This window comes from Mytilus edulis, chromosome 6, assembly GCF_963676685.1.
Source record: "Mytilus edulis chromosome 6, xbMytEdul2.2, whole genome shotgun sequence".
In the NCBI taxonomy this organism is placed as follows: Eukaryota; Metazoa; Mollusca; class Bivalvia; order Mytilida; family Mytilidae; genus Mytilus; species Mytilus edulis.
This window is the reverse complement of record NC_092349.1, coordinates 7,609,033-7,843,501: the sequence shown is the minus strand read 5'-3', so window position 1 is coordinate 7,843,501 and position 234,469 is coordinate 7,609,033. Positions and strand designations below refer to the sequence as shown.

At 33.5% G+C, this 234,469-nt stretch overlaps 3 protein-coding genes and 2 long non-coding RNA genes across 6 annotated transcripts; 3 read left to right on the top strand and 2 right to left on the bottom strand.

Annotated features, from left to right (window-relative positions):
* Positions 1-1,988: 1,988 nt before the first annotated feature.
* On the top strand, positions 1,989-18,332 carry LOC139527040 (uncharacterized). Its single transcript, XM_071322291.1, has 11 exons — positions 1,989-2,019; positions 4,685-4,780; positions 6,108-6,206; positions 8,815-9,014; positions 10,156-10,504; positions 11,134-11,319; positions 12,290-12,567; positions 14,224-14,464; positions 15,276-15,561; positions 16,533-16,588; positions 17,890-18,332. Exons 1-11 carry the CDS (start codon positions 2,017-2,019, stop codon positions 17,896-17,898), a joined length of 1,803 nt encoding a protein of 600 aa, XP_071178392.1. The 5' UTR covers positions 1,989-2,016; the 3' UTR covers positions 17,899-18,332.
* A 5,692-nt stretch (positions 18,333-24,024) lies between these two features.
* Positions 24,025-36,616, top strand: LOC139527050 (2'-5'-oligoadenylate synthase 1-like). Its single transcript, XM_071322305.1, has 6 exons — positions 24,025-24,098; positions 25,761-25,934; positions 26,499-26,763; positions 27,804-27,982; positions 29,675-29,862; positions 35,999-36,616. The coding sequence occupies exons 2-6, from the start codon at positions 25,767-25,769 to the stop codon at positions 36,570-36,572; spliced, it is 1,374 nt and encodes a 457-aa protein (XP_071178406.1). The 5' UTR covers positions 24,025-24,098; positions 25,761-25,766; the 3' UTR covers positions 36,573-36,616.
* Positions 36,617-40,142: 3,526 nt separating this feature from the next.
* On the bottom strand, positions 40,143-115,870 carry LOC139529040 (uncharacterized). The gene is made up of 9 exons (XM_071325275.1): positions 115,816-115,870; positions 90,354-90,746; positions 74,682-75,053; positions 50,571-50,846; positions 49,792-49,842; positions 45,778-45,862; positions 43,885-44,049; positions 41,370-41,530; positions 40,143-40,271 (listed from the first exon to the last, which is right to left on the bottom strand). Exons 1-8 carry the CDS (start codon positions 115,868-115,870, stop codon positions 41,383-41,385), a joined length of 1,545 nt encoding a protein of 514 aa, XP_071181376.1. The 3' UTR covers positions 40,143-40,271; positions 41,370-41,382.
* A 54,828-nt stretch (positions 115,871-170,698) lies between these two features.
* LOC139527038 (uncharacterized) lies at positions 170,699-178,083 on the bottom strand. 2 transcript variants are annotated; one of them, XR_011665245.1, is made up of 4 exons: positions 177,912-178,083; positions 173,083-173,217; positions 171,695-171,765; positions 170,699-170,839 (listed from the first exon to the last, which is right to left on the bottom strand). It is a non-coding gene; the product is annotated as an uncharacterized lncRNA (long non-coding RNA). The 2 variants fall into 2 exon arrangements; XR_011665246.1 differs by having other exon boundaries at positions 171,699-171,765.
* A 136-nt stretch (positions 178,084-178,219) lies between these two features.
* On the top strand, positions 178,220-181,911 carry LOC139527039 (uncharacterized). Its single transcript, XR_011665247.1, has 3 exons — positions 178,220-178,370; positions 180,223-180,353; positions 181,540-181,911. It is a non-coding gene; the product is annotated as an uncharacterized lncRNA (long non-coding RNA).
* Positions 181,912-234,469: the final 52,558 nt, after the last annotated feature.

Genomic DNA, 234,469 nt, shown 5'->3' with positions numbered 1-234,469 from the left:
CAAAACCACTTCGAACGCATGAAATATATAAATTATTATTTTTTTTTAACTTCGAATACACCCTTTATCTCTTGTGTGTTGTGTTGTTTGCCATTATAGCCTAGTCAAAATAACAACATTGTTGATAAATCAATCTAATTGTTTGTAAAAGAAGAAAACATAGATACTGGAGGGTAACGGTCCTCTCAAGAAAAATGCTATATACATAAAGTATGTATAAGAAATTTCAGATACAAATAACATGTTGAAGAAAGAGGCAAAAATTCATAACAAAACGATAGGTCAAGTGTAGACACATGCTAAATCTATTTGTTCTGCATTGGTCTTCATTTTGCTTTATTTAAACAGTTAAAAGTTTTTCGTTGATAGACAACATTTTACTTGAAACGTTTTAGGTATAAGGTATATATGTCATATGTGACATGTGTTAAATCTTGTGGTTGGTATAACAAAATTAAATCAATAATCCGTTTTGGAAAAAAATATATCAACTTTAATAGTAGATGTTTTCAACTTTTTGTAAGTATACATTTCAATTATAGTGAAAATGAATTTACAATTATATTGCTAAGCTTAAAAAGATATACCTTCAGAAAATAGGAATGTTATTGCTATATATTCAACATTTTTGTATTGTATTAACTTTAATAATACATAATAAGTTGTAAATTTGTAATATAAATATTATTGAAATCGTTTATCAGTTATGGTATCACATTCTAAGACACATCTTAACATACAAAATTTATTTATTAGTATGGAATAAAAGTATATCATTAGGATATCGTTTTTGTTTAGAAAAATGTGCTATTCAATTATACAATGCATTTGCAAGTCGGAAATAGATATAGGAAGATGTGGTATGAGTGCCAATGAGACAACTCTCCATCCAAATAACAATTTATAAAAGTAAATAAGTGTGATTTAGTATTTTTATGAATGTTTGTTCTTTTAATGAATACACAAACCATCACGACATTATTGCAATGCTAAGTTGTCAGATGATATTAATAAGATAAAGATACATATGAAAAGTCATTTGAAAAATAAGGTCGCATTATCAATTTTTTTTGCAAACAAAAAAGTTATACAACGTGTTAAACAAACGCATAACGATTGATTATATGTTAACACTGTTTTTTTACAACTATCTAAAGATACGGTAAATCCCCCCTCCAAAAAAAAAACCTATCTAAATTAAGCATCAGTCAGTAAACAAAAGCATAGCAAGGTCAAATCAGCAACTATGGAAAACCAACTATTAGGACAATAAGCACTAAACAGACTTAGACATAAATTTAGCAACACCACAACAACACATAACCGGACTGAACTCAATTACTCTGACTAAGCTACCGGTTTCTGTTCATCATACATGTCGAGTATCTTGTGAACAAAGGGTATTATATGGTCTGCTTCAAACATGGCTCATTCATGTTATTGAAGACAATTTCCTGTCAATGAACTGTCTTTACATGTTAGTTTTCCATCCTATAACTAGACAAAATGTGAAGGTTTGAAACACTATGTAAGAATTTGTCAGGTGATGCAATTAACCTTAGAATAAGATACTAGTATACCAAATAAATCAATCAATCTCAACTCCAAAGTTTAACGAACTTCCCTATTAAAACCATGGCTGTACAAAGGTGTTTTTATGTGTCGTATGCAAATCCTATATTGTGCTTTAGATGTTCAGGAATAAATGTACTTCTGTATCGACATGTTAATCTGTTTTTTCTTGTCAACTGCATTTTGTTGGCGTTCCTAAAATATTCACAGATAATAAAACATGAAGTTATTATAAATTAAGTCATTATCAAAACATATGGTTCTAAACATCGCATCAGTTAAGCGATATAAACTGCCAAAACAAACACTAATGACATGATGCTACATAAAACTTGTAAACTATAAAACACTAGTCCATTGATTTGTGTGAATTTTCAGTAAATTTAAATAATTACGAAATTTGTTTTGTAGATTTTGCAGTGTAAAGAAACAGCCCAATTGAATATGGTAAGATATTATGTGGTTTTCACTTTTCACGACAGAAGCATCATGATAAAGTTATGCGTTAGTATATATACGAAGGTAGAAAATCGAAACCAACTTTCTTAAGTAAGGCAAAAAAAAAAAAAACACATCATGATCAAAAGAATAAACATGGACTGACAAATTACAGACAATAAAAATATCGCACAAAAATTTAAAGAACTTTGTTTTATAAAGGATAATAAAATTATACATACAGCTTTTGAAAAAAAAATAATACTTTTTTTTTAAAAATTATTAAGAAACTAAGGTTTCAACCCCTTCAAGCAAGATTGGCCTTAGATGAATTTGGCTATTTCTACGTTCCTCTTTTGTCATATACCTGTAGCTCTATAACTGTTTCGGTTGTTGTACATCTCGGCTTCCAAATATTTGAATTCTAGCTTTCCTGATAACGATACACATGACATAGATAAAGTGTAGTGTTAATTTTTTTATTAGATATATATATATATATATATATATATAAGTACGTCTGAGTCAGTGACAACTCTACAACAGATGTATCCATCGGATCGCCATCAATGATGGTGATACATGGCTGTGTACATAATGTATATACAATTCGTCTAAACATCAACCCAACAATGTTAGATCTGTAAATTTGCTCTCGCAAATTCTTGGTTCTTCCCTCGCCGGGATTCGAACCCATGTGACTGTGATATCGTGACACCAAATCGCCTGCACTGCAGCCGTCCCGCTAGACCACACGACCACCTGGGCTCTCAAAAAAAAGAGCTTTCGGTGGGCATGTGTTACCTTTCCACGTCAGTTTTAATCTAGCGGCGTACTACAGTACATGATATATAAGGCATGAAGATGTGATTGTTACAGATCAGCTAAATTATCTATAGTAAAGGATCCTACAAATTAATGTAATATACAGTCACAGAAAATAATTATATTCATAAGTACATCTGAGTCAGTGACAACTCTACAACAGATGTATCCATCGGATCGCAACTATGTACACAGCCATGTATCACCATCATTGATGGCGATCCGATGGATACATCTGTTGTAGAGTTGTCACTGACTCATATATCATGTACTGTAGTACGCCGCTAGATTAAAACTGACGTGGAAAGGTAACACATGCCCACCGAAAGCTCTTTTTTTGAGAGCCCAGGTGGTCGTGTGGTCTAGCGGGACGGCTGCAGTGCAGGCGATTTGGTGTCACGATATCACAGTAGCATGGGTTCGAATCCCGGCGAGGGAAGAACCAAAAATTTGCGAAAGCAAATTTACAGATCTAACATTGTTGGGTTGATGTTTAGACGAATTGTATATATATATATATATATATATATATGAAGATGTGGTATGCTTGCCAATGAGACAACTCTTTTCAAGGGACCAAACTGACACAGCTATAGGTCACCTTACTGTCTTCAACAACAAGCAAAGTCCATACCACATAGACAGCTATAAATAACTTCGAAATCATAAATGTAAAACAACTCAAAAGACTAAAAATAACGGTCTAATAAATGAAAACAAATAAAAATGAACGAATAAAAGAATATGTAAAACAGCAACAGACGTCAAACTCTGAATTACAGGCTCCCGACTTCATAAAGGCACATTCATACAGACTGTGGAGAGTTTATCCATGTTAGTGGGATTCCAATCCTCCCACTAACCTGGGAAAGCAGTACTAGTGTTGCAGTACAACATGAGAACGAACAATAAAAAAACAGTTGAAAAAAAAACTAAACTCATCAGATGGATACAAATAGAAATAAAATTGAGAATGAAAAATACATCTAAATAAAACAAAAAGTGGACATGACTTGGTACTTGTACATCCCAACAACAAAAACACACTAAGTACAGATCTGAGAGTACTCGAAGTTACTGACAACTAGCTAAAAGTCATTACACCTAACATACAAAATCATGCATCTAGGACTAAATCATCATTCAGTTCACATATGTTTCTTTTTAATACATTTGAATGTGCCATTTCTTAGTGAATGTTAATGATAATCACAATTGTATGCTTGAATTTTCTATTTCGAAAAGTAGTCTACTATCACGTAGCTCTATTCTTTTACATATCATACGATTGATAAATCAAAGTGTTCAACAATTATCATTGTCATGACCAATTATATAAAATTTTTTCATTTTGCCTATTTACCATTTGTAAAAAATGTAATTCCAGAAATAGAACTAATGTACAATAATACCTTAAAAAGTTGAAAAGACACCCCGTTTTCAATTTCCCCAAACTACATCACACAGGGATCCTCGAAATTGAATTTCAATGAATCATTCTCCAATATTTATCTTTTTCCTATTTGTAATCCTTATATTTAGAATATATCTTATATTACTAATGGTGCTCAGAACTATCAATACTATTTACTCTTTAGTCATTCTTAAATAATTATTATCATTATTTAATACCAAACTATTTGTTTCCATTGTTTTAACATAGCACATATGCCATTGAAATCAATATATATAATCAAAGGAAATTGGGATTAAATTGATGTAATGTTATCCTGGTATCTATGATGAGTTTATATACATCATTGTTACAGTATGTCTCATATATATATTCAAGGACCATGTTATTATAACTTGTGATATATGCTTTAACATGTCTTTCCTTTTCTTAAAGAATCTGTACAGTGCTGCATCTAAAGGTTTAGTTAAGGACATTATTGAAATATGTCAAACTTCCAACGGAAAGAAAGATCTGAACCAAGAGGATAAGGTAATGAAAGTAAACAAAACAGATACAAAAATTGTAAAAAATCGAAAAAATTAATTACAATGGACTGAAATCATAAGTTTCATCAGTTGCAAGAGTGTAATCAAAGTATGGCTCAAGAAAGAAGGTTTTTAGTGATTTCAGGGTTCATGCATGTAACATTTGCAAGAAAATTGGTACCGTTAATTTTATTACTACCACTGGGTCGATGCCTCTGCTGATGGACTATTAGTCCCCGAGGGTATCACCAGCCCAGTAGCCAGTACTTCGGTACTGGCATGAAAATACGGATGTTTTGTTGTTATTAATATTTGCTGTTACAAAATATTAGAAATTATTATAAATTAAGGAATGTATCTCCCTCATGCAAAGCTCTGATTTCTTTCACGGATTTGGCTATACTTGTTGGACCTTTTGTATTATAGCTCTTCATCTTTTATATAAGCTTTGGATTTTAAATATTTTGGCCACGAGCATCAATGAAGAGACATGTATTGTCGAAATGCGCATCTGGTTCAAGACACTTGGTACCGTTAATTTTATTAAAAGGAAGTAACACGTCAATATGTATTGACATTAGCACAGATGTGGTAACAGTGGGGTTGGTATTAATTTGGAATGAAACATCCACTAGTTGCAGTGATCGCAAAATAATCAATATACCAGACTGATCATTTCCGATCGTTTTACTCTGTCAACACAAAACTAATCAAATTAGTTTATACGAATGTTTAATATATTAGAGACGGTTTTGAAATATATCGGTCAACATGACAGTGTTCATGTATTAAACAGAAAATGTATGACAACACTACGTGACAGAAACACAACACAAAAACACTCATCACAGAAAAACGAACAAACATATAATGTAATAGTCGACACAACATGCAAACCGACGAACATCAACAAACATGTTCCATGCTCGACAAACAGCACAGGATATCACAAACATTGACGCAATTTTGTTCAGAATATGCAATCTTGAACTTCATTCAGTTATTTTCACAAATACCAGTTCAAATAATTATCATGACAATAACGGTATTGAAAGACTATTTTATAATTATTTGGACTACAGACGATAAAACATAACACATTATGAGATCGAAGAGATTAACTAATTGCACACATATTATTTGGTAGCTAGACAGGAAACAAAGTATAAGAAGGGCACTATTTGAATCAACATTGCGAAACGTCTTTGGTCAGATCAGTGATTATTGTTCAAGCGTAATAAAAATATGACAGATGTTTTTTTGTTTTGGATAAACGGCTTATCAACAAATTATCTTGATATGGTAGTTTATTAATTTCTATCAAATTTTAGGAGAATGAAACACCGCTTTGGAAAGCTATCAGAGCCAATTCGATGGAAGCAGTTGTGGCGCTTGTTGCGTTTGGCGCAAAAATCAATATTCATAATAAGGTGAGTGTACATAGGCTCGTTGGAAAATTATATTGTTAGCCTACATATAATTTAGGCGTGATTTAATCGTGTTAGGAAGCTCGTGTCTGCATGTGCGACTCTCATTAGTTGGTCCTTATTTAGAAGAAATAGACGTGGCAGAACTCATCTTTGATAATTCTGAATCTTTAATGACATGACAACTGTTTCTTAACTATATACCGTCTTAATAAGTCTGTTTAAAGGGTTTGTTAGCTTTTGAGGTGTCCTTAGCGTAGTCACATCACACCTGTTCCTTGTTTATATCTGATGAAATACTAAATCTTTTGAATTTTTATTAAGAAAATTGACAAAAACAGTAAAAGAGTAGAAAAATCTAATTAATTTTGCAGTTTCATATCTTCTGTTTACACATTTTGAATATTCATAACAAGAGTTGACTGTTTATAAGGAAATGTGAGGATATGATTGAAGCTTTATATTTTCTGCTAGATAACATTTATGTACGTTTCGGCGATTAAGTGTATCGTCAGGTAGTAGGCATTCCTATGGGCACTACCTGTGCCCCTTTAATAGCAGATATATTCCTATATTGCTATGAATCTCAGTTTATGACCAAACTCAGTAAAGACCCATCATTGTTATATTTGGTTGATACATTCAACAATACCTACCGTTATCTGGATGATATGTTTTCGTTAATTAATCCAGAATTCTCTAAATATACTTCCGAAATTTACCCAAAAGAACTTACTCTAACTAAATCTAACATAAACAGCAGCAGTTGCCTTTTTCTATATTTAGACATTTCATTTTCTAAAGGGAAACTACATACTAAAATTTACGACAAAAGAGACGATTTTTCATTTCCTATTGTTATTTCCTTTTTAGACGGCGATGTGCCTTTGGCTCCATCATACGGTGTTTATATATCCCAACTCGTTCGGTATGCCCGTGTGTGTTCGGATGTCATATATTTTAACAAACGGAATCAATGAATCACTGGGAAATTATTGTGTCAGGGATTTCGATACCATAAATTACTTAAAACTTAGATACAAAGATTTGATTAGTAAATTTGGCTGTACCTGTAGAAAGCTTATTAAAAATGGTATTTTACATCCTAAATTTTACGATAATATTGTACTTGAAGCGCGGAAATCACTATGTGATCCGTGTAAACTCATCGAACCTTTAAACAAACTTATAAGTAAGGGTTATCGTACCAATATTGTAATAAGTTCTCGGAATATAGTTTACATTGGCACTAATATCGATTTTTCATAAGCAAATTAAAACATAACTTAATTGTATTTTCTTTTGAGGCGTGATGTATAGAGACACACACACGTTAATTTTTATCTCGAAAGAAGTCGCTCCTCACTATCCTACTACCTGTCGATACATTTATTTTTGGCACAAGTCATGTCTTCTCTGACTGTTCATGACGTTAAAATACTAAATCCATGGGATGTGTTTTAGTTGATCTTAGTCTCTGATGCATGATGTTTTATTATTAAATGTTTTGGCTTCTAACTAGCTGTCAGTAACTGCAAGTACTCTCATATCGTACTTTCTTGTTAATTTGACCTGTTGATACTATTTGTAATGCTTTTTTGTTATTTTATATTAATATGGATCTTGTCTATATACCAGCTTTGATTATTTGGAATTTCTACTAATTTTCACTTCTTCGAACTATGAACATCAAGATTATTCTCCTTAAATCTGTACAGGAAAGTTTTTTCTAGCTCTAATTGTACAGTTTTATTGTTGATATTCACCTTATATGTATCTAGTGTTATCTTGTCATGGCTTTGTTTGGACTTGTTTGTTTGTTTTTTGGCCCTGAATGTTTGACCCTAATATTTTATTAACTATGTATTTGCATTCAGGTTTCGCAGATCAAATTTATTCGTTCATAGTGTGTTAATTTACGTTTTTTGATTGAGTTAAGCCTTCCAATTGATATTTTATCGTGTATTTTTCTATGTTGTGATGTTATTCTATTGTTTCAGAAAAAGGGAGAAGGTTTGGTACCATTAAAACGTTTAATCCCCCTGCTAATGTTTGCACATGGCCTAAGTCAGGAATCTGATGTACAGTAGTTGTCGTTTGTTTATGTAATTTGTACGGTACTTGTCTATCCCTAATTCATGTATTTGGTTTTCATGTTATATTTGTTATTCTCGTGGTGTTTTGTCTGATGCTTGGTCCGTTTCTGTGTGTGTTACGTTTCGATGTTATGTCGTTGTTCTCCTCTTATATTTAATGCGTTTCCCTCGGTTTTAGTTTGTTACCCCGATTTTGTTTTTTGTCCCTGGATTTATGAGTTTTGAACAGCGGTATACTACTGTTGCCTTTATTTATACGTGTTTCTCGTTTCTCGTTTTTTTATATAGATTAGACCGTTGGTTTTCCCGTTTGAATGGTTTTACAATGGTAATTTTGGGGCCCTTTATAGCTTGATGTTCGGTGTGAGCCAAGGCTCCGTGTTGAAGGCCGTACATTGACCCATAATGGTTTACTTTTTAAAATTGTTATTTGGATGGAGAGTTGTCTCATTGGCACTAATACCACATCTTCCTATATCTATATATTGAAATAAATGTATAAATCTTCTTTTAAGGTACGTAAGACGCCAATTCATTTGGCACTGGAAAATAAGAACATTGAAATGTTTAAATTCTTGTTCTGCTTTGGAGGATATCAAATTCAATTTGATATGATTGATGAATGGGAATGCAGAGACCGCTTTACCGAAGAGGATGTGATAATTATTAAAACATTTGCTGAATATTGTTGTCAACAACAAAAATTCACTAACGGGTAAATATGATTTTGCATAAATATCTTTATATGTATATGTTGTGTACAAGATGTAAGTTTGTACAAATTATAATAACAGGGTTCATGTACAAGTTATAAGTTTTTTGACACATACTTGTTTGCACCTAGTGATCTTTTAAAATGTATTGGTTTAATATCTTTAATTCGAATGTATATACTTTAACCTAATATTTAGTGCTATTCTCTTTGTTCTCACACTGGAAATGAAGACACCTGTATGGTTTAAGTTCTAATTTTTATTTGTTACCTTATACTAAAATCCTATCCTTAAAAGTTTTTAGTAATCTTCTACTGTTTTTTCTATCAATGTTCAGTATTTTATCATGTAGTCAAGGAAATATGTTCGAAATATGCAAAACAAAAGTCTGTGTACTTGCATTATCCTTTTGTGTTAAGTGGTTCATAAAATGCTGATTACTTGTACAAATAATCTGTACAAATTTAAAAAAATTTTCGCCGCCTTTTTTTCGCAAGAAAAACAACGTTGGTGTAGTAAAGTACTTGTCAATATAATTCATGTATATATATCATATTCGATAACAAGTAGCCTTATTCTAATATGACGTTCTTCAAGCGATCATAAAGAATTGCTGTCGTTGTCTAATTAGAATTCATGTGAGCTCGATTTTAGATGGATTTTTGCTTTCAATCATGGTAAAATATTAAGCATAAAAGGCCAACCCGTGGTAAAATCACAACATAAATAAAAGCCAACATGAATATTTGTTAATTATATGTGACAAAACACACTGCAATGTTGATATATAATCTATATAATACTTCTGAGAAGTATATGACGCGAATATATATCAGAAGATTATAAACAAAACAATATCATGGCGACAAAACATATTATATTATATGATAATGTTTTTTTTAGATGAATACCGTTTGTCGCATTAATAATCGCATTAACACAGGCTGTGTCACCTTTATTGTAAATTGTTTAGATTTTTTAATATCTCGTTTGACATGCCTTGGTCCTGATGCATTCCTAATGGTTTTTGAGTGGTCTTGACTATATGTTACATTCTGAAGTTACCTTTCAAATATAGTTTATTCAATCGTTAGTAACATTTTCAAGATTGACTTGTTGTACCTTCTCCTTATCATCTTTCAGGTTTCGCAAATCTGGTGTTTTATATAGGATACCTGGAGATACGTATACAGAGAATGAAATAGCGGAAATAGAGTTAGACCAAACCAACACTGACACCCATGTTTTTGTGACTTGTTTAACAGATACCCCAGATAAATTATACTTTCATGGTCGTTTGCGTGAAAATCAACAACCATTTAGCGACATATATGAATTCCGTGCGTACACTACCAAAAATGCGTCTTGCTGTATTAAATTGAAGATAACTGACGCCCCTTCATCAAATGAAGAATTGTCGTTGATTTGTTTCGAGGGAAACTGTTATCAAAATGATGGTGCACCCGTCTTTAGTGGAACGGATCAAGATAAGGTATGAATTAATTTACGAAAGTTGATGATAAAACAAGTATTGATGAATATTGAAAGTCACAAGTTTTTATCGAATTTGACAGTTTGAAATTTACAAAATGTTCAAACAATTTAAATGACTGAAGAAAAAAATCATAACTTATATATATAGCTAGGTTTGTCCCCTGAAATGGAAATATAACATCATGATGCCAATATTTGGGGGATTTTATTGCTCATATTATGTTTATTGTTACTAAAAATAATAAATGCTAATCATCATCAAGAATAAGTGATTATTCAACATCTTAAAGTAGATCGAATGTTTCCGTCATGATTTAAAGAAAGTTTGAAGAAATCTAGGAACCAAACTAGAAATTATACCACGGTTGTTAGTTGAGACATTTAAGGTTAATTTTCAAATTGTCGGTCATTCTTTGGTTGACTTTAGAATGAACGTTTTGGTCGTCCTTCGACTTCAATGATAGTCTTTGTAAAGCTGCAGAAGTCCTTCTTAAAAAGGCAAACATTACTGAGATTACTTTTAACCATGAAAAAGATAGCGTGATTGCCAAACGAATGGCATGTGGTGAATATATAATATAATACAATCTATTTAAAATTACAATGCTAATGAAAACGTTTTTTTAGGTTACAGAATATAAAGTTCGTCTTGATTTAAAAAATGGAGAACGCGTAAAGTTTGCAGTTGTCAAATCTGCAGTAACCGAAATATTTACAGTAACGGAAAAACAGAAAAGTTTAACTTTAAATGTCATTCCTGAAGCCAAAATAGATATGCCTCCAGATACGGTGTCAGCCCAAGTTGCAGTGAGCGTAAGTCTGGATTCTAGTGTTTCATAATAATATTAGTATTTTTGTGTTGTTCTTGAAAAAGTATTTTTATCTTATTCGACACGAGTGATATAAACCAGATTTTTGTCTCCATTTTAACAGAAAGGGCTGAAAAGGCATTGATTTTCATATCACGATTTAAAAGCAACATAACTTGATATAGAATTTATGAACATTCAACTCATTTCATAGATGATATCGGATATGTTCCTTTATGTCATAACTACAATCATGTTCCTTTTTCACGAATGTGACCTTCCAAATAAGACTATTGAAGGGGTTTGTAATAACATGAACAACCCGATGGGTGTCACATGTGAAGCAGCATCTGCTTACCCTTCTGGAGCACCTGAAATCAGCCTCAGCTATTGGTGGGGTTGGTGTTGCTTAGTCTTTATTTTTTATGTTAAATCTTGTGTACTATCTTATGTGATTTTCTTTTTGAGCCATGACGTTGTCACCTTATTCTCTATTTATGAGTTTGAATGTCACTCTGGTATCTATCGCCCCTTTAATGAATTTTAAATCTAAATTGACGTTACTTGACGTGCAATTATTGAAATCAGTTTGTTTAAGTTAAATCTATTATTTATCAAAGTAATTCTTTCCTCTGTGAAACTTTCCGCTATTATAGATTTCAAAAGATATACATTTTACTGGTGAACAATTCTGAAATGTTTTCACCTGCTACGATGAAAAACAAAACGGTCAGCAATTGTAAAATGCAAGCATACTCGTCGAAATATTGAAAAGATTTGTTTATGTATCATGATGAATTTGTGTCGATTCTTGTTTTGTACTGGCTTGTGTTTTATTTAAAAAAAAATTAAGGGAAAATTTCAAACAGATTAAAATTGACTTTCAGTCATTTAAATTCCACGTAATAAAATGCTTAAACGGTCACATTCAAATACCTCAATTGTTCAATTTTATGCCATTGTATTATCAACAGGCAACCAAAATAGAGGAGTGCAATATGGAGGATCAAAAAATTGTTTGTTCAGATGTTCTGCATATTGAGATTCGTGGGAAAAAAACAAAAAAGGATGGCATTATACATTTACCTCTGCATAACAATCTTCCAACTGACTCACAGGTTGATCAATTTAGCATTCTTGTGTCCAATGTACTGAAGCCGGATAAAGTGTCGGACTGGCAAATCTGCGAAAGTGGTATTTTAACATTTTCTAACGGAAAATTACAGTTCCACCGTACGTTTGACTTTCAATGGTAATAGATAATTGATTTTAAGTATGCATAATGTTTTTTGTTAGTTCACATAGCACTCGAGTAAGTTTGGTATATAAGGTACTTAAATCAACTTAGGATAGTTTTCTATTAGTTCTTATATTAATAATAGATACAAAAGATAATTGTTTTGTTATTTGACATGTCACTTTATCTTGTTGTCCATTAATATTATTGATTCTTCAGATCTTTTGTACAGACCATTCAATTTCAAGGTTATCCATGTTATTTGGAACGCAAAAAAATGTAGTTCTCAGTCATTACGCAATATGATATCTTTTCTATTATTTAAATACATACCAATGCGTGTTTGTGTATAAAAATACATTGACATACTTTGTTTTGCATTCTAATATGACGTGCTTCTTTCGCTTGTAAACAACACCGTGATAAAATTCTCGATATATCTATACTTAGCGCAGACTCCAAGATGTACACAAATAGCTGTTTAAATATGCCTCCCACGTAAATCCACATGTATCGTAACCTATGTATATACGGTTGCGGATTTCGCTGTGTTAACAATTACAATTGAATAAAACCCTACAGAACATTTATTCTGATTCTGATGCATAACAAAAAGAATTTACACATTAGAGAACGGAAAAATGGACAAAAACAAAACAAATTAAAATTCCGCGAATTTCCAGTAATGATTTTTGCGCATTAACGTCATTTCAAAACATGACGTCATACGAATGAAAACGTCAAAGCTGAAGGTTTTTCTATTGCGTTTGCCTTCTAAACTCGGATACAATTGCATTAAAATAAAGTATTGAGGTAGGTGTTGCTTGTTTTCTGTTCTATTGCAATATTCGCATATTTACTGATTTCAGCAAGTCAACATGGCGGCTCCTTGGTTACAACATGTCAACAGTGAATTTGACGGTAGCTTACGATAAAAAATGCAAATCTAAAATTGCAAATGTTGGGTTTACTGAGAAGTAAAAAAAGTAATCACATTTTTTTCTAGCGGTTAGTTAAGAAATCATTCATGCAGGTTTGCCATTGGTTGCCTTCGGCTGTTGTTTGCTCTATGGTCGGGTGGTTGTCGCTTTGACATATTCACCATTTCCTTTCTCAATTTTATTATTAGATTTGTTTTTTTACATTTATCGAACAGTGGGTAAAATAGGACAGCCACACACATGGTAAACCCATCATCCCTTCAGTTTTTTAATGATCGTATTTGTCCTATTAGAATAGAAATAATTCATGGAAGCCATAGATCAAATCTATGGCTTCCATGAATTATTTCTTAATTCACGCTTTTTTTGTAGTTTACACAATACCATTTTAACTTTCTTTTGAAAAGTATTAAATGTAAAAAAATATAAAAACTGCTAGACCAACTCAAATCAGTGTTCTCTATTCGCCGTTTCAGAATCAAATGCTTACTGTGTAATATTTTCAAAAGTGTAAACCACAAACGTCGTGATTGGTTAAGAACGTCCCAATAAATGAAAACAATGACGTGAATTTACCCGTAGGTCTTCAGATTCTAAAACAGCCAATAGTAGATTCAAATCTTCGAAAGAAGTATATGATCACCGATTCTGTCTTATTCCCTTATGTTATATATTGATTTTTACGATTGTTTATTTACTAAAAAGCTAATTTACTAATAATGCATTTTAGTTGTGTAGCAGTTTTAAAGCAGTGCATTGAAACAGCAAAACGCCAAGTAATATGTGCATTAACAGGCGAGAATGACGTTACAATATTTGCGATGCTTAGACAACAAGAGAATGAGTACTCCCTCATTGTAGAATTCTCTCTCTTAAAATCTTTTGAAGAAAAAAAGAGGCGATGGGAAAACAAGGGATACCAGTTGGAATCATTCAAACGAAAATCAGTCCAAAAGAACAAGCCGTACTTGGTAAAGTATAATTTGATAATTGTTATTTTTCTTCAAACTTTTATATTGGGCTTCGGTGGCTGAGTGATTTAAGAAGTGGAACTACTGTATCACAATCATGACAACACCGAGTCTGAAAGTTGACATCCTGCACGTGGCAGGTGCACTCGATTCCAATCTTAAGTTATTTGGATTGTCAAGGTCGTTTATTATATTCGGGCACTCCGGTTTCATCCACCAAAATTAACCCCAAAGGTTAATAGAAATATAATTGGACTGAACCAATGATCAATTATAAAAGTTTAATAATATAATTACATATAACAAAATACAAATGGAACCCTTCTATTTCGATAACATAGACTTACTGTTTCTTGATATGGTAAATAGGGCGTTTGAGTTATAAAAAATGTTATTCACTGAGGGGAACTGCAAAAAAAAATGAAGTTATTTTCTTTTTTTCAAAAATCAATTTAAAAACATTACCAAATGAAAGGACAGTAACTTTCTTATTCCATATGTTTTAAATACAATGTAACAATATATTTTTATTTAAAAAGACAATCATTTACCATAACCAATTGTACTAAAACATTTTATTATAGCGTTACAAGTGAAAACACGTGACGTTCTTTACGGTGCATTTACTTTTTTTCAGATATTATGAGTATGCTGTTCATTCGAAACCCGAATCATATAAAAAAAACTTACTTACATGTTAGTAATGATAATATGGGATTACATATATTTTTGTCCTTGAAAGTATAGTGACTTCGATCTGATTGCGTCACCAATCAATCATATACATGTAGTTCTTTTATTATCTCTATAGATATCTTTTTCTGGAGAAATTGAAGTACGTGGTTGGAAGGAAGATGAATCAATTATCACATATCTCCCAAAGAAGGAAAATCAACTGTTTCAGGAATATCATTTAATGAGTAGTACTGTCAGTGGCAAGGTGGTTAAACCGGCCGGTCAAGCATATATCGGTAGGCCCGTGTTTCCGTCAACATCTGAAACAATGTTTGACAAATTCATAGCTAAATTTAAAAATGATGTTGCACCAAAGAACTTTGAAGATATTGCATATCTTCCAATCGGCGAACAAGAAGACGGTAAGACAATAATATGTTCCACAATACAAACAGACAAAATCTTTAAGAAAACTTTCCATTTCTATAATTACAGAAAACAATGATGTTCAGAGTCTAATTTATTCTATATTTACCAAGAATGTTTTCCATCGTGTTGCTTTGATCAAACTTTAAAAGATGTATGCAATTAATGCGAGTAGTTATTCAGCTTTATCAAAACAATTTTAGAATCCTAGACTTAAAGCTTGCGTCTTCTTTACATGTTTATACAATAAAATTGGATATTTGTAATATTTGAAAGAAAGTTTGTAAGACAATTACATTACACGATAAATATTGCAGTTCAGGAATCAGTATAATTACAAATAAATTTCAATGTTGAATATTTTTATTAATGGGCCAACCGAGAACCACCTGTGCGTGCGGGATGTTCTCGCTGCATTGAATACCCTTTGGTGGCATTCGGCTGTTATCTGCTCTTTGGTCGGCATGTTGTCTCTTTGACATATTTTCCATTTCCATTCTCAATTTTATCAATAAATTAGTATTGGAAAGAAAAATAACACGGATAATAATTCATTATCGTTAGAAACAGCTTACTTAAATTCTACAAAAAACGCTAATGTATCCATTTTTAAACTTAAATGTGTTCAGTAATATTCTTTGCAGCATCCCAATGGAGGTACTTAATTAATTTTGTTTTATAAACAGCCAGACCATGATCGTATTTTACAGAAAAGTAAATTTACCGAAAAAACGCTTATATCAGAAGAGATTTGATAGGTAGTACTAATAAATGTCAATGTACTGTGCATTATATGTCTTATATGTTATCTTTACCTCTTTCAGAACTTTGGGTACTCATTGCTCTTCAACTTCGTACTTTATTTTGCTTTTTTAACTTTTATTTTTATTTGAACGACGAAATGCCCATCTGGATTTTACAATTTCGATTCCTCAAATAAATAAGAATATCACATTTTCTTTTGTAGTCACAGATGTATTCAATGAAAAGGTAGAAGGAGGTTGTGCTCCTGCACAAACAAAGGTAGGAACTATGTTTCCTATTTCCCCATTTGTCTATATTGATATGGATAATATGTTTGCTATTGTGATTATAACATCAATCGAATACTTGTAGTGAATCAAAACAATTAACCCGAGGGCTCTCGACTGCTTTAAGGTCTTTAAAACTGAAAGTAAAAAGAGCAGTAAAGATGATATGGACACAGTCCATGCATTTTAATCAGATTGGTATTCATTATAACTTAGTATGTAACCATTCATATTCAATGAAAAGTAAAAAAAATTAAAAGAACTAATATGTCTAAAAACAAAACGGAATTTTTATAGTATTCACAACAGAAGATGATATCTATATCAAAAGACCACTTCACATTGGTTTTCATGTGATGTGTATTTTTTTTCACGTCTAACTTTTTTGAATTATGAGAATTGTACAGCTTTACTCAACTTATGAAACAGTTCCATATTCGATTTCAGTCTAATAATATAAGGTGTTTACCAAGCGTTAACATTTTAAACGCACATTATTTTGTACGTTAAGCATTCAAAACTGAAAAAACCATGCCATGGAATATTGAAAAGGAGTTAGAAGATAACAAAAGAAATTTAAAAACGTCTGTCATAAACCACATTGATATAACCAACAAACGACAAATAGTCAAATATCTGTCCTCAAATATTTCATGTAGCTTCCGTCTTGTTGCGTAAGACGATAAAGGGTCGTTCTGTGTTAAAAAAAAAAGAAAAATAGAGAAAATAAAGATACTCTTGTGACTCATATTTTTCACGTCGTTGTACTATTCCCTGATGGGTCTACTGAATTAGTCAACAGTGTGGCTCACAGATGATCAACTGAGTAAGAAGACATATCAAGGTTACAAATAGAAAATGATGGAATTTCAAAAGTGACGACAACAGGTAGGCAGCATCCGCGCTGCGAATACACGATCAATCAAAATGATAAAATCAGGAGTGTGGCGCATTCATAGAACGTTCGTATAATTTCACAAGAAAATCATAGTTCAATGTTCTCAGAAGCAGCAATCCTCTATCAAAATAACCATGATTGCTCTGGAATATCTTGGGGACATCGTTTTTACGTATATAGTGATTCATTGTGCAGAACTGTTTATTATGCTCTTCACTGTAATCTTGTAAGCATAACTTTCGACAAATCAGTATGTGAATGCATCCTGAAGCCAGAGACCTAGTTGTCTTTACCTGAAAATGTGCTTTTTAGTAAACATAAATATAAAACATTAATGAAGAAGAGTAAATGATAGTCGAATATGCTTTTTACACTCATTATTTCATTGTTTTTAGGTTAACTAAGACGAAGCACCAAGTGAACTTTTTATGTTGCAATACCTCTAGGATGAAACTACTTATAAAATATAGTCTAGTAGATACATTAGTCATTTAGTTGAATCATTACATTAAATAACATTTAACATTTAAGTAATCTGCATTACATTATTTTTTTCATATTAATAACATTTAAACAATTTTTAAGACACTACACAGTGGGAAAATTAATGATTAGAATTAGAATATAATTTACTCTTTTGTGTTGCAAGTAAAACAAAAGTCGACAGTTTGTTTATATAGAAATGTTGATGAAAAACAACTTGTTTTGAGCCACAAATATATATTTTGTTGTAATTTTATGTAAAAAAATGTATACTATCAATAACATACGTTTGCATCCAATTGGTTCATCATTATCTAGTACTGAGACAGTTTGAAATGTGTTAAACTGGTACATGTAACTTGAAAACGGAAATCATTGTTGTATGTAAATAAAACATATGAACTAATTATATACCTTTGTGTAATCTTATTATTTATACAAAATGGGAATGAGATGCCATATGATTGCAAAAAGTAAAATCACAAAAATACTGATTTCCGAGAAAAATTCAAAACTGAAAGTCCCAAATCAAATGGCAAAATCAATGATAAAACACATCAAACGAGTGGACAACAACTGTCATATTCCTGACTTGGTACAGACATTTTCAAATGTAGAAAATGGTGGATTGAACCTGGTTTTATAGCACTAAACCTCTCACTTGTATGACAGTCGCATCAATTTCCATTAGATTGATAATGATGCGTGAAAAAATGTTACAAATAGAGGAACAAAAACAACACGGACCCTACCAAAAACTAGTGGTGATTTCAGGTGCTTTGAAAGGGGAATAAGATCCTGCTCAACATGTAGCAACCGTCGTGTTGCTCATGTTGTAACAAAGCCGGTAAATAGTCTAATTCGGTAGATAATATTCGTGAAAAGGGAAGAGGACTGTTTTCAACCGACCCTCATAGTCAATTTCTAGATATAAGTCCTAGTCAGATGGCAAAATCAAAAACTCAAACACATCAAACAAATGGATAACAGCAGTCATATTCTTGACTTGGTACAGGCAATTTCTAATGTAGAAAATGATGGACTGAACCTGGTTTCATAGCGCTAAACCTGTCACTTGTATGACAGTCGCATCAAATTCTGTTATATTTGCAATGATGCGTGAACAAAACAGACATAATAGGTAAAATAGTCAAAATATGGTTACAGCAGTCATCACTGTGTTAAAACCTCAAAACAAACACACATTTGCAAAACAGCACCTATCAAATTAAAAAACACATTCATTGCTTCGCGTGTTTAACGGCAGAAAATGTAAACGTCACGTCACGGAAGAAATTTTGTCGTTCAATGTATATTAAAAAGTCAAATTTCACATGGGGAATGGTGGTATACATGGTTAAAAACTTAAAAGTTATGTTAGAATTAATTTCAAAAACAGACCGAGATTTAAAATTATGCAGAAGTTCTTTAGAATTTTAAGAATCCACATATGGTTAATACATTTACGCAAGTAAAATAATTGTGTCGTTTGTCGTTTAAAGTATTTTCACATTTATAATAGAACAATAACATAATGACGGACATTTTGAAGAACAGAGTCACATTATAAGAATGAAAGAAACACACAAAGTCGCATATACAAAACACACCAGCAGAAATGAAAGATAATACAAACATATTGACGGGATGTATAAGTACCGAGCCTCGTCAAATGGATATCACATAAAACAGACCAAACAGTAAAAGTAATATTAATAATTGAACAAAGACAAATAAAAGAACAATATAACACGTTGTTAAGAAGATAAACAACGTCAGTAAGCAGAATTTATACATCAAGACCATAATGTTTTATTTGTGAAGTTTATACGAAATATTTATCAATAAGGTCTTGGTACCTTCCGATGAACTTTTTTTTAGAAAAATGACGACACGTTCTTTGACATACCCCTGGTTCATTAACTTTCTGCTCAGACACTGGTGACGCTTTTCAAAGTCTGAGTAGGAGCTGCAAGCTCTTGAATATCGAATAAGTTGGAAAATGTATATCCCATATGCAGGTGAAGTTGGTATATTGCTACAAAGGTGGGGGGAATTTATAATTTCGAATTTAAAATCGTCTCGTTTGTCATAGGTTCTGGTACTGAGATGACTGTGTATGTCAAATTCGAGATATAAGTCTAAAAAAGAGGCGGAGGAAGCCGCGTCTGTTGTTCCTTTAATTTCTAGTTCTGGGGGATGTATTAATAGAATCCAATCAGAAAAGTAAGGATTGTCAATGGAAAGAACATCATCAATATATCTAAAAGTGAAATTAAATAATCTGGCTTAATTGATCTTCTTGTTTTTGACAAGTGTCTGAAGGAGCTCCATTCATATGAAATTAAGAAGAGGTCGACAAGAAGAGGCACACAGTTCGTTCCCATAGGAATGCCGACAATTTGTTGAAAAAGTCTACCTCCAAATTCAACAAATATGTTGTCGATAAGAAACTCCAAAATACTGATCACTTGTTCCTCTGTATAGTATGTTTTTCCTTTTTGTTCACTATTAACAAAATATGCCTTTTGATATCCCAATGTAATAAATTTATAGCATATGCTACCATTCTTATGTTGAAAGGCATTGTGGATTACTTCTTACAGGCGATTTTTCAATTTCACATGGGGAATGGTGGTATACAGGGTTGAAAAATCTAAGGTTTTGATAGAAATAAATTCATAAAAAAAAATATCTAGAAGTTCTTTAGAATTTTGAAGAATCCACATATGGTTAATACCACTACGCGAGTAAACAGGTTCACGGTATTTCCGAAGGCCCTCTTTCGCTGCGGACATAATTTTAGTCAATCTAATGGACAATACTTTAGTGGAACATGCAGATGAGCCGGCAATGTACCGTTGTTTGTACGGAATTTTGTGAAGCTTAAGTATCCAATACACACAAAGTAAGTCCTCAGATTTGTTGTTCAATGTAATGTTCATAGAAGCCATGAAGGACTTATGATTTGCCAAAATCTCATTCTTGTCAAATGATATGTCTTTGTTTGTGGAAATACCAGAGTGCTCATTTATTCCTAATTCTTTTACAAGACATTCGTAGTAATACGATTTACATACAAAGACAATATTATTTGAAGCTTTGTCCGCAGGGACAGCAAAATACTTATCATGAAGAGATGATAGACAGTTCGCGGCCTCTTTGTCTCTGAAAACGGACTTTGGTCGATCATTCACACAGTTTTCATCTATGAATGCGACGTTTTATCAGAGACCTGATAGTTTTGACCAATTCTGACAAAGTGTCCAGTTCAACTTCTTCTCGTTTAGCCCATGCGTAGTCCTCAATGGAATTCATAATCATTTTGAAGTTATGGTTCCAATTGGTGTGTTGGGGTTCTCTAAACTTAGGACCATGAGAAATCACCGAAAAATTAAATTATGTTTTGATCCCCAGTTATAACAAGGCCAGAGATGCTGTAATTATAAGGCAAGTGGGAACAGTCACATGTCAGAGGTTTTTTTATGTATTGTTCTAAGTCAAGGTTCTGGAATGCTTGTTTATATATAGTTAAATACTTTGGGTGCAATGGTTTTGTTGTTACTGTAGGATACAATAGGAACAGACTGATTTTGAAAAAAAGACGACTTCACCAAGAACTCTTAATACAATTGAGAATGGACATGGGGAATCAAAGCAAAGAACGCTGATGGGAATATTAAATTGCTACTTTGTAGCAATAGTGTTATTATCTATTAGAAATATCAAGCAACAATATTAATTTCTGAAACACACATGAAAATTGCCTTATTTTGTTATTGAGTCAAATGTATTACACTTATATTATAAAGAAATGGTTTCTCTTGAACTGAATTTTAATGTGCGTATTGTTATTGTTTTACTTTTCTACATTGGCTAGAGGTATAAGGGGAGGGTTGAGATCTCATAAACATGTTTAACCCCGCCGCAATTTTGCGCCTGTCCCAAGTCAGGAGCCTCTGGCCTTTGTTAGTCTTGTATGATTTTAAATTTTAGTTTCTTGTGTATAATTCGGAGTTTAGTATGACGTCCATTATCACTGTACTATTATGCATATTTTAGGGGCCAGCTGAAGGACACCTACGGGTGCGGGAATTCTCGCTACATTGAAGACCCATTGGTTGCCTTCGGCTGTTGTTTGCTCTATGGTCGGGTGGTTGTCGCTTTGACATATTCACCATTTCCTTTCTCAATTTTATCGATATTCAGCAGCTATATCTAGATTGTCACACAAATGAAAAAAAAATAGAATAACAAAAATATCGAATTCTGTCGATGTACTACACGTATGTTATAAAGAAATGGTATTGATATTCAGCATCTATCTAGATTGTCACAAAAAAAAAAAAAAAAAAAAAGTAGAATAACAACAATACCGAACTCTGACAAAAAATCTAAACTGAAAGCTTCTTAGCAAATAGCAAAATAAAAAGCTCAAACCATCAAACGAATAGTTAAAAACTGTCATATTCCTGACTTGGTATTGGCATTTAGTTATGTAGTAAAGGGTGGATGAAACCTGGTTATATAGCTACTGAACCTCTCAATTGTATGACAGTCGCATACAATTGCCTTATATAGCTATGTGTTCATTATACTGCTAGACTATGATCCCAGTTACGGCAACCAGTCCGGTACCCACGAATGTAGTTCTTTAAAAAATATATATGTTTTATTTAAAATGATTTAGTGTTATTATAACACAATAATGTAGATTTATTTGAAAGGGTAGGCTTTCTAATGTGAATGTCTGTAACAATTTTGATTGATTTAAATGTAATCTGACGTCAGTACATAGAGTAAATTGCCTTAATTCCAGCCTGTATTCTTCTCCGGAAGTAGACATACTGACCCTGTTGTCAATCAAAACAAAATTTTGCAACGGAATGCCAGTCATGAGGCATTGCGATTGTACTTGGAAACTTCAAAACAAATTCCCAACGTGAACCAGAAGTCCCAAGGTAGCTATCAAAATTATGAATTGAATAACAACCCATTTATTTACTATCATTTTCAATGCGTTTCAATGGGGGCAAATAATTGGTTCCCCGTTCCAATTTATGTGTGTACTACGGGATACATACATGACATAACAGTTGAATCTAAAAACCTGATAACGTTAACCTTTTTAGAACAAAATTTGTTATTCTAAATTAGCTATCAGACATTTATCTTTTTACAAGATTATCCAGTTATATAACGAATTGACTAAATTGCCGCCTCTGGAGGTCGTTCTAAAGAATAAATATGCCACATTTAGCCAATATCAAGAATATAGATTTGTCAAATTTTGGAAAAAATCTACCCTACACAACATGTGTAACAAAGTACTGATAAAAAAATAGTTTGTACCTATAGTGGTTTTAAGGGAGCTACCATTTGATTTTTAGGGGGGGGGGGGGGGGGGGGCTAGGATGAAATTTGAAAAAAATAGGCAGGACAGGAGTTTTGAGTAAAAAAAAAAGGCAGGATGACAATTTGTGTAAAAAAAGTCAGGATAAACCAGTAAAAAAAAAGGCAGGACCGAATAGAGTAAAAAATAAAAAGGCAGGACAGAGATTACAACTAAACAAAAAAGCAGGACAAAATTTTTCATCCTAGCCCCCCCCATAAAAATCAAATATTAGCTCCCTAAGTAAGATAACTTTGTAAGTTTTATATTTATATAATGAATAGCGTTATTGAGCTGAACGTCTTGAATAGAGTTACTTTATCACATGTTAACAATATGCAATTTGGCAATTTAATTACAATGCAGTCGGTATTTCTTTAAAGTCAGCTTTTTTTTACTATTTGAACTTGTTATTTGATATCTATGATTTAAAGGTGAATTATGTTTATATAAATATTTTGTTGCTTAAAGACACACAAAAGGGCATTCTTATCTTAACATGTATTTGCGAAAAACATTACAATGAAAATGCTTATATAGAAATGTGGCATTTGCTTTGGAATTTAAAACTTAACCCTTTTTCATCAATATAAATATAATTTTTTAAATCGTTATGACAAATGATGCATGACATAGTACGAAAATCGATATGTGTATATTTATTAGTTAGTATAATGTTTGGTGTGTATAACAAGACCGAGGGATTTTTAATAACATCGATATATTTTTGTAAGTTGATCATGTTGATTTAAAATTGTACTAACATTAGCATTTAACAAATATATTTTGGTATGCTATTTCAAATCAAAATGATATATGACTTTAAAAGTTTTGTTCTGGTTTAAAAATATGAGATATAAAGGTTTAATTTGATGTAAATTATTTTATGATTGTGACTATTACACACTTATCGTCAATCAAAATAAACGTTCATAGTGTACACATCGATCAACAATAAAAATCCATTCCATTCACAGTATTTAAAAGGTAAATAAAGCGTTATTCCCCTCGGTGTTTTGAAACTGTATTTTTAGCTAATTTTGTTATGATACGGGGCGAGGATAGTCTCAAATTGCTTTAGCAAAATGGACTAACAATTTGATTTTACAAATTTAAGTGTATTGTATTCAAATAACTAAAATAAACATATTTGTCCATAATGGTACGATGAAAACTCGTTGTTGTTGTTGCACTTCAAGTTCATGTTAGTCCTTTATTTTCCTTCAATAATTGATTTGTTTCCTTCAGTTCAAGTTTGTTATCCATATTTGGTTTCTCTCAATCGACTTATGACTTTTGAACACCAGTATACTACTGGTGCCTTTGTTTATTTACCGCGTATCATATGAATACTTATATTATGCAACCGCCTGTAGTTTGAAACGTGTCCAGTATGTTGGGCATGTGTACTTAGTTTTACGTTAATATGATTGAATGAAGTTCCAATAATGGCAACAGTAGTATACCGCTGTTCAAAAGTCATAACTCGATTGTCAGAAAACAAATCTGGGTTACAAACTAAAACAGAGGGAAACACATCAACTATAAGGGGGAAACAACGGAACAAACAAAAATTACTGAACTTGTAGGAAAAGTTAAAAAGGAAAGTCCCTAATCAAATGGCAATATCAAAAGCTCAGAATTACAATTATCATGACAATGACGGTATTGAATGGATATTTCATAATTGTCTGTACCACAAACGATTAGACATAACACATTATTCAACTGAAACCACAACAGAAAAATAAAAAGCAAATACACGAATTTTGAATGTAAAAACATACCGAGACACGTCGTATAGGAAGCTACAAACAACTATGATGTAGATGGAATGTTTGGATGGAAATTATGGACATATAATTTAATTAACAGACACATTGACTGCAAATAATGTCTTTTCCGTCGTTTACGTTGGCCGTGTTTTATCATATTCGTATGTACATGTAGTCATCTGGTAAACAAATATTCTATCACAGACATCTTACAGTATAGACATTTTTAAGGAAATTGCCTTACTCTGAAATTGAAGCAGAATAGTTGAAAAAAATCATATACAATTGTAGCATTGTTCTTTGTATTCTTTAAATTGTGATTTGTCTCCACATGTCGTGTGCATTTGTTCGACTTATGAATTTTCCATTGTGCTTCTTTGTGGTTCTTTTCCCTTATTGACACAATATGACTATAAATGAATTAAACAAACAAAATTCTGAGGCGATCATGTTAAAACTTCACCTTAATTCATCTTTTGATGGATGAATAGCTATACATGTATCAACTAAATTACTTAATATCTATAACATATAAACGAATACGTTTTCTCTTTTTGTATACCATGCGATTCGGATCATGCATGTTAAGTATTGCTGTATTTCTTTCATACTGTAGGTAGATATGAATGTTCCGTTCCAAGGGATGTACCAAGGTGAAACCTTAGAATGTTTCATAGACCGTCATGTTCGACCAAATAATGAGTTTCTACAAAGATGTAGCCACATTATAGATAGAGTTGTTAGAACTATACACCGACATTCTAAGTATAGTGTAAGTCAGGTTATCAAGGTAATGTAACATTCATACTCCGTTTGGACAAAGTTAAGATTATATTTGTAAGGGGGTATGCAGGGGTCAAATTTAAGCTTGTTTGTGTACTGGCAAGCCGGACCAGTGGACTGAAAATCTACTGGTCTGACTCCAAATATACTGGTCCTGCAAAAATGACATTCATTTGACAAACACTAATGTATAAAATGGTAGATGTTAACTTTTATTTTCATGCTTTCTTTTACATATGTGAGACAAGATAAGGAGAGATTATTGATCCTGTTTTTGATAAAGGCTTTGATAATCTCAATGTTTTTCTTGTTTAAAATCAGAATCAAGGGCAGAAAAAATATCAACATTGTCTTCCGCAATCCTCAAGACAACGACCATAGATAGGGTACCAGTGTATTCATGACACAGCCATTACTATATATCTGCTCCTAAGTTTTATATAAAAGGGTGTTAAAAATCAACTGTCACTGATAACTGTGTTTCATTTTATCTTTGCATTACAAATATTCTAGAATGACCAATTTTCTAAACATATATCTGATCAAAATTATGATAAAGGTTCTATTCCAGGGAGGATCGCTTGGGAAAGGAACTGGAGTTAAAGGACATTCGGATGTAGATCTTCTTGTTGTTTTGAATGATTTTAAAACTGTTGACGAATTAGCTAGTCAGATGGATAATATATTAAATGACTTCTCTGATTACCTGAGAGCATGTGATGGTATAAGAATTGAAGGAAGGACTCCATATACACTCCAGTTCCAAATGATGTGTGACAGTGGCAACGATTGGCATGATGTAGACTTATTGCCGATAATCGATGTATGGAGCACATGTATGTTTTGTTTATATAATCTGCCCTTGTATTTTCACAACTGTGCATTTTGATTGCTCTATGTCCTACACTTAATTTTTGGTTTGATTGTTTTGAATTATTTAAAAACATGTTTAACTTGGCATGCATAAATCCTCCCCGGTACGAAACAAAATTAAGTCACAACTCAGATCATACGACTAACGTGTAAAATGTGAGACTTCAAAACAGTACATAAAAGAGATAAGACACTGGAATGTCTTATCTGTCAATTTAATTGTTATGATGACAGTAAAACATATAGTGTGGTAATTTCAGTCGTTTCAATGTTAGGTGCATCTCTATGTTTATTTGAATCCGAAAGGGTAACATTAACGAGCATAACGTGGCAATTAATATATATAAACACCATACGATCAAGCAGACAAAAAATACTGCTAAAAAGGAACTTGAAACCATGTCATTAAATATAGTTTGAAGTCGTCAATCTATGTCAATATTGAGGAAAAGCTCAAAATATTTTAAAGACCTTTTAGTTTCGGTAGTATCCGTCAGTTCACTGGAAAATCAGTTGCATACGACACACATACAAGTTACTTATTCCCAAAACAACAGCTATTACCATAATGCATCATGTACGGTGCTAACCCAAGATGATTGTATTACTGAACTTATGGAAACGTCATTGTTATAACATGTAAGGTCCAGTTGGCTGAGTTGTCTAGCGCGATTGACAACTGATTTTTTGGTGTTTTTTTTTTTTACAGTTTTTCTTAATTTTCCAGATAAACCACTGTCGCAGATAAGGTTGAGAGATGGGAGTCAAGAAACCGGTCTTAACCTGCAAACATCAGTATGAAACAGCCTATGTCAGAAGGCTGTTTTAAATTTGGATTGTTGTCGTTTGTTGTTATATTTCTTATTTTTGTTTTGTTCTCCAATAGGTCGTTAGTTTTTGTTTGAAATATTCAAATCACCAGCACGTCGTTTGTTTCTGGCTAACCGTTATAAAAAAAATCGTCTTATAATAAGTGATTCATTGATAAAATTGTATCTTTTAGGGTTGTTCGGTCTTGCTGGAGGTCCGACAAAGGCATATAAAGAAATGGTCAAGAAACCGCATCTACGAAAATATTATGCAAAATGTTTGTGTAAACTTCAGATTGAATTTGTGAAAAGTAGACCATGTCGAGTTAAAGATTTAATTCGACTTATAAAATATTGGAATAAAACGGAAGGGGTATGTATAGTTAAAAATCCTTGAAAACAGCTACGATACGGTTTACAGAGTTTCCGTATCAGCATACACCAGACGATACTAATGTTTTTTCTGTGACAACATTGGTAAAATTTGCTAAATAATTGACCCGTATTTGTTTAAATCTATAGTGCTTTATAAACCTGTTGTGTTATAAAAACATTTAGAATAAAGCGTGCACATAAACTACAATGTTCACAGTGTGAGTTTAAAACGTTAACGTAATTCTTTTATTTAGGGGATCACATGTTTACAATTATTCTCTATTATCAGTCAATTTAGGTAATCAAGTAAATTAACAGGTTAAACATATCACTCAGAATCACTTGAGAACAAAATGTATGAAATGGGGTGTATCTTGTGTTAGATCCTTTATGTTGAATACACTCGACAAACATTTAATTTAGCATGAATTTCTATATAAATTTTTTTTATAAACTTAAAAACCACAACACATCAATGCAAACAGTAATTTAGAATAATTATGGATGATGTTGGGAAGTACACCAGAGCAAAGGCAAACACGATTGAAGGTTGAATTTGAAATTTTGTCATCATGATCAAAAGCAATTAGTCTCTAAAAACAACGCCAAATCCACTAGTTAATATAAAATATAAATGTTCGACCTGAGTTCGTATTCAGAGACATATAAGATGTGAAGTGTGTATGTTCTTTTTCTTGATCAATATATTGTTGATCATGAGAACTAAGATTTAGCACATTTTTTGTGTCTGCACATTCTATGACCTCGAGTGTCCTATTCAATTGTTAATCTCTGGCAATCCCACATTCAAAACGTAAATATTGATAAAGATCAGTTCTTAGCAAATCACAAGTATTTCATGATCTTATTGAATGGAACAACTCGCAGGATTTACCTTTTTATATAGGCTACCATAAACTTTCCAATACTTTGAACAATCAACGGTACCTTGAAACAACGTGACACTTTTTGCCTGCGTAGTTTCATTAACGATAATTGGATTCTCTACAGGTCTAAAACACTTCTTGAAAATGATCAATTTCGGTCATTTTTCGAAATAGATTTGATCAAAACTTAACATTTGTCAATCCTTTTATCCAAAAAAAAGGATACAATACGTTAACACGTATTGTTTTGGGAAATAATTTTGAATATTGTTTTATATTCAACTGATCTGAAGTATATAGAATAAACTTTAATAAGATTTGTTGAACTTATGAGATTTGTATTTATTTCTGTGTTATTTGTCACATGCCCTTTTTGACACTTGGTTATGTAGTGCTCAGTCAAAATTAGGAACGGAATGTTAATACTGTAGAATTACATTCAGTAAGTCTTTTTTTCTAAGCACTTTTAGTTCGGTTTAAAATCAGTTACCGATTTACACATTGACACACTGACGCTTCATTAAATTTAGTCGTCATCCTAAATAACACACCCATATACAACAATAAGTACACAACATTTTTATTATTTTTACAATTGATTTTTTTTAAAAGCAGTATTCTTTTCGTATGCTTTTACTGTTTCTTTTTTTTATATAGGAAATTGTTCTATTACATTTTATTAGAAATACCGATCTTTGCTATAAGAAGACATCACAAAATAGTAATTGACGTATTTGTAATTAGAGTTTAATATCAATAAAAATAAACGAAACCTTATAAAACTGATGTTCATTTTTTTTTAGATAGGAATGTCATCATATTGTTTAGAATTGATTGTCATGTGTGTTTGGCAACGAAATGATTTTTGTCAGAACTTCACAATGAGAACAATGTTGATGGAGGTTGTCAATCAGCTAATCGATATTAATAACATTGCTGTATGTTGGGATCAGAACTATACTGCCCATAAATACACACACAACTTAAATAAGTGAGTAGATATCCACAAGTTATTGTATATTTAAGGTAAAAGAAACGAGAAATGCTTAACCTATATTTTTTTCACGAGTTTATATTTCACCATACATGTTGCTTTGCATATTTTGACCAAACTGAAACAAATTTGGCAGTTAAATGCGAATTCGTATTTCACTATTTCCTTTCATTAATGATTGAACAAAAAAATTATATTTTTTGTTTTCTTTATCTCGTAGCTAGTTCCCCTTTAAACAACAACCAAGCAATTAATCTGGTTCAATGTAATATAAGACTTTATGAATTGGTCGTTCAACTGCTTGTAAATGGGATAGAGCTTAATTGAAATCATACCTTCAGCGTACTTATTAACGAAAAGAAATTTTAAACAGTCATGACTTTTTTACACAATACAATTTAGATTTACGTATTTTTGTGAGGGCAACGACATTCCTGATGACATATATAACATTAGTGTACACTTGTAATATGTTTAAAACGAGAGGGAGTAGATACAAGTGGAACATGGTGCTTTTATATCACAGCTAGTTCACTATTTAGCTACGACCGTCTCCTTTGTGACGTTTTTGGATTTCAATGAACGTAATCTATGTGTTACTTGTAAATCATTTAATCCGGGATTTCATTTGGCAAAATTTTTAGGAATTTTGGTCCTTTTAAAATGCTCTTCAACTTCGTACTTTATTTGGCCTTTCGAACTTTTTTCGATTCAAGCGTCACTGATGAGTCTTTTGTAGAAACGCGCATCTGGCGTATATACAAAATTTAGTCCATGTTATCTATGAATAGTTTATTTCATTACCAAGAATTACTTTTAAAAATACGTTTACTAAATTCTTCAATATATATAGAGAGAGATGTGGTACGGAAGTTTGGCTGTACCTGCAGAAAAATATTTTTAACAAGATAGAACATCCCTTTTTACGGAATTATAATTTGTAATTTGCTATAAAATCAAACTATATAACATTTTAATAAACATATGCACATTCATGGCTGTAAAAGTTGTTGATACATGTATCTTGCAATTGACATTGCAGAAGGTCATTTTTTCTGTAACTGTTCATGACGTCTTTATACTGAAACTATTTTATGCTGGCTGTAAATTGATAACTAAGTATTAGATACATGTTTTTTTTTCATCAGTTTTTGTACGCCCGTCTTAGACGAGACGTATTATGGTATACGATTGTCCGTCCGTCTGTCTGTCCGTCTATCTGTCCGTCCGTCCGTCTGTCTGTCTGTCCGTCCGTGCGTCCGTCCGTCCGTCCGTCCGTCCGTCCGTCCGTCCGTCCGTCCGTCCGTCCGTCCGTCCGTCCGTCCGTCTGTCTGTCTGTCTGTCTGTCTGTCTGTCTGTCCGTCTGTCCGTCCGTCGACCACACTTCGGACAATTACTTAAAAACGCTTCCACTAACTTTAACGAAACTTTGTTGCATTGTTTATATCTATGGACGTAAGCTCCCTTTCGATTTTTATAAATTTAAGATTGTTCGTTTCCAGGTTATGAAGTTTTACCCTTAGAATAAGGGGGATTTTCAAGTTTTCATGCTATAACTCAAAAATAAAGGTAACAGTAGTAAACCGATGTTCAAAACTCATAAATCAGTAGAAAAAAACAAATCCGGGTCACAAACCATAACCGAGGGAAACGCGGTAAATATAAGAGGAGAATGACGACACAACATTAAAATGTAACACACACAGAAACGCTCCCACCAACTTTTATGAAACTCTGTTTCATTGTTTATATCTATTGACGTAAGCTCCCTTTCCATCTTTATAAATTTCAGATTTTTCGTTTCCATGTTGTGAATTGTTATGCTTAATTATAAAAAAGGGAAGATTTTCTAGTTTTCAAACAATAACTCATAAACGCTTTTACAAAGTTTTATGAAACTTTGGTGAATATTTATATTTCTTGACTTAAGTTACCTTTTAAAAATTAAAAGAAAATTAACCACTTTAGGTCACCCTATGGCCTTCAAAATGATCAAAGTCCATACCGCACAGTCAACTATAAAAGACCCTGAAATTACAAAATGTAAAACAATTCAAATGAGAAAACTAACAGCCTAATTAATGTACCAAAAAAAATATCATTTAAAGCACGAAGACAAGCTTAACGGGCAGCAGGTGTATGATGCGCTTAAAGCACATCTCTTTATTATTGATTTTTGAACTAGCTGTCAGTGACTGTAAGTTCTCTTCGATCTGTACTTGGTGTTGTTGTTGCGATGTATAAGTCCCCTTCCACGTCCAGTCACTGTTTTTGGAAGCTGTATTTCTGCGAAGCACTTTCAATCTGTGTTTTATAGTTTGTTGTTATGCTGAACTGTTACACCACTATCCCACGGTTGGCGTGCCTTCACACTATTTCGTTCAACCCCTCCACAGTCTGGATGTGCCATCCTAATTCAAAAGCCTGCAATTCAGTGGTTGTAGTTTGTTACTGCATATCATATTTGTTTTTTGTGAATTATTTTCAATATATACCAAACCCTCCGTTGTCTCGTTTGAATTGTTTTACATATATATACATTTATAGTTTCGGGGCCTTTTATTTCTGACTATGCTGTTTGGCTTTTATCATGTTTATTCAAGTTATACAGTGACTTATCGTTGTTGACGTTTTATTTTCATGATAACGCCATGGCAAAACAGAAAAGGATCAAAAGACAAACAATATTAAAGAAAACACAAATTAGAAAGACTCTGTTAATATAAAGTGTGAATCCAGTTTGTTCATTTTCAGTGTGTATATATGTCTATTGTAGAATAAAGGATGACGGGAAAAACTACGTTTGTTTACTTTTTGAAAGTACGAAATAATTGATTAAAATGTATGGTTTAACAAAATTTAATAAGAATATAACTTTCAAATGTATAATCACAAGATTAAATTCCAATAAAGTGTAATCAAAGCTGCTGAATCCATAATATTTTCGACTGGATAATATTCATTTTAACTATAGATGTGATGAATAATCACTGTAAGTGCAATCATTTCTGATATGTAATTCTTTAAAGTACGATAAATTTTCATTATTGTTTTATATGATAAGTCGACATGCAACAACTGAAAATAATCTTCAAAGATAACTTTAATACAGATGATATTCACAATGCAAGCTGGTCGTAGATTCTCACTTGCATACACGGGTCTTGCCAAGTTCATGAAGTTACGGTTGATTTCTACATTGTGTATTGTTCATCGATATTTTGTGTGTACATTGTTTTGGTTTTTTTTGTCATAGTTTGCACCGTTCGTAAGAAATACATCGAGAACAAAGTTAACGATTTAGAAGATTTTCAAACATATCTTATGGTGACTCGATCGTTGATCGAACCTTTTTCTGTATAAGATGTATAAAAATGGTATTACAAAAATTAATTATCCATCCATCCAGGCATCAAATGTAGAGCAATTGTTTGTGCAAGACGAAAACGTCACGACTCAATCAATCGTGAAATGATGGTCGTTTTGTGACTGCTCTTAGATTTTTTAAGATGCATCCAATAGAGCTATTTTCACAATGCTTGTAGTTAAATGGTTTGGTTGGCTTGTTTGCTTTTTAGTATAAATGTGTGCTCAATCTTAATTACAATGCCTAAGCAAACATAAATATAAACAAAACAATCAAGCCATAAGTATGTGATGTATATTTAGACTGAAATCGAAAGCTGCTTTTCTGGTAGCAACCATTTGATTTTCGAGGGGGGAAGGGGACTATTGATATATGGATATTAAAAAAAAAATCTGGTAAATGTGGAATAAATTATTTTCCCTCTCAAAAAGTAATAATCCCTAATTGATTTACTTAGTGCTAATAACTTCCTTTTACTTGAAATGGCACATTAGTTAAAGGGGCACTAGCTGTCAAATTCATGGTCACCGATTTGACTCAAATTCTCATATTTGATTTATAACAATGTAAAACATTTATCAAAACTACCAAAAGTCTGAAATAAACAGGATACAGAGCATGGCGTAGATAATATGTAGGTTCGTTTCGTGTGTATGTTAGTTCAGACGCCATCTAATTAACCATTGATTTGACCTCAGATTACCATATAAGCGATGTAAACATAAATAACGATAAGAATAGATTAAATCAATACGTGCAATTAGATTTTATAGGTCTGTTTGATTTTATCTTATAGATTAAAAATTTATGTGTCTCATTGTTTTTAACCGTATAAGAATAATTTCATATAGATCGAATCAGTAATCAAATGATTTACCGTAGTTTCACTTTCATTGTTGACATTCTTTTTCTTTAAACAACATGTACACGTATAATGCATGCGTTGTCAATCTCTTGCTAGGGGTTAAATTGAAGTTCACATGAATACGGATTTAATGAGGTCGACTAATTCACTTGCAAGTGAAACAGTAATTATCAATGTTTCATCGCTTAATTTGACAAAATTAAACCATTTTGGCTGCTAAAAGCGAATTATTATTTCATTATTTCACTTTCATTATTGATTGAACAAAAAAAAATCTTGCTTAAGATTTTTTATATATCTCGTAGCTAGTGCCCCTTTAATATAACAATAGATTTTATTTGGAAAAAGAACTATATTAATATTTTATTGACGAAAATATGTATAAGTCTAATTTTCAAAATTTTCTTGGGGGGTGGGGGTGGGGGCCTGCACCCTAACCCTCCCAGCAGGCTCGGATCACTACGTGAAAAAAAAATATTTGTTTATAAAAAAGTACAAGTTTCTTGGCCTTAAAAAAATAAGTTTCTTTGGCTCAATGTAAAACAAAAGTTTGTCTCCAAAAAAAATCCAAAGCAACACGCCCCCCCCCCCCCCCCCCCCCGAATTTCAATTGGTTGCTGCATTGGCTGTCAAAGATATATGTATACAATGATGACGTATCGACGGCAAAGGATATATTTAATCCTACATATAGATCTGGGTCTGAATAAATTATCAGAGAAAATAGAATTGACAATTAGCAATAAATGTCATTTTTAAGGAATTTATTGACATATACGTGTACTCAGACTTTTGCTCACAAATTATGCATATATAATCAATCCTTCTGACTTCATAGAATATGTTAGAGAGTCGGCTAAATTACGACTTTATATGATGAAAATTACTCAAAATCTTTCTGTGAAAATGCATTGCATATACAACAGTAATTAATCGCTCTACAGTGAAAATGAAAGTCTGGTATCATTATTCAACAGTAAACATGAATTGCATTACAAAGACAACATAGTGGAATTTGATTTAATACCAACAAGCTGAACAACAAAACCTGTTTTAGGTTATACTACATTATTAATCATGTTAAAAGGTACATTTTTCTACTAATGAAACTTGACTGCTACTTTTAAAATTCTTGCATGCTCTGTTCGTGAACTATGCTTAATATTTACCTATCTGTTTATCAATGTTACACCTGGATTGCTGTAGGCGCAATTAAAACCAGTCCACATCAAATGCATTTATCATGAATTTATAACCTGTTTTAGTATATACTACATTATTAATCATGTTAAAACGTACATGTTTCTACAAATGAAACTTGACTCAACTTTTAAAACTCTTGCACGCTCTGTTCGTGAACTATGCTTAATATTTACCTATCTGTGTATCAATGTTACACATGGATTGCTGTAGTCGCGATTAAAACCCGTCCACATCAAATGCATTTATTATGAAATTATAAAAACCGTATATATTGTATATAATTTCTTATTATATTTAAAAATCTGAATTTGTCGTCTGTTTATTTATCATTCTACATAAGAAATGCATCACGAATACAGTGAAAATGGCATTTCAGGCTTCGCACATTACATACACAGAAGACTGGGCAATACTCTTATGCTTCTAAGAAAATGCACTGTAATTAGGTTCATAAGAATATAAAGAGTTTTTGTTATTCGTGTATGATATTTTAACACTACGATTTTAGTGCGCTGCTTGAATACAAAGTAGCAAAAGATCTCATACAAAGATGAGTAGCAAAACAAAACATGTTCCTTTTAAAACGAGTATTTTCAATGTAAAAGATAAATGTAAATTGAATTAAATCTTCATTCCTTTACCACATGTATAAAATACTGCATCTGTTCATTGATAAAACTTCAAAATATATTTTACAGAAAGCCACCATATATCTTAGATCCAGCAAATCCCTTTCATGATCTTGTACCAGGAACACAATTTGACTGGATGCATTTTCACAACAACTTCAGTCATATACAAGAGCATGCCAGGACTCTCAAAATGTTGTTAAGCGGCGTTCCAGAAACGTGGGACTGGTATAGAAAATGGTTTGTTGTGATTTGTTGTTGTGTTTTCCTGTGTTTGTTGGTCATAAGATTCAGGCGAATATTCAATTTCGTCTTTATTTCGATAGGGAAGAGCTATTTAGAAATAATGAAGTCCTTGGTTGACTTTATCATTTCTGCGACTGAAACACAAGTCACTCATTCTATAAGTTCAAAGAAGGTTGATGTTGAAGAACTTGTCCCATTGGAGGATCAGCCAAAAGATTCAAGATATAAATTAAAGCTTGGCATTGCTGCATTAATTGGGATGTGCTTTTTTGAATTGGCCTACAACACATACACAGTCACAACAAATGCAATGAAGCTAGGGAGATTATGTAGTGTTTTAGGACGAAGATATGTGATAAGAAGAATAAAACATATATTTCTACCTTTTAGAAAATGAATGTTTCAAACAACAGTTGTGTATGAAATAAATTGTTATCAAGATTCAGATCTAAAACTTGTGATATGTTTTTTGTTGAATATTGTATATGGTAGCTTACAAATATGATATTATATGTCGTCTTTGTGTGCATTTTAAAAAGTATGTATCGTTGATCCAGGAACCCCTTCTACGATATTCACCAAGAAACGAAGTTTGACTGGATACATTTTCATGACTTCAAACCTATATAAGCACATGCTAAGGATCTCAAAATCATGTTAGACATCTTAATAAAGTCGTTATCTCCCTGCATATATAGCAGTTCAAAATAGTTTAATTTAAGACACACCATATAAGTTATAGTTTAAGATATCAAATTACAAGTTCTTTGTGATATGTGTTCAAATAGTCTAATACTAAATCATAATCTTATACATCAAACTTATATATTTAAGGGTAGAAATACGAAGCTACATTGTTTATCCTGTGTGTTAAAACGCACATATACGTAGATTAACTATCTTGAAAAGTTTGTTGACTTAAAGAGATACTATTTAATGAGCATGTACATATGCCTTTCTTATCATAAAAGAAAAAAATGTTGCTTTGTCGAAAAAAGCCTATACAGTTCAAGTAAATCTCTATTATATAGAAACTTTAAATTACAACTTTAACCACCTTACAACTTCATCAGCTTCCTTTTAAGACATTTAAAACGCACCAGGTTTTCGAAATTCATAGTTTGTGCTTGTTATATTGATTTTCTCTTTTGAACTGATTGATGATGGAAGTGTTTAACAACTGTAACTGGCTTAACAACCACCGGACGGTCGGGTGAACTGATTGATGATGATGGAAGTGTTTAACGACTGTGGCTGGCTTAACAGCCACCGGACGGTCGGGTGAACTGATTAACGAGATTTTAACATCTTTTTACAATAGAAAATGTCGAAATTGAGAAGGCGATCAAAATTATACGACTATTCTGTTATCTTAAGATAACAATACTGCGAACACAGAAAACAAGAATGCCCTTATCACACAAGGAAGAGAAACGATTAACATTGAAGTTATAATCATGGTTGAGTCCATATAATATCGCCATATGAAGAAAAAAATGTGAAATCCTACGACTTCAAATTATGGAGTTCAAAAATGGAGTTGATAACTGGTTTTATGATATTTTTACCATTTCATTACATTACCTTCATACAAAAGTTTCGAATGAAATTATCTATTTAAACTCAGTATGTGTCTCTTATAAGATAAGGAGATGTGGTATGATTGCTAATGGGCAAATATCCATCAAAGGTCACACAAATAAAGTTGATGTCACCTTTTAAAAGCAACCAATACTGTATGGTCGGGTGTTAATGAATATGAAACATTTAAAAAGAGAAAATCTATGAGTCTCATTTGTTGCTACCTTTTTTAAATTTAGAAAAGATAACTGTAGAAAATAAATCAAATCTGCATCTGTGGATCATCTAGTTTTGCTGGTCATATCCTGCTTACATAAAACAAATATAATTTTAAAAAGTTTAATATTTAAAAGAAGAGTCATAAGCAATCGAATCAAAATCGAGTATAAATTATCCACTTGGTTTGACTTCATTTTAGATACAGTACCCAATCAATTTAAACAGTCAAATCATCTAAACCAAAAAAGTGTCATCAAAATTACAAACATCAAAAGCTTCGAAATTTATTAGGTTAATGCATAATGAACACAAAGCATGGTATTGCACATATAAAATATGAACACATTCAATTTAGTGAATTACAAGGGGAAAATGTAAAAGCAAACATAAACAAAAAATCACGATAGATTCTGTTATACCATACTCAACCTAATCCATAGTTAAGATGTAACAATTATGTTACAAATCATCCATACATGTATTAAGAAAATCTATTTTCAGTTTTATAGTGTACAATTAATACATTCTTGTTAAAATGCAAATAGGAGAGCTTCATAAATACAAACATATTATCCAATATTTCTATGTCCTTATCACACATGTCACACAAGGAAGAGAAACGATTAACATTGAAGTTATAATCATGGTTGATAACCAAAAAAAAACAACGTTTTTTTCTGACGTAACCTTTAAGAAGCATCTACACTTTTAGGATTTATTACAGATTTCCCGATTTGCTACGAAAATGCAATGTTGGCACGTATCTTAACCGTCTGTTTGAATTGAGAGGTTTATTTGAATGGATAAGAAAAATGCAAAATTTGTCAAAAATAGAAATGACATGTAAAGGATTACCTTACTTTTATAGAGGAATAACCAATTCTAGAAATCTGTGTAGTAAACGGTAAAAAATATGCTTCAATTACGTCAATGATGTCCAAGCGGTCTTTACATTGATGAAAAAATATCGTTTCTTATAGATTTTATTTTCAATTTGTGTGTCTTTTGTTGGTTTCCCCCTGTACATATTAAAGTAAATGGCATTTGTTCAGATAATCTAACCAGTAACAATGTTATTTCTTTTTTGAATAGAATCACAAACTCCATTCTTTTTTCAAAAAGTATTATAAAAATATTAAAGAAAATAAAGGTACCCTTAAATCAAGTCCCTGAAAATAATTTGTTTGAGAATAATAAATAGATGAACTCTTTCCAAGTCAAATGTATATTGATGCAGCTATAAATGGAATTGTCAAAACCACAATTTTTGAAGCCTTCAGAATAATAGGTAAGACACTGCATGACCGAAAGATTCGAAAATACAATGTAACAGTATTTTCAATCCGATTTATTGCTATCTTCCCGCTTTACATCAGGTTGTTTTATTATCTATCTCTTACTATTTAGACGAGGCTATGAACTGCAAAAGTTAATTGTAGCGGTACTTCCACTATACATGTTGTTATCGAGTGTGATGACAGTTTTACAAATAAATGATGTGCATTTAAATACAAAAATTAATTGAAAATGATTGATTTTATCACCAAGGAAGCTCAAGGGTACATGGACAGAAATTTAAGCAAAAATCTAAATATGTTTTTTTTTATTACAAATTTTATTTATTACACTTGTTGTTGTAACTGTATGATATGGTACAAAAATCAACCAAAAGAATCGATTCGTTTTGACCCCTGATGACTTTTTAAAATTTTTGTATAATTGAAAAAGCTCCAAATTATCTCCCTTTGGTGCAAAAATGCCATTTTTGGCATCAGAATTGAAATATATTTTCTTATTTGCTAATTTTGTGTTTATTAAGAGAATTTTACTTAAAAATTATAATATAATCCAAACGTACCCGTTTCAGTGAGTCATTTTTCGTACATGGAACACAAGAATAATATGTATCAATGGTAATTGAAACCTTTGGATATGTAAAGGTGATTTGACAGTTTATAAGCTCTAGAATATAAACATCGAAAATGTAACCTAGAGGACAGCAAATTGATTCAAAGTCTTAATACATGTAGTTTTTTTTCTTCTATTAGTAACATGGAAGCAGGTGTTTATGTAAAACACTATGAGACCTCTCACACATGAACCGTACATAATATATTGTGTCTTGTATTGTTAATAACATTATGTGATAATACACAGATAAAATATAAGCTTGATTTAGTAACATTGTATGATGATTGCTGTATTAAATCTTCCAACCCGAACTTAAAAGCAGATATCAGTGACAGGTCCAGTTGTTAGCATTTACAGTTGAATGAGGCTCACAAAGTTCTGGGAGCTGTTCAAAGTAGTATAAATGAATGTTTATCAGTGAATAGTTATAATAACAAGTACATGTATGTTCTGGTTTATCATGCTTATGCACAAAAATATAAGCTGAATTATAAATAATATTTCTACAAAAAAAATACTGGGGTACATTATCACGAATCTGTTATATTAATTTAGTTTTTTTTTTTAAATCGAAACATAGAATTGAAACAAACTAAATTATCAAGTTACTTCATGTTTTAGTTTAGATAATTAATAAATGAAAATTATGATAAAAAAAAATACATTCTTTGCTAAATTGAAAGTGAGACAAAAGATTTCAAATCGATGTCCATAGATAGATAACAGTGAATGGGATACTTGTTTCCCACACGTAATGTGTATGTGTGTACTGTTGTAAGAATTTTCTTTTTCAATTGCATTGTCCTGTATTTTCGACATTAATTTGAACATCCTTCTCGTCAGGTATATTCACAATTGTGATTTATTGTTGATTTGCAACATTTTAGTCTTATACATTATGTTTCATTTGTATTTCAGATAACAAATGAATCTGTTGGTTTTTTTCTCCAAAGATATTTTTATTATCATTTCTTTTTATGGAAGTCTAATAGATTTTCTACGCATATAATCGATATTATGCATTTCACTTATGCCAAGCACGAAGATTTGTGTTCGAATTGTTTCTATTAAAAATAAAAAATAAATAGTATTCTTATCTGCTTTGTTTCATACAGCCGGTGGTCTCGTGACGTATCGATACGCTATTTAAGCATGTTTTAATTTGAAATTTGAAGTGAATAACTCAATTAATGATTTTCACTGGAAAGGTTTAAGAGACAATTCCAAGTTCTGTGCTAGATTTACACGGTGAATTTTTAAAAGTAAAACATTAAACGACAGCGAAAATAGATGTTTGATCAAACTATTACAGAATGATGTGGCAATACTTTGTAATAATAGTTTTAAAAAAACTACGAAATACTGTTTTTCCAAAAAGGAATAATAGGAGCTCAGAATATGACGAGGTGCGTTTTAATAGACTCGCTGTGTATTTTTTTAAATTTCGCCCATTTTGTTAGTGTTTTGAATTAGATATACATACTTCAGCTAGGTCTTTATATTTCTTTCACGTCTTTGAACGAGGTAAATCCTGGACCCGTTTTTCCGGTAATAGTTCCTGCTTGTAGTGCATCACTTGGAACAGCATATTCATTTATTTGATAAGATGTAGTTGCATTCCAAGTTTTACCAGGATCTTCCTGCCTTCAAAATTGAAATGTTCGTAGTGATATAATATTGAGAATGGAAATGGGGAATGTGTCAAAGAGACAACACTCCGACCATAGAGCAGACAACATACATGTACATGTATAATCGTGAACATGTTCCGATTTTGTACAAGTTATGACATGTACAGAAATATTGTACATGTTTCAACTTTTAAATATTTCAAACTATAAAAAAAATGATACTAAACCATCCATAATTAGATATTCTAAAAATAATTTTCGATGTCTTCCCAACACTCAATATTGAGATTTCATCATTTTTAACATTCAACGCGTATGTTTTTTTAATCTCTCGCAACACCAATTAGTTGACGAAAGTGTTTAAGGACTTCCTAAAAATCAAAACTTCTTCAATTTAACAAACACTTTTTTTCAGTTAGCAAACTTAAAAAATAGTATGTTGCCTATCTAATTAATCCATCTTCTTGACAAAAGAAAGTCATTTATTTTTCAAACCAAAATCATATGCATTTCATTCTCCATTATAATATATTTTTTATTATTCCAAGCACTTGAACGAGGTAAGGTATAGGAATATATGTCAGATATTCCGGTTCCCTTGATTTTTCCTACGATGCATGGTAAACTTTTTTGGCCCATGGTCTTTTATATAAAATTTTAATAGCTCAGAAAAGGACATTTACCAAAATTTAAGCAATTTCTAGATTTCTATTGTTTCGATTTGTGATGCAAATTGTAAGAAAGTTCGAGTCAGTCTTAACCCGCCACCTTTTCAAAATTAAAAATTGAACATTATGAAAAGGAGCTCTTTAGACGCTCAAAACTTTGAACTTGTTTAGTTCCCTAACAAATGGTCTTCCGTTTTTTTTATATGTAATAGTATTAAATCATAAAATATAGATATTTTAAAATTTCACCTTTAAGTACATTCTTATGATATTGCAACATAACCTACATGCTTATTTGTTAATATATGTTGCTGATAAATGAACTCAACATAGATGAGTCATTGAAAAAATGTCAAAAACTAATATGTGGTCCGATTCTGATGAAATTAAGAAATAATTCATGGGGGATGGAATATATCGTGATTTTACCACGGGTTGGCCCTTTATGACAAATATTTTACCCTGAGCGATAGCGAGAGGTAAAATATCGGCATAAAGGGACAACCCGTGGTAAAATCACGATATATTCAAGCCCCAATGAATTATTTCGATTCTAATAGGACAAATACGGCTATTGTTTTGGATCGAAGCGCTCTAGGTGGAGGCAAATATTTGCCGTTCCAATAAATAAACGCACTATTAAATTGGCGTCAAAGAACGGAGCAAACATAATTAGTCACATGCCTAAAACTTTTACAATTACGAATTTATATAGTTTTGGGTGAATTTATATTATAATTTACTTATAATGTCTTATATGTTTAAAACAAAATCGGCTTATACCACATTTTGCATCGTTTGTTTACGTTTCCTTGTTGTGGTGATTTTTGTTTTGGCAAGCGTGTATTTTCCCGAAAAATGCTCATATTCGTTCGCCATCGTTCTATGACGTTGGGTATCTCATTCATAAAAAAGCATATGACGTGGGAGTTCGATTGGAACAGCCTGACAATATATTCATATTTTACCACGGGTGTGTACTCAAAGCGTTTGAAGGACGTCATGTTAGAATGTGAAATGCTCAACCTACAACATGTAGAAATGTGTACAATTTTTACAGATATTATGATATAATTCTATTACATACTATCACTGAAATACAAATATTGAAATTGTGTGTATTTGTTTACTTCAAGCAATATGATATTTTTTTGTGTGGAGAAACATCGTATTTGTCTTCAATCAGTAATTCCTTTAAAAATATAAATCATGAGTAATTCCTTATTTTTATATTTTTTCACAAGAAACTGGAATCAATTTTGTATTTGCCCATTGAATATCAACAAGGAATACCTTCATTAAACATTTTATTAAAAATATTTTTTTTTATTTGAGATAATAGGGTAATTATGAAAACGTGAAACACTTATGAGTTAAGACTGTGATATTAATATGAAGATGTATACGCTAAACTTTCGGCGCTACCAATATGTAACTACAGAAAATGGTAAAATATTTATAAAATGTAATAAGAAAATTTACACATGATCCTTTGCAATACAGTTATAATTTTCAAATGACAAAAATGATAAAAAAAAACATATGAAATACATATATATTGAAACTACAGAAAAACTAAACTCTCAATATTATAATTGATAGAAAATTACTGAATACACTGATCTCCTACGTAAGTATCCAATTTCGTTGAAATAGCCTTCAAATTGCTACAAGATGTTTACTTTATATCACAACATACTTGTTTCTGCTTGTATCTTTGTTCCTATCCATACCATTTAAAACCAACATACTATCTCCTGTTTCTCCCGAAGTAGTGTTGTTTTTGCGGACGACGGTTGCATATTCGGTGCTCATAGTGATACCGACACTCTTTGTTTTTTGGCTGCAGCGTGATTTATTTTTTCTAAATATTAGGAAAAAAACACAATGATTATGTTGACAACGTCGTTTTGAGAGCGACATTCAACTTTTTTGAAGTTTAAAGCATATGATAAGAAATGTAATTCGTTGACACAAAGTCAATTTGTATAGACATGTATGCAAATAATTCGCCTTCATGCTCTACCTTTTGTAATGTAATGCTTACAATTCATATGTCTAATATGACAATACAAAATTTAACAATTAAACAATATAATTTTTCAATACTTATAAAACATCAATCATACAGAACATTTCAACTGCAGAGGAGAAAATCCTAATCAAATATTTTAAATATAATATATAATATAGTGTACCGTAATGAATGGGCCTTTGCAATTCCCTAACATGCAGACCTTACGGACCAAGTGTTAATTGTATTTTTGATAAATTTTTTAATTGATCCTTAGATATATTTCAACCATAACACATGCATTTTAAAACAATGTTTTATTGATTTGCGATATCAATACCAGTGCATCATTTTTTGAAATAGTATATTTTCGTTTGGAAATGAAACAAGAGATAGGCGAAACATTCCAGATGCACTTTATTTAAACTCATAAAAATCTCAAGGACATGGCTAGAAAAAAGACAAAAAAAGACAAACAACTACACACAAAACACAAGATAGGAAATTTTAGACTGATCGACACAAACCCCACCAAACAAAATGGGTTTAATCTCAGGTGCTCCGTAAGAGCAGACTCAGGTCAAGTTTTGAAAATGTCGTGTTGCCGATGTAAAAACAATCCCGGTGATGAGTAGGATTTCGGAAGGTTACATTTGGGGAAAGGGGTTGGGAATGTATTTACAACTCGAGGAATATAGCCGCTATCAGTCTTGAAACGAACATGGCATAACGTTCATCCAACTCGAGATTGCGTCCGTAAAACTTACGAAGGGAAGATTTTAATTTCCCAACTTATAACTTTTGATGTAAAATCTTTCTTTTGAGCCTCTATCCCTATTTAGGAATTTATGTTAGGAAATGCACGCCCTGGTAGATTGTATCAATAAAGATGTAGAATTTTTTTTTTTTTTTTTTATTATTATGGAGATCCCATTTTCCCTTTTTTTCACTGCTCAATTACACTGAAATGAACAATCTGTATGCAACTTTAAGTCGAACGTTTGAAACGATATGTGTATTGATTTCTTTGTGACATCACAAATAATATTTCGATATGAATTGATACGATGCATGTACTGCAATTAAACATACTAACAATTTTAATGTTATGTGGCTACAGTAATTTCTAATCTTTAGACTTAATTTAAAACCATCTTATGAAATTGTATCTAGATAACATTATCCACAAAGAAAGAAGATGTGTTAGTATTGCTAATAAAACAATTCTCCACCAGAGCCCATATGGTATGAAACAATTTATATTCTCAAATAGTTCATACGGTTTGCTCTTTCCGGTCGACTTCGATCGCGATAATATGATGGCCAACAGTGTCAAATCAAAATATGTTTTCAGTCTGATTCTTATAAGAACTATAATAAATAACCATTTTTGTATGTAATCAATATGTATTTTATAAAGGTATGTTTTGATCGATTGGAACTCACTTTCGTTCTTTTTAATAGCTACAAACACTATAAAACAAAAAAACACAGTTAGCAAGATATTCGCTTATATAGATAAGGGAGCAAGGAAAAGCTGTTTGAAATCAATTTTTAACATCCGAAATATTTACTTACTTCTTTTTTTGACAAATGCAAAACACTATAACAGCACAAAAGACAATAAAACCAACCACACCACATATAAAAGGAATTGTGTGTTCTACAAATAAACATGAACAAAGAGAGTATTTTAGAATACGCAATTTGGCAACCATATGGTATCTACATTCACGATTTTTGAAAATGTTATACATTGCGTAGTATTTGTATATATGTTTGGCGTTTATTAACATTTAAACGTGCAAAATTTTCCGAATCCTTAGGCTAATATTTTCAAAAGCATAAACATGTTTCTCGTGTCCCACTATCTCTTACACTGCGATATGCAAAGAAAAACTTTGGTGGGATTAGTTGGCGACTCAAAAATATGTACCTCAATAACTTCAAAATAAAACCGTGGACATATCATGTATTTCGGATGCTTCACCATAGATGACACAGGTCTGTTTTTTTCTATTACATGGTTGCTTTCCGGTGAATGATTTCCCCATTTTTATATTGCATGCATTGCAGATGAAATTATCCGACCGTGAGTTACACATGTTGTTAAACCACAGAAGATAACCTGAAGGTTTGCAGGTGTTTTAATACCATCGCCAAGAATTGGTTCAGCAACATTTAGGGCACTGTAGAATTTGTTTTTAACTTTGACTTGGTCCATATATTTGGTTAATACGTAAAAGATTTTCGTTGATGACTTAATAAACCACAAATGCATTTTGAAATTTGATTTTAAAATTATCATTAAAATAACCCTAGCAAAACAACATTTATTATGGGGCACTGCTTATGATATTGTAAGCTCTAAATAGGACCTAAAAAGTTCAAACAAATATGGAAACACACCATATATATATACAACTCGTCTAAACATCAACCCAACAATGTTAGATCTGTAAATTTGCTTTTGCAAATTTTTGGTTCTTCCCTCGCCGGGATTCGAACCCATGCTACTGTGATATCGTGACACCAAATCGCCTGCACTGCAGCCGTCCCGCTAGACAACACGACCACCTGGGCTTTCAAATAAAGAGCTTTCGCTGGCCGTGTGTTACCTTTCCACGTCAGTTTTAATCTAGCGGCGTACTGCAGTACATGATATATAAGGCATGAAGATGTTATTGTTACAGATCAGCTAAATTATCTATAGTAAAGGATCCTACAAATGAATGTAAGATACAGTCACAGAAAATAATTATATTTATAAGTACGTCTATGGTGTGTTTATATATATATATACGTATGTGTAATACGAAAACAAAATAAGAGAATAAGAATTGTATTAGTTTAAAATCCAAACAATATGATTGTTACTAAATGAACAAAACAACAACAACAAAACCTCAAACAAACAAACAGACAGACATATAAATGACAAAACGACATAAAACAATACAAACATGTAGTATTGAAAAATAAATTGTACGTGAAATATGTAGACACTCGTGTACGTACTAGTTGTAATAGTGAGCATGTGTGAGAAAAACTAAAATTGTAGTGAGGCCTCTTAAAAGATAAAAACAAAATATAAGAGTGTAATTATGTAAAGAAATTAAATATTCATGAACCTTTTTCTGAGTTGGGAAGAACTAACACACTAAGATTAGGACAGTTGTTTAGTGAAGAACTATTTTATGTATAACACAAACAAGTCCGCATGATATAGAGCCACTTATTCAGAGCCGGCCAGGAAGAACATACAAGAAAGAAGTACATATTTTAAACAAAGGCAACAGTAGTATACAGCTGTTAAACAACATCGTTCCTGTGCAAAGCTGTATCTTTGTCAATGGGTGAAATATGTGGCAAATTTTTGTATCAAATGAATGCTTGGGGACTTGGGATCAATGTACATTGTAGATCCCTTGTTTAAAGTTTCTTTTGAAAAATAAAGAGGAATATAAAATTGAATTAGGAGGGCACATTTGCCCTGTTGGTCAGATCAGATGTACCGGTTTTTGTATTATCACCAGTACGCTCTAATATACAATTAAAGGTATGTTGATTTTTCATTAAAAGTAAGTAGTTAAGTCTGCCAATTGATATTTTATCGTATGTTTTTCTTTGTTGTGATGTTATGCTATTGTTTCAGAAAAAGGGAGAAGGTTTGGATCCATTAAAACGTTTAATCCCGCTGCAAATGTTTGCACCTGTCCTAAGTCAGGAATCTGATGTACAGTAGTTGTCGTTTGTTTATGTAATATATACGTGTTTCTCGTTTCTCGTTTTGTTTATATAGATTAGACCGTTGGTTTTCCCGTTTGAATGGTTTTACACTAGTAATTTTGGGGCCCTTTATAGCTTGTTGTTCGGTGTGAGCTAAGGCTCCGTGTTGAAGGCCGTACTTTAACCTATAATGGTTTACTTTTTAAATTGTTATTTATATGGAGAGTTGTCTCATTGGCACTCACACCACATCTTCCTATATCTATATAAGGTAAAGTAATGACATGAAATGACTGCCACTTTGTTTAAACTTAAAACAAAGTAGCAATTAGTGCTTGAAATGGTAGAATTTAACAAAACAAAGCGGGCCATAAATTAGTGGTTTGAATCCATTAAAACGTTTGATCCCTCTGCTAATGTTTGCACCTGTCCTAAGTCAGGAATCAGATGTACAGTAGTTGTCGTTTGTCTATGTAATTTATACGTGTTTCTCGTTTCTCGTTTTTAAATTTTATATAGATTAGACCGTTGGTTTTCCCGTTTGAATAGTTTAACACTAGTAATTTAGGGGCCCTTTATAGCTTGTTGTTCGGTGTGAGCCAAGGCTCCGTGTTGAAGGCTGTACATTGACCTATAATGGTTAACTCTTTTGTTAAATTGTTTTTTGGATGGAGAGTTGTCTCATTGGCACACACACCACATCTTCCTATATCTATTTCATATCGTATGCGAAGAACTTTTGAAATAGTAAAATTTAGTCATATGTAAAACTGTTGACTTAGACAAGATCTCGTATTCTCAACTTTTAATATCTTTTGGATATTGGATAAACTATTAAAGAAAAAAAATGATATAAATTATAAATCTTAATGAAAAACAAAAATGTAATATCCGCGATCAAAGTAAAAAACTATCACCTTATGCAGGTGTACAATTGTAAGATATTATAGGTTGCACTTTGTAAATACAGCTGTTTCTCAAACAACGCCTCTTTTGAGGAGATATATAATATCTCTCTGTTTCATCTCATAGAGACATAACTTGGGAACGTTACCAGTAAATACACATATGCATATTGTTTATATTAAAATCTTTGGAAATTGGTCAATGTAGTGATAGTTAGGAAATTTAGTGTTAGTTTAAAATCTTAGAATTACATGCATATAAACGTTGAAAATATGCCGCACAGCTCTTTCTTGTGACCTTTGAAAAAATTTGTAGTGCATATGACTTTTCCATTCTAAAATATGATTTTTCCATTCTAGAATATGATTTTTCCATTCTAGAATATAATTTTTCCATTCTAGAATATGATTTTTCCATTCTAGAATTATCATATGATTTTTTTTTTATACTTCATAGTAAAAGTGGTACAGTTTTAGTCGTAAAAGGAGTTTCTATTGGAAATTACATTAACAATATTTACAGAAATGCAACATATAGCATTGAGAACAAATATAACACAAACGAAATCAATGAGACAACTGCGATCAAAATTTAAGACACAAGATAAAACATCACAAGATAAAACAAGATCACACCATGTCAGCAAGCAACAGTCGACTTTCAAAACATTGTACGATCGGAACCTGCTCCATGGTCGGGTTGTTGTCTCTTTGACACATTCCCCATTTCCTTTCTCAATTTTAACATACACTATAGAATTGTGCGTATTTATCAAATTTACGTGAAAAACTTTAACTTCTGTAAAGTTGAGAATATTGTATACTAATATGTTGAAACTTCTGTTTGTATAATATTTTATGCATAAAGTATGTTTGGTATCTATGATGAGTTTATTTACTTGTTATTATGGTCATGTGCAAATTTAAAGAGATTCATTATAGAGAACAACAGCATTACCTTCAACAAACTTCCACCAACCAGATTCTTGTGATGATTGCAAATCGTCTACTGTAAACATGGGAAATGTGTAAAAGATTTATCATATAAATGTATCAATGCGTCATAAAATCATCATGTCAAATATTTTTTTCTGCAAAAAGTAGTAAAGGATCATGTGAAGCCGAAACATTATTATCCTAATACGATAAAAAGACGAGCATTAATGCAGTGTTCACCTTTTTGCCACTCACAAATTTCACGCGTTCTGGCGTCTCATATATCTCATAAAGCTTGATATTGTTAATACTTCAGAAACAAGTGTCTTGTCCTCATATCTAAATCAATTTATATACAATTTTAGTATGACATTGTCAATTTTCCATTCTTTTGCTTTCGTTCACTGGATATATCACTGTATTGGTTCACGATGCATAATAGAATTGTTAGAATCAAAACAGGTAACTCCGACCTTATCGAAGATTCTAGCCTTATTCGTTTGAATTTTGTTGATTGGGTTTATTTGAATAATGTTCATATATTTTACACTGAAGGGATAAGATATTCGAATATCAATCTGTTATCTACATAGTTCAACAGATCCGTTCAGCAAAGTATAGAAGTTTGATTTAATAAATAATTGTATTGACACACAATATTGAAAATACAGTAACACAGAAAAGAATGATTGTAATGCGTCATTTAAAACAACTTAGCTATAGCAATACAAACACTATAGTCCAATTCACGTGATGTACCATAATGGCCCTAGAGCACACACACTATCATATTAAACTCACCTATATGAATTTCCACTGATTTTGCCTTTCTGAAATTTATGTTATCTATACTGTTGTAAACTTCACATATGTACACTCCACTTCTGTTTCTGATGACATTTGTAATAACATAGACACTTTTATTTGAAAGTAAGCTGTCATTTTGCCCCTTTTTGAACCATGTGTATGTTGGTTGAGGATTTCCAGTTCCTCTGCAATTAAGGGTTATGTTGTTTGTCTTTTGATCATACTGCTTTTTGTTTGGATGCTTGGTGATGTCAACTTGGTTAACTTGAACTGCAATTGTGGTAACAAATACGGATAGTAAAAAATGGCCTTCTTCTTTTATGTGTATTGAGCGTTTTGTATAAGAACTTTTTCTTCCAAAACGGTACAAAAATCAATAAAAGAACCCTCCTTATTCGAATGAATCAACATTAGTCAAAGGACCACTTGGGCAAAAATGCCACAAATGTGTCAGGTATGTACATAAAACGCATGTGTCACAGGCGTGTTACATGCGTAATACACATGTTTTTTTGCCACGCAAGGGAATCATGCGTGATACATATGCGTTCACATGCGTAACACACGCATGTGAATCACATGTGTCAGAAATACACCTGTGTCACGCATGTGTTGGATAACGCATGTGACACATGTGATATTTGCATGTGTAACACATGTATAGTAAAATGCATGTGTAACACATGTGTAAATTACACAGGTAATTTTTGTTGACATGAAATTAAATTTTTCACATGATTTTTACATTTAATTATTCACGTGAAATTCACAAGAAAAAAATTCAATTAATAATTAAAAAATAAAAATTGTTTATTAACATCTTATATCTTGCAAGACATGTATTCCATTGAAAATCTTAATTTACTTATACTTTAAAAACAATCTATATTCAGTGAAATTCATGTGAATAGTTCACATTAAATTCACATCAACATTTCACGATAACAAAGTTCATGTGAAAAAGTTATATTTAATTTTATCTGAATTAAAAATTGGAATTCATTAGAGAAATTTAGCATTCTTGAATTTAATTTTTGTAACATACATGTATGAAATACAAATTCACCTGAATTTTACTTATTCCAATATCTATTTCATTTTTTTTTTAATAATTTAATCATTACATCTGTTCACCTTTTTCTGAAGATTCTCCATAAAAAGGGCACATATATTAATCATCAAATGATTAATACTTATCTTTTTATTTGGCATAAATTATCTCCCTTGATAGTGGATTAGATACAACTACAAACAGTTTTAAGTTTATTTCTTGTAGAGTCATAGGGTGGAATTTGTGGATGTACACTTTAATAATCTCTCGAAAAAATGTGTTTAATCCTTATAATTCTTAAACCAAATATGAGAATACTATAACACATATATGTTATAGCAGACTAGTCTCAGACCAAACAGGTGCTTCATACAGTAAGTTATGGCACTTAACTATAGATTTGCATATTTTATTTAGGATTTTCTTATTTGTAACCCTTGTGTTATAAAAATGACTGAATGTATATATACATAAACATAATTTGTACATGTGAGGCTAAATTAAAAATTACCTGGTTTGATTGTTAAACATTGCCAATACATGATTGTTAATCATTCTGACTATCTGTTCAAGTACAAAACTATGCTAACAAGAACATTTACATGAGCATATATAAAGTATTTGAAAAAGTTTCAGAGTATTTGAGGTCTGAGGTAATCTATCCTTTTCAATGCGGCTCATACGGTTTAGGGGACAGAAACACTAATATCGTGTTTGAATCATGACAAACACTAGTCACTTAGTCTAAATACTTCGTCCCGTAGGCTTATACAATCAGGAACGGATCCAGCCATTTTAAAAAGGAGGGGGTCCCAATCTAGGGGTTCCAACTATATGTTCCCATTCAAATGCATTGATCGTACGAAAACAAAAAGGGGGTTCCAATCCCCGGAACCCTCCTCCTGGATCCGCCACTGACAATGTATAGAATAATATACCATATAACTTTATCATACATTTCTTCATCTTTGGTTTTGGATAATAACCTGCCTCTATTTAGTTTTAACTTGTGTTTCAAGCAAGCATTTGATGGTGGGTTTACTGTTATAAACTTACCACCGTCACGTTTAACCAGCTTTTCAGTGTCCTACAGGTGTTGTCAAAAGTTACACATGCTTGTGTTCTTTCAAAGTTATAACATGTGGAATATAAAATGTCCCCCATTTCTCTATTCTGTTTATAACTTAAGGGGACCGTAAATATAAATGTTGCCGTATTTCATTTTTAGGGTACCAAAGAACTGAGTGGTTTAAGAATAGATCAACCACGGATTTGTATATTGGATCAACAGTGATAACTTTTTTGAGCTGTGATTCATTAACAGTCTTGTTATGAAATTTTGGACAGATTTCTCCGGCCTGCAGGTGAAATAAACTTTTTAATGACAAGATAAAAACAAAATTACAGTACATATTCTTTAGCTGTGGGTTTGTTGTTAACCGTGAAATCGAAACAGGATACCAATTAAAGTAGTAGTTTATAACCATACATCTAATACATTGAGGAAAGTCAAAAGAACGAAAGATAAAAACGGCAGTAACCGTTTGACTTTACCATTACATAAAAACTAAAAATGTGTCAGTGATCATGACGAATCCAGAAATTTGCATAACGAGCCCACTGACTGCTAAAGAGGGGGGGCCTCTCTTGTTATGCTTCAGTGATACCCTAAATAATCAATCAAATTTTGCCCACGAAAAGGGGAGGGACAGAGTGCTCTAAATCCATCTAAAAAAACCTCCAAAACCACAGGCACTCGTCTCAGAATTTGTTTTCCCTATAAACCTTTAGAAAGTGTATAGGAATTTTGTTTTGAGACGAGTGCCTGTGTCCAAAATACATGAGTGAATTCAGGTACTGTAAATGATAAACAGTTAGGAACATGTGCTTAACATGTGGCAACCTATAATGGTTTAGAATATTTCACGGAAAATTTGGTAAGTAAAACTTTGATTTGATAGGTCATATTGACAAACATGTGACGATAAGAACTGGTGAGCTTTTCGTTGAATATAATGAGAAGATAAGTGTTAAAAATGTTTGCATAGTTCATGAGTTGAAAATTATAAAACAAAATATATTGTTTAACCTTGGACAAAAATGCATTCTCTGATTTAGAGTAATTAATAAATTATCGTCAGTTGTCAATTTTCCAAACTTCACCGCCATGCCCCCCTCAGCACAGTTATTTGATTATGAATGGAACAAAATGTGAATGAGTTATAAATAATAGAAAATGATTGAATATTCTTTATTTATATTAGTTTATCCTTATTCTCAATTCTTCCAGAGACATATATATGCTCTGAGAATAATAATATTATTTGTATTGTTAAGGATCAAGAAAGTAAAATACAATAGAAGTATGAACACATAGTCAAGACCAAGAAGAATATTTATATATATCAAAATAGAATGTGCACTATATTAGCATTTACTTAAACATGCTCACATACTGTGAATTTGTGTGATTGATGCTCAATTTACCTTCATTTCATTTTAGAAAAGTTAATATGAAATCTCGATTTACGTTACCTTCACATGAATAATTCGACATGAATTTCATGTATAGGCTTTTTTGAGGTGAATCTCGCATGAAATTTACCTGAACAAAATTTGCCTGTTTATATGGAAAACCCATGTATAACACATTTAATTCACATTAGAACTAAGATACATGTCAATAATCATCATTATTATCATGGTAATTGGACAAATAGAAGGACATTTTGAAAAATATTTAATACAGGCACCCTGCCTTTTACATGCAGTAATCACGCATGTATCACATGTGTATTTCCTTGCGCATGTCATTCGCATGTGAAACACATGATCACATGTGTGTATCATGTGTATCACATGAAAAGTATTGTCAAAAACATGCGTGGGAAGCTATTAAGAGCGTATATAAAGAGAAAAAAAAAACTCTTTCTACATATGTAACATATGCACACATGACGCAGATTCAAAGGAAGCCAGTGTAATGTGTAGTTCCTGTTTGAAGTGGTAATATTTATCTTGTTCTAGACTAAAACAACTTCCAAAGGTAAAGAACTGGTTTGTAACAATTGCAAATGTTTAATCATGTGTCCATTTGAAATTCATAGCAAATACTTTTAATATTGTCTGTCATGTCTGTTTTATGATGTAGTTTTGCATAACACTATTTTTATCACATGGCAGGATATTTAAACCATAGATATTACCAGGAACATACATATTAACCGTTACTGTTCCCAGATTTTACACAAATTTGAAAATCAACTTCTTTATATATATTCAATAAAATATATATTTAATAATGTATAATTGACGCCTGACAAGCAAAAACGACCATATGGCAAAATTTTTAAGAATTATCAGATTTTTCATTAATTAAACAGAAAATACTACATGTAATGCCAACTCAATGTAAAAAATTTGAAAACGATCGGTGAAAAACTAGTTGAGAAATTTCAATTTTGGTTACACATGAAAATGTGTTCTAACGTAAAACTCAACATAACGTTGGAATCATACACTTTGACGTCGATTTAAGTTTGCTGCAATTTACTAGTTTACACTTCTCCTGGTGCTTTACAAAATGGAGCCTGATATTCCTTTCTAGCGCCGAATTTTCAAAAATAGATGATCCTACCTAACATGTGCAAGTCCGGCTGCAGGAATAACTACAGGACGAGCCAACAGATCAAACTATTATAGAGGAAGATAAAGAGTGTCTATTTCTTTTTAAACTTGTACATTTTTTTAGCATAATTAATTTCTGATGTATCATGAGGAACGATGAAATAATGGTACTTTCTGATACCATAGAATAGGTTTTAAAAAACCATAAAATTAGTTTCTAATCTCTCCATTGCTAAGTAGTTTCATCGTTCTCTTGCTTACAATGTTAAACGACTTATCTTATCAATGATGATGAGTGTCGATGACAAAATCTACAAAACGTTTAGGATTACCAAAGAACTAGGCTTATTTTTCTAATACCGTCCAGTTAGAAAAGCAAGATAGTCAGTCATAATTATATCGATTTTTTCTCCTACAATAATATAACAATAAATAATTTTATTTGTTGGATTTCAAACATAAGTATTTCTTTTTATTTTGATATCGATTTCATTTATTTTTCAGTTTTATCTTAAATATAATTTTAAAAAAGCACTGAAGTGTAAACTCTTGATTCTTCAAGGGCACCATATGTTTTTCATGGGGTTCGTGTTGCTCAATTTTCAAATTTCTATGTTATGTTTGTTTTACTTGTTTGTTTTTAAGACATGGTCATCTGTGTTTTTCTGTTTATGCTTTATGATTTCACGCGTGGTGTCTGTTTGTATTCATATGATACTAAGGATCAACTAAGTCTTGACTAATTTTTACTCAGGTTTTGATTGAATCAATTAATTTTGCCAGTTAAACAGTTTGGCCATTCAAAATCAAATTCACTATAAAATTCGAGATGAAATATAGATTAAAGGAGGTCAGTGTTTTGAAAATTTTATCTAACGGAGTGGAATATATTTTGTCAATAGGGCGTTTAATACTGGTATTAATTTACGTCCGATTCCATTCAGTGTGAATGCAAAGGTGATATTTTTGGTTAGCTTGCTTGCTAGCTGAACCCCGAAGTCATTATTAGGTCATGTAAACTACCCGCCTTTAAAAGTAGACTCATCCGACAGATAACGAATCTATTTGTCTGTAAGACTAGGCTTCTTCGAAAGGAGGGTAGTATACCTTAGCTAACCAAAGGTATTACATTTGCCTACACACTGGAATCGGCTGTAATTATTTTAATTGTTTCATATTTTTCTTATCGGGTCTTTTATAGCTGACGATACGGTATGTTTGGTCTCATTGTTGAAGGCCTATACATGCTTTACGTCATTGACTTCATTTCAACTTTAGTGAATGTTATCTCACTAGCAATCATCTTCTTATTTTCAAATTGGTAAGAATTTATTATTAAAAGCCACCAATTAACAGAAATAAAAGTGAAAATAGCGTACCAAGATTATTATCACTATGCATTCAGTATCGTTCAGACCATAACACTCAATAGTATGAACAAAATAGAAATGATTGCGTTTGGACTTTTTGTATAAATATTTTTATCATTTCCGGTTTACTTCCATACATACACAAAGAACTTTAACCTTTCTATCCGATAGATAATACTATTGTGAAATTGATCGGTATGATGCTGCAAACTGATAATTTTGATCAAATTCAAGTGTAAAGCGAACATTTAAAAAAAAATCTAAATTGATTATAATATCTTTTTTATTCGGGCGATTTTGACATTCATTTATTGTAAAGCTCTCCTCCTCTCCTGGCAGCTTCAATATGTGGTATGTAAATTTTGTTTTATATTTTAAATACTCGACACAAAATCAGAAAGGCCACAAGAAAGACACATGCTACAGAGTACTAGACAAAAATGTCAAACAAATGGCTAGAGCAGACAACAAGCTTACATGGAAGACCTTGTTTAACAAGCAGAAAAGGCAGCCGAAGAGGGTGAACAGGAAATAATTCACAAGATAATAAGAAAAATCTGTGTTAAATTTCGAAGCAATAATGATGTCCATAAAGGAAGGCTATTGACAAAAGAAGAGAGGGAAAAAGCCAGATAGGCAGAACACTTTAAAGAAGTACAGACCAGCTCCAGATAAAAAAGCAATTACAATTGAGGCACTTCAAGATTTAGAAAAAAAATTAATTTTGGATGTAACGCGTCTTCTGATTGGCTGACGCTATTTTATAAATAACGTGGTCATTTTTATTGAATTTTGGATCCCCAATGCTCTACAACTTTGCACATGTTAGGTTTTAGAAATATTTTGATATGAGCGTCACTGATGAGTCTTATGTAGACGAAACGCGCGTCTGGCGTACTAAATTATAATTCTGGTACTTTTGATAACTATTCTTCATAGACAGAAAAAATATTACAGTCATTCCTTAAATAAATATCAACTAACCAAACAGACAGAAAATAATAACAGCAATAAAATCGTTGGAAAATAGAAAATCACCAGGGCAGACCAATCTAAATACAGAACTATTCAAAGTCGACCAAGAACTTGCATCTGGAATTATTCAAACACTATTTTCATCAATATGGAAAGGAACAAAAATACTTAACGATTGGACCAAAGGCGTAATAATAAAGTTAGCCGAGAAGGGAAATCTAAATGATTGTAACAACTTGCGAGGTATAATCCTCTTGTCAATTCCAAGTAAAATCATGACAAAAAATATTATTCAAAGAATAATGTATGCAGTTGATAAACAGCGAAGAAAGGAGCAAGCAAGATTCTGTAAAAGTAGAAGTTGTATCGATCAAATCTTTGTTTTACGTAACATCATTGAACAATGTACATAATGGCAAAGGCAGCTCAACTTTGTGGATTTTCAGAGGGCTTTTGGCAGTATCAACAGAAAGACATTGTGGCGAATATTCAGATCATATGGAATTCCAAAAGAAATAATTGAGCTTATCAAATGTGTCTACAACAATTTCAGTTGCAGTGTAGGGCAAAGCAATATCTGGTTTGAGGTGTAAACAGGAGTTAGACAAAGATGTCTGCTCTGCTTTCCAATGTCGTCATTGCCTGGGTAATGAGAAAAACAACAGAAGATGCTCCAAGATGAATAAGATGGAACATTACATCAACATTACCAGATATTGATTTTGCTGATGATCTAGCTCTTTTATCACATACCCACTGTTACGAATTAACGGCATTACAGAGACACTTAATTGTTGTTAACAAAACGTATTTGTTGTGATAGTGACTTTGTCTACATGTCCGTAATGTCGCAAAACAGTGTTGACGTTGTTTCCGGAATTTTTGACGTTGTGTGATAGTGACATGAGAGAGAGAGATGTGTTGCCGAATGAACAAGATGGCTGAATGTTTGTACTGTCAGAGTGTAAGGGTGCAATCATCAGTTTTTTCTATGACGTCATATTTTGAGGGACCATTCATAAGTGACCCTTAGTGGTGGACTGATTAATAAAGATACTTGCATAAAACTAGATATCACTGGATTCAGAATGGTCTCTTGTTAATAATGAAATAAAAATAATGTGTACTTTTAATATATGAACAAAATCCATCCAAAGAACATGGAGAAAAAAGGCCTAATTTGAACATAAAAAACCTGAAACCAGGCCATGTGCACACCCATGAAGACATGATCCATGCATATTTTACATAATCAAAACTGTATGAAATTTATAGGTTTTTACCTGGTATTTCAAAATAATCTTGTTTCAGGGTACGGTCGCCTTGCTCCGAAAAGAGCTACAGTGGCTACAAATAAGTTTTCAATTTTCACTGCCAGAAAAACAGGATGTTTACAGTGATGTCTCCCCTCAAAACATGTATTTTAACATAATTTTTAAAATTATTTCAATCATTCAACCTGTTTTAACTGAATGCTAATTAACTAATTTTTACAATCAAATACAAAAAACATGATACTTTTTCACAAATTAAGTACGTAAACAGGGATTTCCCTCCATGATTATTTTTAGTCGGGAAATAACCCCTAGTTTTTTTTATACGTAGCTGTTTATAGCACCCTATGCTGTGTCTTTTGTATTTGAAACGTCTGTATAATATATGTAGTTTGAATAAATCGTGGCTGTTATTTTCTACAAAGATGGTGTTAACTTATAAATTATTGACGCTCGGAATTCTACGTTTACAACATTGTGGGCAGCGAACAGAAACGGATCTACGCAAACATGAAATAAAAATAATGGGTACTTTAATGATTTATATTTTAATACAAACGGAATGTTTTTAAATAGGGGAGGACATATGAAATTAAACAACGAAGGTACCGTGAACAAATTTATTTTGACATATTGATCGTGACCAAATGTATACAGTACAACAGAAGAACGATACGGCATTGGAATACCCAAATAAGATTCATCTTTTTAAAACTGATATTGGAATTGTAACGGATTCGACCATATAATTTACAGAGAAGTATTTAATCGGAAAACGTGGAAGGAAAATAATTAAGCATTTTTGTCGATGTAAGCATCAAGGATAAAATGATAATCTAAGGTTCAAATTGGAAAGAAATCAACATTGTCACGTTTTATGTTTTTGCCTATAACTTATATTTTTCAGCATTTTATCTTGATATACATAATAACCATGAGCTGGTGTGACTTACCAGAGTTTGACGGTACTGACCTTTTTAAAGGTTTCTGGATGACATTTTCTATTTTAGGTGAGAGCTTTAATTGGTCACCCAGTGATATGGCTTTTTATTTGGTTACTTCATGGAGTGGTAAAGCTATAGAATATATTTCGTATTTACCACGCAGATATCTTTATAATGTATCTGTTTTGTATTCTGCATTGAAACGTCGATTTGGTGATATTGAGGCTGATCAGATTTGTAGAATGAAATTTAGAAATATTAATATGTTTGAAAGTTAAAGCGCCCACGTGTACGTATGTAGAATTGAGATAAATGATCGGAAATCGTTCCCTGGTGTGAACGAAGATTTATTAGTAATACTGATTACTGAGTATGCTATATACGGTTACCCTGATGGTGACATTGGATGGAGAGTTCTGACTAAAGAACTGTCAACAGTAAGTGAACTTATCAGAGAAATATTGTGACAGGAACATTGCAGACAGTTATCAAAGGTACCAGGATTATAATTTTGTACACTAGACGAGCGTTTCTTCTACATAAGACTCACCAGTGACGTGCATATCAAAATATTGATAAAACCAAAACAAGTACGAAGTTGAAGAGCATAGAGGATCCAAAATTCCAAAAAGTTGTGCCAAATAAGGCTGAGGTAATCTATTCCTGGGTAAAAAAATCCTTAGTTTTTCGAAAAAAATAAAGTTTTGTAAACAGGAAATTTATAAAAATTACCACATATTAATTGATATTCATGTCAACACAGAAGTGCTGACTACTGGGCTGGTGATACCTTCGGGGACGAAACGTCCACCAGCAGTGGCATCGACCCAGTGGTGTTAATAGTTATCAAAAGGTAGCAGGATTATAATTTAGTAAGCCAGACGCTCGTTCATCTACATAAGACTCATTAGTGACGCTCATATCAAAATATTTATGAAGCCAAAAGGTAATTCCTGGGATAAGAAAATCCTTAGTTTTTCGAAAAAAATAAAGTTTTGTAAACAGGAAATTTATACAAATGACCACATAATTAATATTCATGTCAACACCGAAGTGATGACTACTGGTAATGTCAACACCGAAGTGCTGACTACTGGGCAATCTTTAAAGTTCGTAGAAAAATCGTGTTGCACTGCCGACAGTGACATCGAGGAAAAATTTGAAAGAGGCACTAAGCGTGATATGAATTTCACAGGGTATGATATTCGGATGATGAACGTTTCCACAAATATTGACTTTGATATGAAAAATGACATCATAGATTATTCAGGTCTCAGACAGGGTCTATACTGTGACATTCCCGGCTGAGAGTTTATATGCCCTGAGCCGAGGCGAAGGGGATATAAGCACTAAGCCGGGAATTTCACAGTATAAACCCTGTCTGAGACCTGAATAACACATATAATACAAATTACCCCTCACTTAATGTTATTTTCCAGTGCAGGTATTTGTTATACATTTACAATGCAGCATGTATATTCATTACATGTTTATTGTCTTTTTAATATTTTGAGTAATTCATTTAAATGCACCTTGTTTATCTTGACAATTTTATTTTCGTTAAAAGATAGTTTCAATAAAGTGTTAAGATATCATATTTTGTGTTTGTATATGTGTGTGGCTTTGTTTTTTTACAACGCATATATTAGAAAACCCAACATGATATGTTCGGCATACGTGAAGGATTTTCTAATTTGCTGTGAACATAATTTTATTGTGTATGTTATGATTTATTAATACACTTTTAACATTAAATTTAAGTATTAAAAGTGTAAATTGCGTGATTTTGTATTAAAAATGTATTATTGACTGAAGCACTTCATTATTTTCCCTCTGTGAGCCTCTGACGTTCTTTAGTGTTCCAAATAGCTTTTGACTACGTCACATATAGGCGAGTGACATTAACCATAAATTTATATTTTTAATGCACCCACCTAACACACGGCTAAATTATATATCATTTGAAAGCTACACATCTATACTATCTGTGTTGCCCGGTCGTAAAAAAATCGTATGGTGCAATTTCCGTCAAATCAAGATCAAAGTTCAAGGACGAACACGTGTATATTTTCTAAGATTTTAACTTGATCGCATAATATGACGTTTATATACTAAATTCACATATGCAAACTTTTTCAACTTTTAGCAGAGAGATTAACAGTCTTTAATCAAATGCATTTTTAAATATTCAAAGCATGTTTTTGAAAGACAGCACATGTTTCCTGAAATTGTAGTAAAAGTTAACAAAATGTGTGAAACCCAATTTTTTTCTTTCTGATGCAACTACTTATCACTCAAAACTAAGTAATACTCTGTAATAAGTATCAAAGAAGTTGTTGACATCATAAATTTCCTAAAATTATGCTTACTTCTAACCAAACACCCAAAATACCGCCAGCTGCAAAAAACAGCTTTTAAGCATTTCTTCCTATTTAAACCTTGTATGTGGTCAATATAAGATTTAATAACATATTTTTAAGAATCTGAAAAATTTAAAGTAAAACAATATGTGCGCGAGTTATACTATTGCTTGAAATAAAGGGGGAGAAACCAAGATAGTGCAATTTTACATTGTAACTACCAGACTGAAATACACATCTTTCGACTTTTCAAAATGTGTGATTCGTAGCTTCATTATAAAAATTGATTTAGCGAAAAGAACTTTTATTTATTTATTGAAAATTTAGACAAAAAATAAATAAAAAATAAATTGAAAAAAATTGAAATTTCAAAGAATTAAAAAAAACAGTGAAAACATAATAAAACTTGACTTCTTGATTGCTTATTGCGTTGTTCATTGTTTAAATACATAAATTAATCAAATAAGAATAAAAATCAATTAATACGCAACGATTCTAGCTACAACTAGACTTCCTGAACAGCTTGAATGACTAGTTCATTTTTCATACGAGGATGACTTCATGCAAGAGCTTTTGATGATGACTGTAAATATCAGACTCGGATTTCTCTTGAACTGAATTTTAATGTGCGTATTGTTATGCGTTTACTTTACTACATTGGTTAGAGGTATAGGGGGAGGGTTGAGATCTCACAAACATGTTTAACCCCGCCGCATTTTTGCGCCTGTCCCAAGTCAGGAACCTCTGGCCTTTGTTAGTCTTGTATTATTTTAATTTTAGTTTCTTGTGTACAATTCGGAAATTAGTATGGCGTTCATTATCACTGGACTAGTATATATTTGTTTAGGGGCCAGCCGAAGGACGCCTCCGGGTGCGGGAATTTCTCGCTATATTGAAGACCTGTTGGTGACCCTCTGCTGTTGTTTTTTATTTGGTCGGGTTGTTGTCTCTTTGACACATTCCCCATTTCCATTCTCAATTTTACCATTATCTTAAAATTAACTTTCCACTATATAGATGATATCACCTCACTGAATAGTACCAAATTTGTGACTATGTTGGAAACGTATTTTCGATTGAAATATTGAATATAAAAGCCTCAACAGATATAGTTTACTCTATCACGTATCTTGACATCGATGATGAGGTTTGGTTGAGAACAAGTTTTACGACAAAAGACATGAGCATAAATCAACCAATAAAAACTCCTTACTACCCAATTATAAACTTTGAATTTCTATGTAGCAACAGTATAGCAACTCCTGCATATCTATACTACTAAAGAAGGAGACCGATGTCATTGAGCCTAAACTTCTCTATAACAATAACAAGTCGAAAATATTTATGCTATGACGTATAAATGTACGTACTGCCCTACTCTACATTTGAACACTTGCCCAATTGTAACGCGATTCGTTGGATGTTCTTGTGGAGTATATATCTTCAAGTTGATACAATATTCCAGAGGTTGCATTTACTTTCACGATTGTCACTGCTCACAATGAAAATATTAAATGAAGGCGACTATAGTCAACTGCTTTTAAATAGTCATCAATCGATTTACAAATCCAGGTCACAAACCAAAGCCGAGGAAAAGCATCAACTATAAGAGGAACACAACGGAATAACAGAAACACTGAACTGCTACAAAAAAAACCGCCAACATACGAAGAAACAGATTATTCGATACCAACTGCCATATGCCTGACTTGGTACAGGACATATGAAGAAATATGGTGGTTTGAGTTCAAATGCAAAGTTGAAATCATCCCTTTGAAACTTTTACTGATATGGTTATATTTAAAAATAAACGGTTTACAAAATTTTTAATTTTTTGAAATACTAAGCCGGGCTTTTCTACCACAGGCATAGATTACCTTAGCTTTATTTGGCAAAACTTTTACGAATTTTGGTCCTCAATACTCTTTAACGTTGTACTTTACTTGGCCTTTTAAGCTTTTGTGGATTCGAGCGTCACTGATGCGTCTGTTGAAGACGAAACGCGCGTCTGGCGTATATACAAAATTTAGTCCTGGTATCGATGATGAGTTTATTTACAACCATGCACTGGGTCGATGCCACTGCTGGTGGAGATTTATTTCCCCGATGGTATCAAAAGCCCAGTAGTCAGCACGTTTTTTGCTGACATGAATTATCATTGATGTGGTTATATTTATATATAAAAATTAACTGTTTAAAATTTTTAAAATTTTTTGAAATACTAAGGCTTTTCTATCTCTGGAATATATGACCTTAGCTGTATTTTGCAAAATTTGTAGGAATTTTGGTCCTCCATGCTCTTTAACTTCGTACTTTATTTTGCCTTTTTAACTTGTTTGGATTCCAGCATCACTGATGAGTCACTTGTAGACGAAACGCGCGTCTGGCGTATAAACAAAATTAAGTCCTGGTATCTATGATGAGTTTATTTTATGGACGTCACTACGAGTTGGTTGACAATTATGAAATATCTGTTTCGCCAGATGACGACTGATAAGTTCCAATCGACGTAACCAAAATACTGTCATCTCTGCCTTGAATTTCACCTACCGGATAAGGATTGGCACCGAGGTAGGAATTATATGAGCCACAATACGGGTGCCGCATGCGGAACATGATCTGCTTACCTTTTGGGAGCCCCTGAGTTCACCCCAAATATTTTAAGGGGGTTTGTGCTACTCAATCTATAGTTTTTTATGTTGTGTTTTGTATACTGTTGCCTGTCTTGTTCGTTTTCAATTATCAGTTTGATGTCACTTTGATATATTTCGTCACTCTTCAGGTAGTGAAAGATTTAAAAATTGTAGATCATTGTAGTTAAATGTATCATGATAACGATTTGGTTCTATAAATATATATATCACCGTGAGCAAATTAAGTTATTTTTGCGGATATTTGTCTTATTGCGTTAATCTTCTTCACTTTACTTTGAGGCGATTGTTTTGCCGATTTTCATTACTGCAAGTTAATGTCTTTAAAGTAAAATAATACCAAAGGGACAATCAACATCTCAAACCATGAATCAAATAAAGTTAATTAAAACCATGAACAAAATAAAATTAGAGTCCAAGAGACAAACAACAGTCCACAAAACACAGCACTGCATGAAAACGATCAATGCCTAAAACAGCGAATGATCTTATAAGGTCAGGAAGGGTATTCAACATTTTCCTTTTTTTTTTATTTCTAGTGTTTTACATACACAATGACCTGCAATTGTATTTATAAGCTTATGTTGAAAATACTCAAAGCATCTTTTTCAAATAATTAAAGAGATTAAACTTCTGAACACATTTAATATGTCTAACACGATTTTAAACTAAATAAGAAGCAGCTGCATTATTTTTAGTTCGTTTATATCCCATTTTAGACAACCAAGTGTTTCTAAACAAGGTTATTTATTTCAATAATGCCTACGATTTAGTCGCAAAATCATGTTTGCATTAAAACATGATTACAAAAAGTAAATAAGTTTGACTTCGTAAGAAAACATATGTTTCCCTTAATTAGCTCGTATATTCTTTTCGAACTTTAAATACCCCTCCTTTTATTATTGAAAATCATTCTGCTCCCTGATATTGACAATAAGCGATGTGTTATCTTAACATAGAATAGCGAAATGGTCGCTATTTTCAGATTGCAGATTTTAGGGCAACTGCAATCTGTTCTATGAACAATAATTAATAGTTGCATCTTAAAATTACAAAACAAATATTCCTTGATCTAAAACATTACACGTTTATCTATTTTTTAGCATACAAATATAAATCCCCCAAGATATGTTTTGCTCTAGGAGCAATTCTTCATTTTTTTAAGATTTCTGATGAAATTCAATTTTCGGGAAATATTGTGCATGTAACCTCTTATTTTTTGTTAGATTTGGAAATAATCTGTCATGTTATATAAAGTTCATATGATCTTTTGAAAAAGTTTATGTTACAAGAATTAGAAAATGGTCTTGATTTTACAGAAAATGCACCATACAATTTTTTTACGACCGGGCAAAGCAGAAAGTACAGATCATTAGCTTTCGAATGATATATAATACAGCCGTGTGTTAGATGGGTGCGTTAAAGTCGTTAACTAAGCGTTTTTTTTTTTAAATAAGTCACTCGCCTAATAGGAACCGGTGTTACGATGACGTTTTTGAAGTTCCACTTTGAGATAAAAACGTCGTATATACCTTGGCAGTTTCCTGAATATATACATCTCTGTGTTGTTATCCAATCACAAAACCTCGACATATTTGTAATTCGTAATATAAGTTTATACACTAGAAACCGGAAATTTGAAGGAGACAAATATACTGTTGTGAAATCAAATGTACGTAATAATTTCATTTATCCGAGTGAACGATCAGTGTATTGCATCGCTGAGTCATATCAATTGAAATATGAAGAACTTTGTGATATCATTGAGCAACTGAAGTTGAAATTGGGAAAGTTGTGTACGAAGAGATAGCTATCTTGAACTTCCGTGCATTGAAAAGCAGACCTTGGTTAATGGTATTACCAAAGGTGTTAGCGTTAGAAAGGTGGAATTGAAATGTCAGGAATTTCATGACATTGTTAAAGCAACTCAAGTAGAAGTTGAACAGATTTCGGAGCTAGAGACAATTATCTTGGAACGTCCGAACGTTGAACAGCAGACAGTAATCACCGGTGTGGTAGAGGCAGTTAACTTTCGAAAATGGTCACCCCTTGAGCAAAGTGAAGTTCTGTTTGATACGTCTAACAGTATTGAGGCGATCAATAGCGACGAACCTAGAGTTTCGTCATATCCTAGACTACGACACCAGCATATGTAAAAAAAGGATTTCACATATAAAGACCGTGTATGTGGAAATGCCAAGTTCACACTATTCAGAGATAGTATTGTCTGTGAAACAGTTATAAATGTGATGTATGCTCCTGCGGATCGTCAATGTAACCTCAGATGAACTGGAAAACAAGAAAACGCAATTTGTCTTGATCAACTTGTATTTCGAAGACTAAATATTCTTGAAAAGAGGGATTAGTGTTGTGATTGTGACTTTGTCTACATGTCCGTTATGTCACAAAACACTGTTGACGTTGTTTCCCAGATTTTTGATGTTATGTGAGTGTGACGTGCGAGAGAGAGATGTGTTGCCGGATGAACAAGATAGCTGAATGCTTGTACTGTCGGAGTGTATGCTGTGTCTTTTGTATTTTATGTAACGTCTGTATAATACATGTAGTGTGAATAAATCGTGACAGTTATTTCTTACAAAGATGGTGTTAACTTATAATTTTGAACGCTCGGAATTCTACGTTAAAAACAGTATTGTAACGTCAGTTGTTTATTACGTCTATGTGTGCATAACGTCCTCAGTCAGAATAGTAAACAGTTGAAATCTATACACGTCTTTAATCATCTTACACCACAAGCGATGCACTAACCAATAATCCCAAACATTGGTGCCGTGAACTATAGAGAAGTGGAGAGCAATTCGTGGTGGACACAGAAGCGCCGTCACACGACTAAGCAAAAAAAAAATATAAAAAAAATCAAGAACTATCGGCAGCCACAGAAACACTCGTGAAGAAGAGGAGCTTAGTCGAAAACTTGGATACACAGATTTTAAATAGAACAGAAGTCTGAGACATGGAATCGGAATCTTTTGACATTTAAATTTGGAAGTGTCTATTCATAAATTCAAGAACGTAACATCAAACTCAGGAGCTAGCGTTCTTCAACCTACGGCAATGAGTGATTAACTAGCAATATTAATCACAATACAAATCAGACATAGGATGCTATTAAAAGCACTTTTGTAAATCACGGAGCAAACGCTACTCATATCCCTTCTCAAAATTTCTATCACAGACTTGTCTTCATTTTCGGGAGTTATTTTATATTGGCAGAGATTTTGGGATTCGTTTTAATCAACCGTGCACTTCAACCGTGCTGTTACAAACATACATAGGATGCTATTAAAAGCACTTTTGTAAATCACGGAGCAAACGCTACTCATATCCCTTCTCAAAATTTCTATCACAGACTTGCCTTCATTTTCGGGAGTTATTTTATATTGGCAGAGATTTTGAGATTCGTTTTAATCAACCGTGCACTTCAACCTTGCTCTTACAAACATACAAAAGCTCAGCTATTTAAATAAAACTCCCAATACAAAGCGGCACAGTGTATCACAGGGTTAGCCCTCACCAATGCAAACTTTGACCAGGCAATCAATTTACTAAAAGAGCGTTACGGTCAGCAACAGAAAAATTATCAACGCACATATGCAAAATCTTCTTGATTTACCAAGTCTGTCATTTGCCCTCATTATCATTAAGTCATTTTATGACAGATAAGAGGCCAGCATTAGGGGACTTGAACCTCAAGGTCAGACGCAAGACACATATGGGACCTTTCTTGTACCCATAATTTTCGGGAAACTCTCCGCAGAAATGAGGTAAAGGTTAACACGGGAACATGGAAAAAATAGCTGGAATATAACATCACTGCGTGAAGCTTTACCAAAGGAGATTTATATACAAGAAGCAGGAAATTTCAGAATGTCCGACACTTTGACACATACCGCATAATTCCATATCGGAGTAATCCAAAGTTACAGCACAAGCATACAACAATACAGAGAAAATAAGAATAATAAAGATAAGGTAGAATTATGTGTAACTGCCAAGAACCACATTATGCATCAGAGTGCACAAAAGTAGCTACGAATGAAAAGCATTATGCGTTTATCAAACAGAAAAAAATGTTTTAACTGCTTTGGAAGTCACAAAATGTCAGAGTGAACGTCTAAATATACATGTCGCATGTGTCGTAAATGCTACAGAAATCATCACAGTAGTTTATGTTATTACAAACAACACACAGAGAACCAAACAACAAGAAAAACCCAGTGCAGTCGTAGATACTATGAATGATGAAGTAGAAACACACACAGCTACAGTTTACATCTCGTATGATAATTTGTAAAACAGATAACCGATGTACTCTTAAAAACAGGTGTAGCACAAGTTTCAGTAAATACTAGTTCTATTTCACTAAATATGCTATTAGATGAAGGGTTACAGAAGTCGTTTATCACCGAGGATCTAGCACGGAATTTATATCTAAAACCTTGTGGATTGGGTACACTCAGTTTTGCTGTTGTTCATTTAGAGACTATACATGGAGGTAAATTATCACTGGAAGTACTCATAGTACCAACAATCGCCGCACCTATCAAATCGTACCCATGACGAAGCGTTAGAGTTGTCATATCTTCAAACTGCAGTTACGTCAAAACTGGGATATTTATTGTCTGAATCAATGCCAACGATAAAAGACTCAACAGTACCAGCTGTTACATTGAATGTATTGGTAAATTACAAGAAGGAAGAGGCAGATATGGAGCTAATTTGGAGATTGACTGTCCCTTTGTTATCTTTCGTCCCTCTTTTGGAAATTGAAATCTACAAGTGTAACGCAAGATGAATCTAAAAAAATGAACAAACACTACGACGAGACATACGAGTCAACTATATCACATCGCGACAATCACTATATAACAACATTACCATGTAAAGAGAATTTGCAAAAGCTACCGAGAAACTATAACGTAACCAAGAACAGAACATCGAGCATTATCAATAGACTGAACAGGGAACCAGAAATACTGAAATTATACAATTTGACGTTCATGGAAAAAACGGATGTACAAATCGTCCGATTGATCAAATATACTAAGGTATAAAGACATCATTCGTAAATATAGCTCAACATGCAGACTTCTAATACTTTCAGGTATTTCACATCCAATTTGTTATGGAAATATTCTTTATAAAGCACAAAGGTGTCAGTATTCACCTCAGAAACTTACAAAACCTTTGAATAGACTTATTAAGAAAGGATATAATTACGATACTGTTGTCAAGTCATTAAAGATTGCATATTTTGGCGTTAATATTGAGTCACTGATAAGGTCTTTGCATCGGAACTAAACACATTTATTCTAAAAACAGTTATTGGCATGACACGGGTTATGTTCTTCTCATATATGTTATGATGGTATGATACTAAACCCCTAACGGGAAGGATTGTGCCTGATGTTCATATGATGAAATCATAATCTTTCAGTCAGTTTAATTGAAGTCTGGAGCTGGCATGTCAGTTAACTGCTAGTAGTCTGTTGTTATTTATGTATTATTGTCATTTTGTTTATTTTCTTTGGTTACATCTTCTGACATCAGACTCGGACTTCTCTTGAACTGAATTTTAATGTGCGTATTGTTATGCGTTTACTTTTCTACATTGGTTAGAGGTATAGGGGGAGGGTTGAGATCTCACAAACATGTTTAACCCCGCCGCATTTTTGCGCCTGTCCCAAGTCAGGAGCCTCTGGCCTTTGTTAGTCTTGTATTATTTTAATTTTAATTTCTTGTGTACAATTTGGAAATTAGTATGGCGTTCATTATCACTGGACTAGTATATATTTGTTTAGGGGCCACCTGAGGGACGCCTCCGGGTGCGGGAATTTCTCGCTAAATTGAAGACCTGTTGGTGACCCTCTGCTGTTGTTTTTTATTTGGTCGGGTTGTTGTCTCTTTGACACATTCCCCATTTCCATTCTCAGTTTTAAGATATTTCATCATTGACTTAAAGTTTCCTTGAAGATATGACAACATTAACGCTTCATAATGGTTACGATTTGATAGGTGCGGCGATTGTTGGTACTATGAATAATTCCATTGAGAATTTACCTCCATGTCTGCTCTATGGTCGGGTTGTTGTCGCTTTGACACGTTCCCCAGTTCCTTTCTCAATTTTATCATTGGCTTGATGTTTCTAATGAACATTTCCATATCGTAAATGCTACCAAATTTCCTCTATCTCATGTTTGTGATTTACATAGATACTGTTCAGTAAATTTGAGTTGTATATATATATATATATATAATGTCTAAAAATAGCAACAATCAACATTCAATCTAATTAAGCGTGGATCAGTTTGTGAAAATAAACTGATACAGTTACTGAATTAAAATTATATAAATGTCTAAGAATATAACTAAAACACACTAATTGATACATTAAAAAGTTCTATTAGATGTTAAATAGAAATACGCAATATTTCGCTAAACAAATTCGCTTCATCAGGCGTGTGCATCTCTCAAGGTGAAATCGGATGCATGACAGAAAAATATTTTTGTAGCTTAATCTATACAAGATTTGAGGGATGGGTGTAACATATTAATTCGGTCATAAAATATGTTTGTAGCTACAACAAATGGCCATCCAACCGAAAAAATATCTGAATTCGTGGATTACCATCTCAGACCACATGTTAGAACAATGCCATCTTACATTCAAGATACTACAGATTATTTGAAGAAAATGTATTCATTAAACCCCTTACCAAACAACACAATTTTGGTATCGATGGATGTGTCTTCTTTGTACACAAATATTCCCAAAAATGAAGGAATAGTCGCTTGTGAACAGGTATGGAACAATCGTAAGGATAAACATCCCCCAACAGACTGTCTGGTTCAGTTGCTGAGACTAGTGCTTGAAAACAACAATTTTGTATTCAACGACCAGCACTACTTGCAGGTTGACGGTACCAGTATGGGAACCAAAATGGCACCTTTTTTTGCCAACATTTTCATGGGGAGTCTCGAAGAACGCATCCTTTCGAATGTACCATACAAACCCTTGTCTTGGCTCCGTTATATTGATGACATCGACATCAAATGGAACGAAACTGCAGAACGCCTGCAAGAATTTCTCGATTTCTGTAACAACTTTCATCAATCGATCAAGTTCACATCTGAAGTTTCAAATGAGAAAATTGCGTTTCTCGACACCACCATAACTTTATAAAACGGAGTCATGACAACAGACCTTCACACCAAAAAAACTGATAAACACCAATTTATCTCTCCGAAGAGTTGTCACCCGAAACACTGCTCCCGGAGCATTCCGTACAGCCAAGCCATCAGGTTAAAACGGATTTGTTCATCGGAATCAAAGTTAAACCATCGTTTAGGGCAACTCAGACAGCAACTCAAATCAAGAGGTTATAAGAACAAAAGTATTTCAGAAGCTTTCGGAAAAGCAAACGAAAAAGAACGAACAAACCTACTTGAATACAAAGAAAAGACGGCCCAGACAAATAAAATCCCGTTTGTTATTAGCTTTCATCCTCATCTGACAAATATTTCATCAATTGTCCACAAACACTGGCGTCTTATTGAAAATGATCCTTCCTTAAGCGAGATTTTTCCATCACCTCCCGTTATGTCTTACCGCAGACCAAAAAACCTCAAAGATATTCTAGTATCATCCAAAGTATCTAAACGGGAGATATTAACAATTGGAGGTTATAAACAATGCGGAAGGGGCAATTGTAAGTGCTGCAAAGTCGCCAATATAGAAACCCAGTTCATCAGCACAGTCACAAAGAAAAATTACAACATATTTATAACATCAAATTGCAAAACGCAAAATTGCATTTATGTTCTAACGTGTGGAACTTGCAAATTACAATATGTTGGTGAAACAGAAACCCCATTTAACATCCGACTAAATAACCATCGGTCATTTTATACAAAAGAAAGGAACTGCCCAATTACAAGACACCTTTTAAGAGCAGGACATGATTTTGAAAACATCACATTTCAAATCATTGAGAAAAATCAAAATTGGGATACACAAGGAAGACAAAAAAGAGAGAGATTTTGGATGCACCAGTTACGAACTCTTGAACCTGATGGACTCAATGAGAGAGACGAAAAAAGATTTCAAAGCAAATCAAAACCATAGTTATCTTGAAATCATACAAATTAATTTATAAAAATTCATACAATTAATCGAACATCTATAAATGTGTTAAACTTTTATTCCAACTTCATGTAGTTGTAGCTACAAACATATTTTATGACCGAATTAATATGTTACACCCATCCCTCAAATCTTGTATAGATTAAGCTACAAAAATATTTTTCTGTCATGCATCCGATTTCACCTTGAGAGATGCACACGCCTGATGAAGCTAATTTGTTTAGCGGAATATTGCGTATTTCTATTTAACATCTAATAGAACTTTTTAATGTATCAATTAGTGTGTTTTAGTTATATTCTTAGACATTTATATATATATATATATACAACTCGTCTAAACATCAACCCAACAATGTTAGATCTGTAAATTTGCTTTCGCAAATATTTGGTTCTTCCCTCGCCGGGATTCGAACCCATGCTACTGTGATAAAGTGACACCAAATCGCCTGCACTGCAGCCGTCCCGCTAGACCACACGACCACCTGGGCTCTCAAAAAAAGTCATTTTCTGTGACTATATATATATATATATATATATATATATATTTGAACTTTAAAGTGATTCTTATTCATGGTGAATGTTTGATATTTTTTTTCCTTTTCACTACCCTGTGGCCGAAGTGTTACAAATTAACCACAATACAGAGACACTTACTTGTTGTTAATGTAACGTATTGTAACGTCACATGTTCATTACGTCTTTGTATGCATAACGTCTTCAGTCAGAATAGTAAATAGTTGAAATCTATACACGTCTTTAATCATTTTACACAACAAGCGAAGTACTAACCACTTATCCGAAACACCCACCACCAATTTACAAAAGAAGACAAACCGCCTCAATACTTTTGCTAGTCAAGTTCGACTTAAAATCAGCCAAACAAAAAACCGAATTCAAGACCCTTAACATTAATAACCCAACTCATATCCTGATAGATAGAATATATATCCCCATCACAGAAAAATTTACATACATAGGAAGTACAATAAGATGGAGGTGCAGGAAATGAAAGCATAAACCAATTGAACAAAGCTAGGAATATATTCAGATCACTCAACAATGTATGGAAATCATCACAGTTCAGTAAGAAAACCAAGCTAAAACTGTACCAGAGTTGTGTACAATCTACTCTGTTATACGGATCAGAATGTTGGAGGAGGACAGAAGTCGATCTAAAAAAAACTGTCAGTTTTCCATACCAAAAGCTAAAGAAGAATCCTGCGCATTATTTGGCCAAACAAAATATCTAATGAAGATCTTCTAAGACAGTGTAATCAAGATAGCATGGGTACAATATCAATGAGAAGGCGTTGGACATGGATTGGGCATATGATTAGAAGAGATAGAAATTCCGTCACTAGAACAGCACAATGGACTCAGGAAGGAAGGAGTAAAAGAGGAAGACAAACAAAACACATGGAGACGTACTGTAGAAGGAGAACTGAAGACCATGAATAAAATATTGGGATCAGTAGAAAAGATGGCCAAACACAGACAGAATTGAAGAATCTTTGTTGCTGCCCTACATGCTTATGGCATTCCGGGCAGTAAGTAAGTAAGTGAGTAAGTAATGCTTAAATTTAAAGGGTTCTGACATTTTCGTAACGATACTTTTTGTATCTTGGATCATAACATCTACAAGTGAATCAGTAGGCACACAACTTCCGTCACAAGCCATTGAATACTTACAGTGTATATTAAGTGGTTCCGTTTCTACATACATCCCTGCAACATCTTTCTGAGATTTTTCAAAACAGCAGTATTTTGCATGAAAATGGTCTGGGGTTAAATGTACTGTCAGGTTGCTTGTGCCTCTAAAGGTACAGTTTTCGGGCATCTCTTCTTTTTCAGTAGTAGCATTGGAATACACAATAAGTTGTTCATGTTGTGGAGAATACATCTGCCACATAAACTTACCAGGAGGATTTCCAATGTTACCTGTACAAGTAAACGTCACTGTGTCCCCTTCGCGTAGGAAAGTTGAGGAAGTGATTTCCTGTTTCTTCGATTGTGCTGACCAAACGATGACACTTGATATATTGTCTGGCTTTGAAGAGGAGACTGAAATAGAAAAGTTCATTACTGATTGCAAAAACATTGTTTCTGAAAAAAAATCTTTAAAGAAAGGCTCCATTAAAACCTCGACCGGAAATAGACTAACAAAAACACTCGAAAAGTAGATCGCAGATTCGACAGATATTCACCAAAAGACATGTGTTTCAATCAATTTTTCAAATGCTTATAAGACGATTATGCGAAATAACATTTAAATTTTGTCTACAAAAATGAATTTTGTCTACCAAAATGAATTGTGTCTACCAAAATGAATTGTGTCTACCAAAATGAATTTTGTCTACCAAAATGAATTTTGTCTACCAAAATGAATTTTGTCTACAAAAATGAATTTTGTAATGGGAGCTCTTATAAAACATGTCTGTATCACATAGTTTTGGAAGACAAACATGATTTTGTTATGACAGAATTGAATTTTGTGTACACAAAATTGTTTTGATTACAAAAAGTTCAAGTCCCATTCGGCGCCCCGTAAATATCCTCACTGGTTTGAATACAGATGAAAATTGATCATTCAGAATGTTTGCCTTTTTTCACTTTCTGAGTGAGTGAGTCCATCTGTATCTTTAAGAGGTGAAACTCCGAAGGATGGTATGGTAAGTAAGTTGGATTTTATAAAATCCCTATTTCGGTTACAGGGCTGTCCAGGTATAATTTTTTCTTGAAGTCTGCATTTAATTTCCTAGCCATTTCAACTTGTTCCTTAGCATCCGCCTTTTTCCAAATAAATATTTTTCTCTTTATATGATTGTTGATTTTAGCTGTTATGTCAGTGTCGATGTATACGATGTCATGGTCACCAATGCCGAATCGAAATGATACGGTTAGCAAAACATCAATATACAAATTGACAATTTACCAATAAAGAATTTTGAAATCAAACGGATATATGTTCACTGGTGTTAAACTGATAGTCGTAACTGGAATTACGACGATCCCAATATGGTGACGGCAGAAATTGGTAAAATCTGTTCAGTATTTTTCACGAAGGAACCTCAAAGGAAGTCAAGGTAGTATAAAACCACCCTAAACATCACCTGCCACGTATACAAAAGGTGTCTTGTTATGTCTATGATTTCTCTTTTTTTTTACTTTAAATTTAAATCGAAGGACATGAAATCATGACGATATCTATGACGATAAGCATCTATCGTCACACAATATAGATTTTTATGTGAACAGCACACCAAAATCATGTTAAACTTTTTTCTCCGGATTTTCAATTAAGAAAAACGTTTTCGTCTAAACTTTCAGATTGCTTATTGCATTGCTAAAATATTTTGTAAAACCTTGTAACTTATACATTTGTAGGGTTTCATGTAAAAGTAAACAATTATAATTTATCATATCTATACTTTAAAGTCAGTGTGTGATAACGCAAATGATATATCAAACGAATAATATCATAAACAAGATTTCCTCTGCATACTAATTTCAATGATAAACAAACACCTCAACATGCTATAAAACATTTACAAATGTATCAAGAAGCCAATCCACTATCCAAAAAAAATATCCAAGAAAGACAGATAATACAATAATCCAACGCAAGCATGTAAAAACGAGCATACAAATATTGATCGACACGAACAGCTTTGGCAATCTGGGTAACACTCAGTTGTTTTGAGTGAAATTATTGTATTAGATCGAAAAGACAAAATAAATCAAAAGATCAATCAACTTATGAAGTCTTCTTCTTTACATAAAAAATTAAACAAATACAATTATACAGAGCATAAAAAGTTCGAGCGTCACTGATGAGTCTTTTGTAGACGAAACGCGCGTCTGGCGTAAACACAAAATATTTAATCCTGGTATCTTTGATGGGTTTATATGTTCCATATGACTCAGCAGTTCGTGGTCCACTAGTGGCAAATAAAGGCAACAGTAATATACCGCTGTTCAAAACTCATAAATCCATGGACAAAAAACAAAATCGGGATAACAAACTAAAACCGAGGGAAACGCATTAAATATAAGAGGAGAACAAAGACATAACACTAAAATGTAACACACATAGACAAAATCCCACGAGAATAATATATATAACATCAAAACCAAATACATGAGTTTGGGATAGACAAGTACCATGACACGTCTTATCGCAATGTGAATTTACACTCAAAAATAAGAGAAAACAAAACCGTGATTCAAGTCATTTGGATATTCAATGATGAATGATATGCAGTGATTTAGCTTTATATGTTAGTTGGTATATGTCTCTAGTTTATATCATCCATGCATCCAACTTTAAATAGCGAATTACAACGATATTGTTAAATACTATGTAATACCTTCCATTATACTAGTATTTAGCACTTGACAGTGAGGGTCATTTGAGAAGTAATTATCAGACACAAGAAAGATTTCAAGCTTTCTACTGTAAACTTTTCATTTGTATGTCACGTCATTCCATCGGCAACTGTATATATACTTTACATATCTGAGAGGAAACGATATTTCAAAACTTGCATATGCCATCAAACTTTTCTGTAATAGAGGAATCAAATCACGTAAATTCAAAGTTCTCTTGTCCAATGATTTATGGACACTGTTATGATTTTGTTGTTTAAGTGCCAGTCTTTGTAAGAATCAGGCAATTTAGGAAAAAATCAAAACATGATCAGAAAAAACCCAACGATCTAATCATACTATTTAATACTAACCATCATCCTGAGTTAAAAATAATTGGTCTTTGGTTTGTGTGTGTCTGGTAATATCAAATAACTTGGTTAGAAAATTGGTTAGAATGATAGCAAATTACAGAATTATCTCCCTTTATTCGTTAATTTCTAGTGCATTTCAACCAAATTGTATCTTCTATTACCAGAACAGAAAACGAAAATGAATGTTATTTTTGTGCATAACTACATTTTATGAACTGAAATCAATGTCAAATTGGGTGGGTTTTTTTGGTCATGTTTTCACCACTGACTGATTTTTAGGCAGACTGGCACTTTAAAATTTGAAATAACTACGTTACAGGTCATGCAGTTGGCTTTAATTGTCGGAGCAACAAACCCGTCATCTTCACTTCGATGGTATATGAATCTTCTTTTTATCCTGATTTAAAGAAAATGCAGAATGCTTATTGACGTGTTGTAGTGTCTGAATCCGTATCTTTAACAACAGAAGCAATATGAAACAGAGGGTATCGTGCAACTAAGTTAATCAAGAGATAAAACATATTTTGAATCAATTAAGATAAATTTTTTTTGTAAAAAAAACCACACATACGAGAACGCTGTAGTGATGAATGCTAATTATTAGACATATTCACCATAAGCTGATACCGAAACCGAAAACAAAACTAAAACAAAAAATAGTAGTGAGGTAAATGGTAAATGTTTATAATGTTTAGTTTTCGCAACCCTTCAACTCCATTATATTGTTGGAAATTTGAATACACTTTAAAGGAGTAATACTTCAATTGCACAATTTACATGCATCTATAAAAAAAAAGCAAAGTAAAAAATTAATGCAGTATTGAATATACTAATGCAAGGCATATACAATTAAGATGTGGATACGTGTAAATTTGTTTATGATGTACATTCATCATGAATCAAGTTTCGTTGAAGAGAAAGAACTGTACTTTGTTCTACAATATGTGCAATATCGTTCCAGCTATAAACAATAAGAGAACCTTCAATTGACAAATGAACCAAAACAAATCCTTATATAGACAAACATTTTTATTTCAATACAATTGTGTGACTACTGTTAAATTGAAGCAGAAAAAGAGCTTTTGTGCTTTCGGCAAAATTACATTCAACAGTTTGTTAAACTTTTATATTCTTTTGTTTTCTATTTCCATTTCCTTTTTTTTCAAGCAGCACGTTTGGTCGTCTCTCTTGGGGTGCTTGGTTTTGGCCTTTAGCTGAAGAACGGGAATAAATGAAGCGTGATTGGCAGAAGCAGCTAGTTGTATCTAATAATTCTTTACATTTTTGTTACATAGATCCTCATAGTAATGCAGTATATTTGATAATAGATATAGGAAGATGTGGTATGAGTGCCAATGAGACAACTCTCCATCCAAATAACAATATATAAAAGTAAACCATTATAGGTCAATGTACGGCCTTCAACACGAGGCCGTGGCTCACACTGAACAACAAGCTATAAAGGGCCCAAAAACTACTTGTGTACAACCTTTTAAACGAGAACACCAACGGTATAATCTTTATAAAACGAGAAACGAGAAACACGTATAAATTACATAAACAAACGACAAATACTGTTCAACAGATAAGTTTATATATTTCAGCAAAAAGTTAACATACTAGTAGAAAGGTAACGTAAAGAAAACTAAGGCTAATATAGAATTGCATTCTTTTCGTCTTGAAGTTTCTTACTATTTATGTAGTAAATACTGAGTAATTCGGTTTTTGGACTTTATATACTATTTAACGCTCCCTTTTCCTTTCATCGAGATTTTACCCACCAAACTTGTTCGACAACTTTTTTGAACTGTTTGGTATATATCTCTTGTCATATTAGTCTTTGTTGTTTCTTTATATAGAATGAGAAATAATTTATGTTCGGACAAGCAAAGCGATGTAGAATATAAGGTTGTGTTATTACGGGCGCCCTTAAGGTCAGTTATGGTAATATATTACGCAAAAACCAACGATTTACTATATATTTACACTTTTTTTAGGGTAACATTTGTACTGTTATATATTTTGATACATGTAAGTTTCCCAAGTATGAAAAACTTGAAAGCCATCTCCAACAATTGTCGAAAATAAAAGCAGCAGTAGATTACTGATTGATATTTACAGCAAATGCGTCTAAAAGAAAGCAAAACAAAAACATACATGTTTACAGGATTCCAGTTATGTTTTGTTTACTAATGTGGAGTTTCGTTCAAGAACGAAACGAAACGAAACGAAAAGTTAACTTTAAGAGTAAAAAAATGTTCTTCTAATATAGCTGTTCGATCTAATTTTGGAAGATACCATGTTTATTGTTTAATAAAAAGACAAACTCTTCTTTTTCTTGATAGACTTGTAAGGGAAGAGACTAGCCCCCTTCTAAACGAAACACTAAAAAATATGCATAATTCAGATATTTATTCTTGGAACTCTTATTAAAATCATGTCAGAAGTCAAATGGATTTAGAAATTGTTTACCAGAATAAAAATAAAAATAATAAGCTAATATACAAACAAAATTTAGAAAACTCATATCAAAATTGATATAATGATAAAATATTTACATGGGCATAAAGTGCTGTCAATAAAGTATATTTCTTGTAGTTTCAGTTTGGTGGGCGTGTGTTAGACGCAACCAACTTCTCTGGATTTGTAGTCTCCTGTTATTAATCTCACAGGTTGTCGAAAATGTAAAACATTTTTTTTATCTTCATTATTCAGGAGCTAAATGAGTAAAGATTGTTCATCCATTTGCTTCTTGTATTAAAAAATTATAAGATAATAACATTTTATTCTGAAAATTTTCAAATTGGGATTATAATATTAAGTAGTAATAGGTGTCAACCCATTTTTCCCATTAAGCATTTAGTCCAAAATTTGCGTCCCAGAACAATATAAGTATAAATATTCCAGCTCCGTCTTATATTTCATGTATTTAGTCTTATTTTGACCAGGTCAAATATTAAGTAGAAATATCCTGCCAGCTGACAATAACATATTTACGAAATCGATAAGGAAGCCCATCCCAGCGACAAATCTATTTATACCTTAATACAGGATGAGACACACCCCATCCCAGATTTGGTGACTAGTACAGTAAACAAACATGTTTATTCGAGGTCACCTCTATAAAAAACCGAGTCCCTAGTATACATGCCATATAAAACAAACAATGTATTTATCTATTCGTTTTCTTGTATATGTATGGCTGTACATACCGGTAATTGATTTACATTACATATAGCGTATGGAGGTGATATTCACAGGAGGCTTATACACCGAAGAAGAAACCAGGCGCCATCTGCCGTGATAATGATCGTTAGCATAAAACAACGTGGGTATTTCACACAACGACATGTCGTGATAATGATCGTTAGCATAAAACAACGATGGTATTTCACACCACATCGACATTTCACTTCTTCTTCTTCTTCTTCTTCTTCTTCTTCTTCTTCTTCTTCTTCTTCTTCTTCTTCTTCTTCTTCTTCTTCTTCTTCTTCTTCTTCTTCTTCCAATACAGTGCAGTCCTCTAATTGAGTATTATCGCATGATTGCCTATGCTTGGTGTGACAACAAAGGTGCAAGAAAATATTTGCAGGTGCAAGTTAAAAACAGTTTGATGGTGTGATTAAGCGATACAGCAGCTCGGTAGCCCCTGCTTGAAAGCATGTAGTGACGTACTGTCCACCAAATGTTGTCGAACGCTGTTCCATATCCGTATGCTGTCTGGAAAGAAGAAATGCCTGTATATTGAAGTTTTGGCATACGGTACGAAAAATCGTGTTGTGTGTCCTCTAGCTACGGATGTTGTATTGTGTAGCTCTAGCGGTGTTATTGCTACGATTCCATATTCTATTCTAGATCTGCACATCATTACTGCTTTGCAGTTGATCCTCCTCTCGGCTAGTGTTTGCCGCTGTAGAGTTTTTAACATAGACGTTTCACTGCTGGTTTGTTGATACTAGTAGTTGTTCAATTCAAACCGGGCTGATCTTCTTTGCACACTTTCTAGTTTATGTATGTTAAGGTTAGTGAACGGGTCCCAGACCGAGCACGCATACTCAAGCAATGGTCTTACTAGCGTTGTGTAGCATACAGCTTTTGTTTGTTGGGGACAGTGCTGAAGATTTCTTTGAATGAAGGCTCTGATTGACTTAGCCTTTTTAGCTATGCTCTCTATGTATGTGTTCCAATTTATAGTTTTGTGGATTGTTACGCCTAGATATTTTGCTGAGTCAACTAGTTTAAAATTATGCCCATGCATTTTGTAGCTTGTGAGATGTGGTTTGCGCTTGTTGGTTAAGCGTAGCAGTTGGCATTTGCTTGGACGGAATTCCATTTGCCAATATAATTCCCATCTGAGCAAATATCTTCTTGTAGTAGCTGTGAGTCTGCATCATTTTGGATCCGTCGGTACAGCACGCAGCCATGTTTAAATAAACGAACTGTTTATGGCTGTACGTAGTCTGGTAGGTCGTTGATGAACAGAAGGAACATCAGTGGTCCAAGTACGCTCCCCTGTGGTATTCTGATTGGACCGGTGCAGTTTGAGATGTTTCACCGTCCACAACGACTCCCTGATTTCTTGAGCTTAGGATATCCCTGATCCATAGGAGCGCTGGCCCGCTGATACCATGGTACTCTGCTTTGTACAATGGTCTCTCATGAGGGATTTTATCGAATGCCTTTGAAAAATCAAGCAAGATAGGGTCAATTTATTAACCGAGATCTATGTTTTTAGCCGGGTCGAGTATTGTAAGGATAAGTTGTGACGCGCAGGAACGGTTCTTACTAAATCCATGTTGAGCGTCTTTTAGGATGACGTGGGTATCAAGATGTTTTGCAATACTACTGCAAAGTATGTACTCTAGGATCTTGCATGTGACAACAGTCAATGAAACTGGACGGTAGTTACTGGCACGTGATTTATCTCCTTTCTTGAAAATTGGAACAACAAAGGTTTCTTTTCATTCTGGTGGTATGGTGCCTTGGTTGATTGATGCTTAAAAGACAGTGGTAAATGTTGCTGCTAGGTAAGGTGAAAGCTCTTTGAGGAGTTTTGTCGGGATATCATCTGGACCAGCTGCTTTGAGGATTGTTCAAGTTGCTTCACAATTTTTGTACACCATCTTCAGTTATATGTATTTTGTTCATTGTTGGATGTGGCCGATTGGGCCTCTTGTCGTTTTGTACTCGAAATTCAATTTTGTACGGACACAAGTCAGTTTTGTTCAACAAAAATGAGTTCAGTTTAACAAAATTTGTAGCATACTTCAAATTTAAATTCTGTCATACAAAATTATCTTTCAGTGGACAAAAGTTACTTTTGTCATGGCAAAATTCATTTTTGTAACACAGACTTTACTTTTGTTACCTAGTTTGAAAATTGGGCGACAAAAGTCAATTTTGTATGCAAATTAGTTTAGTTTGGATTCTGTGAAATAATTTGCATACAAAACTGAGATTTTGTCACACAATTCAATTTTGTGTTTATTTTTGTGTAGACAAAATTGACTTTTGTTAAACAGAAGTGAAAATTTAACACAAAAGTCAATTTTGTGCTACAACAGTCAATTTAGTGCCATAAAAGTCATTTTGTGTTACAAAAGTCATTTTGTGTTACAAAAGTCATTTTGTGTTACAAAAGTCATTTTGTGTTACAAAAGTCATTTTGTGTTACAAAAGTCATTTTGTGTTACAAAAGTAAATTTTGTGTCACAAAAGTCAATTTTGTCTACACAAAAATAAACACAAAATTGAATTTTGTAATGACATATTCAATTATGTAGACAAAATTCATTTTTGTCATGACAAAATTCATTTTTGTCATGACAAAATTCAATTTTGTGTTTATTTTTGTGTAGACAAAATTGACTTTTGTGACACAAAATTGACTTCTGTCACAAAGGTTAATTTTGTGTTAAATTTTCACTTCTGTCTAACAAAACTCAATTTTGTCTACACAAAAAATAATTTTAATTACAAAATCACAGGATGCTAATTTAATCAACATGTTAATTGCGTACAAATTTAATTCTGTCTCACAAAATTGACTTTTGTGTTTTAATTTCCATATCAGTAAAGAAAAGTCAATTTTGTATGCAAATAAGTTTATATGTGCATACCTAATGAATTTTGTCTACAAAAATGAATTTTGTCTACAAAAATGAATTTTGTCATTACAAAATTGAAGTTCTCATAAAACATGTCTGTATCACATAGTTTTGGAAGACAAACATGGTTTTGTTATGACAGAATTGAATTTTGTGTACACAGAATTGTTTTGATTACAAAAAGTTCAAATCCCATTCGGCGCCCCGTAAATATCCTCACTGGTTTGAATACAGATGAAAATTGATCATTCAGAATGTTTGCCTTTTTTTCACTTTCTGAGTAAGTGAGTCCATCTGTATCTTTAAGAGGTGAAACTCCGAAGGATGGTATGGTAAGTAAGTTGGATTTTATAAAATCCCTATTTCGGTTACAGGGCTGTCCAGGTTCAATTTCTTCTTGAAGTCTGCATTTAATTTCCTAGCCATTTCAACTTGTTCCTTAGCATCCGCCTATTTCCAAATAAATATCTTTCTCTTTATATGATTGTTAATTTTAGCTGTTATGTCAGTGTCGATGTATACGATGTCATGGTCTCCAACGCTGAATCGAAATGTTACGGTTAACAAAACATCAATATACAAATTGACAATTTACCAATAAAGAATTTTGAAATCAAACAGATACATGTTCACTGGTGTTAAACTGTTAGTCGTAACAGGAATTACGACGATCCCAATATGGCGACGGCAGAAATTGGTAAAATCTGTTCAGTATTTTTTCTCAAATATAGCCTGTTCTTGTGAAGAGATACTCAGCTCCAATGTTTTTCTATTCCATTAACATTATATTTGAATCGTAACTGTGCACAGCGCTTACAAAATGGCAGTCGCAACATTCGGGATATTAATTGTAATTTAAAAAAAGCATAATAGTAATTCCGGTTGTAAAAAAGAAAAGATAATCGTAACTGGATATTTTTTTATTGATATTTACACTAAAACCGGCTATCTGATATCATAAGATAACAATATAGTGATGAATTAATCACGAAAAAAATTCAAACGTCCTATTACATTTTCTTTTTGAACATATATGAACAATAGTTCTAATGTTAACAGCTACATAGTAGTGTTACATAAAATTAAAAAACGGGGGACAAGCTTCAGAAAATTTGGAAATGGGGAAACAAGAACTATACTAAATTACAGAAATCTCCAGCATCTAGAAATGTCCAAAAATATGGGAATGAGAGAAGATGCAACTCTAAAGAAAGTTACAAGATATGGCAGAAATTGTCGGGAGAAACGCCTGTGTCAGATTATATTAGATTAGTGATTAAATATAAAAAAAGGAGATATTTTATGATTGCCAATGAGACATCTCTCTTAAAGAGATTAACTGACACAGAAATTAACAACTATAGGCCACCGTACGGCCTTCAACAATGAGAAAACCCATTACCGCATAGTCATCTATAAAAGGCTAGAAATGACACATGTAAACCAATTTCAAGACTTTTGAAATTGATTTTTTTTTATTTCGCGCAGAATTTTAGTATACACGTTCAGTTAATAGTAACAAATGAGTTACCAACCCCCATTTTCCTTTTTCAAAGTTTCTGGACCCATCCTTGAATAGAAACAAAAAGGAACTCAAAATTGGATGCGGAATTATAATAAATGAGGCTTGTACGGGACCAGAGGGAGGAGTTGGGGTCACTTCTGGCGTGCTGCTGGAATATATATATAAAAAAAACCATCACCTTTCATATATTGTCGAAATCAAAAATAATCAGATCCATGTTTTGACTTATATATTTATATAGGAAGTAAATAACAGCCAATTCCGTGGTATAGGGTATATTGGGATAAGGGAGGTTTATTTGTCCTTATTTTTGATTATGTTGATTGGGTATATTCGATTTTTTAGGCAAAACATATGGCATATTAAATTGTGGTATACGGGACTTTCATTAGGAGTAATGAATTCAAAGGATTACAATTTTCGGCAATATATTTTTTAAACAGCACGCCAGAAGTGACCCCAACCCCTCCCTCTTGCATTGCCTTATACAATCCTCATTTATTATAAGTTGGAAACCAGTTTTGAGTCCCCTTTTGTTTCTATTCAAGGATGGGTCCAGAAACTTTGAAAAAGGGAAATTTGGGAGTGTTACTTTTAAATAAACGTGCATACTAAATTGGTTTACATGTGTCATTTCTGGCCTTTTATAGATGACTATGCGCTATTGGCTTTTAACATTGTTGAAGGCCGTACGGTGGCCTATAGTTGTTAATTTCTGTGTCACTTAGTCTATTCAAGAGAGATGTCTCATTGGCAATCATACAACATCTTTTTTTTATATTTAATCATTAATCTATATAATCTGACACGCCCGTTTGTCCCGACATTTACTGCCATATCTCGTTATTATATATAACTTCCTTTTGAGTTGCCTCTTCTCTCATTCCCGTATTTTTGGACATTCCTAGTGGCTGGAGATTTCTGTATTTTAATATAGTTCTTGTTTCCCCATTTCCAAATTTGCTGAACCTTGTCCCCCACTTTTCTAATTTGATGATACACTACTATGTAGCTGTTTACATAAGAACTTTTAATCATATATGCACAAAAATGTAATAAGACGTTGGAATTTTTTTTGTAATTATATCATCACTTTATTGTCATCATATGATATCAGATAGCCGGTTTTATTGTAAATATCAATCAAACAATATCCAGTTACGATTATCTTTTCCTTTTCTACAACCGGAATTACGACTATCATCCCGAAATTTCTAAGCGCTTAGACAATTATTGTGCACCGTTGCGATTGAAATATAATGGTAATGGAATAGAAACACCTTAGAGCTGAGTAACTCTTGACAACAACAGGCTATATTTGAGAAGAATCACTGAACAGATTTTACCTATTTCTGCCGTCGCCATATTTGGATCGTCGTAATTCCAGTTACGATTATCAGTTTAACACTAGTGAGAATGTTATAAAATAAAAATAAAAATAAACAATAAATATAAATCAATTGCTTTAAAAAAGCAATTGTAGGTGGTCTTTCCCCCTTTAGAATTAATTGAATTGGGGGGGGGGGGTGTTTGTTTGTTTGTTTGTTTGATTGTTTGCTTGTTTGTTTGTTTCTGTATGGGGTCTATATTATTGTTACCGGAGAAGTTTCAAGTTTAGTTTGGAAAGTTTTTATTTTATTTTAGGTACAGCGCGCGCCAGATTGAGGAGACACCACGTGACGCGGCTTTATATTAAGAAAAACTTAGTCTTTTTATTTCTTTTTAGGTGGGGACATTAAACAGACAACATCTATAGAGATGGAATGTACACAATGTTATTTCTTTTGTCATTGTAGGAAATTGACATTTTGATCACAGTTCCCGTCAGTGCATGTTTTGGATTTAATTGATCCGGTGTAACTTTAAAACACATTTATTGATTATTTTCTGATATTGTACATTTTTCAGCACCTGTTTGTAACACAGATTAGTATTTCAATCTCGGAGCGGACATTTTATTGTAGGTTTTTACTGAGATTTACGGACCTTGCAAGCGATTTTTACGGCATTGCCATTTCTTTTCTCTAGGATAAGCTTTGAGAGATATCTGCACCAAGTTTTTTTATAAACTTTAAGTACATGTATGCCCTGCTGACTGCAAATTTTGAGGTCGATTGTACTTGTAGTTTCAGAGTACATGTGGATTTTTTTTCAGAAGTGACGCAATAACAATATTAAATTTCAATTTTTCATGAAACATGATTGATTGATCATGATCATGATTGATTGATTACTTGATTGATTGATTAGTTGGTTGGTTGGTTAAACACGTTGGATAGGGTCAATTGAAACAGCGAAAAAGAAACAAAGAAGATCTTGGACCGTATATTAAACACATGATTGATTGATTGATTGATTGATTGATCGATTGATTGATTGATCGATTGATTGATTGATTGATTGGTTGGTTGATTGATTGATTGATTGATTGATTAATTGATTGATTAGTTGGTTGGTTGGTTGGTTGATTAAACACGTTGGATAGGGTCAGTTGAAACAGCGAAAAAGAAACAAAGAAGATCTTGGACCGTATATTAAACACATGAGACGGATACATGATTGATTGATCATGATCATGATTGATTGATTGATTGATTGATTGATTGATCAGTTGGTTGGTTGGTTGGTTGGTTGGTTGGTTGGTTAAAGACGTTGGATAGGGTCAGTTGAAACAGCGAAAAAGAAACAAAGAAGATCTTGGACCGTATATTAAACACATGAGACGGATACATGATTGATTGATCATGATCATGATTGATTGATCATGATTGATTGATTAGTTGGTTGGTTGGTTAAACACGTTGGATAGGGTCAGATCTTGAACCCTATGATAAACACATGAGACGGAAACATGATTGATTGATTGAGCATGATCAATATTGGTTGATTGATCATGATCATGATTGATTGATTGATTTATTGATTGATTGATTGGTTGGTTGGTTGGTTGGTTGGTTGGTTGGTTGGCAGGCAAACACACATAAAACTCTTCAAGTAGTGCCCCAAATCACATATGTACATGACCTTGACCTTTGACCTTGTGACCTTTGTCAAGGTCATTGCTTCACAATATCATCGCAAAAGACCCTATGGGTATAGGTCATTTTGTTTAAGAGTTTTGTCTAATAATGGCTTTATATAAACCATCAATGGGGATTATGTCCCTTACACAATGGTAAAACCAATATAGTCATAATGTAACAAAGTTGCCCCTTGAAGTCCTTAACATTTTTCACTGCTTAAATTTTCTGTATCTATAACCATTCAAGAATTATAGGGAAATCAAAGACATATGAAAATCTAAAATATGACCTTGACCTTTGACCTTGACCTAATTTTCTAAGTTAGGAATCAGGGGACTCAAATAAAAACATTCCAGGGTTAGACGGTTAACTGTTTATGAGTTAAAAAAACATACCGACAAATTTATTCCGTAAAGATAGATAACTCATATAAAATTTCATCGAATCGCTTCGATTCAAATTAGCCAAAATTTTTTGAGGATGTAACGAACAATTTGTAAAAAGAATTTTGTCGATATCTTTTTTTGTTACGAAGGAGATGCACACACATGATAAACAGTGAATAGGGAGATAACTCTTACAAAGAAAATGGTTCGTCTTAGCAGGGTGAAATTTAAAAGCGTAAAAACTGTACGATACTATACAAAAAAAAATCTAAGCGACATAATGCGAAACAAAAATTTCGAAATTTGGCGGAAGAAAAAAATAATAATAATAATTAAAAACCAATTGTTCAGAGAACAATTGAAGGTCTTTCCACCAAAACAATGTATTTTAATATGAAAGGTGTAAAAATAGGTTTAAAATGTCATTTCAATCGTCAAATGACAGCTTATTGTACGCTGATTCCAAAAATATATGGTTTCTAAACAATATTTTTTTAGATAAGGGAGATAATTTTTTACTTCCGGTTTGAAAAACTCTATTTCCGATAATATTTGACTATTTACTTGACACTGATTCCAAAAATATCTTGTTTTTTATACTTTTATGTAATAAAGTACAATAAATAGCTACTTCCGGTTTACACAAGGTCACTTCCGGTTGTTTTTCTAAGTTTAAATGGTTTGATACCGTTTGTCAAAAAGTCTCATGACTTTATTATGTATACAGATGGGGTAAAAGCAAAGGTCAAAATATAGAACGTCAAATTAAGCTATGACCTTGAGATCAATTTCAAGGTCATAAACCAAGGACCTCAAATCAAAAGACCATAGGTCTTAATTATATTTAGTTAATGAGTTATATCACCAAACGCGTATTTTTTAATACAAGAGGGGAGAAAACTCCCTTTCACATTCAACGTACGCTTGCAATCAAAATTTTCATCTTACGAAATGTCGCAACTAACAATTTAGTAAAAATAATTTGTTGATATCTTATACAGTCTTTGGATATAAGTGAAAATAAGCAAAATTCAAATATTAAAATATGACCTCGACCTTTGACCTTGACCTTATTTTCATTTTTTGGGACCAAGGACCTCAAATCAAAAGATCCTAGGTCTCTATCTCATATGGAGCGGTCATATCGCTTCGGTCAAAATAGGACAAATCATGCGAAGGATATAACGAGCAATTTTGTAAAATAAATTTGTCATAATCTTTTACGGTTGCGAAGGAGATGCGCTAACAAGGAAAACAGTGTTTGGGGAGATAACTCCTACAAAGAAAAGTATTTGTTTACGCAGGGTAAATTTCAAAAGCGCATAAACTGTTCGATATCATATACAAAATATCTAAGCGACATATTGCGAAACAAATGTTTATCGCAAGAACAAAATTAGGCGGAAGAAAAAAAAAAATAATCAGAAGAAAAACAATAGGTCTTTCCACAGAAAAGTGGAAAGACCTAATAATAATATTCCAAATCAATGTTTACAAGCACTAATATGATGCATGATTGAAAAGATAATAAGAAATCAATGCATCATTGTAGTATGTTAAAGCGTAAAACAATATAATTACCTTTTACTGATATACTGGTCGGATCGGAGCTAACTGTCTTTGAAAGACTTAATTCGTTTATATAGGTTAAAGCACAAATGTAGTCCTTTTCATCTTCGCATTTCAGGTTATCGAATTTTATCGTTGCATGAGTAGACATATGCGTTATATTTGTTAATGTCACTCTTTCTAGCAGATACTTTGCAGATGGATGTACAGCTGCTTCTTTTCCAGGTGGAAATACTACAATAGGTTCATCAAGAGGAAATATTCCTTGTTTATTCCTGGATACTATTGCTATATTTACAAAGTTTTGGTTGACATATTCAGTAAAGGAGCACGTTAAATACGTATCATTTTTGCCAGCAAGTCCAGTAATGTTTTGATTGATAGAAATGATCACAGCAATTGTATCTGTAAGAAAGATTAATGAATGTAAATCTGTTATATTCTAATGTTTCTTTTTATCCTCTCAGGATATGCTTCGGCCTTATATAAGGTATCTGTCTTTTTTTCTAGAAATATTTGACTAACTAGAATACTATCGTTGAATAAGACATTATTTAAATTTGAAAATAAAATTGTGTTTCTTTTTTTGTCATTAAGATAATTCCTTTTCCATTAAATATTTATTTCATCGATAATATTTTTTCTATCAGTTACCAGTATTATAACGTTGATAAAAGAACGGGAAAAGTAAAGTGTAACTACAGTTGAGAAGTGTTTTAATTCATAATTATGTAACCCGACTACAAAAGATACGGGATCAAACATCCGAGACTTCAAAAGTCGACAAGTATTTCAATGTCAGTCTATAAATTTGGATTTTAACCGGGTTCTTGAGGTAGCTAACAATTAAGACTATCTTTATTCATGTACAGAACACCCGAATTGCGTATGCTGAATTTAGCCTTTATACTTGATTTTGAACCATTCAAATTGAGAAGGGAGGAGAAAGATACAAAGGGATGGTAAAGCTGATGAGTCGAAAACAAACTGACAATGCAATGGCAAGAAATTAAAAATTTAAAACAAAACAATAGTACACAAAAGACAACATAAAAAACTTAAAACTGAGCAACACAAAGCATTATAAAAAATCTTAGGTGCTCCGGAAATGGTAAGCAGGTCCTGCTCCACTTGTGACATCCGTCGTGTTTCTAGTTTAGTTATAAACCCGGTGATAAGTGTAATTCGATAGGTCACATTCGAAGAAAAAATGACGCAGTATGGTTATGACAATTAGAAAATATCCGTCGTTATCTGAAAAACAGATTTTGCATAGCTGTCAAACAGCAATCGAACATTTTTGAAGGGATGATTTCAACTTAAATGCCGACCGGCATGAAGAGGATAGGTGAGGTTGGGTGAGGTGATTTCAACTACGCAAGCTGGAACTCTTCAATAACTTCCCTGTAATCAGCAAACCTCTATAACGGGAATCAATATAAAAATTCTAAGCTCTGGAAAATCATAAGAACTAGAAATAGATACTTCAAATACAGGTGCTCCTGAAATGTTGTTACATAAAAAATGAAAAGTTCACATTCGAGAGGCTGAAATCATTTCTGTTGTCGTAAAAAAAAATGATCATAACCGATTTCCAATTTTAAGACATAAGTCTAGATTAAATTGAGAATTAATTAACAAAGATATGGTTGAAAATATGTAAATGGCAGACACCTTATGCTAATATAATGAATATAAATAGCAAGAGTTGTGGACACAATGCATTGTTTGACACAGTAATATGCGATGTAAGCTTATGTACCACTTAAACATATGTAAATTTCTGAAAGAAAAATAAATAGTTGATCGGAGTGACTAAGCCAAAACAATTTTGACTTGAATTGACAAACCTACTTTATTGTTTATCTGGTCGTAGAAAAGGAATCTTGTTAAATAAAAAAATTAAATGAAAAAAGGTTATTGGTTGCGTTTTTCACAAGTCTAGTGTTCATTTTTTTTAACTTGAAAATAACATCAGCACAAAATGCCCATTTCAAAGGAAACTAATAGCAATAATACAAACATACAAGACGTGTAATTCCAACAACCGATATTCAATTCATATTATACTATATTGCATGTAATTTTTTATGATATCTCTTTTTTCACCCTCTTGACAACCAGAGTCTCTGATCGCTGGTGTAGCAATATGAGAGTTCTTCTAAAACTGCGCTTGTAGCATTTAACGTAGAATGGGCTGTAAAACAAGTTTTCACATGGAGGAATTCTCATAAGATTATCATCCTTTGTGGTGAAAAATTTAACTCTAAACCTTTTTTTAAATCATCGTTAGATTCCTCAAATCATACAATGATGCAACAAATGCATATCTTATTAACAGATCTCCAGTTGAAAAGATTATAGGAATAGTTTAAAATTGTTTTATGCATCACTCTACAAAACCTTAAACACGGACTTAATTCTTCCGTCTTTTAAATTTGATACGGATCACGTTTGGAATCACACCTTCTCAGTACTTGCAATTTTTAAAATAAATAGTGAACATAGAGCACTAACACACAATATCAGATAGTTATTGTAAAATAATACGACCTTAGGTTCTGTCGAGAACATTTTATCGTCTGCATACAACGAATGTAACAGTATTCGAGTGTCTGCTTCCTCCTGTGTGCTGTATAAATCGACAACTTTGGGCACACTTTCACATTAAATGTGATTTACCACTTCGTGGTTATAAAAACACTCGCGAGAAACAACACTGCGTCTCCCACTATGTAGACTACTCAAAATATCACCCGCAATGCTCACTAAGTAGTCTGATCACTGATTGTTTATTTTCTGTATTACACAAAAAAATATAATAAATATGGAATTGCTCTTTATTCGATAACTTGATAAACTCTTTTAGCTCTAAATGACAAAGTGCGACGGATTCGTTCCAGAGTTTTCATTGAATTCTTGATATCGCAGCGATCACAAAACCACCAATCACCCTTCAAGGATTGAAATAAACAGGTGAATAGAATTTTGAGGTAGCTTTGTACAAGAACATCAAAATGTGCTACATGTTTTTGGCATCCATACTCTTTATAATTCCCATACCATCGCGTATCAGAACTGTGTGTGATTTGTGAAAACTTGGAAGATTGCAAAAAGGGCAGACTTTCCTCTTCAAGGAGGTGAATTATATCAGTTTTGCAACACTTCTGCATGCTACCATCATCATGGAAGAGATCTAAGGGAATGTGTGTAAATAGAATATGCAAAGGATATGGCAAAATCCTGTCTACAGTCATATCATCTCGAATATTCGCAAGGGATAAAAATAAAAGCACAATGAAATATCATTTCTGGGTTTATATGTGCCTTAACAACGTCATCTGATTTACACCAAAATTTGAGGTCTTTCGAAGGTCATGAGATATCACCTCACAGTAGGACTGTAGAAGACACGGGTAAACCCTATCCGCTCCAATTTGAAATACTAGTAGTAAGTAAAAAGGAAACACAATAGAATAACAATTTAACGCAAAATTAATAAATCAACATTTTTGTTAAATGTTCCGTAAATTTCTGATTTTAAACAAATCAATACAACAGTAACTAAATTGCAAAACTACAGTTTGAAACAATACTACGATACACTTTTGAAGGTGGTACGGTAGTATTTAAATTCCGGATATAGATTGCTATTTTGTGTATCCTACTTAAATCAATATATCTAAACGGTGTGACTGGACAAAAATACTGTACCTACTGAACATACTTTCCCAAAACTGCGGGATGAATCAGGTGTAGAATTATGAAGGGAGCAAAATAAGTTAAACGGTCATGATGCATATAGTTATCAAAGGTACCAGGATTATAATTTAGTACGCCAGACGCGCGTTTCGTCTACACAAGACTCGTCAGTGATGTTCATATCAAAATATATATGAAGCCAAACAAGTACAAAGTTGAAGAGCATTGAGGATCCAAAAATCCAAAAAGTTGTGCCAAATACGGCTAAGGTAATCTGCCTGGGATAAGAAAATCCTTAGTTTTTCGAAAAATTCCAAGTTTTGTACACAGGAAATTCATACAAATGACCACATTATTGATATGCATGTCAACACCGAAGTGTTGACTACTGGGCTGGTGATACCCTCGGGGACGAAACGTCCACCAGCAGTGGCATCGACCCAGTGGTGTAAATAGTTATCAAAGGTACCAGGATTATAACTTAGTACGCCAGACGCGCGTTTCGTCGACATAAGACTCATCAGTGACGCTCATATCAAAATATTTATGAAGCTAAACAAATACAAAGTTGAAGAGCATTGAGGATCCAAAATTTCAAAAAGTTCTACTTATAAGATTCATTTCTGAATAATTATAATATAATGGAAGTACTTCAATTAACTGTGTATGTTAAATTATGAACAGTGTTAGCTATATAGAAGGTGGTGAAAATTCTAAAATGACTATCATTATCCATAAAGCGCGAATTGTCGATAGAAGTAATAAGGTCTTTCTACTTTTCTGTGCTGGGGGGGGGGGGGGGGGGTCGTAGGTTAAGGTGAACCAAAAATTCAAATGTTTAACAAATTATAAAGTTTAGATATAATTTGGCAAACCACGAAATCAAATATCACGAAAATCCAACTAGTACTAGATCCAGGAAAATTGGTACCTTCGAAAATAATTGAATCCACAGTAAGTAATTCGAAGAAAAATGTTCAACTTCTTTCAAAACAATGTTTTTCAACCGTTGTATTTTAATGCCGTATTGTAGTATTTCATTTGTTTATACAAACTACTGAAGGACAATGTCGACACAAACCTGAAATTTGACAACGAAGATATTTGACAATATATTGAAGGGAAAACATATATAAAGTATGAATTCGATTACCATAAAACGTGTGCCTTATAAACGTTTTCAATGTGCATCAGTTAAAAACAAAGTTTGGACAACTGAATGGGAATACATATTGAAATGATAAAGATATAGGAAAACTAAACAAAACCGAAACAACATCACGTGTTCCTTTATTTATTGTAATCAGTTTATGTGGTTGAATGTTTTAATATTTTTACGGAGACATGTAATCGATCTATGTCCTTCTTTCATTCTTATCGTTGTAATAGTAAACATGCGGAAAATAAAACCTTGATAAATTTTAAAAGATTAAGGAAATAACTAAAACAGTAATAAATTGATAAGATGTTTCCTGTCTTTTGTTTAAAATGATTAAAATAACTCTATTTCATATCAAGTTTGAAATCGTTTATTGCTTGCTGAATAAAATAAAAATTGTTCAATGTAATACGAATTTGAACCATTTAAAAACACATTCTGTAGTATTTTGAATTGAATATGTCCGAAAAGGGTGATTTTTCGTTATAAATATTGAAATGACTTCCATTTTGTTTTACCCTTGCTTTAGAACGTACCTTTTTATGCGTTTTATACATTCATTTACGGATAAAACCCGCGGATGAAGATGCACTCGGATAGACCGTTTGATTTTGCATACTGTGAAAATGTATATATTGAATGCATTTATGTATTTTACGTAGGTTTGTTACCTTACGTAGACAAGTATTTGTTTATGTACACGTATAGTTTATGTTGATAAGTTGTATATGTTATAAGGCATATATATATAGTTTGCATATTTGTACAAATCTGACTGTCTTTCTATTTTCGTACCTATGTTGAGATCTCAAATGGTTTTTTTTTCATAAAATTATGTATATTTTACAATAGAATCCAAATCATTTGTGTATATTGATATTCCGGTATTTCCTGCAAATCGCTTTCTCTTCTAAACAGAGTAAATGAGGACGTATCCCCTGTTGACTCATGTTTCCTGTTGAGGAAAACAAATATGGCATATAATACGCTGACAGGGAACATTTTTTAAGTTTATTACATGGAATTTTACATATCGGCCATTAAATCGGCTAGAAACTCCCATATCGGATCGAGGGCTTAGCTCAAGGACCTGATATGGGTCGAGGTATGATACTAGGGCTGATATGGAAAACCAACGTAATGGTCTATCACAATCTTTTATAGCTAATGAAGAAGATTAAAAAATGTTTGTTTCGGGGTCTTTTTCTTGGTTATTTTTTTGCAATTTTGCAATTTTGCATTTTTATAACGATTCGATATTTTTCTCAAAATTTCCCGTAAACACATCTGGTCTTTTCCGACAACAAAGAAGGATGTATTGTTTCTAGCTGATTTAAGACGTAATTTCAATAACAAAATTATCATATTTCTTTCAACTCGGCGCTGTTCAAACATTTTTTTAAACTTCAGAGTTTCTTTTACCCAAGGGAGATTCAAATATTGAACCAGACATATGCAAACCAGGAGAGGTCCAATATGGATTTAGCATGCGTGAACCAAAATTGCTGTTCCATTACTATTGCATTGGAGGCATTAGAATCCCATATTAGCCCCGGTTATTTGCCCAAGGTAGTAATGATACTTTGGCACATCAACGTGTACATGTAATACATCTCCAAAACTCGTTTAACCAGTGCGGATCCTGAATAAAATACATTTGTCAAAGTAAATATCGAAATATTCATAAGGACTGTGGTTAAACATTCACATGTTTGAACTTTAGGTAGACAAATATAAAAAATACCATAACATACAAGGTGTATCAGTAAACGTTGCTAAATTTGTTGATCACGTCTTTCCTACAATTGTACTTTAAGTTTTTATGAATGTAAGGGATGCCCTAAAATGAACGTTTATAGAAAACAACCACATGACCCCTTTTCGAAGCATTTATATACACGACGGCAACGACTAACGGATTAAGATCGTCTACGGCCATGATGTTGCAAAATACTAAAAGCATTAAGGAACATAATAAAAGACCGAGACAAAAGTACCACAGACATATCTACCAGTGTGTTTAACAACAAAACAAAACAGAAACTGTACATACATGGTACATGTTGTAATTAACATAGAAACCAGTCGGGAGTTATTTTTGTCCGAAAAGTTTTTACCTTAGTTTTAAAACAACTGAGTAATTTAAAAAAAACGTTATCCCACCAAACTTAAAATAAATAAATCATGTCGTTCCTCAACGTCGATTTTTTACACATTGTCGTTTTCTTTCACATTCTGAAAAAAAAGAAACTATCTTCGATGTGAACTTTCACGTTCATCTTACGATTTACTGTAATGTAATACTTGTTTATTTACAATAATAACTGACAACAAAAATGTGAAAAAAAAACTTACCATAAGGTTGTAACATACAAATAGATAATACAATGTGTACTATTACAAACATCATGAAAAGGTGATATTGAAAAGAAGGAAGTCTAAAAATGTAGGTTTTTTTTTCAATTTGAGTCATTATATAAAACACGTATGACTCGAGTATTTCGATTGGACAAACTGTATGTGAAAAAGGCTCATCAAATGAATAAAATTAATGCTACAAAAATAATATAAAGAAATGAAAATTGGCATATTTTAGTTATAACACTCATAAGATATTGTGATCTGGAAAGTTGTGGTGTTTATATATCTCAACTTGTACGATTCGCTCATATATATAACAACGTATTTGATTTTAGCGAGAGAAATTTATGTATTACAGAAACATTATTACACCAGGGTTTAAGATATCACGAACTAGTCAAAACATTTACGAAATTTTCTCATTGGTACAAAGACATCATTCGTAAGTATAACTCATCATGCAGACATCTTATACGTTCAGGTTATTTCACATCAAATCTTTTATGGTAATATTCTTTACAAAGCACAAAAATGTCAGTACTCACCTCAAAAGCTAACAAAAGCTTTAAACAGACTTATTAAGAAGGGTTATAGTTACGATAATGTTGTCAGGTCATTAAAGATTGTATAGTTTGGCTTTAATATTGATTCACTTATAGGGTCTTTGCATCTGAATCAAACACATTTTTTCTAAAACCAGTTGTTGGCATGATACGGCTTATGTTCTCATATATGTTATGATGATATTTATAGTATAACTAATCGCCGTATTTGAATATCAAAAATAAGACAACGCGTGACCGAACGACGCATGGATTAAACGAGTGCGCAGCACGAGTTTAATCCATAGCGGCGTTCGGTCACAAGTTGTCTTATTTTTGATATTCAAATACGGTGATTAGTTATTCTTTTTATTACATTGGCAAAATTTGGCTTTTTTTATAAAATTAATGTAGAAAATGTAAGGAACTATATCTTTTTCCTACGCATTGACAATTTGTTTTGATCCGACGTTATCGACGTCTTGACAACGCCTATTGTTGTATGACGTCAGAGAGTGAAATAACCACGTTTATTTCACATGTGAAATTATCGGTTTTTATCTAACTGGGAAATCAATGTAATTCATTGCAACCAATGTAATAAAATACTAAACCCCTTACGGGAGATATGTGTTTGATATTCATATGATGAAGACATTATCTTTCAATCAGTTTAATTGAGGTCTGGAGCTGGCATGTCAATAACTGCTAGTACTCTTTTGATATTTATGTATTATTGTCATTTTGTTCAATTTGTTTTTGTTACCTATTCTGACATCGGACTCGGACTTTTCTTCAACTGAGTTTTACTGTGTGTACTGATGCGTTTGTTTTTTCTACATTGGCTAGAGGTATAGGGGAGGGTTGAGATATCAAAAAACATGTTTAACCCGCTGCATTTTTGAGCCTCTGGCCTTTGTTTGTCTGGTATGATTTTTAATCTTAGTTTCTTGTTGATAATTTGGAAATTAGTATGACGTCCATTATCACTGAACTAGTATACATATTTGTTTAGGGGCCAGCTGAAGAACGCCTCCGGGTGCGGGAGTTCCTGCTGCATTTAATACCTATTGGTGAACTTCGGCTGCTGTCTGCTCTGGTCGGGTTGTTGTCGCTTTGACATATTCCCCCAATTTCCATTCTCAATTTTATTTGCTATATTTTAAACTGCAATTCTCTCTTTGAGAGCATTAATTAATATGAGTTATTGCAATATTCATTATTGATACCATCTGGGAAAAAGTAGTATTTACAAAAAATGTACTTTACCCAATATAGTTTTTTTGTGGGTCTTATGTTTAACTGATATGTTGCATATTTAATTCTTTCTCAGCAACAAAGGTCTTAGTGTCTTCACCTTGTAGAATTTTGGGGGCTTCAGCGACTGATATGTATAATTCCTTGCTCTTTTTGAGAGCTTTTTTTTTTTCATCTTTCAGAATAATCTTTGGAGTTTGTCTGATGAGGGCCTTGGCAGTTTACACACATTGAAGTATTACACTGGCCTTCATGTCTTAAGCTACACTTTACACTTCTTAATCCCTTTTACAATGTGTGGCAACATGGCCAAATTGTTGGCAATTATAGCATTGGAGTGGCTTGGGTACATAAAGTTTAGCTCTGTACTTTAGAAACCCAATGCATACAGATGTTGGCATGCTAAAGAACAAATTTATAGTTATAGATGGGGCTCATTTGGCTCGTTGTTTTTCATAATATATAAGCCTTGTGGCTTTTGTGACCCCATATTCATTTAATGCATATTTAATGTCTTCCTCAAAATATTCCTGAGGTACAATAGATATGCATCCTTGTGAGCTCAGAAGACTTTGTGGCTTAGAGCACTTGACTTGCCATAAACCTAGCTGAGTCGCTTTCATCAGCTGTTTTAGTTGCATACGATCCATACAGTGTACAATAATTATATATAATGTTACCAGATCTTATTGGTCTAATATTTTTAACAATTCCATACTCCTTTGAATTTCTTTTTTGAATTTTGATGGAATTTTCTTCTGATAGCCGAATACCTCTAGCACTGATGATGATATGCTGGTTATCGGGGACAGAGAGTCGAGGGGCATTGTGAAGTCAGTCAACAAACTTAAATAAGATCATATTAAGGTGTTATAATGTGAAAAAAATACTTTTTCAAATGTACAATTAGAAAATACACAATTGATAGTGAGGATTCGATCACTCTATCTTAGTGTTGGTGGGACGCCATAAAAGAGATTGTAGCGAATTACTGCGGTGAAAAGAAATCTATTCAATCAAGATATCAAGTTTTTAAGACAATGTGTACAAAAATTTATAAAAGACGGCAAGTATTTTTTTTTTTATTTAGTATACCAAGCTTTCCGATTTGTATAAAGTAGCTTTCGAAGTCATATGATGCTCCTTTTAATTCTAACTATAAAAAATGTCCATTAAGATAAGACAGGTAAATAGATACTTATAATTTTACAATTTTGATTTCTGATAACAATATGCCAAAAATATACCATTATAGGTCAAAAATATTTTTTGAGTATTATTTCAATTATTTCCGTATACGACACACCTGCACTAAAGAACTTTAATGTTTTGCTAGTGATATCGTCTGGTAAGATAACACTTAGAGGGTAAATTCGTTCGTGAGATAAATGAGGTTAATATAGCTGAAGTTATGGTTATTACTTTAAATTACAATAAAGAATGCGTGTATATTAATTTATACGTGTTTCTTGTTTTTCTTTTTTTATACAGATTAGACCGTTTGTTTTCCAGTTTGAATGGTTTTACACTAGTAATTGTGGGGACCACTATAATATAAATAGCTTGTTGTTCGGTGTGAGCCAAGGCTCCGTGTTGAAGGCCGTACATTGACCTATAATGGTTTACTTTTTTTTTAATTGTTATTTGGATGGAGAGTTGTCTCATTGGCACTCACACCACATCTTCCTATATCTATGCGTATGTGTATGTGAATAAATTAATTAATGTATACTTTTAAAATAATGAAGGAAAATGGTTTAGCAGTAAAATAAAAGCGCTCGACAGTTGATTTTTTATAAGAATTTTTATGATCATTTCTTTGTGCACTATTAAATTTTGTTTAAAAGAAATGACATCAATGTACTTAAATTTAATTTTCAAGTCATGCAAGTGACAGGTTTTTCTAGCCTTAAAACCACGTTAAATTCACAATTTTTTACATACAGAAATGTCTGTACTAAGTTAAACATATACGAGTTGTTTTCCATTCGTTTGATGTGTTTGAGCATTCGTTTTCAATTAAGTAATGAAGTAGCCCCCCCCCCCCCCCTCCCCACGTCCGGCTTATTAAAGTCTGATTTTAACTGTTAGTCTAAATGTGTAATTTTTTTAACTTTCACTTGATGTTCAGAGGGTGGTTTGAGATCGCAAGAAACATACTTAACCAGCCACAATTCTTTGTGTCTGTCCCCAGTCAGGAAACTAGCCTTTGACATGTGTTATTATTTTTTTTAAATTTTGATCTTGACTGTCTCAGAATTAGTTTTCGTTTTGCTATAACTGCATGAGTATAAATTTTAGGCACCAGCTTTACTTTTTTTAAGATCCATGGGTGGCCTTTGTCTTTTTATTTTCTATTCCTGGTCGGGTTGTCACAGTTATCTCTTTAACATATTATCTATGTCCATTCTTTTTTAAAATTCAGTTTTAATCAGAACTTAAAAAAAAAAGAATTTAACAAAGTGACAAATGTGTGGATATGCTTCACATGGCATGATATTTTCCTATTGTGCTTAAGTCAGTCAATAAACTCAGATGAGGTGTCTTACTCTATTTGGCCTTTTTAACTTTTTTGGATTCGAGCATCACTGATTAGTCTTTTGTAGACGAAACGTGCGTCTGGCGTATATACTAAATTTAGTCCTGGTATCTATGATGAGTTTGTTTATGATGTTACGAATAGACTTTTTTTTCAAATGTAGAAATAGAAGATACAGATACTACTTCCTCTGTAAACTTTTCTGAAGCTTTTCTTAAATACACAATTGATAGTGAGGATAGTGAGGATTCGATTAACATATCTTGCTTTTGGTGTGATGCCATAGAAGAGATTGTCGAGAATTGCTGCGGTGAAAAGAAATCTAATGAATCAAGATTTCAAGTGTTAAAACTTTCAAGACAAGGTATACGAAAATGTATACAAGACGGCAAGTAGTTTATGAATGTACAATTACGGTATCGGGTCCGTTCGATTTGAAAACATGTTCGCCCTGGAGCTTTTATGCTGATGTTTATATTTTTACTTTCGTTAAAAAAAAACGATTTTAAATTTAAAAACAAATTGAAAAAATAAATTAATTCTAAAACAAATAAATGCGCAAAAAACTAGTACAAATGTACTGCTGTTTTGTACATTAAGAGATGTTTTTATATGTTTTTATGGTAAGAAACGAATAATTTATTTTATATCAACAAATATGTTTCCCTTTGAACTTTATTTGAGTAATTTCCTTCATGAATACTTCCTCAATCACGATACTACTAATATAAGAATTTATAAAAGGATGTCATACAATATTTGTTTATAAAAGGGAAGACCTAGGTTTATCTTTATTGTTTATAGCGTGCAGTAGTTTGAAAATAATGTTTACCTTTTGGGTCAGTAAGCTCATATTATATTTATTTGTAAATTCTGAAACTGTATAAGCATTCCTAAGTCAGGAATCTGATGTACAGTAGTTGTCGTTTGTTTATGTAATATATACGTGTTTCTCGTTTCTCGTTTTGTTTATATAGATTAGACCGTTGGTTTTCCCGTTTGAATGGTTTTATACTAGTAATTTTGGGGCCCTTTATAGCTTGTTGTTCGGTGTGAGCCAAGGCTCCGTGTTGAAGGCCGTACTTTAACCTATAATGGTTTACTTTTTAAAATTGTTATTTGGATGGAGAGTTGTCTCATTGGCACTCACACCACATCTGCCTTTATCTATACACGATAGATGTATGATCGAATTGACTTCAAATATCGGAACAGACATATAAATATATTTATCAAAGACGCCAACAACAAACTTTGTACAAACTTATCGTACAGTACAGTGAGAAAAAAATCATTACATTTGAACTTTTTCAAATAAGTTACAAACCAAGTAGAATATAAATACAAGGGTATGAAAATTAAAACAGCACTATAGATTCTTATTCGCACTGCATGAAATGATGCGTTTACAAAATTTAAAATAATTGTAAATTTCAGGTGTAAAATTTACAAAACATTTATTAAAAGATTAAACTACAAATTTAGAGAAATTTAGAAAATCAGCTAAATTTCTGATTTAATCTTAATTACATTTAATTTATAGGATTTTATTTTTCTAATTTACGCCAATATATATTTGATTTGAATATCTTTTTTTTCACTAAATTTATATGTTTTTATTTTTCTTATTTATGTAAATTTATTTTTCCAATTAAATTTTTAATTTACACCCATTTAAAAACCGATTAAATAACAGGAATTTTTTGGTTTACATACACTCAAATAAAAGCTGAAGATTACATCTTTTTATAATCTAGAATTAGATTTAAATTTTCTTATAACCAATATTTAAAATAATGCAGTTACAAGCACTTCATAGATTACACCTTTCTTAAGAACGAAATCTATTTACAGGATACATCTGAAATTTGCTATAGTGTTAGATCAGTCACTACAAAAGAGGGACAAAAGATAAACGTTTTCATCTAATATTTACTGCCACGACAATATATTTCATTTCATTTCGCTTGAAGTTTGGGTTTTCCCGTTGGCTAAATGTAGGACTTATATATAGATTTATAGTATAACTAGTTCTGCAACAACACTACAAAAAAGGTTTTCAATTTAATTAATCTTTAATTTATAGAAAAAAGTCTCCTCTCTTAAATTGTTATTATAAAAAGGACAGAAGGTTCACTGTACTAGCCATAGAGGTATTTCATGTTTGCTGTTTCTATTTCTTTGAAAACCCAAACAAATCAGAAAGTTCTGTTTGGAGGGTCCTAATTACGTGTATAACAGTTTAAGACATTGTTCAAATTCCATATACAAAGGTTAACCGCGTATTTTAAACAATAGTTTAAAGTTTTTTACAATATTTTATTAAATTAATACACTTAATGATTGCCGTGTGTAAAATATCCTACTTCCTATACACGAATGTCTTAATTTAAAAAACACTAAATCTTATAATTAATTTTTAATTTTTTAGACTTCCTTTATTGTCTTAGTCTGACACACAATCTTTACGAACATTTAAGAACAAAACAATGCATGCACACCTGTCTTGTCTTTATTTGCGAAATATAACTGTTTTTTTAATATCAAACCTAGAATCATTCTATTTTCAATAAGTGCAAACCTATATTATATACTAGAGTATGTACATATGTACATGATAATACTCAATGATAAGATGATGTTTTATATATTTGTTCCGGTATTCAATGGAAAAATAAATGAAAGTTAACGTTCTTTCCGGAAAGCTCACCATCCGCTCGTACATATATTTTACAATAAATTCTTGAAACGGGTATAAATGCTGATGGCCCAAAAATGTCAAACATATCTTCGCTCCATAATTCTACTGGTCTCCCACAGTGATATCTGTATCTTGCTGGCAGAGGACGTAACCACTTAACCTTTGCAAATAAGTGAATGTTGTTTTCACCTCTAACCAAAAGATTATGCAAATAGTAAGTCTGGATAATCCCCAGTGCCGGTCTCTATAATTATTTCCCCGTCTTTAGTATGCTAATATGCCATTATAAAGGAGGAACGCTTGTGTCGGGAGTCCCATGATCCATATATTTCATTGCCCAAACTAACAGCTGTGCATTTTCTACAAGATTCTGGAATTACATCATCCGACATATCTGGATACATGACTCTGTAGGTACGAGAAATAATACGGTGTTCGTCATGCGTTAGACAGTGTCGTGATTCTTTTGAGTATTGATATGCACCAATTATGTATATTGATGCGGGACCAGTCCTGGTTACAAATAGGGGCACTTCGCTTTGCTAAATAAAGAAGATGTCTGACCCCTTCATCAGCTATGGCTGCTACTGCTCCAAGAGTATCCATCTGTTGAAAGTGCTTAAATAAAGTACAGTGGAGATCACTTCTAACCTCTCATTAGAACTGTCACAATATTCTGTCATAGAACTGTTCTAACCTGTCCTAGAACAGTTCTACCTAGAACAGTTCTACCCTAGAACTGTTCTAAGTAGAACTGTTCTAAGTAGAACTGTTCTAAGTAGAACTGTCAGAATCAGTTCTAGGTAGAACTGACTAAATCAGGTCTAGGTAGAACTGTCAGGATCAGTTCTAGGGTAGAGTTGTCTAAATCAGTTCTAGGTAGAACTGTCCAAATCACTTCTAACCGTAGAACTGTCAGCAGAACTGACTAAATCAGTCAGGACTGTAGAACAGTTCTAAATGACGTCACTGCAGTAAGGGCACTTTAGAAGTTAGAAGAAATAAATCACTTCCAATGACTTTGCTATATAATAGCAGATTTTCTATATTTTTTACTGATCAAACGTCACAAATATCGAAGTGAACAGAAGGTTATCCAACTCGTCGGAGAAATATTTGCGAGTTTATAAGATTGATAGGGCCTAGATATTTTTACCTTTCATTGCTTAAATTATTCTATCAGTCCTTAAATATTTTAGATTTTATCCGTGTACAGTGAATTTAAAATGTTTAAGTTATTTGGGGAACATTTTTAGTGTATAAATTTTAATTAACTCCCGTCTGGATGATATCCGTTCTTAGGAGGTGTTCGATAATTGGAAGGATTTACGTATAGAAGAAGAAGAAGGAGATTGCATACGGAAACATCATTGTTTACGTTTCTTCTTTCCCCGTTTTTAACGGTCTCTTCCTAATTATAACTCTGTCTGCATTTAATTCGTGGAATTTTAATCGTAATTTACCTTGTTTGCCTTGGATTTACATTCATTTAAGATTCTGTTTTGACAAATGTTCAAACGAAAATTGTACAGTGGATAAATTATGGGATATTAATGAAAAAATTGTTGTATAACCTGATAACGTAAAAAAAACTATTTGCACCATCTCAGGTATCTCGTCAATTTAACCAGACTTATCCATAACGATTATAAATGATATCTGGGAGTCTGGAACTCAGAAAAATATACTCTATCTGAACATGAATAAAACATTTGCCCGGGACGTTCGGCTACAAACAAAATCATGCATTTTTCTTTACCTTCTTCAAATTATATTATCAGTATACTATTCCAAGAAGAGAACTTCCCATACATGTACTTTTTATTTTTATTTTTAAAATAAAGAATATGAATCAGTCATGTGAGTGTTGGATGATGCCATTAAATAGTTTTGTTTAAAAAAAAACCCATCACTACTGTTAAAAAGTCACTTTAGTGACGGTTCATTATTATGGATACAGAGAGGACATAGCGGTGCGCTAAATTCTTAGATATGGTATAAATACACCTTGTCGCTATTTGTCTGCCATTACTGGATATCACACAGGTTCACCAGACTCAAGCTGGCAGCCACTTTCATCGGCCAATCAAGATAGCAGCCACTTTTTTCCAGCAGCCAATTTTGACGATATGTCTAAAAACCAAAAAACTGCGTGAGGCTCAAACGTTCCAAAAATCGCTCAATCTTAGTTAAATGCAATCTAACAGCGGAAATCGACAATTTCACGGTTTCTGCTAATTTCTAAAGCATTTCATTCCGTGTTAAATATGTATGTAAGCGGTCTGTCCTTTATTTGACATTCGATAATTGATATTCAATATCCAACCGACTGCTAGCCGTCGGTTCAATATTCAAATTTAGTTGAAAATCACTATAAAGCCTGAGAGAAAAGATACCATTTTATGACCCCTTCAAGCTGTCATAAATTATCGTTGTCCTCGAATATAAACCCTGATACAAGTTGTATATTTGTCTTTATGTTATATAGATTTTTATCAATAAAACATTACAGAGGATTCACCAAAGATGTAATTTAATATATAAAATATGAAACAAAATCCAATTACTCCAGAAACATGTAGAAATATACAGAGAAATACTTATGGAAAGCCAAAAAAGAAAAGAAATTAATAGTGAACACCTACCAGAGACTGCTTAAATGACGGTGACCACCCTAAGACGACTTTGGACCTCTGTGGTGGCCAGACGGGCCCGGTCCCCAGAAAGATATTTAAGTGGAAAATAGCTTGGATCAATACCTTTGAAATGAGCTAGGTCCGGTTCGGAACTTTGCCGTAGGGATATGTCGAGGAGTACCGAATGTGTGGTTGATATGGAAAATACGTAAATGGGCAACTTTGAACCTCTGTGGTAGCCAGACGGGCCCGGATCCCAGAAAAATATTTAAGTGGCAAATAACTTGGATCAATACCTATGAAATGAGATAGGTCCGGTTCGGAACTTTGCCGTAGGGCTATGTCTAGGAGTACCGAATGTGTGGTTGATATGGAAAATACGTAACTGGGCAACTTTGAACCTCTGTGGTAGCCAGACGGGCCCGGATCCCAGAAAAATATTTAAGTGGCAAATAGCTTGGATCAATACCTTTGAAATGAGCTAGGTCCGGTTCGGAACTTTGCCGTTGGTATATGCCGAGGAGTACCGAATGTGTGGTTGATATGGAAAATACGTAACTAGGCAAATTTGAACCTCTGTGGTAGCCAGACGGGCCCGGATCCCAGAAAAATATTTAAGTGACAAAAAGCTTGGATCAATACCTTTGAAATGAGCTAGGTCCGGTTCGGAACTTTGCCGTTGGGATATGTCGAGGAGTACCGAATGTGTGGTTGATATGGAAAATACGTAATTGGGCAACTTTGAACCTCTGTGGTAGCCAGACGGGCCCGGATCCCAGAAAAATATTTAAGTGGGGAATAGCTTGGGTCAATACCTTTAAAATGAGCTAGGTCCGGTTCGGAACTTTGCCGTTGGTATATGCCGAAAAGTACCGAATGTATGCATATGGTTAATACGGAAAATTACGTTAAGGGGCACCTTTGAACCTCTGTGGTGACCAGACGGGCCCGGATCCCAGAAAAATATTTAAGTGGCAAATAGCTTGGATCAATACCTTTGAAATGAGCTAGGTCCGGTTCGGAACTTTGCCGTAAGATATGTCGAGGAGTACCGAATGTGTGGTTGATATGGAAAATACATAAATGGGCAACTTTGAACCTCTCTAGTAGCCAGACATGCCCGGATCCCAGAAAAATATTTAAGTGGCAAATAGCTTGGATCAATACCTTTGAAATGAGCTAGGTCCGGTTCGGAACTTTGCCGTAGGGATATGTCGAGGAGTACCGAATGTGTGGTTGATATGGAAAATACGTAACTGGGCAACTTTGAACCTCTGTGGTAGCCAGACGGGCCCGGATCCCAGAAAAATATTTAAGTGGCAAAAAGCTTGGATCAATACCTTTGAAATGACCTAGGTGTGGTTCGGAACTTTGCCGTAGGGATATGTCGAGGAGTACCGAATGTGTGGTTGATATGGAAAATACGTAAATTGGCAACTTTGAACCTCTGTGGTAGCCAGACAGGCCCGGATCCCAGAAAAATATTTAAGTGGGGAATAGCTTGGGTCAATACCTTTAAAATGAGCTAGGTCCGGTTCGGAACTTTGCCGTTGGTATATGCCGAAAAGTACCGAATGTATGCATATGGTTAATACGGAAAATTACGTTAAGGGGCACCTTTGAACCTCTGTGGTGACCAGACGTGCCCGGATCCCAGAAAAATATTTAAGTGGCAAATAGCTTGGATCAATACCTTTGAAATGAGCTAGGTCCGGTTCGGAACTTTGCCGTAAGATATGTCGAGGAGTACCGAATGTGTGGTTGATATGGAAAATACGTAAATGGGCAACTTTGAACCTCTGTAGTAGCCAGACATGCCCGGATCCCAGAAAAATATTTAAGAGGCAAATAGCTTGGATCAATACCTTTGAAATGAGCTAGGTCCGGTTCGGAACTTTGCCGTTGGTATATGCCGAAAAGTACCGAATGTATGCATATGGTTAATACTGAAAATTACGTTAAGGGGCACCTTTTAACCTCTGTGGTGACCAGACGTGCCCGGATCCCAGAAAAATATTTAAGTGGCAAATAGCTTGGATCAATACCTTTGAAATGAGCTAGGTCCGGTTCGGAACTTTGCCGTAGGGATATGTCGAGGAGTACCAAATGTGTGGTTGATATGGAAAATACGTAAATTGGCAACTTTGAACCTCTGTGGTAGCCAGACGGGCCCGGATCCCAGAAAAATATTTAAGTGGGGAATAGCTTGGGTCAATACCTTTAAAATGAGCTAGGTCCGGTTCGGAACTTTGCCGTTGGTATATGCCGAAAAGTACCGAATGTATGCATATGGTTAATACTGATAATTACGTTAAGGGGCACCTTTGAACCTCTGTGGTGACCAGACGGGCCCGGATCCCAGAAAAATATTTAAGTGGCAAATAGCTTGGATCAATACCTTTGAAATGAGCTAGGTCCGGTTCGGAACTTTGCCGTAGGGATATGTCGAGGAGTACCGAATGTGTGGTTGATATGGAAAATACGTAAATTGGCAATTTTGAACATCTGTGGTAGCCAGACGGGCCCGGATCCCAGAAAAATATTTAAGTGGGGAATAGCTTGGGTCAATACCTTTAAAATGAGCTAGGTCCGGTTCGGAACTTTGCCGTTGGTATATGCCGAAAAGTACCGAATGTATGCATATGGTTAATACGGAAAATTACGTTAAGGGGCACCTTTGAACCTCTGTGGTGACCAGATGGGCCCGGATCCCAGAAAAATATTTAAGTGGCAAATAGCTTGGATCAATACCTTTGAAATGAGCTAGGTCCGGTTCGGAACTTTGCCGTAAGATATGTCGAGGAGTACCGAATGTGTGGTTGATATGGAAAATACGTAAATGGGCAACTTTGAATCTCTGTAGTAGCCAGACATGCCCGGATCCCAGAAAAATATTTAAGTGGCAAATAGCTTGGATCAATACCTTTGAAATGACCTAGGTCCGGTTCGGAACTTTGCCGTAGGGATATGTCGAGAAGTACCGAATGTGTGGTTGATACGGATAATACGTAAATTGGCAACTTTGAACCTCTGTGGTAGCCGGACGGACCCGGATCCCAGAAAAATATTTAAGTGGGGAATAGCTTGGGTCAATACCTTTGAAATGAGCTAGGTCCAGTTCGGAACTTTGCCGTTGGTATATGCCGAAAAGTACCGAATGTATGCATATGGTTAATACTGAAAATTACGTTAAGGGGCACCTTTGAACCTCTGTGGTGACCAGACGGGCCCGGATCCCAGAAAAATATTTAAGTGGCAAATAGCTTGGATCAATACCTTTGAAATGAGCTAGGTCCGGTTCGGAACTTTGCCGTAGGAATATGTCGAGGAGTACCGAATGTGTGGTTGATATGGAAAATACGTAACTGGGCAACTTTGAACCTCTGTGGTAGCCAGACGGGCCCGGATCCCAGAAAAATATTTAATTGGCAAAAAGCTTGGATCAATACCTTTGAAATGACCTAGGTCCGGTTCGGAACTTTGCCGTAGGGATATGTCGAGGAGTACCGAATGTGTGGTTGATATGGAAAATACGTAAATTGGCAACTTTGAACCTCTGTGGTAGCCAGACGGGCCCGGATCCCAGAAAAATATTTAAGTGGGGAATAGCTTAGGTCAATACCTTTAAAATGAGCTAGGTCCGGTTCGGAACTTTGCCGTTGGTATATGCCGAAAAGTACCGAATGTATGCATATGGTTAATACGGAAAATTACGTTAAGGGGCACCTTTGAACCTCTGTGGTGACCAGACGGGCCCGGATCCCAGAAAAATATTTAAGTGGCAAATAGCTTGGATCAATACCTTTGAAATGAGCTAGGTCCGGTTCGGAACTTTGCCGTAGGAATATGTCGAGGAGTACCGAATGTGTGGTTGATATGGAAAATACGTAATTGGGCAACTTTGAACCTCTGTGGTAGCCAGACGGGCCCGGATCCCAGAAAAATATTTAAGTGGCAAATAGCTTGGATCAATACCTTTGAAATGAGCTAGGTCCGGTTCGGAACTTTGCCGTAGGGATATGTCGAGGAGTACCGAATGTGTGGTTGATATGGAAAATACGTAACTGGGCAACTTTGAACCTCTGTGGTAGCCAGACGGGCCCGGATCCCAGAAAATATTTAAGTGACAAATAGCTTGGATCAATACCTTTGAAATGAGCTAGGTCCGGTTCGGATTTTTGCCTTTGGTATATGCCGAAAAGTACCGAATGTATGCATATGGTTAATACGGAAAATTACGTTAAGGGGCACCTTTGAACCTCTGTGGTGACCAGACGGGCCCGGATCCCAGAAAAATATTTAAGTGGCAAATAGTTTGGATCAATACCTTTGAAATGAGCTAGGTCCGGTTCGGAACTTTGCCGTAGGGATATGTCGAGGAGTACCGAATGTGTGGTTGATATGGAAAATACGTAAGTTGGCAACTTTGAACCTCTGTGGTGGTCGGACGGGCCCGGATCCCAGAAAAATATTTAAGTGGCAAATAGCTTGGATCAATACCTTTGAAATGAGCTAGGTCCGGTTCGGAACTTTGCCGTAGGAATATGTCGAGGAGTACCGAATGTGTGGTTGATATGGAAAATACGTAACTGGGCAACTTTGAACCTCTGTGGTAGCCAGACGGGCCCGGATCCCAGAAAAATATTTAATTGGCAAAAAGCTTGGATCAATACCTTTGAAATGACCTAGGTCCGGTTCGGAACTTTGCCGTAGGGATATGTCGAGGAGTACCGAATGTGTGGTTGATATGGAAAATACGTAAATTGGCAACTTTGAACCTCTGTGGTAGCCAGACGGGCCCGGATCCCAGAAAAATATTTAAGTGGGAAATAGCTTAGGTCAATACCTTTAAAATGAGCTAGGTCCGGTTCGGAACTTTGCCGTTGGTATATTCCGAAAAGTACCGAATGTATGCATATGGTTAATACGGAAAATTACGTTAAGGGGCACCTATGAACCTCTGTGGTGACCAGACGGGCCCGGATCCCAGAAAAATATTTAAGTGGCAAATAGCTTGGATCAATACCTTTGAAATGAGCTAGGTCCGGTTCGGAACTTTGCCGTAGGAATATGTCGAGGAGTACCGAATGTGTGGTTGATATGGAAAATACGTAATTGGGCAACTTTGAACCTCTGTGGTAGCCAGACGGGCCCGGATCCCAGAAAAATATTTAAGTGGCAAATAGCTTGGATCAATACCTTTGAAATGAGCTAGGTCCGGTTCGGATTTTTGCCTTTGGTATATGCCGAAAAGTACCGAATGTATGCATATGGTTAATACGGAAAATTACGTTAAGGGGCACCTTTGAACCTCTGTGGTGACCAGACGGGCCCGGATCCCAGAAAAATATTTAAGTGGCAAATAGTTTGGATCAATACCTTTGAAATGAGCTAGGTCCGGTTCGGAACTTTGCCGTAGGGATATGTCGAGGAGTACCGAATGTGTGGTTGATATGGAAAATACGTAAATGGGCAACTTTGAACCTCTGTGGTGGCCAGCTGACGGGCCCGGATCTCAGAAAAATATTTAAGTGGGGAATAGCTTGGGTCAATACCTTTAAAATGAGCTAGGTCCAGTTCGGAACTTTGCCGTTGGTATATGCCGAAAAGTACCGAATGTATGCATATGGTTAATACGTAAAATTACGTTAAGGGGCACCTTTGAACCTCTGTGTTGGCCAGACGGGCCCGGATCCCAGAAAATATTTCAGTGGGGAATAGCTTTATTCAATACCTTTAAAATGAGATAGGTCCGGTTTGGAACTTTGACGTTGGTATATGCCGAAAAATACCGAATGTGTGGTTAATACGGAAATTGACGTTAAGGGGCACCCTTGAACCTTTGTGGTGGCCAGACGGGCCCGGATCCCAGAAAATACTTAAGTTGGTAATAGCCTTGGTCAGTACCTTAAAAATCAGCCAGGTCCGGTTCGGAACTTTGCCGTAGGGATATGTCGAGGAATACCGAATGTATTGTTGATATAGAAAATACATGTACGTAAATGGACAATTTTGAACCTCTGTGGTGGCCAGACAGTGCCGGTTCCCAGAAAAATTTTGAAGTGGCGAATAGCTCGGGTCAATACCTTTAAAATGTGATAGGTCTGGTTCGGAACTTTGCCGTAGAGATAAGCCTAGGATTTCCGAAAGCATGTGTAGTTAATATGAAAAGTACGTTAAGACACACCTTTGAATCCCTATAATGGCCAATATCTTTCATTAGTACAACACCTCCAAATATAGATAAATTAAGATGGCTGCTTATAATGCTAGTAAAAAAGAACACGAATATAAAGTGTATGGAACTTGTTTGGTAACCTTCTTTCATTGAAACAGGTTAAATTTAAAGTAGGGGACGGACACAGTTTTAAAATTTAAATAAAAGAATGTTTAAAAAGGTGGACCGAGAAAAGTCTTAACTGGTGTCCCAAGTGTTAAACACTTAAGCCCAAAGGTATCGCATCAAAGATTTTACTGACGAAAAAGTACAAAGTTCTTTTTATGAACCTTAACTTAAAAGAAGGTTCAGGATTTGAACCGCATCGGAAAGGTCTTGCGAAAACAAAACAGGTGTGGGTGAAAGAGGTCTTTGTTCCATGAAAAGGGTAACCTAAGTCATTAAACTCTTGATTCAAACAATACGATTTGCAGTACCAACCTTTTAGCAAGTATAGGCTTTGACAATTTGCCCAAGATTATAAAGGATACTTTCGTTATGCGAGTATTAATGTGGTGAAGGCTTAAACATCTGGACTACGTCTTTACCAAATAATAAACCACTAACGGATTTTAATCTCCCACCAGCATGTTTTGATAGAATACACATCCTCAGACTCTCTAGATTTTCCTTGATTTGGTCTTAAGCTTCTATTGACAACTAAAGTTTCAAGAGTTCATCAATGTTTTATGTGTCGAGTTTTTAATCTGATTTACCTCGAGTTTTTGGTGCAGAGGGGTCTTAAACTCATCTACCTTTTTCTCGAGTTCTTTAATGACTGTATCATATCCTTTCTCTAGTCGTTTTATATCTCTCTTTATCTGGTTACACGCGGATTGTAATTTTAATTCTAACGGTTTCGTATAGTGTTTCAATTGACGCATGACTCGTCGTTTTGTTGCAGCATCCGTATTATTATTCTAAGATTTAATGTTAGTGATAGGATTGTTGTTCATGTTCAATTCTTCAAGCAATTGACTCCTATTTATTTCTCAATTTCTATAAAGTCCAAATTTGTCTGTCTTGGAAACGTAACTTCATCAAGGTTTTCCTTCAGACAACAATTGTGACAAATACAAACAAAAGTGTCCACAGACCCCACTGGTGCTCTTATTTGAAGTTCATCGGTGATGTAGTAGATCTTAAGTTTCAAGTAATTTACCATTACGTAAGGGGGAATTAAAGTCCGTAAGAATCAAAATACGCTTTGCTTGTTGTCGTCTTAAACTAACACGTCCAATGGGTTCCAGGTCTCATAATGGAAATGTTAAAAGGTCATCAAACACGTCTTGCAATTGACTTGTTTCTTCGTTCCTTTAGCTTTCCTGGTGTGTTGACCATCACCCATTCAATATTAACACATCTTGTAAGAATCCATACAAAGTTAGCCATCTTTTGACCACCACATGCATACCAAGCATTTTTGTTTTTGTTGACGTTGGTCGGAATTCGAAAACGGGTTGTCCATACAATAGTTTGATGTGTCAATCTTGTTTTGGATGTGAGATATGTCTTTGTAAAAGTCGTCGGTTTAAATTTAATAGGCTTAACTATCAGTGTCGGTAAACAATTGTCGAACTTTGTTCCCGTTGGTTTACGCACAAAGTCCAAATGAATGTCCTACATTTAAAATCTTTGAAATGTCTAAGAGAATTGCTCCTTAGTACACAGGCTTGTTAAACTTTAGTTTGGTTTTCTTTATGTTTACTACTACCATGGACTCGTTACACACCACGAATTGGTCACAGTTGGGTGTAGCTATTAGTTTCAACGGTTGCTTATCAGTAGTCATTAATATTATATTCACCCGTTAACGTGTGTTTTCCATGGTATTTTCAAACATTGAGTTGTTCATCAGTTTAAAGGAATACTTTTTAGATACGATGCTGGCTATGATTCTAAGGTTAGTGTTCAAGTCAATGAAAATTTAAAGCCAAATTGATTGTTAAAGTTTTGACACACGATGCACTTTGGTTAATACCAACCATTGGAAACAACACTGTTTCAGATTTCTAAAAAAAAAATAGTAAACAAATGTAGTACATGAACATAGTCAGCCACACTAATGTGTTTATTATTAAGTCGGTCAGCAGATAGTAGTTGTGGTTTCGTCATGTCGTAATGACCTTCATGAAATCGTAAGATAAACATTTTATTTTTAATTATTTATCATAAATTCATTATTCTACCTAAATCACGACTTTCATACCTTAAATTGGTTCAACTTTAAATTCTAAGCTAAATATATAAGGTGTCGGACGAATTTAACATAAACTTACACGAATCAATGAAAAGCATTTCTTACCAGTAATTGACAGTCTAAGTTACATTTTTTTTATGTGCTGCACCACGATACTTACCTGTCGAACGCTCGTGATCACGCACTTTGTCTTCACCTAATTCATCATCGCACATGTGACAATCTTAACTCGCTGTAAAACATTGGGATCTTCTTCAGTCATCACCAGGTCTTTTATCAATGTAGATGTCTGCAATCGCCTTCATTATCTCTTCCATACAAGCCACAAATCTCTGAACAATGTCTTCCAGTGAGTACACTTTTGTTTCTTTAGATTCCCTATGAGCATACTGGACACGGTAGTAAAACCAGAAGGTGTATTTTGTTAGTTAACATCCGTGTAAGCTTTTAATTTGTCAGGTTGGCAAGTGTCTATCTGTTCTGAGCTACATTGAATGTCAGCATAAATAACATAAGGAAATCGCATTTTACGTTGGTACTATGTTGTAAGATATTGTAATGGTATCTTCTTCTGGAATTTCGATTTTCACTCCATTCATCTTATCACAATACATTAAATGTTCGTCTAAAAAGTCCTCACTTTAACAATGATTGAAACATCTTCAACAAAAACACTTTACCATTGTGGGATGACACTTGGGGACTTAACAAATGTGATAATAGTTATCAAAGTACCAGGATTATAATTTTGTATGCCAGACGCGCGTTTCGTCTACATAAGACTCATCAGTGACGCTCATATCAAAATATTTATAAAGCCAAACAAGTACAAAGTTGAAGAGCATTTGGGATCCAAAATTACAAAAAGTTGTGCCAAATACGGCTAAGGTAATCTATTCCTGGGATAAGAAAATCCTTAGTTTTTCGAAAAAGTCAGTTTTGTAAACGGGAAATTTATAAAAATGACCACAATATTGATATTCATGTCAACACCGAAGTGTTGACTACTGGGCTGGTAATACCCTCGGGGACGAAACGTCCACCAGCAGTGGCATCGACCCAGTGGTGTATATAGTTATCAAAGTACCAGGATTATAATTTTGTACGCCAGACGCGCGTTTCGTCTACTTAAGACTCATCAGTGACGCTCATATCAAAATATTTATAAAGCCAAACAAGTACAAAGTTGAAGAGCATTTAGGATCCAAAATTCCAAAAAGTTGTGCCAAATACGGCTAAGGTAATCTATTCCTGGGATAAGAAAATCCTTAGTTTTTCGAAAAATTCAGTTTTGTAAACGGGAAATTTATAAAAATGACCACAATATTGATATTCATGTCAACACCGAAGTGTTGACTACTGGGCTGGTTATACCCTCGGGGACGAAACGTCCACCAGCAGTGGCATCGACCCAGTGGTGTAAATAGTTATCAAAGTACCAGGATTATAATTTTGTACGCCAGACGCGCGTTTCGTCTACATAAGACTCATCAGTGACGCTCATATCAAAATATTTATAAAGCCAAACAAGTACAAACTTTTTATCCAACAGTAATGATGTTTAGTAGCATTGGTTAAATACAACGTGTTTGTGTGAGTTCTATTCTTTCTGATGTTTTTTTAATTTTTAACGGGTATTTTTTTGTATTTTTTGTATTGACTCACTCGTAAAATGTACTTTTCTGATCCACCTATTCATGATGTGATTGTGAGAATAATGGCCTTCTTCTGTGCTAGTTTTACTGAAAGGCGTAGGTAAGACTCAAACATCAGGGATACAATTTATTCATATGAAGGTGTACTTCTACAATATGACTAACGTTCACTTACTTCCATCACGCATGCAAGTTGCTATGCTTTCTTTTGCCTTTTCTATCATTACTGTTAGTTCAGTGTCTTAGTTGGTTGATTCAGTAATACTAACTTGCCATGCTTGAGTTGACCTTAAAAGTGGAATCACTGTCACCTGTTGCAAGGTTTTTTTTACCAACTGTACTAGAAGCACCTTCGATGCCTACTTTAAGTTGTCTTCTGAAATTTTACGAATCAAATGTATGTAAAGCACTTCGACTTGCCTTAAAAATGAATTAACAAATGGTTCAATAAACACTGTAGTTCTTTTCTACCATCTTTCATCTTAATAACAGGTGTCTTAGCTATGTCTTGTTGCAGCCCTTTTTCCTTTATCTTGATCTATATGTAAGGTATACCACGTTTCTTTGCTTTTAGTATTAATTCATTTTTAGTGAACACTTCTGTATGGGGTAACACTTGATGCGTTTTGTCTTCAATAAGCTTTACCAACACGTCTTTTGGGTTTATACTATATCCTTTTAACCCCAAATCCTTTGCCATTCGATGTAATTAGTTTACCGTTATTTGTAAATGACCCGTTGGTTATGTCTTTATAAACCTAGCGCAACCTCTTTATTATGTATAGCATGTATATTAACTGACAATCTAGGCGTACCCGGTATGTTTTTGTTTGTTAATGCCATTGTTTATTTAATACTTACACACATGTGTCTTTTATGATTATTTTTTTTTTCAACTTTACACCCCTAACCACCACTTGTAACTTTTGTAATCTAATGTTTACTAGATGTGAAAAGAAAAATAATGACACGTACTACTACGCGGTTTTCGGTCTAATAAGGGTATAGACAGTCGTACTTCTGATGAACGGTCCTTCCAACGTTCGTGTTTCGTAATACAACCCACTACAAGCCCACACCTTACTTGTTACCCGTTTTATTGACTTCAAGATTAGTAGGTAAGTATCACAAATTATTTCATTCCCACTTGTAGTGTCAATAATTTGGTTCACCTCACTTGTTGGCAGGTCCTTCCATTTTTGTTTTTCTTTTGTGTCAAAGGTATTCAGATCAATGAAATAATATTGATTATAAGATGCCTTAATAATCCTAATACTTATAAAAATATTCCTATATTCTGTTTTTTTTTTCATTTTAAAAAACACCACCCCGTACTCCTATTCAAATTCTAACCCTAACACCCCTTACCCTAATACACCTTACTCTAAAACCTTAAACACCTTAATGAGCAGTTTTAAATCAGACTACTTTAACTTTTACACCATGATGCTTATTTACCTGTATAATGTTACGTCATAACTTTTACTTACTAATATGACGTCACTTTTTTCACTGTCACCTTCCTACTTTCACGTTCACTGTTAATTACTAAAATTGAAAGTGTTGCAGCATTCTCTATTCTACACCACTGGTATGAACCCAGGCTATTCACTACTTTTTTTTTATATAATCCAGAGCCATCTGCATTACAGTGGTTCCGAAATTCATATAACGTATTTAACTTACAAACCACATATTCGGAACATCTTAGCATATCCTTACGGCAAAGTTCCGATTTAATATTTTTCTGAGATCATGGCAATCCTGACCACAATTGGGATTAAAAGTTGTGCCTTAACATATTTTCATAATAATCATGTCAGAAAATACACAAATACAAACATTATGCTATGGTAACGTTGTTACCATAACGCTATAGTGAGTGATGTTATTGTATTATTCATTAGCTATCATGACGATTAAACGTATATAGAACACACAACGCATTTATTGAGATTTTTTTAACATTTATGGTGCCGTGACGGGCGTTAAAGGCAATACGTGTCGGCAACAGAGCAGCAGTGACGAAGCTATGGATCAAATTCGAGGAGCTGAAAGAGAATCCTGAAAACGTCAAAATGGAGGAATTCAAAGCCATAGAGTATGCCGTAACCCAGAAAAAGAAGATTATTCATGATTTAAACGAGAAGATTAAAGAAATCCAACACGAGGATCACATTGAACAAGAAATTACAGACTCGGATGAGTATATGTTTGATTTAGACATTAAACTAAAGCAAATACGAAAACTTAAGCAAACAATCAAATCCCCCAACAATAATTCTAATTTAAAAGAAAGTAAAGAATGAACGCTAACACTGAATGCTATATACCTACATCAAACGCTATTTATACAAACACATCAGCTGTTTACATGCTAAACACTAGAAAACGAATTCCATCGGAGGAAAATCCTACCGGAAATCAATCAAGCAACTTTATTGGTCCGATTTTACAATCATACAGTACTCAGGAAGATTGTTCGTATATACAACCACCAGCCCAACTACCAAATGTATTTAGTAATGTAAATCATAGATTATTTTAATTAGATTAGTCACATTTTGACGGGTATGTTTTGCAGTTGAGCACATTTTGGGACTTTTACGAATGTACCATACACTAAAATAGAAGCCTTACACCAATACAGAAATTTAGTTATCTGAAAGCCCAGCTTATAAGAACCGCCGCCCAAACCATAGCAGGATTTGCGCTTACGCACACCAATTATGAGACAGCTGTTTGTTTGCTAAGAGAGAGATTTGGAAACTCACACAATTTTTTAATGCTTACATAAAATCACTCATGAGCTTACCCGCACCGACAAATGATGCATTTAGCTTGAGATCTTACGGAGACAAACTTGAATCATATGTGCGAGGATTAGAGTCACTTTGTCAAACACAAGAGATGTATGATTCGCTTTAGTTTTGAACAAGTTACCGATTGACATGAGAAAATCTATTGCAAGAAAACGGGGGAGATATAACTTGATATTGAAAAAATATACGAATAGCAATAACTAAAGAGATTGAAATACTTAAAGCTGGCGAAGGAGTCATGAGTTCAGACATATTGTACGCCACTGCACTTTTTTATGGGTACGCAATCACATTCATACAAGAGCGAATTCAAAGACACACGTAAGATGGTAAATACACATACATGTATATTTTGTTTAGCTGAGCACTATCCGGCGGAGTGCCCTGAAGTAACAGACGTAAACATAAGAAATCAAATTGTAAAACAGAAACAGTTATGCTCTAACTGTAAAGGGTCACACTAATTAGCCGCATGCCACTCTACTGAACGATGCAAAAAGTGTAACGGAATACATCATACTAGCATATGTAAAGGAAAAGAGGTAATTCCAGGTATGACACCGCAGCCTACAATACAATAGTCAGTAATCAACGTAGTTGAAACACCAAACGAGACTACAGTAATGTATCCATCACATCAGAGTCACGACATTCTCCCGAAAACAACAACTGCACCAGTTGTAAATAACGACCAAGAACTAGAAAGTAACATCTTATTTGACGAGGGAACACAGCCTTCTTCAATTTTATAACTCAGAAATTAACTGATAAATTAGAAATAAATCCTACAGAAAAAGTAAGCATCCATCCGTCTGTGATTTGAAATTTATCCCAGAAGGTTCGCAACTTAGACACTGCAAAAATACAGTTACAGACCGACACAGGAGAAAAAGTCCATATCGACACACTCATTGTTCCAGAGATTGCCGTTCCGATTTAAAACAAGATTTCACAGACTACAAGGAACTTTCAACATTTAAACTTAAGTACAGAACGTTTCGAAATTGACTTACTCATAGGCACCGACTACTACTGGTAAATTATCGAGGACAGAGTTATAAGAGGAAAAGGACCAATCGTTGTACAGTCAAAGTTCGGATGTGTGTTATCAGGACTAAACAATAGAAACATCAACCATCCGACAACATCTATAGCTCTGGTAAACGTCATTGAAGACAAGAACACAGCGAAAAAGGAAAGTCCACGACAAAGTTGCTATGGAAACATGACCGTTCAGATGATATACCTTCAGGCACGACCGTTGCCAAAAGAAGACCAGAAAACACATCACAATGGCTCGTACAAAGTAGATCGCACATGAACCCACTTAAGGAAAATTTCAAAGAAAGTATCTTGCTACGTAGACGAACGAACACACCTTCAACTGTTAGAGTCAAGAAGCCAAATAGATACAAGAAAGGAACTTACAACGCATAAAGAAAATTACCGCTGAGTTATGCTACAGTAGGCGGCAGAAGAAAAATCCTATGAGATAAACTTTAGTTGTGATCAGTTAAGGTTAAGGAACTAGATTATTTTATTTGAGATGGACATAAATTTAAATTTCTTTTATCTATATTGTGAACTTACATTTTCTTACAATTTTTCGTTACAAACTTCGGAAAATACGCAAGGTACAAACATTATGCTATGGTAACGTTGTAACTATAACGCTATAGTAAGTGATGTTATTGTATTATTCATTACCTATCACTACATTTAAACGTATATAGAAAACACAACGCATTTATTGAGATTCTTCAACAATCTTACATTCGGAAGTCCTAAGAATATCTTTACGGTAATTTTCGAACCTTTCCAAGCTCATTTCAAAGGTATTGACCTAGGCTATTCCTTACTTAAATATTTTTCTGGGATCCGGGCCCGTCTGGCCACCACAGAGGTTCAAAGGTGCCCCTTAACGCGATTTTCCGTATTAACCATATGAATACATTCGGTACTTTTCGGCATATACCAACGGCAAAGTTCCGAACCGTACCTAGCTCATTTTAAAGGTATTGACCCAAGCTATTCCCCACTTAAATATTTTTCTGGGATCCGGGCCCGTCTGACCACCACAGAGGTTCAAAGTTGCCAATTTACGTATTTTCCATATCAACCACACATTCGGTACTCCTCGACATATCCCTACGGCAAAGTTCCGAACCGGACCTAGCTCATTTCAAAGGTATTGATCAAAGCTATTTGCCAGTTAAATATTTTTCTGGGATCTTGGCCCGTCTGGCCACCATAGAGGTTCAAAGTTGCCCATTTACGTATTTTCCATATCAACCACACATTCGGTACTCCTCGACATATCCCTACGGCAAAGTTCCGAACTGGACCTAGCTCATTTTAAAGGTATTGACCCAAGCTCTTCCCCACTTAAATATTTTTCTGGGCACCCGTCTGGCCACCACAAAGGTTCAAAGGTGCCAATTTACGTATTTTCCATATCAACCACACATTCGGTACTCCTCGACATATCCCTACGGCAAATTTCCGAACTGGACTTAGCTCATTTTAAAGGTATTGATCCAAGCTATATGACAGTTAAATTTTTTTCTGGGATCCGGGCCCGTCTGGCCACCACAGAGCTTCAAAGTTGCCCATTTACGTATTTTATATATCAACCACACATTCGGTACTCCTCGACATATCCCTTCGTCAAAGTTCCGAACCGGACCTAGCTCATTTTAAAGGTATTGACCCAAGCTATTCCCCATTTAAATATTTTTCTGGGATCCGGGCCTGTCTAGCCACCACAGAGGTTCAAAGGTGCCCCTTAACGTAATTTTCCGTATTAACCATATGCATACATTCGGTACTTTTCGGCATATACCAACGGCAAAGTTCCGAACTGGACCTAGCTCATTTCGAAGGTATTGACCCAAGCTATTCCCCACTTAAATATTTTTCTGGCATACGGGCCCGTCTGGCCACCATAGAGGTTCAAAGGTGCCCCTTAACGTAATTTTCCGTATTAACCATATGCATACATTCGGTACTTTTCGGCATATACCAACGGCAAAGTTCCAAACCGGACTTAGCTCATTTTAAAGGTATTGACCCAAGCTATTCCCCACTTAAATATTTTTCTGGGATCCGGGCCCGTCTGGCCACCACAGAGGTTCAAATTTGCCAATTTACGTATTTTCCATATCAACCACACATTCGGTACTCCTTGACATATCCCTACGGCAAAGTTCCGAACCGGACCTAGCTCATTTCAAAGGTATTGATCTAAGCTATTTGCCACTTAAATATTTTTCTGGGATCCGGGCCCGTCTGGCCACCATAAAGGTTCAAAGGTGCCAATTTACGTATTTTCCATATCAACCACACATTCGGTACTCCTCGACATATCCCTACGGCAAAGTTCCGAACCGGACCTAGCTCATTTTAAAGGTATTGACCCAGGCTATTCCCCACTTAAATATTTTTCTGGGATCCGGGCCCGTCTGGCCACCACAAAGGTTCAAAGGTGCCAATTTACGTATTTTCCATATCAACCACACATTCGGTACTCCTCGACATATCCCTACGGCAAAGTTCCGAACTGGACTTAGCTCATTTTAAAGGTATTGACCCAAGCTATTCCCCACTTAAATATTTTTCTGGGATCCGGGCCCGTCTGGCCACCACAGAGCTTCAAAGTTGCCCATTTACGTATTTTATATATCAACCACACATTCGGTACTCCTCGACATATCCCTTCGGCAAAGTTCCGAACCGGACCTAGCTCATTTTAAAGGTATTGACCCAAGCTATTCCCCATTTAAATATTTTTCTGGGATCCGGGCCTGTCTAGCCACCACAGAGGTTCAAAGGTGCCCCTTAACGTAATTTTCCGTATTAACCATATGCATACATTCGGTACTTTTCGGCATATACCAACGGCAAAGTTCCGAACTGGACCTAGCTCATTTCGAAGGTATTGACCCAAGCTATTCCCCACTTAAATATTTTTCTGGCATACGGGCCCGTCTGGCCACCATAGAGGTTCAAAGGTGCCCCTTAACGTAATTTTCCGTATTAACCATATGCATACATTCGGTACTTTTCGGCATATACCAACGGCAAAGTTCCAAACCGGACTTAGCTCATTTTAAAGGTATTGACCCAAGCTATTCCCCACTTAAATATTTTTCTGGGATCCGGGCCCGTCTGGCCACCACAGAGGTTCAAATTTGCCAATTTACGTATTTTCCATATCAACCACACATTCGGTACTCCTTGACATATCCCTACGGCAAAGTTCCGAACCGGACCTAGCTCATTTCAAAGGTATTGATCTAAGCTATTTGCCACTTAAATATTTTTCTGGGATCTGGGCCCGTCTGGCCACCATAAAGGTTCAAAGGTGCCAATTTACGTATTTTCCATATCAACCACACATTCGGTACTCCTCGACATATCCCTACGGCAAAGTTCCGAACCGGACCTAGCTCATTTTAAAGGTATTGACCCAAGCTATTCCCCACTTAAATATTTTTCTGGGATCCGGGCCCGTCTGGCCACCACAAAGGTTCAAAGGTGCCAATTTACGTATTTTCCATATCAACCACACATTCGGTACTCCTCGACATATCCCTACGGCAAAGTTCTGAACCGAACCTAGCTCATTTTAAAGGTATTGACCCAAGCTATTCCCCACTTAAATATTTTTCTGGGATCCGGGCCCGTCTGGCCACCACAAAGGTTCAAAGGTGCCAATTTACGTATTTTCCATATCAACCACACATTCGGTACTCCTCGACATATCCCTACGGCAAATTTCCGAACTGGACTTAGCTCATTTTAAAGGTATTGATCCAAGCTATATGCCAGTTAAATTTTTTTCTGGGATCCGGGCCCGTCTGGCCACCACAGAGCTTCAAAGTTGCCCATTTACGTATTTTCTATATCAACCACACATTCGGTACTCCTCGACATATCCCTTCGGCAAAGTTCCGAACCGGACCTAGCTCATTTTAAAGGTATTAACCCAAGCTATTCCCCATTTAAATATTTTTCTGGGATCCGGGCCTGTCTAGCCACCACAGAGGTTCAAAGGTGCCCCTTAACGTAATTTTCCGTATTAACCATATGCATACATTCGGTACTTTTCGGCATATACCAACGGCAAAGTTCCGAACCGGACCTAGCTCATTTCGAAGGTATTGACCCAAGCTATTCCCCACTTAAATATTTTTCTGGCATACGGGCCCGTCTGGCCACCATAGAGGTTCAAAGGTGCCCCTTAACGTAATTTTCCGTATTAACCATATGCATACATTCGGTACTTTTCGGCATATACCAACGGCAAAGTTCCAAACCGGACTTAGCTCATTTTAAAGGTATTGACCCAAGCTATTCCCCACTTAAATATTTTTCTGGGATCCGGGCCCGTCTGGCCACCACAGAGGTTCAAATTTGCCAATTTACGTATTTTCCATATCAACCACACATTCGGTACTCCTCGACATATCCCTACGGCAAAGTTCCGAACCGGACCTAGCTCATTTTAAAGGTATTGACCCAAGCTATTCCCCACTAAAATATTTTTGTGGGATCCGGGCCCGTCTGGCCACCACAGAGGTTCAAAGGTGCCCCTTAACGTAATTTTCCGTATTAACCATATGCATACATTCGGTACTTTTCGGCATATACCAACGGCAAAGTTCCGAACCGGACCTAGCTTATTTTAAAGGTATTGACCCAAGCTATTCCCCACTTAAATATTTTTCTTGGATCCGGGCCCGTCTGGCCACCACAGAGGTTCAAAGTTGCCAATTTACGTATTTTCCATATCAACCACACATTCGGTACTCCTCGACATATCCCTACGGCAAAGTTCCGAAACGGACCTAGCTCATTTCAAAGGTATTGATCCAAGCTATTTGCCAGTTAAATATTTTTCTGGGATCCGGGCCCGTCTGGCCACCACAGAGGTCCAAAGTCGTCTTAGGGTGGTCACCGTCATTTAAGCAGTCTCTGGTAGGTGTTCACTATTAATGTCTTTTCTTTTTTGGCTTTCCATATGTATATTTCTATATGTTTCTGGAGTAATTGGATTTTGTTTCATATTTTATATATTAAATTACATCTTTGGTGAATCCTCTGTAATGTTTTATTGATAAAAATCTATATAACATAAAGACAAATATACAGCTTGTATCAGGGTTTATATTCGAGGACAACGAAAATGTATGACAGCTTGAAGGGGTCATAGAATGGTATCTTTTCCCTCAGGCTTTATAGTGATTTTCAACTAAATTTAAATATTGTACCGACGGCTAGCAGTCGGTTGGATATTGAATATCAATTATCGAATGTCAAATAAAGGACAGACCGCTTACATACATATTTAAAACGGAATGAAATGCTTTAGAAATTAGCAGAAACCGTGAAATTGTCGATTTCCGCTGTTAGATTGCATTTAACTAAGATTTAGCGATTTTTGGAACGTTTGAGCCTCACGCAGTTTTTTGGTTTTTAGACATATCGTCAAAATTGGCTGCTGGAAAAAAGTGGCTGCTATCTTGATTGGCCGATAAAAGTGGCTGCCAGCTTGAGTTTGGTCACATGTTCCCGTAAAATTTTGTCGTCATAAAACAAAATATCTGACGCCACAATGGTAAAGTGATTGTTGTATGCTTCAAAAGTTCAAGAGGTCGGGTCAGCCAGGATTAGCGATTACATGTAGATGTATTGTGTTTCAAAGTTGGTGTCATTTTTATCGTCGGATCCTTCCTCACATAGAAATATTATTGGTTAACAATGACGCCATATATATTTACATGATAAAGTGTAAATAAGTTCAGTTTTGGTTGATGCGGTCACATAATTTTGTTAAAACGACTCACATACCTGCCAACTGTCATTATTTGCGGGGGATTTCGCCTATGAAAGCTCCCAAATGGAAATTTGGAAAGAGCAATTTTGTCCACAATCTTAACCAAAACAGTTAGCTGGTTAGTTTTATAAATGCTACAAGCTGTCAAAAGTATGAAGAAACCTATAAACAACATTAAAGTGCATTTAGAGGCCCCCTTGAAGGGTATTTGGAATCAAAAGAGTCCTCTTGCACGTAAAACCCCCCATTGGCATTTTTGGCAGGTATGGACTCGGACTGATATATCGAAACTACTGAAATTTGTTTACAATTCAATATTTTGAATAAAAAGAGGACTTGCTGATATTCTAAGTTGATGTGGATTTTTTTTTGTAGCCAATGTGTTCCAATATTCATTGATATTGCTGTCATTTGAATTATACAATCCATCGTAATATGTATTACTATAAGGGATTTAGTATGTGGCTATATGTATATATTAAGCCGCATAAGTCAAAAGTATGCAAACTTTAAAGAAATCTTTGATATAGCTCAATCATTGTAACTTGATCTTAAGCTATAATGAGGTTTAAAATTGGTTTTAGAATTCAATATGAACAATATATAATTTGAATTAACAAACTATTTTATAGCATATTCATTCTAAAACTTATCAATGCACATGATTAGAAATTAACACATGGCAAGAGTTAAATCTCTTTGTTCTTACTGTGTTATAATCTGGATAATGCACAGCAAAGGTGTGCATTAACTACCTCAGATATACTGCACAGTTCAAATCTATTTTTATCTTAAGGGGCGGTTCCTGGATTTTAAAAGGGGCGTTATTCTATCAAATTAAAAAAAATATCACCGAGTGTAGCGAGACTAAAGACAAAATTGACGATTTTAAGCTAAAACACGATACTTTGTCCAATCCAAGGGTTAAAGACCTGTTCGCCCCCACCCCCGAATCCGCTATCTGCCTTGAAATTACGACAAAGTTGAACTTCGTACAAACATCGTAGTTTCAAAATAGGAAAACGAAAGGTTTCTCGTTCCATTTTTTTTTTTATCTAAGCTGGGACATAAACTATTTTATTATATTTTGTGTACAACGTAAATCTAAATCAGTGTTTTAAAGTTAGAAAGATAGTTAAAACAATTTTTGGTAATTTCTGCCAAAAAAGAAATGTATCTTAGAATATCCGAATAAAAGAAATCTGATTAGGATTAGTTTCAGACTCAATGGAATTATAACGACTTTTTGGATAGCTATTCCTATAAAAGGACTATTTTTGGATCGAATTTAATGAGGATCATATTTAAGTTAGTTTCAAAACGGGGATTAGCTGGTTAGCTGGAGATCAATCAGACTTTATTTAGATGGACGTGTCTTAAAGAGTAATACAGTAGATAGAAAGGAAATTGGTTGGGTGGGGGGGGGGGGGGGGGGGGGTTAAATGTTTTAAAAGAGAAATGTATTTTCTGTTTATTTAACATTTAAAATTTAGGTAATATAACATCTTCCTCGGTTCTTTTTTTCTCTAAGCATATTATTGAGGGAAAGAAATTCAAAAGCAATTAATCTAATTTAAACTCAATAACCCTTGCAGTTATTTTTCTTTTCATACACCAATTTGAAAGTACACAATATGTCAAAGTCTTAATCGTCACCAATTAAATAAAAATTGGGAATAAATTTAACGGAAACGATAAAAATAAATACACCATTGTAACATCGCAATTTTAGAATGAGTCTAAATATAAAAAAAAAATATTAATTTTAAACTTACCAAAGTCGTATTTCCCCTACAAGAAACTTTCCTAGGATCAGTGGATTGCGGAATAACGTCCACATTTCTAAAACGTTCACGTAAATTGATTGCGTCATGTGTTAAAACAGTTATTGGCCAATCAAATCGGTATATGTAATTTAATCTGCACAGCACGAGATGACCCAATAACCCGAACTCCTACGTCGTTCGGGTTATTTGGTCATCTCATGCTGTGCAGATTAAATGGCATATACCGACTTGCTTGGTCAATAACTATAACATAAGAAAAAAAAATATCGTTCTTGTGAGAGAAAAATTACCAAACTATTATAAATACATATTTTAGGTTTGTAATGAGATGTCATTTTCGTCTGTAAAATTACCCACAGTAATTGAGAAACCATTTTGTATCACTTTTTTCGTCGAATATTTGTGTTTCATCCAAATATTAAGGTACGACATCAAAAGATCAATGTAGGATAAACAACTTAAATCACATAGTTTTTCCACTGACAATATTGATAGGGGATTAATTGAGGAATCAAAAAAGCAAAACAAATATAGGGGTCAATGTGCTTGTTTTCGAGATATAAGCAGTTGGAATTTTGGCGGGAAAATGTTCTCTCTTGATTTTTCATTGATTTATCATTGACCAGTTAGAGTTCTCAAAAACTATGAAAAAATAAATAAGATTTTATAAGACTTTTACAAATGGCTTATAATAATACATGTAAAAGATTTATAAAAAGAAAAACGGGGGTTCATGGGCAAATTTTTTTAAGGCATTCAAGTGGATAAAACCAGAGGATTTCGAAAATCTGACAAAAAATCCAAAACATGACAAGCAAACATCCTTAAATTAACATAGAGCACAAGCGTCCCCAAAAAGTTTTTTTGCCATCTGAAAGATAAAACCAAGGTACATTTCTTCTGTAAATATCTTTTTGGTCGACGGTTGTACTCTATGATTATTCTTAACTTCAAAATTTAAAAATGTCACAATTTTGTCAGTTTTCGTCATGCATTTTACGATTTCTGCTTTCAGATCATAGCTAATTGCAGGCCACTAGGATCAAAAAGAAACTCTTCTTGTACGAAATGTGACGCTTTTAAATGACATGGAAACCAGGCGGAGAAATCATACTGTATCCTGGCACAAACTAACTGTTCTCCAAACTGTGTCTCCCCTTTCAAATGAAAGTAACCCATTTGGGTTTAAATTTATTGATTGTTTGGTTGTTGGTTGCTGAAAGTCCAGTGACAAATATTTCATGCATGTTCAGGACGAGAACAAGTTAACAATAAATATTTAGGAATGCCATCCGGGATGAAGGTCGGGGAAATTATGGACTGCCAATTGATGGAAAATGAGGGTATATATTGGATAGAAATAGAAATGTTGCATTGCAACAGGGCACATACGGACCCTCAAAGAGTTGTTGCAAGGGTTCTTGACGAGCAAAGAGCGTGGCACTCTCTTAACACGAGGCATCGGATTTAACGTCCCCATTCTGACATGACGTGCCGCTACAAACTTGTACATCCCACACAGCCAAACGGATGCCCTACTTTGGCAAGCGTTTAGATAGATAAATAAATAAATAAATAATCTTTATTTCAAGAGGATGATCCCATTAGTTAAAACTAATCTTCCTGAGAGTCCTCAAAATAATAATAACATATTTATAAGTACATAGAGTATTATAAAGTTATATTATACACAATATACAATTGTATTTAAATAATAATGAAAAAGCATATTAATTTGCACAATTGATGAACAATTTGTAACATTTTGTTTTAAAAGATACAAGTGTATTACTCATTTTTATTAGCTCACCTGGCCCATAGCCATGGCTAAAAATAGAACATGGGGTAAAATGCAGTTTTTGGCTTATAACTTAAAAACCAAAGCAATTACAGCAAATCTGACATGGGGGTGAAATTGTTTATCAGGTGAAGATCCATCTGCCCTGAAATTTTCAGATGAATCGTACAACCCTTTGTTGGGTTGCTGCCCCTGAATTGGTAATTTTAAGGAAATTTTGCTGTTTTTGGTTATTATCTTGAATATTATGATAGATAGAGATAAACTGTAAACAGTAATAGTGTTCAGCAAAGTAAGATTTACAAATAAGTCAACATGACGGAAATGGTCAGTGGATCCCTTTAGGAGTTATTGCCCTTTATAGTCAATTTTTGACCATTTTTCGTAAATCTTAGTAATCTATTACAAAAATCTTCTTCTCATAAACTACTGGCCTAAATTAATCCAAACTTGGCCACAATCATCTTTGGGGTATCTAGTTTAAAAATGTGTGGCGTGACCCGGCCAACCAACCAAGATGGCCGCCATGGCTAAAAATAGAACATAGAGGTGACATGTAAATTTTTGCTTATATCTCTGAAACCAAAGCATTTAGAGCAAATCTGACAAGGTGTAAAATTGGTCATCAAGGGAAAATCTATCTGCCCTGAAACTCTCAAATGAATCGGACAACCAGTTGTTGGGTTGCTGCCCCGAAATAAGTAATTTGAAGGAAATTTTGCAGATTTTGGTTATTATCTTGAATATTATTATAGAAAGAGATAAACTGTAAACAGCAATTATGTTCAGCAAAGTAAGATCTACAAATAAGTCAACTTGACCAAAATTATCAGTTGACCCCTTAAGGAGTTATTGCCCTTTATCGTCAATTTTGACCATTGATCTTTTACAAAAATCTTCTCCTCTGAAACTACTGGGCCAAATTTAACCAAACTTGGCCACAATCATTATTGGGGTATTTAGTTTTGAAAATGTATGGCGTGACCCGGCCAACTAACCAAGATGGCTGCCATGGCTAACAATAGAACATAGAGGTGTAATGTTGATTTTGGTTCATATCTCTGAAACCTAAGCATTTAGAGCAAATCTGACATGGGGTAAAATCGTTTATCAGGTCAAAATATATCTGCCCTGAAATTTTCAGAAAAATCGGACAACCTGTTGTTTGGTTGCTGCCCCCGAATTAGTAATTTTAAGGAAATTTGCAGATTTTGGTAATTATCTTGAATATCATTTTAGATAGAGATCAACTGTAAACAGCAATAATGTTCAGCAAAATAAGATCTACAAACAAGTCAACATGACCAAAATTGTCAATTGACCCCTTACCAGTTATTGCCCTTTATAGTCAATTGTTAAAAATTTTCATAAATTTTTGTTACTTTTTGTAAATTTTTAGGAAATATTTTCCACTGTAATTACTAAGACAAGTTCATTATAGATAGAGATAATTGTAGCAACAAGAATGTTCAGTAAAGAAAGATCTACAAAAACAGCACCATCACCAAAACACCAGTGTCATGAATTTATCTATGTCCATTGTTAATATGCACATAGACCAAGGTGAGCGACACAGGCTCTTGAGAGCCTCTAGTTTCATTTGTTAAACTGTTCCATATTTGAGAACCTGAATATGTAAATGTTTTCTTTAAAAATTTGTTTTTGGTTTTGGAAGATTTTATAGTTTTTCATCAGCTGAACGTAAGTTATAATTTTGATTATCAGTAAAATGAAAATTTTCTTGTAAATAGTTAGGAACCATACCATTTAATGATTTAAATACAAGTATTGCCTTTTGGTATTGAATGCGTTTTTCTACATTTAACCAGCGTAAACTATTAAATAATAAACTGGATGATGTCATTGTCAGCTTCTACTATAACCCTAGCAGATTTCTTTAATAACTTATTAAGTTTATTTATTCCATTTTCACAACAGCTTCGTAATATATTGCAACAATAATCAAATAATGGCAGAACATAAGCATTAAAATAGATAATACGTATATGCATAGGTTAATATTTTATTATCTTTTGTAATAAATTGATTCTGTTTGATATAGTACATGACATTTTATCTATCTGCTGTCAGCCTGATTCCAATTGAGGTTTTTGTCAATATATAAACCAAGAAGTTTTTCACAATCTACATTTTCTATTTGTTCATTTGAAATATTGATATCTAAACTGTTTCCAGTTGAACAAAGCCTTTGTTTTGAACCAACAATCATCGATTTACACTTTTTGGCATTTAATTTCATACAATTTTGCGAACACCAGTTTTCAATTACATGAATATCATTTTGAAGGTTAGAAGTTAACTGAAGTAAATTATTACCTTTACAATGTAATGTAGAATCATCTGCATATAAATTTATTAATGAATGTTCTATATTAAGTGGTAAATCATTGATATATAAAATAAATAACAGAGGGCCCATATTCATTTAGTATTATAGATGACGTTATTGACCTTAACTTGTTGGTTTCGTTCAAACACGTATGACTTAAACCAGTTTGACTGTCGGTCGGAAGAAGACCAGGGCAAGTGATCATACTTATATTCCCTGTCATTGTGTTTAGAATATATAATCAATCGATAGAGGTTGATAAAATTTTAAACCCATGTGGTTGCCCTTAATTATTACTCTCTTATAAAAGAGGCACAAAAAGTGTGGAGAGCTGTTATTTAAAAAAAAACAGATAATGATTCTACCTCATGTCACAATAGAGGCAACATACTGTAAAGTCATTGTGCAAGAACCATTTTGAAGAAATTATTCAAAACAAATTACAAAATACAAATGAGAATAATAATTAAACTGAGGGCCTTATATTGTGATGCATTTTTTTTATGAAAAAAGACATAATCTTTCTTCTCGGTTTTATGATGTCGTGAGATGGCATGCCATTAATTACTGTCAGCAGTTCTTTGAGAATCCATTGTTCATTGCTGTTTTGTGTGTGTGTGTGTGTTGTTTTTTTTTGTGTTCAGTTGTTATATATCAGTATGTATGGTCAAATTATGTTTCTGTTTGTAAGAGAGAGTTGTTCCCCTTTTGCCAGTATCTTGTACTTATGTTTGTGGCGTCAATCTTTGTCTGATTAAAATGTAGAAATGGAAGCTGATGTGTTTTTATGTGTCCGTATGTAATCGCCTCCATCCATGCTACCTGAGCTATTCCCCTAGTCTGTAATATGGTGGGGACCCGAAACGATCGTGAATAATGATTTATACATATTTTGGATTTGAATTTTTCATTGGAATTTAGATATTTTTACTTAAAAAGTTGACCGATTGTTCCTGATGGATCCTGTTATTCCGCCATGATGCTGATAACTTTTTATTGATTTTGAAAATGAAGCCGAACTTTTATTATAGTACCAACATTTAAATTGCATTTTGGAAGAGAAGAACAGACCATGTCTCGTCTCGTGTACGTACTGTCTTTGTGAATTATATATGAATGTCTACATGTATTCCGTTTTTAACCAGAAAGCACGTGAGATTGCATCATTGCATCATGAATTGATTATTCGATTTCCGTAATATTTGGATCCTGTTTATATATATATATGCTATATTCATTTGACATTATTCAATTTGCATCGGTGATAACTGTAACGTCATGCATAGTCTAAAGTTCCGATTTCATCAGAAGAGCCATTTTACATAACAATTTTTGACCCAGATTTATCCGTTCAACTACACGTGTGATGTGTATTGCGTAATGTTGACTGTATTGCTGTTGTGTTTCATTCCGTCGTAACCTATATTTGACTATTTTTAAAAACGTAATTATATTTACTGTGTTTTGGTGATAACTGTATCGCCATGGTTTTGCAGATTTCCGAGAAGACCTATTTTACAGAAAAGCTGATGAATTTATTCTGTACGAGAACATTCTATTTTAACCATGTTAATTTTATGAAACCAGATACTTTTCATGCTAATTTTGATCAACGTTATTTGTTTACTTTGAAATTAAGCTTATGTGAATGTGTTTATCATTTAGCGGTGTTATATTTATCATAAATAAAACCTTATTAAATTTAAGAGTTTAAGGTCTCTGATGATATTATCAAATTTGTATTCAGCTATTTATAATGATATATGTTTGTCTAGTAGGAAATGCCATTAATATGTGTGTATCACTGTAATTGTTGTGTGGAAGTAATACGTGCATAAGGTCATCCGAGGGAGGAGTCAGAGATGCCAGACTTTCGGGTTTGCAGCGTTGATACGTTTGTTTTAAAATGGTTACTAGAGTGTCGAAAGATTAACTTTATTCATGTTAACTTTCAATTTTGGAAATTAATATATATTGTATTTTTTTATAACACATAAACATATTGACCATTGTAAAAATTTAGTAAATTTTTGTTTTGGGGGCGGGATGTTATTTAAGAATTGAATGCTTTTTGTTGTAAATTTATTGGGGTGTAAAAGCGTTGACCGAAGTACATTTTGTATGAAACGCGGAAGCGCTTCATTCTAAAAATGTGCGCACGGTCAACGCTTTTACAACCCTATAAAGTTACAAAAAGAAGCATTCAATATTTATAATTACATTTTTTAGCTATGATCATGAAAACACGAATTTTACATTTTTTTTTATTTAATTCACCTGTGCACTTTATTGTTGGACCACGTGTTATCATGAATGAAAAGTTGTATTGAGCAATGCAACTGCTTACGGAATAACACGTGATTTGCAGTTAGCCAATCAGAATAAAGTATTATAATGAAACATACATCTAATGTAATTATATATCAGTATATATGGTCAGATTATGTTTCTGTATGTAAGAGAGAGTTGTTCTCCTTTTGTCAGTATTTTGTATTTATGTTTGTGACGTCATCTTTGTCTGATTAAAATGTAGAAAATGGAGATGTGTTTTTATGTGTCCGTATGTGATCGCCTCCATCCATGTTACCAGAGCTATTTCCCTAGTCTGTAATACAGTTAACTGGTGTTCTGACGTATTATATTAAAATGCAGAGTCAGACGTCTTATTCTCGGGGGACCACTTCCTATATATATACAAGGTGATATAGGACGTCCCGCTGGAATATGTCACCTTTCCCAAGCAGGAAAACTAAACTTGAAGAAATGTATGATTATGTCAGTAAAGTTCCCATATCTTCTTAGTTTATCATCTTTCTTCGTCATGTTCGAATTTCCGCCTGTTTTTATCAACCATTTTTTCTATTTTGGTACTTTAAGTTTGGTATTCTACTCTTCCATTACACACCACGTGAAAACCAAACAGTATAAGACTAGGTTTTTACCTATGCAATATATGAAAAGGTACTATACATTTTAAAAATCTAAATTAACAAATTTGTCTCAAGAAAGGAAGCAGCGTATTGACTGCATGTGACCTTTTATTAACAGTGTTCAAATAAATAATTATTCATTTAAAACGTTTCGTCATACTTGCGTCAAAACATAGAACAAAATGCATAACATTAATTATTTTTTCGAACAGCCCTTATCTGATATTTTTCTTAAAACAAGAGAGTGTTATGGAGAAAAAAATTGAAAGAGTAATTTAAAGTGAAATATTTATTGGGGGGGGGGGCAATACCTTTTTGTGTTAACCTGTTTTGGTCCTTTCCAAGGTGTTGTTAACTGTTATCTGATATCAATTAAAGCTGTTAACTGTTTTTAACCCACTGTGTTAACTTTTATCAGCAAAATCGAGGTGTTGTTAACATGTTAACGGACCCCCTGTTGCCCCCTCTTTATTAAATGAATTTCATCGTCAATTTCTACCCGTGTAATATAAGCCTTATTGATGACTTAAAATTGTTGTGCCCATGTATATACGCCTTAAAGTTGTTTTTAAATCCTTATTGGATGTGCTCCTCATTAGTAGGAGGAACTTGATTACAGAAAAGAAGAGAAGGTTCGAATAAAATCTTCCCAGAATCATAACATTGGTTGTGTTGTGATCCCGAGTAATATTGACACTTACCCAAGAAGCTGATAGGCTCTTTGGTTGTTTCTGCAAGGCAGATTGTCTCTTTGGTTTCTGTAAGTCTTGTTTCTATAATGGTTACCGGAAAGAGAGAGAGAGAGAGGCATCATGGGATCGTGCACTTCCGGCAGAGTCTGGCTTAATACCAACGAATACTACACTCCCCCCAGTTTTATATATTTGTTGTATGTTTAGAATTTTTTTTTTTATTTATTGCCAAATTGTCCAAAATTGATATTATAAAAAGGTTGAATTCTCAGGATAGGCCCCCTCAGATGAGAAGGGCCCAGATTAGACAAAGGTACTTTTTCTATTTGTTTGGGGCTATTAAATTAAGTAATTCCTGTTTGAATGTACAACCAGCCCCTAACCTCTTCTCGCAACGATTCCAGTCACTGCAACCCCTTCGTGATGCCCCCTTGATTAGGTGGGGCTTGTGTGTTATTTTGACAGGAAAATAATAATAAAATAAACTTAAAAATAACCTTCCTCTCTGGACAGATTTCAAAAATTATATACACCTATTTACAATCGTCTTCCTACCTTCACCCTATACAGTGCCCGTGCATTGCTGGTGGTGGCCTCCAGCAATGCTCAACGGGTGTCCCCTGACCTAAACGCCAGCAGCCCCATTGCCACCTCGGCAATATTGTAACGGATTTATCAACACCGACTGTCCCTACCGTGGAAGTACGTTTTTGTTCTTGACAGAAATAATAATAATAAACTATTTTTGTATATCATGGCAAATTATGACTTCATTAGATAACTTTCATACCTCTCAAATATTACTAACTTATTTTTTTTTTTAATATCTTTTCACTATTCTGAGAATTTCAAGATACATACATGACAACATAGTCAAGTCCTCAATTATGTAATGTTTGTGTTTACATATTATAACTGTGTTTTCTTCACAAGGTTTATACTACATAAATATGGTTATAAATGGGGTAAACATATAAATTTAGGCTCAAAATGTTATTAGTGAATTATTGCTGTTGTATTTATATTATGTTAAAACGTTACTTCATGATTTCTTCAAATTATGAGAGAGAAAGGGACATATTGGAGGATTTTCCTCAATTGAGTCAGTGTATTACTTACCATTTTGTATTATTCTGTTGATTAAATTAGCCATTGTACATGTATAAATGATATTCCAATGTGGTATTTTTATCTGTATTAATTGTTTCTTGTCGTAAATAATATGTATGTATCGCTTTCACCATATTTTCACTGAGTCACAAACACAACTTTTGACGTTAGACATTTTGTTTACGTTGTTTTACTGCCGTAAAACAGATCAATTGTCGTAATCGATAATTGTAACGTCATAATCAAGTGCGTTGGAATTTAGTATAAATAGAGAACATTTTGTTAAGTAAACTTCAGTCGTGAATTGGCTCCTGAGGTACTAAGTACTCTCAATATTATCACTTTGTGATATTGCAACAATCTTTTCGACGCTCAGCGTGTTTAATAAATATTACACTCAAAGTTTCAAGGTGATTATAATAAATCATACAAGCATACTTTAGGTCTATAAAAAGACTCTATAAATGCATAAATAAAAGACTCATTACATTTTAAAAGAGTCACGGCTATTTAGACAAAGAATAAATGACTCAGTCGTTTAATTACTATTTATACTAAAGCCACACACCGTCACATGATGTCTTTTTGGACTCACGTAAATTGTTAAGCCATTTAATTTATACTGATATATTTATAGACGGGAGAATAAACTTACAAAAACTATGTGTACATATTATTGAATTGGATCGTTATTTTGTTAATCATGTTGATACATTTACTGAGATAATAAATATTTCATTTATTTATTCTGTCTTGATCATTTACATTTGCAATAGCTGCCTGCCCAAGAGCATTTAACGTTGTGAGAAAGAGCTTGTCATTGTTGCCTAAAACAGGCTTAATAAATTTACCGTATTATAATTTCCAGCCGTAACTTGGAAAACGTTACAATATACTGGGGATGCTGAGGGGCCACCCGCTCCCTGACTGTGGTGAGGACTTTCAGGTGCGCCTCCGCACTATGGCTATCCTCGGGAGCCCCTCTAATGTGAAGAATGAGGGGAACCTCTGGCCTCCCCTTGCATAGGTTCAGGACCCACCTTAATGTGCCTACTTGCCTCTGAAGGGATGGGTCCCGCTGACTTTGGTCCAGCCCAACTTCTCCTATGGCCCTCACCCCAGCAAACCCACCAGCTTTTCCATCTTGCCAAACGAACTATCGTCAAGCTGCTGGGCCTTTTTGGGGCGAACTCCTATGGCCGTGACCCAGGGTGATCCTCTAGAGGGTTCCTGCAATGCCCATGCAGATGGCCACGTCCCTGGGTCACAATGGACCATAACACCCCCCACTAGATTCACTGGGTTTCTGGGGGGGGGGGGGGGGGAAGGCGCATCTCGATGAACCGCTGCCGGTTCATCCTTCCGTTCATCCTCCATTGCCTCCACCCCCGGTCCAAATGAAAGTGGGAGTCGAATGCAGGTGGTGTGGGGCCTCTAACTGCACTCAGGTTTTCCACAAATAACTTCTTTCCTGGAGGGGAGTCGGAGGGGACCTCAGAGGATCTATTCCCACCTCTGCCTGTCCTAGCTGGCCTGCTGGGGACCATGTTGCTGCCCTGGGTCCTTGCAACTGAAACATTCCCCTGAAGGCCGCTGCCCTATCTCCAGCTCTCCCATTATGGCTGCCTGGACCTCCAGTCCATGAGGGATCCAGGAGAGTAAACCGGCGCTGTAGAAAAGTATGACAGCCTCTCTGGGGTGTCCTATGGCCCGACACCCCAGTCTCTCTCTGTGAGTTATAGTTCTTGGGTGTCCTCTGACCTGACAACCCTGTTCCAGTGGGCGTGTAGTCATGTTGGGGTGTCCTTTGCCACGAGACCCCAGTGTCCCTTCTTCCTCCTCCCTTGAACGAGTTCTGTTCTGACACCCCTGCTCTATCTCTTGTTCTGGACTGTGGTGTCCGCCTCTGTTGGGCATCCCTTAGTGCCCTCTGAAGCCTGGCTGTCTCTTCGGCTTGGCGCTCTTTCTGCCGATTCCTTCTCCTCTTCCTTTCTTGGGTTGTTTCTTTTCTCCCCTGAAAACTCCTACCCAGCGGAGGCGCGTTGTGAGCATCCTGGTCGGCTGGGATGCCCACAGGGGTGCCCCTAGCCATTGGGACAGTGGCCCCTGGAGTGCTCCTGGCAACGGAGCAGCGGCTCCTTCCTCCACTGGGGTCCCTAACAGGGCCCTCCATACTAACTGACCGAGCCCTGGAATCATGGCTCCCATCCCTGATGCCCCTAACTTCACCCTCTTGGCTCTTTGTCTTTCCCTGGCTTTGGGCATCCCTTTCAACTGAGGGGACCCCATCTTGGTGTCGTCCCCTGGGGCTTACTTCTCTCTGCTCTTTTTTCTCCTCGGCAGCCCAACTCTTCGGGCTGTCTTCACTGCTCCCGTCTTCACTGGACATCTATGGTCTTCTCTGCAAATATAAAAAAATACATTCTGAGGGCCCAACTTACTTACATCTGGCCTCGTTCAATATAGCAGCTATCTAACTAGATACCAATGTAGTTAAATAGTTGCCTCCATCTGTACAATATCTGAAACAATTTACAATGACTTAAAAACTCCTTATGTACAACAGCATCATAACAGCACCCTATTCTGAACCCTTCCTACGGGCTGACCTACGCAGTCCAGTAGGGTTCAGACTAACGTGCGGTGGATCTGGTTTTATCTTAAAACCAGAGCATATGTAGTGCTGGTTCTCCCACTCTTCCGCCTCCTGTGGAGAGATTCCCACACACCTGCCATGGTACCATTCACTGCACTTGTTACATGAGATCATAAACTATCCTGTATAAGGTCCTCGGCAAGTGCAGTACAGTGCCCCAATACTTCCTAAGGCATTTGTTTTTCTTCCCTCAGTTGATTGTAGGGTGGGGGGCACCTGGTCCACCCCGACAGGATCTTGAACATTATCTTGTGAAGGGCTTACCGGGTTGTTATATAATTAGGTTGCATTGCTTGGGCCAACCCCCCATTTTGAAGCTTTTCTATTGTCCGATTGACCCATACCGGTAGCTCCCTATCCCTACACAGCTTTAAACGGTCTTGGTTCACCGTGGTGAGGGCTTTCTTCATTTTTACCTTATACAGGTAAGGCGAGATTCTTGCTAGGATGACACCTGGCCCCCTCCACATAGGGTTTAGCTTTTTGCACTTTCCTGGCAGTGAAGCTGTTTCCAGCTTATAGATAACGTCCCCTACTGACGGGCAACTACCCTAAGATCGTAGCTAGGCTTGCTTAGCTCTAAGCTGGGAGGTCTTGAGGTTTGCCCTCGCAATTTCATGGACAGACCTTAGAGCCTCTTCTAAGTCACCCACATACCCTGCCAGGTCTGGAGGTTGCCCCGTTTTTTGCGGCCTGAACATTAACTCAGCAGGGAGGTTTACCTCTCTGCCCAACATGAGGCGATTGGGGGTAAACCCGATGGATCGATTCACTGATGCCCTAATTGCCCCCGCTAATTGGGGAATGTGTAAGTCCCAAGTCTTCTGATTGGTACCCACAAAACACCTGATGGAGGCCAGGAGGGTTCGATTAAATCTCTCCACCTGGCCATTAGCAGAAGGGCGATATGGGGTGGTCCGAGCCTTGTGGATCTGGAGCAGTTCACAAACTAATTGGAAGAGTAAACTCTCGAAATTACGGCCCTGGTCTGTAAATATTTCATATGGATACCCAAACCTACAGAAAAAATCGTTAACAGCCGCCCTTGTCGTGACTTCATCCGTCTGAGAGGGGAAGGGGATACACTCCACCACTTGCTGAATTGATCTACAATCATGAGCAGGTGTTCATTTGCTCTGTCTGACTTTGGTAGGGGCCCTACAAAATCGAGGTGCAATCTCTTCATAGGAGCCCCAGCGTGAAACATTGTCATTGGGCACCTTGCAGTCTTATTCGGTTTCTTGCTCTGGTTACATGCCGAATAACTTGCCACATAGCCCTCCAAGTCCTTTTTAAGCCCATGCCAGTAGTAAAACTGTTTTACTCTTTCTTGGGTTCTAGTCATGCCCTGGTGCCCAGCTGAGGGAATGTCATGGCATAATTCCATAATGTCCTTCCTCCATTCTCGGAGCACCAGCAACCTGTTTCCCTCTCCTTCTTTTGCATGATACATTATCATTCCCCGTTCATCCCTACTGAACCTGTCCTTGATTGTCCAGTAAAATTTTGCCGGTTGGCTACTTCGAAACAGGTCCCCCTGAGCAGGTTTACAACTGTTATCGTCAAGCCACTCAGTGAGCCACTTAAATTCCGGGTCTTTGCTCTGTGCGTCACAAATTTGTTCAACAGATTATTTCCCTAAAACCAGCCCAAACCCATCTTGGACAACCCGGATGGAACATTGTGGGTCGTCTGAGACTATCACCACATCTCTACCCACAGTAGCCACTCGTGATATGCAAATACCCTCATCGGCTGGTTTTGGATCGGCAACCGGTATTTCATCTAAAAACCCAACCTCTGCAGAATTTTGGCCAGTGACCAGTATTTCGTTTACAGACCGGTTCCCCCACATGTTCCTTCGGATGCCAATGGGACCACGTCATCCACATCCGTCATAAATTTAGACCACTGTGCTTGAGCCCTTGCACAGTATGGACAACCCCCACAGGGCAGGGTTGCCAAGTTGACATCGGTTTTAAAGTCCTGACATGGAGAGTCAACAGGCATTCTGGACAGGGCATCTGCGTTTATGAGCTTGGAGCCCGCCCTATGTCGCACCTCCATGTGATATTGGCTCAACTCCTCTTGTAGTGTTTTTGACATTACCTCCTTCCCCAGACAAACTGATTCTGGACAATGATATCCCAAGGTCACTTCCCCCACACTTTGTTCCCTTAACTGCACATCTGTTGATAGGCCAAACTCTATTTTCGGGGGCTTGCTCTGGCCTCTGGAGCTGTCCCGTTGGAGTTTAACGAATTTGGTGTTGTACGAGTTTGGTCAGCAAAAGTGACAGTTCTCTCTTTTGACCGCAGATCTGGGCACTCATTTCGCATATGTCCAGGCTTATAGCAGTGATAACATACACTTTCCCGCCCCGACCCTCGATATGTGGATGGGCTTCTTGATTGGGACCTTCCCCTAAATTTTGGGCAATCCCGTTTGAAATGTCCTCTCTCCCCACAGTGAAAACATTCTCGTATAGCTGGCCGTCCGCCCGGTGAGGGGCCTCTTGTCGTAGGGCGAGTGAGGAGTTTCCTAAATTGGTCCATCATGTCGTCCAATTTTTCATGCACTTGACCCAGTTTATTTTCAAACTTTTTATTGCTTTTTTCCAATTCACTTTTCCATAGTAGCCCTTACCTGTGGTCCCTGGTACTCATGGAACACCTCTAGGTGGTCTTCATACCGCCCACCCATTACCTGCCTAACCTCACGCCTATTTGGCTTTCCATATATTGCCTAGGTATTATGTTGGAATAGCCGTATCTACGGCCTCCTCTATGCTTTGAGGCTGAAGGTTAGAGACTTGCACCCCCAACTCCTTGTTTTCAATACCCTGGCACAGCCGCATTACGGCTTGCTCATACATATATTCGTCAGGGAGGGTTCTAAATGCCCTGATGGCCAAGGACAACACCCGATCAGCCCAGTCCTCGAGAGACTCCTCAGGGACTTGCCGGGCATTGTTAAACTGGACCCGGGCGGTCTCAGGGAGTGCCTTGAAAACAAAACGCTTGTGAAGCTTCTCCACAAGCTCCCTATAACTCACCTCCCTGTCTCTTTCTGTTACGAGGGCATAATATTCGCTGGCCTTTCCCTCAAGGCACCAGCAAAGTTGGTCCTTGCATTCCTGGGGACCCCATTCACAAACCTCTGCGTACCTTGCAAATTTTGTGAAAAAGGCCTGCCAGTTGCCCTCCCGTCATACTTAATATTTTTTGTGGCATTGCTTACCTTAGAGACTCCACCTAAAGTTCCTCGTGCCCACCTCTGCTGTCAAGTCCCCTTGTGTTTTCCCTTGGACTATCCTCATTGTGTGACAATGGGTAAGAATGTTGCCCATAGCTCCCCCCGGTGGTGACCCCTTGTGGGGGCACCGGTGTATATCCTTGGTTGTACTAATTCTGGGATTGCCTATCCCCATAGGCCCGGGCAGGGGTCTGCCTTAGGTCCTCATCCTTGTAGTTTGGTCTTTCTTCATACATTGGGGTTGAGCCTATATCGAGTCCTCGTCCCTATTGACTTGCCACTTGCCATACCTACTGCGGGGTGTCTCATACTGTCCCCCACCAGTGTGAGCTGGTAGGGTACAGGGTGCTGACCTCTGACCTGCACAGTTGCTTGTGTGACCCATGGGGTATTAAGGTGCGCCCCTTTTGGTTGGGACAGTTTTGTCCCGTGCACTGGCTTCACCTGGCCAGTGCTGTTTGGTCTTGATACTACTCCCTTGATGTTGGGGATTACCTTGGTTTGGGTCCACATAATGGGGTGACTCCACTCATTTTTTCTAATTTGTTCCCTGTATCCCCATCCCAATTTTCTGGGGTCTTGGGTCTAGCTCCAGCATCCCCGGGATATGGGCTACACTCAAGAAAGGATGAGTCCATCAGCTGGTTGGGCCCTCCCCAGGGTCTGGGACTTTGCCCTGCTGCCATGCTTCTTGCTTAAATGCTGAATGGACCTGTACCCGTGATGGTGTGCTTTGTGAGGCAACGTGTCCCCCGTCTATTAGTATGTTGACCCTGTTCAACATTGCATTATGCCTGCCTTGGGCCTCAGGTGGTGACCCAATATTTTGACCACCCCCATTTTGATTGAAGTCTAGCCTGGACAAGAGGGCCATTGTCACTCGTAGATGGGCTAGGTCTGACTCAGTCACAAAGCCCTTGCCCTCCCTTATGTCCATTATTTGCTCCCCAGTTTTAATTCCTATACCTGGGTGCTGAAGTAACTCTTGAAAGCTACAAGTGTTTATGTTTATAATGGACATTGTAACTGTCAACAATTAACACTGATTTTCAACAAAGTTTATTTATTTATCAATAAACAACACAACCAACACTTTTAATAATACAGATGTTTTTATTTTATTTTATTTTATTGGATAACAAATACTTCCGCTTTGGGTAACCCGTCCTTCTGGTCTGTGGTTATCAGAGGTAAACAGAACAATAACAACACGCCTGGTTCCCCGTTCCTCCCAGGTCACGTGATCCAAGTCGTCTTGAAAATACGAAAAAACAACAAATACTCAATACTACGCAAAAATCAGGGGTTCTACCGCGCTGCAAAACCCCTGAAATGTTATGTAATATTCTCTACCAGAGTATTACACAACAAAAAACGACCGGCAAAGGTTTCCCCCGAATTTTTTCCGCGGGAAACACTGTCGAAGCGAACGTCGCCTCAAATCACAAAATGAGCTCTTATTGCAATGCACCACGCAAATAAGTGCTTGCAGTGCCAATGTTCTGATCTCGAGTAATATTGACACTTACCCAAGAAGCTGATCGGCTCTTTGGTTGTTTCTGCAAGGCAGATTGTCTCTTTGGTTTCTGTAAGTCTTGTTTCTATAATAGTTACCGGAAAGAGAGAGAGAGAGGCATCATGGGATCGTGCACTTCCGGCAGGATCTGGATTAATATCAACGAATACTACAGTTGCCTTTCCCCATACTTACATTCCCCTGGTTAGGAAATGGGTGATGTTTTCCCGTTGTGCTTTAGTCAGTCAACAAGCTTAGATAAGAAAACTTTAAGGTGTCATAATGTGACAAATAGACTTTTTTCAAATGTAGAAATAGAAAAAACAGATGCATCTTCTTCTGTAAACTTTTCTGAAGCTTTTCTAAAATACACAATGATAGTGAGGATTCGATTACTAGTAATCTATCTTTGTTCTGGTGTGACAGCATAGAAGAGATTGTCGAGAATTACTGCGGTGAAAAGACTTCTAATGAATCAAGATATCAAATGGTGAAACTTCAAATACAATGTGTACAAAAATGTATACTGGATGGCAAGTAATTTTCCCTATTTCTTACACATTTATGGATGTACCGATAATATTCGCCCATGGTCCTTTTGCCCAGTGTTCGTTCGCCCATAGAGTCTGTTGGCCCTGGGTTGGATCGATCTCCCCACTTTGATATATATATATATATATATATATATATATATATATATATATATATATATATATATATAACATTAAGTTTTTTAAGGCTTTATTTCAGATGTTAAGGGCATTAAAGTTTAATCAACTTATTCAGATTATTATATGGTACTAGAACACACCCGAGCTATCGCGGGGCCGTGACTGAATTAAAGTATATAACTATGCGCAAGCCTTATTTTAGTATTAGTATTGTCATCTGATAAAGTCATGCCGATTATAAGATACACAGTTTTCTCTGCTTTCGAATCTTTCTGTTTGAACCTGTCGAACTGGAACTTATCAATTATTGGTAATATTAATTATTTGGAAAACAAAAGGTCCAGGAATGGAATATTTTTAATCAACAGCATTGTCCTATATTAGTTATAAATAAAGTTGAATTCTTTGATTCGCTGTTTTACGTCATGCCCGCTAACAAATTGAAAACTGTACCTATACGCCTTATTTTTAGTCCAGATTTTTAGTATTCGTATTGTTATCTTAGAAAGTCTTACTGATTAAAATACTACAGTATTAAGGTAACAATTTGACAATTTAGTAGTGTCAATCCTGTGATTATGACCCGTATATATAGCTTATTAATCCTGAATACACCGTTTGGTGGTGTGCCTGTCAGATGCGGAACGTACAGATAAGGTAATATGTAACAGGTGAATATACTATTGGTATCGGTATGGGACTCGACTCAGAACTTCTTAATTATTGGCAATATTAATTACGTGGAAAACAAAAGGGCCTTGAGTGGTGTCATTTTTAATCTACTACTTTGTACTATATTAGTTATATATAAAGTTGAATTCTTTGATTCGTCGTTATTACGTGATGACGGCTGACAAATTGGACCTCGTAATTTTAGTATTATAGATATATATTCTTGAAATTTATGAAATCACATGGAAATATCTCAAAGTTGATGGCTTCTTTTGAAGCATTAAGGCCAAGAAAAAATATATGTCTGTTTACTGTTACCCGACCGACCCTATTTTGGGCCATTTTATTTCTGTCGTAAAGTGAAAATAAACTGAACTCATGTTAAAACAATGTAAAAGTGAAGATAGTGTTGCCTGATACTACATATCCCAATGTTCATAATCATGAATAAGATAACTGTTTTAAGGAAATTTTAAATTTGCCACTTTTTTTGTTTTGTTTTGATAACATGGGCAAATGATAGTGGAGCGGCGAATGATGAAAAAGTCGCTTAGTTAACGATTTTAAATTACCTAAATACCTCATGGAATTTTAAGGTCTTAAATTGTTTATCGATTATTCAGCTTTAGAAAAATATTTGTCGTCAATATCAAATGTGGTACAAATGACGTTAAATATAGCCTTTACTGACGTTACCCAACTTGCATCGAATACCCCACTGCTGATTTGGTAGTCAAATTTCTCAACAAACCCGTTCTAAAAATTATTTTTTTAACGAAATTGGTAAGTACAGTTATTAATGAACCTCATACAGTATAAGGGCATTTCTAAATAGTCCTATATGTAAAGCACAATGCATCTGAAAATGGTTGAAAATAACACTGAAAAATCATCGTTTTTCACCTAGCATTATTTGCACGTGCAGTAAAGGTGTATTGTAAAGGCACAACAGTAAAGCCGCCTTATAATACTTCAATCGACCCGATTTACTTTTTGAAGTTAATTCCTAATAAGATAGATATTTGGCCAAATATCTGCTTTTTAACCAGATTTCAAGTCCGAATATTTGTCACATATTTACCGACATTGTTGTGGTTTCTAGTTTTAGACCCACATTCAGCACTTAGCACATGTCATTAGTAGTCATTTTCAAGCATATTTCTTTTTCATTTTATAATTTTCGAAGCCTTGTGATTAATTTATGTTGTTTGGTATTGTTGTTTATTCGTTTTTTTGTTGAATTCAACTGGGAAAGTGAATATCATTGTAGGGTTTGTTTGGTTTTCAGGTGTGTCTGATTTGTTTTTTTATTCAATCAAATGGACAATTTAACAGTCTCGTTAAAACTGGTCCCGCCAGATGCCAAAAAAAGGAAGGTTAATGTTGGTGTTGACAAATGTATTATCTGCGATTCTGTTGTTGAACACCAGATATAAATTCAGATTTATCTATTTCATTGGTGCCTGAAAATATTGATCACAATACATAAAAGTGTATTATTTGCAAAAAAATGTCTTGGAAAACATGTAAAAGGTTGAAAATATTACACACAATTTCATCTGCTGAAAAGTTAGAGCATGCGACGCTGAGATAATTAATCGAATAAAGCAAGACTATTTGCTCAATAACGCAGTGTATCACGCAGAATGTCTGACCACATACTTGGCATATAGACCAACATCCACTGATAAATCTGCGTATGATTTGGCATTTGAAAGAGTAGTTGAAAATATAGACAGAGACTTTATCCATGACAAAAAGTCTCTTGTATTGTCATCACTTTTGACAATGTACCAGTCTGTTTTACCTGATAAAGTAAGTAATGTAAAAATGAAGATGTGGTATGATTGTCAGTGAGACAACTATCCACAAAATACCAAAATGACACAGACATTAACAACTATAGGTCACCGTACGTCCTTCAAAAATGATTAAAGCCCATACCGCATAGTCAGCTATAAAAGGTCCCGATAAGACAATGTAAAACAATTCAAACGAGAAAACTAACGGCCTTATTTATGTAAAAAGATGAACGAAAAACAAATAAGTAACACATAAACAAACGACAACCACTGAATTACAGGCTCCTGACTTGGGACAGGCACATACATAAATAATGTGGCTGGGTTAAACATGTAAGCGGGATCCCAACCATTCCCTTAACTTGGGACAGTGGTATAACAGTACAACATTAGAACGGACTGTAAGACATATTTTAATTTAATTTCTAAACTTAAGGCTTAACTTGAGAAGCACTACAGGAATGCCATTGTATTTTCTGCTCAACAAGAACAAGGTAAATCTAGCATTGTATTTGCTACCAATATTTCCATTGGAGACGCTGTTAAGGTAGCAAATAACATCTAAGCAGAATTTGTAGCTCAAACAAAACCAACGAACAAACCATTTGTACCGAACAGCTTGTTCCATTTTGACAAATTTAGCCAACCCAAAATAAGAATGGCTCCCCATGTGCCTTTGCTTGGAAAACTGCGAAAAATGTCAAGTTAGAGCCAGTTTTCTGTGAGGGACAAATGACATCAGACTTTCTACCAGATCAAATTTGTTCATGTAAGGGAAAAAGCATGCCAGGCAGCATGTGTTTGCAAGGACCAGGGTCTTCCTTGCACTGATTTATATTTTTGTCAAAATTTAGGTAGTTGAAACAATGTCCAGGCAGAATCAGCCGACATAGATGATGACACAGATGAAATAACATGAAAATAGTTCTTGTTGTAATATTTGGTAGCTTTATTTTAATTTGCTATATTTTTTTCGACGTTTTATTTGGTATGAAAATAAACTCATCATAGATACCAAAACGGTCACCAAATTTTTCTCATTGTTGAAGGCCGTACGCTGACCTATAGTTGTTAATGTCTGTGTCATTTTGGTCATTTGTGGATAGTTGTCTCATTGGCAATAATACCACATCTTCTTTTTTATATATCGCAATTTTGAATTTGTTCTACAACACGCTTGCACACATTGAGTAATATATCATTCCAATAACTATATTATATGAAAAGGTATCTTGTATTGAGATAGTTGAAATTTATATTAAGAAAACTCAGTGACATGTCGAATCCTTGAAAACATGAAAGGAAATTTAACATGACTACACATTTTGTTTGATTTATCAACAATGCATTTCGGATACTCTTCGGAAAACTTTTATCAAATAGTATTCAAGAAATGCTATTTGCTGAGTCAAATATCAAGGTAATTATGTTACTGTGTTTGATTAGGCTTTATAATTTGTATACCACGGACTACCTTAAAAAAAAGTTAAATAAAACGTTGATTTGACGCGATGTGCAAATATGAAAAAGAATTTGTCTCAACTAACGCATTTCTACATAATACTACTCATTTAATTTATTAAATAGATTATTAATTTTGATAAATATCAACGGTATTGTTTCTCCAGATGAAAATAGGAATTCTTTAAGTGATGACCTTTGACCTTGATTTTCGGTATAATTGTACCAGATTTTATATTTACGACACATATTTTCAAAAACTACACGATTTCAGCTTTCCAATGAGCTATTAAAATCCCATGAAGTATTTAGGTAATTTAAATTTCTAAAATTGTCCTGTCCGCCGCTCCACTATGATGGACAATGGATAAACTCGAAATTTATATTTATATTAAAAAAAAAAAATGATGTACGAATTTAAAATCATGAAAATCATGAACAGGATTTGCAAGTTCGGTCATTATTACCCTTTGACACTATATATATATATATATATATCTACTAGAAAGCATTCAAGTCAGTAATTATACTCTAGAAATTGACTGAATATAGTTATCTAAAAATATAAATAAATAAATTTGGGTGTGTACATCATAGACATAATTTTGTCATGACTTTTGTGACTGAGGGGGGTCGATTCCCAACAGCATAGTCATGATAGTGTATTGCATAAAAGCAAAAAAATGAATATAAATTCAAATCACATAACCAATTAAAGTTCTTTGACTGCAGTTATTCTGTGTCAGAAACCTATTATCATAATATGTGTCAAATATTTAATAAAATTCCAAATTCAGACCTGTCATTGCCTGTATTAAGCACGAATATTGTGTCCATATATTTTTGCCGCAACTATTCAGGGTTGGATCTCTGCTGTCGTATCTAGCGGTGCTCAGTGAAGGAATTTATTTACCATGTTTACTTATATCTCTGAAACTATTAACATGATTAAAGCAAAAGTACACATGTATAACGGTTGCATTATGTCATTTGTATTTCATGCATCAATTGTAAATAAAATTATCAGGTGAGCCTCTTGTTATATATCTGTAAACTGCTTTGCATATTTATATTGTGTCTAATGTCTAAAGCCAAGGGTTAAGGTGCTCCTTGTTTACTAGTCTGTGCATTTTTACTATTTCTGCTACATATATTGATTTGATACATTGAGATTTAAATTTTTAGTATTCTTTAAATAATCTTTCATTCTGGGAAACATGGGACCTATTTCAGCTCTCCAAACATCAAATTACCTCTACAGTACTTAATATACTGAGATTTATCTTACCATGATTACAGATCAAATTTATTTATGCAATTTTGACATAACTGTATCTTGAAAGAAGATGTAGGGTAACCACAAATAGACAGCAACCAAACTACTCAAATAACAACAAAACATACCAAAGAAAAAAATTACTTTCGCAGTATTGTGCAAAATTGTTGTGTCTACAACATTTTTGTGTTAAGTACATTATTATGTCCATAGACATGATAAATATAAGAAGACTTGGTATGAGTGCTAATGAGACAACTCTCCATCCAAGTCACAATGAATATAAATTTATCAATTATGGGTCAAATATAAAAAAAAAGATGTGGTATGATTGCCACAAGAGACCAAAATGAAACAGAAATTAACATGTATGGTCTTCGACACTGAGCCTAGGCTCACACCAAACAGCAAGCTATAGCATGTATAGAGGGCCCAAAAAATGATAAAGTGTATTATTTATTTATCATACTTATATGATAAAGCGAGCTTTGCAGATTATAGCAGATTATTAAAATACTACATTAAAAAAAAGATACAACATGTATTACTACATGTAATATTATCATTTATGTATTATCAATATTTATAGAATGTAACAGAAAGCATTTAGGACAGGTTAAAGAAGCAGAGAGTGAAGCTGAGATTCAAGCTATCCTTGCCCATCACTTGTTCTCTAAACTTGCACCAACTGGGAAATATGTGATTGATGGTAGATTTTCACCTATTGATTTAGAGAAATGTCCTGCATGTAAAGAAGACTGTGTCTATGGGGATACATCTTTAGGTTAAGTTTTATTTAGAGGTATACAATGCCAGTGGCAGATCCTGAAGGGGGGTTCTGGGGGTTGAAACCCCTTTTTTTGGATGATCAATGCATTTGAATAAGGCCATATGGTTGGAACCCCCCTCCCTCATTTTAAAATGGCTGGACCCAACCCCTGAATGTTTATGCATACATATTTTAAAAAAGAATACAGGGGTCAAAATTAGAGCTGGTCCGGTGGTCTCGGACCAGTAGATTTTGTCAGCTGGTGGTCCGGAAGACCAGTAGAAATTTGTCGATAAAAATCACTGATTCATGTGATTGCATCGCAATCTCCATTTGTTTACAAAACAATTAACATGTGAAATCAATTACACTGTACTGGGGGGTATTACAAATTGATCAAGCTACAAATGTAATTAATATATCGGGTGAGCGTCCTTCACAACAATATAAAATGTGGTAATTTTTGGAAGGAGTTAAACCGCCGGACAAAATATTAAAATAAGTGAAAATCAAAAGGAAGATCTAAATAAAGTATATATGAAATTGACAAAAGGAAACGCAAATACCAAAAATCGAGATGAAACTTGTAAAGAATGATTGGCGATCAAAATTGAGTCCAACTGTTTTTATCAGATCTTTTATTCATTATGTTTCACACTGAAGATATAGCATTATTTGATCTCGTCCCAGCTATTGAAATGTGGAATATTTCTGGACAGCGCTCCAGACGACCCAGTCAGGCACCCTTTGGTAGTCGTAAGGATTGGTAGTCGTGAGGATCGCGATGACGTGGAAGACTATGTTGATATTTTTTCTGTCCTTGATCCTGATTTTGATAAAGAAAATCATTGAGATTATCAAAGCCTTATCAAAATCAGAATCAAGACTATCCCTTTGTTCCTGTCTAACTTATATGAACGAAAGCATCAAAATAAAATTAAACATCTGTCATTTATATTAGTGTTTGTCAAATGAATGTCATTTTTGCAAGACCAGTAGATTTGGAGCCGGACCAGTAGAGTTATCAGTCCACTGGTCCGGCTGGCCAGTACACAAAAAAGCTTAAATTCGACCCCTGATGGTATATGTGCCTGAACGACAACAATCCACATCTGAAACTCTCTGACATGTTAAACTGTATACAGCAGTGTGGAACAACTCAAACAGATTTCTTTTACAATTGTTGGAGACATATATATATTTCCCTTGTTAATATTTTTGTTACATAATGCACCTTCTATTTTGCTCACCGTAATTCTAGTGAGTAATTTATTTTTCCTCCAATATGATAAGGTTTAAAGAGGTAGAATTCACTACTTTTTATCATTGTTTATAGGGAATCCAACTTACTGGCATGGACATCCTGATATTCTAATAGAACGGAGTACTGTTAAAGTTGGTATGGATGAAAGTTATTGTGAAACAGAAGAAACCCATGAACAAGGATGGCAAGCACCAGTGTCAAAGAAGCTAATACAATTAGAACAGACAAATGGCTCAGCTGGAAAAGGACCCGCTTTAACCCTAAACCCTGATATTTTACTACATTTGAAGATCAATTCTTTAAAACTGAAAAAGCCTTAAGACAATCATTTGCTCAGAATATTACAAATGCTTTTTATCAAGTAAAACAGAATCAAAAGCTTCAAAATCTTTGTATTCCATCACTTCTAGCTTCAGATAATAAAGTAAGGATTATTATGTACAATTGTGAACAGGACAGACTGTATATATCTGAAGATATGTACCTGTTTGATACTTTATGTGACCATGGCTTCAATGTAGGAACAATAGTCTCCATATGGCTGGCGTTAAATTTTGAAATCTTTCAAAACGAGGTTGATGAAGAAGATCTTACTGCTATTGCACTAAAGAAGTCATCATTTCAAGGAAAATTGCCAGATACAGTTCTATCGGTCTACAAACATCAGTTGTTCAGAAATCTGCCAACGAAAGGAAAACAAACAGAACAACCACCTCGTACTACTATGGGTGTCAGAGTGCTCAAATCTAAATATGCCAATAGTGTCCTAGAGAGGTTGGAAAAGAATAACACTATTTCAATTGCCTAAACCGTTTACGATTCTTGTAGGCAAATCATCTATTAAATGATTGTATCCTATGAAAGGATCAAACTGATACATCATTGTTGATTGAGTAATATAAAATAATTTTCTTCTGCTAGTGTAGCTTCAAAATTAAAACTACGAGGCAAAAAACTATTTCTTTTTAAGAAAAATAAAATTGAGAATGAAAATGGGGAATATGTCAAGGAGACAACAATCTGACTAAAGAGCAGACAACAGCTGAAGGCCACCAATGAGTCTTCCAACTCAGGAAGTAAATTCTTCACCTGGTGGCATGCATGTGCTTCAGCTGGTCCCTAAATCAAAATGTGACATGAACATTATTCTAACCTCCAAATTTATAAAGAACTAAATTGAAAGTCATACAAGACAAACAAAGACCAGAAGCTTCTGACTTGGGATACACAGAAACATGTGGTGGGATCAAATATATCAGGTCTCAACCCTCCCCTATACCTCTATACAATGAAAAAAAGAACACACAGCAGTAAGCACTGTAAACTCAGTTTAAAAGTAGTCTTATTCGGATGTCAGAATAGGTACATTTGTAACAAAACAAACTACGCAAAACAACAATGATAGATAAATAAACAAAGGACTTCTAGCAGTTACGGATATGCCAGCTCCAAAACTCAATTCAACTGATTGGAAGATAATGTTTTCATCATCTGAATATTAAGCACAATACTCCTCATTAGGGATTTAGTATCATAACATCATAAAATATGCCTAGTCATGCTTCAGTGATTCCTTATATAATCAACCAAATTTTCCTCACAAAATGGAGGACAAGCCTTCTAGATCTGCCTATGAAATCCCGCACCTGGAGGTGTTTGTTTTTGGTAAAAATTTTAAACTCGGATGCATTTGAACATTTGTTAAATCTGAGACGTAATCAATGAAGACTCAAATTCTATATAGTTATACAAACGCAGTTGAAAAAAAAAATACATCAAAATCAAAGTTTGTTAACAGTGAACTAAAATACTAAAATACTGCGAACTTCTGAATACATGTATCCATATATGACATACTTTCGTTTCAAAATCAGATGAAACAAACCAAAGGTAATTTTTTTGTCGAGTCTGCCACTTTTGTCACAGAAAGCTTGACAAACGGATAGTGATCCGGCAGCGTTAGCTAACTCACCAAAAGCATTATATTTTAGAAGGTGGAAGACATGGATGCGTCATACTTTGTATATAGAAGCCTCGTGTTACGAAGTTTCCCTCTGTTACATGACCATTGTCATTTACCTCATTTTCATGGTGCAATGACTACTTGAAAAGAAGGTTAACAATGTTTGTAATGTTAATTTCTCTCTTATTATGAGTAATAGGAAAAATTTGGTATTTGTGTACCTTGCAAGTTAATCATGCCCATTAAACAGTTCACTTGACCTCTACCTCATTTCATGGATCAGTGAACAAGGTTATGGTTTGGTGGTCAAGTCCATATCTTAGATACTAAAAGCAATAGGTCTAGTATATTTGTTGTATTGAAGGGTTGGAAGGTTTACATGACCAACTTGCAGGTGTCATCTGACCTTGACCTCATTTTCATGGTTCAGTGGTTATAGTTCAGTTTTTGTGTTGTGGCCTGATTTTCTTATACTGTATGCAATAGATCTACTATATTTGGTGTATGGTATGAAGTTAGGTATACATGTCTTACCTGGCAGGTGTCGTCTGACCTTGACCTTATTTTCATGGTTTAGTGGTCAAAGTTATGTGTTTGAGGTTTTTTTTAATTTTCTCTAAAAGGTCTATATTTTATGTATGAAAATAAGTAAGTAAATTATTTATTATATAGACATTAGTTTTTCACAAAATATGATGTAATACAGTGAAATATAAAAAAAAACAATTATTAGAACACACGACCCTTTGGGTATATAAGTCACTTTAAACATTAATGTCAATGGTACGATGAACAAAATAAATACATTTTATCGAAATAGTGCATGATGTGAATGTCAATCTAGAAGAATGAAATGTTTTGAAAAGGATAAATACTACAAAAGGAAGATTGGAATATATTTGAGGGAGGATGGTCCCAATTGTTTAGGAATAAAGGGGCCCAAAAACAAGTATTTTTCTAGTTTCAGGATAATAACTTATGTATAAGTATTTCGATTGTTCTGGTATTGTACTACAATGTTTGATACCATAATTATAAGGTTTAGATTCATTTTAGGTGTTACAGGGCCAACAGTTAAGAATAAGGGGCCAAAAAGTTTCCAGACTATAACTTGTGTGTAGGTATATGGATCTCTCTGACATTAAACTACAAGGTTCCATAATAAAGCAAGCTGGGATTGAGATTTTTTTGTTTTTTTGAGGGATTGAGATTTTTTTTTCTAAATTTTCCAATTTAGAAATTTTTGAAAAGTTTTAAGAAGAAATCTTCAATTGCGCAACCTCTGCGGTCGTATCAGGCTGCGCTCAGCGAATCATTTTATTGTGTTTTGTTCAGTTTTTCCTAAACTTTAAGCAATAGGTCAACTACATTTGTTGTTTTAAAGGATTGTAAGCTGTACAATGTAAAATCACAAAAATACTGAACTCAGCGGAAAGTCCATAATCGCATGGCAAAATCAAATGACATGTCTGCCTACAGGTATGGTCCATATGACCGTGACCTAATTTTCCTTGTTCGTTGGTCAATGTTTAGTTTTTCTTGGTTAAGTCTGTTTTTTAGATACTATAGGTAATAGGTCAACTATATTTAGTGTATTGAATAATTTTAAGGTGTGCATGTTTATATGACTTTGACCTCATTATCTTGGAATAAGTTAAGTTAATGTGATAGTTGAAGTAAAGCTTTATACTTAGGACTCTCAACATACTATCGACGATTAGTAAAGAAAACGAGACATTTCAGCTTGTGCACTCTTGTTTTACCTTTATATATATATATATATTATTAGGTCATAATATCCTTTTTTAAATAAAATGTGTGTTACTGGTATAAAATTGAAGTTTAAATTGACACAGACATCAAGTTTGCAGCTTTTTTTTTCAACAAAACTATAGAATGTTTAGGTTTAATACATTTCACATGCGTTAAGGTTCTTCACAACACATGGACAAATATGACAGTATTTTCACCTCAACAACTACTCTGTGTACAGACTTACTTGTGCAGTTGGGAAAGTTTTAATGCCTGGCATCCATTATATATATAAAAGTTAAATGCAGTTTGCATATCAGAAAGAAATCTTTTTTTGTGATTTTAATAGGCATTTGTTTGTTCGTTCGTGTAGAAAGTGTAAAGCCATGATAATTGTGTAGATTAATTGCACGTATTAAATTCCAGATTTCTTTTACTGTTGTGTAACGAAAGTTCTATCTCTAAGTAGCAACATTTCAGCAGCGACTGCATTCAGGGTATACATCAAGTTATCAAATGTACAAGGCTTATAACTTAATAAACCCGACGCACGTTTTTGGCTACATAAGAATCTCAAGTGATGCACCGATCAAAATAATAAGAATGCAAAACAAGTACATAGTTGAAGAGGATTGATGATCTAAAATTAAAAAAAGTTGTGCCAAATACGGCTAAGGTTATCTTTGCCTGGGATAAGACAATCCATTGCTAGTATTTAGAATAATTCCCCCTTTGGCAAACAGTAAATTAATAAAACAAAATAATAACCTAATAATTGTTATTCATGTTAACACCGAAGTGCTGACTAACCACAGATTTAAAACGAACACGTAAAATAACCTTAGACGAAATCATTTGTTTGGTTTACTCTTGTTCTCTATTTTACGTATTTGTCTCTTCAACATTAAAAGAGTTTAAAAATAATTCCAATAGTTTCTCATATAATCTTATTCTATTATGTTCATTGTCCTTTTGAAATAACCAAGGATTTGCAAATCCTTGAAACAACATTCTACTTGTAATTCAAGGAATTAATTATAACAACATTTTGAAAAGTATTTCACATGATACATATATAATAAAATTATGTAATCGTTCATAATTGAAAATGTATTAGATGATAAAGTGTAACAAAGAAAGTATGCAAGTTCTGCTACAATTTCAAAATACTAAATGAACTTTACTTAATTTCACGTCACAGAAAACATTTTGCTTCCAGAAAATGATTATGGTTCGGTTTCTTCCGTGTAATATACTATTTGGTACTAACAATTATAAAAAAAGAAGAATTTTGATACTTGAACCTTTTCTCAGCTTCAAAACCGCCACCCCGTGTCAAGCATAGCCGACCCCCGCATTTGGCGTTGTACACGGTGTTTATAGACCAAAATAAATATTTTTCTTTTATTTTTATTTGTTTCATCACTGTTATACATTATATCAATGTTAATCATTTGTACTAATTTTTTCTTCCCTTTATGGGCGTCGTGATTGACAAATTACTATTCTCATTCACAAAACCCTAGTATTTGGTTTCTAACAGTGTGTCTTGTCTGCATTGCTTTTTGATCTATGTGTTTAGCCATCATTCACTGAACTTTGTATTGCAACATTCATGCATATTGCATCATAGTGATCGCCATTATCTGTAGACACTGACATTTGAGCTTTTGACTATTCAATATTCAGGTTCGTCTGTTGGTTGATTTCATCATACACAATTGTTCGATCTGATGCACTAAACAAAAATAAAGGAAACAGTTTTATATTCGATTAACTACAAAAACTAATCTTTATACATGATCTATGAATGTTTCAAAGAAGTATTTATTTCATATGACACATGAATACGAATAATGAATATAATTGAATTAACATCATAATTGATTTCATTTAATTTTGTACACATTAAAAGCTTTCCGTATATCGTAATATTCTGATATTCAAATGGAAATACATACATAAGATCCTCATAATTGTTAGGACCATTGACGATTGTGTTGCCGGTAACTTCTATACAAGTTAGGTATCCTGTTTGCAATTCGTCTCTGTGATAAGAAATCATACATATTTAGAAATAGATTTCTTTGATATATAGCATATTTTTTAAGTATGTATTTTGTTGTTTCAAAACATTTCAAAGTGTAATGTTATACCTTTTAACTCAACATAGCTGTAACAAAAGACTAGGTGCTTATACAACTGTTACAAATGTTTTTAATCAATTGTTTAATCATAATGAAACAATGCAATATATTAAGTATTGTTGCATTGTGCTCTATAAAACAGTTTCAAATAATTAAAACCTATAACGACGAGAACATATGCACGTAACAATTTTGAATTTCAAACTGACTACTTTATAATGCAACAGCATTAAATACAGGAAAAATTAATTTTTGTATGAAATTCTATTAACTTACGCTATAAATAGTGTATTCAGTTCTCAATTCTATTCATTTATCAATATAAAAAACCTGTATCGGAATATATCACGTGATCGACGATAGTTGTAACATTGAAACTTCACATGTTATAGATCAAGAGTCAAAGAAAATGTAGAAGTTACTGAAATTGTCTGACAAAATTAGGATCAATTAGGATTACAATGTCACCCCCGTTTGAAATTTGTTTGCCGGTGGCATAACGAAAGATCTGCATTGATATCTAACTTTTTGCATTGCCCGATATGACTCAGAAATAAACAATATACCCAGTTAATATATTTTTCTTACACTTGACTAAACATTTATGTTGCAACGTTTAGATCAAAATAGTATGAAGAATAAACTCATCATATAGTTACCAGAATTGAAATTTTGTATTTGCGCCAGACACGCGTTTTGTGTATCAGTGACGCTCGACTAAAAAAAGAGTTAAAAAAAAATCTGGAAACTGTCTGGAATATATACTGATATCATATTAAAAACTCAGCTCCCTTATTTGTTGATCAACATAGATGGAGAGAAAACAGAGATCTTCAATGCAAGTATATTTTCTTGTTGAAATCATTTACAAAATGTTCGCTTGTTATAAGCACATACTTTTTTCTGCTTTTGTTTTCCATTAATTTTATGAATTTGTCTAACATATTTGAATGGGGCTTCAAACCTCTTGCCGTTTAAAGAAAACCCAAAAGATAACAAATGTGTTTCACAATGATCTTATTTCCAGAAAATGTTTTTAAGGATCGGCCTTGGCTCAAATCCATTTGGTAAACAATCTAGGTGTTATGTAGCAGTTTGAAGGCGAATATGTAAACACTTCTGTGTGGCATAATTAGGACCTCACATGAGACCGTTTGCATAAATGCGGCCATTTGATTTATTAGATAAACATAACTTTGAAAGTTTTGAATATTTTACATTTAAATGTTTGGATGAAATAAATTTTGTAAATATCAAATAATAGGTATTACTGTTAATAAACAACAAATCTCACTATGTTTGCAAGCTAATTAGAATCACAGTAATTTTGAATATTAAGTATTTATATTTTCACCTTCTTACTCATGTGAAAATATGTCATAGAATACGAAAAAATTATACAGCGTTATTTAATAAGTTTTTGTTAGTCCATGAGATTAAACAACCAAATTTTTCCATAACATAAAAGTAAATTAATCAACTTTTGGTTCTGAACTAGTTTTCAAATTAACTACTCTTCAATCGGTACTTTGCGCTTTCGTCCTAATGTGAGAATGTTATGTATTGAGCCCATTTATGAGTCAAGTGAATTCCAACTGATGTTACAGTTTGTTCTCACGTTTATGCTGTTACGCTATTGACTGGTGAATGGTTCAGAGCTCACAACTTATATAACTTCACCTCATACTGCATGTGCTTGTCCCTAGAAATAAGCCTGTTTTATGGTAATTTTATAGCTGCTTTAGAAGCTAACTATCAATATAGGGTTTGTTCTTTGGCACAGGACGTACGCTGACCTATAATTTATTTAATCCACGTCATTTTCACTCTGTTGGATAGTTGTCTCATTAGCAGTTATACCAAATCTACTATTATATATACATATTATTTCAAATGTAACGCAACTTCATTTATTCACATACTTTTGTCTTGAAATTAATGACAAGTATGTAGCATAACACAATTATTCAGTAAACTTAATTCGACTTTTCAGTAAATTAAAGTTCAAATCCCGCTCGTGAGGTGCACTCGACTCCTATCTTAATTGAGCAGGATTGTCAGTATTCCTATCGAAAGTCGGTGATTTTCACCCATAAAAACTGACCGCAACGAAATAGACCAAATGTGGCTTTAAAACACATTCAATAAATCAATCAATAAATTATAACATCAGATAGTAAAACTGTGAAAGAGTGAAAAGAATGTTTATATTAAATTTTTTGTAGAAAATATTAAAACACTTTGCAACTTGAAATGCATAGTAAATCAATACAAAAAAACATAGGCCAAAATAACAAAACTTGATTTTTTATAGATACATTACGAGCAATGAAAGACTGAAGGAAATAAATCAAATTGTTATATCTGTAATATTTACTCACTTCTTTTTCGGTTGAATACACCAATGCTTTATAACAGCAACACATATGACAATTAAAAGAACTAAACATACAACCGGAATCACATATACTACAATCAAACATTTATAATAAATAGACAGGATGTATTAGAATTTAAAAAGACAAAACCATTTAGTAACTCATTATCAGCATTGAATTAACTATTTACGTGTTTGGTGCGTCTTTTTGTTGTTTTAACCCTTATCATTATTTGCGCTTGTCACGTTTGTGTTCTTTTGTAAAACAGTTCGAAATCTTTGAGATTACTGATACATCTTATTACTTACTGAATGTATTGATATCAAAGTTTCAGTGGGACAAAAACGTCATCAGCATAATAATTGACGGATGAAGATTGGTTTTAAGTGTACACTGTTAAACTTTCTTTTTTTCGCAACTTTTGCTATACAGGTCTTTCAGACGAAATCGATAAAGAACAATAGTGACCAAACAGACTCATGTTCTCGTCTTTTTATATAGATTAGACCGTTGGTTTTCCCGTTTGGATGGTTTTACACTAGTAATTTTGGAGCTCTTTATAGCTTGTTGTTCGGTGTGAGCCAAGGCTCCGTGTTGAAGGCCGTACATTGACCTATAATGGTTTGCTTTTTTGGATTATTGTTTGGATGGAGAGTTGTCTCATTGGCACTCACACCACATCTTCCTATATCTACCTAGATTGAAGGAATTAAAAATTTTGACCATCATTTGAGCTGAAATAGTTTTACTACGTATAATTACCTATAACAATTTTCAACAAAGACGAATCTTTTGATGAAGGCAACTCATCTACATTAACTGTAATTATAGTAAATATATAGTTTTATTTAAGGAATAATTGCATCAGTGGGTCTATGAGTAAAAAAAATGAGGACAATTGGCACTCACAAATGACAGTTTCATAATAAGAAAATTATCCAAGATATAAACAAATATGTATGTATGCAGTGTTAAACTTTCGCTAATTTCAATTGTTATAGTTACTAGTAGTACTTGTCTCTCCTGATATATATATTAACTTGGTGTAATGTATTCTACAGAGATACGGGAGCTTGTCCCATATCTACATTGTAAGTTCTAGACTGAAACTGGTGATAATGTAAAGCATATTTGTATGAGATTTTCAACCTTTCATTCGGGCGTAGAAAACTACACTCTATAATGGTTTTAACACCATTGACATCGCATGCATGTTTGGCCATGTGATGCTTATTTTGACAAGGCACTGAAGAAAAAAGATAACACCAGACCAATCTACGGTCTAATTCCTGAATGTGGAGATTGTTACAGTGTCTCAATTTTAAAACTCATTTTTGACGTGATTGATATTTAAAATTTTATATAGATTCCAGATGTCAATGTTTCTTGCAATGTGATGATTTAGTATGACCCTGGTATCTATGATGAATTTATTTAGAATCACTGGGTCGATGCCACTGCTGGTGGAGTTTTAATTCCCCGAGGGTATCACCACCCTTTTGTTGACTTCAGTTATCATTGATATGTCCATAATTATAAATTAAAATTTTTACAAAACCTTTTTGAAATACTAAGGCTTTTCTTTCTCAGAAATATATCATGGCAAAACGTTTAGGATATATTTGGTCCTCAATGCTCTTTAAATTCGTACTTTATTTGGCTTTTAACATTTTTTTTATTCGAGCGTCACTGATGAGTCTTTTGAACACAAAACGCGCGTCTGGCGCAAATATAAAATTTCAATTCTATTATATATGGTGAGTTTATTTGCATAGCAGCTGAAGCTGACAGTGTGGACGAACCTAGCCTCGTTTGTTTAGGATTTGTTTGATTCGGTTCATTTTAATCTTTTTTTTTAATTAACGCCTGATCAGAAAAGATATTTAAATATCGACATACGATCGTTATAAATCATCGATTGGTTTCAGCAGGACATTAATTATTGGTATATTGGTTTATTGAATTGATAGATATTGGAAATGAGATATCACAGAAAGGAAGGAGTGCAATGGTTCATTTAAATTTACAGCTGATCGAGCAATCAACAAAACCCTTGTCGGGTGCCCATTCACCCTGGTAAAACAAAAACTCACATTGATCCTTATTACACAGTAACAAATACAAATGTCATTAACTCACCCATATCGATTTCCACTGATTTCGACTTTCTATAAATTACGTCATCTATAATGTTGTAAACTTCACAAATGTACACACCGCTGTTGTTTTGTATAACATTGTCAATGACATAAAAACTCTTGTTGGAGAGAATGCTATTAATGTTTTCCTTTTTGAACCATTTGTAATGTGGTTCAGGATTTCCGTTTCCCTCGCAGGTTAATGTTATCTTGTCTGACTTTGGGCCATACTGGTTTTGATTTGGCTGCTTGCTGATGTTAACATGGTTAACTTGAACTGCAAATGTGATAAAAAAAATGGATAGTAAAGAATTGTCGTTTTATGTTATATGTATTAAGCGTTTGATATAAGACCTACATCCTCAATAACGGTAGACAAATAAATAAAAAATAAACCTCTATATTCTAATGAATAAACATTAGTTCAATTTGCCATAGATTCTGCATTTTTACTGAAATGATTTCTGCAATTGTTTCTCCCTTTCGGTATAATCTGTCTCCGGAATTGAAACAATGAGCATCACATTATTTCCTGCAAATTTAGAGGTAGAAAAATGTGTAATTAGAAATAAATGTTCATCTGTTTATAAATACAGAGATTTCCATTATATTTTAAAAGCATATAGATAGTGGAGCAAAAATCACGTATTCTATTTTTCTTTACTGTTTTTTTATCATCAAAACAATAAAGTGTAAGACCTTTGTTTATATCTTATCTATCAATGAGTCAATATGTTTGGTTTGAATTTTTAACATAACATAACAGTATACGCGGAGGACAAATTAGAGCAAAAAGTCATGTAAATGTGAATCAATGAATACTTCATAAAATCTAATTGTGCAAGATTCAATAACAATTTACATTGTGAAATTAGGTGTTAAGGTAAATAAATTTGGTACGGATGATTGACAGACCTTGTAATTCAATTTCTTGGTAATACTAAAAAAAAGTCATCAGCCAAACTCTACGTTAGAATTCAAAAGATTTATTATGTGAGCCTTAATTTATGGTGACACCATTGTTTTATCTTATTTTTCTATTAATTAAATATTTAGGTTTATTTATAGAAAACATAGCGAAATCCAATTTTGAAAAAAAATCATACCCGCGAGTCTCCTTAGGCATAAACTTTCGCGATCTCAAATTCACATGATTTCGTGTATTGCAATGTTATAAATTCGCTAAACCATTCATGAAATTTCGCCAAATTTTCTTAATAATTTTTATACATTTTCAAAGCTTATGTATTTGTTTTTGAATATCAATTTAATGAAAATCTATGGATCCCTTTATGCATACCTTTAAAGTACGAAGATGAAAGGCATTGAGGACCAAAATTCCTAAAAGTTGTGCCAAATACGACTAAGGTAAGTAATCTATTCCTGAGGTAGATAATCCTTAGAATTTCAATAATTCAAAAGTTTTGTAAACAGTTAATTTATAAATATGACCATATTAAGTATGAACCATATCAAGTATGAACCATACCAAGTATAAACCAAGGGAAAAATTATAATTGACTAATCCAATTCAAGTTCTTATTGATATAATAATCATAACAGAATTATGTTAATATTGGTATAATTTTTAGGTCTCTCTAAAGCATATGGTGTAAAACAATAGAAAGGTCAGGATTGAAAAGTAAAGAAATATAGAAATTATACAGAACATGTCCTTTTAATGCACACATTTATCAACACATAATTAACGGATACAATGCAAACTCATTTCTTCATTTCTCGAAAAGATATGAAAAATAAGAATTTTACTGTTTTTTTTTTCCTTTGATCTTTTTCACTCATTATATTGAGTCAAATTAATGTTTACTGAAGAAAAAAAAAATGCGTTGAACTTATTTTAATATTAATTTATTGCTGCGCATTTTAAGACATTGTACTTAATAGTTAATATATGCTGGTTTTAGCTTAACATTGCATGCTTTACTTTAAAAGCTATGTTTCACATATTCTTGGCCTAAATATGCAACATGTATTTTTTTTTAATTATCATGTTTAAAGAGGTCTACATGAATATGAAATTGCATAAAAATCAGAGTCAGAATCAGAATCAGAATCAGAAAGGCGATGAAACGACTTAAGCGTTATTTTAACAAATGTTTAACAAGACAATGAAAAAAAAAGAAATGTGTGCCGACATATTTGTTCGTAGTAAAATTTAACAAACAATGATATACCAATACGACGAGAAGTGCTGCGTAAGGTACAGGAATCTGGTCCTTTCGTGAATTTGCATCTCTTTACTATATCATAGGTGCATTTGGGCTGTATGTGAGTTTTTAACCCGACGCCACAGTGGTTAACAATTGAAACCTTATTTCTGTGAATCTTGTAAGCTAGGAGTAAGGCTACCTATGTGCTAACAATCTCTTGCAACATATACGGGCTTGGTCATCCTTGTCATACCCTATTAATCGAATATGTTTTTGCTCATCGCCAATATGCATCGTTGTTCATTTAGCGAACAACAATCAATAACATAAATCAACTTATCCTTAAGGAGTAACAAATACTTTATCAACAGAAAATGTTTATATGATGCATTACCCTGATCAAGCCAACAAATTAACAAAAGTTCTAGTAGTACGATTTGAAGTACGCATGTAAATATGCAGGAACCCCATACACATTGATCAAATCACATGTTAATTTATTCATGGACTCAAATTAATAAAAACGTTATATGACGTAAGTATTGAAAAATATTAAACATGACCAAGAAACATCTTGATGCAGCAAATTCGTTTTACATTCCGAATGGGGGCACAATTTCAGATGTGAATCATTAATTTATTGAATTTATATAGAAAGTTCCATGGATGTATCAGCTATAAACAAACCAAACGTAGACCTCCAATTTCAAATATTTCTGTTTCAGTATTTATTCAACGCATTAGCTAACAACAGATGATAAGTTATTTTTCTTTTCTTGCAATTCATCTCTTATTGAAGCATTACTGTATACCGACTACTGGCTTGTTTCTATCAGGTTCCAAGCACGTCTTGCTGTTCACTGCATTGGTTTTCACTAACATTCATACACATACAAATGTTGCTTAACCTATCTTAATAAAATTGAGAATGGAATACCCTGCTCTTTATTTCACCCGCCTATGAGGCAAAAATTTTGAAGTTGAACAATGAAATACATGTTTGTGCCTTTTTATTTAAGCCTTAGTCAATGTCGCACAGGCTGAATAATACCAATAATTTATTTATTCACTTTTAAATCGTTAGGATTCTATTGGTGACTTCCTCATGGAAATTTATGTCTTGTAATGCTTAAATTTAAAGGGTTCTGACATTATCGTAAAGATACTAGATATATCGTGGATCATAACATCTACAAGTGTATCAGTAGGCACACAATTTCCGTGAAAAAGTTACAAAAAACTGTTAGACTTACAGTGTATATTAAGTGGTTCCGTTTCTACATACATCCCTGCAACATCTTTCTTAGATTTTTCAAAACAGCAGTATTTTGCTTCAAAATGGTCTGGGGTTAAATGTACTGTCAGGTTGCTTGTGCCTCTAAAGGTACAGTTTTCGGGCTTCTCCTCTTTCTCAGTAGTAGCATTGGTATATACAATAAGTTGGTTATGTTGTGGAGAATACATCTGCCAAATAAAGTTACCAGGAGGATTTCCAATGTTACCTGTGCAAGTAAACGTCACTGTGTCCCCTTCGCGTAGGAAAGTTGAGGAAGTGATTTCCTGTTTCTTCGAGTGTGCTGACCAAACAATGACACTTGATATATTGTCGGGCTTTGAAGAGGAGACTGAAATAGAAAAGTTCATTACTGATTGCAAAAAAAAATCTTTCTGAAATGAAATATCTTTAAAGAAAGGCTCCATTAAAACCTTGACTGGAAATATACTATAATAAAAACACTCGAAAAGTAGATCACAGATTCAAAAGATATTCAACAAATGACATGTGTTTCAACCAATTTGTAAAATGCTTATAGTTTAGTTATAGTTTATTTCAAACCAATATATATAAGGTATATCATAAATATGTACATGTGTTATAAGACGAGTATGCGAAATAACAGGCACGAAAGTCTCTCATTAGGGGTAGTCATGGTAGTTAAAAAAAACCTAAACATCACCTGTCACGTATACGAAAGCTGTCTAGTTATGTCTACGATTTCTCTTATATTTGATTTAAAATTTAAATCGAAGGACATACAATCAGGTAAATATCTTTGACAATAATCATGTATTGTCACACACCAAAATTATGTTAGACTTTTTTCTCTGATTTTCAATTAAGAAAAACGTTTTCGTCTAAATTTTCAGATTTCTTATTGCATTGCTAAAATATTGTGTAAAACCTTGTAAAAGAGGGACGAAAGATACCAGAGGGACAGTCAAACTCATAAATCGACGATAAACTGACAACGCCATGGCTAAAAATGAAAAGGATCAACAGACAAACAATAGAAAAAAAGACATAACATAACATAGAAAAATAAAAAATAAACAACACGAACCCCTCCAAAACTAGAGGTGATCTCAGATGCTCCGGAAGGGTATACAGATCCTGCTTCACAGGTTGAACCCGTCGTGTTGCTTATGAGATAACAAATCCGGTAAACTGTCTATTTCGTCTAATAGTCTAATTGGTTTTTTTTCTCTCATTCAGTAACATAATAAACAATGATATCATACATATATATTTAGTCAAATGAAATATGCCTTTTTGATCTTTATCGATGGCATCGTTCAAAATGACTCTTTTATTTTTTCACTGCATAAACAAATGTAATTTCCAATTCACTTGTTATTGTTACTTTTATGTATAGCAAATATCTTTTTTTCATTCAGAGAAGAACACGTTTTCTAAATATTTTCAATGTATGACAACTATCGTATGTTGTATTTTGCATTTGTATTATATGGTAATAATTTAAAAGTATGTGTCCTTTATAAGCTTGTATGTGTATAAATATAAGTATTTAAGTATAGACATTTTCCGATTACTTAATCATCAAAATATCAGTACATTTGACTTGTAGAATAATGCTGTAAAAGAGTACAGATTTTTTTTTAGATTATACTATTTAAGAGGTATTAAATTATAGGCTAATATTTACCAAAACAGATCAAATTGATTTATGCACAATGCATTCCAATGATTTCAATTATAAAGTAAATTAAGAATTAAGGTTACTCATAAAATGATAAATTGTTCTGATAATTTAGTAATTATGTATAGTGAATGAAACAGGATGTTATCAATGTTTAAATCTGGTGAATCAATTAGACAGAAATCAAGGTAACAAACAAAATCATACTGAAGGGCATTAACTCAGCAACAAACGAGATTGTGTGCGTCTTCCGTTATGTATAATTCATCCTCATACAAATTCATTCACTCTTTGTAACATTGTTATAATCTATATAAGATAAATAGTGACATTATGGCTATATTGACTCTTTGATTTCTAAACATATCTATGTTATCAAGTTTATTGTTAGATAATTCCATAAAGAAAATGAAATCTGTATAGTAGGTGAGCACGTGGTTGTTTATATTATCAATGTCATATGTATAGTAGGTAAGCATATGGTTGTTTATTTTATCAATGTCATATGTATAGTAGGTAAGCATATGGTTGTTTATTTTATTAATGTCATATGTATAGTAGGTAGGCATATGGTTGTTTATTTTATTAATTTCATTTGTATAGTAGGTAAGCATAATTATGGTTGTTTATTTTATTAATGTCATTTGTATAGTAGGTAAGCATATGGTTGTTTATTTTATCAATGTCATATGTATAGTAGGTAAGCACATGGTTGTTTATTTTATTAATGTCATATGTATAGTAGGTAAGCATATGGTTGTTTATTTTATTAATGTCATTTATATAGTAGGTAAGCATATGGTTGTTTATTTTATTAATGTCATATGTATAGTAGGTAAGCATATGGTTGTTTATTTTATTAATGTCATTTGTATAGTAGGTAAGCATATGGTTGTTTATTTTATTAATGTCATATGTATAGTAGGTAAGCATATGGTTGTTTATTTTATTAATGGCATTATATGTGTAGTACACAGGGAAAAGTGCCACGCATGTTTTACACATGTTTTACATATGTAAAACATATGTTTGGTAACGCATGGGAAACGTCTTTTTCCTACCACGCATGTAAAACGCATGTTTTAAACATCCGTTATTCATGCGTTTTACGCATGAAAAATACATGTTATGTAAAACGCATGTTTTAAACATGCGTTATTTATGCGTTTTACGCATGAAAAATACATGTTATGTAAAACGCATGTTTAAAACATGCGTTATTCTTGCGTTTTACACATGAAAAATATATAGGATGTAAAACGCATGTTTCAAAATCATGCGTTAAACATGTGTTGTAAGAAACATGTGTATAATATGCGTTTTAAATGATGCGTATATCATGTGTGTAACAAACATGCGTATAATGCATATTTCAAACAAATTATAAGATATTATTCCAAATCATCCATAAAACCTTTGTCAAGTTTACTAGTTCACATTCCATATGTTCCACACAACCAGGAAGACTTATGTTTACTTTTGAAGGCTGTTCCCTGTACATATAATTGCTTTAATCAGTTTAATTTGGACTCTGTTGGATAGTTGTCTAATTGGCAATCATACAACATCTCTGCATGTTATTTTGACCACAAATCTCCTTTTGACATGTTTGACAAGCAACATCAGAATCATATATTGCAGACCAGACTTCACTTTTCATCAGTCTTTAAAATTTTCCTGTTTGAATACACCAATAAACAAAAGAAATATCTAACATGATTTTCATGTTTCTAAAACCTTGATCAGGTACATTTGACACTAAGATGATTGAAAAGACCATGATATGAAATATTTCATGGAATATAAACCAACAATCTTTTGTCTCTGTAGTTTCATTGGCAGTAATACCACAACTCTTTTAAAAAGAGGTCAAAATTGTCTTTAATGGATTTTGTGGAATGTTGTACATGTATTTGACAATTTTGGTTAAAATGTTACTTATGGTTAAACTTTGACAAACACATTTGTTGAATTATGCATGTAATATGAAAAGGAAAACCCCAAAAGTGTATAAGATGTTTCCTCTAGCATCAATTTAAATACAATTTTGAAGTTGTGTCCCTTGCCGGTTTGATAATAACCAATGTCTTGAGAAATCTGAGATTGTATTATTTTTTTAAACATGTTAAATGAAAAATTCAATAAATCCACTTTAAAAAATTTCATTCATATTTTTTTTCTCTGTTGTCTAGTTGTTGCAGAATATAAATTTTTCAAAAAACTTCCAAAAATTTGATTTCACTCTACTTTTATTTTATACAGCAATCTCAAAACGTTACACAACTTTTTATGTTTTTTTGTTGTTGTCATAATAACAATATCAATAGAATGTTCTATCTTCTAAATGTCACTCTTCTTGAAGTTGTCTTCATCTGGAAAAAAAAAATTACATTCATACATTTAAAAACTTCATTTGATTTATTCCCATATACTGTAAGTTGTTAGTTTTAAAAATAATGACATGTCCTCAGTGACTTTTAAACATGCTTTTCTGTCTCATTTTGGTCTCTTGTGGAGAGTTGTCTCATTGGCAATAATACCACATCTACTTTTTTATATTTGTCTCGTTTTGATATAACAACATATTTGAATAAAACTGGAAAGTATTTTATAAATATAAATATTGATTTTGCTATCAGTAAATTAAAACCAAATTAAACATTATTGTTATACACATATGTATGTTGACCAGTTTACAAACTGTTGATACCTATATTTTGGCATTGTACAAGATCATGTCCTTATCCTATGATTAATGGCAGTCTATTCTCTAGACTCTAAATCAATTAGATGTTTACTGATTGATATTTAAGTCTTAGACACATGATTTTTGCTTTTACATTTGGCATGAGTTTTGCTAATTTTTAAATTCTTCTTCAATGGTCTCTGGTGGAGAGTAATGAATCATTGGCAATCATACCACATCTTCTTATTTTTATATTAAACTTTAATATATGTAGCTAAAAATTGGAAGCAATTAATATTTGTAATAAAAACAATCTTGCAATACAAAATGTAACCACAACTGATCTTTTTACTTACAAAATCGAGCAGTTTTTAAAGTGTTATAACCATAAGAATTAAGTTGAAACTTTTCATTCATTTATTTATAGGAAACCCATGAAACTTTAACAACTGCAATGTGTTTGGAAGAGCAAGGATTAAAACATTTTTTTTTTAAAATCTCTCTCCAAATATTACAAATATAAATATATTTATACACATACCTACTTTTTTTGCCTACAGAAGTCCTTTCTTAGAAAATATCCTTTGTTTTTGCTTGGCTTTCCAGAAGCTCCTGTAACATAAATGAAATAAAATTAAGTTTTGAATTAATTCTTTATTAGATGTCATTTTGTACTAATTATGAACATGGTAAAGGTACAAATAGTTTCAATTCACTCTCAATGACAGTGTTTTTCCATACAGGGTTACAGCTAATTTTCTACTGCATGTAGAGCAAAACTTTGGTTAACTTGGTTGCTTTGTTTGTATATTGTACAATCATATTAGGATAACACCCAATTGAATTCAAATATAATATATACAGGTTTAACTATGCCTATATATATATTGTTTAAAGATGTCAATCTTATTCACAAAGCTTGTATAAACAATTATACAAACAAAGCAAGCAAGCCAACCAAAGTTTTACTTTGCAAGCATAAGGAAATCAGCTGTAATACATGCCGGATCATGATGTTCCATCCTTTTAGACATCTCTAAATAAAACACTAGATTCACTATAAATATTTGGTTTATCAAAATGTCAGATTTGTCCATTTTCATAATTTTGTTTTTTTTATCTCCATGGGACACAGATGATGCCCCCTCTTCCATAGGTATAATGTTATAATAAGGGAAATAACTCCAGAACAGTAAAAGTGACCTACCCAAGTTTGTACTTGATCTGCATTTAGTTGATATTATCAGGGTGTGTAAGTTTCATAATATTTGGTTAAATAATTTTACCCCATGTCAGATTTGCTCTAAATGCTTTGTTTTCAGAGATATACATTTTTTGTTAGCCAAAATCTATATTTTACCCCAATGTTCAATTTTCCATACAAGGGGGTTAAATTGCCATAGCTGTATTTTGACCTGATGGTCAATTTTCCATGAGGTTAAAAAAACCAGGGGCCATCTTGCAATTATATGTGTTTCTTTTTTTTTCGCTGTGTATTTACTAATGTTGATTCATTGATATATACCATGTATAATATACCCCTTATAAGTTATCAGTTGTTTCTCTATTGCATTATATCTTTTTTAATAAATTCTCCTTACTATTTGTAACAGCAGTGAATCCCAAACTCTGTCTCACCAACAAGTCTCAGACAAAAAGCAATTCAGACAGAAAGAACTTTCAAGATGTTTTAGTTGAATGTATAGTAGAAAAGTTCAAATTTCAGTTTGGCAAAGACTGTAACAGCAAAGTTACCTTAATATATAGTAATAAAGTTTCAGCATAAATAATGTATTGAAAGCAAGTTGTCTTACAAAGTACATATATATTCAATACAGTAAGTCTGACAAAGAGCAAAAAACAACGGAAGGCCACAAATTGTTTTGAACACAGCAAAAAAATCTTGCACCATACAAAAAATATACTTACCATTGCTGAATTGTACTTGAAACATTTACTAGGCGTCTTCCCTTGCCATTTTCTTCACCATTTGTGGATTTTTTTAAACATCCATGTACATGTACCTTCCTGACATACTAGGGGAGGTCAAATTTGATAACTAGCCTATAGGATAAAAAGAAATCCATTTCATAAAATTTTTACAGAAACTATTTTCATATTACTTTACAATTACAGACACATGTGTTCATGTGAAAGCCAAAATGAAGATGATAGATATAAGAAGATGTGGTATGAGTGCCAATGAGACAACTCTTCATCCAAGTCACAATTTATAAAACATGTAAAAGTAAAACCATTAAAGGTCAAAGTACAGTCTTCAACATAGAGCTTTGGCTCACAATGCACAGCAAGCTATAAATGGCCCAAAAAATTACTACTAGAGTAAAACCATCCAATGAGAATTGCTGCAAGCATTTTTGAGTTATTGTCCAAAACTGGAAAATCCCCTTTATTTAATGAATAAAACCCCATGCCATAACTCCGAAATGTAAAATTTTATAATTCTAAAGGGAGCTTCCATCAAAGCTATAAACAATTCACAAAAGTTTCACGAGAACAGCTGCTGAAAGTATTTTTGAGTTATTGTCCGAAAACTGGAAAAATTCCCCATCTTTTTATGAATAAAATCCGGTAAATCAAAAACCCAATATCTAAAATTATAAAAATTGAAACGGATCTCATGTTTCAACAGATATAAACAATTCACCAAAATTTCTTGCAAGAAAAAGAAAACATTCTGGAGATATTGACTGAAAACTGGAAAATCACCCTTTTTTTTATGAATATAAAACCTGGTAACTCAGAAATTTAAAATGTATAAAAATTGAAAGGGAGTTCATGTCAATAGATATAAAAAATACACCAAAATTTCTTGCAAGTAGGAGAAAACATTCTTGAGTTCTTGACTAAAAACTGGAAAATCACCTTTTTTTTATGAACAACCCTGTTACTCAGAAACTTAAAATCTAAACCTTATAAAAAATGAAAGGCAGCTCATGTCAATAGATATAAACAATTCACAGAAGTTTTATGAAAGCATTTATGAGTTAATGTCCAACATGTTGACCATGGACAGACAGACAACGGTATACCATAATACATATATGTACTCACATAAATGGGCGTATAAAAAGAAGAAACGAGAAAAACTTATGAACTTAGTTACTACATCAACAAACGAAAACTACTAAACATCAGATTCCTGACTAAGGACAGGTGACACACAATTGCAGGGGGTTTAAACTTTTAAATGGTACCAAACCTTCACCCTTATCTGAAACAATAGTGTAACATCACAACATACAAAGACACACTATAAAATATTAATTGAAACGGCTGATTCGTATTCATCCTCAACCTTTATAAATGTTATGTGTTATCATCAAATACAACTTACTTTTCAATATTTTTAAGAATGAACACAAACTTTCATTCAAGACAAAAAAACGTCTTAAATTTAACTAAAATTCTAAAATTGTGAAGATTTCAGTAATTTAGCATGACTTAATGATGCTAGTACCCGATATATGTGCGTTGTATTGTTGAAAACAGCCCACATTTATGTAGTAGTAGCATTCTACTTTCCGATGAATAACTAGAAGTTTACATCTAAACAATTTTGTAATATTTTGGGGCCAAAAAGGGGTCTTACTGGACCTAAGGGTGCTATAAACAGTTTCTTATAAAAAACAAGGGGTTATGCCCCATCTAAAAATAGATATGGAGGGAAGCTTAAAAAAACTGAGTAGTATGAAATTCATACAACTTTGATTATGAAAAATGTGCAGGTATCATGTCTTCAGGGGTGTGCACATGACCTGATTTCAGGTTTTTTAAGTTTAAATTAGGCAATGTTTTTCCCAGTTTCTCTGGATAAAACTTTTTTATACTATCAAAAGTACACTTTTTTTTTATTCCATTATAAACTAGAGAACATTCTGATTCCAGTGATATCTAGTTTTATACAAGTATCTTTATTAATCAGTCCACCACTAAGGGTCACTTATACATGGCCCCTCAAAATATGACATCATAGAATAAAACTGTTGATTGCACCCTAATCCTTTGCATGAGGCAATTGCAAACTAAAGTTAACACAAGGCAACAAAAATTGGATCATCATCCAATGTAATACTGAAAGATGGACCAACAGTCCCTTAAATTTTTAATGCCTACCGGGGGTACATAAGGCAGTCTGCATAATGTCTCAGTGGCAAATATTTCAGATATCAGTATAAACAATTCATGTCAATCAAATAATAAAACTAAGAAGTGTATATTATACTGAACTCACTATATTGGTTGAGGGAATATGCTATATATTTTGAACAGTTGTATTAATATTTTATATACATTTTTGTATTAAAACAAACCATAGTATAATGATAACCAGATGCTCCACGGGGCGCAGCTTTATAAGACAGCAGAGGGTGAACCCTGAACGGTTGGGGCAAGTATGGACACAACATTCAAGCTAGATTCAGCTCTAAAATTGAATTGTGATTAAATAGTTGACACATCATAGGTTTCTGACACAGAATGAATGTGGTCTAATGAACTTAAAATTTTTGTTTTGCCTTTGAGCAATTCACTATGCTGTTGAATATCAATCCTCTCAAAAAAATGTTTGAAGACATTTTCTTTTTATTTATGAAATCTGAAATGAGAAAAATTGACCCCCCCCCCCCCCAATTTTTTTTTCCACATCGCCCTTTCCCTTATTCCAAAACTGATCTCAATTCACAATTCAAATTTCTAATGAAGTTTGCAACACTAACTACTCATTTAAATACATCATAAAATATTAACATGTAAAAAAGTGCTTGTTATCACTGAATGGTAAAGATTGTTTTAATTTATCAGTTGGTAGTAAAAGTGAATATACATTGTATATTGTATAAAACAATGATTTTTAAAAGTTGATTCAACTACTATTCTGGACAAAGAAAGATAACTCTAATTGAAAATTTCTTGCTATTGTGCAATTAGATATTTCTTGCTATTGCGCAATACTGTGCAATTGAAAATACTTGCTATTGCACAATACTGTGCAATTGAAGATTTCTTGCTATTGCGCAATACTGTGCAATTGAAAATTTCTTGCTATTACACAATACTGTGCATTTGAAGATTTCTTGCTATTGCCGAATACTGTGCAATTGAAGATTTCTTGCTATTGCACAATACTTAATATAATAATTTTGGATCCTGATTTGGACCAACTTGAAAACTGGGCCCATAATCAAAAATCTAAGTACATGTTTAGAATCAGCATATCAAAGAAGCCAAAGAATTTAATTTTTGTTAAAATCAAACTTAGTTTAATTTTGGACCCTTTGGACTTTAATGTACAGACCAATTTGAAAACGGGACCAAAAATTAAGAATCTACATACACAGTTAGATTTGGCATATCAAAGAACCCCATTTATTCAATTTTTGATGAAATCAAACAAAGTTTAATTTTGGACCCTTTGGGCCCCTTATTCCTAAACTGTTGGGACCAAAACTCCCAAAATCAATCCCAACCTTCCTTTTATGGTCATAAACCTTGGGTTTAAATTTCATAGATTTCTATTTACTTACATGTATACTAAAGTTATGGTGCAAAAACCAAGAAAAATGCTTATTTTGGCCCCTTATTCCTAAACTGTTGGAACCAAAACTCCCAAAATCAATCCCATTCCCAACCTTCCTTTTGTGGTCATAAACCTTGTGTCAAAATTTCATAGATTTCTATTTACTTAAACTAAAGTTATAGTGCGAAAACCAAGAAAATGCTTATTTGGGCCCTTTTTGGCCCCTAATTCCTAAAATGTTCGGACCAAAACTCCCAAAATCAATCCCAACCTTCCTTTTGTGGTCATAAACCTTGTGTTAAAATTTCATAGATTTCCATTCACTTAAAATGACTAAAGTTAGAGTGCGAAAACTAAAAGTATTCGGATGACGACGCAGACGACGACGCCAACGTGATACCAATATGCGACCAAAATTTTTTTAATTTTTGTGGTCCTTTAAAAAGTGATTGTACCAAGTGCTACAATATTATATATTATTGCAGTGAGGTTAAAATCCCTGTCATTTATTCATCATCCACACAGTTACTAATCTGAGAATTTTTTTTTTCTATCATACCGGTTCATGTTCATGTTATGATATTTTTCTAAGACCATCCACCAGAACTTGCAGTCGTCCTATAAAAATAGGAGATGTGATATGATTGCCAATGACACAGAAATTACATTAACAACCATAGCCACAATACAGCGTTCAACAATGAACATTGTACATGTCCACTCTGGACCAACTATACTTCTTATAGTTTATATAAACTATTCTTATCTAAATGTATTATTGAGTATTTTTAAAAAGAGTTTTCCTACACAACTTCCTATCCAAATAATTATGACGTCTTGAAAGGCTATTATATTTTTTTCGTCAAAGAAAAAAAAAATTGTAATAGCAGCCGGAACGCAAACATCTGATTTGTCCATTTCAAGATGTCATAATTATTTGGACTACAGAAGTGTAAGCATAAATGGTCATCTGGTTCTACTTTACGGTCTTAACTTTAGTTCGTGCATGTCTTTATAATTTACTCAAACTGGATAAATCACAGAAGATTGATTCGAGTGAAGCTCTACTGTGATATTCAAGTTTGGTATATGTTTACCCCGTTATTGATAGGATTTCAAACTCCTGAGTCCTGTGGATAAATAAATCAGTTTTGGAAATGGCATTTAAAAATCCTTCGTGAAATGTTAATCGAATAAAATATTAAAGTTGAATTCTTACCCATCTTGTCTTTAGTGTCCTAGATTGAAGATATCCTACATTGTCCTAGCTGCATCTCATATCTTCCATAAAATTTGCGTTTTGCTAGCTTCACGAATCATGATGTCAATATCAGTGTCGTCTGTCTGAACGCTCGTTTCCGGGTGAACCGTACGGGCTAATATTAAACCAAAGGCGAAGCATTAAAAATTCCATTTAAACGGCATTAAATGATTGAAATCCATGCGTAGATTTATAAGTAATAAAAACTAGTAAACATGATTAATAATTGTATGTAACCGATTGGACCTTAAAAAAAATATATGAATGTGGATTCCGTAATTTCCTCTGAGTCTCCATGCCAGTGTAATGGTATTTCCCGCGGTTATTTTTGTACAACTTATAAATAAAATACGGTATGACTATCACTTGCCACTATGTACCTAACAGAATGAACAATTTTGCAAAGACTCACTCAGTGTAAGTATATCGATACGGTGAATTAATTAACATGAAAAAACTGTAATTTCTAAATAATTTTACTGGACACAAAACACACGGGCACCTGGTAATTCGTCACCTTATTAAAGTCAAATCGGCACCTTTTTTCACGACATTTCTGCAAGTGATTTTTTAACTGTCACCTGATATTAAAAACGGTTTTCATCTTTAATTTGAAAGTAATTATTGAATCTCTTGAATATAGATGAGGATAAAAAGAAGAGAAAACAATTAAATTTTATCATTGATTTTTTTTTTTGATAATCTGCCTTTCCTGATTTTCCTGATCTTTTCAGTGGTGGATCCATAACTTTTTCTAGGGGGGGGGGGGGACTGACTGACCTAACGGGGGGCATGCTCCAGTCATGCTCCAATGATTCCCTATATAATCAACCAAATTTTTCCCACAAAAGGGGGGGGGGCCCAGCCCCCCCCCCCCCTCCTGGATCCGCCTATGCTTTTACCTGTATACTTGAAAACAATAAATACTATTGTTTGCTAGTATTGTGCAGTTGTCATGAAATAAAAGTTCATTATTATAATAAATATAGGTTCCAGTAGGAACATGCAGATCTATTGTGGCTCCATTGATTGTTTATACAGAGAGCACACAAGATCATGTAAATTTGGTTAAATGTCCAATGGTAGATGGAGAAACAGCACTGTATATAAATAGAGCACCTAGATTCTACTTGTGAAAATATGGTTCCTTTTTCAAAGGAGGTTTAAGGATCAGTTCAATTATATTAGATACTAAGATAGTTTATAAAACAATTATGCATCCGTGGATCCAGGGGGGGGGGGCGGCCCCCCCCCTTTCGTGGGAAAAAATTTGGTTGATTATATAGGGAATCATTGAAGCATGACTGAAGCGGGCCCCCCTTAGGAAAAGTTCTGGATCCGCCACTGTTATGGGAGTCTTCAACAGTTCACTTGCAAAACATAATATTAATTTTGGGTATGGACTTAACTACTGCGGGTTACCTGAATTAACAAGGGGCGGATTTGACTAGTTATGCCATATTAACTATCAAAGGTGGCTAAGGTGCCCATTTGACCAGGTTTCCAAACATGGCAAAATGACTAGAATTCAGACACAGTGTTAAACAAATTAAGATATATACATTTTTGTGTTGGAATGCACACTACACTGGCAGCTTTATTAAACTAAGCTACATTAGATTGTAACTTGAGTTATATTCCTTGTGACTAATTATACATGTGTTAAAAATAATACAATTTTGAATAATAATATTGAAAATAAGGAGATCAATGTAGTATGATTGCCTATGAGATTACTATCTACTAATGTTTATATGAACTGAATTTAAGCATCTATATAGGACACCTTAATACTTTTAACAATGAACAAAGCTCATACTGTCAGCTACAAAAAATGTATAACAGGCCATCAAGGCTTGACATGACAAAATGTAAAATGATTTGCAAAAATAAATCAAATATGGCAGACTGCATCAAACAACAACTAAATTTCATCCGGACTTGGAACAGGCATAAATAGAATGTTGTGACTGTTGTGTAACAGCACAAAAGAGGAACAAAGTGGTGAAATCGGTTAGAAATTGTTTTGATTCATTGAATTGGTACAAAGCTAAAAAATTCTAACATGAAGACAAACAATCAAAACTTAATAGTACTTTCAGTTATTGAAAGCTCATTAAAAGCTAATAAAAACTCAAATATTAAATATAAACCATGTTTTCCCGTACACATATATATATATGTATAGATGTAATTATCAGAGAAATTCGTTTTACAATTTTTGTTTAACATGTTTAATTATCTATAACTGATATATTTTTTATTAAAGTTTCCAAGCAAGTCAATACATGCAATAACAAAAAACTTTTGGGACAGAAGACACTGTTTAAAAAACGTGACCAAAGAAAAGAAAAGGAAATGTACTTGTTATCGACACTGGAGAAAAAATGGACTCTTCAGGTAAGAAGTTTTATTCTGCAATAACTTTTGTTTAATTGTTAATCTGTTTTTGAATAAAAGAATGTGTAAAGTATATTTTAGTGGGACAGCATCCCAACAAACAATAAATCTGAAGATATATCAAGTTGTAAATATTTTGCTTACTGAAAGTTAATACCAAATGTGCCATGCTATAAATTATCCTTCATCTGAAGAAGGTATGAATATATGCAACAGGAATTTTACAGAAAAAATCTGTCCTTTATTATGTCTATATGCTAGCCGCAAATTTTTCACTGCATTTGCATATCTAGTTAGGTTAGTATTTTTTCATCTTTTTAAAATTTTGTCTTGCAAAACAACACATTGCAGGGATAAAGTAAATGCAACAAGTTTTCATTTTATCCAGTTTTTTTCATGTTTGCACATTCTCTTTCCTATACAATGTTTTGGTGAAGTTAAATAATAGTAGTTTGTACACATGTTGCCACTTGGAAATATAAATGATATGGAAAATAGCATTGTGAGCTCTCTCAAGCCTATGTGAGTTGTAGGATTTTAGAAATTTTCATCATTTGCTCATAAGTAGGAGGCCACTGACTGCCTAAGAGGGCGCCTGCTCTGGTCATGCTTCAGTGATTCCCTATATAATCAACCAAATTTTTACCTGGCCCCACTCTAAATCCACCTTTGCTAAGACCAGTTAAATAATCAGCTTTGGTCAATTATGCATTGAAATTCTGTTAAAAAGGAAGGTGTTTGACTTTTTCTAGTTTAAAAATTAAGTGCTAAGAAACTATTTTTACAGGAATTAATAGTTCCCCTTTAAAATGGAAAGTATAATGAAAATTGCATTGTCAATCTCAATCCTATTGTTCAACTTCATCATGTTCATGTTTGTTTTTATAATTTTTTTTATCAAATTCAAAGGTTAGTTTGGCAAGCCAAAGTCATTGATGAGTTCAATTAATATTGCAGATTAGCTTTTTTTGCAGGAGTTAAGCTGCTTTAGAAAACTGTATTTGTTACTTATTTCAAGTATAATAACTTGTTGATTTTGCGCATTTTTTTCATAAGAATGTTCAGTATATATTTGCCTTTCGTGAACTTTTAACTTTCAGTTACATTCAGTTCTTGTGAAATTCAACATCTCTTATATAAACATCACAAATGTCTTTTTACTTAATCACCTTTTTTATGTTTACAGAAGAAATTGTCACATGGAAATGTAATAGGCAAATTAAAAAGGAGAAGTAACTCTGCTAGGAAGCAGTTCCAGTCATTTGTAGCAACAGGACTGTTACGAATAGAACTTTAATATAAACTGAATCAAATTATAGAATTTACCAAACTTGTGTCAGATAATACTCTCATGCTTCTATTGGAGGACATCAATGATGAGAAGTAAAGGAAAAGACAATAAATGACAGCATATCAAATATCACAATGTATATTTAGTCAGTTAACACATTAATTCATCTACATACTTTACAGCATTTCATTTTAACCATGTGTAAATTTTGTCTATTCAAGCTTAACAAAATGCTTTGAAATTAAAATATTAAATATTTTAGGCAGACATGTTTTTGTAATTTTCATTTATTTTTCAAACTTTTCAAGTTATTACATTCTTCAGTGGCGGATCCAGCCAAAAGCCCATTTTTCAAAGGGGTTTCCCAACCAAGGATAAAGGAGGGGTTCCAATCATGTCTTTCATTTATAAATTGTCAATTTCCACTACAAAACTAAAAAAAATAAGCCGAAGATAAAAAATCAGTCATAAAAAAAATATAATTTTGAAATTCATGTAAAACGCATGTAAAACATGTATTTTACATGAGTTTGTATATACACATGTTTTACACATGTGAAATATTTCATGCGTTTTGTAACGCATATGTTTTTGCACGCATGTTATATGCATGTTGTAAAAAACATGCATTAAACGCACAAAAAACATACGTTTTACACACGTTTTCTTTACCATGCGTGAAACATGCGTGGCACTTTTTGCTGTGTAGGTGAGCATATGGTTGTTTATTTTTTTAATGTCATATGTATTGTAGATTATTCTAAAGAAAAAGAAGATATGGTCGAATTAGGTAGGTCACATTCATGAAAGGGAAGGGGATTGTAGTTATGACGTAAGAAACATATCCGATATCATTTGTGAAACGGTTATTCCATAACGGTCAACCAACTCGTGATGGCGTCCGTAAAATTTACGAAAAGATGATTTCAACTTCACCATTTGGAACTGTTGATTTAATAGCTTCCTTGTGAGCAACAAACCTCTATCAAGAAAATCATGATAGGAAATGCAAGCACGGGAATATCGTATCAATTAGGAGATATATACACCGTATGCAGGTGCTACTGGAATGTTGCCACTTAGAAATTAAAGTTCACAATTGGAAAGCTGAAATCATCTCATTTGTCGTAAACTTTTGTTTTCAATCGACTTATATATGTAACTTATACATTTGTAGGGATTCATGTAAAAGTAAGCAAATAATAATTTATCATATTTATACTTTAAAGTCAGTGTGTGATAACGCAAATACTATATCAATTCATTAATAACATCAACAAACACCTTAACATCCTATAAGACATATACAAATATTATTAAGAAGCCAATCCACTATCCAAAAAATATCCAAGAAAGACAGATAATACAATAATCCAATGCATGCATGTAAAATCGAGCATACAAATATTGATCGACACGAACAGCTTTGGCAAAACTCAGTTGTTTTGAGTGAAAGTATTGTAATAGCTCAAAAGGACAAAATAAATTGGTCAAAAGATCAATCAACTTATGAAGTCTTCTTCTTTACATAAATTAATATAACAATTACAATTATACAGAGCATAACAAGTTCGAGCGTCACTGATGAGTCTTTTGTAGAAGAAACGCGCGTCTGGCGTAAACACAAAACATTTAATCTATGGTATCTATGATGAGTGTATATGTTCCATATGATTCAGCAGTTCGTGGTTCACTAGTGGCAACCGTGATTCAAGTCATGTGGAAATTCAATGATGAATAATATGCAGTGATTTAGCTTTATATGGTACCTGATAGGTATATGTCTCTAATTTAAATATCACAAAATGTATAAATCATTCATACATTCAACTTTAAATCACGAATAACAACGATATTGTTAAATACGTCTTAATACCTTGCATTATAGTTAGCACTTGAAAATGAGGGTTGTTTCAGAAATAAATGATAGACAAAAGAAAGATTTTAAGCTTTCTACTGTAAACTTTTAATTTCTATGTCACATTATTCCAGCGGCAACTGTATATATAACTTACATATCTGAGAGGAAAACCTGTGATTCAGTAAGATAAATATATTACCAAGGTAACTGAATAGTTTGATGAACATCCAAGTTGATTTGAAAAAGTTATTAAAAAATTAGAGTGTACTATTTGAATATAATCTGGACTGCAAATTCTAGCTTTTTTACCTAGATTAATTTAATTCCTAAATTTGACAGCAATACACCAAACTGCACAATGACCTGTGATTCAGTAAGCTTAATATACAACTAAGGTAGCTGTATAGTTTGATGAAAATCCAAGTTAATTTGAAAAAAATATCAAATAAATTAAAGTGTACTATCTGAATTTTGTCCGCTCTGCAAATCTTAGCTTTTTCTTAAATTTGCCAGCAATACACCAAACTACATAATGACCTGGGTTTCATTAAGCTTAATATTTTGCTGAAATAGGAGCATAGTTTGATGAAAATCTAAGTTGATTTGAAAAAACTATGTGAAAATGTGAAAAAAATCAAAGATGCCTATATATCTGAATTTAATCATTTTTATTTTTAACTATTGTAAAATTAAATTCGTTTATTTCACAGCAATAAATCAAACTACCAAATATGCTGGAATTTTGTAAGATCTAAATTTAATTTAGTTAAATGGGCTGATTTACACCAGTCAAGACTAAATTTAAAGGTCCAGACAAGTCGAGACATGTCGAGACTGGTCGAGACTGGTCGAACCTGTTCGAGCCTTGTTCGAGACCATTTCAGACTTTACAAAGATCATCAAGTACTGAATCAGACTAATTAAGTAAAGTCGAGACCAAGTCGAGTACACTTAATTTAAATTAAGTACTCTTTAGACAACATGGACAATGTCGAGACTAATCGAGTAAATTGTGTGCTCGATTTTACTGGTCGAGCACAAAAACTTGTCTTTTCATACTCTGAGCAGTTTGTAGTGGGACGAGACACACCCCATGCCATATTTGGTGACCAGTACAGTAGACAAACATGTTTATTCGAGGTAACTTCTATATAAAACCGAGTCTCTAGTAAACATGCTATATAAAACAAACAATGCATTTATCTATTTGTTTTCTTTTATATGTATGTGTTGTACATTGATTAACATTATATATTGCGTATGGCGGTGCTCCTACTTGCTGAAGGGTTATACACTGAAGACGAAACCGAGCGCAATATGTCGTCATAATGATCGTTAGCATAATACAACGATGGTATTTCGGACATCGATATTTCATACATTGACATTTAACGAATCGACACGTCAATATACAAATTGATCAATTAAGAATTTTGAAATCACAGAGATACATGTTCAGTGGCGTTAAACTGATAATCGTAACTGGAATTACGACGATCTCACTATGGCGACGACAGAAATAGATAAAATCTAATCAGTCATTTTTCTCAAATGTAGCCTGTTGTTGTCAAGAGTTACTCAGCTGCAAGGTTTTTGTATTCCATTACTATCATATTTGAATCGTAACGGTGCACTATAATTGTCGAAGCGCTTAGAAAATGGCCGTCGAACAATTCGCAAAGCCCATACCGCTTAGTCAGCTATAAAAGGCCCCGATATGACAATGTTAAACAATTCAAACGAGAAAACTAACTTATTTATATAAATGCATGAACGAAAAACAAATATGTCACACATAAACAAACGACAAACACTGAATTACAGGCTCCCGACTTGGGACAGGCACATTCATAAATAATGTGGCGGGGTTAAACACGTAAGCGGGATCCCAACCCTCCCACTAACCTGGGACAGTGGTAAAACAGTATAACATAAGAACGAACTATAAAAATATATTTATTAATTTGTGCATATATGATTAATAGTTCTAATGTAAACAGCCACATATTAGTGTATCATACAATAAGAATGGGGAAACAAGCTTTACCAAATTTGGAAATGGGGAAACAAGAACAATATTAAAGTACAGAAATCTCCAGCAAAATAGAATGTCCATACATATGGGAATGAGAGAAGAGGCAACTCTAAAAGAAGTTACGAGATATGGCAGTAATTGTCGGGCGAAACGCGCATGTCAGATTATATTAGATTAGTGACTAATTATAAAGAAGATGTTGTATGATTGCCAATGAGACATCTCTCTTAAAAAGACCAAGTGACGCAGAAATTAACAACTATCAGTCAACGTACGGCCTTAAAAAATGAGAAAAGCCCATACCATATAGTCAGCAATAACATGTATAAAAAGTCCAGAAATGACACATTTAAATCAATTTCAAGACTGTTGAATGGATATTTTCTCATTTCGCGCAGAATTTTAGTATACACGTTCAGTTAAAAGTTACCCTCCTCATTTCCCTTTCTCAAATTTCTGAACCCATCCTTGAAAAGAAACAAAAGGGGACTCAAAACTGGCTGTGAATGCGGAATTTAAAAACAAACATCCTCATTCATATATTGTCGAACACTCAAAAAATCAGATCCATGTTATGACTTATATATTTATATAGGAAGTAACCAGCAGCCACCGCCGTGGTATAGGGTATATGTGGATAATTTGCCCTTATTATTGATTATGTTGATTGGATATATGCGATTTTTTAGGCAAAACATAGGGCATATTAAATTGTGGTATACTGGACTTTCATAAGACATGTAAGAAGCAATGAATTAAAAAGATTGCAGTTTGGAATATGGGGTATTGGTAATAACACCACCCACCCTAAACGCGCACACAATATTAAAACTTTGAAAGAAATTAAAATATCTATTTACCACAATAACTGACTCGACAGCTGCTGCATTTTTCATATCTTAAACAGGTACATGTATATACTAAAAGTTGATGTATACTGTTGTCAGTTTTAATAGAGATATATAAGTAAATTTGCCCTAGATATTAACCTGAAAATTGCTTTATTTTTTTTTATTTTACATTAATGTCATCGTTTAAAATGACATTGTCGTTTTAACACAAAAAGTATCATTGAGAAGCTGGAAGTAGATACCCGGTAAAAGATGATGTGGTATAAGTGCAAATGAGACAACTCTCAATTCAAGTCACAATTTATAAAATTATAAGTCAAAGTACGGTCTTTAAAACTGAGCCTTAACTCACACCAAACAGAAAGCTTTAAAGGGCCCGAAAAAAATCCGTAAAGAGTTCCGCGGAACCCAGTGTTTCGCCTATTTTGGCTGGTAATCGCAGGCTCAACAAAAATGAGAAACAAAATTGTAAAAATATTCCCCTTGATACCTTATTTTGATTGTAAGTAACTTCTGTTCAAGTTGGTAAACATACAGGATAGTTTTAAATCTAATAAACGTTTTAAAAACTTGAACTGCAGACTATATGCAACATGTGTATTGTTAACTGGAAGAGAAATTTAAATACGGAAAAACAGGAACAAAATGTTAACAAACTTTCCTTCTAGGTACTGGGTTTTGATCATGAAGAAGCTTCTGTCCAAGTTTGGTACAAATCCTGGATTGTTAAAGAAAGTTATTAAAATTTAAAAAAAAAACTTTAACCACAGAGTGTATGTAATGTTTCCTTGTAAAAAAACTAAGTCCATTTATAAGTAAAACAAGAAACAAATTTACATCTAAACACTATCTAATGATCTTAAAAAAGCTTCTTTCCAAGTTTGGTACAAATCCAGGATATCTTAGAAATTCATTACGGTCATCGGATTCATTTCTAAATCATGATCTCCTAACTTGTGGCTGAGTTGAATTCTTTTTGGGCCTGTCGATGAGGTGCAGAAGATTTATGTAAAAGATTGCAAAAACTTACGAAACATTTTGAAAAATTTACAAAATAGCAAAAGCAATAACTCCATATGGGGCCAATTGACATTTTTTGTCAATTTTACTTATTTATAGATCTTACTTTGCTGAACAATATTGCTAATTACAGTTCATCTCCTTCTATTGTAATATTCGCTAATAACCCAAAACGGAAAGTTTTAACACAATTACCGATTCAGGGCAGCACCCAAACAATTGTGGACTTTTGTCCCACTGGGGATGAGTAAGTAAGTAACACATATACAACAACGGGTTGTCTGATGCGTTTCAAAATTTCATGGCAGATAGGTACCTGATGAACATTGTTGTTCTTTAATATTTGCTAAAAATACTTTAGTTTTAAAAATATAAACTGCTTTTCATCATCATGTTCTATTATCAACCATGACTGCAATTTTGTTTGTTGGCGGGGTCATCGGATACATTTTTGAAACTCAATACCTTAAGGATAATTTAGGCCTTTTTTTTTTTTTTTTTTGCCCAATGCTTTCAGAAGAGAGATTTTTAAAAGTTTATGGACGACGAACGATAAGTGATGAAAAAAGCTCAATTGTCCCTGTGGGGATGACCTAAATTTTCGAGACCGCATGTGTTCACCAGTTTAGTGTCATCTACTTTTCAAACATCAGCCGTCATGCAAAGCAAAACTCGGTAAAAATGTCACGTTCAAGAATAGGACACAATCGGTAAATTTACAGATAATCAGACTATACTAGTATCTAAGGATCTTAGACCGCGAAACATGTCAGCAGTTGTCAATTAAAACACAGACATATTATATTGGTTCTTGATGGCTTATGACGATTTTTTAAAATTCTGATTTCAGTCGATCCTTCTCATAAATCTTTTTCAGCAATCTTCTATACAGAACACACGTCTGTAATGAAAATGTAAGATTGAAACAAATAAACCTAAATATAAACTTCGTCCAATTAAGCGAAGATACAGAGGGTATGTTACAGCTGTTATATGGGCAGTTCTTAATTATAAAGTTAAAATCATCAGTATGGAAATAAAAAGATGTGGTGAGATTGATAAAAGAGAGGCGAAAGATACAAAAGGGACAGCCAAACTCATAGATTGAAAAAAAAACTAACAACCCCATGGCTAAAAATAAATTAAGACAAACAGACAAATAATATTTCACAAGACACAACATCGAAAACTAAAGACTAAGCAAAACAAACCAAAAACTGGGGTTGATCTCAGATGCTCTGGAAGAGTAAGTAGATCCTGTTCATCATGTGGCACCCGTCGTGTTGTTCATGTTATTACTAACCTGGTATATAGTCTAATTCGGATGGGTTTTAAGTAAATGTTATAACTCTTTTATCTGTGCTTTTTGTCAATTGTATTCATGTTAGTAATGTTATTTTTACCGATTAGTTGAGTTGAGCAGTTTGTGATCTTATTAACACCTTTGTTCCTTAACAGGAGAAAATTAAACATTCAAAAATATGTTTAGCCCTGCCACATTCTGTATGTGCCTGTCATTAGTCTGGAGCCTGCAAATCAGTCGTTGTCGCTTGTTCATACTCGTCATCTGTGTTTTTAATTCATTGTATTGTATTGATTAGGCCGTTAGTTTTTCATTTGAACAGTTCCATGGGTGGGCCTTTAAGAACTGATTTTAAGGTATAGTTACTTCTATGTTATGGCCGTATGGTCACGTATAATTGTTTTTATCTTATTCATATAAACTGTAGTGGATAGTTGTGGATAGTTATCTTTTGTTGTTGATAGGTTGTTGTCAAAGTAGAAAGATAAGACGTTAGCAAGACCCTTTAACTTTACATTCCGAGATAAAGATGATGTCCTCTTAATTCAAAATTTGGTGACTATGTTTAACTTATCTATCCCAGCGAACTAGAGATAAAGGATACAACAGATACAACTAAGTCGGCTACATATTTGACTTACATCTAGAAATGGACAATGAGAGTCGGTTGAAAACAAAATTTTCTGCAAAAAGAAATGGATTCAGCTTTCCAATTGTGAACTTTCCAATTCTTTATGGCAACGTTCCTATAGCACCTGCATACGGAGTATATATCTCCCAATTGATACGATATTCCGGGCCTGTATTTCCTATCATGGTTTTCTTGATAGAGGGTTGCTGCTCACAAGGACTCTATTAAACCAAGAGTTCCACATGGTGAAGTCGAAATGATTCCTTCGTACATTTTACGGACGCCATTATGAGTTGGTTGATCGTTTTAGAATAACCCTTTTCACAGATGATATCTGATATATTCTTTACGTCATAACAACTATTCCCTAATGAATATGACCTACCGAATTAGACTTCTTACCGGATTTGTTATAACCTAATGAAGATTTGATGACTCTACAATCCTAATCAATACTTTTATATTGATAGTAGAACACACCCGTGATATCACGGGTCCGTGACTGTATTAAAGTATATAACTATGCGCAAGCCTTATTTTAGTATTAGTATTGTCATCTGATAAAGTCAGGTCGATTATAAGATACACAGTTTTTCTCTGCTTTCAAGTCTTTCTGTTTGAACCCGTTAAACTGGAACTTATCAGTTATTGGTAATATTAATTATTTGGAAAACGAAAGGTCCTGGAATGGAGTATTTTTTAATCAACAGCATTGTCCTATATAAGTTATAAATAAAGTTGAATTCTATGCTTTGCTGTTTTACGTCATGCCCACTAACAAATTAAAAACTGTACCTATACGCCTTATTTTTAGTCCAGATTTTTAGTATTCGTATTGTTATCTTAGAAAGTCTTACTGATTAAAATACTACAATAGGTAACAATTTGACAACTTAGTAGTGTCAACCCTGTGGTTATGACCCGTGTATATAGCACATTAGTCCTGAATACAACGTTTGGTGGTGCGCCTGTCAGATGCGGAACGTACAGATAAGGTAATAGCATGAATAGGTAACAGGTGAATATACTATTGGTATCGGTAACGGACTCGACCCGGAACTTCTTAATTATTGGCAATATTAATTACGTGGAAAACAAAGGGGCCTGGAGTGGTGTAATTTTTAATCTACACCTTTGTACTATATTAGTTATATATAAAGTTGAATTCTGTGATTCGTCGTTTTTACGTGATGACGGCTGACAAATTGGACCTCGTAATTTTAGTATTATAGATGCTTTAAAACGAAAACATGGAAAAGGAGTCAGTATTTCTTTAAAACAAAAGAACTAGTAAATAGCACAGAAATATTAGTCTTAGAACACTAACATGAATTTGAGATGGAACCAGATGTGAAAGTATTTTGTGTTGTTTAGCTAGCCAATACATAGAATGTACCTTCACACATTCATAGAAGGCATAAAGCTGGGATGTGGTACAGATAAGAGACACATTTATCTTTCCATTCTTTTAAAAGAAGTTCATTGCAGAATTGACACCATACCACTACAACTTGGGATGCTGATTTGTTGACCGATGAGAGCCAAATACGATAGAACCACAGAACATTTAATACTGTCTATCACCATCTATTTCCCTATCGGGGAAAAAATGGATCAAACCTTCTAATTTCTGTGCGGTCCTTAATCTGAAGTTAAGTTGGTAATATGAGATGTAAGCATTTTTAAATGAGAGTTATTGAGCAGTTAATACGCCAGACGCGCATTTCGTCTACATAAGACTTATCAGTGACGCTCAGATCAAAATAGTTGTAAAGCCAAACAAGTATAAAGTTGAAGAGCTTTGAGGACCCAAACTTCTAAAAAGTTGTGACCACTGATCATCATTCATATTTCTCAACGCAAAATAATAAAAAACATATTGTTCAGTCTTTTTGTTCTCTGTGAAAGTTTTACGTAAATCTTGTTTTATATTATTACTCAAACAAGTCGCTCAATAAGATGCACACGCATTGTAATATCAACTTTATGTTTGAATGTCAATCAATAAAACTAAGCACATATGTTAGCAACAAGAAAAAATAATGATATATTTTTCTGTGATTTTGTGTCTTAAAACAATAAAATATTGTATGATCTACATTGCAGAAACAGATTTATTTAATGAGACGATTTAGGCAATCTTTTAATTAGTCATACGGAATGTTAGTGTTAATCATTGAATATCAAATAATTTGATTAAAATGCAAAAACATTGGATAAAGATTGAAGATTGTGGGGTGGATCTTCCAACTTTATAAGAATCCAAATCGGATTGGCAACACTGAAAATACATCATCACGATATTTCTTCAGACCACAACCTTGTGTTCTTGAAACAATTGGAAAGTATCTGGCTTTTTTCTTGAAATAGTTTGACTAACTATAATACTATCTTTGAATAAGACATTATTTGACTTTGAAAATGAATTGTGTTTCTTTATTTATCAATAAGATAATTCATTTTCCACCCAATTTTTACTTCACCATAAATATTTTTTCTGTCAGTTTCCAGTATTATAACGTTAAAAGAACGAAAAAAGTATATTGTAACTGCAGTGGAGAAGCGGTTCAGTTCATAAATATGTAACCTGACTACAAAAAATACGGGATAAAACATTCGAGACTTCAAAAGTCGACTCAATAATAAAAGTATTTCCATGTGAGACTGTCAGTCAGTCTATACATTTGGATTTTAACCGGTTTGTTGAGGTAACAAACAATCGAACTATTTTTATTCATCAACAGAACTCCCGAATTGCGTATGCTGAATTCAGTTTTTATACTTGATTTTGGAACATTTAAATTGAGAAGGGAAGAGAAAGAAACAAAAGGGATGGTAAAGCTGATAAGTCGAAAACAAACTGACAATGCAATGGCAAGAAATTTAAAACTTAAATAAAACAACAATAGTACACACAAGACAACATAGAAAACTTTAAACTGACAACACAAAGCCTTATTTGTGACATTCGTCGTGTTGCTAGCCTAAACCTGTAAATCGCAGGATGGTTGTGACAATTGGTACATAAAGCAGATTTTGCATAACCGTCAAACAACAATCAAAAATGTTTGGAGGGATGATTTCAACTTCGCAACATGGAACTCTTCACTAGCTACCCTGTAATCAGCAAACCTCTATAAAGGAAATCAGTATAAACATTGCAAGCTGTGGAATATCGTATCGACTAGAAATAGATACTCCATATACAGGCGCTCCTGAAATGTTTCTACATAAAACATGGAAAGTTCATATTCGAGAGGCTAAAATCATCTCTGTTGTAAAAAAAATTCTCACCAGATTTTTTAAATTTAAGACCTAAGTCTAGATTTTTAAGTAACACAGATATCGTTGAAAATATGTCAATGGCAAATACTTCATGCTAATATAATGAATTGGGCCTCTTGTCGTTTTGTACTCGAAATTCAATTTTGTACGGACAAAAGTCAGTTTTTTTCAACAAAAAGGAGTTCAGTTTAACAAAATTTGTAGCATACTACAAATTTAAATTTTCTCATACAAAATTATCTTTCAGTGGACAAAAGTTACTTTTTTCATGACAAAATTCATTTTTGTAACACAAACTTTACTTTTGTTACCTAATTTGAAAATTGGGCGACAAAAGTCAATTTTGTATGCAAACTAGTTAGTTTGGATTTTGTGAAATAATTTGCATTCCAAATCAATTCAATTTTGTGTTTAATTTTGTGTAGACAAAATTGACTTTGTGACACAAAATTGACTTCTGTCACAAAAGTAAATTTTGTGTTAAAATTTCACTTCTGTCTAACATAACTCAATTTTGCCTACACAAAAAAAAATTTAATTACAAAATCACAGGATGCTAATTTAATCAACATAGTAATTGCGTACAAATTCAATTTTGTCTCACAAAATTGACTTTTGTGTTTTAATTTAAATTTTGTATGCAAATAAGTTTATATTTGCATACCTAATGAATTTTGTCTATAAAAATGAATTTTGTCTATAAAAATGAATTTTTTCTACAAAAATTAATTTTGTCATTACAAATTGAAGTTCTCATAAAACATGTCTGTATGACATAGTTTTTGAAGACACACATGATTTTGTTATGGCAGAATTGAATTGTGTGTACACAAAATTGTTTTTGATTACAAAAAGTTCAAGTCCCATTCGGCGCCCCGTAAATATCCTAACTGGTTTGAATACAGATGAAAATTGATCATTCAGAATGTTTGCCCTTTTTCACTTTCTGAGTAAGTGAGTCCATCTGTATCTTTAAGAGGTGAAACTCCGAAAGATGGTATGGTAAGTAAGTTGATTTGATAAAATCCCCTTTCGGTTACGGGGCTGTCCAGGTTTAATATCTTCTTGAAGTCTGCATTTAATTTCCTAGGCATTTCAACTCGTTCCTTAGCATCCGCATTTTTCCAAAAAAATGTTTTTCTCTTTATATGATTGTTGATTTAGCTGTTATGTCAGTGTCGATGTTTACTATGTCATGGTCACCAATGCCGAATCAAAATGATACGGTTATGAAAACATCAATATACAAATTGACAATTTACCAATAAAGAATTTTGAAATCAAAGAGATACATGTTCACTGGTGTTAAACTGATAGTCGTAACTGGAATTACGACGATCTCAATATGGCGACGGCAGAAATTGGTAAAATCTGTTCAGTATTTTTTCTCAAATTAAGCCTGTTGTTGTGAAGAGGTACTCAGCTCCAAGGTTGTTCTATGCCATAAACATTATATTTGAATCGTAAAAGTGCACAGCGCTTACAAAATGGCAGTCGAAAAATTCGGGATAATAATCGTAATTCCGGTTGTAAAAAAGAAAAGATAATCGTAACTGGATATTGTTTGATTGATATTTACACTAAAACCGGCTATCTGATATCATAAGATAACAATATAGTGATGAATTAATCACGAAAAAAATTCCAACGTCTTATTAAATTTTCTTTTTGAGCATATATGATTATTAGTTCTAATGTTAACAGCTACATAGTAGTGTAACATAAAATTAAAAAACGGGGGACAAGCTTCAGAAAATTTGGAAATAGGGAAACAAGAACTATATTAAAATACATAAATCTCCAGCAACTAGGAATGTCCAAAAATATGGGAATGAGAGAAGATGCAACTCTAAAGCAAGTTACAAGATATGACAGAAATTGTCGGGAGAAACGCAGGTGTCAGATTATATTAGATTAGTGATTGAATTTTTAAAAAAGGAGATATTTTATGATTGCCAATGAAACATCTCTTTTAAAGAGATTAAGTGACACAGAAATTAACAACTATAGGCCATCGTACTGCCTTCAACAATGAGAAAAGCCATTACCGCATAGTCATCTATAAAAAGCTAGAAATGACACATGTAAACCAATTTTAAGACTGTTGAAATGATTTTCTTTTTAATTCGTGCAGAATTTTAGTATACACGTTCAGTTAACAGTAACAAATGAGTAACCAACCCCCATTTTCCTTTTTCAAAATTTCTGGACCCATCCTTGAATAGAAACAAAAGGGAACTCAAACCTGGCTGCGAAATTATAATAAATGAGGCTTGTACAGGGCCAGAGAGAGGAGTTGGAGTCACTTCTGGCGTGCTGCTGGAATATTAAAAAAAACCATCATCTTTCATATATTGTCGAAAACAAAAATAATCAGATCCATGTTTTGACTTATATATTTATAAAAGAAGTAAATAACAGCCAATTCCGTGGTATAGGGTATATTGGGATAAGGGAGGTTTATTTGTCCTTATTTTTGATTATGTTGATTGGGTATATTCGATTTTTTAGGCAAAACATATGGCATATTAAATTGTGGTATACGGGACTTTCATTAGGAGTAATGAATTCAAAGGAGTACAATTTTCGGCAATATATGTATGGGTTTTTTTTTAATTCCAGCAGCACGCCAGAAGTGACCCCAACCCCTCCCTCTTACATTGCCCTATATAAGCCTCATTTATTATAAATTCGCGACCAGTTTTGAGTCCCCTTTTGTTTCTATTCAAGGATGGGTCCAGAAACTTTGAAAAAGGGAAATTTGGGAGGGTTACGTTTAACTAAACGCGCATACTAAAATTCTGATCGAAATTTTAAAAAAATCCATTTTAACAAAAGTCAATTCTGTGCTACAAAAGTCAATTTAGTGCCATAAAATTTATTTTGTGTCAAAAAAGTCTATTTTGTCACAAAAGTCAATTTTGTGTCACAAAAGTCAATTTTGTGTCACAAAAGTCAATTTTGTCTACACAAAAATAAACACAAAATTGAATTTTGAAATGACATATTCAATTGTGTAGAAACAATTCATTTTTGTCATGACAAAATTCAATTTTGTGTTTATTTTTGTGCAGACAAAATTGACTTTTGTGACACAAAATTGACTTTTGTCACAAAAGTAAATTTTGTGTTAAATTTTCAATTCTGTCTAACAAAACTCAATTTTGTCTACACAAAAAATAATGCTAATTACAAAATCACAGGATGCTAATTTAAGGTGGTATGGGTGTCTTCCTCCATCTTGGATTGTAAAAAACAGAGAATGAAAGGTCCAGATTTTCCATCAAGTTAGCAAAATTTGATGCAGGAATGCAGATGTTTAATGTACATTTTCATTTAAAAGTACCAATTTATTAGAATATAACTTCTAAATATTGATATTTTTGCAAATGTTAATTATTTGTGGTTGTTTTTATCCTTTTAAAAATTGGCATTTTAAGGGGAGGTAACTCCAAAAAAGTGCATTTTCTGAAGGATTCTGTATGGAATTTTCCTATTTTGTATTTTAGCCGGAAAAAAACGTACGGTGACCTTTTGATATTCTCAAATCAGTGTCTGAAAGCTATCTTTTCCTCAAGTATTTAACAATTCTATCATTTTGTTTAGTTTCTAATCACAAAATGATGTTTTTTCCTGTATAATCCATACAAAATGTGTCATTTTGTCCCGTCCTGTAGCTTGAGAAAATGCGCGGTGACCTATCATTTTTTCTATATTTTTCAACATGTATCAATAGATACAACGTTTTGGCAAAGTATGAACAAAATGAATTTTGTCTACCAAAATGAATTTTGTCTACAAAAATGAATTTTGTCTACAACAATGAATTTTGTCTACAACAATGAATTTTGTCTACAAAAATTAATTTTGTCTAAGAAAATGAATTTTGTCACTACAAAATTGAATTTCTTATAAAACATGTCGGTATCACATAGTTTTGGAAGACAAACATGATTTTGTTATGGCAGAACTGAATTTTGTGTACACAATAGTTATCAAAAGTACCAGGATTATAATTTTATACGCCAGACGCGCGTTTCGTCTACATAAGACTCATCAGTGACGCTCAGATCAAAATAGTTAAAAAGCCAAACAAATACAAAGTTGAAGAGCATTGAGGACCCAAAATTCCAAAAAGTTGTGCCAAATACGGCTAAGGTAATCTACTCCTGGGGTAAGAAAATCCTTAGTTTTTCGAATAATTCAAAGTTTTGTAAAAAAATTTATAAAAATGACCATATAATTGATATTCATGTCAACACCGAAGTGCTGACTACTGGGCTGGTGATACCCTCGGGGACGAAACGTCCACCAGCAGTGGCATCGACCCAGTGGTGTAAATAGTTATCAAAAGTACCAGGATTATAATTTTATACGCCAGACGCGCGTTTCGTCTACATAAGACTCATCAGTGACGCTCAGATCAAAATAGTTAAAAAGCCAAACAAATACAAAGTTGAAGAGCATTGAGGACCCAAAATTCCAAAAAGTTGTGCCAAATACGGCTAAGGTAATCTACTCCTGGGGTAAGAAAATCCTTAGTTTTTCGAATAATTCAAAGTTTTGTAAACAGAAAATTTATAAAAATGACCATATAATTGATATTCATGTCAACACCGAAGTGCTGACTACTGGGCTGGTGATACCCTCGGGGACGAAACGTCCACCAGCAGTGGCATCGACCCAGTGGTGTAAATAGTTATCAAAAGTACCAGGATTATAATTTTATACGCCAGACGCGCGTTTCGTCTACATAAGACTCATCAGTGACGCTCAGATCAAAATAGTTAAAAAGCCAAACAAATACAAAGTTGAAGAGCATTGAGGACCCAAAATTCCAAAAAGTTGTGCCAAATACGGCTAAGGTAATCTACTCCTGGGGTAAGAAAATCCTTAGTTTTTCGAATAATTCAAAGTTTTGTAAACAGAAAAATTATAAAAATGACCATATAATTGATATTCATGTCAACACCGAAGTGCTGACTACTGGGCTGGTGATACCCTCGGGGACGAAACGTCCACCAGCAGTGGCATCGACCCAGTGGTGTAAATAGTTATCAAAAGTACCAGGATTATAATTTTATACGCCAGACGCGCGTTTCGTCTACATAAGACTCATCAGTGACGCTCAGATCAAAATAGTTAAAAAGCCAAACAAATACAAAGTTGAAGAGCATTGAGGACCCAAAATTCCAAAAAGTTGTGCCAAATACGGCTAAGGTAATCTACTCCTGGGGTAAGAAAATCCTTATTTTTTCGAATAATTCAAAGTTTTGTAAACAGAAAATTTATAAAAATGACCATATAATTGATATTCATGTCAACACCGAAGTGCTGACTACTGGGCTGGTGATACCCTCGGGGACGAAACGTCCACCAGCAGTGGCATCGACCCAGTGGTGTAAATAGTTATCAAAAGTACCAGGATTATAATTTTATACGCCAGACGCGCGTTTCGTCTACATAAGACTCATCAGTGACGCTCAGATCAAAATAGTTAAAAAGCCAAACAAATACAAAGTTGAAGAGCATTGAGGACCCAAAATTCCAAAAAGTTGTGCCAAATACGGCTAAGGTAATCTACTCCTGGGGTAAGAAAATCCTTATTTTTTCGAATAATTCAAAGTTTTGTAAACAGAAAATTTATAAAAATGACCATATAATTGATATTCATGTCAACACCGAAGTGCTGACTACTGGGCTGGTGATACCCTCGGGGACGAAACGTCCACCAGCAGTGGCATCGACCCAGTGGTGTAAATAGTTATCAAAAGTACCAGGATTATAATTTTATACGCCAGACGCGCGTTTCGTCTACATAAGACTCATCAGTGACGCTCAGATCAAAATAGTTAAAAAGCCAAACAAATACAAAGTTGAAGAGCATTGAGGACCCAAAATTCCAAAAAGTTGTGCCAAATACGGCTAAGGTAATCTACTCCTGGGGTAAGAAAATCCTTAGTTTTTCGAATAATTCAAAGTTTTGTAAACAGAAAATTTATAAAAATGACCATATAATTGATATTCATGTCAACACCGAAGTGCTGACTACTGGGCTGGTGATACCCTCGGGGACGAAACGTCCACCAGCAGTGGCATCGACCCAGTGGTGTAAATAGTTATCAAAAGTACCAGGATTATAATTTTATACGCCAGACGCGCGTTTCGTCTACATAAGGCTCATCAGTGACGCTCAGATCAAAATAGTTAAAAAGCCAAACAAATACAAAGTTGAAGAGCATTGAGGACCCAAAATTCCAAAAAGTTGTGCCAAATACGGCTAAGGTAATCTACTCCTGGGGTAAGAAAATCCTTAGTTTTTCGAATAATTCAAAGTTTTGTAAACAGAAAATTTATAAAAATGACCATATAATTGATATTCATGTCAACACCGAAGTGCTGACTACTGGGCTGGTGATACCCTCGGGGACGAAACGTCCACCAGCAGTGGCATCGACCCAGTGGTGTAAATAGTTATCAAAAGTACCAGGATTATAATTTTATACGCCAGACGCGCGTTTCGTCTACATAAGACTCATCAGTGACGCTCAGATCAAAATAGTTAAAAAGCCAAACAAATACAAAGTTGAAGAGCATTGAGGACCCAAAATTCCAAAAAGTTGTGCCAAATACGGCTAAGGTAATCTACTCCTGGGGTAAGAAAATCCTTAGTTTTTCGAATGTTCAAAGTTTTGTAAACAGAAAATTTATAAAAATGACCATATAATTGATATTCATGTCAACACCGAAGTGCTGACTACTGGGCTGGTGATACCCTCGGGGACGAAACGTCCACCAGCAGTGGCATCGACCCAGTGGTGTAAATAGTTATCAAAAGTACCAGGATTATAATTTTATACGCCAGACGCGCGTTTCGTCTACATAAGACTCATCAGTGACGCTCAGATCAAAATAGTTAAAAAGCCAAACAAATACAAAGTTGAAGAGCATTGAGGACCCAAAATTCCAAAAAGTTGTGCAAAATTGTTTTGATTACAAAAAGTTCAAGTCCCATTCGTCGCCCCGTAAATATCCTCACTGGTTTGAATACAGATGAAAATTGATCATTCAGAATGTTTGCCTTTTTTCACATTCTGAGTAAGTGAGTCCATCTGTATCTTTAAGAGGTGAAACTCCGAAAGATTGTATGGTAAGTAAGTTGGATTTTAGAAAATCCCTATTTCGGTTACAGGGCTGTCCAGTAATTTCTTCTTGAAGTCTGCATTTACTTTCCTAGCCATTTCAACTAGTTCCTTAGCATCCGCCTTTTTCAAAATAGATATTTTTCTCTTTGTATGATTGTTGATTTTAGCTGTTATGTCAGTGTCGATATATACGATGTCATGGTCACCAATGCCGAATCGAAATGATACGGTTAACAATATCAATACACAAATTGACAATTTACCAATAAAGAATTTTGAAATCAAACAGATACATATTCACTGGTGTTAAACTGATAGTCGTAACTGGAATTACGACGATCCCAATATGGCGACGGCAGAAATTGGTTAAATCTGTTCAGTATTTTTTCTCAAATATAGCCTGTTGTTGTGAATGGGTACTCAGCTCCAAGGTTTTTCTATTCAATTAACATTATATTTGAATCGTAACTGTGCACAGCGCTTACAAAAAGGCAGTCGAAAAATTCGGGATAATAATCGTAATTTACAAAAGCATAATCGTAGTTCCGGTTGTAAAAAAGAAAAGATATTGTTTGATTGATATTTACACTAAAACCGGCTATCTGAAAATTGGGGTTGGTTACTCATTTGTTACTATTAACTGAATGTGTATACTAAAATTCTGCGCGAAATAAAAAAAAAATCAATTTCAAAAGTCTTGAAATTGGTTTACATGTGCCATTTCTAGCCTTTTGTAGATGACTATGCGGTATTGGCTTTTGACATTGCTGAAGGCCGTACGGTGGCCTATAGTTGTTACATTATGTGTCACTTAGTCTATTCAAGAGAGATGTCTCATTGGGAATCATACAACATCTTCTTTTTTATATTTAATTATTAATCTAATATAATCTGATACGCGGGTTTGTCCAGACATTTACTGCCATATCTCGTAACTTCCTTTAGAGTTTCCTGTTCTCTCATTCCCGTATTTTTGGACATTCCTAGTTGCTGTAGATTTCTGAATTTCAATATAGTTCTTGTTTCCCCATTTTCCAAATTTGCTGAACCTTTTCCCCGACTTTTCTAATTTGATGATACACTACTATGTAGCTGTTCACATTAGAACTTTTAATCATATATGCACAAAAATGTAATAAGACGTTGGAATTTTTTTCGTGATTATGTCATCACTTTATTGTCATCATATGATATCAGATAGCCGGTTTTATTGTAAATATCAATCAAACAATATCCAGTTACCATTATGTTTTCTTTTTCTACAACCGGAATTACGATTATCATCCCGAAATTTCTAAGCGCTTAGACAATTATTGTGCACCGTTACGATTCAAATATAATGGTAATGGAATAGAAACACCTTAGAGCTGATTAACTCTTGACAACAACAGGCTATATTTGAGAACAATCACTGAACAGATTTTACCTATTTCTGCCGTCGCCATATTGGGATCGTCGTAATTCCAGTTACGATTATCAGTTTAACACTAGTGAGAATGTTATAAAGTAAAAATAAACAATAAGCAATAATAATAATACAAATCAATGTTTTCAAGCACTAATATGATGCATGATTGAAAAGATAATAAGAAATCAATGCATCATTGTAGTATGTAAAAGCGTAAAAAAGTATAATTACCTTTTACTGATATACTGGTCGGATCGGATCTAACTGTCTTTGGGAGACTAAATTCGTTTGTATAGGTTAAAGTACAAATGTAGTCCTTTTCATCTTCGCATTTCAGGTTATCGAATTTTATCGTTGCATGAGTAGACATATGCGTTATATTTGTTAATGTCACTCTTTCTAGCAGATACTTTGCAGATGGATGTACAACTGCTTCTTTTCCAGGTTGAAATACTACAATAGGTTCATCCAGAGGAAATATTCCTTGTTTATTCCTGGATACTATTGCTATATTAAAAAAGTTTTGGTTGACATATTCAGTAAAGGAGCACGTTAAATACGTATCGTTTTTGCCAGCAAGTCCAGTAATGTTTTGATTGATAGAAATGATCACAGCACTTGTATCTGTAAGAAAGATTAATGAATGTAAATCTGTTATATTATAATGTTTCTTTTTATCCTCTCAGGATATGCTTCGGCCTTATATAAGGTATCTGGCTTTTGTTGTTGAAATATTTGACTAACTAGAATACTGTCGTTGAATAAGACATTATTTGAATTTGAAAATAAAATTGTGTTCCATTTTTTTGTCAGTAAGATAATTCATTTTCCATTAAATATTAACTTTATCGTTACTATTTTTTCTATCAGTTACCAGTATTATAACGTTGATAAAAGAACGGGAAAAGTAAAGTGTAACTGCAGTGGAGAAGTGTTTTAATTCATAACTATGTAACCCGACTACAAAAGATACGGGATCAAACATTCAATGTCAGTCTATAAATTTGGATTTTAACCGGGTTCTTGAGGTTGCTAACAATCAAGACTATCTTTATTCATCAACAGAACACCCGAATTGCGTATGCTGAATTTAGCCTTTATACTTGATTTTGAACCATTCAAATTGAGAAGGGAGGAGAAAGATACAAAAGGGATGGTAAAACTGATGAGTCGAAAACAAACTGACAATGCAATGGCAAGAAATTAGAAATGTAAAACAAAATAATAAACTCTATAACGGGAGTCAGTATAAAAATTCCAAGCTCTGGAATATCGTAAGTACTATAAATGGATACTTCAAATACAGGTGCACCTGAAATGTTGCTACATAAAAAATAAAAAGTTCACATTCGAGAGGCTGAAATCATGTCTGTTGTCGTAAAAAAAAATGTTCATACCCGATTTCAAATTCTAAGACATAAGTCTAGATTAAATTGAGAATTTATTAACAAAGATATGGTTGAAAATATGTAACACCTTATGCTAATTTAATGAATATTAATAGCAAGAGTTGTGGACACCAGTAATATGCGATGTATCATCAGCAAAAGGATTTTAGTTTATGTAACACTTAAACATATGTTAATTTCCGAAAGAAAAATAAATAGTGGATCGAAGTGACCAAGCCAAAACAATTTGACTCAAATTGACCACCCTATTTGCAGGCTAAATCATGAATTTTCGTGAAGGGAAATTATCATGCTTAAATGTTTGTTTGATGGTAGAAACAAAATCTAGGGAAAAAAGGTTGCGTTTTTCACAAGACTAGTGTTCATTTTTTCACTTCAAAATAATAAAAACACAAAATGCCCATTTCGAAGGAAACGACTAACAATAATACAAACATACAAGACGTGTTATTCCAACAACCGACATTCAATTAATGTTTTACTATATTGCATGTACTTTTTTAATGTAGTTGTTTCTTGCGTCAATTTGGATAAATATTGTAAAATAATACGACCTTAGGTTCTATTCGAGAACATTTTGTCGTCTGCATACAAGGAATGTAACAGTATCTGCTTCTTCCTGTGTGCTGTATAAATTGACAGCGTCTGGCACACGGTTACATTAAATGAGATTTACCACATCTGGGTAATAAAAACACCCGCGAGAAACAACACTGCGTCTCCAACTTTGGGGACTACTTAAAATACTGCACGCAATACTCACTAAATAGTCTGATCAGTGATTGTTTATTTTCTGTATAACACATAATATATAATGAATATGGAATTGCTCTTGATTCGATACCTTGGTAAACTCTTTTAAATGACAAAGTGTGACGGAGTCTTTCCGTAGTTTACATTGAAGCATTGGTATCGTAGCGATCACAAAACCATCAATCACCCTTTTAAGATTAAAATAAACAGGTGAATAGAATTTTGAGTTAGCTTTGTAAAAGAACACAAAAATGTGCTACATTTTTTGGCATCCGTACTCTTTATAATTCCAAAACATCGCGTATCAGAACCTTGTGTAATTTGTCAAAACTTGGAAGATTGAAAGAAGAGCAAGTTTTCTCTTCAAGGAGGTTGATTATATGAGATTTACAACACTTCCGCCGGTTACCATCATTATGGAAGAGAGCTGCGGGAATGGGTGCAAATAGAATATGCAAAGGATATAGCAAAACCTGTCTACAGTCATATCTCGAACATTCGCAAGGGATAAAAATAAAAGCACGACGAAATGTTATTTCTGGGTTTATAAGTGCCTTAACAAAGTCATCTGATTTACACCAAAATTTGAGGTCTATTTCATATTCTCGAAGGTCATCCAATAGCACCTCAAAGTATGGCTGTAGAAGTCCAAAAAATTTTAAATAATGTACAATAAACTTCTTATTTTTAACAAATCAATACAACAATAACTAAATTGCACAACTACGAACAATACTATGATAAATTTTGAAGGTGGTACGGTAGTTTTCACATTCCAGAATTTAAATTGTTCTTTTGTGTACCCTCCATAAATCAATGTATCTGAACAGTGGGACTAGAGAAAAATACTGTATCTTCTGAACATACTCTTCCAAACTGCGGGATGAATAAAGTGTAGAGAAATATGAAATAATTTTACATGCAGGTGACGATGAATTTTTGAGAATTTTGTAATGAAAGTCCTGAAAGCACTAGTGGCCTCAGCTTTATGAAGACAGCAAAACTAGTTAAACGGTCATGATACATATCAAAATGCATTTCTGAATAATCATAATATAATGGAAGTACTTCAGTTAGCTGTGTATGTTAAATTATGGACAGTGTTAGAAGGTAGTGAAAATTCTAAAATGACTATCATTATCCAAAAGGTAAGGAAATACTTCTGTGCCACCTGAAGCGATTTGTCGATAAAAAGTCACTTTACTTCGTATCGGTCAGGATTTAAATCCGGAAATTCATTGAATTATAATGCAAAATTTTAAAATCGTCATAAAATGAAATTTATTTGAAATACAAACATGACTAAGTTGGATTTTTTTTTTATATCTTTACAAAGGGAAATTTAATTACTTTGTAATGTTAAAATCTTGAAATTATCGATGTGATCTAGTTTTACAAACGTTGTTACCATTTCATTGAAATAATACAGAGTGCAGATGCGTTAAACTGAGAAAAAATGGACGAAAATTAAGGATAATTTGAATACACTCTTAATAAAATCATATGTTTAATGACAATATAAAGAGTATTACAATTTAAATTGATTCTCTTGTTTAATTTTGAAAACAAAGTTGTCTTCATCTTTCCATTTCATAAGAAAAATAAGCTACGACCGGTCAAAAAAGATAGATTAAGGTAATGGCTTTGAAAACAATAAGTGTTAAGCCTGTAGTAATGCAGGCCCATTCAAGTTGTAAAATAGGCACTTTTTTTTGTAACTCCACTACCTCTGGCTCAATCGTGTACGTTCGAGAAAATGGCAGATGCAATTTTCAAGTTATTACCTTATAATATTTCCCCAATGGGTACCTTATCATTCACAAAGGTTTGAAATTATGTTTATCTGCTCAGATGCAGTCAGAGATTTACATGCTGAAGATGTATTATAGTTCGTGTAATTTTTTCATTTTTTGGGGGGATTCCGTGGGTTAAGGTGAACCACAAATCCAAATGTTTAACGATTTACAAAGTTTATATAGAAGTTTATACATTTTGCAAACCACGAAATAAAATATCACGAAACTGCAAAAAAAAAAAGTACTACTAGATCCAAGACATTTGGTACCTTCGACAATGTTCGAAAATAGATTAATCCACAGTAAATAATTCGAAAATACTATTTCTGAAGACACTTGGAACCCGGACTTCAAAACAAAAAGAACAAAGAGAAAATGGTCAATGTCTTTCAAAACAATGTTTTGGAACGTTTTGTTTAATGCCGTTATGTAGTATTAAAATTGAGAAAGGAAACGGGGAATATGTCAAAGAAACAACAAACCGACCATAGAGCAGACAACAACCGAAGGCAACCTATGAGTCTTCAATGTAGCGAGAAACTCTCGAACCCGTAGGCGTCCTTAAGCTGGCCCCTTAAAAATATGTATACTAGTACAGTGATAATGGAAGTCATACTAAACTCCGAATTATACACAAGAAACTAAAATTTAAAATCATACAAGACTAACAAAGGCCAGAGGCTCCTGACTTGGGACATGTGCAAATTTGCGGCGGGGTTAAACATTTTTATGAGATCTCAACCCTGCCCCTATACCTCTAGCCAATATAGAAAAGTAAACGCATAACAATACGCACATCAAAATTCAGTTCAAGAGAAGTCCGAGTCCGATGTCAAAAGATGTAAGAAAATAAATAAAATGACCATTATACATAAATAACAACACACTACTAGCAGTTAACTGACATGCCAGCTCCAGACCTCAATTAAACTGATTGAAAGATTATTTCTTCATCATATGAATAACAGGCACAATCCCTCCCGTTAGGGGTTTAGTATCATACTTTCATAAAATCATGAAAATATATGAGAACAACCCGTGTCATTGCAATGCATTTCTTTATACAAACTACAGAAGGACAATGTCGAAAGATACCTAATATATTGACTAAGAATATATTTGACAATATATTAAAGGGAAAACATATATGAAATATGAATACCATAAAACGTGTGCCTTATATACCTTTCCAATATGCACCAGTTAAAAACAAAGTTTGGGAAAACAAATTGAAATAAATATTGAAATGATAAAGAAATAGGGAAACTGAAAAGGTTTTTAAAATTGAAAAACAAAACAAAACCGAAACAACATCTAGTTTTTCTTTATTTATTGTAACCAGTTTATGTTTTTGAATATTTAACATTTTTACGGAGACATTAGATTGATCTATGTCCTCCTTTCGTTCTTATTGTTGAAATAGTAAACATGCAAAATCAAAATTATAATACATTTAAAAGATTAAGTGACAGTAAATAACTTAAACATACCTTACAACAGTAGTTAATTGATAAGATATGTCCTGTCTTTTGTTTAAAATGATTAAAATATCTCTGTTTCATATCAAGTTTGAATCGCTTATTGCTTGCTGAATGAAATCAAAATGTTTTAATGTAATACTCTAATTCTATGTAGAATCATAACATCTGCGCCTATATACGAAGTATATATATCCCAGATATTACGATATTCCAGAGCTTGTATTTCCGTGAAAGAAGGCTCTGCTCAAACGGAAGCTACTATACCAAGAGTTCCAAGTGGTGAAGTTGTAATCATCCCTTCATACTTTTACAGACGTCGTCATGAATTGGTTGACGGTTATAAAATATCTGTTTCACAGAGGGAGACAGATATGTTTGAATTGTCGATACAAGGAGCAACACGACGGGTAACACACGTGGAGTTGGATGGACTTCTCCTTCCAATGCACCTTAGAATACCGTTGTTTTTGTGGGGTTTTTGTGGCTCAGTCTTCAGTTTTCTTTTGTATTTTGTTGTACTGCTGTTTGTCTTTTCATCTCTTTTTTGTTGTTGTCATGCATTGTATTGTCAGTTTATTTTCGACTTATCAGTTTTATTATCATTTTGTTTTCACTCTTGTCTCTCTAACACTGTGTGAACGGTCCACTCAGGAGCAGACAATTCATTGAAGCGGTGTTGATTCAGTGTTAGTTCTGATAAACTGTCCTGTAGGTGCTCTCTAAAGGTAGATTTCCTTTTATCATCTCTTCGGCGATTGTTTGGAGGGTTTTTTTTGTTATGAATTAGGAATCAAACATTACTGAAGTAACAATAATGGTTGTCATGTGTAACTGATGCAGTGTATATTGTAACGTTAATATTATTTATGTATTTAAAAAATATAAAATAGGGTAATAGGTTTTTTATTCATTGCAGTGCAGCAGAGTTGAAGACTACGTAATTAATAAGTGGTGATTAAATGTCAAAATGATTTTATTTTTTATCAGCTGAAAACAACGGTTGAATAAACTGATCATAGATACTAGTAATTACTTATCAATGTATATCTGCTACTAGAATAGCGTTCAGTCGGGACTCTCGAATGTCGAAAGCCAAAAATATAAAACATTGCAGGGTGGGTTAACAAAACCAGAGGCTGTACATACATGGTATGTGTTGTAACAGTCAAAACCAGTCGAGTTATTTTTTAACCGAGCAAGTTGTTACCTTAGTTTTGAAACAACTGATTAATTGCTAAAAAATGTTATCCCACCAAACTAAAAATAATCAAATCCTTAACATCCATTTTGTTTACACAATGGCGTTTTCTTTCACATTCTGAAAATATAAACAAAGAAACGATTGTGATGTGAACATTTAAATTCATCTTACGATTTAATATTACACTAGTTTATAACAATGATAACGGACAAGAATGTAAACAAAGAAACTTACCATAAGGTTGTAAAATACAAATAAATAATACAATATGTGCTAATACAGACATCCTAAATAGGTGATATTGAAAAGACGGAAGTCTAAATATGTGGTGTTTTTTTTTCAATTCGAGTCATTGGATTGGTCATACGTGATACAATATTAACATGAGGATTTCGATTGCATAAACTGTATGTGGAAAAGGCTGATAACATGAATAGAGATTAATGCTATAATAGCAATGTAAAGGAATAAAAATTTGCATATTTGAGGTGTAAGATATTGTAATCTGGAATTCGATACAATGATTTTTATACATTTCAATGGTTTATGATACTAATTAAAATTAAATACCAACTCTTCTTAATAAACAAGAATGTGTCCATATTACAAGGATGCCCTACTCACACGATCGTTTTCTGTGTTCAATGGACGGTGAAAATTGGGGTCAAAAACCTAATTTTGCATTCAAATTAGAAATTTTTTATGACAGGGAACTAAGTGTGTACTAAGTTTCAAGTTGATTGGACTTCAATCCAATTCAAATATCCCTTAATCATCAAAATTATCCTTATATATACACTTTTGAGCAGGTTTATTATCCACTGGTATCCCATTAGTGGTAGTTGACACCTCCAAGCAATGTCATATTATCTGAATTTACCTGACATTGCCGTTTGTATTTAATTTGAGTTATAAGCCAACAAATATGGACCATTATATTGATTAGAACCGCTAAACATATATAAAAGCAATGCCTATGGAAGATTTAAGGTCAAGATACGAATCTGTTTAAAAAGATGTCCCGGATAGTGGTACAGTTCATTTGTCATTTAGGACTTGCACCAACTACCGCCAAGTCAGTCAACATATGTTTTATCGGACTGTCATAAGGCCTTCCATTTCATATTACTTCAAACATGAACTTGCCTTGCCTGGGAATCATGCTGAAAAGTACATTACGGATACATTACCAAATATGTTGTAGAATTATAATGCTGATTTAGTTGTTATACGACTCCAAAGTTAAGGTTAATATAACATAGTATTCGGCAATGCCATATCTATCGCATCTACAGGTGCAGTAAACGTTGACATAAAAATATGCACATGCTGCGTGTAAATTTTCCTCCTGTAAAGTAAGTCTAACTTCCGGTTTGTGAAGCATTTTTAAAATGCGGATTTTGAGATCTTAGTTGAAAAGTCTGGAGGATGCGAAAAAAAAAAAAAACCGGTTATTTGCTGGCATCTTAACTGTTAGTTGGAAAGAAGGAAATTTTGGTCTTCAAGCTTTTTGTTTGAAGGTCAAATTTCATCTGATTTCACCTTCACATGATGCAAGAGCGTGCCATATTTAGCCCACTCAAGTGGCTGGCTAAATATGGCACGCTCTTGCATCATGTTAAGGTGATCTCAATTTTACATAATGAGGGTCAAATGCTAACAATTATATATTTCCAAATTGTCTTAATTGTTAATTTTGTGTTACTTTTAGAAATTGTAAACAGATTAATATGTAAGAAAACAATACTTTCACTTTGTTTATGACTAAAGACATGTACATCGTTCAACTCGTAATATTGTGTGACTTCCATAACATGTATATTAAATGACATCACAAATATATGTTCAATAGATATACATTTAAATTGAATATAATAATGCCGAAGTACCTTTGTAACTTTGGGCACTGAGACTGAAAATAAGTATTCTGAAGCTGCAGCATAGACAACATAAATGATATGTAAAAATTCATAGTCTCTAGTCAAATTAGAACATAATCTTCGTTGTTCATTGTCAATAAAAGTCATATTAAGGTGGTACCTAACACTACAGGGAGATAACTCTGTAAAGTCAGCTGAACGTTTTGATTACGTTTTGTTCAAAAAGGAGTATTAAGCTTCTCAATGATCAAAATTGGTGTTTGTCAAACTGCTATATAACCAGTGTAATTTTTCTGACAAAACGGTTGGTTCAAAATTTTTGAAATTTTTATATTTTTGTTCAAGGGTCAAAGTAAATACTTTGTCAAAATTTTTTGAAAATTAAACGAGCCAAATTAATTTTAGTGAAAGTGTTGGGTACCACCTTAAGCTAGATAAAATTCATAGGAAATTATGTACAGTTGCGGATATAGAAATAAGTGGGCCCACTCCGGTCATGCTTCAGTAATCAATCAATTTTTTTCCCAGATAAGAGGGGCGGTTCCCTGAGTTCCTCTAAATCCGCCTCTGATGTGCACGAATCTTATCATGGGTACAGCACTACATGTGACTAAAAAACTGTCTATTTCTATTTGTTCCATATGTTATTACAAGCACAAGCACATTGACCTATAATCTATTTTTTCTCTTTTTGTTCCTTTAATCTCTAATCAATTTAAACTACTGTTATGAAAAGCTTATTATTTTGAAATTAGTCATTAGTGAACTTCCTTAGGTTCTAAAGCATGAGCTGATATATATAACAGCTCATGTTGCCTGATTCAAGTCCAATTCTATCAGTAATGATCCTGCTATAGATATGGTGAGATGCTTTACTCCACATTATTTACCAGTAAATTTATATAATTCATTTTCCAGTAAATATTAACTTAATCGTTAATATTTTTTCTATCAGTTACCAGTATTATAATGTTAATAAAAGAACGGGAAAAGTAAAGTGTAACTGCAGTGGAGAAGTGTTTTAGTTCATAACAATGTAACCCGACTACAAAAGATACGGGATCAAACATTCAATGTCAGTCTATAAATTTGGATTTTAACCGGGTTCTTGAGGTAGCTAATAATTAAGACTATCTTTATTCATGAACAGAACACCCGAATTGCGTATGCTGAATTTAGCCTTTATACTTGATTTTGAAACATTTTAATTGAGAAGGGAGGAGAAAGAAACAAAAGGGATGGTAAAGCTGATGAGTCGAAAACAAACTGACAATGCAATGGCAAGAAATTAAAAATGTAAAACAAAACAATAGTACACAAAAGACAACATAGAAAACTTAAAACTAAGCAACACAAAGCATTATAAAAAATCTTAGGTGCTCCGGAAAGGGTAATCAGGTCCTGCTCCACTTGTGTCATCCGTCGTGTTTCTAGTTTAGTTATAAACCCGGTGAAAAGTGTAATTCGATAGGTCACATTCGAAGAAAAGATGACGCAGTATGGTTATGACAATTGAAAATTATCCGTCGTTATCTGAAAAACAGATTTTGCATAACTGTCAAACAGCAATCAAACATTTTTGAAGGAATGATTTCAACTTAAATGCCGACCGGCATGAAGAGGATAGATGAGGTTGGGTAAGGTGATTTCAACTTCGAAAGTTGGAACTCTTCAATAGCTTCCCTGTAATCAGCAAACCTCTATAACGGGAATCCGTATGAAAATTCCAAGCTCTGGAAAATCGTAAGATCTAGAAATAATTACTGCAAATACAGGTGCTCCTGAAATGTTACATAAAAAATGAAAAGTTCACATTCGAGAGGCTGAAATCATGTCTGTTGTCGTAAAAAAAATGTTCATACCCGATTTTAAGACATAAGTCTAGATTAAATTGAGAATTAATTAACAAAGATATGGTTGAAAATATGTAAATGGCAAACACCTTATGCTAATATAATGAATATAAATAGCAAGAGTTGTGGACACAATGCATTGTTTGACACCAGTAATATGCAATGTATCATCAGCAAAGGGATTTTAGCTTATGTAACACTTAAACATATGTTAGTTTCTGAAAGAAAAATAAATAGTGGATCGGAGTGACCAAGCTAAAACAATTTTGACTTAAATGGACCACCCTACTTGCAGGCTAAATCATGAATTTTCGTGAAGAGAAATTACCATACTTTAAAGTTTGCTTTGGTCGTAGAAACAAAATCTCGTGAAAAAAAGGTCACTGGTTGAGTTTTTCACAAGACTAGTGTTCATTTTTTCACTTCAAAATAATAAAAGCACAAAATGCCCATTTCGAAGGAAACGACTAACAATTATACAAACATACAAGACGTGTTATTTCAACAACCGACATTCAATTAATGTTTTACTATATTGCATGTACTTTTTTTAATGTAGTTGTTTCTTGAGTCAATTTGGATGAATATTGTAAAATAATACCTTAGGTTCTATTCGAGAACATTTTGTCGTCTGCCTACAAGGAATGTAACAGTGTCTGCTTCTTCCTGTGTGCGTCTGGCACAACACCGTTACTTTAAATGAGATTTACCACCTCGGGGTAATAAAAACACCAACGAGAAACAACACTGCGTCTCCAACTATGGGGACTACTCAAAATACTGCACGCAATACTCATTAAGTAGTCTGATCAGTGATTGTTTATTTTCTGTATAACACATAATCTGTAATGAATATGGAATTGCTCTTGATTCGATACCTTGGTAAACTCTTTTAAATGACAAAGTGCGACGGAGTATTGGTATCGTAGCGATCACAAAACCATCAATCACCCTTTTAGGATTATAATAAACAGGTGAATAGAATTTTGAGTTAGCTTTGTAAAAGAACACCAAAATGTGCTACATTTTTTAGCATCCGTACTCTTTATAATTCTCATAACATCGCGTATCAGAACTTTGTGTAATTTGTCAAAACTTGGAAGATTGAAAGAAGAGCAAGATTTCTCTTCAAGGAGGTTGATTATATCAGATTTGCAACACTTCCGGCGGTTACCATCATCATGGAAGAGAGCTGCGGGAATGGGTGCAAATAGAATATGCAAAGGACATAGCAAAACCTGTCTACAGTCATATCTCGAACATTCGCAAGGGATTAAAATAAAAGCACGACGAAATGTTATTTCTGGGTTTATAAGTGCCTTAACAAAGTCATCTGATTTACACCAAAATTTGAGGTCTATTTCATATCCTCGAAGGTCATCCAATAGCACCTCAAAGTAGGGCTGTAGAAGTCCAAAAAATTTAAAATAATGTACAATACACTTCTTCTTTTTAACAAATCAATACAACAATAACTAAATTGCAAAACTACGAACAATACTATGATAAATTTTGAAGGTGGCACGGTAGTATTTACATTCCAGAATTTAAATTGTTCTTTTGTGTACCCTCCATAAATCAATATATCTGAACAGTGGGACTAGAGAAAAATACTGTATCTTCTGAGCATACTCTTCCAAACTGCGGGATGAATAAAGTGTAGAAAAATATGAAATAATTTTACATGCAGGTGAAGATGAATTTTTGAGAATTTTGTAATAAAAGTCCTGAAAGCACTAGTGGCCTCAGCTTTATGAAAACAGCAAAACATGTTAAACGGTCATGATACATATCAAAATGCATTTCTGAATAATTATAATATAATGGAAGTACTTCAGTTAGCTGTGTATGTTAAATTATAGACAGTGTTAGAAGGTAGTGAAAATTCTAAAATGACTATCATTATCCAAAAGGTAAGGAAATACTTTTATGCCACCTGAAGCGATTTGTCGATAGAAAGTCACTTTACTTCGTATCGGTCAGGATTTAAATCCGGAAATTCATTGAATTATAATGCAAAATTTTAAAATCGTCATAAAGTGAATTTATTTGAAATACATACATGACTAAGTTGGATTTTTTTTTATATCTTTACAAAGGGAATTTTAATTACTTTTTTATGTTAAAATCTTGAAATTATCGATGTGATCTAGTTTTACAAACGTTGTTACCATTTCATTAAAATAATACAGAGTGCAGATGCGTTAAACTGAGAAAAAATGGACGAAAATTAAGGATAATTTGAATACACTCTTAATAAAATCATATGTTTGATGACAATATAAAGAGTATTACAATTTAAATTGATTCTCATGTTTAATTTTGAAAACAAAGTTGTCTTTATCTTTCCATTTCATAAGAAAAATAAGCTACGACCGGTCAAAAAAGATAGATTAAGGTAATGGCTTTGAAAACAATAAGTGTTTAGCCTGTAGTAATGCAGGCCCATTCAAGTTGTAAAATAGGCACTTTTTTTCTGTAACTCCACTACCTCTGGCTCAATCGTGTACGTTCGAGAAAATGGCAGCTGCAATTTTCAAGTTATTACCTTATAATATTTCCCCGATGAGTACCTTATCCTTCAGAAAGGTTTGAAATTATGTTTATCTGCTCAGATGCAGTCAGAGATTTACATGCTGAAGATGTATTATAGTTCGTGTAATTTTTTCATTTTTTGGGGGGATTCCGTGGGTTAAGGTGAACCACAAATCCAAATGTTTAACGATTTACAAAGTTTATATAGAAGTTTATACATTTTGCAAACCACGAAATAAAATATCACGAAACTCCAAGTATTACTAGATCCAAGACATTTGGTACCTTCGACAATGTTCGAAAATAGATTAATCCACAGCAAATAATTCGACAATAATATTTCTGAAGACACTTGGAACCCGGACTTCAAAACAAAAGGAATAAGTTCAGTGTCCTTTTTCAGAGAAAATGGTCAATGTCTTCCAAAACAATGTTTTGGAACATTTTGTTTTAATGCCGTTATGTAGTATTAAAATTGAGAAAGGAAATGGGGAATATGTCAAAGCGAAAACAAACCGACCATAGAGCAGACAACAGCCGAAGGCCACCTATGGGTCTTCAATGTAGCGAGAAACTCTCGAACCTGTAGGCGTCCTTAAGCTTGCCCCTTAAAAATATGTATACTAGTACAGCTATAATTGAAGTCATACTTAACTCCGAATTATACACAAGAAACTAAAATTAAAAATCATACAAGACTAACAAAGGCCAGAGGCTCCTGACTTGGGACAGGTGCAAATTTGCGGCGGGGTTAAACATGTTTATGAGATCTCAATCCTCCCCCTATACCTCTAGCCAATATAGAAAAGTAAACGCATAACAATACGCACCTCAAAATTCAGTTCAAGAGAGGTCCGAGTCCGATGTCAAAAGATGTAAGAAAATAAATAAAATGACAATAATACATAAATAACAACAGCTTACTAGCAGTTAACTGACATGGAAGCTCCAGACCTCAATTTAACTGATTGAAAGATTATGTCTTCATCATATGAATATTCGGCACAATCCCTCCCGTTAGGGGTTTAGTATCATACTTTCATAAAATATATGAAAAGAACCCGTGGCATTGCATTGCATTTCTTTATAAAAACTACAGAAGGACACTGTCAAAAGATACCTGAAATATTGACTAAGAATATATTTGACAATATATTAAAGGGAAAACATATATGACATATGAATACCATAAAACGTGTACCTTATATACCTTTCCAATATGCACCAGTTAAAAACAACGTTTGAAAAAAAAATGGAAATAAATATTGAAATGATGAAGAAATAAGGAAACTGAAAAGGTTTTTAAAATTGAAAAACAAAACATGTACAAAACCGAAACAACATCACGTTTTCCTTTGTTAATCCATTCGATTGATCTATGTCCTCCTTTCGTTCTTATTATTGTAATAGTAAACATGCGAAAACAAAATTATGATACATTTAAAAGATTAAGTGACAGGAAATAACTTAAAGATACCTTACAACAGTAATTAATTAATAAGATGTTTCCTGTCTTTTGTTTAAAATGATTAAAATATCTCTGTTTCATATCAAGTTTGAATCGCTTATTGCTCGCTGAATAAAATCAAAATATTTTAATGTAATACTTTAATTCTATGTAGAATCATAACATCTGCTCCTGTATACGAAGTATATATATCCCAGATATTACGATATTCCAGAGATTGTATTTCCGTGAAAGAAGGCTCTGCTCAAACGGAAGCTGCTATACCTAGAGTTCCAATCCCTTCGTACTTTTACAGACGTCGTCATGAATTGGTTGACGGTTATAAAATATCTGTTTCACAGAGGGAGACAGATATGTTTGAATTGTCGATACAAGGAGCAACACGACGGGTAACACACGTGGAGTTGGATGGACTTCTCCTTCCAATGCACCTTAGAATACCGTAGTTTTTGTGGGGTTTTTGTGGCTCAGTCTTTAGTTTTCTTTTGTATTTTTTTGTACTGCTGTTTGTCTGTTCATCTCTTTTTTGTTGTCGTCATGCATTGTATTGTCAGTTTATTTTCGACTTATCAGTTTTCATATCATTTTGTTTTCCCTCTTGTCTCTTTAACAAGACACTGTGTGAACGGTCCACTCAGGCGCAGACAATTCGTTAAAGCGGTGTTCATTCAGTGTTAGTTCTGATAAACTGTCCTGTAGGTGCTCTCTAAAGGTAGTTTTCTTTTTATCGTCTCTTCGGCGAGTTTTTTGAGGTTTGGTTTTTTTATGAATTAGGAATCGAACATTACTGAAGTAATAATAATGGTTGTCATGTGTAACTGATGCAGTGTATATTGTAACGTTAATATTATTTATGTATATATATATAATAGGGTTATAGGTTTTTTATTCATTGCAGTGCAGCAGAGTTGAAGACTACGTAATTAATAAGTGGTGATTAAATGTCAAAATGATTTTATTTTTAATCAGCTGAAAACAACGGTTGAATAAACTGATCATAGATACTAGTAATTACTTATCAATGTATATCTGCTACTAGAATAGCGTTCAGTCGTGACTCTCGAATGTCGAAAGCCAAAAATATAAAACATTGCAGGGCGGGTTATCAATACCAGAAGCTTTACATACATGGTATGTGTTGTAACAGTCAAACCAGTCGAGTTATTTTTATCCGAGCAAGTTGCTACCTTATGAAACAACTGATTAATTGCTAAAAAATGTTATCCCACCAAACTAAAAATAATCAAATCCTTAACATCATTTTTTTTACACAATGGCATTTTCTTTCAAATTCTGAAAATATAAACAAAGAAACGATCGTTGATGTGAACATTTAAGTTCATCTTACGATTTAATATTACACTAGTTTATAACAATGATAACTGACAAGAATGTAAACAAAGAAACTTACCATAAGGTTGTAAAATACAAAAAAATAATACAATATGTGCTAATACAGACATCCTAAATAAGTGATATTGAAAAGACGGAAGTCTAAATATGTGGGTTTTTTTTCAATTCGAGTCATTGGATTGGTCATACGTGATACACTAGTTACATGAGGATTTCGGTTGCATAAACTGTATGTGGAAAAGGCTGATAACATGAATAGAGATTAATGCTATAATAGTAATGTAAAGGAATAAAAATTTGCATATTTGAGGTGTAACGCTAAGAAGATATTGTAATCTGGAATTTGATACAATGATTTTTATACATTTCAATGGTTTATGATACTAATTAAAATTAAATACCAACTCTTCTTAATAAACACGAATGTGTCCATATTACAAGGATGCCCTACTCACACGATCATTTTCTGTGTTCAATGGACCGTGAAAATCGGGGTCAAAAATCTAATTTTGCATTCAAATTAGAAAATTTTTATGATAGGGAACTAAGTGTGTACAAAGTTTCAAGTTGATTGGACTTCAATCCAATTCAAATATCCCTTAATCATCAAAATTATCCTTATATATACACTTTTGAGCAGGTTTATTATCCACTGGTATCCGATTAGTGGTAGTTGACACCTCCAAGCAATGTCATATTACCTGAATTTACCTGACATTGCCGTTTGTATTTAATTTGAGTTATAAGCCAACACATATGGACCATTATATTGATTAGAACCGCTAAACATATATAATAGCAATGCCTATGGACTATTTAAGGTCAAGACACGGATCTGTTTTAAAAGATGTCCCGGATTTTCATTTGTCCTTTAAGACTTTCACCAACTACCGCCAAGTCAGTCAACACATGTTTTATCGGACTGTCATAAGGCCTTCCATTTCATATTACTTCAAACATGAACTTGCCTTGATTTAAGGAATCATGCTCAAAAGTACACAACGGATACATTGCCAAATATGTTGTAGAATTATAATGCTGATTTAGTTGTTATACGACTCCAAAGCTAAGGTTAATTTAACATGTTATTCGGCAATGCCATATCTATCGCATCTACAGGTGCAGTAAACGTTGACATAAAAATATGCACATGCTGCTTGTAAATTTTCCTCCTGTAAAGTAAGTCTAACTTCCGGTTTGTGAAGCATTTTTAAAATGCGGATTTTGAAATCTTAGTTGAAAAGTCTGGAGGATGCAAAAAAAAAAACGGTTACTTGGTTGGATCTTACCTGTTAGTCGGAAAGAAGAAAATTTTTGTCTTGAACCTTCTTGTTTGAAGGTCAAATTTCATCTGATTTCACCTTAACATGATGCAAGAGCGTGCCATATTTAGCCAACTCAAGTGGCTGGCTAAATATGGCACGCTCTTGCATCATGTTAAGGTGATCTCAATTTTACATAATGAGGGTCAAAGGCTTACAATTATATATTTCCAAATTGTCTTAATTGTTAATTTAGTGTTAATTTTAGAAATTGTAAACAGATTGATGTGTAAGAAAACAATACTTTTACTTTGTTTATGACTAAAGACATGTACATCGTTCAACTTGTAATATTGTGTGACTTCCATAACATGTATATTAAAGGGACATCACAAATATATGTTCAATAGAAATACATTTAAATTGAATATAATAATGCCGAAGTACCTTTGTAACTTTGGGCACTGAGACTGAAAATAAATATTCTGAAGCTGCAGCATAGACACATATTAAATGATATGTAAAAATGCATAGTCTCTAGTCAAATTAGAACATACTCTTCGTTGTTCATTGTCAATAAAAGTCATATTAAGCTAGATAAAATTCATAGGAAAATTAGTTAAGTCTATCACATGAAATTATGTACAGTTGCGGATATAGAAATTTTCATAAGTGGGCCCACTCCGGTCATGCTTCAGTAATCAATACAAAAATTTCCGAGATAAGGGGAGCGGGTCCCCTGGGTTCCTCTAAATCCGCCTCTGATGTGCACGAATCTGATCATGGGTACAGCACTACATGTGACTAAAAAACTGTCTAATTCTATTTGTTCCGTATGTTATTACACAGTTACCTGTAATTTATTTTTTCTCTTTTTGTTCCTTTATTAATCTCCTATCAATACATACTAGTGTTATGAAAAGCTTATTATTTTGAAACTAGTAATTAGTGAACTTCCTTAGGTTCTAAAGCATGAGCTGATATATATATAACAGCTTATGTTGCATGATTCAAGTTCAATTCTATCAGTAATGATCCTGCTACAGACATGTTGAGATGCTTTACTCCACATTATTTTACCAGTAAATTTATATTGTACGAGTCCAGTTATGCTTCATTGTTTTGATCTTATCTGTCGAAAAGGTCGTCTCCAGCTAGTTGTAATAGAATATTCACATTAAACTGAATGCCACTTTTTTGACACTTTAAAGAACCCTATATCAGATTATGACAAGAGAGTGCCTTTCCTGTCACTTGTACAGGCAAATACTCCGACCCTGTCCATCACTCCACATTTACTGCGGCATCCAAGAGCGGTTCAGTGGTCCCGTCCCATCAATATTTTTAAAACTTTCTTTATCTCAACATTCATGTTCATTTCTATAATCCATTTCATGTCCATCGCCTGAATATAGCCTTTCTGTGCTGCTCGGGGGTCAAACACCATCAATCAATTAATCAATCATGAATCAAAGTGTAAATCTTGTATGTTAAAACAGAAACAATTTCAAAATTTAGTTATATTTTCAAACTTTGGTATTGATGACATTGTATCTTTGATTTTTCAATATGAAGATAATACACGTCAATTGTGTCGTTAATCAACTCAATGACACTATGCATGTTTTCTGGCATTTGTTTGTGGTGATTTTCGTGGTGATATCTTAGTGTCTTTGCACCACAATATCTTTTGTGCACAATCTAATAAAATATTGATCTCTGATTTCGTTATACTTATGTTTTGTATAAAGAAATCAGAGATCAATATTTTAATTTGATTGCGTTGTGCCTCTACTGAACATTCATAAAGCTGGGTTTTTTTTGTGTGTGTATGTGTCATCAAAGGACCATTCAGATCATCTTTTCCTTTAATTGCTATCTCGTACAAATTGCAAAAACATATTTCCTCTATCAATGTTTGCGGTAATTTGTGTTTTGCAAGTAAGTGCATTTATCCGCTGTTGTGATACGTAATAAGTTTACTAGGATTATCTGAAGTTTACCACAAGCTTGCCGCAAACTTAATTTGCATATATATATATATATATGCCGGGGAGGAAGTTACGAATCAAATCTACTCTAACATCGTTAGGTTGATTTTCTAGGCACTTTATATATATATATATATATAATTATAGTTTGCGGCAAACTTCTGTGAACATTTATTTTTGCGGTATAACATTCAAATAAACTTCTGTAAATATTTGTCTGCAGCAAGCTTACTTGCAGCAAACTTCTTCTGAAGTTTGTTAGAGGTTTACACCTTTCGGTGAACAGCCGCAAACTGAGATTTGTTTTGGCTTCAATTTCGTGTGTTTGCCTCAAGGTTGCTGCAAACTTGTCAATTTTGTAAGGGAAACTTCCATGAAGTATTTATGTATAACTTTGGAACTGTTCATCCAACTTCCTGTCCGGCGGGACATACGTATACGTCTCCTAACACGTTTCTTTTAAATGACCTCAAAAATTTGCGGTCGTATATATGTATGACGTTGTCCGTCATCGGCGGTGTAGTCGCCGTCCGTCTGTAAATAAACAGTTTCTGGACGATAATTTGATGTTGATAACCACTAAAGGAAGGTTTGTTTCTCGTAGAATTTTCAATCCGATTTTGATTTTCAATTGATTCTTTTTTATTTCGTATTATGTTCTATATAAAATTCTGCTTCCATAGGGTTACAACTGATATATATTTTTGTTTATCGTTTCCGAGGTACACGGGGCCAATAAAAGGGTGCCAACCCCTTAAAAAATACCTAAAACACGCCAAACATTTACGTTATATCTAAAATAACATTATCATATACCTGAGACTACTATAACACGTGTGTTATCATGTGTAATAGTAGTCTCAGCATATTTATATACACATGTACGTGTGTAACAGTGTTTTAGATTCCAAATAGTGTAATTATTTCTTAATTCTTTTAAATTAAGTGCACTAATTTGAAAGTCATATATATACGGATTCGAGTGAATTTTGTTCAAGTTTAGTCCTCGGAGAAACTTCAGCAAAAACAAAATAGGTATTTGAATAGTTTGAAGGAGTATATATTACAAAAAGGTGACATTTCTTCTGCTAAAATTCATTTGACCTAAAAATATATCGATTTTGTGTTATCTCAAAACACACACAGAAATTAAGTTAAGATCATGACATTTCATATCTTTTTATTGTAAAAAGCAGGAACATTTTATCAATTTAAAATTTATCTGTTATAGGGTTAATGTTTTGAACTTCCTTTTATTACATGATTTAAAAGATTCAATTAGTAATGACTACCTCTTTCTTATAGGTTTGGTATCTGTTAAAGCAATTAAACTAAATTAATAGTTTTTTCAAAGTTAAAATTGTGAATCGCATTAAAGCTGGATTTTATTCATATTACTAGAAATTATTGCATAGTCAATGAGTTTCACCTAAAACAGTATATAAGAAAAAAAATAGCTTGATAAGTATCATTAAAAAAGGAAATACATGATCTTAGGGGTACCTGTTTCGTCCTTTTTAATGAAAAAGTATTTTGTATCCCTCTTTTTGCGCTTTAAAAATATTTTCATTATTAACATCAAACTGTTTTGCATCTTGTGCATTCTACACAATTGTATCAGAAATACGGTATTTTGTCATCAAATGTTTATCGTATATGTTTTCTCTGATTTACAATGGTTCTATTTGATATAATTGCCTGACAGCGCTCGATATGTTGGCACATTCTTTTCTCGGTTTTTTTTAGTTTAGAATGAATGATTTAGTCAGCATTTTCGTGTTGACATGAATATCAATTATATAGTATTTTTTATAAATTTACTGTTTGTAAAAGTATAAATTATTCGACATACAAATTTGTCTTATCCCAGGCATAGATTACTTTAGCTGCATTTGGCGTAACGTTCTGAAATTTTGGGTACTCAATGCTCTTCAATTTAATACTTTTTTTTTGTGGCTTTCTACCTATTGATATATGAACGTTACTGATGTGTCTTATGTAGACGAAACGCGCGTCAAGCGTATCTGTTTATAAGCCTGGTACCTTTGAAAACTAGTGTTACGAAATTTCAACACAATATGCAAATCAATACAGACATTGGTTTTTTTTTACTTTTAGTGACACCTTTGTGCAAAACTGTAAGGTGTCCTTGTCCTCAACAACTTGTGATTAATTTAACTATGAGTTTGATTTTGATGAAATCATGAATCGATTTTATCCTTGCAAAACTCTATCCGATGTTTTGTATCGTTATCGTAACGTTATATCTGCTTTGTTGGTTCTTATTTCCATTGCTATTCTAAACATTTTACATACTGCATTTACTTGACATTGATAACTAAATATCTTAATATGCAAATGATAAGAAACAGTTTTAAGTTTGTACAATTATTAATAGATGATAAATAAATAAATATCAATTATTTTTTCTAAAAATTAAAGATGCCTGTCTAATCGACAAATGCAATTGCATACAGTAAATTCGTCTCAAATATACTAGACATATAATTTAGTACACCAGACCTGTGTTTGTCTCAATCAGACCCATCAGCAGCGTTCAAATCAAGACAGCTGAAAGGTCAAATCGAGGCCTCATTTGAAGACCTTTAAAAACCATAAATTCCAAGTAGTATATATCAGCAGATCATTTGAAAGAATGTTACAACGAGACAACACTTGCACGACACAAATAAAACTATCATATGTAGAAGAAGCTGCATTATAAGTTAAAATGCATGAGGATTGAGATCATTTCTCTAAACTTATATTCATATTTATTCATTAAGCTTAAGCCAGTTGGACGATTTTTTCGCGGCGTTAAAGACTAATTGGTGACCTTTTGTCGTTTTCTGCTCTATGGTCGGTGTGTTGTCCCTTAAACGAACTCCTCGTTTCAATATATAATTCTTAAATTCCGCACATTTGATTAAAACCCTCTTTAGCTTTGAAGCGACTGGCGGGATGACAGAAAGACAACGGTATACCATTACGCATTTCACTTATAGTCGGCGTATGAAATACATAAAGCACAAAACATAGCATATCATCGGTACGGAGAAATTTTCGTAATGAACCTTAATCAATAACGCCAAAACTCGACTATTTGAAAGCCATGAACCATGAACCAAACAGTTAAAGAGCTTTGTGAACAAGGTTAAGTTTTGGTCGTCAAGTCCATATCTTAGATACTAAAAGCAATAGGTCTAGTATATTTGTTGTATGGAATGATGTTAGGTATACCTGTCTTAACTGGTAGGTGTCGTCTGACCTTGACCTTATTTTCATGGTTCAGTGGTCAAAGTTATGTGTTTGAGTTTTTTTTTTAATTTTCTCTAAAACTATATGCAATAGGTCTATATTTGATGTATGGAAATAAGTAAGTAAATTATTTATTATATAGACATAAGTTTTTCACAAAATATGATGTAATACAGTGAAATATAAAAAAAACAATGATTAGAAAGCACAACCTTTTGGGTATATAAGTCACTTTAAACATTAATGTCAATGGTACGATGAAACAAAATAAACACATTTTATCGAAACAGTGCATGATGTAAATGTCAATTTTAGAAGAATGAAATGTTTTGAAAAGGATAAATACTACAAAAGGAAGATTGAAATATATTTGAGGGAGGATGGTCCCAATTGTTTAGGAATAAAGGGGCCCAAAAACAAGTATTTTTTTAGTTTCAGGATATTAGCTTATGTATAAGTATTTCGATTGTTCTGGTATTGTACTACAATGTTTGATACCATAATTGTAAAGTTTGGATTCATTTTAGGTGTTACGGGGCCAACAGTTAAGAATAAGGATATCTCTAATATGGATCTCTCTGAAATTAAACTACAAGGTTCCATATAACAAAGGAAGCTGGGATTGAGTTTTTTTTTTTTGAGGGATTGACATTTTTCAAAAGTTTTAAGAAGAAATCTTCAATTGCGCAACCTCTGCGGTCGTATCAGGATGCGCTCAGCGAATCATTTTATTGTGTTTTGGTCAGTTTTTCTTAAACTTTAAGCAATAGGTCAACTAAATTTGTTGTTTTAAAGGATTGTAAGCTGTACACAGTAAAATCACAAAAATACTGAACTCAGAGGAAAATCCAATCGGAAAGTCCATAATTGCATGGCAAAATCAAATGACATGTCTGCCTACAGGTATGCTCCATATGACCTTGACCTAATTTTCCTTGTTCGTTGGTCAATGTTTAGTTTTTCTTGGTTAAGTCTGTTTTTTAGATACTATAGGTAATAGGTCAACTATATTTAGTGTATCGAATGATTTTAAGGTGTGCATGTATTTCTGCCAAGGTTTATATTACCTTGACCTCATTATCTTGGAATAACTTAAGTTAATGTGATAGTTGAAGTAAAGCTTTATACTTAGGACTCCCAACATAATATCGACGATTAGTAAAGAAAGCGAGACATTTCAGCGTGTTCACTCTTGTTTTACCTTTATATATATATGTATATTATTAGGTCATAATATCCTTTTTTAAATAAAATGTGTGTTACTGGTATAAAATTTAAGTTTAAATTGACACAGACATCAAGTTTGTAGCGTTTTTTTTCAACAAAACTATAGAATGTTTAGATTAAATACATTTCACATGCATTAAGGTTCTTCACAACAAATGGACAAATATGACAGTATTTTTACCTCAACAACTACTCTGTGTACAGACTTACTTGTGCAGTTGGGAAAGTTTTAATGCCTGGCATCCACTATATATATAAAAGTTAAATGCAGTTGACATATCAGAAAGAAATCTTTTTTTGTGATTTTAATAGGCATTTTTTTGTTTGTTCTTGTAGAAAGTGATATAACCATTTCAATTTTAAAGCCATGATAATTGCGCAGATTAATTGCACGTATTGTATTGATTGAGAAATTCCAGATTTCTTTTACTGTTGTGTAACAAAAATTCTATCTCTAAGTAGCAACATTCCAGTAGCGCCTGCATTCAGGATATACATCAAGTTATCAAATGTACAAGGCTTATAATTTAATACACCCGACGCACGGTTTCGGCTACATAAGAATCTCAAGAGACGCACCGATCAAAATAATAAGAATGCAAAACAAGTACATAGTTGAAGAGGATTGATGATCTAAAATTCAAAAAAGTTGTGCCAAATACGACAGATTTAAAACGAACACGTAAAATAACCTTAGACGAAATCGTTTGTTTGGTTTACTCTTGTTCTATATTTTACGTATTTGTCTCTTCAACATTAAAAGAGTTTAAAAATAATTTCAATAGTTTCTCATATAATCTTATTATATTATGTTCATTGTCCTTTTGAAATAACCAAGGATTTGCAAATCCTCGAAACAACATTCTACTTGTAATTCAAGGAATTCCCAGACAACATGAGTATGTTGGCCCAATATTGGCACAACGTATATCATTGCATTGGCCCATCGTTGTATTTTAACGTTAGCCTAACGTATAAGTGCAAAGTGGGCCTACGTATACCCAACATGCTGGCTTCATGTTGGCCCAACATTGTACGGTTATATGCAATACATAGAGCCAACGTTGGCCCATTGTATGAAAAACGAATTCCATGTTGGCACAACGTTGGTCCATTGTAGAAATATCTTATTTCTGTCTTGGCACTATGTTGGTCAAAGGTAAATATTTCACATTTTTATGTTAGCAATACGTTGGTCAATTGTATCAACCAAATCACAATGGATGCTGCATGAGGAGCTGGATATGATAAATACTCCGGAGCACATGATATTTGATCTTTTTTTGTATTCGAAACTGCCAAAGTTTAAGGTAGCAATTCTGTATTTTTGAATTACCCATTGTTGTTACTGTCGGCCTTTTTTCATGAATTTTGCCTCTTTAATTTCATTTATTGTGTGACAGTAAGATATTTCTTGCAATGTTTGATGAATCGACCAGATAAACTATGTGTCATTTGGTCTCCTGTAAAGAGTTGTCTCATTAGCAATCATACCACATCTTCATTTTTCATATCAATTTCATTTATTTATTTAACAGCACAAATGACATATGGCTTATGGTAAGTCGCTCATACAAATAATTTTTTATGGGATGTAATTTTAGTTGTATTGGTCATGTTGGTTCCAGATCCAGAATGAAAATTAAATAATACAGAAGATGAAACTTTATTTATTTTAAATTTGATATCATTGGTCGTCACCACGAGTATTGTCCTCCTCAATTTGAATTTCAACGGTGTAATTATTATTTATGTTATTATTTCTTTCCCTTCTCTGTTTCTTGCCACCTTCTCTGTCAAGGCTAAACCGCAGCCAATCTTTAGCTGCATCATCTATCTCCTTATCTAAAGACTCTTTACAGCTACGTTTTTTTCTAATAGACTCTGTAATAAAGTTATAAGTAAACTGGAATTGTGTATTTGCCTAATGCATGCGTGCGTTATCTCTCTACTAGATATGTTATATAAATAAATGTTTATTCTAAATATTTTATACACAATTTAATACAAAATATAATCTTAGATAACCAATCTTTATTTCTTTTTTTTTTAATATTGGTAATTTGTCTAATGGTCAGAAATTCATTAATATTAGAATGATTTGTGGGTATAATTTGCCATAAAGAACTCATAAAGTGTAATAATTACTTATTAAAACATCTTTAAGGATCATACGGGAAAAAACAGTCTTGTCCCCTCTCCCTTGCCAATTCAATTTCATGGCAATACAGTTTTCCAGGATTGTGCCCATAATCCTTCTTACACTCTGCTTTACTGTATCTCCTCCAGAAGTACTCAGGTGTTTGATCTGCAACATTATAAAATGATGCTTGATTTAAATAAAATAGAAACAATTGCAAACAACAAGTAAGAGATAAACGTACCTACAGTTAATAATATGACATTTTTACATTGGTATTGGTATCTTTCAAGCACAACCATTATAAAATATATGAGTAGAGGGAAAATACTGATGCCGATATAGGGCCTTCTAAAGCTTTCTATATGCAATGTGGGTTTTTTCATTGTTGAAGGCCATACGGTTATCGATAGTTGCTAGTGTCATTTGGTCTCTTTTAGGTAGTAGTCTCATTGTCAATCAAACTAAAAAAAAATATTTTCATGATTTTTTTTTAGTTTCATGAAATTTAATGCATGTTCAGGACGATAAGTGGTTTGAAATACAGAAAATATTCATTCATTGTTGGCGGATAATTGGTCTCATTGGCAATCATTATACCACATCTCCTTATTTTTATGTTTCTAGCAATTAATTAAAAAAAGATTTATATTGGTTATCTTTTTTATTTACATGGTCATAAAACAAACGCTAATTATTATTATTTCAGAATTCTGGATCATACTTTATATCTTCGTAATATATAAAGAATAATTTAGATGTGTATTAATGCACAGTTAGTAGTCACCTCTTCTGTTTGTCTTAATACCGTGTATTGAATGAAATATACTGCATAACAGGCTTCAAAGCGGAACACAGCAAGAGGTCAAGTTTAGAGTCTGATAATTTGCAATTTCCTATATAGATTCCAGATGTTGGTCAGTTATTGAAATATTTAGAATTAATTCTACCTCAATATAATTATACAAATTGGGTATCGATATAATATTTGTTTATACTGTGGATGTGGAAAAGAAATGAAATATGTACGTTTAATGTAAAAGATTCGTAGATAACCTGTACTACACGTACGTTAATTTACCGTATTCCTGATGATTTTTATTAGTTTTGAACAATTTGTGTCTTTTATTGTTTCAGAGAAAAGGTCTGCATTCAGTAAAGAAAAAGATGTTTTAACTTAAGCAATTTTATGATACTAGTATTACGTTATTTTATTACAAATAAATAATTCGGAAAGATAAAAAGCATATACAAATATATATCTACATGTATATACGTACAATTTCCAAACGTTAGAAATTATACATTATCATGATTTCGTAATATTGGTACTTTTAAAATACGTTGCTATGATCAGCTTACAACTGTTTATTTTAAAAAATATATATCACTGTGGGTTATATTTTAACTTTCATAAACGTTTTCTTCTACTTCCGTCATTATTGAAGTATAATTTACCCCGGTGATAACCACGCTCTCATGAAAACTTCATACAAAAAAAATGTACGATATTAACTTTACGCATACAACGAAAATATAACAATTTTGTAAAAATCATAATTGTTTAGAAATAAGAAGAAATGAACAACTCACATGTTTTCTTTTTTTTTTCCTGAAGACAATTATCTTTTCTGCATTATTACTGCTCTGCAAGGCGGGAAATGATCACAATTCTGACCATCCCATTATATTACCATAGCAGCTATCATTTGACCAGCGTGTTACTTGTATTCAACCTTATCAAATTGTTACAGCTGTATATATATTGCTTGCGTCGCAACTATATAATAATTCATTATTAATAATGTTTAAAGCGATTAAAATTGGTGAATAGTACACGTGGTAATAGTAATAAAGTAACTTTAATGACACTTTAAATACCAACAAAAACAAATAATGAATAATAATTGTAAACAATATAATTTTATCCAGTCACCACATTTCAAACATTAGCTGTTTTATTGGTAGATTTATAGATAAGTATACCCAACCGATATCCAAAATACCACTTATGTAAACCATAATTGACAACATGTACATTGGCAGTTTTAGTGTGACGTACAGTGTTATGTGGAATAACCAACGTTAGCTTATAATAGATTTTAAACATTGGCCCAGCATTGGCCCGGCATTTGCCCAACAAACTGTAACACATGTACAAATATAATTTTTCTGATCAATTTTTCTTATCGTTGATATAGACCAAATTTCCAGGGAATGGAGGAATAACTTAGACTACAGTAGTCCTAATACGATTCGGAAGGGTATAACAAAGCCATCAACCTTTTCTGACCTAACATTGGGGCAACGTTGAGCCAACAATGGCATATAAAAGTTGCCAAACTGACGGATGGTCTTGTAAATATCATCATACCAACGTTGGTTCAATGTTGTGTAGCCATCACCAACAAATATATAAGAATTCATCTCAACGGACCGACAATTTGCCAACGTTTGACCAATGTTGTGCAGCCAACATCAACGTGCGACCAACGGACCGACAATTTGCCAACATTGGGCCAATGTTGTGCTGCCAACACCAACGATAGACCAACGGAACGACAATTTGCCAACGTTGACTGGGTTATTACAACATTTTGAAAAGTTTTTCACATGATACATATATAATAGAATTATGTAAGTGTTCATAATTGAAAAATGTATTAGATGATAAAGTGTAACAAAGAAAGTATGCAAGTTCTGCTACAATTTCAAAATATTAAATGAACTTTACTTAATTTCACGTCACAGAAAACATTTTGCTTCCAGGAAAATGATTATGGTTCGGTTTCTTTCGTGTAATATACTATTTGGTACTAACAATTCTAAAAAAAGAAGAATTTTGATACTTGAACCTTTTCTCCGCTTCAAAACCGCCACCCCGTGTCAAGCATAGCCGAACCCCGCATGTGGCGTTGTACACGGTGTTTATAGACCAAAATAAATATTTTTGTTTTATTTTTATTTGTTTCATCACTGTTATACATTATATCAATGTTAATAATTTGTACTATTTTTTTCTTCCCTTTATGGGCGTCGTGATTGACAAATTACTATTCTCATTCACAAAACCCTAGTCTTTGGTTTCGAACAGTGTGTCTTGTCTGCATTGCTTTTTGATCTATGTGTTTAACCATCATTCACTGAACTTTGTATTGCAACATTCATGCATATTGCATCATAGTGATCGCCATTATCTGTAGACACTGACATTTGAGCTTTTGACACTTCAATATTCAGGTTCGTCTGTTGGTTTATATCATCATACACAATTGTTCGATCTGATGCACTAAACAAAAATAAAGGAAAAAGTTTAATATTCGATTAACTACAAAAACTAATATGTATACATGATCTATGAATGTTTCAAAGAAGTATTTATTTCATATGATACATGAATACGAATACTGAATATAATTGAATTAACATCATAATTGTTTTTATTTAATTTTGTCCACATTAAAAGCTTTACGTATATCGTAATATAATGATATTCAAATGGAAATACATACATAAGATCCTCATAATTGTTAGGACCATTGACGATTGTGCTGCCGGTAACTTCTATACAAGTTAGGTATCCTGTTTGCAATTCGTCTCTGTGATAAGAAATCATACATATTTAGAAGTAGATTTCTTTGATATATAGCATATTTCTTAAGTATGTATTTTGTTGTTTCAAAACATTTCAAAGTGTAATGTTATACCTTTTAACTCAACATAGCTGTAACAAAATACTAGGTGCTTAAACAACTGTTACAGATGTTTTTAATCAATTATTTAATCATAATGAAACAATGCAATATATTAAGTATTGTAGCATTGTGCTCTATAAAACAGTTTCAAATAATTAAAACCTATAACGACGAGAACATATGCACGTTACAATTTTGTAGTTCAAACTGACTACTTTATAATGCAACAGCATTAAATACAGGCAAAATTAATTTTTGTATAAAATCTATTAACTTACGCTATAAATAGTGATTCAGTTCTCAATTCTATTCATTTATCGATAAAAAAAAAAACCTGTATCTGAATATATCACGTGATCGACGATAGTTGTTACATTGAAACTCACATTTTATTGATCAAGAGTCAAGGAAAATATAGAAGTTACTGAAATTGTCTGACAAAATTAGGACCAATTAGGATTACAATGTCACCCCCGTTTGAAATTTGTTTGCCTGTGGCATAACGAAAGATCTGCATTGATATCTAACTTTTTGCATTGCCCTATATGACTCAGAAATAAACAATATACCCAGTTCTTAATATATTTGTCTTAAACTTGACTAAACATTTATATTGCAACGTTTAGATCAAAATAGTATGAAGAATAAACTCATCATATAGATACCAGAATTGAAATTTTGTATTTGCGCCAGACACGCGTTTTGTGTATCAGCGACGCTCGACTAAAAAAAGAATTAAAAAAACATCTGGAAACTGTCTGGAATATATACTGATATCATAATAAAAACTCAACTCCCTTATTTGTTGATATACAAAGATTGAGAGAACATTGAGATCTTCAATGCAAGTATATTTTCTTGTTGAAATCACTTACAAAATGATCGCTTGTTATAATCACATACTTTTTTCTGCTTTTGTTTTCGTTTCCTTCCTTGCCATTGCTACAAACCAAATTATCCCCCGATTGTCCCACTGGTCTGTTGGGTGTGTGAATGACGGATGCATAGTCGGCGTTAACTGTGATACCATCACGGCTCAAGGTTTGGTAGGAGTTTTCTTCATTTTCCCTTAATATAAGAAAGACAAAAATACTCTTACTGCTGCTCACTCCATCTTATCAGGTATCCATATTGTTTTTCAATAGTGTTTAAACCATGTCACAATGTTCATCACGAGTAATAGTGAAGATAGAAAACCAGTAATGTACGATCTAAGTTTGTAAGACATGAGTGTTTTACATTAATTTTATGAATTTGTCTAACATATTTGAATGGGGCTTCAAACTTCTTGCCGTTTAAAGAAAACCCAAAAGATAACTTATTGTGTTTCACCATGATCTTATTTCCAAAAATGTTTTTAAGGATCAGCCTTGGCTCAAATCCATTTGGTAAACAATCTAGGTGTTATGTAGCAGTTTTAAGGCGAATATGTTAACACTTCTGTGTGGCATGAAAAAGACCTCACATGAGAACGTTTGCATAAATGCGGCCATTTGATTTATTAGATAAACATAAGTTTGAAAGTTTTGAATATTTTACATTTAAATGTTTGGATGAAATAAATTTTGTAAAATATCAAATAATAAGTATTACTGTGAATAAACAACAAATCTCACTATATTTGCAAGCTAATTAGAATTAGAGTAATTTTGAATACTGAATATTTATATTTTCACCTTCTTACTCATGTGAAAATATGTCATAGAATACGAAAAAAGCGTTATTTAATAAGTTTTTGTTAGTTCATGAGATTACACGACCAAATTTTTCCAAACCATAAAAGTAAATTAATCAACTTTTGGTTCTGAACTAGCTTTCAAATTAACTACTCTTCGATCGGTACTTTGCGCTTTCGTCCTTATGTGAAAATGTTAAGTATTGAGCCCATTTATGAGTCAAGTGAATTCCAACTGATGTTACAGTTTGTTCTCACGTTTATGCTGTTACGCTATTGACTGAAGTAAGGTGAATGGTTCAGCGCTCACAACTTATATAACTTCACATCATATTGCATGTGCTTGTCCCTAGAAATAAGCCTGTTTTATGGTTATTTTATAGCTGCTTTAAAAGCTAACTATCAATATGGGGTTTGCTCTTTGGCAAAGGACGTACGCTAACCTAAAATTTATTTAATTCATGTCATGTTTACTCTGTTGGATAGTTGTCTCATTAGCAGTTATACCAAATCTCCTACTATATGTATATATATAAATATTATTTCAAATGTAACGCAACTTAATTTATTCCCATACTTTTGTCTTGAAATTAATGACAAGTATGTAGCATAAACACAATTATTCAGTAAACTTAATTCGACTTTTCAGTAAATTAAAGTGCAAACCCCACTCGTGAGGTGCACTCGACTCCTATCTTAATTGACCAGGATTGTCAGTATTCCTATCGAAAGTCGGTGGTTTTCACCCATAAAAACTGACCGCTACGAAACAGCCCAAATGTGGCTTTAAAGCACCTTCAATAAATTACAACATCAGATAGGAAAACTGTGAAAGAATGAAAAGAATGTTTATATTAAATTTTTTGTAGAAAATATTAAAACACTTTGCAACTTGAAATGCATAGTAAATCAATACAAAAAACATAAGCCAAAGTAACAAAACGTGATTTTTTTTATAGATACATTACGATCAAGGAAAGACTGAAGGAAATAAATCAAATTGTTATATCTGTAATATTTACTCACTTCTTTTTCGGTTGAATACACCAATGTTTTATAACAGCAACACATATGACAATGAAAAGAACTACACATACAACCGGAATCACATATACTACAATCAAACATTTATAATAAATCGACAGGCTGTGTTAGAATTTAAAAAGACAAAACCATTTAGTAACTCATTATCAGCATTGATTTAACTATTTGTCGGTTTACGTGTTTGAAGCGTCTTTTTGTTGTTTTAACCCTTATCATTATTTGCGCTTGTCACGTTTGTGTTCTTTTGTAAAACAGTTCGAAATCTTTGAAAATTACTGATACATCTTATTAATTACTGAAGGTATTGATATGAAAGTTTCAGTGTGACAAAAACGTCATCAACATAATAATTGACGGATGAAGATTGGTTTTAAGTGTACACTGTTAAACTTTCTTTTTTTCGCAACCCTTGTTATACAGGTCTTTCAGACGAAATCGATAAAGAACAATAGTGACCAAACAGACTCATGTTCTAGTCTTTTTATATAGATTAGACCGATGGTTTTCCCGTTTGAATGGTTTTACACTAGTAATTTTGGGGCCCTTTATAGCTTGTTGTTTGGTGTGAGCCAAGGATCTGTGTTGAAGGTCGTACATTGACCTATAATGGTTTGCTTTTTTTGGATTGTTGTTTGGATGGAGAGTTGTCTCATTGGCACTCACACCACATCTTTCTATATCTACCTATAGATTGAAGGGATTTAAAATTTTGAACATCATTTGGGCTGAAATAGTTTTACTACTTTTGAAAAAACTAAAAGAATGGATCTTAAATGAAAACCCACAATCAACATCAATGTCATCAACATAATTACCTATAACAATTTTCAACAAAGACGAATCTTTTGATGAAGGCAACTCATCTACATTAACTGTAAACATAGTAAATATATAGTTTTATTTAAGAAATAATTGCATCAGTGGGTCTATGAGTAAAAAAAATGAGGACAATTGGCACTCACAAATGACAGTTTCATAATAAGAAAATTATCCAAGATATAAACAAATATGTATATATGCAGTGTTAAACTTTAGCTAATTTCAATTGTTATAGTTACTAGTAGTACTTGTCTCTCCTGATATATATATTAACTTGGTGTAATGTATTCTACAGAGATACGAGAGGTTGTCCCATTAAATTGAGAATGGAAATGGGGAATGTGCCAAAGAGACAACAACCCGACCATAGAAAAAAACAACAGCAGAAGGTCACCAACAGGTCTTCAATGTAGTGAGAAATTCCCGCACCCGGAGGCGTCCTTCAA

What these genes read in the sequence shown, in the direction of transcription:
- LOC139529040 (XM_071325275.1), bottom strand. Translation starts at nt 115,870, where the DNA reads ATGTGCGATGATGAATTAGGTGAAGACAAAGTGCGTGATCACGAGCGT. An exon ending in ATCAGTGGAAATTCATATAG is followed by an intron (nt 49,843 to 50,570) that starts GTGAGTTTAATA and finishes CCATGTTTACAG; the next exon opens with TAGACGATTTGCAATCATCA. An exon ending in TGCATTTGTCAAAAAAAGAA is followed by an intron (nt 44,050 to 45,777) that starts GTAAGTAAATAT and finishes CCTAATATTTAG; the next exon opens with AAAAAATAAATCACGCTGCA.
- LOC139527050 (XM_071322305.1), top strand. Translation starts at nt 25,767, where the DNA reads ATGAATGTTCCGTTCCAAGGGATGTACCAAGGTGAAACCTTAGAATGT. An exon ending in GTGTAAGTCAGGTTATCAAG is followed by an intron (nt 25,935 to 26,498) that starts GTAATGTAACAT and finishes GTTCTATTCCAG; the next exon opens with GGAGGATCGCTTGGGAAAGG. An exon ending in AATCGATGTATGGAGCACAT is followed by an intron (nt 26,764 to 27,803) that starts GTATGTTTTGTT and finishes TGTATCTTTTAG; the next exon opens with GGTTGTTCGGTCTTGCTGGA.
- LOC139527040 (XM_071322291.1), top strand. An exon ending in GTGGAACGGATCAAGATAAG is followed by an intron (nt 10,505 to 11,133) that starts GTATGAATTAAT and finishes ACGTTTTTTTAG; the next exon opens with GTTACAGAATATAAAGTTCG. An exon ending in CGTACGTTTGACTTTCAATG is followed by an intron (nt 12,568 to 14,223) that starts GTAATAGATAAT and finishes AATGCATTTTAG; the next exon opens with TTGTGTAGCAGTTTTAAAGC.